This window comes from Mesoplodon mirus, assembly GCF_964341445.2.
Source record: "Mesoplodon mirus genome assembly, chromosome: 3".
Classification (NCBI taxonomy): Eukaryota; Metazoa; Chordata; class Mammalia; order Artiodactyla; family Ziphiidae; genus Mesoplodon; species Mesoplodon mirus.
The window spans coordinates 156,099,648-156,388,005 of record NC_138978.1 but is presented as its reverse complement, the minus strand read 5'-3'; the positions used below and the strand labels follow the sequence as shown (position 1 = coordinate 156,388,005).

General features: G+C 37.3%; 2 protein-coding genes across 3 annotated transcripts; one reads left to right on the top strand and one right to left on the bottom strand.

The window, feature by feature from the left end:
* The first annotated feature begins 116,183 nt into the window (after positions 1-116,183).
* Positions 116,184-276,252, top strand: PLA2G4A (phospholipase A2 group IVA). Of its 2 annotated transcripts, XM_082613762.1 has the most exons (18): positions 116,184-116,270; positions 143,031-143,133; positions 161,713-161,794; positions 187,409-187,557; positions 188,264-188,377; positions 205,513-205,550; positions 208,345-208,486; positions 221,389-221,525; positions 229,789-230,011; positions 231,149-231,263; positions 237,239-237,376; positions 237,463-237,555; positions 240,392-240,463; positions 245,354-245,596; positions 253,348-253,532; positions 263,553-263,748; positions 265,260-265,417; positions 275,642-276,252. In XM_082613762.1, exons 2-18 carry the CDS (start codon positions 143,101-143,103, stop codon positions 275,771-275,773), a joined length of 2,250 nt encoding a protein of 749 aa, XP_082469888.1. In that variant the 5' UTR covers positions 116,184-116,270; positions 143,031-143,100; the 3' UTR covers positions 275,774-276,252. The 2 variants fall into 2 exon arrangements, with proteins under 2 accessions (XP_082469888.1, XP_082469889.1); XM_082613763.1 differs by lacking the exon at positions 237,239-237,376.
* Positions 126,082-126,609, bottom strand: LOC309799302 (double homeobox protein A-like; the record flags this gene model as incomplete). Its single annotated transcript, XM_082612260.1, has 1 exon — positions 126,082-126,609. The coding sequence occupies one exon, from the start codon at positions 126,607-126,609 to the stop codon at positions 126,082-126,084; it is 528 nt and encodes a 175-aa protein (XP_082468386.1).
* Positions 276,253-288,358: the final 12,106 nt, after the last annotated feature.

The window sequence follows — 288,358 nt, the reverse complement described above, 5'->3', positions numbered from 1 at the left end:
CCAGATCCTAATGATGGGGAGTGAATAATGAGCGGGAACTCTAAGTGATGCTGTGTTTGAAAATCCTGGCTGCCTAGCAACTTGTTAGTGCAGGAAAATCAGAAAGGAAGAAGTAAGGCTTTAATTCACTTAGCGGGCAATCTCTCAGGATCATAACACTCTGGGAAGGGGGCATGGTTATTAAAGGTAAAGTAGAGCCTGAGGCTTGGCAGGGGGAGGTGTGTCCTTCTAATATTTCTTATTAGAAGGCAAACTCTGGTCCAAAGTAGAAGTTTAGTTATAAAACCTTGAGCACAAGGTCAGGGATAGATTACCATTAAGAATGGATTAATGCAAAATCAACCCTGTCGTACTTGTTCAACATGATAAAACCTGGTTTTGAACCTTGGCTCCACCAGGTCACGAGCCAGTCACTTCAGACAAGTAGCTTATCCTTTTTTAGCTTTCCTTATATCATTTGAAATCTTCACAGTAATCTTAACTAAATAACTATAAATTTATCATTCCCTGTTTTTTGTTTTTGTTTTTGCAAAATGAAGATTATACTTTACAGGAATATATTGAATATTAAATGTCATAATATATCAAAAATACCTGGCACATAATAGGAAGTCAGTGAATAAAAATATTTGTCCTCTTTTCTCAAACACTGTTTGGCTTCTTCAGCTTAGTTCTGAGGAGTGGAGAATGGGATGAACGAGTGGGTTCCATATTCTGAAGCATGCATCTTTAAACCCTGGGTAGGCCAATGTGTGAAATAGAGACTTCAAAAGAAATCCTGAAGCAACAAAGTTGCTGCCCTGGTGACCTGTTACACTAACTGATGTATCATCTCCTTGACCTCAGATTTCCACACAACCCAGATCCTTGTCCTCACTTGTACTTATATTTGTTCTGTTTTTCTACTGTCAAACCTGGGTTTCTGCCTATTCTATCTTCAATCCGTAGAGTTGGTTTTGGCACTTGATCTGGCCCTTTTTCTTCTTCAAGTTGAACCTATTACTCTTTTTGGAATTCCTCTCACCCATCCCCATCCCCTGGACAGAAGCTGACAGAGTGGGTAAACTTCTCCCGGATTCTCCCAAAGCCCCTGGTATGTACCTATTATCTGCACAAGAAGGTTCTCCTCCTCTACCCAACTCTTTGCTGCACCGTGAATGACTGTGTGGAGGACATCTTCTAGGACATTATTTATTGCTTCCAATAATGTCATTTGGGAAATTTATTTAGAGCTAAATTCTAGAAAAATATTGTCTAAAACACTGTTACGTGTTCTCCATTTTGATAATGAAAGATCTGAAATTTATGCTATATCCCTTTCTTCTTTGTTTGCCAGTAACTTTAAAATCAAATCTGAAAAATCAACTGTGTACAATCTCATGATCTACATATTTGGGTTCCTGATTTTGACACAATAATTTCATTCATATTTACTGGATTCTGATTTTTTAATTCATATTTACATTTTACACTTTTATTCTAGTTTTTTTTTTTTCCTGAAAACCCCATTTGGATCTTTTGCAGGAAGAAGTAGGAGATAATCAAGCAGATGATTCCATCCTACTATCATTCTTATCACTCTAAGAATAATTTTTTTAAATAAATTTATTCATTTATTTATTTTTTAGCTGAGTTGGGTCTTCGTTGCTGCACGTGGGCTTTCTCTAGTTGCAGCAAGTGGGGGCTACTCTTCATTGCAGTGCGTGGGCTTCTCATTGCAGTAGCTTCTCTTGTTGGGGAGCCTGGGTTCTAGGCGTGTGGGCTTCAGTGGTTGTGGTGCGTGGGCTCAGTAGTTGTGGCTCATGGGCTTAGTTGCTCTGCTACATGTGGGATCTTCCCAGACCTGGGCTCAAACCCGTGTCCCCTGCATTGGCAGGTGGATTCTTAACCACTGAGCCACCAGGGAACCCCCAAGAATAATTTTTAATGTGTTATTTCTTCCACAAGGCTTTGAATCAATTTTAAAATTTATCTTTCTAGTTTCTGAATTACTTATTATAAATAAATAATAAACATATATTTGTTGTATGAAAAAAATGATAAAGTAGCCCCAACGTTGGAAGATGCAGATCCTGGACAGTTAGTTCCATTCATTCATTCATTCATTCATCTAAGCTATTAAATAACCATGGGGTGTCAGACACTCTTCTAGGTGTTGGGGATACAGTAATGTCATAATAGATTTGAAATATTATGAGGACTTCTAGAATAGGATGAATGTCCCTTAATGGTAGGTGTCAAATTCAGGACAAGAACTTTGGGGGAGAACATAAATGTGATTTGAACATGTAAAGGTAAGAGCAGCTTAGACTAACATATAAGCAAGAGTGGATTCACTAAAGAACACAGGCAAAATCAAGCCTTCCAGACATTTGTGTCATACATAAGAATATAAATAATAACAAAGGGTTACTATCCGTAATATATAAAGACTTCTTAAACCTCAAAAAGAAAAAAAGATCAACAATTCAATAAACACAGGGGCTTCCCTGGTGGCACAGTGGTTAAGAATCTGCCCAGCAAGGCAAGGGACACAGGTTTGAGCCCTGGCCCGGGAAGATCCCACATGTCGTGGAGCAACTAAGTCCATGGGACACAACTACTGAGCCCATGTGCCACAACTACTGAAGCCTGCATGCCTAGAGCCCATGCTCCACAACAAGAGAAGCCACAACAATGAGAAGCCCGCACACCACAACGAAGAGTAGTCCCTGCTCAAAGCAACTAGAGAAAGCCCGCGCTCAGCAACAAAGACCCAACGCAGTCAAACATAAATAAATAAATAAATAAATAAATATATATTTTTTAAAAAAAAATTCAGTAAACGCAGGAACAAACATACATTTCACAGAAGAAGTACAAATGGCCAATAAATATATGCAAATCTCCAGCTCTTTAGTTATCTGGTATATGCAAATTACAAACCCAATGCTATACCATTTACAGTCATCAGATTGTCAAAAATTAAAGTCAGTATTTTGAGGGCAAGCATATAATCTGTGATTAGAGAACCTGTTTCCTTAATTTCAGTAAAAACTATTGAAACATTGAAAAGCAACATAGACTTATGCTTGAAATAAATAGTTTTCAAAACATACTGTTTCTGAGACACATTATTCACAGGATTATTTTTGCCACAAGAATAAGATATAGGTCCTTTTTATGTTTGTTTTTACTGTTTTATCCTTAGCATTTGGTATAATCCTTACCCACATTGAGTGCTCAATAAATCTTTGTTGAATTATAATTTACACAAATTACATGAAAGAAGCCCAACTTTATATATTTTGAATGCATTATTTCTGTGAAGAGATTTTTAATGAATCTGTGTTTTTCCATTCTTATTTGAACATGGTGAGAACTTGGAAAGTGGAAAATTCCAAATCTTCAGAGATAGTTTCTTAAAAAACTATTTAATTAATAAAAGTGTGTGCTTTTAAAAATCTCAAAGATTTATTGCTGCTGACATGCTCTGGCAGTTCTTATAAGTAGTGGAGGGAAATTTTAAAGCTTAGCTTAGCATAACGATTGTGGAAAGAAAATGGTATTAATGAAGCTCTGCATAATTTTTCCTTCTTGCCATATTTTGACTTTTTCAGTCTGGTATGGTAGATGAAGCACTGAGTTATATCTCACTTGCCCCTGCTACCAACTCCTGTGTAACTTTGTTTACTGTTTTTCTGGGTCTTTGTTTTCTTATGTGCAAGGTAAGACGCTTGTGACCTTTCAAATCTCTACAAATACAAGGAATTAGCTTATTTACAAGGTTGTATGGGTGGAAGAAAACTTGTTTATTGTATGAACTGAATTTGACTGGAATTTTTTTTTGAGGCCCTTAAGATACCATAGCAATAATCCAAGATGTCCCAAATCATAATTTAAATAGGAAAATTTTATTGTTAATGTACCCCATTCCTTTTCTGTATTCTTCCTCTGAGTTTCTATTTTGTTTCAGATCATTTGGGGCCATTGGAAAGGCATTTGAGAGATTTTTCTTTCCTAACGTTTCTCGGAAGTTAAAAAAAATTCTGTAATAAAAATCTTACTGGAGTTAAAATGTAAATTTCCAGTTTATTTATTGGTTTTTTAATACATCAATGATACATTTACATGGCCTTACCCAGTAACCTTTTCCCCTACTGCCAACTATTCTAAATATATTCATCCTTTAAATTTCAATTAAATGTCACGTTCTTCTGAAATACCTGTCTCCTTTTGCTCTCTGCTATCTTTCACGTGGTGCCCTTCTTGTCATCTGTCAGCTATCACGGGATTGTTAATCTCTTGAGGGCAGATGTCATATCTTGTTCATTGTTCAATCCTCATGTCAAAAGACTTTCAAAAAAAGCACTAAAATATATTGACTGGATGAATAAACTAATGAATTAAACAGGCAACTTGAGTCTTTATTGTTTGAAGATGTTTTTCTTTGGTACACTCCCCTTTCCAGATATTTATACAATGTGCCCTTTATTTCTACTGGTCCCTAGAATTTATACCTATTGGAAAGACAATTCTGCTAAAACTGAAAGGCAGTATTTATGCTTCAGCCCAAGGCATTTATTGAATGAATGAATGATGGAACAATCAATCAAACCTTTCCCTAATTATTTAAAAGACTTTTGGGACTTTCCTGGTGGTCCAGTGGTTAAGAATCCACTTTCTAATGCAGGGGACACAGGTTCAATCCCTGGCTGGGGGACTAAGATCCCACATGCCGCAGGGCAACTAAGCCCGCGCACCACAACTACTGAGCCTGCGAGTTCTGGAGCCCGCATGCAACAATGAGAGAGAAGTCTGCACGCCACAACAAAGAGTCCACACACTGCAACTAAGACCTTACACAGCCAAATAAATAAATAAATATTTTTTAAAATTTAGAAGAAGACTTTTAAATATCTTCTGTACTCGACTTGTATTTTTGTTATTCAATTGCAAGCAAATGTTGCTGAGATGAACATGGTCTGCTCTCTAAGTGCAATGAGAGTTGTGAATTTGTTTTGGTAGATAACAAATGCTAATGAATGTGCTGAACTTCAAGGGGAGCTCAGGGAAACACGAGCCTTTGTTAAGTCTGGAGTTTTGGGGGGTGAGTAGTAAGGGAATTACAAAGAGAACTGAGTTGAGGGTCTTTTCCCCAAGTCCTTCTATTGCATTTCTGTCTCATGGAATTCTTATGGAATTGTAGGCAGTCAGTGGGTAGGTTCCTGTTCAGAGTGATGATTCCTGTTCTCGCAAAACTAAGGAGGAAATGAGTAGAGGCCAAGAGAAATACTGTGTGGACCTGAGTTGTCTAGGCTAAATGGAACAAAACTACATTAGGGTAGGTTGAAATTGGGACTTGATCCAAGACTCAAGATAAAAATGTAGAATACATTTTGTTGGTCTGTATTATATATTTTGCAGGTATCTAGCAAATGCTTAGTCAAAAATTAGTGGCTTTTTCCTTAATTACCTCTCCCAGGAGATAAAACTAATACTAGGATGTCTTAGGAATTCCCTGGCAGTCCAGAGGTTAGGACTCTATGCTCTCACTGCTGAGGGTCTGGGTTCAATCCCTGGTCGGGGAACTAAGATCTCACAAGCAGTGCAGTGCAGCCAAAAAAAAAAAAAAAAAAAAAGGAGGATGTCTTGGTATATTTTTTGGATTAAAGAGTGATATGATTAAAACAATATGCTCTAAGATTAGTCTTGTAAGCAGAGTTCAGTTCAGGGACAATTGAAAGAGGATAATACTAGAACTGGAAATCAAACAAGAAGTTACTTTGTTAATGCAGAATGTGGTCATGCGGAATCAAACCAGTGAGTTCATGGGAATGGAGATGAGAAAAGTTAAAGAGGGCACTGTGACTGTGAGAACACAGGGAAGACAAAGACAAATATTATTTGATGTAATTCACCCACTGTGTAACAGACTAGATTGCAGGCAGAAAATTCACTTTCAGCTTAAGAAATAGTTTGAAGAAGTTTCAAAATATATGCTATTTCTAAGTCAAATATATAAAACACATTTTCTTAATTTACTGTGTTTCTTAATTTTAGTCCTTCTACATTTATTTATTTCTTAATTTTCTTACCCAACTTTAAACTCTCAATGGCAAAGAAATTGAGGAGTGTTTGGGAAGTGTATTCCCGGAGAATGGGTCAACAAACTGATGGGGTTTTTTTTAGGGAATAGATGTGGAATCTGAAGTAGAAATTTTATCCTAGAATTATTTTGAAAGAGATCTCACAGAAGAAGGTTTCTTATAAGGGGCCAGGCAGCCTCAGCAGAAAAATCGTAAATTGAAAGGGTCATGCATTATTAGCTGAAGAGTGTTGCCTAAATCAAAGGCAAGTGCAATATAATAAGTCCACTAGAGTGCTCAAGAGAGAAATAAAAACAGTTTGTAACTCTGGCATCAGATAGAAGAAACTAATAATAGAATATATTGGTGTCAGTCAAGTAAGATTTTTCCTACCTCTTATTTCTGCTTTCTATCCATTCCTTCTTCAACCTTGGAGGAATCAGAGGCAGTCTAGTGAATGGAAGAGGGAAAACAAACATTCTGGGAGGAGTTTCCACTTTCAGGAATAATGGGGTAGGAAATGGAACCAACTTACTCACTGAGAACAACAAGAAAGCATGGCCAAAATACTTTAAAATTATTAATTTAATGGCATGAGAAAGCTAACAAAACATTGAAAATATGTAGGGCCAACATTTGAGAGAAGAAAACACAGGGAAATAATTCCAACATTTGGAGCTTCTCTTTTCTTAGGAGTGTCTACCAAGAAGAGGTGGCTCAGAGGATGAGAAGATGAAAAATAGAACTGGACAATCTATCAGGAAGATCTAGATCTAGATATCTAGATATATTGATATATATCCTAGCAGACTTTATACATATATATTGATATATATACCAGCAGCCTTTTTAATGGAAATTATCAAGTAGATGCTGAAATTTATATAGAAATATAAAAAGACTTAGAATAGGCAAAATAAGCTTGAAGAAGAATAAAGTTGAGAACTAATACCACCATAGTTTCAGACTTACTATGAAGTCATTGGTTTTGGTTTATACATAGAAAAATAGATCAACGGAACAAAACAGAGAGTCCAGAAACAGATTTACACATATACCATCACTTGACTTTTTTACAAAGGTGCCAATGTAATTCAATAAATGCTGTTAGAGCAACTGTATACCCCTATGGAACCTAACCCTAACCCTAACCCTAATGCTATGGAACCTCACAGCATGCATCATAGATCTAAATGTGAGGGTTAAAACTATAAAGCTCTTCATAAAAATGGAATGTCTTCTTGACATTGCCTGATATTTACTGCTCTTATAGTGACATTTGGTAGTAAATAAAACACATGACTAGCCTCATAAAAAATTTTAGCAAACGCAACCCTAGATTGGACAAACAGTGTAGTTAAGTGGGTGGTAGTTGAAAGGTTGGAATCTATAGAGGCAGACCGCCTGTGTTCTAATCCTGGTTCTGCCACTTACTACGGGTGTGATCCTGGGCAAATTTCTTAACCTTGCTCTGCCATAGTTTCTAAATTTAAAATGAAATAACAACAGTAGGATTTGGTTGAAGATTTTAAATAAGATAATATATGGAAAATGCTGCCATATACTAAGCAGTCAATAATTAGTTATTATTAGTATTTGTTACCATGTCACCTTGAGGAAATCCCTCTAAATCAATTTGTATAGCTCTAAATCATTATTTTCAATGGCTATATAATAAACCATTGTATGGATGTACCATTGCATGGAATACCCTCTGTTGATGAAAAATTTCGCTTATTTGCAATGAAAAACACACCGATCATGAAATGAGTTGCTATGACTCATACAATGAATCATTGAGATGAGTCCTGTCATGTAGTTATTGCAATGATTTAGAATAATTTTAGTATGAATGTACATTGTGAAAAAAAAGACACGATAGCCCCTCCCAACCACACCTTCAGCAGCATCTTTTGGGTGATTAATGATGGTCCCTGTTCAGTTGTCTACTGTTTTGTAGGATTCAAAAGCAGGGGGAAGGCAGTAAGAAAAACTGTGTATTTTTAATGCCAAGACACCTGTTTGCAAAGTGGAAAAATGATGTTTTTAGCCCTACTTGTTTTCCTTGATTGAACTTGGAAGAATTTTCTCTCTTCTTCAATTATAATTTATTTTCTATTGCCTAGACTCAAAATTCTAGTACTTAATATTCATATAATCAATTCTTTGGCCTACTCCTGCTTTCCAAATCTTCTATCTTATATTATGCTCTTGCCATTCTGGAACACTTCATCTTTTCCCAACATGCTCTTTCCTCAACTTGGGATATCCTTTCATCCACCTCCGTCAACATCAAGCTCAAGGGCAGCTTCTTCCCCTCAATTCAAGTTATACATTAAATCTCTGTCATGACTTCCTGCATTTTCTGTTTTTGGTTTTGTGGTAATGTGGTTGCATGAGTTATGGCCTCTGTTAAATTATAAGCTTGTTGAAAACAAAGCATCCCTTATTTCTTAAATTGGATTAACATACTGCCTTGCATATATTTTATGCTCAATAATATTGTTTAAACAAATGAATGAGGGTTATAAGCTAAAAAAGTTGTAAAATAGTTGCACTTTTAGGTAAATAATTAAGAACAAAAATAGGAGGAACATTATCACCATGCCTGATTGTTAATTTATAGCTAATTAGCTATGGTTACTGGTAAGCACAGAAAATATCAATGGTTATTTGAATTTCAGAAGCAGAAAAAATACTCAAATTAATGAATTCACTTAGAATACGAGACATCAAACTAAATGGATTTGGTTTAGATGAATTAATTCATTGAAATACTCTTCTTTATATTTAACATATTTTAGAAAACATTTCCAGGAATAGGCTAGAGTATTAAAGATTATGTGCAGTTGCTTTTTATCTTGAGGTCTGCCAATGCCATTCATCTAATTCTTTCTTTCTTTGCATATTTTAACTGTTCTTTAGGCATCTTATATATATGAGATTTGCCTCATACCTAAAATAATTCATGTACATCATTCACAGTGGTTTATGCATTTCTTTTCAGAAAAGGAATGCAAATGTCTTTTAGTTAATTATACAATCATTGAAAGAGCAGCACCCTTCTTTTTTAAAACCCACATTCTACACTGGCTTTTCTTTTTCTTTATCTGCACTTTATATAAATATGAAAAGAACAGAAATTTTGGAGAATTTTACTAATTAAACAAGCTCAGAGCAACAAATCATTTAAGAAGAAATTATTAATTAAATGGCTACTGTCCAGTTAAAATCATTCACAGCTGGACTGTGAGGTACAGGACTGGCTCGTGAATTGCTTGAAGACAAAGTTCATGACCATGTTTGTCTGAATTCCTGGTTCCGGTGTATACTTGGTGTTCACTAAATGTCTGCTGAATCAACAACACCTCAGTGAATAAGGGAATGAATGAATGTTATGCCTCCTGTCTGTTTTAGAGTTGGAAGTGGCATACTTGCCAGGAGAACAAAACAATAGGCGTCTTCTCCAATTGTTAGAATGAAATTATATTCGGAACACGATGGGGCTTGAATCAATCAATTGTCCAATGACATTTAATGAAGTATGATTAGTTCTACATAGGCAGAAATTTTACTTGTCTGTTTCATCTATTTTTCACTCCCACCTATCCTACTTGTTTAAAGATTACTGTTTATATTTGGGCATAATTTGACTTTTGGTCGATGATGATTCAGGTGGGCACCCTTAGGTGATTCAGAGATGTGTTACACCCAGGTGACCTATCATTTTTGGAATACCTTTTCCAGTTCTGACACTGCCCAATTTTGTCTGCCCATAAGTCACAGGCATTATGGCTACTGGCCAGTAGGAATTTATTTATTGCACATGGTAAAATTAATTTATAAAATTCTAACCTTTATGTGGACAACCCAGAATGGTTGTTGAAAAATATGAAGGTCAGGGTATTCCCTGGTGGTCCAGTGGTTAGGACTTCGTGCTTCCACTGTGGGGGGCACAGGTTCGATCCCTGGTTGGGGAACTAAGATCCCACATGCCATGCAACACAGCTAAATAAATAAATAAATAAAATATGAAGGTCAGTTGGGCATTTCCTCTCCATTACTTCCTGCATGATAAAGAAGGGTTATAAAGTCTGTCATATTTTTACTCTAAAACCATCATTATCACTGTCACTCATCAGTTGACCCATATTGACCATTCACTAGTTACATAGTCTAGTATTAGGAACTGACAAAAAGAAATCCTACTTTTGAGGAGATGAAAATCTAATCAGGAACACATGACACACAAAACAAAAAAGTGAAAATGACAATACAGTTATCTTTATATTAAGTTCTAAATGAATGTGTCTAAAGACTTATCTGTGATAAAGCAAGTCACTGAGATCTGAGGTGCTGCATTCTACTGGAATCAATCTTGTAAGTGTTGCAGGGATTTTTTTCTGGCCATGCAGCTTGCAGGCTCTTAGTTCCCGATTAGGGATGGAACCCAGAGACCCAGCAGTGAGGGTGCCAAGTCCTAACCACTGGACTGCCCGGTAATTCCCCTGTGGGTGTTTTTATGAGTGGTCTTAATAGGCTCCCACAATACTTACTTACTTTTGGACCAAGTCTAGGAAAAGTCCTGCCACCTTAAAAACTGCCACCTGGATGCAAGTGTAGTCATTAAACCTCAAAGTCCTAATATTATGTTTACAAATTTTCTTAAAATGACATATGTTTTCTTTTTTCCTTCATATCAATGGAAGAGTAACTACCTGACATTTACTTCCTCCACGTGTACTTTAGATCCCAGTCTCTCCTTCCTTTGCAGGAAGCTCATTTCTCCTGCTTCCTTTTCCCAGTTCCTTCCTATGACACTTTAGGTATACTCAAATCAATTATCTCATCAAAATAAGAAAGTTCCTTTTAACTTCTTAGCCCCAATATCTACTGACCTCTTCCCTTTTCTACTTCACTTCAAAGAATAGTTTTATTTTCTTTACAATCTCATCACCCATCAAAGCACTCCAATCTGGTCCACCCCCAAACTCTTTAGAAACTATTGTCAAAAAGGTCACCAGTGAAGGGTTCTTGGCACTTAATCCTCTTTACACTTTTAAGGTCTTATCTAACCTCGCCATAACATTTCAAATTTTTAAATGTTCCCTTCTTTTTAAAGCACAGTCCTCCCTAGGTTTCCATAATATTAGTGTCTCTTCCCCAACACATACCTTTTCTTTTTCAACAGAACCTGAATTTTTCCCCAAATATCTGCTGATGCTGTATTCAAGCAAAGTTATCCCATTTTCTACTATCACTGATTGATTTAGGAGAGTACGTGTGACCTAGTTCTGGCTTATAAGGTATAAGAAGATCTGTGGTAGAGGGCTATTGGCAAGCCCTCTCAGCCCTGGAATGGGTTGTGTGAAGAAGTGATGTCTGATAGTCATCTTATAAGTAAAAAGGAGAGGCAGTATGACACTGTGGTTGAGAGTATGAACTCTGGAGTCCGATGTTCAAATTCCAGCTCCCCAGTATGCTATTTTATAACTTGGGTAAATTACTTAATCTCTCTGTACTGACATTTTCCCACCTGTAAATTGGAAATGATGATAATATTTCGAACTGGCTAAGAGGGTTAAAGTGAGGCTTAAATAAGTTAATTTTTCTGAAACAGTGGGACTGGTATAGGATACTTGTTAAAAAATACCTGAGGACAAAAGCCAATAGAGTGAAGAGTAGACAGAGGGAAAGAGTCTGGGTTCTGGAGGCATCATTAGCCACTGAAATGCCCACTTCCAGATAAGTTGTCTTGTAGATAATAGACCCCTACCTTTAAAGCTATATTTAGTAGTGTATTCTGTTATTTTCCACTGAAAGCATCCTAAGTTACCGTTCTCACTCTCTTAGTTTTCTTTTATTGTATTTTTGGTTTCTCCTCTTTGTCATATTTGAAGGTGCTTCAAGCATTCTCTATCCCTTGGCTTATGGGGAATCATAACTGCTAGGCCCACTCCCCAGTCACCTCATCAAGTTTCATGGCCCCAATTACTATATAATAATGACTTCAAAATATAAATGTATAAAACAGATCTCTCTTCTGAGCTCAACTCATATTTAAAATGACTATTGTATCTCTACAGGTGTTTCAGAGGCAACTCAAATTCAACATTTTCAAAAAGTGCTCATTGTCTCTCTTCCCATCAACTCCAAAGCCAGTCTTGCAACCATGCTCCCTTCCTTAGTGAACACATCACCATACCCCTAGTGGCCCAAGCCACAAATTCAGTCTTATCCTTAATTCCTTCTCTCCCTTGTCCATCCATATCCAAATCAACCATTAGGTCTTGTCAAAAAATTCCGAGCAGCACAGAGATCCCTATAGCTGGAGCAGAGTGAGCACAGGGGAGACTAGGTAGAGGTAAGGTCAGAGAGGTAAGGAGGGGCCATATCACAAAGGCCCCTTGATGAAACGGGAAGCCATGGGAAGGCCCGCAGGTCTTAAAGGCATAATGTGATCTACTTTCTTTTTAAATAATAGGCTGAAGGGGGCCAAGGACAAAAGCAGGCAGACAAATTAAGAAGCTATTAAAATAATACAGATGAGCAATGAAGGTAGCTTGGTCTAAGATTGTTGTAATGATGTTGGTAAGAAATTATTCCATTGTGGATATATGCTTAAGGATATTATTTGTTAATAGATTTACGTGAGATGAAAGAGAAAGGGATCAAAGATTACCTCAAGATTTTGGTCCTGAGTAACAGGAAGTATAGCGTTATCATTACCTAAGAGGGAAAGATTGCAGAAAGAGCAGATTTAGGGAGGGCGTGTGAGATGTTTATTTTCTAATATGTTAAGTTCAAGATGTCTATTTGTAATCTAAGTGGAGAGTTTGAGTAGACTGTTCAGTAGACAAGTCTGGATTCACGACTGGAAATATAAATTTGGAAATCATTAGCACATAGTTGAAATATAAGATCATGAAACTGGATACATAATCAAGAGACTGAGTGTAGAAATAAAAGAGTAATAGTCTAAGGACTGAGCCTGGAAGTACACCAATATTCCTAAGAGCATCTAAGGAACAAAGGAGATTGAGATTAGATAGTAGGAAAGCCAGGAGAATGTGATGTTGTAAAAGTAAAGTGAAAAAAGCTTCGCAAAGATATGAAAGCAAGCAATTATGTCAAGGTTGCTGATAGGTCAAGTAAGATGAAGACTGAGAACTGACCTTCAGGTTTAGCACCATGGAGGACAAGGACGATCCTGGCTAGTTAGATTCTACTTACTTTAAGGTCTCAGTTTAGACTTTACCTCCTTTCGGAAGTCTTCCATGATCCTACAAAACTGGATTAAGGGCCCCTAATGTGCGCTATATCACACTTGTGATTTTATACTCATTCTAAGGTTTTGAAGTTGCCCTTTTACTTATCTGTCTTCTCCTCTAAACCATATATGCCTCAAAGACAGACTTGAGTGTGATCACTGCTGTACCTTGCACAGTAACTGGCAAAGAGTAGGGATGATATTTGCCGAAAGAATTTAATTGAATTGCCTATCATTTGTGCCAGAAGGCCAGGTGGAAAAAGAAAAAAGAGGAAGGATATAACAGGGAGTAGCCAGATCTAGCAAGTAACAGTGACGCATCCTTGGATGACAAAGACTAATGTTTTTACCTCATTTGGTTTACTTAAGATTCAGAGAAGCTTGTTAGGACAATCCAAAATGAGCTTCTAATAGGATATTTAGGTGTGCCTTTTACCTGGGGGCAGAAGAACAGCCCAAAGCCATGTAAGCAAATTAGTGAGCAGCTGTTATTAGTCGCCACGCCAACCTCAACAATACCTTATCAATGGATAGCTTGTAATTCTCCTAAATTTTTCATGGAAGAGTTCTTAACTGAGGGAATGAGATGTGAACCATTCAATTCTACACATCTACTAACTGAAAAGTTGTCCAAGGCTTCACTGAAACCAAATGTTTTTATTGGAATCAAGAAGTATGAATTGGTTTCCTTAGCCTTTCTAAAGATTTATGTAATATTTTTTAGGGCTTCCCTGGTGGCGCAGTGGTTGGGAGTTCGCCTGCCAATGCAGGGGACACGGGTTCGTGCCCCGGTCTGGGAGAATCCCACATGCCATGGAGCAGCTGGGCCCGTGAGCCACGGGCACTGAGCCTGCATGTTCGGAGCCTGTGCTCCGCAACGGGAGAGGCCACAACTGTGAGAGGCCCGCGTACCGCAAAAAAAATATATATATATACTTTTTAAATTTATTTTATTTTTGGCTGCGTTGGGTCTTCGTTCCTGCATGTGGGCTTTCTCTAATTGTGGCGAGTGGGGCCTTCTCTTGTTGCGGAGCACAGGCTCTAGGTTCGCGGGCTTCAGTAGCTTCAGCAGCTTCAGCATATAAGCTCAGTAGTTGCAGCATGCAGTCCCTAGAGGGCACGGGCTTCAGTAGTTGCAGCACGTGGGCTCTAGGGCACGTGGGCTTTGGTAGTTGTGGTGTGTGGGCTCAGTAGTTGTGGTGCATGGGCTTAGTTGCTCTGCGGCATGTGGGATCTTCCTGGACCAGTGATAGAACCCATGTGCCCTGCATTGGCAGGCAGACTCCTAACCTCTGCACCACCAAGGAAGTCCCTATAATATTTTTCATATTTCCTTTTAAGGTGGTAATATTTCTAGAAATAGGCTGTAGGGCCATTGCAATATTAATTAAATTAGCAATTACACAATAATATCACTGATAATTACAAGATTAAATAGTAATTGTAGTAGGTCATTTTAATTTTAAGGGAAGTAAGTAGTATACAGTAATAATGGAAATGACCCTAACTCTACAGGTCTTGCTTATAGAATTTATGGAAAACTGGTTAAGATAAATTTATCTCTATAGGTGAAAACAGACCTTTAATTTTGAACTTTTATATACTAAGTTAATTTTTAACAGACTACAGTTTTCTAAATTACTGTTACTCTCTTAAAAAAGCATCCTCAACATATTAAGGTTTACATTACATAACTGTGCAATTACACCAATATCTCTCACGTTATATATGTATATATGTCATATGTATTTGACAAGACCTGACATATATAATTCTAGGAACAGCACTGAGACCATTACAGCTGGAGCAGACTGGAGAGACTGCAGCAAAGGGGAGAGACTATATATATACATAAATTAAAAATTAAAGCTATAAAGACTTCCCTGGTGGTGCAGTGGTTAAGAATCCACCTGCCAATGCAGGGGACATGGGTTTGAGCCCCGGTCCAGGAAGATCCCACATACCACAGAGCAACTAAGGTCATGTGCCACAACTACTGAGTCTGCGCTCTAGAGGCTGTGAGCCACAACTACTGAGTCCACGTGCCACAACTACTGAAGCACAGGCACCTAGAGTCCATGCTCCGCAACAAGAGAAGCCACTGCAATGAGAAGCTCACACACCACAGCGAAGAGTAGCCCTTGCTCGCCACACTAGAGAAAGCCCGTGCACAGCAATGAAGAACCTAACGCAGCCAAAGTAAATAAATAAATTAATTAATTAAAAAATAATTAAAGCTATAAAAACTCTTGCTAGGTTGAGCATAGCCATACAGCATGACATAAATAACAAAATATAAAAAGCAAAAGGTCTCTAAAATGTCTTAGGAGTGGTTTATAGAAGAATATGAGAAGTGACTTCAAAGTAAGATGACTCATTTTTAAAAAGCAAATTACCAGAAATTATTCATCTAAATGTATATTGGTCCCTCCAAAGAAGTAAATTTGGTGGCTATAGAGTTTATTCACTGCTTGTTCAAAATTTTCTGTCCTCTTTGGGAATTTTGAGTAGTAGAGTATCATTTCAGTAAATGTTTAATATGCAAAGGGGATTCATGTACCACCACATATTCACTTGAATGCATTGGTACTAGTGTTAAAAATCCTTTTACCTCTTTATGGTTATGCAGACTTCTTTAAATATCTGTATAGTGGGGTCCCAGTTTCAGAGCATAATCTTTGATCATTTCATTTACATGAGATTGAGAAATCTTAAGATAGAATTCACTTTAGGATCCACTCTGCTTGTATTGCCTTTTCCAACTTCCCTCCCCTCTTTTCTAGAACTTGTGCCACAGCACAGTGAAGTGGACGAGACAAGACTGACAACATCTGAAAACCGAAACACAAACAGACAAACCAGAACACTGGCAAAAACAACACAAACTGTGAACTTATTATCAGAATCTAAATCGCTCAACATAAAGTAGCCTCTCCCCGTGCCCATCCCTGTTTTATTATCTATGGCAGGGATCCCCAACCCCCAACCTGTCGGAGGCCTGTTATGAAATGGGTTGCACAGCAGGAGGTGAGCAGTGGGTGAGCAAGTGAAGTTTCATCTGTGCTCCCCACTGCCAGTATTACTGCCTGAACCATCCCCCCCAACCCCCATCCGTGGAAAAATTGTTTTCCACAAAATCAGTCTCTGGTACCAAAAAGGTTGGGGACTGCTGATCTACGGAGTTCTTTTTCAGACTTCTGTCCATCAAAATTAGTTCATTTATTTGCCTGCTTGTTTATTGTCTATCTCTAGGGTCCTCCTACTTTTCTTTTTCCCAAGGATTGTTGCTTCATGAAAGCAACATTTTTTTAGGAAGATGTGACTTCTTGTTCACTCCTTTATGCTTTGTGCCCAGAATAATGCTTAATATACACTGAGTGTTCAGTAAATACGAGTTGAATGAATAAGGACATGAATAAATAAATACTCAAATTATATACAAAATAAAATGCTACATACATTATTGCTTCTTTCATAATGCTATTGGCTTCTGAAATAATACTAGAGAGCAATAAAATTCTGTAGTCACATAGTAACCTCAAGGATTTTTTTACATCAGCCGATGCTTACTTTTCCTTATCTCCTTTCCCAAATACTTCTCCAATTCCATTTCAAACACACTCCCTAATAAAAGCATCTTCAATGTACTGAGGCTTGCATTGCATAGCTGTAAAATTAGGCCAATATCTCAATTTTCTTCCCCTCTTTCTCTTTCCTCTTTCCCTTCCTTCCATGCCTATTTACTCTTGGATCATTCCATCTCTCTTCAAAATCAGGCAGCAAATAAAGGTTTCATCAGAGTAGGGGGAGAGAATTCCAACTTCCTGATCAGATACAAAGATTAGTAACTTGATTTCTATTGCCTATGCTTGCTACAGGAAAACTGGACAAATATATCTGGAGAGTTTTTCAAAAAGATACTGAATCCACCCCATCTCCCATCCCACCTTTCTCCTTGAGTGTGAGCTACACTTAGTGACTTGCTTCCAAAGGACAGAGTATGGGAAAAGGGAAAAGTAACTTTAGAGTGGAAAGATTTGGCATATGCTTTTTGTCCATGCTCTTGAGGCTTGCAGGATCTTAGTTCCCCAACCAGGGATGGAACCTGGGCTCCAGTAGTGAAAGTGCCCAGTCCTAACTGCTGGACCACTGGGGAAATCCCTGGCAGACACTATCTTAAGTTTAACATCAAGGTTAACACCTTCAGTGATGCAATGTTGATAGTATGTACTCTTGCTATAATGTGATGAGAATGGCACTTGACTTCTGTGATATTCTTCACCCAAACCCATTGCCCCAGTCTAACAATAAGAAAAGCACTGGACAAATCCACAGTGAGGGACACTGTACAAAATACCTAACCAGGGAAATTTCCAAGGTCATCAAAATCAAAATAAAACAAGTTGCCATAGACTAGGGAGGACTAAGGGGACATGTTGACCAAATGCAGTGTGGTACCCTGAATGGGATCCAGAAACAAAGGACATTAAGAAACAGCTAGTGAAATATGAATAATGTCTGGAGTTTAGTTAATAGTAGCATATCAATGTTGGTTCGCTGTGACAAATGTACTGTGGTTATGTAAGATGTTAACAATAGGGGAAATTGGAAGTGTTATATATAAAAATTCTCTGCACTATCTTTGCAACTTTTATGTAACACTAAAACTATTTTAAAAATTTTAAAAAGATTATGTTAAATAAAAACCACTGAATTCTAGCTTGATCTCTCCTACAACTTTGCAGAGATATTTGTCAAAATATTATAACCCTGTTTCTTTGGTAATCATAATTGAAATCTGTTTTCTGGTGATATAATAACTAATATTAGAGATTGGTACACATACTTCAGCAAATGTCCTTTAATAATGAACAAATTTAAATATTCTACAAGGGTTGTCTAGCTCTCATTCCAGGTTTTTTTATTTAGCTGATTGCTGCTCTTTCTCTACTAGCTATTAGGACATCAATAAAATCCTGAGTTGAGGACAGACAGCAGAAGCAAAAAGAACTACAATTCTGCAGCCTGTGGAAGGAAAACTACATTCACAGAAAGACAGACAAAATGAAAAGGCAGAGGACTCTGTACCAGATGAAAGAAAAAGATAAAACCCCAGAAAAACAACTAAATGAAGTGGAGCTAGGCAACCCTCCAGAAAAAGAATTCAGAATAATGATAGTGAAGATGATCCAGGACCTCGGAAAAAGGATGGAGGCAAAGATCGAAATGATGCAAGAAATGTTTAACAAAGACCTAGAAGAATTAAAGAACAAACAAACAGAGATGAACAATACAATAATTGAAATGAAAAATACACTAGAAGGAATCAATAGCAGAATAACTGAGGCAGAAGAACGGATAAGTGATCTGGAAGACAGAATGGTGGAATTCACTGCTGCAGAGCAGAATAAAGAAAAAAGAATGAAAAGAAATGAAGACAGCCTAAGAGACCTCTGGGACAACAACATTCGCACTATAGGGGTCCCAGAAGGAGAAAAGAGATAGAAAGGACCCAATAATATATTTGAAGAGATTATAGTTGAAAACTTCCAAGCATGGTTAGGAAATAGTCACCCAAGTCCAGGAAGCACAGAAATCCCCAGGCAGGATAAACCCAAGGAGAAACAGGCCAAGACACATAGTAATCAAATTGGCAAAAATTAAAGACAAAGAAAAATTATTGAAAGCAACAAGGGAAAAATGACAAATAACATACAAGGGAACTCCCATAAGGTTAACAGCTGATTTCTCAGCAGAAACTCTACAAGCCAGAAGGGAGTGGCATGATATATTTGAAGTGATGAAAGGGAAGAAACGACAACTAAGATTACTCTACCCAGCAAGGATCTCATTCAGATTCAAAGGAGAAATTAAAACCTTTAGAGATAAGCAAAATTTAAGAGAGTTCAGCACCACCAAACCAGCTCTACAACAAATGCTAAAGGAACTTCTCAAAGTGAGAAATACAAGAGAAGAAAAGGACCTACAAAAACAAACCCATAACAATTAAGAAAATGGTCATATCTATAATTACCTTAAACGTGAATGGATTAAATGCTCCAACCAAAAGACACAAGCTCTCTGAATGGATACAAAAACAAGACCCATATATATGCTGTCTCCAAGAGACCCACTTCAGACCTAGGGAAACATACAGACTGTAAGTGAGGGGATGGAAAAAGATATCCCATGCAAATGGAAATTAAAGGAAAGCTGGAGTAGCAATACTCATATGAGATAAAATAGACTTTAAAATAAAGAATGTTACAAGAGACAAGGAAGGACACTACATAATGATCAAGGGATCAATTCAAGCAGAAGATATAACAATTATAAATATATATGCACCCAACGTAGGAGCACCTCAATACATAAGGCAACTGCTAACATCTATAAGAGAGGAAATCAGCAGTAACACAATAATAGTGGAGGACTTTAACACCTCACTTATACCAATGGACAGATCATCTAAACAGAAAATTAATAACAAACACAAGCTTTAAATGACACAATAGACCAGATAGATTTAATTGATATTTATAGGACAGTCCATCCAACACAGCAGATTACACTTTCTTCTCAAGTGCACACTGAATATTCTCCAGGATAGATCACATCTTGGGTCACAAATCAAGCTTTGGTAAATTTAAGAAAATTAAAATGATACCAAGCATCTTTTCCAACCACAACACTATGAGATTTGAAATGAATTACAGGGAAAAAACGTAAAAAGCACAAACACATGGAGGCTAAACAGTACATTACTACACAACCAAGAGATCACTGAAGAAATCAAAGTGGAAATCAAAAAATATCTAGAGACAAATAACAATGGAAACATGATGATCCTAAACCTATGCGATGCAGCAAAAGCAGTTCTTAGAGGGAAGTTTATAGCAATATAAGACTACCTCAAGAAACAAGAAAAATCTCAAATAAACAATCTAACCTTACACCTGAAGGAACTAGAGAAAGAAGAACAAACAAAACCCAAAGTTAGTAGAAAGAAAGAAATCATAAAGATCAGAGCAGAAATAAATGAGATAGAAACAAAGAATACAATAGCAAAGATCAATAAAACTAAAAGCTGGTTCTTTGAGAAGACAAACAAAATTGATATACCTTTAGCCAGACCCATCAAGAAAAAGAGGGAGAGGACTCAAATCAATAAAATTAGAAAGGAAAAAGTAGAAGTTACAATGGACACCACAGAAATACACAGCATCCTAGGAGACTACTACAAGTGACTCTATGCCAAAAAATGGACCACCTGGAAGAAATGGACAAATTCTTCGAAAGGTATAACTTTCTAAGACTGAACCAGGAGAAATAGAAAATATGAACAGACCAATCAAAAATAATGAAATTGAAACTGGGATTAAAAATCTTCCAACGAACAAAAGCCCAGGACCAGATGGCTTCACAGGGGAATTCTATCAAACATTTAGAGAATAGCTAACACCCATCCTTCTCAAGCTCTTCCAAAAAATTGCAGAGGAAAGAACACTCCTAAACTCATTCTACAAGGTCACCATCACCCTGATACCAAAACCAGACAAAGATACTACAAAGAAAGAAAATTACAGACCAATATCACTGATGAATATAGATGCAAAACTCCTCAACAAAATACTAGCAAACAGAATCCAACAACACATTTAAAGGCTCATACACCATGATCAAGTGGGATTTACACCAGGGATGCAAGGATTCTTCAATATATACAAATTCATCAATTTGATACACCATATTATTATATTGAAGAATAAAAAACATATGATCATCTCAATAGATGCACAAAAAGCCTTTGACAAAATTCAACACCCATTTATGATAAAAACTCTCCAGCAAGTGGAGATAGTGGGAACCTACCTCAGCATAATAAGGTCATATATGACAAACCCACAGCAAACATCATTCTCAAAAGTGAAAAACTGAAAGCATTTCCTCTAAGATTAGGAACAAGACAAGGATGTCCACTCTCACCACTATTGTTCAACATAGTTTTGGAAGTCCCAGCCATGGCAATCAGAGAAGAAAAAGTAATAAAAGGAATACAAATTGGAAAAGTAGAAGTAAAACTGTCACTGTTTGCAGATGAGATGATACTATACATAGAAAATCCTAAAGATACCACCGGAAAACGACTAGAGCTAATCAATGAATTTGGTAAAGTTGCAGGATACAAAATTAATGCACAGAAATCTCTTGCATCCCTATACACTAACAACGAAAGATCAGAAAGAGAAATTAAGGAAACAATCTCATTCACCATTGCAACAAAAAGAATAAAATACCTAGGAATAAACCTACCTAAGGAGGTAAAAAACTGTACTTAGAAAACTATGACACTGATGAAAGAAATCCAAGATGACACAAATAGATGGAGCAATATACCATGTTCTTGGATTAGAAGAATAAATATTGTGAAAATGACTATACTACTCAAAGCAATCTATAGATTCAATGTAATCCCTATCAAATTACCAGTGACTTTTTTTTTACAGAAATAGAACAAAAAATCTTAAAATTTGTATGAAGACACAAAAGACCCTTAATAGCCAAAGCAGTCTTGAGGGAAAACAAATGAAGCTGGAGGAATCAGACTCCCTGACTTCAGACTGTACTACAAAGCTACAGTAATCAAGACAATATGGTACTGGCACAAAAACAGTAATATAGATCAATGGAACAGGATAGAAAGCCCAGAGATAAACCCATGCACCCAGGTCAACTAATCTATGACAAAGGAGGCAAGGATATACAATGGAGAAAAGACAGTATCTTCAATAAGTGGTGCTGGGAAAACTGGACAGCTACATGTAAAACAATGAAATTAGAACACTCCCTAACACCATACATAAAAATAAACTCAAAATGGATTAGAGATCTAAATGTAAGACCAGACACTATAAAACTCTTAGAGGAAAACATAGGAAGAACACTCTTTGACATAAATCACAGCAAGATCTTTTTTGATCCACCTCTTAGAGTAATGGAAATAAAAACAAAAATAAACAAATGGGACCTAATGACACTTAAAAGCTTTTGCAAAGCAAAGGAAACTACAAACAAAATGAAAAGAGAACCCTCAGAATGGGAGACAATATTTGCCAATGAATCATCGGACAAAGAATTAATCTCCAAAATATATAAATAGCTCATGCAGCTCAATATTAAAAAAACAAACAACCCAATCGAAAAATGGGCAGAAGACCTAAATAGAAATTTCTGCAAAGAAGACATACAGATGGGCAAGAAGCACATGAAAAGCTGCTCAACATCACTAATTATTAGAGAAATGCAAGTCAAAAGTACAATAAGGTATCACCTCACACCAGTTAGAATGGGCATCATCAGAAAATCTACAAACAACAAATGCTGGAGAGGGTGTGGAGAAAAGGGAACCTTCTTGCACTGTTGGTGGGAATGTAAATTGATACAGCCACTATGGAGAACAGTATGGAGGTTCCTTAAAAAACTAAAAATAGAATTACCATATGACACAGCAATCTCAGTACTGGGCATATATGCAGAGAAAATCATAATTCAAAAAAACACTTGTGCCCCAATTTTCATTGCAGCATTATTTACAATAGCCAGGTCATGGAAACAACCTAAATGTCCATCGACAGATGAATGGATAAAGAAGATGTGGTACATATATGCAATGGAATATGACTCAGTCATAAAAAGGATTGAAATTGGGTCATTTGTAGAGGCGTGGATGGATCTAGAGACTGTCATAAAGAGTGAAGTAAGTCAGAAAGAGAAAAACAAATATCGTATATTAACGCATGTATGTGGAACCTAGAAAAATGGTACAGATGAACCAGTTTGCAGGGCAGAAGTTGAGACACAGATGTAGAGAAGAAACGTATGGACACCAAGGGGGAAAGCGGGGCAGGGTGGGGCGGTGGTGGGATGAATTTGAAGATTGGGATTGACATATATACACTAATATGTATAAAATGGATGACTAGTAAGAACCTGCTGTATAAAAAATAAATAAAATAAAATTCAAAACAAAATCCTGAGTTAATGTGCTGTTTTAATATGTTTTTGATACTTTGCTATGTTAATGTAGGGTGTTAAATCAATTACTGCATTTATTGATGGAGAGTCAAGAAGTGGGAAATTGTTAGCTTTTCTTTATTTACTTCTTTGTTTGATTTGCTATATGAACCTGTATTCCTTTTTTTTTTTTTTTGGCTGCACCCAGCGGTTTGTGGGATCTTAGTTTCCTGACCAGGGATTGACCCCGGGCTCACGGCAGTGAAAGCACTGAGTCCTAACAATTTGACCACCAGGGAATTCCCCATGAACTTGTATTCTTAAAGGAATATTTTTAATTCAAAAAAGTAATAAAGAATGATTTTAGAAATATCAATCCAGACTAAGTTTATTGATCATCAATGAACACTATCCTGCTGATGAAGATTTTATTATAGTCTATTTTTAAAGGACTTACATAAAGAATAAATATTGTAGATGGAAAAGAAACTTACATTTATAAAGCTTCATCTGTGAATTAATTGAATAGATTTATAGTGTCCTGGGATGGTACAATTAGAAAGGCTTTGAACCTCAATTTTGGCCTTAAGTTAATAAGTAATATTTTTGCTATGTTAGTTCTTTTTCATTTAATTTTTTTTCCATTGGCAGGAGCTTTCAGAGGAAAAATTATTTATGGTTTTGAAAATTGCTGGTTTGCTACTATTTATATTCATTAACTGCTAAACACTCAGGGAATAAGTGCCTCAGGGAACTGGGGTAATTATCCATGCTAACCAAGTACAGTGATAAACTGTTTAACAAATAAAATTTTCCACTTCTACTTCCCTTGTAGGAAGTTTATTAGCATTTACAACCACCATGATGTTAGGAACCAACACTTATTAAAAACCACTTTGTGTAGAAATACTGCCAACTTCATGCCAACTCTTGAGGCTGAAGGGACTCATTGGCACTAAGCATGAATGGGCTTTGTTCTCATCTACGGGATTACCTAGACTTTAATTCAGGAGTGACTACAGCAATTACTAGTTCATGAGAGAGCTAAGGCAGCCAGTATTTTCTAAACATTTCAGGAGTGTTTGAGAATCTTGGTGAAAGGTTTTTCTCATCTCAAGGTATTTCAGAAAGTAGTGAAAGGTATTGACTATATAATAAAGTGGCCAGGCTGTGATCTGAAAGCAAACGGTATTGTGTTTCTTTTTTATTTTTTTTTCAGTTCATCAGTATTTTATTTATTTATTTATTTATTTATGGTTTGCGTTGCATCTTCATTGCTGCTCACGGGCTTTCTCTAGTTGTGGCGAGCAGGGGTTACTGTTCGTTGTGGTGCGCAGGCTTCTCATTGCGGTGGCTTCTCCTGTTGCAGAGCACGGGCTCTAGGTGCCCGGGCTTCAGTAGGTGTGGCTCGTGGGCTCTAGAGAGCAGCTCAGTAGTTGTGGCGCACAGGCTTAGTTGCTCTGCGGTATGTGAGACCTTCCCAGACCAGGGCTCGAACCCATGTCTTCTGCATTGGCAGGTGGATTCTTAACCGCTGCACCACCAGGGAAGTCTCAGTATTGTGTTTCTTATGACAGAGAATTAAAATATGTTACCTTCTTATCTGTATGTTATAAAGCTGTTGTGTACATAATAGATATAAACTTAACTGGCATTGAGTTTGAAGATTGTGAAAATTTGGGAAAGTCATTAAAACTTTGAATCTAATTTACCTTACCTCTGTCAAATAAGGAAAAAAATATAAATCTTATAAGTCACTGTAAGGAAAACAAAAAACAATGTTTATCAAAATGCTTTTTAAAATGTAAAGCACATGTTGGGTCTTCTTATTATCTGGTAGATACAGAAGGATGAAGAAATTGGCTTTTCATCTTCTTTTTTGACTATTGCCACCTAACCCATATGAGTACAATACCAATAAAAAAGATAGCTGAATTCTTAAAATTATGAATAAAACCATCTATTGTTAATCTCTTTCAAGAAAACTGAAACGAGTGACTCAGTACAAATCTCTATGTTTTCATTATTTGCTTTGGTATATAAAAATTGTGGGTTTGCACAGACACAGGATTCTAAATATTTAGCTTAATACAAGGCATTTGAATTAGTCTTTCCACTCAAACACTTCTGCATAATTAGTGCCAAACTGGAATTTTAATCATATATTTATTTCTTCATTTGGATCTCAGAATATAAACCAAAACCCCTCTTTTGGTTGTGTTTGTGCATGTCTGTGTATATCTGTGTGGGTTTGAGTGTTTTACAAATATTTGGTACTTAGCAGATTTTTTTTTTTCCCAAGCGGATGTTCATCAACCACATCCAAGAGTTTGTACTTATTACGATTAAACTAACTTTAAGAACATTTATGAACGGAAAACAGGTATCTTTACTGTAAAAAGAAATGTCTCACTGAATTCCTCTTGAAACATTATAATTTCTTTGGTTTTGGTGAAAACTTATAGACACTACAGAGGTTTATGAAAGTCACCATTTCTAGTGATTTTATTTAGCAAGAGTTTCATGTAAGTTAAATTTTTGGATGCTAAAATTAACTCAGAATTTGCAGCTACATTATGCAATTATAAATGTATGACTTTTCCCCTCAAGAGTCAGATACTGTCCATTCATCACAGAATGACGAAATCCCCACATTCATTTTGTCTGCCTTTTGCTTCTCCAATACAGATGAGGTACGTGCATTTTTCCTGGTTGGGAAACCACTTATTTGTTAAATATTTATTTCTAAATTTAAAAACAGACAAGGGAAATTTCAAAACATCAGAGTCCTACAAAATATATAGCTGAAATATGTATATAAAATCCTGCACTGAAACTGTTCCCAGTCATTAATAAATGTATAGCCATCAACTGCTAAGTTACCTAATTCATACCATTCAGCACAGTAATGCTGACTAATAAAAAAAATCAGCATTTTCAATAAGCATTAATGTATTCTCTGATTTGGTCATAAAAATAATCAGGTGTTCACATGCCCAAGGTGAGTTCTAAAAGTTGCCTCCCAAATTCTTATACTACCTTTATTTCCCCTGGGAAAATATGTTAAGGGTTAGAACTATCAAGGATAGCTATGTAACTTGAATTTTGAATCTCTTTGCCTTGTTCCTTCATAGACTGAATTCAGTCTGTTGATCCTCATTTGATAAGTAAGTTGAATTAATGCCTTTGAGGGAGTTGTCCATCAGTGTGGTATCAAACTCAAGTTATAGCTTAAATCAAAGCTTTTTAAACTAGGGACAAGTTGAGAAAATTAATTGGTTATTACAACACATTGAAAATGTCAAGCAATTTATTGATCACCTAAAGATCTAAGAAACATGATATTCCCACATAAAATCCCTGTATACCTGCCTTGCATCACCAAGTATTAGAATTTAGGCCCAGCACAGTTCTCATGCCTCCCAGGAAAGCAAAGCTATACAAAGCATGAGTCCTGCCCTCCAATGCTAGCTTGAAAGTGAAAACATACACATGGATGCACCAAGAAAGTAGTGAAGACTGAAATTACATAGTTTTCTCTTAAGAACCAGAATTTAAGAAATTGAAAGATACATGTGGCAGAGTAACAGATCGTTTCCTGAAAAAGTTGGCTCTTAAAGAGAGCCTTAAAGAGTGAGTAAATCTTAGTCAGTGATTCTCAACCCTGGCTGTGCATTCAAATTGCCTAAGGATATTTTAAAGACTCCCTGTGCCTCACCCTCAGAAATTCTGATTTAATTGGCCTGGGGTGGGGTCCAGGATTGTTTTACAAAGCTCTCAGGTGATTTTAACATGCAGGCAGAGTTGAGAAGCTTGGAGTAAAACAATGAAGAAGAATAAAGGAAAAGGGAAAGTAGCAGTTTAAGTGCCTGCGTCATTTCACTCACCCATTTACTCATTCAATAAAAACCTTTACTGAGTGTCTACTGGATGCTAGTCATTGAACTAGGTGGTTGGTCAAATTAAAATGTTTGAGAAATGATGCCTGGAGTTTTTCATCTAAAGAGATTCATGTGTAAACAAGCTATTACAATGCAATATGATACATACATACATGTATAGAGCACATTACAGGAGAATGATTATCTTTTTTTGTTACTCAGAGCACTGGTTCGCAAAACTGTATGCAAGTTGGAATCACTGAGAAGCTTTAAAAAGTATGGCTTTCTGGGTTCCACATCCAGAGATTCTGATTTGATTGGTTTTGGAATCAGAATGTAAAACAAAACAAAATTTTAAAAAACACCTCTTTAGTTTACTTCAAATCACAGCATTGGACTAGGATAGGAGGACTGTCCTGATGAAGTCAAGGGTACATTTGGAGTCAGGTTGAATTGCCAGGCAAAACAAGACTTAGTGAAGCCGTGAGTTCAAGGCAGAGGATCTGGGATCGCGACATTGAATGGCTGTGCTGGAAGGTTCTCTGTGATTCAATGAAAGGGAAAATTTTGGAAGTGTTTTTGGCAACGAAATGCAGAATGGAATATGGGAGAGGATACCTGAAGGTGATTTATCACTAGGCTCAGTAACCACAGTGCTTAGGGTCCCAAGAAAATGTTTTAATTTCCTCTAAAATCAGAAGAAAAAAATAAATTTTTAGAAAAATGTTTTAATATGTAATATTAACATATGTCTTTTTATCAGCACTGTTGTAAAATAGAATTTTTATCACTTTTTTAATGGAGGGAGGGGTCCACAGAGGCAAGTGCTTAGGTGCAATGGAAGTCATAATGCAGCCCTCAGTTAAAGGAGCACCCAGTCTCAACTAATTTTAATTTCTATTAGATAAACAATTTTTACAAACAAGCAAGCATTTGCTTTCTGACTCCCTTGAGTTGTTTCCACCTTGATTTCACAGAACTGGAATAGAAGGGCCAAGTGTTTTATCTTATTAGAATACCTAGTTTTATACTGGGGAAAGCTGATTGGATGAATCAGAAAGTTTGGTTTCAAAGGTCCATCTGCTTTCACAGGATGCATGGATTCTCTCCATCTGAAATGTTCTTAGCCCTTTTGTCCAACTGGAGAGCTCTGAGTTATCTTTCAAAACTTACCTAAAACATTTCAGTTTTGTGTGCAACTTTCTCTAGCTTCCCCTGTATCTGCCTAATCATTGTGACTTATTAATCCATTTTCTTTATCCATTGGTGTTGCCCATTCACCACGCATTGTCATGTGCAATTGTAAGTGTGGCTAGGTCTCTTCCAACATGACCCTCACATCCTGGCTTATTCACTCCTGTGTTCTTAGGTCCTAGAATCATTCCTAACCATAATGGGTGCCACTAAATATATGCCCATTAATGTAGTAGATTAATATATTATTAAATGTTATACTCCATAAATTTGGACTATGCTTTGGAAAAGAGTCCAGTGAAAGAGTTAGAGCTCAGGATACTTTTTTGTGTGTGTGTGTGGTATATAAGCCTCTCACTGCTGTGGCCTCTCCTGTTGCGGAGCACAGGCTCCGGATGCGCAGGCCCAGCGGCCATAGCTCACGGGCCCAGCCGCTCCACGGCATGTGGGACCCTCCCAGACCGGGGCATGAACCCGTGTCCTCTGCATCGGCAGGCGGACTCTCAACCACTGCGCCACCAGGGAAGCCCTCAGGATACTCTTAACAACATTATTTTAATGAAATGAAGTTAAATTACTTCTCGAGGAATTCACACTTCACCTAAGCTAAGACGCAAATGAGTGAAGACTGTTAATTAAAGCCTTATAATTCTTGGGGCTTCCCTGGTGGCGCAGTGGTTAGGAATCTACCTGCCGATGCAGGGGACACAGGTTCGAGCCCTGGTCCGGGAAGATCCCACAGGCCACGGATCAACTAAGCCAGTGCACCACAACTACTGAGCCTGCACTCTAGAGCCCATGAGCCACAACTACTGAGCCTGCATGCTGCAACTACTGAAGCCCGGGTGCCTAGAGCCCGTGCACCGCAACAAAGAGTAGCCCCCGCTCACCGCAACTAGAGAAAGCCCGCACACGGTAATGAAGACCCAACACAGCCAAAAATAAATAAATAAATAAATTTAAAACAAACAAACAAAAAAAACCTTATAATAATTTTTTTTTTTTTTTTTTTTTTTTTGCGGTACGCGGGCCTCTCACTGCTGTGGCCTCTCCCGTTGCGGAGCACAGGCTCCGGATGCGCAGGCCCAGCGGTCATGGCTCATGGGCCCAGCCGCTCCGCAGCATGTGGGATCTTTCCGGACCAGGGCACGAACCTGTGTCCCCTGCATCGGCAGGCGGACTCTCAACCACTGTGCCACCAGGGAAGCCCAAAACTTTATAATTCTTGATAGAACTCAGAGAATTTTTCTTCTTTAACAGTCATAATCAAGGGTTCCAAAATAGAAAGGCCTCAGCAAGAAACCATCATTTCTTGAACTTTTATTTTGAACAAAATTTTAGATGTTACAGCACATGCTGCACGTATTTTTCCACCGGAGTTGGAAGATGAGTACCCTAGCACTGGCCACACATCTAAAGAAACTTGAAGAATGTAAACTAATCATTCTAAAATCTATGATAGCCTTTGTTCATGACGCTCTGCTAACAGATCCATCTGTTCACATTTAAATATGCTTCCTTTATCTCAAGTATGATCAGATTGAAGATCTGGCTGCTCATTTGTATTTTCCAGGAAGCATCAAGTTCCAAAGTGCTATTTCAGCTGGGGTACTTGTGTAAAGTCTGGCTCTATTAAAGAAAGAGGTATATTTATTTTAATCTATGAGCTAGTTATTTTTCATCTAGTCTCTAAAGAACAATTGCATTCATTGTAAAATGGTCCACCACACTTGAATCTTACCATCAGAATGCTAGTTTCACCTCTCCACAAATTCTGCTATCACTTTTTACGGCATATGGATAGTTTTGGGTCAAAGATGATCTCCTCAAAAAATTAGTTACTCCACTGAGATTGAGAAGGCAGGAGAATTTTTTCACCTGAGTGGAGAATCTTATGGGTTGCTGTGGAAAGTTTTGAAGGAGGAAATAATGGAAGAATGGAGCAGGTGGAAAGGCATTATAAGAGGAAGAGATAAAGTAAACAGGAAAGATTTGGATATTCCATAATAACTACATTTGGACACTGACTAAGTATGACAGGTATGACAGGCATTTGTGTCATCATGGAATTATTAGACCTTTAGGTTCCAGTGGAAATTTGGTGTCATATCAGGTCTACCTCTGAGAATGGTAAGGTTCTTAGGAAGAGTTGGGGTAAGTGCATAAGGGCATTTTCTGAATTGAGCTTCAGAGAAGATAAACAGTCCATGACCACAGAGATTCACAACCTAGTAGTAGTGATTTCAAGTGCAAATTGCCACACAGTGTAATGGATGACCCCAATAGAGGTAGGGGAAGAGTAGGGGGCCCAGTGCACTCACTGGCACAGTATTGTATATTGGCGATGTGAGAAATTAGGGTATTCTTGATGTTAAAAGGAAATTATTAACGTTCTGTGTAGGGAATGAAACAGACTCAGAGCCACAGAAAATTCAAGCTAAAAAAGAACTTGGAAGATCATTACACCAACCATCTCCCTGTTCAGGTGAAAAAAGCAGCATGGGGCAGTGGTTAAGAACACAGGCTCTAGTGTCAGACTACCTGGGTTCAAATTTGAGTTCTACCACTTATCAAATTACTAAACCCTTTCTGAGTCACAGTTTCTTGTTGTGAAAATTAAATGAGCTAACACAAAATGCTTAGAACAAGTGGCTGGCATGTAATAACTGCTCAATAAATGCTAACTATGCTTATTTGCAATTGCAGAAACTGGGATAGGCACTAGCAGGTTTCTAACAGTTTTCCATTCTGGCCTTGTTGCATTTATGCATCAGTTATGTAATAGAACTTCAAGTCTTAGTCGTATTTCTGCTTTTTTATTGGTTTGGTTTTGGCTGTTTTCTGGTTACTTGCATAACTTTATTAACTTATTTAATAATTAAATTTTTGTTCAATAAACTCTTAACTTTATTCTAAAGAAGATGATAGAAGCTACTATATTTGTATCAGCATTAAAACTGACCAAAGCAACCAATGCACTGAAATCCCTGGATATTAGAAAACCTTGACTACTCAGCTTTATTCCTTTGGGACCTCCTGGCAACTGGCAGCAGTGGGCCTCCCTGCAAGGGCAACCTGGGCTCAAAAACACCTCGACAGGGGCAGAGTCTAGCAGAGTCCCGTTGACCTGCCAGCTCCCACCCCTTGGGCTCAGAATTACCTGCCCTTTAGGAGATGAAGCAGCTGAATATTGGCTTCAGACCCATGGCTACCCCCTAAACACACCCACAGACTCCCAAACACATAAATACACACACACTGACACCTGTGAGCTGAACTATGTGTAGGAATTGTTGTTAAGGCACAAAACTATAATTTGCATATCAGCTGGGTCACAGTAAGAGATTACCTGATAAAAGTGAGTGATTGAAGGAGAGTCTAATAAAGGGACCATTTACAAATATGTGGGCAGTGTTTCAGAAAAGCAAAAAGGTGTGTGCAATACTGTGGGGAGCCTTTATCATCTTTCAGTCTGAAGGGATAGGTAAGGGATAAAAGGAATTATCAGGACCCCGAGAGAGTTATGTAGAGATGCCCACTCAAGAGAAGCTTCGTCCTCTTTAAAGGAAAGCAGTCTCCTTGAGGCCACTTAGCATAGAGGAAACCCAAGAGAAAACTACTGTAAGTTCACTTTTCTCACGCCCTTTGTATCTCTGCCAGTGCCTCCCACGGGGTCCACCCAGCCAGTCCTTTTGGGTCAGATTCCTTGGGCAAAAAGTAAGATATAGATTGTAGCTGAAGATGTCCATTCCAACCCCTTTTGTTGCTCATAATCAATTCTTGTCTGGGTGAAGAATTTACATCCTCAACCTACAGGATAGAAAAGTTTATTACCATATCAGCGTGGCATGATGGCTATTTTGTCATATTCTCATCTCAAATCTAAAATATTAGCTACATTAGTGCTATTCAAATAAAGTAGTTTAAAAAAAGGTGGAGGGGTGTGAAAAAACAATTAACATAAAAGATAGCAGCTATTGTTGCTTTTGTAGCTGGCCACAAGTTCACTAATTGATTTAAGTTGATAAATTATTTCTTCTTCCACCACTTATTCCTGCTGCCAGGATCTCAGCTGGTCAGGAACTTTACTTGATGGGGGTGCCTAAACCTTCTTTCCAGTAGGATCTGAGATCTTGGTGGTCCTGTCTTTGTTGGGGTACTATAGTTTCCACTGTGTTTCTGGTAAAAGCCATCCTTCTTTAGGCATGATGACTGATTAAACTCTGAGATGACTACTAAAACTAAATTAATTTAACATGGACACAATATTCAAAATTTTTAAATAAAAACCAGCAGTATTTTTATATACTAGTGACAAACAATTTCCTTTACAATAGCATGAGGAAACAGAAAGTACTTAGGGATAAATTTAACAAAATATGTGCAAGAACTGTATACTGAAAACTACAAATCCTTGATGAATTAAATTTAAGGAGACCTACATAAATAAATGGAGAGATTTACCATGTCTGTGGATTAGAAGACTCGATATTGTTAAGATGTCAATTCTACCTAAGTGATGTAGAGATTTAATGCAGTTCCAATAAAATTTCAGCAGGCTTTTAAAATAGAAATTGGCAAGTTAATTCTAAATGAATATGAAAATACAAACAACTTAGTCTAGCCAAAGCAGTTTTTAAAAAGAAGAATACAGTTAGAAGAATAACACCACTTGGTATCAAGACTTACAGTAAAGCTACAGTAATCAAGACAGTGTGGTCTGAGGGAAAGGACAGACATCTAAATCAGTGGAACAGACTAGACTCCACCTACACATATATAATCCTTTCTCTTTAAGCAAAAATGTGACATATATTCAATAGGAAAGAAAAACCTTTTTAACAAATGGTGCTGGATCAACTGGATATCTGTATGGAAAAAAAATCATCAACCTTTATCTTACTCCCTTACACAAAATTTAACTCAAAATAAATTCTGGACCTAAATGTAGAAGCTGTAACTATAAAACTTAAAACAAAACAAAACAAAACTGAGTGACCTTGAAGCAGTCAGAGATTTCTTAGGGCAGCACAAGCAAAATCATTTAAAAAAAGAAAGAGAGATAAATTCTAATTTATGAAAATTTAAAATATTGTCTCTTCAAAAGACACTATTAAAAATAAAAAGAAAGAAAAGTAAAACCACAGGTTAGGAAGAAAAAAACATACCTAACAAAGAATATGTATGTCAAATTTATAAAAACATTTGCAACTGAAAAATAAAACAGCCCAATTAAGAAATTAGCAAAAGATGAAAGAGACACCTCATCAAAAAAGATATATGAATAGTCATCAATCACATGAAAAGATGTTCATCAATCAAATGAGAACCATAATGAGATCACACTATACACACATTATAATAGCTAAATATAAAAAGATTGACAGACAATACTAATTATTGGCAAGAATTTGGAGCAAGCGGAACAAGATTGACAGACAATACTAATTATTGGCAAGAATTTGGAGCAAGCGGAACTCTTTCATATGCTACAGATGGTACAGACTCTTTGCACAACTATTTTGCAGTTTCTTACAGATTCTAACAACTTGAAATGACCTAAATATCCATGAACAGGTAAGTGGTCTAAATATCCATCAGCATAAACTAAATGTGAGCTATCCACACAATGGAATACTACTCAGCAACAAAAAATCAATGAACTACTGATATATTCAACAACATGGATGAACCTCAAAATAATTATGCTGAGGGAAAGAATCCAGACTTAAAAGATTCAATTTAGATTAAATTCTAGAAAATGCAAACTAATCTATAGTGACAGAGAGTAGATCAGTGGTTGCCTAGGGTTGGGGTAGAGAGAGATATGAGACTTCATTAAGGTGCAAGAGAATTTTTCTCATGATGGAAATGTTTTACATCTCAATTGTGACTGTGGTTTCATGAATGTACATATCAGTCAAAATTTACTGAATTGTATCCCGTAAATGGGCACATTTTATTGGACATAAATTGTACTTTGAGAAAGTTGTTTTAAAATTTTAAAAGATGTTATTCAGACACTGCTTTCAGATCTAAATCCAGGATCTTTGGGTAATATTAATTCCTCTCCATCTGGTCTGGTTGTGGATCCTTATGTTCTAGTAACCTATAAATTAAAAAGGAAGAGTTATCTGCATCATTCCTTCTGCCCAACACACAATGGTGGATCACAGACAATATAACAACCAGATATAAAAATTCCCACTCAGTAAAAGAAGAAATGAATGTCAGAGATTCCATAAAAATTATGAAATGCATGCTGTGCACTCACTGTGAATGTCCCATTCCCTGAAGGCCGGAAAATTCCTTGATTAGAAACTGATTTTACTCATTTGGGTAAATGACTTTGTCCATTGGTCTTTGGCTCTGCCTTTTGGAAGTTATTCCTTGTCCATTCTCCTCCCTAGTCACCTCTGCAAGGGGTGTTGGAAATTCTGCCCTCTCCACACCATTCCTAGTTCACTTCATGGTGGTGCAACATTGGATAGGTGAAGATTGTTATACGCATTGAGCAGTTAGAGGCATGTGTAGATTGCGGTCGTGCTTCTTGTCCATGCAAGTCCCTTAAGAATGTAGGTTTCAAGCCCACTTGCTTCCAATCAGTACCATGTGCCAGTAGCATTCCTAGTCAGAACTGTCAAACTTAATTTCTTTGCTTCCTGGCTCCATACCTCTCTCAACTGAATGACAGCAATCCAGAGGACATCAAGCTTGGGGAAAAGGCCAAACTCTTAGATATTCCTTTTTTTGTTTGTTTGTTTTTAAGCAAGACTTAGTCTTACTGTACCTCTGTAGCATGAAAACTTTCCACTGCTTGGGTCCTAGAAACACCCAGCTTTCCAACACTTAGAAGCTCCATCTAATGGTACTCTATTCCTTTTTATGTCTGACTTGCTGGAGAGTCACTTCTTGCCCAAGTTTATTTTTCTTTTAATAACAGGCTACATATGGCCATTAATGATCAACACATTTTTAACATTCTATTATCCAACCTCCTCCACTAGAGCTACAGGGCTGCCTTAGAACTTATAGACTATGGCTTTACCAAATGTTTAGATGCCTAACCTCTAACCCGTGCCACACGGTTGAGCTTCTCTTGTGACAGTACCTCATGTCTAATAACAATTTCTCTATGATTTAAGGATGCTAAAGGCTATAAAAGATAAACCCTAAGATCTCATAGACTTCATAAGTAGTTTGTTTCTTGTTCATGTTGAGGCCAGTCTGTGGAGGAGCAGGGATTCTTCTCCACACTGTCATCCCCGTCCCAGGTCTATTGTGCTCTGCTTTCTTCAATGCACAGTATCCAAAGTCTCCCTGGGCACTGGCATTCTGCCAAATGATGGGGGAAGGATGACTTGCAACATTTCTGCCCTCATTTCACTACCAGAGGAAGTCATATGGCCACATGTTAACTTCAAAGGTGTCCAAAAAATAAGTCTAGTTGGAGATAAAAAGAGTTTAATCTAACAGTGTGGTAGGAAATTAACCATTTGTTATTTAGTGATGCTCCACCTAAAACACAGTTAAGTGGAGCCGTGTTGGATCATGCAGGAGCTAAAGCAAAGTGAGAAAAATGTCACCCTCTCATATTAAAGTCAGTGAGAATAAAAATGAAAATGAAAGAGCTTGGCCTACTGCAGGGATGATTTGCAAATGTGTTGGGCATGCATTTTCCAAATTCAGTCAGAGTGAAATAGTGTAAGTGTGTATTACATTCTTACCATCAGGAAGGTAAGAATGTAATATAAATTATGCCAAAAAAAATTGTAGCCTTGGCCTTCCCTGGTGGCGTAGTGGTTGAGAGTCCGCCTGCCGATGCAGGGGACAAGTGTTCGTGCCCCGGTCTGGGAAGATCCCACATGCCGCGGAGCGGCTGAGCCCGTGAGCCATGGCCGCTGAGCCTGCGCATCCGGATCCTGTGCTCCGCAACGGGAGAGACCGCAACAGTGAGAGGCCCACGTACTGCAAAAAAAAAAAAAAAGTAGCCTTAATTGTATTGTAGTACATTTTATGTACTGTTTAAAAAAGGAGATTAAAGAGTCAAAGTGTGTCAGTTTTTATACAGTACTAAACAAACAAACAAGAAAACAGAGAGAGGCCAACTATTTCTGGTGGATACAAATGTTCCAATCACTCAGAAGATCATGTTTTCTCTACTTAAAAAAGGATGAATCTCTGTACTGTATTTTAACCTGGGAACAGTATTCCTCTGGTCCATTTGCTGTAACTTTAGTCTCACTAGAATTATGATTATTAATTTTAATAGATATTTGGACCATGACTTATTGACCATTTACCATAAGCCAACCACTATTCTATGCTCTTTGAACAAGTTAATTTATTTTTTCAACAACTCTGAGTTTTTCCGTTTCACTGATGAAGAAACTGAGTCCTACTAATGAAATGACTTGTACAACAGGCTACCGGAAATTCAGCTGGCAAGTTGCAGAGTTGGATGTGAGTGTAGATTTAGCTGATGCCAAATCCCTTGATCTCACCTAATACACGATCCTGCCTCTCGAGGGAAACAGATACTGCTACAGGAAAGGGGGAACTCTGGGATAGTGGGAAGTCATATCTTCAATGAAACAAATAGATTTATCTTCTGGTTAAATGTCTTGTGTGAGTCTTGATGGTTTTTGTAGTGTACCCTCTGTGTTTTCAGGTGCAAAAAAAGAAGAAAATTTGAAAAAACAACCAGTATTATATGCATCCACTGTTGGCATGATTTATACAGTTATTAATAGGATAATTTTAAAATGTCTGCCTACTAAGTACTAGACATCACTCTTTATTTTGTATAATAAACATCCCACAGATGTTCTCAATTTTACTTTGTGTGCTCCCTGGATCTGAGATTATGTCTCAAATCACATGTTGCAGGTGTGTTATGTGCACCTCTCTCCATTAGGAATAAATCACTGATCTGGTCTTCAATATCTTAAGGTAAAATACTTGTCCATTGATAGATGACTGAAGAGAAGATATGGTATACACACACACACACACACACACACAGTGGAATATTACTCAGCCATTAAAAATATGAAATCTTGCCATTTATAACAACATGGATAGACCTAGAGAATATAAGGCTAAGTGAAACAACTCAGACAGAGAAAGACAAATACTGTATGATTTCATTTACATGTGGAATCAAAAAAGCAAAACAAGTGAACAATCATAACGAAACAGAAATAGACTTGTAGATACAGAAAACAAATGGGTTGTTGCCAGAAGGGAGGGGGTGGGGGGATGGGTGAAATAAGGGAAGGGGATTAGGAGGTACAAACCTCTATTTATAAAATAAATAAGTCACAGGGATGTAATGTACAACATAAGGAATATAGTCAATAATAGTGTAATGACCTTGTATGGTGACAGATGGTAACTAGACTTATGGTACACATTTCATAATGTATAAAAATACAGAATCACTATGTTGTACACTCGAAACTAATATAATATCGTAAGTCAATTATACTGCAATTAAAAATAATCCTATCAGGACTACAAAGCACTAGGACTAATGTGAATGAAACATGCAACATGTATATGAATCTGTTTTGCTCTGGTCTTAATCATCTCATTTTACTCAAATATGAAAATTCACATAACACTAACAACAAACTGTCTTCTACCCCAATGCTCACTTGGTGTTGTTCCTGCTGGACTGTATCAAAATCAGTAGCAGATAATTCTGCATAAACAAATTTCATTACTCCAACATTCTGAAATTTAATGGGCAGCATGGTCCATTAATGTTTTCTTTAAATATGACTAATATTTACTCATGTGCTGTTTCTACAGAACTCTTATGAGATCTTATTCCGTTTGGACTTGACAATTTGATCAGTGAGTTGTCTCCCTCTTGCTGTGAAATTAATATACCTTGAACATTCTATGAATGTTTGAAAATAGAACCTATATACCAGAATTTAACTGTTGTCTCAAAACTTCCTGTAAAACTTTAAGATGTACAAAAAAATATAAGTGGAAGGATGAAGACTGAGAAATCAGTTATTTTGTGAAACAACTTACAGTAGAAAAACTGCCAAGGACTTACTGCATAGCACAGGGAGCTATGCTCAATTTTTTTTTTTTTTTTGCGGTACGCAGGCCTCCCACTATTGTGGCCTCTCCCGTTGCGGAGCACAGGCCTCAGATGCGCAGGCCCAGCGGCCATGGCCTACGGGCCCAGCCGCCCCGTGGCATGTGGGATCCTCCTGGACCAGGGCACGAACCCGTGTCCCCTGCATCGGCAGGTGGACTCTCAACCACTCTGCCACCAGGGGAGCCCTATGCTCAATATTTTGTAATAACCTATATGGGAAAAGAATCTGAAAAAGAATATGTACATGTATTTATATATGTATATGAATATATGAAATATATATGAAAAAGAATATATACTTACATATATATTCAGTTATATATATATATATAACTGAATCATTTTGGTCTACACCTGAAACTAACACAACATTGTAAATCAACTATACTTCAATTAAAAAAATTTTTTTTAAATAGATGCAAAGAACATAAGAAAAATTACTACACAATATTTTTCACTCACATTTAATCATATTGAAAACCAATTTAGACTAGCTTGAATATCAAGGAAATCCACTGATTTGTTATTCCATAGCAACCCAACATTAAATGTTGAACTGAGAAGTTTGTGCCCACAAATATCTTTGCCTCCACAATGGGGAATCCTACAAAATTCCGGAAACATGAGCTGATATTTTAGTAACTATAACAATGTTATCAAACACAAACATACAAGGCATTCTTTTCCACAATGAGTCTACAAACATTGGGGTTTCTTACCTAAGGCTGTTTTCATTGGCGAGAGCTTCAACAGGGTGAAAAGTTTAAACAGTAAGAAGCAATGCAGAATAGGATTTTGAAGTCTCAGTATCACAGCCTCTGTTTTTCATTTCTTACTGTGATTCACTTATTTTACTTATTTTATTGGCCTCTTCATGCCTCAGAAGACAATACTGCTGTGATTTTGAATTATATCTTTGTTTATTTGGAGGTTCACTACCAGAGGCAAAGGATTAAAAAAGCCATATTAAATAAGATATGAATTTGTTGTTGTTGTTGTTCTATTTATAAGAAACCTTTAGAAAAGGCAAAACTGGGGGGCTTCCCTGGTGCCGCAGTGGTTAAGAATCTGCCTGCCAATGCAGGGGACATGGGTTCAATCCCTGGTCCGGGAAGATCCCACATGCCGTGGAGCAACTAAGCCCGTGCGCCACAACTACTGAGCCCGCGTACCATAACTACTGAAGCCCACGTGCCAAGAGCCCATGCTCTGCAACAAGAGAAGCCACGGCAATGAGAGGCCCATGCACCTTAGCCCCTGCTTGCCGCAACTAGAGAAAGCCTGCTCACAGCAACGAAGACCCAATGCAGCAAAAAATAAATAAATAATAATAAAATTTTAAAATTCAAAAAGAAAAGGCAGAACTGTGGAGACAGAAAGTACCTTAGTGGTTATCTGGGGCTGGGGTTGGGAGCGGGAGCTACTGCAAGAGGGAACCTTTCTGCAGGGGTGGAAGCGTTCTCAGGTGGGGCTGCGATCACTGCACTGCACAGCTGCATAAATGTACTTTAGGCCACTGAACCTTATTCTAAGAATGGTATCTAAATTATACCTTGATAAAGAGGCAACCCTCCTGCAGCTCCCCTGTCCTCATTGTAAAGGCAGAGTCTTCGCCATGGCCCCCAAGGCTTGGCACGATCTGGCCCCCTCCCTCCCTCTCCGTGTTCCCTTCTCTCCCCTCACTCACCAACCCACTCCTCCCATACTGGCCTCCTCGCTGTTACTTCATCATCCCAGGCACCTCCCTCTTCAGAGCCTTTGCACTGGCTGTTCCCTTCATCTGCAACACTCTTCCCCATGTATCAGCGTGACTCCCTCTCTCACATTCTTCAGGTCTGGTAAGATGTCACCTCCTCAGAGAAGCCATTCCAGACCACCTTATTTATTTTATTTTATTTTATTTATTTATCTTTTATCTTTTGGCCATGTCACTCAACACGTGGGATCTTAGTTCTCTGACCAGGGATCGAACCCGTGCCCCCTGCAGTGGAAGTGTGGAGCCCTAACTGCTGGACCGCCAGGGGAGTCCCCAGACTACCTATTGAAACGACAACCCTCTTACCCAGTACCCTTCATTTCCTATCCCCCTCCCCAGATTTCTTTCTTTCTTTCTCCCCCTTATTGCCGTTTGACCTGCAGTATATTTTTCTTATCTACCTTGTTCACTGTGTGTCTCTGTCCATCCTTCCCCTGCCCTTCAACTACAACAGAGATCCCTGTGGGTGGAGCCTCTGTTTTGTCACAGCTGTAGCCTCAGTATTAGCACAGGGCCTACCATGTAGCAGGGACTCAAGACACACTAGCTGAAGGAGTGATTGGCAGGTCTCTGGGCCCTGTGTCTGAGCCCCTGGAGGAGAAGCAGGCTGGCTGGGGTGCCTGCTCTGTGCTAGGCCCCTTGGGTCGGGAGAGGGGGCTGGTGGCTATGGACAGAGCAGTCACTAAGACTCTCTTCTTGCCTTTGGATCTGCATGTCCAATCGCACACAATCCCCAGGAACATCCGCTCAGGGGTGCATGAGGGCTGAGAAGCAGTTGAGACCCTGAGGGCCAGGCAGGGGCCAGACGGCAGCCCAACTTTCCAGCATGTCCTCACAGGGCCAGACAGGCCAGGAGGCAGCCAGACTTTCCAGTATGTCCCAACTGACTGTCAGGATCCACCCACTATTTGCATCAGGGAATTCCACCTCAGCCCGGCCTCTGTTTCAAAGTCCATTCATTCCATGAACACTGAGCTCTTGCTTTGCATCCAGCCCTGAGCTGGGTGGCGCTGGGGACACAGTGCTGATGAAGACTCTGCCCTCCTGGGGCTCCTAGTCTAGCGTGGAAGACAGAAAAAGTGGTCCCTTGATGGTGTTAATCACAGGTGGGCAGGGCTGGGTCAGGGGAGCCGGGTGGGCTGAAGGAGCTCAGAGGTGACACCTGACCCAATCTGAGGGGGTCAGAGAGGGCTTCCAGGGGAGAGGATGTCTGAGATCTGCTGCAGTAAGTTATCAGCCAGGTAGAGGGGAGAAATGTGAAAGGCTACTATGAGGAAAGAGATAGTAAGCCACACTCCTGGAAACAAAAGAGGTCCAGAGTGGCTGATCCTTCTCTAGTCCAGTGGTTCTCAAACAGGGGTGATTTTGACCTGCAGAGAACATTTGGCAATATCTAGAGACATTGTTGGTTGTCACAGCCGGGGAGAGGTATGTGTGCTACTGGCATCTAGTAAGCGGAGGCCAGGGATGTTCCTACACGTCCTGTAATGCACAGAACAGCTCCCCTCCCCCACCCCCAGCAAAGAATTATCCAACCCCAAATGTCAATAGTACCAAGGTTAAGAAATCCTAGTCTAATGTGAAGAAAAGTCAGATTGTGCAAGGTCTTGATGTGCTAAAGAATTTGTACTTTATCCTGAAGGCAAAGAGATAGGCTTGAAAGGTTTTTAAGCAAAGATGGGACAAGAGAAGATCTAGGTGTGCCTGGAAACTCAGGGCAATCAGCGCAACCTGAGCCCTAGTCTCTCTGACCTAACCCCCACCCAACCCCCCAACCTCCCACAATAAACAACAGGAATTCAGAGGAGGAAAGACTTCCTTTCAGCAAGACGGGGAAGCTCCTGAGGGCTGGGATGAGCACTAGGGCAATAAAACATTTCTTGAGCTTCCTCCAGGCCAGACTCAGGCTGAGGTGGTGAAAAGATTCAGACCAGATATACCCAGCATCGGGCTCTTTCATACCAGTCTCATCCTGGTGTCATTATTGACCCCCAGATGACATTACTGACCTTCCTCTGGGCTCCTTCAGGCCCAGGCACAGACTTCTGTCACCACCTTAGTCATCTAGGACTGTAAGTCTCTTTACACATCAGTCTCCTCTCCCACTGCATTGAAGGCAAGGACAAGGCCAGAGCCATCATTGCGGCCCATCTTTGCGGCCCATCACAGGGCTGGACTTCCTGTCCAACCCCTCCACTTACCACTGGAGATTCGAAGCCCCAAAGAGGGAAAGGACTTGCTTGAGGTCACACAGAGTCAGCTTCATCCTCGTCTCCCAGCCTGCACTCCTCTCCCCTAAGCTGCCTCCCATGTGGCAATGACCTCCCAGTGAATGGGTACACAGTGCCATACTGTCACTCCATTGATTCTGGGTGCCTGAAAGGTGGCTACCTGAGTGGCCTGGTGTGCCCTGCATCTCAGTTTAGTTGAAAAGGTGCTAGTCAGAAGTCATCAGCCCCTGGACTAATTCCCCCATAAGACTAGTTTATGCTGAAATCATACCCATCCCAGACCTGACCATCTTGGGCTGGGAATGTCTGGTAACTTCTACATGGGATGGATCCCACACCTAACCTGGGTGACTTTCTGTAAGCACCTCACCTTAGTCTCACGGTTCCTTGGCTTCCTATCTGTAACATGGAGCTGTTGGCCTCTGCAGCCAGTGCCCTTACCCACGATGATTACGGGACTTCCCCAGAACTAGAAAACTCCTGCTTAATCATTGCCCACACCTCAGGCACTGCAAGCAAGACCCTGAATGCCAGACTACTCTAAGAACGGTTTTGGAACTTGGAATCTCTGAGTTGAAGCCCAGGATGCCTGGGTACAAGTCCACTCCCCTCTGCCTCAGTCCCCACACTCAGCCAAGAGCCTGGTGCCCACAGGCGTGAGTGTGTAGGGGATCCGGAGCTCAGCAGGGTCCTGCTCCCCACACTGCCGGCCTCCTAAGCCCTGGGCCCTTCCTGGGCTTGGTGAACTAGTTCCCTCTGGGCAAGGTGTCCCACTGCCCCAGGATTCCGTGCAAAGGGGCTGGACACACCCGTGAGAGGCCCCAGGTAGGGAAGAACCCCTCAGGCCCACCTCTGCCTTTGCACTTGACCAGCACTTCCACCCCAGCCCCCTACTGCTCAGCCTAATATGGTCTGGATTTTTCAATATATTACTTTTAATTACTCTGAGACCCTCACTGTACTTGGAGCCAATGGTAGCATGGTGTGCTTTGCTGTTCTAATTTTTCAAATCTCTCTTAAAATGAGTAGGAAACCACGTATAAGGATAAATCTCAGGACAATGACATTAGAAGTTAACTTTCCCAGTTAAACAACTTTCCATATTATCTACCACTGAGTTTTTTTTGTTTTGTTTTGTTTTTTTTAATAATCCACATTAAAAATAAAGTTGTTGGGGCTTCCCTGGTGGCGCAGTGGTTGAGAGTCCGCCTGCCGATGCAGGGGACACAGGTTCGTGCCCCGGTCTGGGAAGATCCCACATGCCACAGAGCGGCTGGGCCCGTGAGCCATGGCTGCTGAGCCTGTGCATCCGGAGCCTGTGCTCCGCAACGGGAGAGGCCACAACAGTGAGAGGTCCGCGTACTGCAAAATAAATAAATTAAATAAATAAATAAATAAATAAATAAAGTTGTTGGATCTTTTGTTAAATTTGTGAGGTGCTGTTCATTATAAATAAGTCATCCTCTGTAAATTTTAAAGTAAAGAGACTTTCCTTGACTAGTAGATTTGGTCATAGACAGCTCTTCAGAAAGTCCAAGCCAGTAACCTACTCTAAAGTTTAACTTTCTCTTTGTTAACTACTATTAATAAAGTACCTAAGAAATAATTCTCATTGGAGCCTCACACTTCTCCACAAAATTTGGGAAGGACAATATCATTTTTCTCATTTGAAAAACCAAGAAACTGAAGCTCATGAAGTTTTGCATGTTCAAACAACTTGTAATGAAGGAGCTATAATTACAGTCTAGATTTCTAACTGTTAAGTGTTAATAAAATAAAATGGTGACGATCTTGAGTTCTGCAGTCAGAATAAAGTGGGTTAGAATACTGGCTGTCTTTTACTTGCTGGAGGCACTGGACAAGTTATTTAATCTCTTCATCACTCAGTTTCTTTATCTTTAAAATAAGGATAATAATAGTGTCCACTTCATAGCATGGTTGTAAGAATTAAATGAACACTTATGCAATGCTTGGCTTATAATAATTATTCAATCAATAGTTGCTAATGTAATCAGCCCTGGCCATTCTACTCTACGGAGGCAGCTTCAGTAAAGTGGTAAAAGCTTGGCTTCGGAAGGAGCCAGATGAGTTCTGATTTCTGTTCTATCACATGATCTTTATATGAGTTCCTTCCCTGTGAACTCTTCTGGCCAGTTTTTCATATGTAAAACTGTAAGGGATACTCTGAAGATTAAAGTCCTGGTCTGTAGAAGAGGAGGTTTAATAAAATTTCAATTTCTTTTATTCTACCTTGAACCTCTGCCAGAAACTTTCTTTACTAAGTACTTATTTCTTTAGTATGCAATTAGCTGCTTGTTTATATAAGTATATAATTCAACAAGGTATTACCAGAACCTAGCATAGTGCCTGCATCTATTAGGCATCCAGCAAATATGTGTGGAGCTATGTATTTCATGTTGTAGGAGAGAGAATTCTCTGCAGCTTAGGATGTCCAGAGAAGACTTCAGGAAAGAGACAGGATTTAAGTGGATCTTAAATAATGTTTGGAAAAATGGTCACCATATAAGAATAGAGAATGATAGTTAGGAGACCTGCTCATGAAGATGAGCAGCCCACAAAACCTAAACTTCAAATATGGGCAAGAATGATGATCCTTGTAGAAACTCTAGAGGTGATATTCTTCAAATCTGACCCAGGAGATATTTAGAGTTCCAAGACAGGAGTGATACATATCCTGGAAGGAGCACAGGGGAAAGTGAATATTTGGTGGTGGTTTTAGAAATGGAAAAAGAGGGCTTCCCTGATGGAGCAGTGGTTAAGAATCCGTGTGCCAATTCAGGGGACACAGGTTCGTGCCCTGGTCCGGGAGGATCCCACATGCTGCGGAGCAACTAAGCCCGTGCGCCACAACTACTGAAGCCCACATGCCTAGAGCCCATGCTCCACAACAAGAGAAGCCACCGCAATGAGAAGCCTGCACACCGCAACGAAGACCCAACACAGCCAGAAATAATTAAATTAAATTAATAAATTAAAAAAAAAAGAAATGGAAAAAGAGCAAAAGTTATCTTTTCCATCTTTTGAAAGTGGTGGAAGAATGGTTCATTAGTCTGTATTCACAATTCTGATATAATAAAATTTAATAAAAGCCAGTTTTTCTTACATATAGTTTCCTTACTTTGATTTTAACTTTTCAGTTTGGGTTGGAATCATTCCATTGATGATAATGATATTCCATATATGTATAGAAAGAATATTTGGACACATTGCTATCTTGTAACTATAAGCTGCAACATTGTCAGGAGATAGAGTCTTTTTAATAATAGGAAACAGTGCAAAGGCATTGGTGTTCTCTGTCACTGGAGGTGTCAACACATTGGGGGTCTTAGCTGAGGTGGTGGACAAATGGCTGCAGATATTTCATTGAGTTTTCACCTCCACAGGACTCCTCAACTATAGGTGCAGAGTTATCCAATTGCTAAGGGAAGGCTATGTTTGGCAGGAGTTAAGTGCTAAAGACATGGAAACTGGATATTGCCAGACGTTTTTCAAGGACGTGGGTCCAGGTGTCCTGATTTTGAAATTTCCTCTTGAGGCTCCCTCCTACCATGTTAGAGGACAATGATTGATTTCTCTGTTTATTCTCATGCTTGATCGAGAAAAGGATGAGGTTGATCTGAGAGCTTCAGATTACTTTTCGACTACTTGCTTAAAAGGACTTTATTCATAAACTCTTTCATTACCTTATTTCTTTAGTAAAAACAACTCATTTCCGTTTCCTTTTTTTTTTGTTAAGACTTAATTTTATTTTTATTTTTTTTGGCTGTGTTGGGTCTTTGTTGCTGTGCACGGGTTTTCTCTAGTTGTGGCGAGTGAGGGCTACTCTTCATTGCGGTGCGCAAGCTTCTCATTGCGGTGGCTTCTCTTGTTGCGGAGCATGGGCTCTAGGCGCCCCGGCTTCAGCAGTTGTGGCACGCAGCCTCAGTAGTTGTGGCTCACGGGCTCAGTAGTTGTGACTCACGGGCTTAGTTGCTCTGCGGCATGTGGGATCTTCCTGGACCAGGGCTCGAACCCGTGTCCCCTTCATTGGCAGGTGGATTCTTATCCACTGCGCCACAAGGGAAGTCCCCTTATTTCCATTTCTGATGCCATACTCTAGAGCTTGTCACCATGCAGAGACCTGCTATACTTGAAATCTTCAATTCAGTTATCCTACTCTTTCGTAACAATGTCTTAGTTTCACCCTCATTTCCTATTCTGTGATCTTGAGAGAACTCTGAATTCCAGGACACTTTTTCTTTATCTTCACCTATCAGGTTTTTCTTTTTTTCTCCCAATAATTCAACCTTTCCCTCCAGTTGATTCCATGGTTCACATTCTAACCTTTTCTCTTACCAGTAATCTACACCCCAATCTACTCTTACCACTGCCTTGTAAAATTCCAAGCATGGATGAATACCATGTTTCCGGCACAGCACCAGCAAAGTAAACTTCTACTCAATGCCTCCCCAACTTCCTCCTTATTCTTAGAACACTTTAATACTTAATTCCAAGAGGAAATATAGACCATCAAATAAGAGCCCTCTCAACATCTGTGTCTAAGTCTAAAGATTCACCTGCATCCATACTCCATACTCACCTTTCTCTTCTAAAAGAAATGGTATCCCTCTTTTTTGTTGTTGTTGGTTTTTTTTTTTTTTTTGGCAGTGCCATGCAGCCTGTGGGATCTTAGTTCCCTGACCAGGGTTTGAACCTGTGCCCCCTGCACTGGAAATGCAGAGTTTTAACTACGGGACGGCCAGGGAAGTCCCAGCATCCCTCTTTTTAAAGTTCATGTCTTTACTTGAGCTCTCTGAATTTCTATTCCACCTACCCTCTCAAGGACTTCACCTACTAATTGTTCCATCTCTCTCCTATCACATTCGTTATTCTCTCCTTCCTATCAGCATTAAGCTTGCTTATATCTCTCCTGTCTCAAGAACGACAAAAACTTCTACTCTCATCTTTCTTTCCTACTAAGGACACCTCTTTGAATGCGTCATCCACTCTCACCCCTCCACTTCCCAACAGCCACTTGGTCTTCATACTTTTCTATATGGTTTCTGCCTTTACAAGTCTATTACAATAGATTTGTTCTCACTAAGGATTACAGTGATTTCTTGTAGTTAAATTCAATGGATAATTACTATTCCATATAACTTTCTGTAGATTTAACATTGCTCCGCAGTTCCTTTCTCTTGGAATCTTTTCTTTTTCTTTTTTTGTGGCTGCATTGTGTGGCATGCTGATCTTAGTTCCCAGACCAGGGATCGAATCCATGCCCCCTGCATTGGGAGCACAGAGTCTTAATCACTGGAAGTCCCTTGGAATCTTTCTTTCCTTGGTATCTGTGATACTACACTCTCTTGTTTTCTTTTCTTTTTTTCTTTATTTTTCCTTGCTGATTCCTCTTAATCAGTCTGTTTTGCCAGCTTGTCTTCTGTTGTCCATTTCTTAAATGTTGGTATCTCTATGGGCTTTATTCTCAGCTCTCTTTACTATAGATTCTCTTGCCAGTCAATATCATTAAGTTCCATGGTTCAGTTTTCCCACCATATGCTGATGACTGTCATATCCTCATGTCTATTCCAGCAGCTCTTCTGAGTAACAGATTCATGCATGCAGCTCCTTTTGGATTTCCAACAGGTACATATCTGCCTTAGTTTTTTCAGGCTACCATAACAAACTGCCATTGAATAGCTGGTTTTAAAGAAAAGAAATTAATTTTCTCGTAGTAGTAGAGGCTAGAAGTCTGAGATCAGGGTGCCAGCATGATTGGATTCTGGTTATGCCATCTTGCCGACTTCCAGAAGGTCATCTTTTCACTGTATACTCATGTGGTGGGGGTCTGGGGAATCTTTCTCTTCCTTTTCTCATAAGGCCACAGTCCTATCAGATTAGGGTCCTACCGTATGTTCTCATTTAAACTTAAATATCTCCACAAAAGTGCTATCTCCAGATACAGCCACCTTGGAGGTTAGAGCTTTAACATATGAATTTGGGTTGGGGGAGGGAATAATTCAGTCCAAAACAATGTCCAAGACTGAACTCATCAGCTTCATACTAAAATCAGTTCCATTTTCTGTGTTCCAATTTTAAGGAATTGCACCAGAGACAGTACAAGGCAGAAATAAAGAAAATGGGTGCTAGAGCCAGTCTTCTTGGGCTCAAATCCAGGTTCTTATCTTTTACTAAAAATTTGCCCTTGGGCTTCATTTTTTTATCCATAAATGGAATTATTATATAGTATCTATCACATAGGAATGTGGTGAGGATTAAATTAGTTGATATAATCCTTGAAACAGTACCAGGCACATGGATATAATTAACAAAACAGTGCTCAGTAAATATCAACTATTATTATATCATCCACCTAATCGATTAAACCAAATGCCTGCATGTCACCCTTGACCCTTACCTCTCCCTTCTCTCTGGTGTTTACTTAATTTCCAGGTTCTACTGTTTCTATCTCCTTAACATTCTGGAAGTGATTCACACTCTCCATCCCCTTACCTTTTTTCCCAGGCCAGGAACCACTTCTCTTTTCTAGATTGCTACAATAACATATTAACTAGTCTTTGCTACAATAACATATTAACTGGTCTTCCTTGGCTGACCTCCTTCCAGTCTATTCTCTCTCCACATCCACAGTGTTTTTCCAAAAATGCAAATCTCTTCGTATCAGTTCTCTGCCTAAATCCATTAAACGGTTCCCCCCCAAATCTTTATAATGGTTTACAGGCTTTTCATGATCTTCCCATGCTTACCTTTATTTATTATTCTCATTTCTGTCCACTCACCAATTCTCACTCCATGTGGTAGCTATACTTTAAATTACTTTATTTAAGACTGTGTTTCCCAAGAAACTTTTTACTTTATAACACACAGAAAATGATAATATGTGCAAGGCACACTGGGGTAAACCAACAAGTTTGCTTGTGTCTAGGGGCAATTGGCCTGAGATCTCATCTAGCACCCCCAAGGGTGAGAGAATCAAGATTTAAACAGATCTGTAACTCTTTTACAACCTAGCAGCATAACTAAGGCACATTAGCTTGAAGGCTGTGTCTAATTACAGATTACCACACCAGTGCCATGAATTCCACTGTCCCTTCCTAGAGCTACCATAACCAAATATCAAAACTCTTCTAAAGTGCAAGCTAATCCTTCACATCCCACTTTAGAGGGCACTTCCTCTAAGAGTCTTCACTTACCTTTCACGTCTGTTTCTTTTGTTTGTTTGTTTTTTGTTTTGTTTTGTTTTTCCTGTGTGCTCCAAATAGCAGCTATGTGTCCCCTTTCATAGCTTATATAAAAACATGTTCCTGAGGAACTTTCCACATATATTGATAATATAATAATAGATAAATGCTTAGGATCTAGTGGGAACATAGCAAAATCTGCAGGAAGTTTATATGAATCCAATAGTAATATAAAATTAATTCTCAACATTGCCTAAAAATCCTGACCAATGCTGTTACTTCCTGTACTTAATTAATTAGGTAGATTCTTCATTGACATAATAAAACAAACACTTTTTACATAGTAAACCAACTCTCTTTTTAGCCAATGCAATCGCCTACCTTAGGTACCAGTATAAACAAGCAAGACAATTGCTTTCCTGAAATAAGGAAGATGTAGTTCCAGCTAAGCCTGGCTTTTGGCAGCAGCATTAGAGTGAATCTAACTAAAAGGTAGATATTTACATTGTAGGTTCATTTTGGAGGGGAAATTTAAATGCTCTCAAGCATCAGAATCTCTATATGCAGAGGTTGGGCTTCCCTGGTGGCGCAGTGGTTAAGAATCTGCCTGCCAATGAAGGGGACACGGGTTCGAGCCCTGGTCCGGGAAAATCCCACATGCCACAGAGCAAATAAGTCGGTGTGCCACAACAAGAGAAGCCACCACAATGAGAAGCCCACGCACCACAATGAAGAGTAGCCCCCACTCTCCGCAGCTAGAGAAAGCCTGTGCAGCAAGAAAGACACAACACAGCAAATATAAATAAATAAATTAAATTTAAAAAAAAAGAATCTCTATATACAAAGGTAAATTCCACTATTATCTTCCAGAAGCAATTGTGTCTTAAATGCATAATTCCTTTACCCTTTTGGATTCTTGACTCAAGCCAATTTCAAACTCTGTGAATAACTGAGAATTAACTTGACTTTTTTTTTTTTTTTTTTTTTTTTTTTGCGGTACACGGGCCTCTCACTGCTGTGGCCTCTCTCGTTGCGGAGCACAGGCTCTGGATGTGCAGGCTCAGAGGCCATGGCTCACAGGCCCAGCCGCTCCGCAGCATGCGGGATCTTCCTAGACCGGGGCACGAACCCCTGTCCCCTGCATCGGCAGGCGGACTCTCAACCACTGCGCCACCAGGGAAGCCGTAACTTGACATTTTAACATCTCTATTCTTGGAAATAACAACGGTTCCACTAATTCCAAAGTGCTTTTTAAAGATAACTCGGTTTATTTAACATTTCATATCTTGTTACATCATTGGGACTAATGATATAAATACAGAAACATAAATTAATCCCTGTTCTTCCTTTAAGCTAATTTATCTGATTTTGAATTACAACCTATTTTTTTAACATCTTTATTGGAGTATAATTGCCTTACAATGGTGTGTTAGTTTCTGCTTTATAACAAAGTGAATCAGTTATACATATACATATATCCCCATATCTCTTCCTTCTTGCATCTCCCTCCTTCCCACCCTCCCTATCCCACCCCTCTAGGTGGTCACAAAGAACCGAGCTGATCTCCCTGTGCTATGTGGCTGCTTCCCACTAGCTATCAGTTTTACATTTGGTAGTGTATATATGTCCATGCCACTCTCTCACTTTGTCCCAGCTTACCCTTCCCCCTCTCCATATCCTCAAGTCTGTTCTCTAGTAGGTCTGCGTCTTTAATCCCATCTTGCCCCTAGATTCTTCATGACCTTTTTTTTTTCTCTTAGATTCCACATATATGTGTTAGCATACGGTATTTGTTTTTCTCTTTCTGACTTACTTCACTCTGTATGACAGACTCTAGGTCCATCCACCTCACTACAAATAACTCAATTTCGTTTCTTTTTATGGCTGAGTAATATTCCATTGTATATATGTGCCACATCTTCTTTATCCATTCATCTGTTGATGACACTTGCTTCCATGTCCTGGCTATTGTAAGTAGAGCGGCAATGAACAGTTTGGTACATGTCTCTTTTTGAATTATGGTTTTCTCAGGGTATATGCCCAGCAGTGGGATTGCTGGGTCATATGGTAGTTCTATTTTTAGTTTTTTCAGGAACCTCCATACAGTTCTCCATAGTGGCTGTATCAATTTACATTCCCACCAACAGTGCAAGAGGGTTCTCTTTTCTCCACACCCTCTCCAGCATTTACTGTTTGTAGATTTTTTGATGACGGCCATTCTGACTGGTGTGAGATGATATCTCACTGTAGTTTTGATTTGCATTTCTCTAATGATTTATGATGTTGAGCATTCTTTCATGTGTTTGTTGGCAATCTGTATATCTTCTTTGGAGAAATGTCTATCTAGGTCTTCTGCCCATTTTTGGATTGGGTTGTTTGTTTTTTTGATATTGAGCTGCATGAGCTGTTTATAAATTTTGGAGATTAATCCTCTGTCAGTTGCTTTATTTCCAAATATTTTCTCCCATTCTGAGGGTTGTCTTTTCATCTTGTTTATGGTTTCCTTTGCTGTGCAAAAGCTTTTCAGTTTCATTAGGTCCCATTTGTTTATTTTTGCTTTTATTTCCATTTCTCTAGGAGGTGGGTCAAAAAGGATCTTGCTATGATTTATGTCATGGAGTGTTCTGCCTATGTTTTCCTCTAAGAGTTTAATAGTGTCTGGCCTCACATTTAGGCCTTTAATCCATTTTGAGTTTATTTTTGTGTATGGTGGTAGGGAGTGTTCTAATTTCATTCTTTTACATGTAGCTGACCAGTTTTCCCAGCACCACTTATTGAAGAGGCTGTCTTTTCTCCACTGTATATTCTGGCCTCCTTTATCAAAGATAAGGTGACCATATGTGCGTGGGTTTATCTCTGGGCTTTCTATCCTGTTCCACTGATCTATATTTCTGTTTTTGTGCCAGTTCTATACTGTCTAGCTTTGTAGTATAGTCTGAAGTCAGGGAGCCTGATTCCTCCAGCTCCATTTTTCTTTCTCAAGATTGCTTTGGCTATTCGGGGTCTTTTGTGTTTCCATACATATTGTGAGATTTTTTTGTTCTAATACTGTGAAAAATGCCAGTGGTAGTTTGATAGGGATTGCATTGAATCTGTAGATTGCTTTGGGTAGTATAGTCATTTTCACAATGTTGATTCTTCCAATCCAAGAACATGGTATATCTTACCATCTATTTGTATCATCTTTAATTTCTTTCATCAGTGTCTTATAATTTTCTGCATACAGATTTTTTGTCTCCTTAGGTAGGTTTATTCCTAGATATTTTATTCTTTTTGTTGCAATGGTAAATGGGAGTGTTTTCTTAACTTCACTTTCAGATTTTTCATCCTTAGTGTATAAGAATGCAAGAGATTTCTGTGCATTAATTTTGTATCCTGCTACTTTACCAAATTCATTGATTAGCTCTAGTAGTTTTCTGGTAGCATCTTTAGGATTCTCTCTCTATAGTATCATGTCAGCTGCAAACAGTGAACAGTTTTACTTCTTCTTTTCCGATTTGGATTCCTTTTATTTCTTTTTCTTCCCTGAATGCTGTGGCTAAAACTTCCAAAACTATGTTGAATAATAGTGGTGAGAGTGGGCAACCTTGTGTTGTTCCTGATCTTAGTGAATATGGTTTCAGTTTTTCACGATCGAGGACGATGTTGGCTGTGGGTTTGCCATATATGGCGTTTATTATGTACAACCTATTTTTAAACAAAACTGTTTTTTTTGTTTTGCCGTACGCGGGCCTCTCACTCTTGTGGCCTCTCCAAATGCAGAGCACAGGTTCAGGACACGCAGGCTCAGCGCCCATGGCTCACGGGCCTAGCCACCCCATGACATGTGTGATCTTCCCGGACCGGGGCACGAACCCGTGTCCCCTGCATCGGCAGGCGGAGTCTCAACCACCGCACCACCAGGGAAGCCCTAAACAAAACTTTTACATTAGAGGAAAATATGTGATAGGAGAGAAGTGGTTATAGGAACTTAGGATTGTAAAAATAAATTCTTCAAAACAGTACATTTTGGGGTTTTCTACTAATAAATATAAAAATCATTCCATTAATTGACACAAATTACACAAATAATGTCAAAGGGAAATTTAAGAAAACTTATTACATAAGAAATTAAAGCCAACTGACTCGTTAAGAAACTAGATTTGAAACCTATGTTGTTGTTGGTTTTTTTTTTTTTTTTTGGCTGCACCTCATGGCTTGTGGGATCTCAGTTCCCCAGCCAGGGATTTGAACCAGAGCCATCACAGTGAAAGCCCAGAATCCTAACCACTTGGCCACCAGGGAACTCCCCAAACCTATAATTGTGTTCAGTATTTGGTTTGTTATCCTTGAAAGAAGAGTGTATTGACCAGATGACATTTTGAGTGTTTCTCAAAGTTGTATTCTTACTGTTCATCTCCCTTTAGCATCCTTTTTAATTCACCTATCCCCCTTTCCAATGTATTTCCCTCTGTTTTGACTCTTTCCCCTTAGTTGCTAACATGTACAACCAACCTTATTCATTATTTATTCATCAAATAAGAACAATAAACAAACATTCCTGGTCACTACTTCCTCTTCTGGCCAGCAGCCTATTTCTCTTTTCTCCTCAGCCAAACTTATTTAAATGGCAACATTTCCCAGTCTTCTATATCTCCTCAAATTTTCTTTGATCTATGGTCTGCCTTTCACTGGTTTTTCTGCTGAGACTGTGGTCAGTAATTTAACTGAAAACCGCTTATTACTATACCTAGGAAATTTATCTCAATCCTCTTTTGCCTTCAGCAGCACTTGATACCACTGATAACATCTGTACTTCTTGACTTTTGCCCTTGAGATGGTAAAACCAAACCAGTGCATCGAGATTCAGGCCCGTCAGGAATGGTAGGATAAATGGTTGCTGGCAAAACAGCACACTTGAAAACCAGACAGAGGACCGCAGGGTGATCTGTGCTAGTGTGGCAGTGCAGCATCTAAGCCATCCTCTCATTCTCAAATTGATCTCACGTTCCCAAAGGAGAGAACTGAGGCAAAGGAAAGAAGGAGAAGCTGGCAGAGGAAAAGGGAAACTGAGCGCCCATGTGTGATTTGTGAGGTCATTCTCTGTTCCATCTATAAGACTAGACTGTGAGCAAAGGGTGCTTTGCTCACAAAGAATGCTCCAATAGAATGCCACTGGGCCACAACAGAAGCCACTATGGGCCCCATCATGAAATCATGGAAACCACAGAGAAATTATACTACCTTTGGCCAAAGTCATTGGAATTATCTTCTTTAGTGAATTTACTGCCACCGCTGAAGACCTCCTTCTGTCCAAGCACCTCATATGATTTATTCAAATCTGCATCATTTTTGATTTCTCATGTAAATATTTGTTGTAAATTGAAGGGCTTGGCTTTGCATTGAAACTTATTCAATGATTACAACCTATTTCTCCTGGTACTTTCCCTTACTCTTACTTATTCTTTCTCACCCTCCCTTAGTCATTCCTTATTTTTCTACTCATTAAATATTGGTATTTTTCTCAAAGTCCCCATTATTTTTATCTTCTTTTCTTACTTTGTATGGTCAATCCAGGTGAATTTATTCTTTTTATTCTGATTCTATGGATCCATCCCAGACCTGTTTCCAAACTTCAGGCCCATATAGGCCACTAAGTATTAAACATATCCACCTATATTTCCAATGGAGCCCTCAAGAAAACATAGCCAAAAGAGACTTCCTGTATTTTTGTTTCTGATGCCATAGCAGACTGAGTTCATAGGAAACCCCCTTAATTTAAAAAAACGTGTGGTATGGAATATAAAAATACATTCAACATACTCTAGGGATTTCCGTGGTGCTGCAGTGGTTGAGAATCCGCCTGCCAATGCAGGGGACACGGGTTTGATCCCTGATCCGGGAAGATGTCATATGCCACGGAGCAACTAAGCCCGTGTGCCACAATTACTGAGCCTGCACTCTAGAGCCCACGAGCCACAACTACTGAGCTCATGTGCCACAACTACTGAAGCCCTCGCACCTAGAGCCCATGCTCCACGACAAGAGAAGCCACCGCAATGAGAAGCCCGCGCACTGCAATGAAGAGTAGCCCCCACTCACCACAACTAGAGAAAAACCCGCACACAACAGTGAAGATCAAACACAGCCAAAAATAAGTAAGTAAATAAATAAATAATAAAATAGGCAAAGTATACAAATAGACATTAAAAAAACCCCAACATATGTTATACATGACTGTGCTTGGAACAAACAAAAAGAAAATCCCAGAAATAAAGAGGGCATTTACAGTCAGTAATAGCAAGCTCAAGCCTTTTCCATTTCATGTGCTTAGAAGATCTTGAATCTGAATATTTGCTTTAATGTCTAAGTAGTTGTGGTTTCAACATCTATGTGAAGAAAGCAGATACAGCCTTGAACCTGCATGAGGCAAGCAGTTGAAATTGAGATGTCTGCATATAAGCAGGACACTGCAAAGACTACCTCCTCAATGAGAAAGGGTAGAGAGCTCTAGATAGGAAAAAAACACACATGTGAATTGTAGACTTGTGGTTTCTGATTGCATAGTTATGGAATACAGATGGTGTGGTAATACCTTAGCTGAAAAGTAGTAAAAACTGATTCCAGACAGTAAAACAAGAAAAAAATAGCCACATTTCAAAAACTAGGGGTCCCTTGGATTCCTTAGAAAACAAACCCTACTGAAGACGATTTCACAATAAAAGTAACAAACCACAAATTTGTGACTCAAGGAGTCAAGCTTCATCTATCTCGAAACACTGCCTTCTTAGAGTCCTTTCTTCTAATTGTGTGGACAGGAATGAGAGTGGAGAAGTATATCTGCTCTTAATTGCCTTGGACTGGGACTGACACATAAGTTTTACTTAAATTCCATTGGTGAGAATTCGTCATATGACACCACCTCGACACTTGGGAGTACCATGGTCTAGCAGTGTGCGCAGGAGAATGTAGCAGTTTTGTGAACATATAGCAATTATCTTTGCCACATTGTCCTATCAAATAGATTAGTAAGAGTTATTGATTCTGCCTTGGATATCAGTAACTATCTTCTTCTCCTTCCCAATGTCTTTAAGCTCGTTTAGGGTGTCATCATCTTTCACTTGGAATACTGCAATAACCTCCTGACTTGTCTTCCTATGACCTGTTTCTCCCTACCACTGTTAGAATACTTTGGCTGTAAATAATACTGGCTTTAGGTAACTTAGGAAAAATTGGGAAATTACTATACAGGGCTATTTATCATCTTATGAACTCCAGAAGCAATAATAAATGTAGGTGCAGGAAAGTCCTGGAAAAAGAGATTGAAAGGGTATCAGGACTGCAACCAATGGTCAGGTATCCACAGTTGGCCTTTAGCTTATTTGGCCTCTCTATAAGAGAAATTTTTTTTTTCTCTCCCAATCCACCTGGGGTTTCCTATCTTAATGCTGTAAAATATTCAGTATCTTTTCCTCCAGTATGATACCATTCATAGACAGCTTTGGCATGGAAGTATTTTTTTATACCTGTCTTCTATCTACAAGGGCTAGGACCAATCTAAGTCATCTATCTCTTTTTATCTCCCACATCCTAACTTAATGTTTTATACGATCCAGGCAGAGTGATTGTTCAATAAATATTCAACAAATCAGTGAATGACCAACAGCATTATGCCATTTTATTCCACTCTGAGCATATTGTTAACCACCTCTGATCTATGAGTTCTTGCACTGTTTCAGACTAGTGAGCCTTTCATCCTTCAAGAAAAATTTCTCATGATAAGTCTCTAAAAAGAAGGACGATTGATCCTTTATTTTCTGATCTTACCTGGCTGTGACACCGTAAATTGCCTACATTATGTCCTGTGTTTGACCCCGTGGGAAAGTTCTGTGTATTTGTCATTCTTGTAGATCTCTGTTAACTCGGAGCTTACAAAGTACTTTTGCACCACACATTAATTATTCTGACTCAAAATTTTCTTGTAAAAAAAAGGTATTAATAAAATTTAGCTTAGTAGATAATTGTATAGTGTCTTAAGAACTATTTTACATGTATTAATAAGTTTGTTTGGTTGGTTAATCTTTTTTTTTTTTTTTTTTTTTGGTTTTACAAAACAATCCCATAAGTAACTAGGGATGGAACTAGTATTTTCCCCAAATCATTTTCCCATTAGTGTTATCTCAAAGCTCAAATCTGATAACTGATTTTGTTATCAAATCCCACATGATACCGCTGTCCCACACAGCATTTAGTGAAACAGTTCTCTTGGAAGCAAAAACAAATGTCATCAAGAAAAAATGGATTGTAGGTGCGCCCCTGGTGGTCGTTGAAAAATGGCGACTGTTGCTGAGCTGAAGGCCGTTTTAAAAGACACCTTGGAAAAAAAGAGGAGTATTAGGGCATTTGAAAGCAAGGATTTAGGGCTTCCCTGGTGGCGCGGTGGTTAAGAGTCCGCCTGCCGATGCAGGGGACACGGGTTCGTGCCCCAGTCCGGGAAGACCCCACGTGCCGTGGAGCGGCTGGGCCCGTGAGCCATGGCCTCTGAGCCTGTGCGTCTGGAGCCTGTGCTCTGCAAAGGGAGAGGCCACAGCAGTGAGAGGCCCGCGTACCGCAAAAAAAAAGCAAGGCTTCAAGCTGAAGCTTTCAATGCCCTTGATGGTGAAAGTGAACCCTGACCATCATTGTCTCATGAAAGCCTTCTAATTAATGAATTAATTCTGCAGTATTTGGAATTCAACAAATATAAGTATACAGCGTGTGTCCTTACAGCAGAATCTGGTCAACCTGTAGTTCCATTGGACAATTTCTCATCCATGAACTAAAATCATTTGAACTAAGGTTCAAATCCCAGCTCTACCTTTTACTACCTCTGTGACCTTGGACAACTTACTTAAATTCTCTATGCTTTAGTTTCTTCATGTATTAAAATTGGGACCACAGTAGTACACACCTCAGGAATTCCCTGGCGGTCCAGTGGTTAGAACTCCGTGCTTCCACTGCAGGGGGCATTACTTCCATCCCTGGTTGGGGAACTAAGATCCCTGCAAGCCTCCTGGTGTGGGGGAAAAAAAAAATAGTATCCACCTCATAGAATTCTTGTGTAGAATAAATGAGCTAATGCCTGTAAAATGCTCAGTAAAGTTGTTAATTGAAAATTTCTTCTTGTTAGAGGAGACACTCAAGATTTTTTCCAGGGTTGAGTACTCATTATAATAGTTAAACCTGACCAATTTTGTTGTTTTCTTTGCAGTTGGCAGTCGATATGTGTGTATTTAAATAAACTCCAATGTTTTCAAATAAATTTGTCATTTTTATTGTTGACATTTACTAAACTCCAGTAAAAGTTATTGACCTTACTCTAAGCAAAAAGAAGCAGCAGAAAGAAACCACCAATGACTAAACTAGCATTCCATATATAGTTACCCCTCACAAGGAGGCAGGTCTTTGTTTCTAGAAACTGACATTTTCCTATTTTTGAAACTAATATTTTGGTGTTAGGGGTATCAGATGGATGCAGGTTGCTGTACCCCAGATTCATTCAAACTACTCCAGATCTGGTGCTTTTGTTCTTTTACAATCTCCTGCAATGTGCCAGGTAGGTGAACAGATATCTGTTGCCATGAGGGATTAAACATAGAGAGATGATAGATGATAGATAGATAGGGATAGATAGATTTTCAGCTCTGTTATTGAACTAAGCTATTTATGCCAGTTAAATATACTTCCCCTTTCCAAAATAGCTTTCCAACCAAAAATATAAATTTAAAATTTCTATTTGAGCCTGTGTTTCATTTATCTGGAGTACTGCAATACTGTAGTACACATCTATTTATGTACAGCTGCTGCTTTGGAGGAAGTAATCCTTCCAGATTCAGGTCAGTGTAAATTACATTTTCAGTTATGTCAATTACTTTTGAAACAAAATCTTCCCTTCTATTATTCTTCCTCCATTTTCCCCTTCCACTTTCCCTCCTTCCTTCTCTCAATCTCCACTCCAGTCACACTGACCTCCTTCCTGTTCCTGGAACACACCAAACATGCCCCCTTAGTTGTCTGTTTGGCTAACTCCCTCACTTCTTTTATTTTTTTAATTTTTAAATTTTTTTTCTGAGATTTTTAATAATAATTTAGGGAAGGACTTTTTTTTAGCATCTTTATTGGAGTATAATTGCTTCACAATGTTGTGTTAGTTTCTGCTGTATAACAAAGTGAATCAGCTATACGTATACATATATCCCCTCCCTCACTTCTCTTAAATACGTATACATATGTCCCCTCCCTCACTTCTTTTAAATCTTCACTCAAATCTTTATGATTAAGTTCATTTGAGATTACCCTGATGATACTTTTTAAAATTGTAACCTCCTACATCACACTCTGGAAAATCCTTCTTCCACTCAGTTAAAAAATTTTTCCATATCGCTAATTATCTTGTAAAAAAAATATATAGTTATTATCTATCTCTCCCCACTCAAATGAAAGCTCTACAAGAGCAGAGTAAGGATCTTTGTTTTGCTCACTGCTGCATCCTAAGAAACTAGAACATAGTAAGTACTCAAAATACTTGTTGAATAAATGGGTGGAATAAAATGTGTAAAGAGCAGGACGCATTCCATCAGTCTAAGCTGGTCAAATATAGGTCTCTATGTTCAAAAATGAATTGTGTGAAATTACTTTGCTTTCTGGTAAAATAATAAAGTAAGATATATGTATCATTTTTTTTTTCTATTCTAGAAAGAGTGTCCTCCCATTTCAGATCACATGGAACTAAAATCTATTATGATACCATCGCTTTTTTAAAAAGTAGATATGCAGAAAAACTTCAGTAAATTTATTACATCCTTAGTTATAATAATAAAGTAGTTACTTTTGAAAGTAAAAATATATATTTATAAGTCGGGGAAAGCTTTGTGAGGTTTTAGAAAAAGAGTGCTAGAGATGGAATCTGGGGTTCAGGTATTTCTGGTGCCTCTTCATTTCTTGGCAACTTCTTTTCTTAAATTTTTTAAAAATGAAAACTACAACTGTATTCGTTCCTTAAAGTTTGCATTCACACAAATGGTGCAAATTGTTCTCCATGTGGAAAAACAACCAAACCAGAGTCATATTTTTAAAAAGGGTTGCTCTAACTTTCTGCTCAGTTACAGTCTCTTTGTGTTCTGGCTTTCCAGGCCTCCTCTCCACAGAGCTGCTACCAGGGAAACCCTCAGTGTCACCCTCATTGGAGCCGAGGGGACTGAAGAAATGACCAACTTGTCTCAGACTCAGCAGTAAGTTAGCCTTTCTGTTCTCACCCCTCGTTTCTCATCTTCCACAATGGGCTTCTACCTACTTTCTGTGACCTGGCCCCTCTGTATTTCCCAATTCTGACAACCTTCCAAGTATTGAAATCACTTTGTTGCCAAGAACCTCCTTTGGTCCTTACAGTTCTTCTCTCTGGACTGGAGCCTTTTGCCTGAACCCGATGGAATAAACGCACTTGACAGTGCATTAATCTCCCTCAATGAACTTCCAAGTTGCATCTCATCCTGTGTCTACCTAGCTCCATCAGATACTGGCATCACAGCCTTTTCCTCCCACAATTGATGCTGTAGTCTGTCTCCCCACTGTTTATCTTTCTACTACCTTCTATTTTCCCTTGCCATACATTTCTGTACTATTTTCTGCCTACATAGGTGAACTTCCTACCTGCTGCCTGCCTCACTCTATTCTATGGGTAGTACTACAATTCTTAGCCATTCAAAGAATCCTGCCACAGTTATCCATACTATCCTGGCCATATTTCAAGATACAAGTTTTATTTATTTTTTAAAAAAACAATCAGCATAAATAGACTAGATAATTTGCAGTCTTCTGTTCTATCAGTGTTTATTTGTGAATCTGTAAAAACAAGCAGCCAAGCATGTCATGAACATTTTTCCTGCAATACACACAGGCATTCAGCAGCAACTAAGCCAAGCTCAAAATGAGACAAAACAGAGCCACCATTGGCATTGTTTGAGTGATACAGGAAGTAAAACAGCCTCCATCCACCAGATTTCTCGTATTTGAAAACTCTTCATTATATCATTCAGTATCGGTAGAGAATATAGAAGTTGGACAATTGTTATTGGAATACATGGAAATTTGAAGTAAAAATATCTAGGATAAACCAGCAACTTGGGCAGCACATTTGGAAAAGAGGAAGGAAATATTTCATCTTTGGAGAACCAAAGCAAAGAAAATGTCTGTATTGGGAGTTGATTCTGCTCTTACAATGTTCTGGGTACTTTAAAAATTCTCTTTAGACCCACAGCTGACCGGGTCAAAGAGAGGATATTTTCACATCCCTTGGCCTGTGTAATCTCTTCCTGCTTTATCTGTGCTGCAGCGGCAAGCACAAGCACAAGTAGTCACAGGCAGAGTTTATGAAAGAAGTCTCCTTGCTCTGCAAATCAGCTGGAAGTGCACTGAAGTGCATGTGAGAGGTGTGGACTAGACGATCCACTGTCATTTCTAGTTATAATGATCTCTGATTCAATGTATGTGTCTATGCTCATCTTAAATTCACAATATGTGCTTTCTTTAAAGCTTCTTACTGGGTTTTAGAGCACAACATTTACTTTAATACATATTTTATAACTGCCTTATGAATTTAAAAATATGTTATTTTCTTTACAATCTCCTAAGAGAATTGCCACAAAATGCATACTCAAAAATAAGGTAGAGACCAGGGCAATAAAAATCCCTTTAATGAAAAAGGGCATCCACTCTAACAAACACAGTTCCTGACTTGGAGAGGCAGTCAGAAGTTGGATGTTTTCTTGCTGCTTACTTAAGGCTGGTTGCAGCCAGACTCTGACCTGATGGACTGCATCTTGTCCTGCCTTGTTTTCTGTGCGCTCTAAGTAAGGCTTCTATCCTGAGGGATCTTAGGAAGCACATAAAGTGTTAGAAAACAGGCAGAACCTTCATCACAGAGCACTTACCATGAGATCCTGCATTCTGGAGCTCGAAAGGAATCTCAGAGTAATTTAGTAAAAGTCCTCCATTTTTCAGATAAGGAAACCACAATCCAGAGAAGGTAATGAGTTGCCCACGGCCACATAGATAGTATGTGGGCCAATGTGAGCCTAGAGGCCAGCTTTCTTCTCTGGAAGCTAGTCTTCTCCCCCTTTGCCATTTTCCTTCACTCATCTTCTATAATGATCCATTGGCTGGCTTCCTAATTCTGGGAGACTGAGCTCTAGGATCATCATTGTATCCACTGGAAATTCAGATCTGCAGCCAGGCAGGCATAGTGGAAACTATGGATTCTGGAGTAAAATCCCAGCACTGCTGCTTACTAGCTGTGTGAGCTAGGGTAAATAACTTTATCACTTTAGGTTCTGTTTCATCATGTATAAAATAGAAACATCAGAGAGTTACTATTCCCACCCAGTCCTGAATACTCAGTATCTTTTGGTTCCTACCCTCCCTTTGTTTTCCTCCATGAAGTTCCATGTCTTTTGTCACAGCTTCTTGAAACAAAACAACTTAATGTTATGAATATATCATTTTAAATGGTTACCCTTGGGTGTAAGAATTTCTTATAATAATCATTTAATAATTAACACACATTTTCATTTTAGACAGGGCTGAAAGAAAATGTTCTTGCTCTATTTTTCACTTGAGTTTGTAGTATTAGTGACCCTGAGTCTAGTTACAAAAGGCAACCGGAATGGTTCAATTATTCAGATAAAAACACAAGACATAGTCTAGATTTGTCTAATTCCTTTAATAAGCTCCTATCTTTTGGGAGTTTGTGTTCTTGTTCCCAGAAAAAAAGGCAACATTAAGCAAATTGAAACTACAGGCATACCTTGTTTTATTGCACTTCACTTTATTGCATTTTTTACAAATCAAAAGTCTATGGCAACCCGGAGTCAAGCATGTCTATTGGTACAATTTTCCCAACAGCATTTGTTCACTTCACATCTCTGTCATATTTTGGTAATTCTCAAACTATTTGAAACTTTTAAATTACTATTAGATTTGTTGTGGTGATTATGATCAGTGATCTTCGATGTTAATATCAAAGAGGCATCACAAACTACGCCCATATAGGACAGTGAACTTAATCCATAAATATTGTGTGCGTTCTGACTGCTCCACCAACTGGCTGTTCCCCCATCTCTCTCCCTCTCCTCAGGCCTCCCTATTCCCTGAGACACAACAATATTGAAATTAGGCCAATTAATAACCCTGCAGTGGCCTCTAAGTGTTTAAGCGAAGGGAGGAGTGGTATGTCTTTCGCTTTAAATCAAAAGCTAGGAATAAGATTAAGCTTAGTGAGGAAGGAATGTCAAAAGCCTATTTAGCTGAAAGCTAAGCCTCTTGTGCCAACCAGTCAAGTTGTGGATGCAAAGGAAAAGTTCTTAAAGAAGATTGAAAGTGCTGCTCTAGTGAAATCATGAATGATAAGAAAATGAAAACAGCCTTATTGCTGATATGGAGAAAGTTTCAGTGGTTTGGATAGAAGATCAAACCAGCCACAACATTCCCTTAAGACAAAGCTTAATCCAGAGCAAGACCCTAAGTTTCTTCAATTCTAGAAAGCCCAAGAGAAGTGAGGAAGCTGTATAAGGGAAGTTTGAAGCTAGTAGAGATTGGTTTATGAGGTTGCAGGGAAGAAGCTCTCTCCATGACATAAAAGTGCAAGGTGAAGCAGCAAGTCCTGTTGTAGAGATTGCAGCAAGTTATCCTGAAGATCTAGCAAAGATCATTAATGAAGGTGGTTACACCAAACAACAGATTTTCAATGTAGACAGAACAGCCTTCAGTTGGAAGAACATGCCATCTAGGACTTCATATCTAGAGAGGCAAAGTCAATGCCTGGCTGCAAAGCTTCAAAGGATAGGCTGACTCTTGCTAGAGGCAAATGCAGCTGGTGACTTGAAGTTGAAGCCAATCCTCATTTACCATCCTGAAAATCCTAGGGCCCTTAAGAATTATGCTGAATCTACTCTGCCTGTGCTCTATAAATGAAACAACAGAGCCTGGATGACAACACATCTGTTTACAATGTGATTTACTGACTATTTTAAGCCCACTGTTGAGACCTACTTCTCAGAAAAAAAAATTCCTTTTCAAAATACTACTGCTCACTGACAGTGCACCTCGTTACCCAAGAGCTCTGACAGAGACATACAATGAGATTAATGTTGTTTTCATGCCTGCTGACACAAAGTCCATTCTACAAACCAAGGATCAAGAAGTTATCTCAATATTCAGGTCTTATTATTAAAGAAATACACTTCATTAGGCTATAGCTGCCATAGACAGTGATTCCTCTGATGGATCTGGGCAAATTCAATGGAAAACCTTATGGAAAGGATCTACTATTCTAGATGCCATGAAGAACATTTGCGATTCATGGAAAGAGGTCACATTATCAACATTAACAGAAGTTTATGAGAAGTTGATTCCAACCCTCATGGATGACTTAGAAGTGTTCAAGATTTCAGTGGAGGAAGGAATTACAGATGTGGTAGAAATAGCAGGAGAAACTAGAATTAGAAGTAGAGCCTGAAGATGGGACTGAATTGCTGTAATCTCATAACACTTGAACAGGTGAGGAGTTGCTTCTTATGGATGAGCAAAGAAAGTGGTTTCTGGAGATGGAATCTCCTCCTGGTGAAGATGCTGTGAAGATTGTTGAAATGACAACAAAGGATTTAGAATATTACATACACTTAGATGACAGAGCAGCAGCAGCAGTTTGAGAGGACTGACTCCTACTTTGAAAGAAGTTCTACTGTGGGTAAAATGGTCTCAAACAGCATAGCATGCTGTAGAGGAATTGCTCATGAAAGGAAGGGTCAACTGATGCGGCAAGCTCCATCGCTGTCTTATTTTAAGAAATTGTCACAGCTACCCCAGCCTTCAGCATCCACCACCCTGATCAGTCAGCAGCCATCAACAGTGAGGCAAGACCTTCTACCAGCCAAAACATTATGACTTGCTGAAGGCTCAGATGATGGTTAGCTTTTTTTTTAGCAACAACATATTTTTTAGTTAAGGTACGTACATTGTTCTTTAGACATAATGCTGTTGCATACTTAATAGACTACAGTACAGTGCAAACATAACTTTTATGCGCACCGGGAAACCAAAGAGTTTGTGTGATTCTCTTTATTGCAATAATCGCTTTGTTGTTGTGGTCTGGCACTGAACTCACAATATATTCAAGGTATGTCTGTAGTCTTGCCTGCTTATCACTTGTAAACGTAGGATACTAACTTATTATTTCTTGATTTGCAAGGAACTTCCAGAATGCAATCCTTACCTGTTTCAGCTCAGTTTCTACTTCTTAAAAGATACTGCCTACCACCCGGGCCCTGAGGCCTTCCTCTGTGTAGCTCCATGAACTGCCCTTTCTGTTTTCATCTTTTTTCTTCCCCTTTGCCAATAAACATGTTACCTTTTCTCTTAATCTAAGCAAAAATAAACTCAAACCTCCCCTTTTCTTTCACACATCATTCATACATCTTCTTGTTTGTGTCTTTCCCCTGTTTCTCCTACTCTGAAATCCATTATACTCTAACCTCAGCCTCAAACCCTCTAATAAACTCTCCTTGTTATGTATTGAAGACACTGCTATTGCCAAAATCAATGAGTCTCAATCAAGTTACAACTTGGTTTCTCTTTGACCATATGACACTCTTCCCTTTCTCTTGATTACTTTAAAAAAGCTTTTCTTTTTTTAACTTTTTTTAAAATAAATAAATTTATTTATTTATTTATTTATTTTTGGCTGCATTGGGTCTTCATTGCAGTGCACGGGCTTCCCACTGCGGTGGCTTCTCTTTTTGCGGAGCACGGGCTCTAGGCATGTGGGCTTCAGTAGTTGTGGCACACAGGCTCAGTAGTTGTGGCTCGTGGGCTCTAGAGTGTAGGCTCAGTAGTTGTGGTGCACAGGCTTTGTTGCTCCATGGCATGTGGGATATTCCCGGACTAGGGCTCGAATCCCTGTCCCCTGCATTGGCAGGCGGATTCCTGATTTAATTCATCAGAAGAATGTAATAATATTTAATTTGCATGCCAAGTAAAATTGTAACTTAAAAATAGAAAAAGCAGACAAGGTCAGAACTACAAAGAAATAGGAAAATCCACAACCATAGTGAGACATTTTAACACACTTCTCACAGTATTTTGTAGAGCAAAGAGGCACACACAAAATATCAGTATGGAAATACAAGATTTGAATAATAAAGTTAAAAATTACCTAATGATAAAATATGGAACACTGCACATGATTGCAGAATAACATGTTTGTAAGTACACATAAAGCATTTACAAAAAGTTCACTATATTCAAGGTCATAAAGAATCTTAAAATTTAAAATGCTAAAATATATCCTCTGATCTTATATTAAGCTATTGATATATTTAATAATAACTATTTTGTAATCACCACATATTTGGAAATTAACTTCTAAATAAAGCATGAGTAAAAGGTGACTGCAAAATAATCACCACAATAAGCCCAGCTACCATTCATCACCACACATGGTTACAATTTTTTTCTCTTGTGGTGAGGGCTTTTAAGATCCACTCTCTTCACAACTTTCAAATATGCTGAACAGTATTATTAACTCTTGTCACCATGCTGTACATTACATACCCATGACATTTATTTTATAATCACATGATAAAAACTTAGTCCTTTTTTGGATTTATCAATCTTCTGAAAAAAATTCTTGGGACTTCCCTGGCAGTCCAGTGGTTAAGACTCTGCGCTTCCAATGCAGGGGGCATGGGGTTGATCCCTGCTCAGGGAACTAAGATCCCCCATGCCGAATGCATCCCCCCCAAAAAAAACTTCTTGTCAATACCCTCTACTGTATTTCTACTGCGTGCTTTTCTTTCTTATTAAATGAGTTCTCTATGTATTAAAGATAGCAAACTTTCATACTATATGTTATAAACATGTTCCAATTGTCACTGATATTTTTGATGTATAATTTTTTTTGATGTATATCTTTATTCATTTCTTTATATGGATTCCTTCAGTGTGGTAACAAATAATGAAGTATTTTTAAAGCAGATTGATAATATTACATAGATATGACAAAGCTTAGATATGAGGTTGGGTATAAAAAAGTAGAACATATAATAGATAAAGTCTTCTACCAACTGAATGCTTTAAGCATTTCATTAATAATTTAAAATAGGGAGATATTGCACATGAAAGAACACTGGATTTAGAGTCAGAACTCCTGAGTCTGAATCTCAGGTCTGCAATTTGCTTGCTGTGTGACTTGGCTAGGTCAGTGCCTCTCCCCGTGTGTTGAAAATTGCCACTTAAATACAGTTAATGTCCCTAGTTCATGTGGTCTCTTTATCTCTTTATGTCTTTAAAAATAATTTCACTTGAGGTTCAATTGTGTAGAACACTTAGAAATGCCAACATTACAAGTGTCAATGCAATGTTAATTTCTCATCTGTGTAAACAATAATTGTCTGGAGCATTCCTTTTACTACATAGCAAATTTTTTCTGTATGACTTTAGTATGCCCTCAGGATGTACATAACTAACATTCTTTTCAAGAAGAAGATACCTAAAGCGAATGGTTATCTTTATTATACCAGCAGAGGTAAGGCATTTCAAAACATAGGCTCTTAAATAATCTATTCCTCTGTGTGTGTGTGCATGTGCCTGTGTGTGTGTGTGTGTGTGTGTTGTTGCTTTTGGATGTGTGGAAATATTTAGAATTTCACCTAAACATGAGACACACACACACGCACACACAGACACATACACACCCCTTAAATGATAGAGGTTTAAAGAATTTAAAAACTTAAAAAAAATATATGAACACAAGACTGGTGTTTGTTCCCCCTTACATCTCAAAGACCCATTGCCATCACCCAGAACTAGAGCTAGAGTTCTTAGTTGCAAAGGTAGATGGCTTTTTGTAAAGTACTAACTAAAAGCAGGAAAGGAGAAAACAAAAGAGGAAAAAATAATAAAATGTTTACTAATATTACACAAACTCAGATAATAAAGGATAATAGAGGTAATGTTTCCCAGCTAATTTTGTGAAGTCTGTGTAATTCTGATATCAAAAAAGCTGAAGACATTGCAAGAAAAGAAAAATTATAAATTAATATTCTTTATAAATAGACATACAAAAATTTTAACAGAATGTAAACAAATCAAATATAGCAACATAGAAAAAGCATAATACTTTATTGGTTTAACATAAAAGTTCAACAATGTGATTTAAATATTAATGTAAGGAGAAATGTTATATAATTCAATAGATGCAGAAAAAGCATTTATCAAATTTCAGCTCCAAATTATGATAAAAACTCTCTGCAAAATAAGAATAGAAGAAAAAGTTCTCAGTCAGAAAGGCATATACAAAAATTCCAGAGCTAATATCATTCTTACTGAAGAAATGCTGGATGCTCTTCCTTAAACACAGGGAAAAGGCATGGGTGTCCACATTTTTTTTAAAAGACATATTTTAGAGCAGTTTTTGGCTCACCGCAAAATTGAGAAGGTATAGAGACTCATACACCCCTGGTGCTGACATATGCACAGTCTCCCCCGTTATCAATATCTCCCTCCAGAGTGGTATATTTGTTACAATCCGTGAACCTGCATTGACACATCATTATCACCCAAAGCCCAAGCTTTACATCAGAGTTCATTCTTGGTGTTGTACATTCTACGAATTTTGATGAAAGTAAAATCACATGTATCCACAATTGTAGCATTGTACAGAATAGTTTCTTTTTTCTTTTTTTTTAACAAATTTATTTATTTATTTATTCATTTTTGACTGTGTTGGGTCTTCGTTGCTACGCATGGGCTATCTCTAGTTGCGACAAGTTGGGGGGGCTACTCTTCGTTTCAGTAGTTGTGGCACGCGGGCTCAGTAGTTGTGGCTCGTGAGCTCTAGAGTGCAGCCTCAGTAGTTGTGGTGCACAGGCTTAGCTGCTCCACGGCATGTGGGGTCTTCCCAGACCAGAGCTCGTACCCATGTCCCCTGCATTGGCAGGTGGATTCTTAACCACTGTGCCACCAGGAAAGTCCCCAAAATTCAAAACTTCTGCTCAGCAAGAGACATTACTAAGGAAATGAATATACAAACCATAGACAAGGAGAAAAATACTTGCAACACATATATTTGAGAAAAGGACTGGTATTCAGAATATAGAAAAAAATACTTACATTTCAAAAATAAAAAGATAATCAACCCAATATAAAAATGAATAGAAGACTTGCACAGATACTTCTCAAAGAAAGATATATAAATGGCCAATAGGCACATGAAAATGTGTTCAACATCCTTAAGCAGTAGAAAAATGCAAATTAAAACTACTATGTGAGGGACTTCCCTGGCGGTCCAGTGGGTAAGACTCTGCGCTCCCTATGCAGGGGGCTCGGGCTCGATCCCTGGTCAGGGAACTAGATCCCATATGCATGCCACAACGAAGATCCCACATGCTGCAGTGAAGATCCTGAGTGCCCCAACTAAGACCAGGCGCAGCCAAAACAAACAAACAAACAAACAAATAAATTAATTAAAATCTTAAAAAGAAAAAAACAACTACCATGTGAAATAATTACATAGCCACTAAGAACGGCTAAAATGAAAAGACATAATCAAATGTTGATGAAGTTGTAAAGCAAATAGAATACTGTTGGTGGGAGTGTAAAATGGTATATCTATTTTGGAAAACTGGTAGTTTTTGAAAGACTTAAACATACTTCTACCCTATGATCCAGCAAGTCCAGTTTTATTCAAGAGAAATAAAAATAAATGTCTAAAAAATCTTGTACAACAATATTCACAGCAGCTTTATTTCTAGTAGACCAAACCTGGAAACAGTCTAGATTTCCGTTAATGGAAGAAGGAATATACAACTATACAATGGACTAACCCTCAGTTATAAAAAAGGAATAAATTACAAATGCATGCAGCAGCATTATACAGAGTGAAAGAATCCTGATGTAACGATATATATATTTGCATGGAGTGGCAGTACAAAAAATATATATATATTTTAAACCTGGCTCATTGTAGGCCATCAATACATAATTTTTTTAAATTAATTAATTTATTTATTTTTGACTGCATTGGGTCATCGTTGCTGCACGTGGGCTTTCTCTAGTTGCAGCGAGCGGGGGCTACTCTTTTTTTTTTTTTTTTTCTCCTTTTTCGGTACGCAGGCCTCTCACTGCTGTGGCCTCTCCCACCATGGAGCACAGGCTCTGGATGCGCAGGCTCAGCAGCCATGGCTCACGGGCCCAGCCGCTCTGCGGCACGTGGGATCCTCCCGGACCGGGTCACGAACCCACGTCCCCTGTATCAGCAGGCGGACTCTCAACCACCACACCACCATGGAAGCCCGGGGGCTACTCTTTGTTGCAGTGCACAGACTTCTCACTGTGGTGGCTTCTCTTGTTGTGGAGCATGGGCTCTAGGTGCATGGGCTTCAGGAGTTGTGACACATGGGCTCAGTAGTTGTGGCTCATGGGCTCTAGAGTGCAGGCTCAGTAGTTGTGGCACACAGGCTTAGTTGCTCCATAGCGTGTGGGATCTTCCTGGTCCAGGGCTCGAACCCATGTCCCCTGTATTGGCAGGAGGATTCTTAACCACTGTGCCACCAGGGAAGTCCAAAAGTCGCCATTTTTTGATAGTGATGGAAAATCTGAGCAGAGCTATTCCTTGGTGGGAAGAGATTGACTAGATTGAGGCATAAGGGAATTTTCTGGAACCATGAAAATGTTCTATATTTTGATAGGGAGTAGATTATATGAGTTTATCCATTTGTCAGAACTGTGTCTTTAAGGTCTATCCACTGCAGTAAAATTGACCTCAATAAAAAAAATTTTTTAATGGCACAAAGCAAATACTAATGGGAAACTAATAATCACAATACAAGATACTTAATTTTTTCTGTAGATATTCTACCAGGCCGGCAGACTATCATAATGGCCCTTCCTTGACCCTCCCAACCCCAGACCCTTCAGGATCTTGTTTTCCTCTTTTCTCATCCAGTAGGAGATCTATACAGAGCGGAGAATGACTGACATCCCTGCTGGAGGTCGAGATATAGTCTACTTTAGTGAGTCAGTGGAAATGTGGGGATTACCTCCTTTGTTCATATTGCTTTCTGATTCTACTAGTCTATCATTACAGGCTAACTTCAACTCTGACTCAATACACTTCTATGATATTACAAAATGTGATTTCCCAATATTATCCAAGGATTGGTCACTGAGTCTAAGACACATTTCTTCCTGGTCCATAGATTGCTATTCTTTTGCGGTCACAGTGGTCTTTTGACATGACATTTCTTCTGCCAGAAATTTTTTTAAGGTCATAAGACTTATGTATAATTTGTGATGCAGGTTTTTGTTACGACAACTCGTTGGGGTCACTTTCTCTTTGGTTCAGTGGTATACAAGGAGAAATGATTGGCAAGCTTTTAGTTTCCTACATTATAATAAAAATTCTACTTTAGTACCCTCTCATATTTTTCATTCCGTTTTCCATGTTGCTATTTACTCATTGTGTGAGATTGATGGAATAGTGCTAATAAGTAACCAGTAGTACCATAAAAACTGTGCCCTAGGTTAATGGTATATGTGAACTCTGGGAAGTTTGGTCTAAAACATTTTTTTTCATTTTACACACATGTAGTCTATAGAGAGAAGATAAGGAATCTGATTGCTGTAATTTCTAAGTATATGCATGATAAAAGAGACACACTTTTTCTTACTGGGGAAGTTTGACTGTGGTACCAAAGTGCTCAGTATTACAACAGTTTCCAGGAGGCACTTCCTGTCTTTAGTGGGCTGCTTAATATTGTTTAGGTTTTTAGTATGTAACCAAATATTTGGAGACCTGAATTGTTTTGGTTACACAGTTAACAACCAGATAAATGAAGTGGGTTCTAATAACTACTTATTCAACATCCTGTAAGAATAAAACGTTTGAGGGGTTCTTGTCTCCTGACAATTCTTGTATTTGTGAGTCTTTGAAGAGAAAAAAAATATACCTCATTGGATAAATCCAGGTGTAGCTGACCTGTCATAATGACCTCTCTTAGCGATCTAGCTGGGGAGATTGGATTTGCCTGAAGCTTAATCTCTTGGGATTGGTATGCTTGAGAGTTCTGGAACATGTTTTTCCATTCAGCATTAAATACAATTGTTATTCTTTAATATTTATGTATCTGGGCAGCCAAAGCCTGATGAAACTGACTCCCAAGGGGTTGACGGGTAAGGTTGGGTGAAAGACAAGTAATTCACATGTTTAACATCATCTCTCCCATGGAATCTTTTCTGTTCCACTCCTTTCCCCAGTCCATGCACCCCTACATTTTGTAATTATTATTAGATTTGCATGAATTAACACATTATATTTATTTTTAAAACAGTTTTTTAGATATAATTCACATACCATAAAATTCACTCCTTTAAGGTGTACATGCTGGTGGTTTTTCATACAGTCTGAGATATGTACAATTACTAAAATCTAATTTTCAAACAGTTTGAGCACCCCCCCCAAAGAAAACCCATACCCATTAATTAGTCACTCTCCATTTTTCTCTTCCCCCCAGCCTCTAGAACCACTAATCTAAATTTGGTCTCTATGGATTTGTCTATCTGGACATTTCACCTAAAAGGAATCATACAGTATTTGGTCTTTTGTGACCAGCTTCTTTCACTTAATGTATTTCCAAGATTCATTCATGTTGTAGCATGTAGTACTTCATTCCTTTTTACTGCTGAATAATATTTCATTGTATACCACATTTTGTTTAACCACTTATCAGTTGATGGGCGTTTGGGCTTTTTCCATGTTTTAGCTGTAGTGAATAAAACTACTATGAATATTCATGTGCAAGTCTTTGGTGAATATTTTATTTTTCTCTTGATATATACCTGTGAGTGAAATTGCTGGGTAGTATGATAACCCTGTGTTTAACATCTTGAGAAGCTGCCAAATTGTTTTCCAAAGTGACTGCATCGTTTTACATTTCCATCATCAGTGTATGAGAGTTCTGATTTCTCCACACCCTTGCCAAGTGACTAAAGATTTTGAGCATTTTTTTCATAAATTTATTGGTCATTTTAATATCACCTCTGGAGAAATATCTATCCAAATCTTTGCCCATTTTTAAATTGGGTTATTTGACTTTTTTATTACTGAATTGTAAGAGTTCTTTATATATTTTGTATATAAGTCCCTATCAGATATATGATTTACAAATAAACACATAGTATTTAAAATATTATTTCCACTCACAATTATGACCTCCTGGAAGATAAGAATGATGTGTTGCTTCTCCACATTCTCCATATTTATGCAATAAACAACTGCTATGAAATATATGTAATTCCTAAAAAAGAGTTGCTCTAGACACAATTAAAAAGTTGAAGAAAATCATGCATATTTTTATTTTATCTTCCAATGAGCAACTTTCTGCTTTTCAAAATACTACTACTGCTGAAGCAATACCTCTAATGCCTTTTAGACAATAGTTATAGTTCCTTCCGTGTTATCACTCTTTTACTCAGGTTCTCTCTAATCTCCCTTCAGAAACTCTCTCTCAAGACTATGAGTCATGTTTTTTTCATCTTTGTACTCCCAGCAACAGAAGTTTGTTGAATGCTTTCACATTCTTTCCCAGAGTTCCCGAACATCCTGGTGTATTGCCCCTTCCTGTCACCATCAGAGTTCTTGGTTGCAAGAAATGGAAATAGATTCTGGTTAAATTAAGCAAGGAGAAATCTATTGTAAAGACAGACGGCACTCCCAGAATCAATCCAAGATGGATAATCAGCCTCCCAGATATGTATTCCCACAAAACCACACACAGTGAAGGAAAGATAAATTTCCCAAATAAGAGGATGCTCTTAGGAAAGGGGAATAAATTATGAACAGCAAAAGTAATTGTAAATATTCTCTGTATTATTCACTTCCTATTCTTCTCTATATCATTGCACCAAATGCTATTCCCTCAGGATCTGTCTTTTCTTTGTAGGAACTGATAAAACTCTACAACAAATTGGTTTACTGAGCCATAAAAAGAATGGAATAATGCCATTTGCAGCAACATGGATGAACCTAGAGATGATCATACTAAATGAAGTAAGCCAGACAGAGAAAGACAAATACCATATGATGTTGCTTATATGTAAAATCTAAAAAAAAAAAAAAAAAAAAAAATACAAATGAATTATTTACAAAACAGAAATAGACCCATAGACATAGAAAAGAAACTTATGGTTACCAAAGGGAAAAGGGGAGTGGGGAGTTAGGATTAACATACACACACTACTATATATAAAATAGATAACCAACAAAACCTACTGTACAGCACAGGGAACTATACTCAATATTTTGTAATAACCTATAAGGGAAAAGAATCTGAAAAAGAAAAAAAATATATATGTATAAAAATATATATATATAATATATATATATAAAATAAAATATATATAAAAATATATATATATGTATATGTGTGTATATATATATATGTCTGAATCACTGTGCTGTACACCTGAAACTAACACAACATTGTACTTTAATTTTTTTTAAAAAAGTATATATTTCTTTTGCAAATACTTCTGGGAATGGTAATTAATAAAACCTAATCTTTCAAACACACTTTTGTGTGATTCTATGAATCAGATAATTTCATCATGGGGTTGTCTGACCAGCAGATGGTAAAAAGGGTCTACTGGGGTGATGAGGAAGCCAGATGAGAGGAGGAGACACCATGGCTGAGTGAGGAGGGGCTCATGTGACTGGAAACAGTCTTCATACTAATCCTGCCCCAAACCAGGGCTTCACTTTTCTTATACAGCACACTCCTCACAAGTCTTTTAATCATCTTTTTATTTACAGATTTCAATATTCCAGGACCTCCAATTAAGGTCAGTTTCACAGATAACTCAATTCATAAAACAAATACAGATACGCTCTGTGCAAACATCTCTCAAGTATGACCTCGTAGATAATGTTGGGTGAAACATGCTTCCCATTTAAGAAATACAGGACATTTTGAGCAGATGTTTTATTATGAGGGGAAATCACAGTCAGAGAACCAGAATTCTTACCCTTTGTTTTTGTTCCCATAACTGATTTGGTAATGATGGAAATGTCTTTTAAGCAAATGAGATTTTATACATTTAGGCTATGATTTAACTCTGCATCATTGACATGAGAAACATGTTTAACTGTTAGAAGAAGGATGAAATAGACAAGAAAATGGAGTAAATAAAAAATATTCATCTGGAGTCATTGATGATATTACTGTTAAATAATTTTTAAATTGTTATTGGAATATAGTTGATTTATATGTTGTATTAGTTTCTGCTGTACAGCAAAGTGAATCAGTTATACATATACATATATCCACTCTTTCTTAGATTCTTTTCCATATAGGTCATTACAGAGTATTGAGTAGAGTTCCCTGTGTTATACAGTAGGTCCTTGTTAGTTATCTAATTTTATATAGTAGTGTGTATATGTCAATCCCCATCTCCCAATTTATCTCTCCCCTCTTTCCCCCAGTAATTGTAAGTTTACTGTTAAATAATTAAAATAATGCCAAAAGATACCACTAATTACTGAGCTGGAAGATTCAGGAGTTACCTAATCTCTTTTCACCTCTCAAAGTTGACCATAGCCATTGAGTAAATAATATATTTTTATTTACTCATAGTATAAGATTAATAACAGTATAATTTATAGTATTATAAATTCCTGCCCTGTTTTTAAAGTTTCCTGTTGTTTCTGAATTGTCTTATTCCCCTTTTCTTTACTCCTCTTCCCTTTCCTCTCCTTCCCTTTTTATTCCCTCCTGCTCTCTCCCTCTTTCTCTCCCTTCCTGAACTGATTTACAATCACAATATGAGTCAAGTTATTTGTCTACTCATGGAGTCTTGTTTAGTTTTTTTGCCTACATTTCCCCTTCTTATACTTAGAAAATATCCTTTGTGAAATATAGTAAAATAAAGGAAACACTTTTTGTTTGTATCCAGCTTTATAAAAAGTCATGAATATTCTTATTTCATGTATTTTTATGTTATAATGCAAGTAAGGATGTTATCACCTAGTGAATTTATAATACTTTAGCACAATCCATAGATATAAAGATATTCTATAAATAGTACTTGATTGATGAAGACAATGGTGATTGCAATATTATGTAATACTGCATGGGATTCAAAGCATAGCAATGTATATCATCATGCTAGACTTTGGTCAACATACTTGCAAATTTTTGTTATATATCAAAGCATGACAAAGACTGGTTCACTGTGGTTGCTGTTACTGTTACCAGGTTATTGTTTTGAGGACAATTAGACTGGAGGAAATGTGTAGAGATTTATTATGCATATAAGATGTTATTGTTGTGTTCATCTAATTTTTATTCATATTCTCCAGCTCTCTTCCACATTGATTTTAGGATTGCAGACATCCACATTCCTGAATTCACACAAAAGGCTCCAAGCTGAGCAGTCTAAAGATGTTATCACATTTATTGTGTTCAATTAAAAAATATTTTTAAGACAATATCTCTCATGATTTTCTTTTCCCTGCCAGATAAGATTTTATCTACTAGATGACTTTTAATTCGTACTCTTTTGACTGATTAGTTTGATGGGAGATATCTAGATACACAGCTTTAATGTGATGAAATTCTGACAAGATATTATATCATACCTTTCCCTACCTTTAAACCCCTTTCCTCCTTAACTCTGGCTTACAGCAGACACTATTTCAGGGTAGTATTAGAAACTGACAACAAAGAATGAACTCCTAAGAATCCTATTACATTGACTTTGATCTTTTAGAGATGTGGAAAGATATTTGATTCTTGAAGTAGTTACCTGAGTACTCCAGACCTGGAAGATTATCAAATTAATTTTATTTAGTTAGTATTTTAAAATGTATTTTTCTATAAGATGTAAGGTGATTTTATTAAGCTATACAAAAATCACAAATATTTAAATATTATTGTATATAAAGAGATAAATATGTTTATTATATATTACATATAAATGTAATAAATATATACATACTTCCAGTTTTATTGAGATATACAGCACTGTATAACTTTAAGGTGTACAGCATGATGATTTGACTTACATATATCATGAAATGATTGCCACAATAGGTTTAGTGAACATTCATCATCGCATATAGATACAATGTTAAAGAAATAGAAAAAATATTTTTCCCTGTGATGAAAACTCATAATTTATTACATTTTAATATAAAAATTAATATACTATAAAACATTAAAATTATTTATTGCAACTTGTTCTTTGGTTGCCTTCTGGAGTCTGAACAAGCTCACTGTTGAGCAATGGAATAAAATAAAAAGAAATATAAATAAATGAGAAAAAAATTATGGAACATGGTTGGTGCAACAAAAGAAAAAAATTTTAAAGTAAATTAAAAACATATCAGTGACTAATGAGGTTAGATCCACACAGTCAATAAATTTGTTTTCTTCCTTTTATTGTGCTGCTAATATAGTAAAAAAAAAATCTTGAATGGCGAGGAAGTTTGTAGTTACAGGCAAAACATGGAAACACACACACAAGAAGTGCCTAAATAAAGTATCTACGTGACCTTGATTGCAAAATGCCAAAAGATACTGATGATGTATTTTCTTTTTTTAAAAATAAATTTTATTTATTTATTTATGGCTGCATTGGGTCTTTTGTTGCTGGGTGTGGGCTTTCTCTAGTTGCAGCGAGCAGGGGCTACTCTTCATTGTGGTGCGCGGGCTTCTCATTGCTGTGGCTTCTCTTGTTGCAGAGCGTGGGCTCTAGGCATGCGGGCTTCAGTAGTTGTTGCATGCAGGCTCAGTAGTTGTGGTGCACGGGCTTAGTTGCTCCGCGGCATGTGGGATCTTCCCGGACCAGGGCTCGAACCTGTGTCCCCTGCATTGGCAGGTGGATTCTTAACCACTGCGGCACTAGGGAAGTCCCGATGTGTTTTCTTTTGATTTTTTACTTGGCCTAGTAGACCAAAAGAATACTTAACTTGTGATATATTCTAAATCTCCTTTTTGATGGAATATTTGAGGAAGGTCAGGGGAGACTCTCTTCTCTTTATTGAACTCAAAGGGAATATATTTGCTTTATTTTTTTTAAAGGTAACAAAATAGTAAGAACTCCAAGAAAAGTGTATCAAACAAAAATATTTTTCACCATTGTCTCTTTTATATTTTACTATCAAATATCACCCTACTGCTTCCTTAGCTCTCTGACTGTGAGGTTGCTTTCTTTACTGGAAGGGTTCTTTTTTTTCCCACCAGCTACAGCTTTTCTTTCTCATTTCTGGTTCTGAGAGGCAGGCTTCTCCTCTTCTCTTATAGAAATATTAGAGCAACCAGTGGCAACTTGCAATGCTCCTCTTCTTCCACATGAAAGGAACTTGTCTAGAGAATGGCCAAGACCATTGCTATAGACCCACTCAATAGAATTTTCTAAGGGTCTTCTGGAATATGTCCCAGTTCAGAGATGTGGAGACTAGACATTCCTGAGCAGTAATGTTGTGAAATGACTCTTTTGTTAGCTTTCAGCCACTGCTCACATTGCCTTGAGCTGCCCTCCGTGAGGGAAGTCTTTTTTTTTGGTTTTGTTTTTTAAATTTGTATTGGAGTCTATTTGATTTACAATGTTGTGTTAGTTTCTGCTGTACAGCAAAGTGAATCAGCTATACATATACATATATCTACCGTCTTCTAGACTTCATTCCCATATAGGTCATTACAGAGTATTGAGTAGAGTTCCCTGTGCTATACAGTAGGTCCTTGTGAGTTATCTATTTTATATATAGTACTGTGTATTTGTCAATCCCAATCTAAGTTTTGAAAGTAACATTTCTACCCCTCTGTACTAACCCCTTGAGAGAAGCTGCTATTCTGAGTGTTTAACATGCACTGGTTGGACAGGGGCAACATTTTTCCAATGAGCAGGATCATACAGTTAAAGGCAGGTACCTAGCTTTGACTATCTCTTTATTCCTACTGCTACCACCTGGTCCAGCTCCTGACCACTTCTCACCTGGAATTCTGTAATACTCTGTAAATTGGAAAATATGATTATTCAAGGATGAATAGATCAGGGATGGGAATGTTTTGAAATGAGAGCAGATTTTGAATTCTTGGAGTCTGAAGTCCTTAGGGCAGAAGATATAGTGGGGGTGGATAGAGAAGAGGAAGGCATTGGCCCAGAGGAAACTTGTATGCAGTCATTGACTTCTTTCATTCTAGTTCCTTTGCATTCTGCTTTTTATGGCCTACAGTGACTTTTCAAAGAAGGGGCCATCTGTGTATTAAATTGGTTACTCATAAAAGTGAAGAGATTGATGTGAATGAGTGTGTGTCCTTATTTACTTACTTTCAGGTCTACTCCTCTTTCTTTATTGAGTGATGAGATGAAACAGTTAGGTCCAGCGGGCATCGAAGGAAGAGTAAATACTAGTGAAGGTGAGGGGATAATAATGAAGGAGAGTTTGGAGATCCTTTCAAACAAACACGTGAGAGCTTCAAATTTGGCAATTTTGCTCGTTGCTGTTTGTTGTTATTTTTTGGAGTTAATATCAGTTTTTCTGGCTCTTCTGAGACAATATTGCTGAAACCATGGTATGAACTATGAGTATCAGAACTCAATGATGTCTCGGTGTTTCATAAAATGTACTGGAAACTAACAAGCCACATTTTTTTCAAAATAGTCTATAAATTAAAGTACTTACGAAAGTACACCAGAGACCCCATTCAGAACAAGGGAGCCGCCTGCACAATTATTCTGAGTGAGTGAGGTTTTCCGATTCAGTATGTTGTCAGAGGCCTGGGTCCTCATAACAGGATTTTGCAATTTGGTAATTCCCTTGGGGAAAGGGAAATAATCACGTCGTTACTCTTTAACTATGGACAAGCTTTGAAATGATTGAATAGGGTATTCAGAAACCTAATGAACTATGCTGTTTCAAGGCAGGACACGGTTATTACGCAGTCATTTTCTGAAGGGCATGCAAGGTTAGTCACACCACTGCCTCTTGATTACCTACTCTCCCTAACTCCCAGTCATTGTTTTTTAACCAGTATTCACACTGAACACCCATAAGAGTGGAGATCTTTAGGGCAATATAAATGCTTTGAAATAACTATGTTCCAGCAACATGAACATAAATTACCCATGATGTGAGCCTTCTTTGAAACATATAATGAATCAACTTGTCATTAAAATGTCACCCAAGTACCTAATATTTATACTTTCACAGTCTTTCAAGTCTTATTATCTATGTTGAATGGATAGAAAACATATATTACTTGTGTTGACTTTGTGTATATAGGTAAATTATTGGATGCAAAGGTAGGTTAAAAATAAAACAACTTTGTCCCACATTTACAGATTCCTTTCCTTTGGAAACATTCTCCTTTGTTCTGTAGGGAAACAAAATTTGCCACCCCAAAATGTCTCTCTGGTATGGAGATTATTTTGAGCTGAAAATAATCAAGGCCAAAAGACTCAGGAAGAAACTTTGATAGAGCTGTCACCAGATATATTTGCAAAGAATATGGGCTAAATATGGTGGGGGAAACTCCAGGCAGGGCCTGGAGATGAGTGTCCACTCATGTCTCATTGTCTCTCCGGGGCCCAGGAAACATCTGTTTGCCAAACATTTGCTTTTCCATCTCTATGTAAATTACTTTCCTTCTACTTGAAGTTCCAAACCACTACTCCGAACATCCTCTTCTGTATTTAGCTGAAGATGGTATTTAGGGGTTTTCAGCCATTTTGGTGACTTGCTCAGTTTTGGGGGCTTTCCTCATGTATACATCTTATTAAACTTTTGTTTGATTTTCTCCTGGTAATTTGTCTCATGTCATTTTAATTCTTAGACCAGCCAGAAGAACCTACTAAAAGAGAGGAATATTTCTTCCTCCCTGACAATTTAAAAGTTCATGAATTATCCTAATCTGTCCCCTGGATCCAGATTGCCTGTCCCACTTGAGGAGGAAAATAACCAAGCTGATGAAAACTGCTTCCAAAGTCAAAGTACATCATGAATGGGTCAGAGCTGTGTTGTCTATTAATGCAAAAAACATTATGTAATTAGCTTACTTTCCACTTCTTCTTAAACACATGAGTTGCTAAAGTTGATTGAGTTGCAGTCATCTGAAGGAATCAGTAGTCAGTGAGGACAAGTGCCCAGATCCTAGCCATGACAACAGAGAAAGCACAAGCCCAGCTTCCTGGTTTCCACTGGTACACAAAATGAACAGGAAGAGTGCAGACTTTCCACCCCCCCCCACTATCCCCCTCAATTAGTTTTATTCTCCCACTAATTTTTTAAGGCTTAAAAAAACAAATTGTAGGTTAGGGGAGGGAAGGATTGGGAGTTTGGGATTAGCAGGTACAAACTATTATATCTAGGACGGATAAACAACAAGGTCCTACTACAGAGCACAGGGAACTATATTCAATATCCTGTGATAAACCATAATGGAAAAGAATATGAAAAAGAATATATATACACACATATATATGTATAATCAAACCACTTTGCTGTATAGCAGAAATTAACACAACATAGTAAATCAACTATACTTCAACAACATTTTAAGTAACTAAATAAAAATAAAACAATTGCAAGTTTTTATCTTATATTTGCCTCTAGCTAAGCATTTTAAATTTGTTCTTAATTTTTTTGACAATTAAATGGCAAAATCTCCTATAGTCGATGTTCCTCACTCACTCCTACCCTGACTTGGTACAATTGCCCTGACTGTGTGAGTCTTTACCTGCTCTCCATATGTTGTGTCAAGGTGCAACTCTATAGTATGGATTGTGTCTCTTAATACTTGACTTGAATTTCATTGAGGAAAACCTTGCCTATTTGTTAGTAACATAACCACTTTTCTAAAGTTCTTCTGTCATTACAGTCTGTAATGTTCCTTATCACGTGAAGAATTCTGTAGTTTTTCCTGAGCTGATTCTGATTTTTTTCTGTTTTTTTTTTTTTAAAAGCATGAGAAACTTGCTTCAATTATATTTTAAAATGAGTTGATTTTTGTGATGGTGACAAACAAATAAGGACACGTTGTAAAATATAGGCTGAGAATTTTAAATATTTTTGTTGTGATACTGTGATTTATAAGGAATATTTATATTTGGTCATTCAGTTGACCAAAACATATTTCTCATATATATTTGGTCATCCACAGTTTCTGGCTCACAGTCCCCAAACCCTTGAAATTTCCTGAACAATAAGAGAAATGGGAGTCTCTTTGTTATGATATATGGTCTATTGTGCTCAGTTCCTGAAAATGTTTCATTGACACAAAGGTGAAATATGTGTCTTGTTATTCACAACAAGCTCTTACTATCCGGACTGGGTTTATGTTAATGGGGTAACTCTTGGAAAACACGAAGGATGGGGATTTGTTGCCAGGGGAACCAACCATGAACAGAGGGTTGGAACTATTAGTCCCAGCCCCTGATTTCCAGGGAGGGAAGAGGGACTAGAGGTTGAGTCAGTCACCAATGGCCAATGAGTTAACCAACCATGCCCACCTAATGAAGCCTCCATAAAACCCCAAATGAGGATTTTGTGGGGAGCCACTATGTTGGGAAATTGGACACTTCCACGTACCACTGTGTTGGGCCCCATGGTCCACAAGGACAAAAGTTCCTTTGTTCAGGACCCCCCTCCCCACCTCCCTAATGCCCTGTGAATCTTTTCATCTGGCTGGTTCATATCGTTTAATATACATGGCAGTAAATTGGTAATCCAGTGCGTAAACGGATTTTCCTGAGTCCTGCGAGCCATTCTAGCGAATTAATTAAACCCAAGGAGGGGGTCATGGGAACCTTTTATTTATAGCCAATCGGTCAGAAGCACAGGTAACAAGCTGGACCTGAGACTGGGGTCCAAAGTGGAGGGGGGTCTTGCGAGACTGAGGTCTTTACCAGTGGAATCTGATTCTGTTTCCAGTTAGCTAGTGTCAGAATTGAGGTGAGTTCTCAGACACCTTGCTTGCGTCTGAGAATTGCTTGTGGTTGTGGGGGAGCACACCCCCCCCCCCCGCACACACACACACAAGAGAGAACTAAGTCCAGGAACCTAATTTATTTATGCAGCAATATATTAACTTTCTACAGAAGTCGAGGAAGGTAGTTCTGAAAACCAAAACAAAACATTAAATGAATAGAAGGAAATAAAGTGAGAAGAGTCACAACTATCATGGATGAATTTCACTTGAACGCTTTGTTCATTTAAAGATCTCTTCTCCAACTATAGGAGCTTAAAGGACAACAAGAAGGCTGGTGAAGTGACACCCCCTGCTGACCTGTAAGAAAATGCTATGTCATTTCCCTACTCTGTCATTTACTCTGACAGGCCAAATCTCCAGGGCTTTTTCCTGGAGATTATGATGAGCGAGTACACATTATGTTCCTTCCTCCCAGATTACACTGAAAATCGGTAATTGCAGGAAAGTTTACAGGTTGATTCTGGGACTCTTGCACATGCTGATCCTTTACTCTTAGATTCTATGACACCAAAACTGTCCTATAATTTGACTAGTTCTAGCCAGGAATGCACTGTCTTGGAATTATACTGTACTGACAGCTCTGGATAATCCTAAATCATTTAGGTCAGCTTTATTAGACCAGTTTTACAGATAGAGAAACTGAGTTTAGTAAACAAGACAGATAAAATGTTGGTTTTTCATTATTAGTTAGACTATCTAGATTAGTGTGATTGGTATGCACTGATGTTCCCATAGGATCTAAAAGTCTTTTATTTTCCAATGCCTAAAAGTGGGTACCAAAAGCCCACTTACTAGCCGTTTCCACAGGAGAATGTCTGACCCAACAGTCCTTCTGAATAACTCTTGGCTTAGAATTTGACCAGGCTCTGGGGACTTCTCTGGTGGTCCAGTGGGTAAGACTCCATGCTCCCAATGCAGGGGGCCCAGGTTCGATCCCTGATCAGGGAACTAGATACCGCATGCATGCCGCAACTAAGAGTCTGCAAGCTACAGCTAAAAGATCCCACATGCTTCAACTAAGACCTGGTGCGGGCTTCCCTGGTGGCGCAGTGGTTGAGAGTCCGCCTGCCGATGCAGGGGACGTGGGTTCGCGCCCTGGTCCGGGAAGATCCCACATGCTGCGGAGTGGCTGGGCCCGTGAGCCATGGCCGCTGAGCCTGCGCGTCCAGAGCCTGTGCTCCACAATGGGAGAGGCCACAACAGTGAGAGGCCTGCGTACCAGAAAAAAAAAAAAGACCTGGTGCAGCCTAAGTAAATAAATAAATAAATATTAAAAAGAAAAATCTTTGGAAAAAAAAGAATTTCAGCAGGCTCTGGGTTTTCTCTTAATGGCCACAGACCTAAGTTTTTTTTATGTACTTTAAAATCTTCCTTTAATTCTCTAGCACCCCCAAAGTTAGTGATTTGCATTATGTAACACTTAAAATAGCAAAGCTTGTACTAGAATCTGATTCCAGGGTTAAATAAACTTCTTGAAAATAGGAGCTGGGTCTTCTTAAAATTGCTATAACACCAAGTAGGCATAATTTTCTTTAAAATCTTTGGTTAATCCTTTTGCCAATGGGAGGAATTGATGTTAAGAACTGGAGAAATTTAATTCTATTTACAGTCCCACAAAAATATTGACTTTATTATAGTTTACCAATGTATATCATTTAAAACTGTATACTTTAGATCTCAAGTTACTGAGAGCAATACTACAAAGCTACAGTAATCAAAACAGCATGGTACTGGCACAAAAACAGACACACAGCTTAATGGAACAGAACAGAGATGCAGAAATAAACCCATACAGACAAGGTCAATTAATCCACAACAAAGGAGGCAAGAATACAGAGTGGGGAAAAGACAGCCTCTTCAAGAAATGGTCTTGAGAAAATTGTACAACAACATGCAGAAGAATCAAACAAGACTACTTTCTCATGCCATGCATGAAAATAAACTCAAAATGGACTAAAGACCTAAATGTAAGACCTGAAATCATAAAATTCCTGGAAGAAAACACAGGCAGCATGTTATTTGGCATTGGTCTTAGCAGTATATTTTTTGCATGTCTCCTCAAGCAAGGGAAACAAAAGAAAACATTAAAAAATGGGATTATATCAAACTAAAAAGCTTTTGTACAGTGAAGGAAACTACTGACAAAACAAAAAGGCTGCCTACTGAATCAGAGAAGATTTTTGCAAATGATATAGCCAATAAGGGTTTGCTATCCAATATATACCAAAAACTCATACAACTAAAAATCAAAATAACAAATAACTTGATTAACTAATGGGCAGAAGTCCTGAATAGACATTTTTCCAAAGAAGACATACAGATGGCCAACAGGCACATGAAAAGATGCTAAACGTCACTAATCATCAAGGAAATGCAAATCAAAACCACAATGAGATATCACCTCACGTCTGTCATAATGACTATGATCAAAAAGATAACAAATTACAAGTACTGCAGAGGATGTGGAGAAAAGGGAACCCTTGTACAATATTGGTGGGAATGTTGGTGCAGCCTCCATGGAAAACAGTATGGAGGTTCCTCAAAAAATTAGTTTGTTGTAGTCCCATTTGTTTATTTTTGCTTTTGTTTCCCTTGCCTGAGGAAATATATCCAAAAAAGTATTGTTAAGACCAATGCCAAAGAATTGATCCAGCAATTCCACCCCTGGATATTTATCCAAAGGAAAAAAAACACTAATTCTAAAAGATACATGCACCCCTATGTTCATTGCAGCATTACTTACAATAGTCAAGATATGGAAACAATCTAAGTGACCATCAATAGATAAATGGATAAAGAAGATTATACACACACACACACACACACACACACTAGAATATTACTCAGCCATTGAAAAAAAAAAGTCTTGCCATTTGTGACTACATGGAGAGACCTAGATGGTATTTTGCTAAGTGAAATAAGTCTGACATAGAAAGACAAATACTGTGTAATTTCACTTACATGTGAAATCTAAAAAACAAAACAAGCAAACAAACATAACTAAACAAAAACAGAATCATAGGTACAGAGAATAAACAGGTGGTTGCCAGAGGGGAGCGGGGTAGGGAGAGGAGAGAAATAGGTAAGGGAGATTAAGAGGTACAAATTTCCAGTTACAAAACAAATGATGGTTACAAAATGTACAGTATGGGAAATATAGTCAATAATTACACAATATCTTTGTGTAGTGACAGATGGCAACTAGACTAACACGGTGATCATTTTGAAATGTACAGAAATATTGAATCACTAAGTTGTGTACTAGGATCAAACATAGTCTTGTAGGTCAATTATACTTCAAAGACAAAAAAACTCATAGAAAAATAAATCAGATATATGGTTACCAGAGGTTGGGGGTAGGGGTAGGGGATATTGGATGAAGGCAGTCAAAAGTTATAGGATAAACAAGTACTAGTGATGTAATGTATTGATACAACATGATAAATATTATTAACGCTGCTGTATGTTATATATGAAAGTTAAGAGTAAATCCTAAGAGTTCTCATCACAAGGAAAAAAATCTATATATTTTTCTATTTCTTTAATTTTGTATCCATATGAGATGATGAATGTTCTCTAAACTTACTGTTGTAATCATTTCAGGATATATGTAAGTCAGATCATTATGCTGTACACCTTAAACTTACACAGTGCCATACGTCCAATATCTCAATAAAACTGTAAGAAAAAAATGTTACTGACAACATTTACTGGATATATTCTGTTAAAAAGTATTTTCCACAACATTATATTCTTCCACTCTGACACATTTACATTTCTTATTAAAGTAAAAAAGATGTTGCATTCAGATTTAAAGTAACTCAGTGCTTAGAATAGGGCCTGGCATATAGGAAAAGCCCATAAACATCAACTATTATCAGATGCTCTAGAGTAACAGTACTTAGAATATGATACATGGGCACCTGGGGGTCCTCAAAATCCTATCAGGACATCCACAAGGAAAAACATTTTCATAACAATGCTAAAGTATTAATTGCTTATTATTTATTTAACCTTTACTAGAAGTCATTGTACTCTTTACTGCTAGTACTGGTACTCATATTATAGTCATTGAATCCTTTACCACCATGCAATCTCAGTTAAAAAGAATGTCAGCATCACTTAAGAATGTCCTTTATGAAGTAGTAAAATATAGTAATTTTATTAAATCTCAACTATTGAGTATATATCTTTTTAATATCCTGTGTGATGCAAAGAGAATACATAAAACATTTCTATGCCCTGAAATATGGTGGTGTCGAGAAAAAAGCATATGTGCAGTTGTTTGAGTTGTGAGTTAAACTACTCACATTTTTTATGAGATAGTATTTTTTATTGAAAGGCCAACTGACAGACAGATTATGATTATTTTGACTTTAATTTTTGGCATTCATTCTCTCAAAAATGAGTGGAGTGTGCTTGTCACTTCAAGAAAAAAAACCAACAGTGTTTGTTGCCAATAACATTTGAAGTTTCATATGAAAATTAGAATTTTGGAAAACTTATATCTGGCACTGTGAGCTTTACATTTTCCAAATACTTAAACACTTTTCTGATGAGATTGGTAGTAATAGTAATTAATGTAACCTTTCATTTTCTACAATGAAATGTGTCAACGTTTTAAAGAGTGTGTAACTCAGTGAACCAATATTTTTCAAATGACAAACATATTTGCTACAAAAGCATGCATGGGTAAAAGATTGATTCAAGCATAAGACAGACCAATGAATCTGAATATAGAAAAGTACAAAAAGTTTATTGATATTTGGTTTCAGATTCCACATTTCAACTCACTTTTAAGAAACTACCATTTGTTAACTTGTGGTGTGGTATCAAAGGTAATTGTTAAAAAGCTATTAAAATATTCTTCTTTTCCCAATGGCATATCTGTGTGAGGTTGGATTTTCTTCATATACTTTAACTGAAGCAATATTACAATAGGTAGACTATAGAGACAATATGAAAATCTAGATATCCTCTCTTTGGCCAGACATTAAAGAAATTTGCAAAATGTCCAATAATGCCACTCTTCCCACTAAATTATTTTTGGTTGAAGAATGTTATTTTTCATTAAAATATATACTTGTGTTGACATATAATGAACCTATTACTGTTATTTTAAAATGAATATGTAGGTAATTGTTTTAAACATTTCTGTTTCCATGGCAAATGCAGTAGATATCAGTAGTTATAAGCCATATAATCAAAAGCTTTCTTGGGTCCTCAATAATTTTGAAGAGCATAAAGGGTTCCTGAGACCACGAAGGTTAAGAATCACTGGTGTCTATTGTGTGGCTCCTTCACACCATATTATCTCTTCAGTCTAGAATTCTAGAAGATAGGATGAGAACTAAAATTGTCTGCATAAAATGAACGGGAATAGGGCAATAATATGGTCATCAGACATGATTCTAGAAATTGCTTGCTTTGAAATAAGGAGAAAGGGACAATTTGTTGTGATTAAAGGTATATACTGATTAATGAATAAAATGTTTTGGGGAGGATATTTATGATTTCGTTTCAACTGGAAAGTTGTCAAGCTACTGTTTCTGTAAATATGAGGGTAGTTATAATCTTAAAAAGTGCCCAATGGTGATATTCATTTTCTTTCTTTCTTTTTTGGCTGCGCCAAAGGGCATGCAGGATCTTAGTTCCCCGACCAGGAATTGAACCTGTGTCCCCTGCAGTGGAAGCTCAGAGACCTAACCACTGGACTGCCAGGGAATTCCCCCAGTGGTGATATTCTTGTCTTTTAACATGGAGAGATATGGACCTTCTTAAGTAAAAATTTATTTTTTAAATGTGTTTGAGACCATGCCCATTACCTCTGGCTTCATAATGGTAATTTCTTAGATTTCCCCCATACTCTACAAACCAGGGTAACTTCACTATGGTCTTTCTTTGTTCTAATCAGTGCCTTTACCCAGGCTTGAAATCTCATGCAGTCTTTGACTCTTTTTTTTCTACTTTATTTCTAATCAGCTGCCAAATTGTATTGTCACTTCTTTCTAAAGTTGCTTCACATTTGTTCCTTTCTTCTCTATCCCCAGTGCCCTCCCCTAGTTGGGTGGTCATCACCCAATGTCAGGATTTCTATAGCCGCTTCCTAGCTGATCACTCTGCTTCTGGGTACATTAAAAATCTAAAACAGTGATTTGATCTTTCCACTTCTGAGCATAAAACCTTCTGGAGGCTCACCATTTCCCATAAAATAAAGTTCCTCAGCCCAACATGCAGGACATTGAACACAATTATTTGTCCCCAGACTATATGTTCAAAACATCTTTCTCGACAGCTCATCATGAGCCCTTTACTTCAGGTAAGGAAGCTTTCCTACCGTCCTGCATAAGATATGCCTATTATGGAAACTAGACCTTTACATGTGTTACCCTGGACATTGGAATGTCCTCTTCCTCTTCTAGTTACAGGTCCCATTCTCACTCCTTATCCAAAGTTCAAGTCCCAACTCTTTTTTGAAATACTCTTCCCTTTCTAATGGCATTTATAAACTAAAATATCAGTAAATAAAATGATTAGAGTGCCTCAATGCTATGAAATATGGGTAATATGGGTGACCTGAGGCAGAGAATACTGTATATATTTTTTAATTGTTGAAAGATAGTGTGGTAAGCAATAGGATTTGGAGTTAGAAGACCAATTTCAAGCTCCAGTTTTGGGTAAGGGAATTTTTTTTTTTTTCGGTACGTGGGCCTCTCACTGTTGTGGCCTCTCCCATTGTGGAGCACAGGCTCCGCACGCGCAGGCTCCGCGTGCGCAGGCTCCGGACGCGCAGGCTCAGCGGCCATGGCTCACGGGCCCAGCCGCTCTACGGTATGTGGGATCTACCCGGACCAGGGCACGAACCCGCGTCCCCTGAATCGGCAGGCAGACTCTCAACCACTGCACCACCAGGGAAGCCCAGGGTAAGGGAATTTTGACAAGTCATATTAGCTTTATGTATTTGGGGTCCTCATGTGTAAAATGGGCATGGTAATATCATCCATCTCACGGGATCATTGTAGGATCAAATAAGAGAATGTTCCTTAAAAATGGTAAAGCTCCATAAGAATGTTATTGTTATGCTATTATTATTGTCATTATTATTATTGTTTTTGTTTCATGCATGTATGTATTTTTATATCCCCAATTAGATTATAAACTTTTGGAAGGGAAGTGTTGAGTCATTCTTTACTTCTGAGTTCCCCCTTGGTTACTAGTATGTAATAAAGATTTGAATAAGGCTTGTTGAATGTATAAATAAATTTTTACCAACAAGAGAATTAAGAGGGCTGTGGTAATCCACAAATACATTTTTGTTTCGTTAAAAGAAAAAATACAGGGTGGGAGGCTAGCAATGTGAAGATTACACTGCTTTCATTGAGGAATTGTCTCACAGTGACGAAAATAGTCTTATTACTGAGATCTTATGAGCCACAAGAATTTTAAAAAGATTCCAAGTTAAATAATTTATAGCTTCTCAAGGGAGAATGAGGTCAAAATTCTACAGGGAAAGAATCAACCAAAAAAGAGGAGACTTGAATGAACATGAATGACTATGAATCAACATGAAAATTAAAACTATAATACAATGTAAGTTTAGCTAAATTCTGGGACAGTAGCTTACCTCTTACATAAAATAATGTAAAGATATTATATATAGTTAAACTCAATATTCAATCAACTGAATGATTGGCAGCTTATATGAAGGATTATGGCACTATACGGAAACCAGTGTTAGATGAATACATTTTCAGTGCTTTCAGAATTATAAGAAATGCTCTTAAATTTCTAATAACAAAATACTGTCTTGAGTTACCATATACTATAACTAAAATTAAATTCTGATCCAATGAGAATGTTCAAGGTTAAGAATAGTCTGGTAAGAAAAGGAATATAGCACCATAAATGTGTATGTATGTGGGAAGAGAGGAATAGAGAAAATGAACCTCATAAACAGAGGGATCAAATGAGTATGATGAAACCAGAGGATGCACCCAAGAGGATAATGTCCTGCCTGTCCCTGTTTCACTGCCTTCCTCCAACCTTTATAGGTGGACTTGCTATGGGCATTGCTCAGCTCTGCTTCAGACTCTGGAACCAAATCAAGTAAAATATAATAAGCCCTAAGTTAATAGTTTGTTGGCTCAGCCTCAAGTAAAAGACGTTACTAATCTCTCTCTGACTTTGAGCCTTACCTAGTTCTCATCTTCTGCCTCTTACTATGATTGAAGTTAGTCCCTCCTTTGTTTCCTCTGTAATTATGCCCTGGCTGATTTGGGGTCCTGTGCAGTAACATGTTACTTTTTACCACTTCTCTTTGTCACAAACATACCACTGATTCTTCTGAGTCTGGGGGACTTTTTGCCTTCTACCTAATATAGGAAAATAAATTGCAAAGCTATAAACAAGATATGCTGAAAAAGCACCTAAAATATAAATTTGATTTTCTTCCCACTGAGGAAAGAATGGACTTTCTGTAATAACAAGTAGAAGAAAGTTCAGAAGAATGGTGAACTCTTGATATTTTGCCGCTGAAGCATGGACCCACAAGCACATTTATATAGAACTGACCCACTGAGGAAGCACAGTCCAACTCTGACAATTCCATGAAAGCCAAAGCAGTTGAACCAGTACTTCAGGGTCACAGTCTAAGCTGTTGTTGAAGTGAAAGTTCTAAGCTGTGCTCCACAAGAACCTTTGGAAATATGATTAATTTATTTTGGTCTTCAGTGAAGTTTTCCTGAACACCTACTATATGCCAAGCTATGTGCTAGCTATTAGGACTTCATAGATGAATGGGACTGGGTTTCTGTCAAGGAGCTCACTGTCCTGGTGGGTAAGGAGAAGAGAAAGAGTTGTGGTGATACATTAAATAAATGATTGAAAGACTATATTTCAAGGATCATTTCTATAGTTCATTACTAGAGAATTTTCTCTTTGGTGGGAATGTAAATTGATACAGCCACTATGGAGAACAGTATGGAGGTTCCGTAAAAAACTAAAAATAGAACTACCATATGACCCAGCAATCCCACTACTGGGCATATACCCTGAGAAAACCATAATTCAAAAAGAGTCATGTACCACAATGTTCATTGCAGTACTATTTACAATAACCAGGACATGGAAGCAACCTAGGTGTCCATCTACAGATGAATGGATAAAGAAGATGTGGCATATATATACAATGGAATATTACTCAGCCATAAAAAGAAATGAAATTGAGTTATTTGTAGTGAGGTGGATGGACATAGAGTCTGTCATACAGAGTGAAGTAAGTCAGAAAGAGAAAAACAAATACCGTATGCTAGTACATATATATGGAATCTAAAAGAAAAAATGGTTATGAAGAACCTAGGGGCAGGACAGGAATAAAAACACAGACGTACAGAATGGACTTAAGGACACAGGGAAGGGGAAGGGTAGGCTGGGATGAAGTGAGAGAGTGACATGAACTTATATATACTACCAAACATAAAATAGATAGCTAGTGGGAAGCAGCCACATAGCATAGGGAGATCAGCTTGGTGCTTTGTGACCACCTAGAGGGGTGGGATACGGAGGGTGGGAGGGAGATGCAAGAGGGAGGAGATATGGGGATATATGTATATGTATAGCTGATTCCCTTTGTTATAAAGCAGAAACTAACACACCATTGTAAAGCAATTATACTCCAATAATGATGTTAAAAAAAATGATTGAATGAAGAGATTTGGGACTTCATGAAATTTGGCCACTCTGAATAGTCACAACAACAAACAAAATTGTATAATATCAGTAATAATTGGGATCCTATTTCATTTGAAAGTCTACTTTTTGTCTCCTAAGGAGAAATCATAAAACTGTGATAGAAATGAATGTAAGGATTGAAATAAAAGAGAGATAATAATAATTAGTATAAAACTCTTGCAGTGTAGCAAGGGAAAAATAAATGCATATGGTTAGAGATAAAAAAATTAAAATCAATACTAAAAATTACAATATGGTACAGCTTGAAAAAACTAATAAAGGACATGATTGCAGGGTACTCTCATTTGAAGATGATTAAAAAAGACTTTGAGAGTAGTTTTTAACCAGAACCTGAAGGTGATGATGAAAATAAATTCTTATCCTATAGCTAAGTCTAGGTAAGGACAAACATCAGTAAGTTTGGTTGAAGGATGACAATTAAATGTTGTTGGCTAAAGCAGAGGGGTCAAACTGATGACTAATAAAATATTAGTTAAGGTTTGGTATGGGGAAGATAATGGATGACCTTCAACTTTAGGCTCATGTGGATCTAGGGTCTTGTGTGGCAACCAGTGGAGCAGATCATAAAAGTTTAGAACTAGGACCATATAACCCAGCAATCCCACTACCGGGGATATACCCAGAGAAAACCATTATTCAAAAAGACACATGCAACCCAATGTTCACTGCAGCACTATTTACAATAGCAAGGTCATGGAAGCAACCTAAATGCCCATTGAAAGATGAATGGATAAAGAAGATGTGGTACATATATACAATGGAATATTACTCAGCCATAAAAAGGAATGAAACTGGGTCATTTGTAGAGATGTGGATGGACCTAGAGACTGTCGTACAGAGTGAAGTAAGTCTGAAAGAGAAAAACAAATATTGTATATTAACACATATATGTGGAATCTAGAAAAATGGTACAGATGAACTGGTTTGCAAGGCAGAAATAGAGACACAGATGTAGAGAACAAACGTATGGACACCAAGGGGGGAAAGTGGCAGGGGGGTGGTGGTGGTGTGATGAATTGGGAGATTGGGATTGACATATATACGCTAATATGTATAAAATAGATAACTAATAAGAACCTGCTGTATAAAAAAAATTTTTTTTAAAATACAGTCTCTTTATTGGAACAACCAAACACATGCCTTGATATTTGTGGTACATTTATTTATCTGGCAAATGCTTTTTCCTCTAGGCAAATAAGCAGAGAATATGCTAGAAACAAACAAAAAAAGAGTTTAATACTAGGAGTCAGCTGAAAGCAGAGGAATCTATTGTCTGTGAGAGTCAGGGGAGCAGGAATTTATGGTCCACTGACAGAGTAGAGATATTCATTCATTCATTCACTCATTCCTTAATCTAGTGTTTATTGATAATTTGCTATGTTCCAAGAAATGGTCTAAGCACGTGGATGCAATAAGGAGTAAAACAGACATGACCTCAAACCTCACGGAACTTACATCCTAGTGGAAAGAGTCAGAAACAGATGAGAAAAAATACCAGATAACAATTGCAATGCCAAAATTACAGTGAATAATATGGAAGAGAGACTGAGTTGTTCTCTCAAATCTGGGGGTGGGGAAGGAGGTGAGTAGGAGAGGGCCCTTTGAAGACGTGACATTTAAACAAAGACCTGATGTCAAGAAGGAGCCACGCACATACACAGAGGGATGTGTGGCTGGGATGCGCACAGTCTTGTGGAACAATTCCCAGCGGACGACTAATTCCAACACCCCGGGAGGCCAATGTGGTCAAGAAGGAGTAGGAAAGAAACAAATGGAAGGATCTCGGGAACTTAAACCACAATTCTGAAGTATACAGAAGCAGAGAACTAGGTCAGAGAGAACGTGTCCAGAGCTGGGTATGGGCGAAGGTGTGGGATTCAGTCACTGATAAACTGGGCAAAGTTAGAATTCAGTAGTTTGTTGTAAGTAAGGAACCAGAAGTTAACTTGGATCTGAGGCAGTGTTTTCTGGTGGAGGTATTTATAATAATAATAACCACAGTTATAGTGATCTACCCGTATACCTCTGACAGCCTTTTGTTCTCTCTTTGCCTTTATAGCTTTAACTCATTTTCGCCTATTGGTTGAAATCAGGCATCCCATTCTCTTGACCCAACTCCCAAATTTTGGTCAACTTTAGGATTCCTTCCTCAGGGTTCCACTAGTACACAGCGTATTACTATTCCCACATAGTCACGTTGCTTTATGCTTATATTTTTATATTTTGCTACTATGTGAGGTTTTTTCAGGGTGAGGGATTACTTCTTTTTCTTTATATTCCAAGTAACTGACATGAGCTCTGGCACAAAGAAGTGCTCAATATATAATTTTGGTTGAATAAATGAATGAAAAAATGAGTAGGTGATGGCTTACTTAAATCCTCTGTGAAATTAGGCAGGGCAAATGTACAAAATAATAGTAGTTAAATGCGTGAGTATGTTTAATACATGCCAGGTGCTATACTTGCATTATGTCTGTAAATTCTCATAGCAAGTCATTGTGGTGGAGAGTGAAATCATCTACCTTTCAGAGATGAATAAACTGCAGCTCAGAATCAATAAAGAGCAGCAGCAAGCTTATACCCCTGGTGATGGGCAAGGCTGGGAAACAATGCTGGATTCTTTCCACCACTGTTATCTTATCCAGTTAGCCCAAGATCACAGCACAGAGGGTGTTAAAATCACAGACCTGTGCAAGAAGGAAAGTTTTCTGTGCAGGAGCAGACAGTTACTGATTGCTATGAATGTTTTTGATTTACTAGGCAGTGGAGAACTATTTGAGATTTTGAATGATACTATAAATGCAATATGCTATGATGGAAATGATCTTTGAGATAAATATTTTCACTGCTCTGGCTACTTTGTACAGGCTGAATTACAGAGAGACCAGTTGGTGTTTATCACAGCTCTTCCAGATGGGGAATTATGGAGAATTAGTATTGTAACCCTAGAACTAGAAAAGAAAAAATAATAATATAAGAGATACTGAGCAGGGAAAAAAATGAAAAAACTTAAAATCTCATTAAATGTGGGATAACAAGGAGAGAGATAATTCAAATGTAACTCTAGAATTATGAGCCCATGGATCTTAAGAGCACTAGGGAATTTGGGATATCATCTAATTAGAGGAATGTGCTAAATGCTGCTTAAAATTGATTACAGTTTGTAGATATCCTAATGGTCCACGTAAAAATCATGGAATGGATGAATGCATATTAGTGCACAAGTCATGTCTCAGTTCCTCATCTTTAAATTGGTAAGAATTTTCCTAGGTGATTTTGAGGGTCATTGTCCTCTCTGAATTTGTAAGTTTCTTGTGAATTGAAGCAGTTTCCTTCTTTTACATGCACGTCCCTTTCCTTCCCTCTTCTTATTTCAAAATAATGGCCCTGAAAGTGATCATTATCTGGCTGAACAAGTATGTTTAAAAATAAGTATATAATCAGAAAACTTTCCCAGGTTTTATACACATAAAGTGCTTTTTTTTTTTTAAGTTTACAAGGCCTGAAAATGTCTGTGGCTGCTTCTTTTTTTTTTTTTTTTGAGGTAGTTCACATTTTATTTTTTTTTTTATTTTATTTTTTTAACATCTTTATTGCAGTATAATTGTTTTACAATGTTATGTTAGTTTCTGGTGTATAACAAAGTGAATCAGCTATATGTATACATATATCCCCATATCCCCTCCCTCTTGCATCTCCTTCCCACCCTCACTATCCCACCCCTCTAGGTGGACATAAAGCACCGAGCTGATCTCCCCATGCAATGTAGCTGCTTCCCACTAGCTATCTGTTTTACATTTGGCCGTGTATATATGTCAATGCTACTCTCTCACTTCGTCCCAGATTACCCTTCCCCCTGCCCGTGTCCTCAAGTCCATTCTCTACGTCTGCATCTTTATTCCTGTCCTGCACCTAGGTTCATCAGAACCACTTTTCTTTTAGATTCCATATATATGTACTAGCATACGGTATTTGTTTTTCTCTTTCTGACTTAATCACTCTGTATGACAGATTTTATGTCCATCCACCTAACTACAAATAACTCAATTTCATTTCTTTTTATGGCTAAGTAATATTCCATTGCATATATGTGCCACATCTTCTTTATCCGTTCATCTGTTGATGGACACTTAGGTTGCTTCCATGTCCTGGCTATTGTAAATAGTGCTGCAATGAACATTGGGGTGCATGTGTCTTTTTGAATTATGGTTTTCTCTGGGTATATGCCTAGTAGTGGTGTTGCTGTGTCATATTGTAATTCTATTTTTAGATTTCTAAGGACCCTCCATACTGTTCTCCATAGTGGCTGTATCAATTTACATTCCCACCAACAGTGCAAGAGGGTTCCCTTTTCTCCACACCCTCTCCAGCATTTATTGTTTGCAGATTTTTGATGATGGCCTTTCTGACTGGTATGAGGTGATACCTCATTGTAGTTTTGATTTGCATTTCTCTAATGATTAGTGATGTTGAGCATCCTTTCATGTACCTCTTGGCCATCTGTATATCTTCTTTGGAGAAATGTCTATTTAGATCTTCTGCCCATTTTTGGATTGGGTTGGTTGTTTTTTTGATATTGAGTTGCATATGCTGCTTGTATATTTTGGAGATTAATCCTTTGTCAGTTGCTTCGTTTGCAAATATTTTCTCCTATTCTGAGGGTTGTCTTATTGTCTTGTTTATGATTTCCTTTGTTTTGCAAAAACTTTGAAGTTTCATTAGGTCCCATTTGTTTATTTTTGTTTTTATTTCCATTTCTCTAGGAGGTGGGTCAAAAAGAATCTTGCCGCGATTTATGTCAAAGAGTGTTCTTCCTATGTTTTCCTCTAAGAGTTTTTTTTTTTAAGGTTTATTTATTTATTTAATTTATTTTTTGGCTGCATTGGGTCTTAGTTGTAGCACGCGGGATCTTCATTGTGGTGTGCGGGCTTCTCTCTAGTTGTGGTGTGCAGATTTTCTCTTCTCTAGTTGTGGCATTCAGGCTCCAGGGTGTGTGGACTCTGTAGTTGTGGTGCAGGTTCCAGAGCATGTGGGCTCTGTAGTTTGCGGCTTGTGGACTCTAGTTGAGGTGGGCAAGCTCAGTAGTTGTGGCACGCTGTCTTAGTTGCCCCGCAGCATATGGGATCTTAGTTCCCCAACCAGGGATCAAACCTGTGTCCCCTGCATTGTAAGGCGGATTCTTTACCACTGGACCACCAAAGTAGTCCTTCCTCTAAGAGTTTTATAGTGTCTGGCCTTACATTTAGGTCTTTAATCCATTTTGAGTTTATTTTTGTGTATGGTTGTAGGGAGTGTTTTAATTTCATTCTTTTACATGTAGCTGTCCAGTTTTCCCAACATCACTTACTGAAGAGGCTGTCTTTTATCCATTGTATATTCTTGCCTCCTTTATCAAAGATAAGGTGACCATATGTGCGTGGGTTTATCTGTGGGCTTTCTATCCTGTTCCATTGATCTTTATTTCTGTTTTTGTGCCAGTACCATACTGTCTAGCTTTGTAGTATAGTCTGAAGTCAGGGAGCCTGATTGCTCCAGCTCCATTTTTCTTTCTCAAGATTGCTTTGGCTATTCAGGGTCTTTTGTGTTTCCATACAAATTGTGAAATTTTTGTTCTAGTTCTGCGAAAAATGCCATTGGTAGTTTGATAGGGATTGCACTGAATCTGTAGATTGCTTTGTGTAGTACAGTCATTTTCACAATGTTGATTCTTCCAATCCAAGAACATAGTATATCTCTCCATCTGTTTGTATCATCTTTAATTTCTTTCATCAGTGTCTTATAGTTTTCTGCATACAGGTTTTTTGCCTCTTTAGGTAGGTTTATTCCTAGGTATTTTATTCTTTTGGTTGCAATGGTAAGTGAGAGTGTTTCCTTAATTTCACTTTCAGATTTTTCATCATTAGCATCTAGGAATGCAAGTGATTTCTGTGCATTAATTTTGTGTCTTGCTTCTTTACCAAATTCATTGATTAGCTCTAGTACTTTTCTGGGAGTATCTTTAGGATTCTCTATGTATAGTATTGTGTCATTGCAAACAGTGACAGTTTTACTTCTTTTCCACTTTGGATTCCTTTTATTTCTTCTTCTTCTCTGATTGCTGTGGCTAAAACTTCCAAAATTATGTTGAAAAATAGTGGTGAGAGTGGGCATCCTTGTCATGTTCCTGATTTTAGAGGAAATGGTTTCAGTTTTTCACCATTGAGAATGATGTTGGCTATGGGTTTGTCATATATGGCCTTTACTATGTTGAGGTAAGTTCCCTCTATGTCTACTTTCTGGAGAGTTTTTATCATACATGGGTGTTGAATTTTGTCCAAAGTGTTTTCTGCACCTATTGAGATTATCATATGGTTTTTCTCCTTCAATTTTTTAATATGGTGTATCACATTGATTGATTTGCAAATACTGAAGAAACTTTCATTCCTGGGATAAACCCTACTTGATCATGGTGTATGATCCTTTTAATGTGGTGTTGGATTCTCTTTGCTAGTATTTTGTTGAGGAATTTTTGCATCTATGTTCATCAGTGATATTAGTCTGTAGTTTTCTTTTTTTGTGACATCTTTTCCTGGTTTTGGTATCAGGGTGATGGTGGCCTCGTAGAATGAGTTTGGCAGAGTTCCTCCATCTGCTATATTTTGGAAGAGTTTGAGAAGGATAAGTGTTAGCTCTTCTCTAAATGTTTGATAGAATTCACCTGTGTAGCCATCTGGTCCTGGACTTTTGTTTGTTGGAAGATTTTTAATCACAGTTTCAATTTCAGTGCTTGTGATTGGTTTGTTTATATTTTCTATTTCTTCCTTGTTCAGTCTCAGAAGGTTGTGCTTTTCTAAGAATTTGTTCATTTCTTCCAGGTTGTCCATTTTACTGGCATTATAGTTGCTGGTGATAATCTCTCATGATTCTTTGTATTTCTGCAGTGTCAGTTGTTACTTCTCCTTTTTCATTTCTAATTCTATTGATTTGAGTCTTCTCTCTTTTTTTCTTGATGAGTCTAGCTAATGGTTTATCAATTTTGTTTATCTTCTCAAAGAACCAGCTTTTCATTTTATTGATCTTTGCTATTGTTTCCTTCATTTCTTTTTCATTTATTTCTGATCTGATCTTTATTATTTCTTTCTTTCTGCTAACTTTGGGGTTTTTTGTTCTTCTTTCTCTAATTGCTTTAGGTGTAAAGTTAGATTGTTTATTTGAGATGTTTGTTGTTTCTTGAGGTAGGATTGTATTGCTATAAACTTCCGTCTTAGAACTGCTTTTGCTGCATCCCATAGGTTTTGGGTCATCGTGTTTTCATTGTCATTTGTTTCTAGGTATTTTTTGATTTCCTCTTTGATTTCTTCAGTGATCTCTTGGTTATCTACTAGTTTATCATTTAGCCTCCATGTGTTTCTATTTTTTACAGATCTTTTTCCAGTAATTGATATCTACTCTCATAGCGTTGTGGTCAAAAAGATACTTGATATGATTTCAATTTTCTTAAATTTACTAAGGCTTGGTTTTGTGACCCAAGATATGATCTGTCCTGGAGAATGTTCCATGAGCACTTGAGAAGAAATTGTATTCTGTTGTTTTTGGATGGAATGTCCTATAAATATCAACTAAATCCACCTTGTTTAATGTGTCATTTAAAGCTTGTGTTTCCTTATTTATTTTCATTTTGAATGATCTGTCAATTGGTGAAAGTGGGGTGTTAAAGTCCCCTAGTATAATTGTGTTACTGTCGATTTCCCCTTTTATGGCTGTTAACATTTGCCTTATGTATTGAGGTGCCCCTATGTTGGGTGCATAAATATTTACAATTGTTATATCTTCTTCTTGGATTGATCCCTTGATCATTATGTAGTGCCCTTCTTTGTCTCTTGTAATAGTCTTTATTTTAAAGTCTATTTTGTCAGATATGAGAATTGCTACTCCAGCTTTCTTTTGATTTCCACTTGCATGGAATATCTTTTTCCATCTCCTCACTTTCAGTCTGTATGTGTTCCTAGGTGTGAAGTGGGTCTCTTGTAGACAGCATATATACGTGTCTTGTTTTTCCTTTCCCATATTAGAGAAGTTTTCAACTATAATCTCTTCAAATATTTTCTCAGACTCTTTCTTTTTCTCTTCTTCTTCTGGGACCCTTAAAATTTGAATGTTGGTGCATTTAATATTGTCCCCAATGTTTCTGAGACTGTCCTCAATTCTTTTCATTCTTTTTCTTTATTCTGCTCTGCTGTAGTTATTTCCACTATTTTATCTTCCAGGTCACTGTATCCGTTCTTCTGTCTCAGTTTTTCTGCTATTGATTCCTTCTAGAGAATTTTTAATTTCATTTATTGTGTTGTTCATCATTGTTTGTTTGCTCTTTGTTTCTTTTAGGTCCTTGTTAAACGTTTCTTGTATTTTCTCCATTCTATTTCCAAGAGTTTGGATGATCTTTACTATAATTACTCTAAATTCTTTTTCAGGTAGACTGCCTATTTCCTCTTCATTTCTTTGGTCTGATGCGTTTTTACTTTGCTCCTTCATCTACTGTATATTTCTGTCTTCTCATTTTGCTTAACTTACTGTGTTTGGGGTCTCCTTTTTGCAGCCTGCAGGTTTGTAGTTCCCGTTGGTTTTGGTGTCTGCCCTCAGTGAGTAAGTTTGGTTCAGTGGGTTGTGTAGGCTTCCTGGTCGGCGGGACTGGTGCCTGTGTTCTGGTCGGTGGGGCTGGATCTTGTCTTTCTGGTAAGCAGGGCTGCATTGGGTGGTGTGTTTTGGGGTGTCTGTGAACTTTGTATGATTTTAGGTAGCCTCTCTGTTAATGGTTGGGGTTGTGTTCTTGTCTTGCTAGTTGTTTGGCATGGGGCATCCAGCACTGGAGCTTGCTGGCCATTGGGTGGAGCTGGGTATTAGCATTGAGCCGGAGATCAGTGGAAGAGCTCTCACCAATTGATATTACATGGGTCTCTGGTGGTCCAGTGTCCTGAGCTCAACTCTCCCACCTCAGAGGCTCAGGCTTAACACCAGGCAGAGCACCAAGACCCTGTCAGCCACATGGCCATGTATGTGGGGGAGTTTCTTGACTTTTTGGTAGTCTGAGGCCTTCTGCCAGCGTTCAGTAGGTGTTCTGTAGGAGTTGTTCCACATGTAGCTGTATTTTTGATGTATTTGTGGGGAGGAAGGTGATCTCCACGTCTTACTCCTCTGCCATCTTGAAGGTCCCCCTGTGACTGTTTCTTTTCTTTGGTAAGCATTGCTCCACAAAACCACCTGCTTTTCTTTCTTTTTAAAATTTAAATGAAATTTACATTTTTTTATTTTAAATTTTTAAATTTAAATGAAAATTGAACCCACAGTTATGAGGCTGTTTTCTATTATGGTTTCCTCCACTGTAATCATTTGATAAAACTCTTCTTCTGTTTACCTTACTTTCATTAATTTCACTGCAGACACCCTCACAAATGGCTAAGGAACTCTACTGTCATCAATCACCCAGTTGAGGTATGTTGCAGAGTGTTAAAATTTCATTCTAGAACCTTAATATGAGAAACAGAAGCATACTAGTTTGTGTTAATTATGGTCCTGAATTCATTGTGCCTTATCTTAAAAAAAAAATTCAACCAGAATTTGGGGAGCATAATTCAGAATTTGGTAACACAAAGAAGAAATGTTATAGGAAAACATGTTATTATCATATATAAAATGCAGAGCAGTGGAATCTTGGAAATTAAGATACTGATTTATCACACTGTTTCTTGAATTAATTGAGATCAGTTATTGAAACTAATAGAATAAAAAATAACAAGACAAAAGAGCTTAGAAACCTAAGCAAAGGGAATTCATTCATTTCAAAAGATCTATTGCATACCAGTTATTAACTTATGCGGCATCATGTTTTATATAGTTTATACAGCAGAATAAAAAATAGACAGTCCTTGCCCTCCCCAAGAGTGTAGTCTAGAGCATGAAACTATAGGAAATGTAGGCACTGCATAAATGACTTGAAGTGTTAAGATGGAGAATTGCAGGGGAAATAGAAGGAAAAGGAGATAAGCCTGGTTTGTTTGGGTAGAGAAAGTTGGGTGTTGGCCTGGTAAAATCTTGTTGGAAAAAGGAATCTTTAAATTGAAAATTGAAGTTAAGTAGATGTCAGCAAGGCAGAGATGTTGAGAAAGAAATGGGATTTGTGGGAAGGTAATTAGACAGTCAAGAGTATGAGATATTCTTGGAATTGAAAAAAGTCCATTTAGCTCTGGAGAAAAGAGAAACAGATGATACTTATTGAGTCAAGATATTCTGAGACCATGTCAAAGAGAATGGGTAACATTCCAGAAGAAGTGGGGAGACATTGAAGGGAATTGACAAAAGATTTCTGTACTGCAGTGATCATGATCATGTTAGCTGCTATTAGAGAAAGCTTTGCAGGGGAAATGAGTGAAAGTTGGGAACATATATGTGTATATCTATATGTGCCTCTTAGACAATATGTCTACCAGGCAATAAGGTAGATTGTATTAACTGAAGAAAGAGCAAGAGGAAGTTTGGGATAATGATTTATCACATTTATGCAGCCTGGTGAAGTGTTCTTTCTTGATGACAACACTCATTATGAGATTGCAAACATTTGTACTGCTGGAAGTGTTCCCTAGCCTTTCTGGATAGGGTTCAAAATTATGGTTCCCAGACCTTTGGATATCAGGGATCAAAAATTACTTCCCTCTCCCCCTGCAAACAAAACAAAACAAAACAATAACCCAAATAAAAATTTGGATTGCCATTCTAACACAAAACTTTAAAGAATACAATCTCACAGGAAATGGTAAGCCTCTCATTCCTCTGAAAGGATGGTTAATAACATTTTTGTGCATAAGATTTTCCTCATTTTTCTAGTTCTATAGTTCACAAAGATATAACATTTTGTCTTGTTCAGAGTAGCCCAAAGACTGAATTTTGTAAACCTCAGCTCCACCTACCACAGAGACAGGATAAAAACTGGTATTGCCTTTACCTGTGAATCAAACATACCCAAAGTCACTTAAGAGTTTGAAAAATGCCTTAATTCCACACCTGTGTCTTTTAGGATAGACTAGAAGGGGCTTAACCTCTCTTACCGAGAAAGTGGCAGAGTTGCTTATTCATTGGAGGAGAGCAGATGTTTCTCAGAGTTTTCCTTTGTTTAATAACTACTAGATTTGTAAATATACCCCTGGAAGACACAACACAGTTCTGATGAGTCATCGTGCTTTCATATAAGGGTGCTGAAAAGTAACCTCAGAATAGGAACAGAAACTTAAAACCTCTTATTTTAAGACTTCCCTGACTTGTGGTATTTTTCTAAGAAACATACACATACAATAAAATAGCTGCATATATATTAATATATATTGAAAATATTTAGAAAATAAAGATCCAGTGAGTGAGCATCTCTGAAAATGTTTGTTTCATACACACTGTATTTTTGCTTTCACTTTATTCTTAATTAAAGTAGTTCTTCTGGTGGAAGAAAACTTTGGGAACAGGAAAACGTAATTTTTGTTTCTATATAAAGCAGGCTTAAGAAGGTCTGAGAGTTTAGTCTTAACCTGGAGAGGAATGACACTAGCATACTTCCCACTAGCACATCAAGAGGAGTATTTCCAGAAACTTGAACTTCTTGCTTCCTTCATCATTCCTTAGATATTTTAGAGCAGAATAAATGCTATTATTACTAGGTAAAATCCTGCCTATGTACAATGTGATATTTGTCAGACTTGTTTTAAGTTACATATGTTAAAAAAATAAAAATAAAAATGCCATGGGTTTCGAAATCAGGAAGACTTGAGTCTGGATCTCTGCTCTAGCACTTAGTAACTTACCTTGAGCAATTTAGTGAACGTGTACCTTAGTTTCTCATTTATATGAGAATATTATTAATTATTAATTAATGTGGATAATACCCTGTTTTAGTGCAGTTGAAAGTGAACGAAACAGCATCAATATGTTTTCTGGACCCTCAATAAATGATTACTATTCTCTTCTCATGTTCATTCTTCTGGTTCTAGTATCCAACCCTCCCTTTCCACCTAGGTCCCTTTGGATGTACTGGATGTTGGATATCCATCTGCCTGATCTAGAGTGTTCTCCACAGGAAAACATACAAATGTTAACTTTCCCATTGCTTCTCAGATCAAAGTTTGCCTCTTCCATTAATTGTGGATTTGAACTGAGTTTTAGTTACAAAAATGTTTAACAACATTTTGTTTATAATAGTGGAAAATGTTGGAAACAGCATAATATCTTAAAATAAGTTATCCTTTAATAAATTCTAGTGTACTCATATATTGTAATATTACATACCATTAAAAATATCTTATTGGCATGGAAAAATTTTTCCAACATGCTGTGGATAGGGAAAAATAGAAATAAAGCAATGTATACAGTGTAATGATATGAAAAATCATATGTACATGCATAGAATAAAAAACCAGAATGATATACAACAAATATTAACAATTATTCTCTCTGGATGGTAGGATGTGTGATTTTTTATTCTCTTTCTTCTAAATAACTAGGCCAGTGGCTATGACTTCTATAAGACAGGATGTAAGAAATGTGACATTTCTTTTATTTTCCTAGTCAAAGTTAAACTGTTCCTAGTCCCCATCTGGCTAGGACATTTAATTTCAAGCATTACTGAAACTTCTTTCCTCTTAAAATTATCCAAGTTTGTGCAAGTGTCCCGTGGATCTTGTAAAGTTCCAATCATTTAAATAGAATCTTCACGTTTTGTTGTATTCCCATTACCCATGATAAGCCCATGCCCAAACCACATCATGCCTTTAAATCTAAGAAATTTTCTCTTTCCTCTGGGCCCAGCTTGAGTCCTACAAACTCCTGCAGATATAGTCCAATGTTACCCTAGGCACTGTGCATTTTGTAATCCCAAATCTTTTCATTCCTCCTCAAATTGTTTTTCTTATTTTCACATGGCAAAATTGTTTCCCACTATGAATAAACTGGCTTTCTTATTCAGGTATTAATTTATGATGTAAGTGGAAATTGGAAGATGAAATCTAAATATACACTATTAAATGCATACTTATTATGTATCACTATGTATTACTTATATACTACTATGTAATAATATGTATTATTATTGTATAAGGCACTAGAATCCTTAATTTTAAATGGAGTCTCTGAACCATCAATCTTATACAAATTATCTTCTACCATGCGGCCAGGTAGCCATTCCCCAGAAGTCTTGCTACCTGCTCTTGATCTGAGGGATTGGTTTACCAGCACTCTGTAAATAAACAAATCACCTGGATCCTTTCTACCTTGTCTTCACATTTGCTCCCTTTCATAATTCCCTATAAGAACTTGCACTTTGCAAACATATTGGGAAAAAACATGGAGGAAAGTGGGGAGTACAGGGGAGTAATCTTCTCCATGCTTTATAGTGGCTGCTTTAGTGGTTATACTTCTTAAAAGATTATTTGTTAAGGGAACACAATATCATGATTTGGAGTAGAGAATAAAAAATACCCACAGCCCTGAGAACTAAACACAAAAGGATGGCACATGCATTTTCAAAATGTTCAACGGTGAAATTTTTACCTTTCTAATATGAATTTTTTTTCAAAAAAACAGCTATCAGGGACCAAAACAAAACATGTGTTTATAAAAACTCAAAACTTTCCCATTTCTTATTTACTTGGGAGCTTTTTCTTTGACTTCTAAGGCTCAATTAATTTATCTGTAAATAGGCAATGGGAAAGAGCTATAGAAAGAGATATGTAATTTGAAGTCAAAGGTTTGGTTTAAACTTTGATGTTCACTTTTGGGTAAATTACCTACTCTGCAAGGCTGGGGCAATGCTACCAGGATGCCCAGTTAATCCCAGAGGTTACATGCAACTCCATCGGATGACTCCAGTACACTGGGAAGAGTTTCTTCTCTAAGGAATCATGTCTGCCTCTCCGAGGACTTAAAAGCAGAGGACACATTTTATAATCCCAAATCTCCTTCCCCAAATTGTTTTTCACAACTTTCAGTTGGCAAAACTGATCCCAGCTAAGAATAAACTGACTGACTTGTTCAGACATAACTATATGAGGTAAGCAGCAATTTGAAGCTTAAATCTTAATAAAACATTAAATACATACCATGTATAAGACATTGTCTCTAACTCTAGATTGAGTCTCTGAATCATCAGTCTGTTACAGATTATCTTCCCATACCATGTGGTTTGGTTTACTCCTGGAGTTGAGTTTTGTCAAATTGTCTCAACCTTCCAAATCATCTTTCTCATCTTGATAAGTCTCCTCCCCTACAGGGAGTTCACCATTCCTTCTTGACACAGTAATCACTCAGGTTTTCCCCCTCCTCACATTACTGTCTCCATTCTTCAGTCTATGCTGCTATCTTACTAAATACCAGGTTAATAAGGCCATTCCCTTGCTAAGAGCCAAGAAACCAACACCCATCTCTGACTCTCAACTACCATATTCAAAACAGAATAGCGCAACTAACCACTACCATCTTTGATAGCTGGGAAATTTCTTTCTTTCATTCTTTCTTTCTGTCTTTTTTTTTCAGATTTGCCATTACATTTATTTATTCTCTTTTTTTTATTTTATTTTTTTAATTGAAGTGTAGTTGATTTATAATGTTGTGTTAGCTTCTTTTTTAAAAAATTTTTGGCTGCGTTGGGTCTTCATTGCTGCGCACGGGCTTTCTCTAGTTGCGGTGAGTGGAGGCTACTCTTCATTGCGGTGCACGGGCTTCTCACTGCAGTGGCTTCTCTTGTTGCAGAGCATGGGCTCTAGGTGCGCGGGCTTCAATAGTTGTGGCCTGTGGGCTCAGTAGTTGTGACTCGCGGGCTGTAGAGCACAGGCTCAGTAGTTGTGGTGCACAGACTTAGTTGCTCCGCAGCATGTGAGGTCTTCCTGGACCAGGACTTGAACCCACGTTCCCTGCATTGGCAGGCAGATTCTTAACCACTGCACCACCAGAGAAGTCCCATTGTGTTAGTTTCAAGTGTACAGCAAAGTGATTCAATTATATACACACACACACACACACACACACAGGACCTACCTATACAGTAGGTCCTTGTTGGTTACTATTTTATATATAGTAGTGTGTATGTGTTAATCCCAAACTCCTAAATTATCCCCCTTCCCCTTTCCCCTTTGGTGATGGCTGGGAAGTTTCTTCTTCATCACAGGAAAATGTCTAAATTCCTCCATCTGTTTTTCAAGAATTTAAAAAGCTGATCTCCAGTGTACATTTCTGAACTGCTCTCCCCACAAACTCTTCTCCTTTTAGAACTGCCTTTGCACTTCCTCCCAACCATTAATTCCTGCCTTTGCCTTTGCTGCTTAAATTGCTCACAGCTACCCATCAAAATCCAATCCTAGTTTCATGGCCCAGTTTTTTTTTTTTGTTTTGTTTTGTTTTTTTTTCTTTTTGCGGTATGCGGGCCTCTCACTGTTGTGGCCTCTCCCGTTGCGGAGCACAGGCTCCGGACGCGCAGGCCCAGCGGTCATGGCCCAGTTTTGATTTCAGATTTAATTTAGTACTTCGTTGTCCCTTCCTCACTCTAGCACTTCCTGTTCAAGACACTTGTAATGGCTTTTAGTCATATATGTCTTTCATGTTTCATGTGTCAATACGGGTTTCTGTGCTTGTACTTGCTGGTTCTTCTGTCTGAACATTCCTCCCACACTGTTTTCGTGGCTGGTTGGCTTATTCTCATCTTTCAATCAAAATGTATCCTCGGAGTGGTCTTTCCTGGACTTTTTTTTTTTTAAGTCATTATCTTGTTCATCTTGTTCCTTGACTCCCCTGTGCACTAAGATGTGTGCTACATGAAAATACGGACCTTGCCTATCCATTTCTCTCTCTCTCCAGTGCCTAACCATATGCTAGGCACAGGATAAATAGGCAAGATGTCCGGGGAATGGCTATATGGGGTCCTTGGTAAAGTTGGGTTATGTCTTTAGAAGTTCTCAGGACCAATCTTGGCATAGAAGCAGCGTAAAAGCTTCTTACCTTCAAGGGATGAAGTGACTTGGCCAATGGGCCTATCAGTAGTAACCTGTGCTTACTGAGTTTAATTTTTGCCTCCCCAAGTGTATTACAGAATTTGTAAAGGATCTCCTAGCACAGACATTTAAAAATCATTGTGAATGAGTGATCAGATGAATGAATCATATTTATTGGGTGAATGGATGCTATTTACTAAACACATATTAACTCCAAAGAGAATGCTGTGTAAAGATTGGTGGAACATTTCAATATAATGACCATACATAACTTAAGCCATGCATTTATTACAAGTAGCAGAATGGCTGTTAAGGGAATTAGAAATATCTAGAGAGCCAAATGAAAGGGAGATAGTTTTTCTAGAACTACGATTTATAGCAAAATAATCATACCTTCTTCTTTCTCCCTATTTTAGTGATAAATCAAAATATTATCTGATATTGCAGTGCTTTCTTTAAATGTAGCAAGTTATAAGCAGTAATGGACTTACAACTGTTTAGGATATTAGTATAATATTTTATTTTTATTTCAATTCTTGGACCACTGTTATTTTCAGGAAAGTAAAAATACCTCAGTAGTGTATTAATTAGGAAATATTTAAATTTGTTGAGTCAACAATGTTTTCTTTAATAGTCCTATCTATCTGTAGAAAACGGATCATTTTGCTAATTGGAATGAATTAGATTAGCAGAAATTTTTATTTTTTATAGCAGCCTTTGGATTTTTGTTGTGGTTATAAATTATCAAATTTTACTCTATCCTAAAAAATAAATTTGGGATGAACTGGGATTTAAGCCTAGATTATAAATGTAATGAAATTAAATTTAGTTATGTGACTATTTTTGTTATTTGGGTGAAGATTAAGAGTTGTCTTTATTGTGTTTCCAATCAGAGAAAAATTTTATATATATATGGATTTTATATATATATATATGGAATGAAGGAAAACAGATTTTTCCAAAGAGAACATGTTGGTCTTGATAACGTATTTGAAAAGTCAAATAGCAAAAGTGCTTTTGAGGTACTTACTCACTGGTTTTATAAACATAAGTATAGGAATGCTATTATCTTCATCCTCTAATGGAATCCCTCTACTGACATCATCGGAACTCAGTTAGTTGAGGAACTCTGGACATTTGCTTAGCAGTAATTCTTCCTAATCAGGATTGCCTTCAAAGCAAAAGACATGTGCTCAACCTCTCAGATGGTTGCCAGTACATTTAAATTCCAAGAGCACAGGAATTTTTGAAACCCTATAAAGTGTCTGCAAGTCAGTTTCTGAGCTGTGTGATTGGGCTTGTGCCCATTCTGACAGAACTGGTGAAATTAGACATGCGCTTGCTTTACCAAATTTAGAGGGATCTTGGAGAGCAGAAAACAGCTTGTACATTATTATTATTATTATTGAAAATAATTACATTTATTGTAGTCCCTAAAGTCAAGGGTCTTATTTTTTTTCATAGATCTTTAGTGAAGTATAACTGCTTCACAATACCGCACTAGCCTCTGTTGCACAACAAAGTGAATCAGCCACATGCACAAATACATCCTCATATCCCCTCCCTCTTGAGCCTCCCTCCCACCTTCCCTATCCCACACCTGTAGGTCATCACAAAGCACCGAACTGATCTCCCTGTGCTATGCTGCTGTTTCCCACTAGCTAACTATACATTATTGCCACAAGTAGGTAAAATGAATTAGGACAACTTGGTTTTGTCAAAAGTTCCTGAACATGGTGTATCTGTAGTCAAATTTTCTACTGTGTATTGAGTCATGTTAATCACTGACAATATGACTCCATTTGTATAATATAAATTTGTAAGTCAGGGATTTGGCTGATTTGGGATAGGCTGAAAAGATGGTCAAACTAAACAAAAAAAAAATACACTGAAAAAATTGTTGGACAGACTTGGATTGAAATCCTGGCTTCACTACTGATTTTGTGTGCTTAGGATTCTATATAAAGACAGTAATGCATAATTTCATGAATATAGTGGTTAATGATACTGCAAATGTAGTGATAATACAAAGTATATGGCCCAATATAGGCTCTATATAAGGAGCAACAATGATATTACTTTTGCTTTATTTGGTGTAGTCCTCTTAATATACTATAAAAAAAAAACAGAGGAAGAAAAAGTTTAATAAAGTAGTAACAATCTGCCTAACATGTTCAATTAAAAGAAGAATAATTAACACGGGGTGGGGAAGAGGAGGGTGGGACAAACTGGGAGATTAAGATGGACATATATACACTACCACGCACAAAATAGATAGCTAGTGGGAACAAGCTATAAAGCACAGGAAGAGCTTCCCTGGTGGTGCAGTGGTTGAGGATCCACCTGCCAATGCAGGGACAAGAGTTCAAGCCCTGGCCCGGGAGGATCCTACATGCCACGGAGCAACTAAGCCCGTGCACCACAACTACTGAGCCTGAGCTCTAGAGCCCGTGTGCCACAACTACTGAAGCCCGCGCACCTAGAGCCCATGCTCCACAACAAGAGAAGCCACCTCAATGAGAAGCCCGTGCACCACATCGAAGAGTAACCCATGCTCTCTGCAACTAGAGAAAGCGTGTGTGCAGCAACGAAGACCCAACGCAACCAAAAATAAATAAATAAATAAATAAATAAATAAATTTATATAAAAGAAAGAAAAGCAAATGAAGCTCAGCTTCGTGCTCTGTGATGACCTAGATGGGTGGGATGCGGGTGGGAGGGAAGTCCAAGAGGGAGGGATTATAGGTATATATATAGCTGATTCACTGCATTGTACAGCAGAAAGTAACACAACATTGTAAAGCAATTATATTCCAAATAAATAAATAAATAATGTAAAAAAATGAACTATTAAAAAAAGAATAATTAAGAGAAAATTATTGCTTCCATTTTTCAGGTCAAAAATATTGATGCAAACATATGAGTATAGTAAATGTACATTGAAGGTACAGATGATGAGTCCTAGTAGATATTTAGCTATTAAAATAGAGTTCTTATTGTTCATAAATATACTATCTCTAGATCTGTGCTTTCAACACAACTAAGTTTTATTTATTTAAAAATTATTTTATTTTATTTATTTATTTGGTTGTGCCATGCAGTTTGTGGGATCTCAGTTCCCCGACCTGGGATTGAACCCTGGTCATATCAGTGAAAGTCTAGATTCCTAACTGCTAGGCCACCAGGGAACTCCCACGACATCTAATTTTTAAATTAATTGTAAATATATTTTAATTAGGATCCATTTCACCCTTATCTCTGATTAGCTTCATATTTACAGGAATTTTATTTGTGTCAGGGCATAAAAAAAATAAACTTCCTCCTCTTTAGTACGGATGGAAATGGCAGTAGGGTGGCAGTAGGGTGCTATTTGGGTGTCAGGTTTAAGACATCTTTGAACCTAATATCATGGATAACAAATTCAACAAATATCCTTTGAACTCCTAATATGTTATGGACTTTGTGTGCCAAGAGGGTTTACTAAAATTAAGAAGGCTTGTTTCCTACCATCATGTAGCATAACATATTTTTCCTTTAATAAGTGTTCTTACTGAAACTGAAAGATTAATTATGCTGGAAAGGGGAGTGGGTAGAGAAATTTTCCAGACAAGGTATAATTGAGTTAAGCCTTGCAGAGTAAGTAGGGTTATTTTAGTAGAATTTAAGGGAAAGGTGTGCAAGGAGATTAGTCTCTGTGGTAGTCTGAATGAAAGATGAGAGTTAATTAGCTGGATGCCAAAAAATTCACAGGTGAGAATTACTTTCATTTTCTTTGATTGGGGTGTCATCCTAACTTGATTTTGTTAATACATAAAGGGAGGAATGACTCATATTAATTGTATTCATAGACAGATAAAAAGTAAGAATACCAATTTATTGTTTTACTATCACTATAGTTGCATTATGAACTAGAACATGCAAGTGTAGCAGTGGAAAAGAGGGACATATTATTATAAGTAAATTGGTTAATTGGTGACCACTGAGAACCTTCCCTGTTTCTATCTGCAATCTGGATTAGATTCCCCGTTCAGCATACCATGCTGGCTAATAATTTTCATTGGATGTATGGATTTAACTACCAAACAGTATCTCATTCCTCAAGTCCAAGTAAGTTTATGGAAGACAAATCACTTTCATATGGTTAGAATACAGGATAGGTGAAGTGGAAGCAGTGAAAAAGACAATAGAAAGCAACTGCATATAGAGGAAGAAAAATCAATCATGAAAACTTCAGGTTTTTCTTTTCTGCTTTTCAAGCCATGGGTTTTGACAAGTAGGTACTTTCTTGTAGTTAATTTGGCCAGTTTTTAGGCCATTCCTTTTGCTTAATTATCCAGGGCTTAAATTAGCTTAATATCCTCAGTCTATATTTTTGAAAATATTGATAATTAATGGTAAAGGGCCTGAAACTTATTGACTAGCAATAACGCACAAGGTGGGATTGGACTCAAAGAGGCTGCTACATACTCAGTTTCAGATGGGTCCTACCTGTATTCCTTCTCCTAACAGATCTTCTTGATGGATAGGCCTGGAAAAGAGGGGTCTTCCGACCAATTCATCCTACAGACTGAGGCAGGCTATGAAAGCAGGGGCTTTCTTACCTAAGGTGGAGATTCTTGAACTCGTAGGCTAATGTTGGAAATATTTTTGGAGGAACTAGGACAAAGTAAGGATAGTCAATCTGAATAGGTATCATTCATCTAGGGGTCTATGTAAACAATGAGATCATAGGTAGTGAGCCAAACTGAACTGAATGTGGGCAATGGGAGGTGGTCTGGATATCCATTCCAGAGAGGGAGAGACATACCTGCAGTAGATTTTATTCACTATAAGGATGGAGATAAGTCAGCCCAATTTAGTAAGGCTGAAAAGAGGCAAATATCTCCCCATAGGTTTTAACCCTAGCCATAACATATCCTGAAATTCTCTTTGAAAGTATTTAATCAAAACTTTTTCTTATCTTTAACAGATTACACACTATTGGATATCCCCTCCAAATAGTGAGCTACAACTTTTTATTATCAAACTGATTCGAGCACTGTGAAGCTGCTTTTCAAAGGAGTCTTTCTTCACCAGGGTCTTAGGATGACTGTGCCCTGCAAAACATATTCTTTCTTTACCTGGGGAAAAAGGTAAAAAAAACCAGTAGTTGCTCTCTGTTCCTCTACTTAGCACACTTAACCTTTCAGAAATTCAGGATCTTCTTTGGAAAGAAAACAATCTTGACTTCCTGAGACACCACAGGCCTTTTTTTAGGAAGGTGAGACTGATAGTATAACAGGTGGAATTTATAGGAGAAAATCAAGACAAAAAGGAGTTGAATTCTGAGCTACAGAAAGTAGATAATCCAGAAGATTTAATGATGGGGTCTGCAGAAATTATATTCTTTGAAAATGTTATAAGAGAGATAGGAGAGTGTGCTCAGTGTTAGATTAAAGACAAAATTAGAAGATCCTGTGTTTGAAAAACAAAATACACTAAATGAATGTGTCAGTCTTTAAAAACACTAATTTTTTGTTTTGTTTTGTTTTAAGATTTTATTTTCTTGTGGTAAGAACAATTAACATGAAATCAACCCCCTTCAGTTTTTAAGTGTACCCCACATTATGGTTGACTATAGATATAATGTGGTACAGCAGATCTCTCCAACTTCCTCATCTTGCTTAACTGAAACTTTATGCTCACTGATTTGTAACTCCCCATGCCCTTGGTAACCACCACATTTTAAACTTTTTATCTTCAAATATATTTAGTTGCTCAGAGTTTGATATTCAGAAAAAGCTAAATGTAATGACTAATTATTATGGTGTTCATATTAGCTACAGATTAATACTAAAAAGTTAGAATTAAACAGTCACTTATTCTTTTTTTATAAATGAAATTGATTTTAGTAATATAAGTAATATAAGTTCTTTTGGCCATGCCCTGTGACATGTGGTATCTCAGTTCCCCAACCAGGGTTTGAACCCGTGCCCCCTGCAGTGGAAGTTGGAAGTTCACAGTCTTAACCACTAGACCACCGGGGAAGTCCCTGGTCATTTATTCTAACTTTGCAAAAAAACCCAAAAAACAAAATAACCCCTCAAGTTTCTGTTATAATTCATAGTTAATTGCATGATAACATCTCATGGATGATTGATAAAGAATAAAAAGAAAGAAGTCATCTTGTAAAGACACTAATTGATTCTTGCAGAATTTGGATAAATTTAAACAATATACCTTCTTTGTTACAGTGATATCAGGTATTTGAATTTACTTTGCATATTTCTAATTTAACCTGATTTGATTTTCCCCCCTAAATCTCAACATATGTGTTACATTCTCCAGTATGCTCTGGGTTATCCATCTTTTCAATTGAGTTCTTACTTGTTTGGAAAAAAAGGAGGAAGCAGTAACTACTTAAGGACAAGAAGTATTTTCAGACACACACATACATAGACTCCATGTAATTTAGGACTGTTTAACTTACATATTATTTAAGCATGTTTTCTGACTTCAAACTCCTAGTTCTGTTAAGTAAACATTTACATTTAACATATTAGCTGCTCTGAGTACAACGCTTTTCCTCCCTTCCTCCTTAATTCCACCTTAACATATCTGCAAAGAGGAAAGGAAACCAGCTCACATTTTAGCCCCTCCTACCAAGGATAAGACTTGAACTTCTCTGTGGTCCCGGGCTGAGAAAGGATCCTGACAGAAAGCTAGAGGCGTAAAGGAGCCTGAGGAATCTCATTGTAAGTCTGGGAACTGTAAGCAATATATTTACTCTTCCCTCGCTCGCTCCACTTCTCTCTCCCGCCCTCCCTAGCTTTTAGTTTGTATCTTGCTTGGAAGGAAGAAAGGACGAAGGGAAGCCTAGGATTCACCGCTGCGAAAAGTCTGCACGTCCTCTGAGTTTTGAAATGAGATACAGATGAGGGACCTTAATTTCCTTCTAACAAATGCCAGTTTGCTTTCTGGGGTCTAAATGCACTGTGGAATCCGACGATAAGGATTTCCTTCATGTACAGCGCCAAAAGAAAGCGAACGTTCAGAAAGGCAGTAAGGGCTCTACTTAGCGCTCCACGTGATGCCACCCGGTGGTTGCCTATTCCCATTATTGAACAGCCTGCTCTTTGACAGCCCTAAGGATCTTTAGCGAAGAAATTTATCAACTAATTTAAGGTTTAATTAAAAAATAATCATTTCGGTTACTTATGCAAAGCATTCCTGGGTATTTAATGTGTGGCAGTGTTATGCAAAAAAACAAACAACATTGAAAAATTAATTGTATACTGACTGGTATTCTGATTCGTCCTTCTAAGTTATTTGACATGCCAGGAGAACAGAGCTCGAAACAAGATATTGGAAAAGATTTGCTCAAATAAAAAAGCTAAGTTTTGAGTGTGAATACTATTTTAGTAATTTTGTATTGGAAGCATTTGTTAAAAAAAAAAAAGGCATTTGGATTTGAAATAATAGTGGTTTAACTTATTTAAGTTTCCTAAAACTTGCACTCATTTAAATCTTAAAATTAGTCATTTTTACCTCAAAAACTAGGACAAGAAATGCTCTTTATGTTTGTTGATGATGTAAGCACTTATTCATCTAAGGCAGATGGAGAATACTAGAGGCGGACCATTTGGATGGGTGTCAGTTCTAAGTTATGGTATTTGCATATATGACCCTTTGGGTTCAAGGAGAATTTCTGTTTTGTTTTGTGTCTGTTTGCTGCATAAATTTGGAATTGTAGCCTAAGAGATGTTTGCAGGGAATAGTAGTGAAAGAAACCTTGTTAAGAGTTTTAAAATTATGTTCTAGAGATCTCTAGACCTTGCCAGTCAAGTTTGATATTGGGATTAAACAACAGGTATTTGTTTCTTTCAGTGAGCAGAGGAAGAGTTAAATTTTAAATTAAGCAATAACTGTGAAATGCATAGAGAAGTGTTTAATCTGCATTTGCTCAAAGCAGCTTTACAAACTTCCTGTAGGGGAAGCACATTTTATGGGACAAGAAACTAAGAAACCTATTTAGTAATTTTCCTTGTCCCAATTAAACATAAATGAAAAATATCTCAAAAGTGACTTGCAATGTTAAAATGCTTTCTTTCTTTCTTTTTTTTTTTTTACATTTTACTTTTATCAGTTTCTTGCTAATAGTACCTGATAAAGGTCATCCCACAGAGATACTTTGGCCTGTGTTTTCAACCCATCAGTATCATTCCTAGTGTCTCTGCTTAGAAAGCAAAGTCATAAAATGAAATCATTTGCATTAAAAAAAATATGTTCCAGGAATAAAAAAGAGGAAGACAGAATTAGCTGTGTTTCCTTTTCCTCTCTTACGTCTTTTTATTTACCATCAGTTGTTTTCTTCCTCTTGCTTGCAGATTTTATAGCATTAGCTGTTCTCAGCTTCTTCTTTTTTGTTTGTTTTATCACAGACCCTTTTACAAATCTTATGAAAGCTGTAGACTCCTTCTTAGAATAATGACACTTATGGTCCTCAAACATGCACAAATTTTGAAATGCCTTTAGGAATTTCACAAATCCCCCAAAACGATTCATGTCGTGTGAAAACATAGTATTTCTTAGAATTTCAGAGCTTTCTGATGATTTCAAATAATTAGCAAATTATTTTACTTATGAGTAAAGAACTGGCTTACAGTGAATATTGCACTTATTCAGTTAGTGTTCTGGAACTCTAATTGGTGTAATAGAAAAACTACTGCCTGGAAACCAAATGACCTAGATTCTAGACTCCACCCTGATAGTAATTAGCTGCACAATATTAAGCTTGCCATTTTTCTGTAACATCTGATACTTTTTATTGCTGAATGCAATAAGTAAAACATAACAGGGAAGTAAGATACAAGTTATTTTTTATTGGATTGTGGGATGTCTATATTTGCTGCTTTTGTTCCAAAATTCCTAATGATATTTCCCAGCATAATTATGTTTTATAACATTCTTGTTTATTACAAAGATAGTTCATGCTTACTGTTTAAATCCTGTTACATATAGAAATTGCAAAGAAGAAAAGGAAAATTGAACATATAGTCCCTGCCAGGGGTAACTACTTTAAAAAAATTTATTTATTTATTTGATTGTGCTGGGTCTTTGTTGTGGCAGGCGGGCTCCTTAGTTGCAGCTCGTGGGCTCCTTAGTTAGGGCAGGTGGGCTCCTTAGTTGTGGCACATGGGCTCCTTAGTCGAGGCAGGCTGGCTCCTTAGTTGTGACATGCGAACTCTTAGTTGCAAGGGGTAACTACTTTTAAAATTTTATTCATTCAATCAAAATATTTATTGGGTAACTAGCATGCATAAGCACAGAGACAAGGAATTCATGTATATACATCTATTTATGCTTCTAGACATTTTTCTACACATACACTCACATGTAGATTTTACAAAGTTGTGATCACACTTGTTAAAAGATAAACTGAGGCATATTAAAACTTTTGAGTTCACTTGAGCAAAAATTGATTGGCATGGCGCAGTGCCCAGCCAGAAGTGGTCAGGAGTACTTCACTGACATGATATGTGGGAGAGAATTTTATAGAGAAAAAGCAGAAGCAAAATAAGGAATTTATGGATTGGCTACAGCTTAAAGCTTAGTTGGCTGTTTGTGAATGACTGTCCTTAGGTTTCAATTTTGTACCTTCAAGGCATTTACCGGCTTAGATTTTGGTTTGCTGATGTAGGCTGCAGTGGCATTAGAGTCACCTTAGTCTAATGGCCTCCTTGTTTAATTAATTTAGCACACTGCTGATGCTGTTTCATAACATGCTTCCACTCAATCATGAGATTTTCTCTTAAAACATATTTTTATATTCATGTGTTATTTTATATTCATTCATATCTTAAATATTACTAAGTCCCTACTATGTGTCAGACACTATGCAAGTGATGGCAATCTAGCCATGAGCAAGAGAGTATGGTTCTAAGATGTAATTTTTAGTCTATGGAAATGTTGTATTGGCTGATTATAAATTGCTGGATATTTAGGTGGATTAAAGTTTTCTACTATTATAAATAGTGTTTCATTTAGGACCTCAATATAAATGTTTGTATACATCTTTGTTTATTTCCTTTGGATAGATTCTTAAAATGCATCTTTCAAGTTCTAACAAAAGTTCCACTAATTACAGGTTATGAGATCATAAGCCAAATGCTTTACCAAAATTTTCTTTTCTCAGCTGTAAAAGAATAATAATAATAATAATAATAATTGAGTATTTGGAGGATTTAAAAAGCATTTAGCAAAATATTGTAGAGTACTAGTTATTATTTTTGCCATTTTGCTCTTGAGAAAGATTGGATCCATTTATCAGTAGTATAAGAGAGTAGAATTTCCCTAAGCCAACATTGTGTTATCACTCAAACAGAACAAACAACAACAAATCCAAAAACTGAGACAATTGTTATATGAAAATGGTATCTTGTTTAAATTTGCATTTTTTTTCAGGAATAAGGTTGAACAATTTTCATGGTGGACACTTGTATGCCTATGTTTATGCATTGCATCTTTCAACGTGATTTTTAAATGTTTTTTCAGTTTTAATTTCTAATATGGTAAATATCAGTGGATATAACTCACATAATCAAAGGCCTTTTGAGGTCCTCAATAATTTTGAAGAGTGTTAGGGGCCTTAACATGAAAGGCTAAATTTTGAAATGGAAATAGAAATTCTGTAAACATTGCTTTTTTCAAGTTTAGAGGATTGTTCTTATTGTTTCCTGATACCTTTGCTTTAACAATGGGTGAGATGCATAGAAAAATGAAAGCAAGTCATTTTTATTCTCACAGTCTGTCATCTTCTACAAAATTCAGGGAGCTTGAATAGGTTTCCGAGAAGAGGGCCAAAACCCTTGTAGAATCTCCCACAGCTTTAGGAACATCCAGGCTTGCTTAATGCAAGAAGATGGAGCTAGAGATAGGTCTAAAGGTTACAGGATGATTCTTTTGAAAGGTTTTGTAAGAAAAATGGTGTCCATGTTTGTCAAGAACCAACTTAGAGAAAATGAATATAAGCTTTAGGCCATTTATCTTGTACTCCTTGGCAACTAGGGCAGTGACAGTTGGGAGAACCAAAAGGTTGGTTCAGGGGTTCTTTCCAGAGAAGACATTAAATAGAGCAGATATTGTTCCTGCCTTTTTTTTTTTTTTTTTGCGGTACGCGGGCCTCTCACTGTTGTGGCCTTTCCCGTTGCGGAGCACAGGCTCCGGACGCGCAGGCTCAGCGGCCATGGCTCACGGGCCCAGCCACTCCGCGGCATGTGGGATCTTCCCGGACCAGGGCACGAACCCGTGTCTCCTGCATCGGCAGGCAGACTCTCAACCACTGCGCCACCAGGGAAGCCCTGTTCCTGCTTTTTGATACCACTATTTGCCTGAGAAAAAGAGATGTGCCCAAATTTTGCTACTCTTGCCATTCTGTGATTCTCAGTTTTTTGGATTCTCTGTGATTCTTAGTCTACCCTCAGAACAATTCTTTGAAAATACAGTTTATCTCTCCTCTATACAAATATAAAATAAGCTTAAATATTGATAATTCAGTGCTCGCCATAAGCAGATTTATGAACTGCACAACCAGTCTGATCACTTATTGAATGAATTCAAATAGCTTTAGAGAAACTCAGCAATCACCTATAAGTGATCCCGGTCAGAGTTTAGTAACCACTGAGTCAAAGATGAAGAGCTGAGAGATCAAGTTGCACTCATTTTCCTGGAAGGGAAAGGGAAAGGGAAGGGAATGCACTTGTAAATCAGCTGCTCCCTTTTCCTTAAACTTCCTCTTCATTTGCTTGACTTCTGGAGTCTATAGGGAAATTTAGGTATTTTAGGTAACAGTATGTTTTGAATTAGAAAACAAATATCTAGGGCTTCCCTGGTGGTGCAGTGGTTGAGAGTCCACCTGCCGATGCAGGGGACACGGGTTCGTGCCCCGGTCTGGGAGGATCCCACATGCCGCGGAGCGGCTGGGCCCGTGAGCCATGGCCACTGAGCCTGCGCATCCGGAGCCTGTGCTCCGCAACGGGAGAGGCCACAACAGTGAGAGGCCCACATACCACAAAAAGAAAACAAATATCTATAATATGTGTAATTTCAGTATTCCATAGTACGAAAAACTCATGTATTTATAACACTCAGGTTAGTTTTTCATTTTATTATTTAATTTACAATCTGTTTTCTGATTACCTAGTTTGAGAAACATATCAGAGGGACAATAATACCTTTCGTTTGCATAGCATTTTGTGGTTTATAAAGAGATTGCTCAAGAACTTTATTCCCACAATAACCATGTAGGTTAGCAGAGCAGATATTCACATTTTGCAGATGTGAAAAGATATATCTCTGTTGGAAAGTTAAATAGCTTATTTAATATCCGAGTCTTATGATTTCCATTTTGATGCATTTTGTATGCTTCAATTAACTAATTGATTGCTTTATATTTCCAGTTTTGATGCATGTTATTTAAGACTGTCAACCTCCTCCTATTTGTTAACATCGGAAAAATTATAGGGGAAGAACCAGAAAGTACACATCCTAATGCACGTTTCCATATTAACTCAATTGTTCTGCTCTTATAACTGGATTACTGATTGACATAATAGAGGAAATTGCACAAATTTAAGAATGATTGAAGAAGTAGCATATGATTTAGAATTTCTTATTTTGTAACTATTTAGCATTTTATAAAGATATATGCCACTTTAAGACAATAAAGTATATGAAGTTTAATCCAAAAATACAAAAGAGATGTATTATGAGTTGTATAAGAAACACTAATTCTACCAATGGTTTTACTTTCATTTGGTAATAGAGCATTTTTTTAGAATATTCTGAGTATAACCTACAGAGCCTATGGTTCTTTTTGGCTCATTAATCCTGGTGGTTGGCATAAAGCATTTGTATCAAAATGGTTTCTCTGACCTTGGATTTATCATTTGTAGAAAAAAATCATTATTATTTTACCTTTCCGAACAACCCAGTAGCTTATGGTATACCAGGTATTCCTTTTCAGTAGTAAAAATCAACTTTAGTTATAATGTTGGCTTATTATACATATGTATAACTTCATAACAAATAATACATAGTAGGTCATGTTTGACTGCTAGATGCAACTTCACCACTAGAAACATTAGGTCAGCAAATGGCTTCTGAATTTCAAAGTCAGTAAATTGACACACTTCCTATTTGCCTCATACTCTTACATCCACAGCTTTAATAAGATAAGCAAGTTGGGCGCAGTACCTCAGCAATAAACTGGGGTGTTAGACTCTGTATGTATTCTTGTGGGATTCCTGGATCTGTAATTGTAGAAGAGACAATGTCTGCCTGGGTTAGTCTAGGGGCAGGAAAATGGTGTCTTTAAGTTTTCTTCAGGCTCTCTCTTATTTTTCTTTTAATTAATTAATTAATTTATTTATTTTGGCCGTGCTGTGTGGCATGCAGGATCTTAATTCCCTAACCAGGGATCGAACCAGTGCCCCCTGCAGTGGAAGTGTGGAGTCTTAACCACTGGACCACCAGGGAAGTCCCCAGGCTCTCATTTGTTATTACTTGAAACAAAAGGGTAATCCATTTTGTGGACTGTTTACATGTAGTTGATGCAATATTATGAAAGTAGTAAGAAAACTAATTTAGAGCAATTAAGTAAGAATTTATAGAAAAGTACTCTGGAGTAAAGTATCTAAAGGTGCATGCAGTTATGAGGATATGCTGTGTAGATTCCGGCATCTATAATTAAGATATCTTAATATCCATCAGTCCCTTGTTATTATCTACCACAAAGCTCAAACAGGTATCAACTTCCTTCCCATTTAACTATCATGAAGAAGAGGCAGATGAGTTTAAAACCGGTTGAGGTCATGAACTTAGATCTCAAAGAGGTAGCACTACGGCATTTCTGTAGGTCATGGAATAGTCTTCAAAATCACTACTTTCAGTGTACAATGGGAATTCATGTTCAAATATAACTTCAAAGTATCATTATATCATTGATTAGTAGAAGATGCTATTAACATATTTTAGGAAGATTTCTCACAGCAAATTTAAATTCTAATTTAAAGAGATTTCTTAGTTAATTAAAAATTTAGTTGCAAAATATTAAGATGGTTGCTTATAATCTGCTGCTTGGTACTTATTTTTTGGGGTAGTGACAATCAGGGATTTATATTTAAAATATATAAAAGTCCACAATGTTTATATGAGATATTTTTTTTCTTATCCTTATCACTGACGATCCCTCTGTTGTCAATGAAAAGCAATAAAAGAATCAGTTTTGTGAAACTCATTCAGTGTTTACAGAAAATTTTACTATCTGCTTAAATTATGTGTTAAATTGATAAGTTGGCCTGGTTGATTAATACCTTATGAGCTATTGTCACAATGAAAAGAACATTCTTGTATGAATTACAATTTTCTGTGAAGAAAAGAATTTCTAGATACTATTTCATGAATATATGTAGCATGCCTAGGAAAAGAGTAGGGAAAATGTACCTTTTAAAATACTTAGAAAAGGAAGAGGTATTAGAAGCAATTTAGATAGTCTGTACTCTCTTTTTCACTTAAGAATTTTACCTGTTGGGTCAAGAAAAAAAAAAGGCAGATGCTAATATAATCCAGGAATTTTTGATCACTGGGCTGTGCATTTAGTCTTTCACCAGTTCAGTATGTTTTAATTAATATGAACTACATGCTAGGCACTGTCCTACATTTAGGGCATACATGGGTGAATAAAGAGTTCATTCCCTCTTGGAGGAGAGAGATGATAATTAAGCAAATAATAAACAAATAATAAAAGAAGCAAATGACTTTAATAGTACAGGCTAACCTGGGGAGGTGAAGGATGGAAAGGTTTCCCTGTGAGGTAAAATTTAAGCCAAGATGTGAGGGATGAGAAGCCAGGTGTGGGAGGTGCCTAGAGTGAGGGTAGTGTGGCTCAGATGGGGGCTCCAGGCAGAGAACAGCATTTGCAAATGAGCCTGGAAAGGAACAACCAAGATATCAGATGGAAAACCAGTAGTTAGGATGATGTCATGGGAACAAAGGAGGGAAAGTGCTTCCAGAGAAACAGAGGATAGGAAAGTGATGACCATATTTGAAAACGTGGAGGTCATTAGTGGTCTTTTTTTAAATTTTTAAATATTTATTTATTTGGCTGTGCCAGGTCTTAGTTGCGGCATGTGGAATCTAGTTCCCTGACCAGGGATCGAACCTGAGGCCCCTGTATTGGGAGCATGGAGTCTTAACCACTGGACCACCAGGGAAGTCCCTCATTAGTGGTCTTGATAAGAGCAGTTCCAGTGGAGTGGTGGGGACTCAGTGAGATGGCAGAAGGGATAGGAGTGGAGGACTCTGAGGACATGGATAGGTACAGTGGGAACAAATGGCCCTTTAGAGAAATCTGTCAGTAAACCCAGCATAAAAATGGAGACATGGAGGGAAAAGGAATATGGAGTTATGGGAGACTGTAACAAAGCTAGCCAATCAGATTTCCCAGTAGAAGGTAAAGGTTGATTATTCAGAAAAGAAAGGCATGGCCGTCAGAGGGAAGTACTTGAAGAAGATAGAGGGATTTTGCCTCTAGAGAGCCACGTGTGGGGCTAGGTCCGCAACAAAAGGAGGAACTCTGCCTCCTTCATGACAGGGAGAAGGAGAACCCAAGTGCCTGGACAGAGGAGTTTGCAGATTTGCTGGTGGGAAAATGGGAACTTCCCCCTGGTGCCTTCTGTTTTCTCAGTGAAGGGAGACGAGGTCACAGCCAATAGTGAGGGTGAGGTGAGGCGAGAGACTTGAGGGGGAGAGGAAAGTCTTTCTAGCATGGGACTTCAAGGGCACCAGAAAAACTTAGAAAGGCGTTGTGTAGTGGGGAGAGCCTCTTTGAGTTCTGAGAATGTAAACCTAAGATTAAAAACCAGTCTGCCAGGTTAGGTCGTTTTTCTCTAGCTATGTTTTTTTTTTTTTTTTTTTTCACTAGGTTGCAGATTTATTGCAAAAGATATTAAAGGATATGAGTCAACAGCCATCTGGGCGAGGTATGTGAGAAGGGGCTCTGAGCTTCCATGCCCTCTTCAAGTACATTGCTTTCCTCTCCGCCATGCATTCACTAACCCAGAAGCTCTGAACCCCATCCTTCTGGGTTTTTATGGAGGCTTCAGTACATCAGCACAGTTGATCAAAGTCACAATACCACATATGTTTTGATGATTTTTACTTGAATCGGTCATTTATTTGTATGACCATAAAAGTGGTATTAATAAGTTTATTTTCATTGTCCTTGAGATCTGTTGAACTCTGAATCTAGATTCAGTCACTAGGGCTGTGTGGTACTTTGTATCATCTGCCTCTGAGTCCTGAAGTCCTGTTTACTGTCTCCAGAAGATGAAGAAGAAGGTGAAGGTATGTTTGGAAGGTTATGTTGCCAGGAAGAGAACTGATCTGGAGTCCAGGCTGATGACATCAAATACACTGAATTTGTCTCTCTGTTCACCTTGTTCTGGCTCCAGGGAAATAAAACAGTCACTAGGGAGTGCCATTCTGTAAACCTTGAATGCGCCCATCTCAGAAATCTTGTCCCTGGTTTTGTCTTTGGGCTGAAGCTTCTTCGGGTTCTCTTTTTTTCTGGATATGGAGTCTAGATCTTCGGTTTTGAAACCAAATCTGGACTCTTGACTCTGGAACCCCAATATCTTCAGCAAGTTGCTGTCTGGAATCAGTCCCAGGATAAGGGTTTTCCATGAACGCATTCATGAGAGTTTGTAATTGGGAAGAAGTGTAGCTGGTACGACATCGTCTGTCTCTCACACCTTGAATGTTCTCTTCAGGGTAAGCTCGGTCTTGTCTTAAGTCTAAGTTCTTCTCAGGTCTTTTCGGGAACCTGTGCCTAGCTCTTCGAGTCTGAAACCATATCTGGATCCTAGACTCTTCAGTGTTGACTTCCAAAGCAAGTCTTTGTTTGAAGGCATAACCTGGGTAAGGTTTTTTGTTGAATGCATTGATGAGGATTTTCAATTGCTCTTCTGTGAATTTGGTGCACCTGCGTCTACACTTTGTTGCCACGGCCTTGTATGGAGAGTTGTCTTCGGCCATCTTGGAAGGGAGCTCCGAAGCCTGGTTCCACCAAAAGAGAGATGTCTAGCTATGTTTAAATGCTAGGAGCAAACCCAGAGAAGCCAGAAGTCTGAGTTTTGCTAGAGTGGGTTTTTTTTGTTTGTTTTTGTTTTTGAGTGTGAGTTTTTAAAGAAAGAAAATCTGGAAATCCTTAAAATGAACAACCAATACACTAAGCAAACAAAACAAAACACCTAAAACAAAAATGCGTAGAAATTCATGAACTTGTAGAATACAGATCTTTTTATCTAGGGTAATTATTAACTAGTAAGGAACAGTCACAAATTGGCTTGATTTCCAGCATTTAGTCGGCAGGGATTCAGTCTTTGTTCCTTTCAAACTCTTGGTTTCCTTGCCTAGCCAACTGCTAGGCCCAGTTCTACACTTCAGCGAATCTCAATGCCTTTACCTGTTCTAGGAGCCATCATGCTAGGCTCCGTTTCCTTCCTAGTTGCTAGAATTGTTTTCAGTTCTGAATGTTTAACCGTGGCCTTGCCTGCCTTTCTTGGATATCTAGCTAAGTTCCTGTGTAGAGTTTATATCTTACCCCTCAACTTTACCTACTTTACTCCTGCACTAAGGCCACCTTGGTGCTCCCTGAAAGACAGTGCTTTGTAGACTTGGAACCATTACAACTCTGCAATGTAAAGAGGGCTGAAACATTCAGTAGTAATAATTGACCATTGAAAAAGAGGGTCTTTCTTTTTTTTTTTTTTTGCGGTATGCGGGCCTCTCACTGTTGTGGCCTCTCCCGTTGTGGAGCATAGGCTCCGGACGCGCAGGCTCAGTGGCCATGGCTCACAGGCCCAGCCGCTCCACGGCATGTGGGATCTTCCCGGACTGGGGCACGAACCCGTGTCCCCTGCATTGGCAGGTGGACTCTCAACCACTGCGCCACCAGGGAAGCCCAAGGGTCATTCTTTTACAACTCTGTTAGCAGGATGTTCTTTCTTCAACCTGACAAAAATCTTTCATTTTGCAACTAAAAGTCATTTCCTTCTTTTTTTTTCAATCTTTAGAGTTTTAGAGAACAGCTGGTTATCATAATCACCATAATCAAACTGATATTCTTTTTAAGAACTAAAACAATTTCATTGAAATACTGACTCTCGTATTTCCTTGAAGTTAAAAAAAAAATCTTCTTTTAATAAATTTTTAATTCATTAGCCATTTCTCATAATTCCTTCTATTGAAGTGCTTTAGTTTTACACTGTTGATGGCCAGGGGCTTCCGTGAATGGAAGCAGTGAGTCTGTGTGGGTCAGGCTGGGCAGGGAGGTGGGGAGGACAGATGCACTTGAGTTTGCTTCTGGCTCAGATGTTTCCCAGATGCACTGCTTGGCACTCAGGAGATGCCTCTTTGTCCTCATTCCCTCCCTACCTCAATAAGACATGTCTATCATGTGTTGGAAAGTCATCCTACACTTTATTCCTGGTTCTACCCATATATCCTTAGGCTGTGGTATAGATATAGTTATCGAACTTCTTCCTGTCCAAAATGAAGGGGAGCATGTAACATTGCTTTTGTTAATTTCATATTTTTACAAAACCCATTGAGGCATTATATCTCATCAGCAGAAGCTCAACTGAAACATTCTTACAGATTTTATTAATATCCTTGGCACTGTTCTCCATTGTTGATCAAAGGTTGAGGAAATGTATATTTCACAATTTGGAGCAAATGAGTATTTCTAGTTCATTTCAACCTGTGTTTATTATATGTAACACCTAAATATTCAGGTTGGGCTTACATGTTTATTATGGTGCTAGCAGAGTACAAAAATAACTTAGTTTTCTATTGCTTTACCCTTTATAGTACTGAAAGTCCTTCTGTCTTAAAAAATTTTACATTGAACTTTAGACTTGCATAGATGTACTCCACAGAAGTAGAGAGAGAAAACCCTTCAATGCATACACTGAGACCATTTAAGAGGTCTACTAGGCTGCATAGATTCCATGTATTTCAATATAATTGGTTTTCTTTGTAATCCAGAGTTTTTATTTTAAGAACTTTATAGTGTCAGACTATATCATGGGGTCTGTAGGCTTCACCAGACTGCCAAAGGGATCCAAGGCATAAAACATATTAAGAACTCCTGAGAATTTCCCCTCAAATGCATACTTTCTATGTACAGAGTTCTTAATCCTGCAAAAGATTGAATTTCCTGTTTATTTCAAAAGTAATTGCCATTTACAGTGTCTAGAAGCACATTTCTAAAACTTCTTACAACCTGAAAAAAGAATGATGAACTTGAATTCCTATTGTACATTACACAATCCAGGACTTGTAGAATGCTCCTGTCATGGTTAGTGGTTTAACTTCCCAGTAACCCATGAGATGGGTGGGTGTACAGTGCCTCTGATCTTCCACAACTCCTGCTATTTTTTTCTGTCATTTTTTTCCACTTCAAGATCATAGTCAACATCCATATTTTAATTACAAGATCAACCTCATGGGCTGCTTGAAATAGTTATCGTGTTAGTTGAGAAGTAAAACAACTTCAAAATGTTATAACTCATCCAGTAATAAAATGGCTCTCATGAAACATTTAAGCCAGCATGACGGTTTTCCTGGGGGTTTTCCCTGGACTGTTTTCTTTAGAAAAAGATACGGCCTTCCCTGCTGTGGCAATCTTGGGTACGTCATAAAAAGAGGCAGCAATTAAGGAGGGAGTGGAACCCTCAACAAAACACAAATACTCCCTAGGGGAGCATATTTGCAAACCATCTGGTCTGGAGAGAGAAAGTTGTAGAAGTAAATGCACTTTTCAAAGCCCATTCCTTTTCCTGGCATTTTGTGCCACATTGTTAGGTATATTTCAAAAGCGTTAACACTGATACCTCTCCAATATCAGTTTCTTTTAAATAGAAGGTAAAACATTTTCCATTTTCTGAAAATGAACATAGTAAACACTTGTCAATGTGGTATTATTCCTTAGTGGTCTGTGTGGGAAGAGGAATTTTTAAAAACAATCCATGTTGCATTTGTAAGTCAACATCTTATAACTATGATTCACATCTAGAAAAATCTAAAAGATGCAAATGGCTCTTTTTCAGCATTATTTGACCAATCACAGTGAGAAATTCAGTTGTTCATTTCCTTCAGATTCATATCTTGAGCCTACCTCATACCACCAGACAATAACTTGGCCATTTAAAATACTGGTCAAACTAACTTGTATACACCTGCTCTTTTAATTTTGGCTAAATTCTCTTTTTAGCCTGAGTATGCTGGTTGGGGATGGCGGTGGGGAGAGGAGAGGGTGTAAAGAAAGGGCACCTGATTGAGAGTGGCGAGAGGAGTTCAGTTGTTTCCCTAACTGGGTGAATTCTCTAGGTTTGTTTATATCTTTAGACCTCAGCTTACAAATTTGCACAAGGTCTGTCTAGATGGTGATTATGACTGTTTCTTCCAATTCCAAAATTTTCTGACCTTAAAATACAGCCAGAGTGACTGCTTGTTTTTGGCCACTGAAGAGGTGAAACGATGGAAAATAACAGCAAACTGGAAGGTCAGAGAAAGAAAACCAGAAAACTGGCTCTGGAGTGAGGAGACATTCTTGCTTTGTCTGTAATGCAGCATGTGAAACTGGGCCAGCCAGTTTTCTGGCCCTTAAAATAGTCAGGTTTATCTGGATTTGCACTTCCCAATTGTGAAGTGGTAAAACAAATTACATTATGCGTTGTGTTTCATTTATGTACTCTGTGTGTGTGTGTGTGTGTGTGTGTGTGTGCACATTCAAAATAACCAGATGAAGATGAGGGAGGCTGGTCCATCTAAATAATGCTGTGCTCTCTCTTCTTCTTTATCTCCTCACAATCCTAGTTTAGGTTCTTGTTGTATGATATCTGGACTCCTCTGGCTGGTTGCCCCTCCCTCCTCAAATGCCACTTTTCTCCATTAACAACTGTATGCATCTTTGTTTAACTGTTATATTTATATTATTGAACTGTGCTATAGACTGAATTGTGCCCCTCCCCATTCATATATTAAAGTCCTAACCCCCCAGTCCCTGAGAATGTGACTGTATTTGGAGATCAGGCCTTTAAAGAGGTGATTGAGTTAAAATGAGGCCCTTAGGATGGGCCCTCATCCAGTTGACTGGTGTGATTATAACAAGAGGAAATTTGGACACCCTAAGGACACTAGGGGAGCATGGGTACAAAGGAAAGACCATGTGAGGATTCAGGGAGAAAATAGCATCTTCAAGCCAGGAGGAAAGGCCTCAGAAGAAACCAAACCTGCCGGACACTTTGATCTTAGCCTTCTGGCCTCTAGAACTGTCAGAAAATGTTTCTGTTGTTTAAGCCATGTAGGTTGTGGTGTTTAATTATAGTAGCCCTGGCAAACTAATACAAAGTGTCACTTCCACCCTGTCCCTTCTCTCTTCCTGTCCTTTAGAGGCTTTTGTAGAATGGCTGAATGATGTAGAAAGAAAATCTAGTATGAGTCAGAGGGTCGGGATTCTAGGGCCAACTCAACATTTGTCACCCAGATGACCTGAGGAACGTTGCTTAGTCTTTCTGGGAGACAGTATTCCTTGTAAAGTGTGAGTAAGGGGGACCATCTGCCTCAGTTTGAGTTCTCAGTGATTTTTAGACAAATCACTCATGCTTTATCTCTAAAATGGCAATAATAATCCCTCTCTTATTACAAAGACAAAACAAGATGGCGTACATAAATCACTTAGCACAGTAACACTGGCATCTGGGAAATGCATAATGTGAACTTTTGAAATTAAGCATTCAGATTAGTAATTGCTGAGATATCTTCCAGCTTGTCATTCCAGGTTCTATAATTACGTTCTACTTCCCCTTGATTATTTCTCAACCCAAAACCTCATCTATGGTCTAATCAATTTTCCCCAGTAATCCATATAAATTCCAAGTTTGTTGATTCATCCTTTAGTAAATAGTAATTGGGTGATCACTCGGGGCCCAACAAGAATACAGGGAGAAGGAGACAGAACTTCCCTCTTGTTGTTCACAGCTAGAGGAGACATACCCTCTAAATAATGGTGATAGAGTACATAACTCTGCGGTAGGAGATACCAAGGAGAAATACAAGAGTCCTAACCATGTAGATAAAGAGATGGTTTACTTCAGAGAGTGAGTTTATACAGAATACTGAAGGACAGGAAGAGACTATCCTGCACAGAAGGTGTGTGGGGGAGGGAGTTCCCTGGTGGTCCAGTGGTTAGGACTCTGCGCTTTCACTGCCAAGACCTGGGTTCGATTCCTGGTCCAGGAACTAAAATCCCACAGGTCACATGCAGCACGGCCAAAAAATAAAAGGTATGTGGGAGAGAAGTAAGGAGGGTTTTGGGTGGCTGGGTGGCACCGGTGAGAGCCTAAGATGGGATGGGGCATCTCCACTGTGCCTGCAGCTTGCTGTTCATGGCCTTTTCCTAGAGCACATGTTTCTACCCCCATTTCTAGACATCTAGGCCCTTTTGTGGTTTCAAATATCAGCTCAGATATTTGCCTTTTCTAGCAAGCCTTGTTTATTTTAAACCAGTTGAATCTTTCTCTGCTCTGAAACTCCAGTAGATATTCCATATATATTTGTCAGGTTAAATAATGAACTTTCAATAATACAAATTTGAGAGATGAAGGAGCAGTGTCAGTGGCCTAGGAATAAAAGCAGAGTGGAAAAATTCAATTCATAAGGAATACTGTGGATGGACATCAGTGAGGGACCAGGCATCTCACTGGGGGACCTGAGAGGCATGTACCATACTCTTGGGTTCCTGGCTTGAGAAATAGACCCAGTTCATTAATCTGTGCCTTTGTATCTGGTGGCATGCTTGTCTATTTCCTTGGGAACAGGGCAGTTCTCTTAACAGGTTTTCTGTATTAAACTTAGGGTACAGCCTAAGAGTTCTAATATAAAGCAGCTCATGTACTTAATTCTTATTGTTTCTTCATTCCTCTGTGCCTGTGGATGATATCAAACCCTTTGCTTAGCCTAGGTTTTAAAAAACCAACAGCAGGGCCTCCCTGGTGGCGCAGTGGTTGAGAGTCCGCCTGCCGATGCAGGGGATACGGGTTCGTGCCCCGGTCTGGGAGGATCCCATATGCCGCGGAGCGGCTGGGCCCGTGAGCCATGGCCGCTGGGCCTGCGCATCCGGAGCCTGTGCTCCGCAACGGGAGAGGCCACAACAGTGAGAGGCCCGCATACCGCAAAAAGAAAAAAAAAAAAAAAAAAAAAATAAAAAACCAACAGCAAAATAATTTAAGAATTTAAAACTTTATTAATGCCCTAGTAACTTTAGTAATGCCTTGGTACATATGAATGAAGATGATGGAAACAATAATGCACTTCATGCCTTCACGCTTTTAGAACATCCTTTTATATCCAGAATAATGGAGAAAGCTTTGAATTTTGAAGCAGATAAATCAGAGCCATATATATATATATATATATATATATATATATATATACACACACACACATATATGTATGTATATATATATATATAATTTAATGGATCAGAAACAGCAGGACTTTTTAATCTCTATTAAAACTCATTGTTGAGTATGATAAAGTACACAGTCTTTATAAAATGTGCTCAACAAATTTGCCTACTTGAATTTCTTAGAAATCTCCATAGAACCAAATAAGTCTCAGGAATTTGGGGGAAAGCATCAGTTTCCTAAAAATTCCTAAAAATGTTAATTTTGTATATTTATGACTCACTAGGTACTATGCTTAATGATTGACATACTTTTTCTCATTTCATCCTCCCACTGCCTCTGTGAGGTGTGGGGACAATTTCCCCTATTTTATAGATAAAGAAACAATCATAATTGTTTTGGGGCTCCATGAACTGCACCCATATAAGACAGCAAACTTGGGCTTCCCTGGTGGCGCAGTGGTTGAGAGTCTGCCTGCCGATGCAGGGGACACGGATTCGTGCCCCGGTCTGGGAAGATCCCACATGCTGCGGAGCAGCTAGGCCCGTGAGCCATGGCCTCTGAGCCTGCGCGTCCGGAGCCTGTGCTCCGCAACGGGAGAGGCCACAACAGTGAGAGGCCCGCGTACCGCAAAAAAAAAAAAAAAAAAAAAAAAAAAGACAGCAAACTTAACTGGTCAATGTTGTGTGTGTTCTGATGCTCCATCCATGACCTGTTCCCCATCTATCTTCAGGCCTTCCTATTCCTTAAGACACAACAATATTGAAATTAGGCCAATTAATAACCCTACAATGGTCTTTAAGTGTTCAGATGAAAGGAAAACTCATGTGTCTCTCATTTTAAATCAAAAACTAGAAATAAGTTTAAACTTAGTGAGGAAGGCATGTTGAAAGTTGAGATCAGTCAAAAGCTAGGCCTCTTGTACCAAACAGTTAGCTAAGTTGTAAATGCAAAGGAAAAGTTCTTGAGGAAATTAAAATGCTACTCTAGTGAACACATGAATGATAAGAAAGTGAAACAGCCTTATTGCTGATATGGAGAAAGTTTTAGTGGAATGGATAGAAGATCCAACCAGCCACATTTCCTTCAACCAAACCCTAATCCTGAGCAAGGCTCTAACTCTCTTCAGTTCTATGAAGACTGAGAGAAGTGAGGAAGCTGCAGAAGAAAAGTTTGAGTCTAGCAGAGGTTGTTTCATGAGGTTTCAGGAAGGAAGCCATCTCTAAAACGTCAAAGTGCAAGATGAAGCAGCAAATGCTGATGTAGAAGCTGCAGCAAGTTATCCAGAGGATCTAGCTGAGATCATTAATGAAGGTGGTTACACCAAACAACTGATTTTCAATGGAGATGAAACAACATTCTAATGGAGGAAGGTGCCATCTAGGATTTTCATAGCTAGAGAGGAGAAGTCAATGCCTGGCTTCAAAGTTTCAAAGGATAGGCTGATTTTATTGTTAGGGGCTAATGCATCTGGCAACTTTAAGTTGAAGCCAGTGCTCACTTACCATTCTGAAAATCTCAGGGCCCTTAAGAATTATGCTGAATCTACTCTGCCTATACTCTATAAATGGAAACACAAAGCCTGGGTGACAGCATATCTGTTTAGAACATGATTTACTGAATATTTTAAGTCTACTGTTGAGACCTACTTCTCAAAAAAAGGATGCCTTTCAAAATATTACTACTGCTCACTGACAGTGCACCTGGTCACCCAAGAGCTCTGACAGAGATGTACAATGAAATTAATGTTGTTTTTATGCCTGTTGACACAACATCAATTCATTTGACTTTCAAGTCTTATTCTTTAAGAAGTATACATTTTTGTAAGGCTATAGCTGCCATAGATAGTGATTCCTCTGATGGATCTGGGCAAAGGCAATGGAAAACTTTCTGGAATGGATTCACCATTCTAGATTCCATGAAGAACATTTGTGATTCATGGGAAGAGGTCACAATATCAACATTAAAGGAAGTTTATAAGAAGTTGATTCTAACCTTCATGGATGACTTTTAGGAGTTCAAGATTTCAGTGGAGGAAGTAACTGCAGATGTGGTGGAAATAACAGGAGAACTAGAATTAGAGGTGGAGCCTGAAGATGTGACTGAATTTTGGCAATCTCATGATAAAACTTGAAAGGATGAGGAGTTGCTTCTTATGGATGAGCAAAGAAAGTGGTTTCTTGAGATCGAATCTACTCCTGGTGAAGATGCTGTGAAGGTTGTTGAAATGCCAGTAAAAAGTTTAAAACATTACATAAACTTAGTTGATAAAGCAATAGCAGGGTTTGAGAGGATTGACTCAAATTTTGTTTTGTTTTAATATTTATTTATTTAATTTTTTGGAGGGGGCTGTGTCAGGTCTTAGTTGTAGCACTCAGGCTCAGTAGTTGCAGCATGCAGGCTCTGTAGTTGTGGTGCATGGACTTTCTAGTTGTGGCCTGTGTGCTTCATAGTTGCAGTGCATGGGCTTGGTGGCCCCTCGGCATGTGGGATCTTAGTTCCCCAACCAGGGATCGAACCCATGTCCCCTGCACTGGAAGGCTGATTCTTAACCACTGGACCACCAGGGAAGTCCCTTGACTCCAATTTTGAAAAAGGTTCTACTGTGGGTAAAATGTTCTCAAACAGCATTGCATGCCACAGAGAAATTCTTCTTGTAAGGAAGAGTCAATTGAGGCAGTAAACTTCATCGTTGTCTCATTTTAAGAAATTGCTACACACACAAAAAAGAAATTGCCATAGTCACCCCAACCTTCAGAAACCACCATCCTGATCAGTCAGCAGCCATCAACATTGAGGCCAGACTCTCCACCAGCAAAAGATTATTATTCACTAAAGGCTGAGATGATGGTTAGCCATAAAGTATTTTAAATTAAGGTTTGTACATTGTTCTTTTGGATACAATGCTACTGCACACTCAGTAGACTACATTACAATGTAAATATAACTTTTATATGCACTGGAAAACCAAAAACTTTTTGTGACTCAGTTTATTGAGATATTTGCTTTGTTGTGGTGGTCTGGAACCAAACCTGCAATATCTCTGTGGTATACTTGTGATAACCTCTTATTTTCCTGTTGTCCTGTAACTCTAGGCAGGGAAAGAGAATGACAAAACACTCTAGTCTGGGTTTTTTTGGTATGTTTTTTGTTTGTTTGTTTGTTTGTTTGTTTTTCACCTTTCCCAGAGAAGTCCATCTTGCCCTGACAACATGACTAACAGGGTTTTGGACAGACCACACAATATGAAGCATTCACTGAAAGTCAACAGTTGCATTGCACAGGCAAGTGTGTGTTGAAAAGTGTATCTGAATTTCCCTTTCAATAGTGTTCAGGAAGTTTCTAATTACATGGCAGCCAAGGAAAAAAAAAGAAAGAAAGAAAGAAAAGAAACTATGAGCTTCATATCTCTTGCTTCAGACTTAAAAGACTGTATACTCACCTAGACTGGTTATTCAGCTTAGTTATAAAAAACAAAAAAACCCAAAACTGCTGTTTTATGGTATTCACTCATGATATCATTCATGATACATCATTCATGACAGTGGTTATGCAAATTAGTTGCAATAATGTTTCCAGGCTAAGCTACTTGTTTGGGGGAAGATATTTTCCTGGTATTTAATGTGGCTAGGTGGACAGAAATGCCTTAATTTCACAGAAACCTAAAATATCTACTGTTACTATTAACAGTTTAGGGGAAAAAGGATGAATGGGTGCCTATTTGTAACTGGAACTGAAAATGTCGTCACTGTCTGGCAATAATGATTTTGCCAATGAATGAATTGGCATTGGTCATAATGAATAATGACCAATGATTTTATTCTGAAGAAAGTGAACTTTACCCAATAATTTTCCCATATAACTCCTTTGTTACTTCTTTTGAGCATAACTTTGGAATGAAAATTGTACATTTAAATTACATCTATCCTTATGTATTGGACTTTTAAACTATTTTTTTATTTTGAAATAATTTAAGGTAAGAAATTTCAAAAATATGGAACTTCCCTGGTGGTCCAGTGGTTAAGACTTTGCCTTCCAATGTGGGGGGTGTGGGTTTGACCTCTGGTCAGTGAGCTGAGATTCCATATGCCTCACAGCCAAAAAACCAAAACACAAAACAGAAGCAATATTGTAACAAATTTAATAAAGACTTTTTAAAACTGGTCCACATCAAAAAAAAATTGCAAAAAAAAAAAACCTTCCATATATTCTTTACCCAGATTTCCCAAATATAATATCTTGAATAGCCATAGTTCATTATCAAAACCAGGAAACTGACATTGGTAGAATGATATTAACTAAACTACAAACCTTATTTGGATTTTATTAGTCTTTTGTATGTATTAGATTTTATCGAGACTGGCAACCTCTGCCTTTTGATTGGAGGGTAAAATTCATTCACATTTAATATTATAGTTATCTGCAGTGGTTGTTCCAAGACTCCTGGTGGATGCCTGAAATCTCAGGTATGCTGTATCCTACATATATTATGTTTTTTCTTATTCATACCTATGATAAAGTTTAATTTATAAATTAGGCACAGTAAAAGTTTACCAACAATAACTAATAATAAAATAGAACAATTACAGCAATATATGTAATGAAAGTTATATGAATTTGGTCTCTCAAAGTATTTTATGGTACAAATTTAATACCTTTTCCATCTTAGCTAAGCAGCTATCTGCACTGTAGCAGTAACATTTGCAGTTTGAGGTGTGACAGCAAAACTAGCATGGATTTCTTTTTTCTTCTTCACAGTTTCACAGATAAAAGATTCCTTCTTACTGTAGATCCTAGCACCCTCAGCATACAATTTTTTTCCTTTCCTTAAGTTGAGAACGTTCACCTTTTCATTTATAGGAAGCACTTTACAGTTTCTCTTTGGCGTATCCGAATTGCCAGCATCACTACACTTGTGCTTTGGGACCATTATTAAGTGAAATAAGGGTTACTTGAATTCAAACACTGAGATACTGCAACAGTCAATTTTATAACCAGGATGGCTACTAAGTGGCTAATGGGTAGAATACTTTGGACAAAGGGATGATTCATATTCAAGGTAGAATGGAGCAGGATATTATGAGATTTCATCATGTTGCTCAGAACAGTGCAAAATTTTAAACATGAATTATTTATTTCTGTAATTTTCCACTTAATATTTTTGGACTTCAGTTGACCACAGGTAACTGAAACTTTGGAAAGGGAAATATCAGATAAGAAGGGACTACTATATTATAGTTATGGTTGGATTTCCATCTACCATTTTGCTTTCTGTTTTCTATATATCTCATTTCGTTTTTTTTTTTTTTAAAGGTCCACATTGAAAATATTTATGGTACTATATCTTTTTTTTTTTTAAATTTTTTGCCTTATAACAAATTTAATCAGTTATACATATACATATGTTTCCATATCCCCTCCCTTTTGCGTCTCCCTCCCTCCTCCCTATCCCACCCCTCCAGGCGGTCACAAAGCACCGAGCTGATCTCCCTGTGCTATGCGGCTGCTTCCCACTAGCTATCTACCTTACGTTTGGTAGTGTATATATGTCCATGCCGCTCTTTCACTTTGTCACAGCTTACCCTTCCCCCTCCCCATATCTTCAAGTCCATTCTCTAGTAGGTCTGTGTCTTTATTCCTGTCTTACCCCTATGTTCTTCATGACATTTTTTTTTCTTAAATTCCATATATATGTGTTAGCATACAGTATTTGTCTTTCTCTTTCTGACTTACTTCACTCTGTATGACAGACTCTAGGTCTATCCACCTCATTACAAATAGCTCAATTTCATTTCTTTTTATGGCTGAGTAATATTCCATTGTGTATATGTGCCACATCTTCTTTATCCATTCATCCGATGATGGACACTTAGGTTGTTTCCATCTCCGGGCTATTGTAAATAGGGCTGCTATGAACATTTTGGTACATGTCTCTTTTTGAATTATGGTTTTCTCAGGGTATATGCCCAGTAGTGGGATTGCTGGGTCATATGGTAGTTCTATTTGTAGTTTTTTAAGGAACCTCCATACCGTTCTCCATAGTGGCTGTACCAATTCACATTCCCACCAGCAGTGCAAGAGTGTTCCCTTTTTTCCACACCCTCTCCAGCATTTATTGTTTCTAGATTTTTTGATGATGGCCATTCATTTCGTTTTTTGTTCCTCTGTTCCTTTTGTTAAGTTGGTATCTTCTAGCAGACCATTTTAGTTCCTTTGTTGATGTTTTAACTATATTGTTGAGTGATTTTCTTAGTGGTTACTCTAGGATTTATTTCTAGGTGCACCTTAATTTATTACAATCTACTTTATGCAAATAATAACTTAATTCCAGTAAAATATAGAAACTTTGCTCTAATATAGTTCCAATCCCTCCCCACTCCTTTGTGCTATTATTATCATATATATTAATTCTATATATGTTGTAAACCCAACAATACAGTATTGTAATTTATTGCTTTACATATTCCATTTCTTTTAAAGAAGATTAAGAAGAAGAGAAAAATTGTATTTACAAAATATTTTATATTGATGTATTTATTTACAATTTCTTTCTTCCTATGGATTCAATTAACATCTTGTGTTCTTTCCTTACTCCATTATAGCCCCAATTTCTTTCCCTCTTTTGTACTATTATTTTCATATATATTACATCTTTAAGTCCAACAACACAATTTTATTATTATTATTTTATGTAATTGATTTCTAAATCAGTTAAGAGAGGAGAAAAATATATGTATTTATACCATCATTTAAATTTTTCTATATACTTACCTTTATCAGTGCTCTCTATTTCTTTGTGTGGATTTGAGTTACTATCTGGTGTCACTTCCTTTCAACCTGAACGTTTTCCACTATTTCTTGTAATGCATATCTCCTAACAAAAAAAATTATCTCAATCTGTATTGATGTGGGAATGTCTTTTTTTTTTCTTCTTTTCTTGAAGGATAATTTTATTGGGTATAGTATCCTTGGTTGACAGTTTTATTCTTTCAGCACTTTGAATATGTCATCCAATTGCCTTCAATCTCCATTGATGAGAAGTCATCTATTAATCTTATTTTGGTTTCCTTGTACATGATGAACCTTTTCTCTTCTGTAACTTCCAAGATTTTATTTTATTTTTGTCTTGGATACTCAACAGATAGAACTCAACAGATAGAATATGTCTAGGTTTGGATCTCTTTGTATTTTTCCCACTTGGAATTGGTTGAGCTTTTCAACAAGTTTTTAATCAAATTTGGGAAATTTTCAGCCATTATTTCTTCAAGTATTTTTTCTTTCCTTTTTTGCTCTCCCCTCTGAGATTCCACTTGCATATACATTAGTAGAGTTGATATTGTCCCCAGTCTTTGAGGCTTTGTTCATTTTTCTTCATTATTTTAATTTTATTTTTCTGTTCTTCAGATTGAATAATCTCTATTGAGGCACCTTTCAATTCACTGATTCTTCTACAAGCTCACATCTGTTTATCGTCTCTAGTAAATTTTTCAGTTATTTTTAAAATTAAATATTATTATTATTTTTTGGCTGTGTTGGGTCTTTGTTGCTGCATGCAAGCTTTCTCTCGTTGCGGCAAGTGGCGGCTACTCTTCATTGCGGTGCGCGGGCTTCTCATTGTGGTGGCTTCTCTTGTTGCGGAGCACAGGTTCTAAGCGCATGGGCTTCGGTAGTTGTAGTACACGAGCTCAGTAGTTGTGGCTCATGGGCTCTAGAGCGCAGGCTTAGTAGTTGTGGTGCATGGGCTTAGTTGCTCCGTGGCATGTGGGATCTTCCCCAACCAAGGCTCAAACCTGTGTCTCCTGCATTGGCAGGCAGATTCTTAACCACTGTGCCACCAGGGAAGTCCTCAGTTATGTTTTAACTCCAGATTTTCCATTTGGTTATTTTTTCTAATGTCTATATTTGTTTATTGCTATTTTCTATTTGATATGTTATTGCATCATACTTTCCTTTAATTCATGCTTTCCTTTAATTCTGTGAATGTATAACAGATGCTGTGAAATATTTCTTAAGTTCATAATCTGGGGCCCTTCAGAGATAGTTATTATTGACTGCTATTTTTCCTGTGTGTGGCTCACAAGGTCACAATTTCCTATTTTTCTTTTTTGTTTTTAGTGGTTGTTGTTGCTGAAAACTGGGTATTTTAGATTATATATTATAGCAACTCATGGATTCTGATCCTTTCTCTGGGAAGGTTACTGTTGCTGTTTATTTGTTTGTTTTAGTGACTTTCCTCAGCTTGTTCTATGGAGTCTTCCCCTACAACGTTCAGACTCTGTGTCAGCTCAGTTATTTTCCATTCTTGTTTTTATTTTTAAGCTTAGTAAGGTAGGAAAAGAGATACCCCTGAATGGATTTAAAGAACAAAAGGATGTTGCTCTAGGATTAAGTGCCATGAGCGATGTTTTTAAATATCTATTTGCCTTGTAGTTTCTAACCTAATAGACCTGGGCAGTTAGCTGTTGTACACATGCTTCCTACTTTTGGCTTTAATATATAAAGAGCCTCTATCCAGGTCTTGATGCAGGATATGGTAGTGACAGTAGTAGTGGTGAATAGTTGGGTGGTAAACACAGGGGTTATGAATGGAGTTGCTAGAAATGAGAAGTGGAAATAAAGTTGCTGACACCAAACTTTGGGCGCCAGTAACAAATTTCCTCTAAACACTTTGAGTACTAGTCTTACACCTTCTGGAATTTCACTTATTCTGCTTTTTTTTTTTTTAATTAGAGAGTGATATTTAACATCCTTTGACGTTAAGGATAATTAGGAATGAAAAAGAGAGACATCAAAAGAGAGTGTCAGTGCTAGTCTGTGAATTTCCTTCATATATAAACCTGACATAATGTAATATCCATCCATTCATCCACCCATCTATCCAACAAATAGTTATCCTGAACCTACTATATTTTTAGGCATAGCGCTAGGCAGTAGGGATGGATAACTCTATGAACAAGATAAATGTGGTCACCGAATTTATGCATCTTTAATTATCTCAGGAGAGACAGACATTGTATAAGTGGAATGAAAGGCTTGAAAGAGAAGTACAAGGTATAAATGGAACCAGTAACAGTCAGACCAAACGTATTCTGAAGGTCATGGAAGGCTTCTCTGTCGAGGTGGCATTTAAGCTGTGTCCTGGAGAATGGGTGAGCTATATCTAGTAAACAGTTGCCTACAAGGCTCTACATGATCTGTCCATGACTATTATTTCCAAACTCATCATAAGCCATTTTCACTCTTGCTCACCATTCACCAACCACTTGTCTTCTCTCAATTCCTCAAATTGCCCGCCTGGAACACTATATTCTAAATTCATTCCGCCTCACCTTCTATAGTTAGCTCCTTTCCAGAGATCAGGTCTCTGGTTATTCTCTAGTTCCACTTTTTGCTTGTTTCCGTCATTTTGTACAGCACTGTTTCTAATTGTTTAATATTTCATTTAGCTGCTTTCAAGTTAAACTGGTACTTCAGAATGAACAAACATTTCTTTTAAAACATCAGCATTAAAATTGAAATTTAACATGATATGTTTTTAAAATTCTTAACAAATAGCTAAAGTGAAAAACGTTCCTTTTTTATTGTGAATTTGTGTAATACTGATCCAGTTAAGAAAACAAACAGTAGCATGTGGTTTTTAAATTATAAATAGTACAAAAACAATTTTAATTTTCTGTAATTTCAATATATTTCTCATGAAATACTTGGCAAATGCAAAAAAAAAAAAAATTCCTGGAGTTTCCCAGTAATTACTCACAGAATAAATTTGAACAAAGAAATATGGAAATTAAGAAGTACTATCAGAATATGTTTATCCTTTCCTAAATTATGTGAGTATACCCATGCATATAAACAATTAACGAGCTCAATCTAACTGGGCCCCTTTGGTAGAGTTTTATTTCCTAAGGTTCACACCCATTATCATCTAAATCTTGGGAATACATCCAAGAGAAGGCTTAACAATAAGGATTGTTTATTTTGTAGGTTTTAAAGAAGCTAGAGTGCCAGAGAAGACTTTTGAAGTGTGAAGAGATTTCCTGTAATTGAAATCAACATGTCATTTATAGATCCTTATCAGCACATTATAGTAAGTCATTTACTGTTTATATATTCTTCTGGAAGGGGGCAGACATACTTTTGTGCATGAGTATTACCGATGTTGCTAGTAAAGTATAAAACTCTATGAAAAGCCTTGGATTTTTTATGAAAATCATATGAACTTAGTGTGTTTCAAATAAGGTAGAATCTGTAATAAAAGTAACTCATCTCCTCTTTTTATCACTAGTAAGTTTACAGAAAAGAGGGACTTGGAGGGAAGAAATACTAAAATATATGTAACAATATTAAACATTCATGGAACAGTAAAAAGTGTAGTTATCACTCAGCAATTATCAGCCTGCACACTTCACATGGATTGACAGAGAGAAGATAAAATAATTATTGACTTAAGGGCTATATTTTGGTATGCATTTTCAGAGTAATTAATTTTGTAAACTCTCCCTTAGTTAGATATATTTAAGCAAACTCTTTTATAGGTGGGCAATTTTTAATAAAAAGTTGAATAATTCAAATTTTGTTATGTAATTTTCCAAACTCTGTTGGAAGTGTACACTCTTTCTTCTGATCAAAAAAGCAGAGCAGAAAAATTTCTTTGTTGAATTTAACACTTGAGATCCAGTTAGATTTATATGGACTAAAAATAGTTTTTATGGATATTAAGGAATAATACAAAGCCTATTTTTATTCAGAATGAAACACTCTTCTCTTACCCTACAGCCCTTTCGAGCTGCCATCCTCTTTCTTTCCCTGCCTGGATAGCAAGGATTAATGTACTATAATTTTTTGTAGTTCCTTCTTCCATTCACAACTTGAATCATTGAAAACTGGACTCAGGTTTCCCACTTTACAGGAAGGTCTCATCAAGGGCCTCTTTGGTGCTGAATCAAATAGATTCTTCAGGTCCCCTCCCCCACCCCCATCTCTGTTGGTCATTCTCCTCTTCTTAAAACTCCTTAAAAGTTTTTTTTTTTTTTGCAAGCTTCTCTTAATGTTTGACTCCTTTTGTAAACTGAGGCATAGCATATATAAAGTGCATAAATTTTAATTGTTCAGCTTGATGGATTTTTACATATGTATTCCACCCATGAAACCATCATACAGATAAAAATACACATTATAAGTACCCTGGAAGAGTTGTTCAAGTCCCTTCCAGTCAATAAACTCCACAAAACTAACCAATATTTGTCTTCTATTACCAAAGATCAGGTTTCCTGTTCTTGACCCTCAGTAGATGCCTGCATTCAACATTTTGTCTGCGAGATTCATTCATGTTATTGTGAGGAGTAGAATTCCACACTTCTACATTGCCATGTAGTATCTCATTATCTGAATACGGTATACCACAAACTATTTATCTAGTCTACTGATAGCCCTCATGTCTTCACCGAATGGCAATGGTACCTTTGCTAAATATCAGGCAACCATATATGTGTGGCTTGGTTTCTTTTCTGTTCTATTGGTCTATTAGTCTTTGTTTGCCCCAGTACCAATCTATCTTAATGTCTATAGCTTTGAAATGTGTCTTTATGTATGGTAGTGTAAATCCTCCAACTTTTTCTTCTTCAAGATTGTCTTGGCTTTTCTTAGGCCTCTGCATTTCCATATAGGTTTTGAAATCAATTTGTCAACATACACACACATACACATACACACGCACACACAAATGTTGAGATTTTTATTAATACTGAAATTATTCTGTAGGTGGATTAGGGGAGAGATGACATGATAGTAATATTGAATCTTCCAATCTGTTTACAATCATGAAACTAATGTGAAACTAATGTTTCACTAGAAACTAAAAAGCTAACGTTGTATTTACATGGAAATACAAGTGTTTTTTACACATCCAGTGAACTTACAGAATTTCTTTATTAATTCTAATAGTTTGAAGTTTTTTTAGATTTTCAACTTACACATTCCTGTTATCAGTGAATAATTCCAGTTTTCCTTCCACCGTTATGGTGTTCTGTAGATGAATTTAAACACTGAAGGTAGGTGCAGATTAGTTTTTTCTTACCCTACCACCTCAAGAGAGATGGATAATTTCTATAACTCAGAGAATTCAATCAAAGTGTTCATTCTTAAACCTTAACATGAAAGCTGGTGCTTGAAACTGAGAAGGAAGATAAGGTTAAGGTGTATAGCCCTGAGCTTGAGACAAAGACCAATAATAATTCTAAATCTTAACATTTATACTTTCAATCCAGTTTATCTCCAAATCTATTTTAATATTTTTTTCTGAGCACTTATCACCATTTATTGAATGCCCATTGTGTACTACTCCCTGTCAGTAGGCACTGGGAAATCAAAATAATCCTTGGGGCCTCCCTGGTGGCGCAGTGGTTGAGAGTCCGCCTGCCGATGCAGGGGATACGGGTTCGTGCCCCGGTCTGGGAGGATCCCATATGCCGCGGAGCGGCTGGGCCCGTGAGCCATGGCCGCTGGGCCTGTGCGTCCGGAGCCTGTGCTCCGCAACGGGAGAGGCCGCGACAGTGAGAGGCCCGCGTACAGCAAAAAAAAAAAAAAATAATAATAATAATCCTTGAATTGAGCTTATGTCTAGCAGAAGAATAATTTATAATAACTTTAAGGGCTCTGATAAGAGACAATGAAGATTACTCTGGGAATATACAACAGGAATAACTAATAACAGGAATCCTTCTAGAATTCCTAAAGGAAGTGACATGGAAGCACAGACCTGAAGGTATAGTAGAAGTTAGGTGAAGAGAGAGAAAATGACTTTTCTGGATTGGAAAAAGCATATGTGAAGTAGTCTGGAGGTGAGAAATCACATGATATAAGGAAATGAAAGAATTTCGGTATGGCTGGAGCATGACACATTTCAAAGAAATTATTATTTCAAAAGACCTTCCCTTTTCTGCCTAATATGACCAGGCCTGCTATGCAGGCCTCTCATGTCTCATGTCAGATGGCCATATTAACTGGCCATTTCGTTTCTTTTTTTAACATGGCAGAGCATATTTAAAACCAAATTGCATCTGGATGTTTTAAGACTCATTTCTGTCACCTTTTCTTGCAAATTTTGTTAACTATAGACAAATATTTAGGCCATAATAATTACCTATGTGGCATCTTAATATGATGAAGCATGCTAAAACCACATATCTGTATCACATTTTTCTTGACCTTCTCCAGCATCAGAATTGGACAATCATTTAGCGTTCCGGTGTATAGCCCTTTTCAATGAGAGGGTCCTAAGAGCTTTATACTTTCATTCATGCTTGTTTTTGCTGTGTGTGTGGAAAAAAAAACTGTGCGTGTGTGTGTGTAAATTTTTTTAGTGACAAAATTTCCTGCCCTAGTTTTCACAGAAGGATACTTTTCAAAATATATAACCAAGAATACTTTTATTAAAAAGCAAAGATGGGGAAAACTAAGCCAACTTACTAGTAATGAAGGGTGCCAGACAAGTCGACTCAGTTTTGGCTGCCTCAAGGCGGTGAAGATTGGACTCATCCTCACCACACCTGTAATGCAGGAACATGTTGGGGAATCGTGTGAGCTGATGCAGCAAGTTCTCTTGTTTCCAATGGTGCCAGCTTTTAAGAATGTAGGAGAAAATGGAGTAATATATATATGGCACAATGCAGTTCCCATATATCTAGAGTTGTTCTGAGGTACTTTCCATCCTGAAGGGTATTTGTGTCTCCAGAATCTACTGAAGTTCTTTTGGACCAGGAAGATATCAATATTGCAAAGATAAATCAAATATAAAATACTTATAAAAATTTCCATCTTTTTACTCTGAAAAGATGAGTCACTTCTCTGGAGTGAAAAAAAATCTAGAGCTCTTCCCACCACCTATTAGCAATGGAGGGCCACTGCCCCACATCCACGGAAAACTGAGGTTGTGTCCACACTGAGGTCAACCACCTGGGTATGCGAGCATGACTGCCTGCTAAAATACAGGGACATTTGAAAAAGGTCATTGTAGGATGACTGGAAATGTTACCCAAAAAGTAGAAAGCTATTATTCTAGATTATTATGGTAACAGGGGGAAAAAAAAAACACTGGAGTAGGTAATCAAAGAACTAGTGTTTTAGTGGTAGTTCCAGACTTTAGTTACGTGCTCTTGAGCACTTAAACTGACTTTCAGCTGCTTCATATGAAGTATGAGTAGTACCTGCTGTGTCTGTTCCACGGGGCTTTTATAAATAATAAATCATTATGTACACAAGCATTCTTTAGAAACTTAATAAGGTAGGATATTTCTAGGGGGCATCAGAAGGTGAGATAGTGCTGCTGGGAAATCAGAAATATAAAGGTGACAAAACTATTACAAAATCACAGCACTGTGCACAAAAGAATAATGAGTTTTATGGCAAATAGCATTTTTTTTAACATCTTTATTGGAGTATAATTGCTTTACAATGGTGTGTTAGTTTCTGCTTTATAACAAAGTGAATCAGTTATACATATACATATGTTCCCATATCTCTTCCCTCTTCCATATCCCTCCCTCCTACCCTCCCTATCCCACCCCTCTAGGTAGTCACAAAGCACTGAGCTGATCTCCCTGTGCTATGCGGCTGCTTCCCACTGGCTATCTATTTTACATTTGGTAGTGTATATATGTCCATGCCACTCTCTCACTTTGTCACAGCTTACCCTTCCCCCTCCCCATATCCTCAAGTCCATTCTGTAGTAGGTCTGTGTCTTTATTCCCATCTTACCTCTAGGTTCTTCATGACCTTTTTTTTTCCCTTAGATTCCATATATATGTGTTAGAATATGGTATTTGTTTTTCTCTTTCTGACTTACTTCACTCTGTATGACAGACTCTAGGTCCATCCACCTCACTACAAATAACTCAATTTCATTTCTTTTTATGGCTGAGTAATATTACATTGTATATATGTGCCACATCTTCTTTATCCATTCATCTGTCGATGGACACTTATAGGTTGCTTCCATGTCTTGGCTATTGTAAATAGAGCTGCAATGAACAGCAAATAGCATATTTTTTGTGAGCACTAACAAATTCTAGATAAGTGAGGAAGAGGGCAGTTAGGAATAAGCTTCTAGCCTTTTCCTGATACCAGCCATTCCCTGCCACAAGCCTCTAACCTGAGGCAGAAGTACACACTTTTAAAGTAAGGTCCATATTTCTGCTTCTTCACCACAGAGCACAGATTAGAAATCCCTAGAAGGTCACCAAGTTTACTTCTCAGTTCTTGAATTTCGATTTGGTTCTTTTTAAAAACTTCTGAGCCATTTTTTATAGTTTCCAGTTTCATGTAGTCATACTTAAGTTTGACTTCCATTTCCTTAGACATGGTAAGTGTAGTGTGGCTGTTTCATGGAGGGGGCTGTTTCTGTGCCTGTTAATTAATTGTGCTGGTTTGTAGTCTTGGTGTCATACCTCCTTGTGTTCCTAATTATCTTTGATTTTTCTTAACATTATAATAATGAAAAATTATCTGTAGAAATAATTCTTCAGAATTTTATTTGTTTCTGTCAGACTCCTCGGGAAGCTAGCATTCTGGGACAAATATAATCCTAGTTTCAAGTTAGTTGTTTTCTGGGTCCCCTGGATGACACTAAAACAGGGAGCCAGTATGTGGAGGGGCTGTTCATACTTATTCCTATGGTGCAATCTGTAGTTTTAGGCTTGAAACAAGGGAGCGGTTTACTAGGGTCCTTATTCTTAGAGGACTCCTAATCCCTCAGCCTCTCAGCCTCCTCCTCTCTGGATCAACAAATGCTCCTGTGGCAAAACCTGTGTTTCTTTGCTCCCCTTGATCTCTGTCCTGGGAGTTAAGACCTTCCCATCTTGTTGCTTCTTTGTTACTGTATTAGTCAGTGTTCTCTGATTGATTAGAAACAGAACCAGTAGGAAGTAGATAGATAGATAGATAGATAGATGTCTTAATTCATTTGGGCTGCTGTAACAATACCACAGACTGGGTAGCTTATGAACAGCAGAAATTTATTGGTCATACATATGGAGTCTGGGAAGTCCAAGACTGAGACACTGGAATGGTTGCTTTTGATGAGGGCTTTAGCCACGGTGTCCACAAGGTGGAAGGGGAAAGGAATCTCTCTGGATTCTTTTATAAAGGCACTTATCCGTTCGTGGGGGTTCCTTGCCCCTCCCAAATATCCCATCTCCTAATACCATTATCTTTGGGGGCTTAGGATTTAACATGTATTTTGGGGGGACACAAACATTCAGACCATAACAGATAGATTGATCTAGATACGAGATTTATTGTGAAGAGTTGTCTTATGAGGTTATGGAGACTGGGAAGTCCCACAGTCTGCTATCTGCAAACTGGAGACCCAGGACAGACAAGGGTGTAATTCAGTTCAAGTCAGGAGATAAAATGAGATGTCTCAGCTCAAGCAGTGAGACAGGAAAAAAGGGGCAAATTCCTCCTTTTATTCTTTTCAGGCCCTCAACAGATTGGAGGCCAACCCACACTGGAGATGGTACTTTCCTTTCCTGAGTCCACTGATTCAAGTGCTAATCTCATCTGGAAGCACCCTCATAGACATACACAGAAATAATGTTTAAACTGAGCACCTTTTGGGACAGTCAAGCTGACAAATAAAATTAACCATCACAGTTACTTTTAGGAAAATGTTTACTTATTTTGTAAAACCTTATCCAGTTTTTATTTATTTTCTGTGGGAAGCAGTAACCCAGATTATTTAGTCTGCCATTATCACAAGTGGAATTCAACTAATTCTTTTACTCTAAATCAATAATGCCTCTAGATAATTCCAAGGAGATAGATAATCATCTCATCTTAAAAGATTTCCACAGATGGTAAAATTATCCCCCAAACTTGATGTTCAGTATTGCCTTATGTGAAATTCTAATATCAGAATCTGGATTTGTATCAGGAGACCCTTGAAAAATTCCATGTAGTTGGTAATATTATAATTGCCATTTTACAGATGAAGAAAGCAAGGCTGAAAGGGGTTCCCGGACCCAATTCCAACATGTGCGTGGAGGCTTCTTTACACCAACAAGTAATTCTTGGACACTGGCAGAGTGGTGAAGAATTCAACTCAATTCTATCATTATAAAATTATATTATAAAAATATGCATTGATATATATTTGATCATCTGAATAACCAAATATATATTTTTCCTATAAATCACAGTATTGCAAGGGTAGAAAACTGAGATAGAAACTATAAAGCACTGTATTGTAAATACCCTTCTGACTCATGTCTGTGTCTTTTAATCACTTTTCACTTAATGAAAAGAACAAGTAAGACCAAGAGATTTTTAAGAAGTCCCTTAAAATAAGGATATATTCTCCAAAATAGTAAGTAGTTAGATCTACTAGATTTAAAACTCACATCTGAAAATCATCAATGCAAAGACATCTTAGATTTTAATGAACATGTCATATCACCTAGGTTAGTAATTCTAAACCAAGTAAATATCTCTGCCACCCAAAGGACTTTAAGGATGTATGGGGAGAACTTTTCAAGTGCACATGCTACTTCATGTGTTCTAGTGAGCCCCTCCAGGAGGGCGAAGGTATACCTATACTTCACAGGCCTTAACTCAGCCATAATTACTCCTAGGAGGGTGTAGATTTTTTCAAGATTATTGTGACCTGAAAAATGGGTTCACCTCTTGTCAGGTGTTGAACCAAAAGACACAACCAAGCAAAAGATCAAGAGAAGAAAGGATTTATTACTTGCAGCAAGTAAGGAGAACACAGGGGATCTTTCCCAAAGAGCTGTCTCCCAAACAACAAAGTCAGGGGAGTTTTAAGCTAAGGGTACATGCATCTTCATGAAGGGGCTTAAGCAGAGGAGAATTCAGTATAGAATTGCAGCAGAGGTCAACAGAGTCCAAGCTTTAGTTGATTGAAGTCATAAAGGTCAGAAAAGGTCAACATCATCTTCCCCTAGGTTCTAGTTGATCTAGTGGTTGAGTGCTTCAGGCTTATCTTTACCATTGAAACGGAACTGGGAGTACTTAATAACTGATATATTATCTTTGCTTTTGTTATTTCTCTTGCCTGATGACAATCCTTTGTCTCTTCATTCTTTTTTTCCCTTAAGATCATTAATTACTGAGACCTGTTCAAGGACAAGCATTGTGGCCAGGCTTAGATCTCAAAATGGCTTATGCCAAAAATGGCTTCTCTTATGTCATGAAAGCCATTCCTAGTTCTCTTTCTCCAGGGACCCCTACCTTATCTGCTTACAGTATTGAGGGAAGAAAAAAGCTAATGTTAAAAAAAAAATTTTTTTGTGGTAGTATAGCTGCTTAATTACCATTGGACTAGAATCTATATCAATTAAAATTTAGGTGTTAAAAGTTTGGGTGATTATTTATTTTGGGTATCTTGAAGATATTAGAGTCACAATACATTCATGGTGAATATGTCATTAAATGAGTATTTTAGACCCAAGTTATCACCATCAATTTTTTTTTTTTTTTTGGTACTGGTTTCACTGGTAGAGCAGCCCCAGTAATCCTGATTAAAATAGGACCTAAAATCTTCTAATTTCAGTGAAAATGAACTCTAAGTTTACTTGAATATTTAAAGATACATATATTATAATACAATGTTATTACTATATTTGACAGATATACTTATTGTGCAAATGGAAAATTTCTTATTCATGAGGGAGAAGAAACTCAAGTAATATTTCTGAGTATAATTTTCTTTAATGATATCTGCTGAAGTTAAATTCTGTTGCCAAATTAGGTGGGTGTTTTGGACATATAGCCAATTTTGGACATTTGTACATATAGCCAATCCATGACTGACAGTTCTTAAAGCAAGTTTAGATAGCACTGTTGATTTTAAGTAGAAAAACTGATTGCTCTTTTAAAAATGTGGGAGAATAGTAGCGTGATGTTCGTGCCTCTTAAAAGTATTAGAATGAAACCACACCAGGAAGTGACACTGAAAATAAGTATCTTATCTAAAAAAGTATCTTCACTCTTGGATGACATCAAAGCAGCCATTCTTTTTAAAATTGCTGATATCTGTTTGAAGTTGCCTGTTGATGATTATGGTGATCTCTGTATTCAGTAATGAGATTCTGTAGTCCTTATCATACTAACAGTCCTTAGTTTTAATTTGATTTAAATTAGGCAATGGCAGTTGAATAGAAAAAAATATTTGTATGCAGAATCTACCTTCTCTTCCACCCATCAGATTTGTTTTATGATTGTTCTTCGTTTCTTCTTTGTAACAGTAGAACTCTCAACAGAATAGGACACTCATCAGATTGATTTTGCATAAATTGACTGGTTCTTTTTTCCAGTGCCCAATCATTTTAGTTACAGACGTCATTATAATTCTCCAGAATGAATTTAATACAGTAGCAGTTTTCATGATGACTTGAAATTGTAACTGTGAAAAAAAAAAGGGTCATGATTTTCACTATGAAAACGATTATGGATAAAGAAAGACACTCAGAGTAGGGTAATTGGAGACCTGAAGGCAAGGCTTAATCTTCGTGACTAAATCAGGGTATTAAGCTTATATTTGACAACTCAATTTAAATATGGCATCTCTTTTTGTCAACTACCAAGTAGCATTGTGCTGAGCTATTAGGTTCCCCCCTAGGGAACACTGGTTTTGTATTCAATAACATTATTTCCTCTGGCACCATCCCTGAGACATAACCAAAAGTCACTTATCCAGAATTGCCTTTGAAGCCATCTGGTCCTGGGCTTTTGTTTGTTAGAAGATTTTTAATAACAGTCTCAATTTCAGTGCTTGTGATTGGTCTGTTTATATTTTCTGTTTCCTCTTGGTTCAGTCTCGGAAGGATGTGCTTTTATAAGAATTTGTCCATTTCTTCCAGTTGCTTGTAGTAATCTCTCATGATCCTTTGTATTTCTGCAGTGTCAGTTGTTACTTCTCCTCTTTCATTTCTAATTCTATTCATTTGAGTCTTCTCCCTTTTTTTCTTGATGAGTCTAGTTAAAGGTTTATCTATTTTGTTTATCTTCTCCAAGAACCAGCTTTTGGTTTAATTGATTTTTGCCATTCTTTCCTTCATTTCTTTTTCATTTATTTCTGATCTGATTTTTATGATTTCTTTCCTTCTGTTAATTTTGGGGATTTTTGTTCTTCTTTCTCTAATTGCTTTAGATGTAAGGTTACTTTATTTGAGATGTTTGTTGTTTCTTAAGGTAGGATTGTATTGCTATAAACTTCCCTCTTAGAACTGCTTTTAGTGCATCACATAGGTTTTGGGTCGTGTTTGGGTTTTCATTGTCATTTGTTTCTAGGTATTTTTTGATTTCCTCTTTGATTTCTTCAGTGATCTCTTGGTTATTTAGTAGTGTATTGTTTAGCCTCCATGTGTTTGTATTTTTTACAGATTTTTTCCTGTAATTGATATCTAGTCTTGTAGTGTTGTGGTCGGAAAAGATACTTGATACAATTTCAATTTTCTTAAATTTGCCAAGGCTTGATTTGTGACTCAGGATATGATCTATCCTGGAGAATGTTCCATGAGCACTTAAGAAGAAAGTATAATCTGCTGTTTTTGGATGGAATGTCCTATAAATATCAATTAAGTCCATCTTGTTTAATGTATCATGTAAAGCTTGTGTTTCCTTATTTATTTTCATTTTAGATGATCTGTCCATTGGTGAAAGTGGGGTGTTAAAGTCCCCTACTATGATTGTGTTACTGTTGATTTCCCCTTTTATGGTTGTTAGAATTTGCCTTATGTATTGAGGTGCTCCTATTTTGGGTGCATAAATATTTACAATTGTTATATCTTCTTCTTGGATTGATCCCTTGATCATTATGTAGTGCCCTTCTTTGTCCCTTGTAATAGTCTTTATTTTAAAGTCTATTTTGTCAGATATGAGAATTGCTACTCCAGCTTTCTTTTAATTTCCATTAGCATGGAATATCTTTTTCCATCCCATCACTTTCAGTCTGTATGTGTCCCTAGGTCTGAAGTGGGTCTCTTGTAGACAGCATATATATGGGTCTTGTTTTTGTATATATTCAACCAGTCTATGTCTTTGGGTTGGAGCATTTAATCGATTTACATTTATGGTTATTATCGATATGTATGTTCCTATTACCATTTTCTTAATTGTTTTGTGTTTTTTATTGTCGGTCTTCTCCTTCTCTTGTGTTTCCTGCCTAGGGAAATTCCTTTAGCATTTGTTTTAAAGCTGGTTTGGTGGTGCTGAATTCTCTTAGCTTTTACTTGTCTGTAAATGTTTTAATTTCTCTTTCGAATCTGAAGGAGATCCTTGCTGGATAGAGTAATCTTGGTTGTAGGTTTTTCCCTTTCATCATTTTAAATATATTGTGCCACTCCCTTCTGGCTTGCAGAGTTTCTGCTGAAAGATCAGCTGTTAACCTTTGGGGATTCCCTTGTATGTTATTTGTTGTTTTTCCTGCTTTTAATATTTTTTCTTTGTATTTAATTTTTGATAGTTGATTAATATGTGTCTTGATGTGTTTCACCTTGGATTTATCCTGCATGGGATTCTCTACATTTCCTGGACTTGATTGACTATTTCCTTTCCCATATTAGGGAAGTTTTCAACTTTAATCTCTTCAAATATTTTCTCAGTCCCTTTCTTTTTCTCTTCTTCTTCTGGGACCCCTCTATAATTCGAATGTTGGTGCATTTAATGTTGTCCCTCAGGTGTCTGAGACTGTCCTCAATTCTTTTATTCTTTTTTCTTTATTCTGCTCTGCCATAGTTATTTCCACTTTTTTACCTTCCAGGTCCCTTATCTGTTCTTCTGCCTCAGTTATTCTGCTATTGATTCCTTCTAGAGAATTTTTAATTTTATTTATTTTGTTGTTCATCATTGTTTGTTTGCTCTTCTAGGTCCTTGTTAAACATTTCTTGTGCTTTCTCCATTCTATTTCCAAGATTTTGGATCATCTTTACTATCATTACTCTGAATTCTTTTTCAGGTAGACTCCCTATTTCCTCTTCATTTGTCTGGTCTGATGGGTTTTTACCTTGCTCCTTCATCTGCTGTGTGTTTCTCTGTCTTCTCATTTTGCTTAACTTACTTTTTCTAGGACCTCATTTTCACAGGCTGCAGGTTCATAGTTCTCATGTTTTTGGTGTCTGCCCTCAGTGACTAAGGTTGGTTCAGTGGGTTGTGTAGGCTTCCTGGTGGGGGGGATTGGTGCCTGTGGTCTGGTGAGTGAGGCTGGATCTTGTCTTTCTGGTAGCAGAACCCCATCCAGTGGTGTGTTTTGCAGTCTGTAAACTTATTATGATTTTAGCAGCCTCTCTGCTAATGGGTGGGGTTGTGTTGCTGTTTTGCTAGTTGTTTGGCTTAGGGTGTCCAGCACTGTAGCGTGCTGGTCGTTGAGTGGAGCTGTGTCTTAGCGTTGAGAAGGATATCTCTGAGACAGCTTTTGCCATTTGATATTACGTGGAGCCAGGTGGTCTCTGGTGGTCCAATGTCCTTAACTCAGCTCTCCCACCTCAGAGGCACAGGCCTCACACCCGGCCGGAACTCCAATACCCTGTCAGCCACACAGCTCAGAAGAAAAGGGAGAAAGAAAGAAAGAATGAAATAAAATAAAGTTATTAAAATAAAAGAATTATTAAAAAGTAGAAAAATTAAAAGATAATAAATAAGAAAAGAAAAAATAAATAAAAATGGGCAGACAGAACCCTAGGACAAATGGTAAAAGCAAAGCTATACAGAGAAAATCACAGAAAAAAGCATACACATACACACTCACAAAAAGAGAAAAAGGAAAAAATATCTCTATCTATCTATCTATATATATATAAAAAAGGAAGAGAACAACCAAATCAATAACCAAATATACCAATGATAATAAACTCTAAATACTCAACTAAGATAAACATAAAACCAGGAACAAATTAGATGCAGAAAGCAAACCTCAAGTCTACAGTTGCTCCCAAAGTCCACTGCCTCAAATTTGGGATGATTCATTGTCTATTCAGGTATTCCAGTGATACAGGTATATCAAGTTGATTGTGAAGATTTAACCCACTGCTCCGGAGGCTGCTGGGAGGAATTTCCCTTTCTCTTCTTTGTTTGTACAGCTCCTTGGGCTCAGCTTTGGATTTGGCCTCACCTATGCGTGTAGGTCGCCTGAGGGCATCTATTTTTCCGCTCAGACGGGACTGGGTTAAAGGAGAAACTGATTCAGGGGCTCTGGCTTACTCAGGCCAGGGGGAAGTAGCGGTACAGAATGCGGGGTGAGCCTGCAGTGGCAGCGGCCAGCATGACGTTGCAACTGCCTGAGGTGTGACATATGTTCTTCTGGGGAAGTGGTCGCTGGATCACGGTACCCTGGCAGTGGTGGGCTGCACAGGCTCCCAGGAGGGGAGGTGTGGATAGTGACCTGTGCTTGTACACAAGCTTCTTGGTGGCTGTAGTAGCAGCCTTAGCATTTCATGCCTGTCTCTGGTGTCCACACTGATAGCCGAAGCTCACACCCATCTCTGGAGCTTGTTTAGGCAGTGCTCTGATTCCCCTCTCCTTGCACACCCCGAAACAATGGTCTCTTGCCTTTTAGGCAGTTCCAGACATTTTCCCAGACTCCCTCCCTGCTAGCTGTCACACACTAGCCCCGTTCAGGCTGTGTTTGTGCTGCCAACCCCAGTCCTCTCCCTGGGATCTGACCTCCGAAGCCCGAGCCTCAGTTCCCAGCCCCCGCCTGCCCTGGCGGGTGAGCAGACAAGCCTCTTGGGCTGGTGAGTGCTGGTCGGCACAGATCCTCTGTGCGGGAACGTCTCCACTTTGCCCTCTGCACCCCTATTGCTGTGCTGTCCTCCATGGCTCTGAAGCTTCCCCCCGCCACCCCGTTGCCCCCCATCTCCACTAGTGAAGGGACTTGCTAGTATGTGGAAACTTTTCCTCCTTCACAGCTTCCTCCCACTGGTGCTGGTCCCATCCCTATTCTTTTGTCTCTGTTTTTTCTCTTGCTTTTTGGGAAGTCTGAGGCCTTCTGCCCGCATTCAGTAGGTGTTCTGTAGGAGTTGTTCCACATGTAGATGTATTTCTGATGTATCTGTGGGGAGGAAGGTGATCTCCATGTCTTACTCTTCCACCATCTTGAAGGTCTCCTCTAGAGAGACTTTAGATCGACTACAGATATAATGCAGTAGATTGTAAATATCTGTACAACTTTAATAAATGGAAGCAGCCTTTTTTGCTATTAGGTATTGATGTTGATATTATTATTCTCTATAAGTAAAGGAATATAGAAAGAGTAAAGACATTGGGGACAGGAAGACTGGATTCTAATTCAGTTTTAACTTTTACTGTCTGTGAGATACTGGGAAATTACTTAACCTCTCACTTTACTCATCTATAAATACATATAATAACATCTATTTTATAGGGTTGTTGTGAATATAGGGTTGTTGTGAAAATGAGAATTTGCATCTATTAGAATGTGTAAAAGATGGTTCATACTCAATGAATCCTTCTAATAAAAATTTCATCTTTCTGTACATGTTATTAATAAACATTTGACATATGAATACATTTGTAACAGTTTCAAAAAATGTTAAATAATTGTTGAGCATTGCTAATCATTTTTATCTTACAAGGGAGTTTTTAGGCATTTGAAAACCCATGTGGTATTAAATTTCTAGGATATGGAAAAATAGCATAGATGATTTGGGGAGTATGTACTATTATATATGATAATTATTGAAAAGTTCTCTTTAGTGGAGAAAGCTAATCCCTAAATTGGATTTTCAAGAACATTTGCTTATTCTCTTTCAGGCTCAGATATCATTTGTCTTTTTTTTTTTTTTTTTAATGTGGATGTCTAGTTTTTCCAGCACCATTTGATGAAAAGGCTATCTTTTTTCCATTGTATTGCCTTAGCTCCTTTGTAAAAGATCAGTTGACTATATGTGTATTGGTCTATTTTGGGGCTCTCTATTCTGTTCCATTGATCTATTTGTTTATTCTTTCATCAATGCCATACTGTTTTGATTACTGTAGCATTATAGTAAGTCTCGATGTCACGTAGCATCAGTCCTACAAGTTTATTCTTCTCCTTCAACATTATGTTGGCTATTCTGGGGTCTTTTGTCTTTCCATATAAACTTTAGAATCAGTTTGTTGATATCTACAAAATAACTTGCTGAGATTTTGATTGGGATGGCCTTGAATCTATAGATCAATTTGGAGAGAACTGATATTTTGACAATATTCAGTCTTCTATCCATGAACATGGAATATTTCTCTTTTTATTTAGTTCTTGATTGCTTTCATTCATCAGAGTTTTGTAGTTTTCCTTATATAGACCTTGTACATTTTTTTTTAGATTTATACCTAAGTTTTTCATTTTTTGTGTGTGTGGGGGATGCTAATGTAAATGGTATTGTGTTTTAATTTCAAATTCCACCTGTTCATTGTTGGTATATAGGAAAGAGATTGAATTTTGCATATTAAACTTATATCCTACAACCTTGCTATAATCACTTCTAATTCCAGGAGTTTTAAAAATCAATTCACTTGGGTTTTCTACATAGTTAATCATGTCATCCATGAACAGAGACAGTTTTATTTCTTCCTTCACTACGCATACATCTTATATTTCCCTTTCTTGTCTTATTGCGTTAACTAGGACATCCAGTACAATGTTGAAAGAAGTGATAAGAGGGGACATCCTTGTCTTGATCTTTTCAGGAAAACTTCTAGTTTCACACCATTAATTATGATATTGGCTGTAGGATTTTTATAGGTGTTCTTTATCCAGTTGAAAAAGTTTCCATCTATTTTTAGGTTGCTGAGAGTTTTCATCATGAATAGGTATTGAATTTTGTCAAATACTTTTCTGTATCTATTGATATGATCATGTGATTTTTCTTCTTTAGACTGTTAATGTGATGGATTACAATAATTTTCAAATGCTGAACCAGTCTTCCATACCTGGGATAAATCCCATGTGGTTGTGGTTATAATTCCTTTTATACATTGTTGGGTTTTATTTGCTAATAGTTTGTTGAGAATTTTTATATCTTTGTTTATGAGAGAAATTGGTCTGCAGTTTTCTTTTTTTGCAGTGCCTCTGTATGGTTTTGTTATCAGGATAAAGCTGGCTTCATAGAATGAGTTAGGAACTATTCTCTCTACTTCTATCTTCTGGAAGAGATTGAAGAACATTGGTGTAATTTCTTCCTTAAGTGTTTGGTAGAATTTACCAGTGAATCCATTTGGGCCTGGTGTTTTCTGTTTTGAAAGGTTAAATTGTGACTCAATTTCTTTATAAACATAGGCCTATTAAGATTGTCTATTTCTACTTGTGTGAATTTTGGCAGATTTTGTCTTTCAAGGAATTGGACCATTTCATCTAGGTTTTGAAATTGTGGGCTTAGAATTGTTCATAGTGTTCCTTTAATATTCTTTTAATGTCCATATGATCTGTAATGAACTTCCTTCATTCGATTATGATATTTATAATTTGTGTTCTCTGTGTTTTTTTCTTATTTAGCCTTGCTAAAGGCTTATCAATTTTATTGATCTTTTCAAATTTTGATTTCATTGATTTTCTCTATTGATTTTCCATTTTTAATTTTATTCACTCCTCCAGTTCTTACAATTTTTCTTCTGCTTACTTGGGATTTAATTTGCCCTTCTTTTTCTAGTTTCCTAAAGTAGACACTTAGATAATTGATTTTAGGTCTTTCATATATATGTATGTATATATATATATATATGTATATATATATGTATATACACACACACACACACATATATCTGTCAGTGCTGTAAATTTCCCTCTAGACACTACTTTCACTGCATCCCACTAAACTTTGATAAGTTGTAGTTGCATTTTCATTTAGTTCCAAATATTTAAAAATTTCTCTTGAGACTTCTTGTTTGACATTTATGTTATTTAGAAGTTGTTTAATCTCCAAGTACTTTGTGATTTTTTTTTAGCTATTATTGTGTAACTGATTTCTAGTTTAATTCCATTGTGAGAGTAGACATTGCAGTTTTGTTTCATGTTAGCTTAAGAATAATATGTACTATGCTGCTGTTAGATGAAGTAGTCTATAAGTGTTAATTATATCTAGTTGACTGATGGTGCTGTTGAGTTCAACTCTGTCCTTACTGATTTTCTGCCTGCTGCATCTGTTCATTTCTGATAGAGGGGTGTTGAAGTTTCTAATTATGATAGTGGATTCTCTCTCTCTCTTTTTTTTTTTTTTTTTTTTTTGGCCACAGCGCAGCATTCGGGATCTTAGTTCCCCAGCCAGGAATGAACCTGTACCCCCTGCAGTGGAAGCATGGAGTTCTAATCACTGGACCACCAGGGAATTCTCTCTCTGTTTCTCTTTTGTTTTTGTTTTTTTTTGGTGGGAGGAGTGCATGTGATCTTTGGTTGTACTATAAGGCAATATGCCTTTTTTTAAGCACTCATTTTTTTTATGATTGATAATTTCATGTATGTAGAATAAAACTTTGGCTATTCAGAGCCCTTCTGAATACAGAAGGCATTTCTCTTTGACAATAAACTTGAATAAGAATTATCTTGAAAGATTTTATATGCTTCTCTGCCTTTTTAAACAAGGTATGCTCATTATTCATGACTTCACCTCTTCTTGATGCTGTGTTATAAATCTGGACATAAATTACTCTGTTGATAGAGTGATATCTTCAGAAACTGTTGAATGCTGTATAACTTTTGCTCCTATATCCCACTACTGCTGGTCCTTATGAGTCCATTTTTATAATTTTTTTCTGCTTCCTTACTTTTAGACTCACTTTTCAGTATTGTCAGTATCTTAGCTTCTTTTTAATTAGTTATGGACTTTTTAACCAGTTAAGCAATTCTATTAAAATTATGAAAGGTAGGAGTAACTTATAAATGTGGGCCTCTCCTAAGATTAAACAAAAATGCTTGAGCTTTAGATAAAGAGTTTGTAATCTTTTCAGTTGCTCAGAGAACTTTGTGAGTTTCTGCTTTCCCATTCTGTTTTGGTGAGTAGAATCATTTGAGAACTAATATCCAGTTACGTGAAGTGTTTAATAAAGTCTTCTACCCGTTAATACTTCTTATGTGCATGCAAGCTATTAGGCTAATAGAAACTTTTTAACATTGTCACATATGGTTTTAACAAATAAATTAAAATTAATATAAGTAGCTTGATGGTTATTGCTTTGGATCCAAAGGATTTTGAAAACTGCTCTGGAAATGTTATACCAAAAAAAGACTTTCATTGAACAGTAACAATAAAAACAAACACATTTAGATAAAGCAAACATCTTGCTCTGACTTCACCTTTCTAAGGCAGGTCTTGCTTATCACCTAGTATAAAGCCTGATTGTGTGCCTAGAAAGCCTGCAGTCCTGATTTACATTTTTCCCAAGGGCTTGGTAAACCCTGTAAAGCAGGGACTGCAAAGAAGTCCTAACAGTCAAGCTGCAGTGACATTTTAAAGCATGATATAAACTTAATCATTCTGTGCCGGAGAGAGGAAAGGATCAAAAAAGGAAAAGCCTCATGATCAAAGAATGTTTCTGGTATGCATGTTACTTCCTTTCAACTGGAATATTTTCAATTAGTCTCAAGGAAACAATGAAAACAATTTACCTGGATCCTATATTACAGGCTTATTTTAAATTCATTATGATTTTTTTTTTCCAGGTGGAGCACCATTATTCCCACAAGTTCACAGTAGTGGTGTTACGTGCCACAAAAGTGACAAAGGGGGCCTTCGGTGATATGCGTAAGTGCTCTTATTTGCTTTTCTGTTGAAAATACGTAATTATGATTCACTCTTTAGTTGCCTGAGTTCCTTGACAAACCAGGGGCTGTCCCTTTTTCAGATGTGATAATCTTTGTCTACATCTTTGAATGGTAACATTTTGAGTGGTTCTCTGATACTCTTTTATCTGTCAGAATAGTGTTTTGCCTTGACTTTACATTAATTGGGAGTACTTGGGATCAGATAAAATGACTGTCCTAGGACAGAGTTTTGGATTTCAAAGACATTTCCATTCTATTTTGGAAAGATGGCTGAGTCAAGACTTTAAGCTAGCTGCCTCTGTGAGGTACTGTGCCTTTGGATTTTTTTTTTAAATGCTGTTTAATTCTTATGGCTTTAAGTGTGTTTATTATGTGTGCAAATAGCTCTAGAAACTGGTGTGGGACAGCTTGAAATGATATGAACCAAAGCCTGAGGATAATGTTGAATTAATTTGGTGGCAGTATCCTTCTACATTTTAAAATGCAGTTTTCCTGGTTAATCTTACCATGCAAATGACTAAGGGTCGTGGAGCTGGGAATACAAAGAAGGATGGATAAGTATTGTGATAACGAATTGGGTAAAGTTGTAGATTATTGCTAAAATATGGGAATGGCAATTTACCCCTCAGAATGGGTTTGGGGGAAAGAACGGAGATTGCAGTTTACCAGTCTGGGGAACAGGGAAGTCTTTCTGGCTGAAATGGCATTTACACTGGTTCTTGAAGGAAGAAAATCTTAGTGCTGAGAGCAGGGAGAATTCCAGGCAGAGAAAACAGCATGTTCAAAGGCGAGCGAAGGGCAGATTGCTTGTGAGGTCCCAGACTGTTAGAGACACACAGCAAAGGTGAAGGAGGACAAGCACTCATACAACAAGGCTGAGATTTTATCAGAAATGCAGTGGGAAGAATTTGATGGCATTTGAGTCACAAGTCACAGGATTGGCTCTTTATTTTAAAAAATATTTGTTCTAGCCATAGTACGTTAAATATATTGGAGGTGACTATAGAATCTGCTTTTTATATTTAAGAATAGGAGGGAGAGCAGAAACTAACACACCACTGTGAAGCAATTATACTCCAATAAAGACGTTTAAAAAAAAAAAGAATAGGAGGGACTTGAGCTTGTTGAAATCGCAATGAAAATGGGCCAATAGAGAGAGGTTAAATATTAAGGAATGAAGAATTTGGGCTCTGGGCTCAAGCCTTCAGTGAATGAAGGGTGTCCAGGAAGTTGGTAAAAGTTGGAAGGAGGGGGCCAGGAGGTGGAATCTAATGGCACGTGTTTTAGATGAGCAGTGCTTCTCAGGAGAGGTGACGGGAACAAGGACAATTTCTTCACATCTAGTCTGGACCAGGGGTTTATTTTCTAAATTTTATCTCATACATCCATCTGCCCCATTTAATCACTCCTTTGCCAAAGCTTTTCTTAAGTTATTCTTTTGCTTTTTATAATTCTTTGCATTTTCATCAATTAAACGAGAGTTCACTGGAAGAAAAGCTCCTGTGAAAGAGAAGCCAGGGACTTCCCTGGTGGCACAGTGGTTAAGAATCCGCCTGCCAATGCAGGGGACACGGGTTCAAGCCCTGGTCTGGGAAGATCCTATATGCCGCAGAGCAACTAAGCCTGTGCACCCCAACTACTGAGCCTGCGCTCTAGAGCCTGTGAGCCATAACTACTGAGCCCATGTGCCACAATTACTGAAACCCACGCACCTAGAGCCTATGCTCCGCAACAAGAGAAGCTGCCGCAATGAGAAGCCCACGGACCACAACGAAGAGTAGCCCCCGCTCGCCACAACTAGAGAAAGACTGCGCACAGCAACAAAAACCCATGCAGCCAAAAATAAATAAATTTATTTTTTAAAAAAAGAGGAAAGAGAGCCCAAATTAGAAGCCATACACTACCAAATGTAAAATAGATAGCTAGTGGGAAGCAGCCGCATAGCACAGGGAGATCAGCTTGGTGCTTTGTGATCACCTAGAGGGGTGGAATGGGGAGGGTGGGAGGGAGATGCAAGAGGGCGGGGATATGGGGATATATGTATGCATATAGCTGATTCACTTTGTTATACGGCAGAAACTAACACACCACTGTAAAGCAATTATACTCCAATAAAGATGTTTAAAAAAAAGATTTAAAAAAAAGTGGTACCCCCATGACCTTGAGAAAAGCACATGCCTTACAACTCTAGAGGTTGTACTGTTAGAAAAGCCATTCATAATTCAACTAAATGCTATGTCAGTGATTCGCCAGCCATGCAAGTTACTGACCTTTGACTATCAGTGCAGAGCTCTGTCTTAGAGAGAGAATGGTTTTTACCATGCTTGAGATGAGTCCTACAGCAAGTCAAATTCTACTCTGAGTCGCCTTCAACTGGTATGGATCTGATTTCTTAGCTACTTTCCCCATAGGCCCCAGGCACTTTACCCGTGCTTATTTATTGTAATTAGGACAGGGAAGAGAGTAACTCTGCAAGTGTCATTTTAAATCTATTTGAGTTGATATTGATAATATTACTTAAAAATGAACATGAGATATTAATTCATGTAATGAAATAGGGAACAGGTATGTTTTAGGTCCCCACAGTGTACACAACACAGGTTGGACCCTTGATTTCCAAAAAGCTTTCTTTTTATTTTTTAAATTTTTATTCTTTTGGTCACACCTCACAGCTTGTGGGATCTTAATTTCCGGACCAGGGATTGAACCCCGGCCCCGGCAGTGAGAGCACAGAGTCCTAACCACTGGACTGCCAGGGAATTCCCAAAAGCTTCCTTTTTAAAGTGAAGGACGCTTGGAAGGAATAGCCACTGGAGATTAATCACTGTTGGAGAAAGGATAGTGTTGTGACATTCTGTTAATATTTCTATTCAGCATTTGTAATTTGATTTTATTTTTCTTGAATTAAATTTTTTTTTGGGGGAAGGAGATCATTGCCAACCCTTGATATCACCTTGATGAGTTTACAGGAAATCAGGAGGAGATAAAAAGAACAAAAGAGAGTCTTAGAGAAATAAATTCAATGGTAAGGTTGGTAAGAAAAAGTAGAGGGACAATATACAGTGCCAAACGGTTTATTTTTGAGAAGTTGTAGGCGATTATAGTGAGAAAAGGCATGGGTGTTAGCTGTCACTTTTCTGAGAGGAGTTTTGATGATATTACTTGTTGAGCTTGATCTATACAGATTACCAAGTAAGCAGAATTTGGGATGTTTTTATACAGAAGTTCTTTAAAGATAGACAAGGATAGAACGGTAAACAATGTCCTAAGATCTGAAAAGGATGACAGAAACCTACACTCTCTTCTGTGTTGATAGCGTCCACATTTATTTAAAAAGGCAAATTTCCATAAAGTTTTGCATGTTGGCAAAGAATGACAGATTACTATTTGGTTTTTCAGCTTTACCTGTGTATGTAGGGGCTTTCTCGAGGGTGCCACATGAATCAAATAGTTGACACCTATATCTGCTTTACTTTTGAAAAAAAATTTTTGGCTGCACTGCGCAGCTTGTGGGATCTTAGTTCCCCGACCAGGAATCGAACCCGCACCCCCTGCAGTGGAAGCGTGGCGTCTTAACCACTGGACCGCCAGGGAAGTCCTATATCTGCTTTTGTTTAAAAAATATAATACCAAGATTATTTTATTTTTATTATTCATCCTATTCTAACTAGCTTTTTTTAGAAATACCATACTGCATTGCTAGAACATCATAATACCGTCAGCAGCACCCCATAAACTATCTTTAGAGGAGCCAGAGCTGACATTTGAATCATAACATCTCACTCATTTCCTTGTTTTCACCTCAGAGCACTGGGCAAGCCAAGAACAAGACAGCCCCTTCCCAGACATCCTTGCTAATCTCAGTTTGTTCAAATGTATCATGTACGTTTGTTCCCATTGCCCCCGTGCCAGCCCTTCCCTGTATTCTTATGCTCACGTCATATGAAGAGGTAGTTTGAAGTTCAAATTTGCATCTGACTCACCATAGTCTTATTTTAAAAAGAAGTAGTTTGCATATACCCATATGAATATAGTGTACTCTTTCCCTCATGCACATAAATATACTCTTCCTCTAATATTCATAGATATATCCTAAATATTTTAATATGGCTTAATGCTCCCTCAACTTACTAATCTGTGATTTTATTTAGGACATTTCTAAGAACCCAGGCAGGGTAACTCTACATACCCTGCTTTTCATTATTCTAATATTGTGAATACTATTTCCCTCTCCCCTGCAAAGAGCTTTGGTTGAGTTGTGTACTATAAGTGTGTTGACTGCAAGAAGTTTGGATAAATGCTTATTGTTACTGAGAACCTGGCTGTTCTTCACAAAGGAAGTTTAACTTGTCATCTTTCACATATTGTCAAAGAATGTAAGTACAAAAACAGGGTGATTCAAACAGAATGGAAGACTTTAAAAATATTCTAGACCACCTGACTTCTGGTGGGGATTCAGGAAGAACCTTGGGTTTGTTCCCCCTCGTGGTCTTGAGGAAAGAAGAAACACACTGTAGCTTCACTCCTACCTTCAGGGGTGATGTGGAGTCGAGGATGAATCAGCATCAGTACTGATGCAGGACTTGTGATCTGAGGGATGCATGTGGACCATGTGGAGCATCTGTAAGATTGTTCAAACTAAACATGAAAGTTCGTTCACAAATTATATTTTTTACTACCTATTTTTTTTTTTTTTTTCGGTACGCGGGCCTCTCACTGTTGTGGCCTCTCCCGTTGAGGAGCACAGGCTCTGGACACACAGGCTCAGTGGCCATGGCTCACGGGCCCAGCTGCTCCACGGCATATGGGATCTTCCCGGACCGGGGCATGAACCCGTGTCCCCTGCATCGGCAGGCGGACTCTCAACCACTGCGCCACCAGGGAAGCCCCACTACCTATTTTTACTATCGATTTTTACTACCTATTCATATATAAACCAGGCATCAGATACTAATTATTTGCAAGTGTTCGATTCTTTTTGAATCATTCTGTGTTGTTTTTTATGTCTTTCAGTCCTATGGAGTAATTACTGTAAGAGTTCACACATCACTGTGTGGTGAAATGAATATTCTCCACATTACTCAGGTCCATGAAATCTCACCTATATGATTTTTCTAAATCACATTAATTTGTCTAAATTGCATTAATCGCACCTATTCACTAGAATAGGTGAGGGAGTGTGGGTGATCTCCCCCTCCCCAGGGTCCTACAGGTATTCTAGGCACTTAGAGTTGCCTGTAAATTAGGAGTGGGTCCTGCCATAAGCCTTGGTGGCTGCTCTCATTGGCATCCAACCTTTGGCTAAATGTTGTTTGCATGGATCCTGGCTTTCCACTTTTGGCAAGCACTGGGAAACCTCTCAGAGTTGTCTTCCCAGTGATCAAATGCCACTCCAGTGAGACTCTACCCCTGAGCTCAAGGCTACGGTGCTTAGAGTCCAGACTCCGTGACCATCCTGTAGTCATCACACCACCCACAGTGCACCAGAAGCATGACTTTCCAACACTTGTAGAAACTTAAGAAAACCCAAACACATTTGAGTTTTAAGAAAGGTAGCCCTGTTTCCTCCAGTCTTGTCTCTCCAAAGCAGCAGTCTCAAATCCCCTCACCTCGAGACCATCCAGAGGATTAAACCTCTTCAAAGGACATGACTCTCAACACAAAGTGTTAATAATTCCCTGGGAAAGGAAGTTAGAATTCATCCTTCCTATTTGCACATGGTGGGGCAAGAGGCATAGTGTTGAGTCTGTATGTAGAGAAACATCATTTATGTAATCTTCTGAGAATCTTTGTTAGCAGCAAGGGCAATGTAGAAATTACTATGAAAATACATTATCCTCTCCTGTAGCCATTCCTGAATTCCACGGTCATCAGAATCTCCAGGGAGGAGGCAGAATATATTTATGAAAGAACATGGTCTTCAGAGCCAAAGGACTACTCACTGGTCTTGTGTCTTCAGGCAAGTTTCCTCTCTCTGTCTTCTTTTTCTCATCTTAGAGACATTGAGAGAATTCAATGAGTTGACATATGTGAAGCATTACATGCCTCATGCATAGTAATTGCTCAATGAATATTATCTATTATTGTTAACATGATTTCAGATATCAACATAAGAAGACATTTATTTCTTAAATCTTTATATGAGCCAAAGTATTTCATATTTGGGTAGTTTGTGCACTTGAGATTATTTTCAGTTTTTCACCTTAGAAACAAGAAATTTCCATTCTGAATTTCTGTGTTGAGCAGATTATTGGATCCTTCATTTTTTCAGCTCGAGAAAAACAGTAGAATGGTACTTCCACTGTCTTTTTGATACTCTTGGGCACAATTCACTCCTTTGCTCCCCTGACAGCTATCCAGACCTCTGCTTAACACCTGTCTCATGTGGGACTTCCCTGGTGGTCCAGTAGTTAGGGATCCGTGCTTCCACTGCAGGGTGGTGGGGGCCCAGGTTCCATCCCTGGCCTGGGAACTAAGATTCCTCAAGCCATACGGTGCAGCCAAAAAAACAACCAAACAAACAAAAAAAGCAAAACAAAAAATGCCCCATGAAACACTTGTCACATGTACTTTGGGGCCTATTTCTTCACTTTTTAGAGAATAAGTGCTTAGTCTTGAGCCTGGTATAGTAGGAAAATTGTGAGAATTTTGGATGAATGAATAAAATACATAAATATGTGTAACTATACCTTTCTTCTAGGATATTGCTTCCTTTTTTGCCTCAATGTAGAGAGAATTAAAAAAATAATTTTATACTCCATTTTTGTAGATTATAAATACCTCTGTGATTTCTATTCATAAGCTATCTAGAATTTTCATGGGTTTCAAATTTTATAACATCTTGGATTAATTTATAACATAATTAATCTTTTCTTAGATTAATTATGGAGTTGCAAATATTCTTTTTTATAAATGGCGCTGCTGCTCTCATCTTTTCTGAATCAAACATTTCCCTGACGTCAGTTGTGACTGAACATGAGTTTTGGTTTACTAAATATTTTTGTAATGTTTTTGAGTACCCACCCACAATTCTAAAAAATCTGAAATAACTTCCCAGGGGGCTTTTTATGGAAAATAATTTCAAGATGAGTAAAGTATTCCAGAATGCATGTCTCTCTCTGATCTCTTGTTTTGTATTTTCTATGTGGTAGGGAAATAGAATGTGTTAGGAAGGCACTCCTGTTCCTCGCTCATTTAGAATGACATGCAGTTTATTAAGCTGTCAAATGGTTTTGTGAGTACGGTTAGTCTTTTTCCTTTCTATTTAAATTTCAGTAGATTTTTTTGTTTGTTTACATGTATGTATTTGTGTGTTTTAGGTCTGATAAATGTAGTGAATGATACTATTTTATGATATTTTGTTAACATCAATTGATCTTTGTGTGAATTTTCACCACATTTATTCAATAAGATAAATGGAGCTATATTCCAGTGGTATATTTGGCAGTAATGCAGGTTCCTGTCAAAGTGAAGAGTATGTTACCAGTACTAATAGGGACACAATACACATATTCTCTTTTTATTTTTTCAAGACCTATTAGTGATGGATCCTACTCATTTAGTCTGCCAGGGAATTCCCTCATTTAGTTCTTTTTTTTTTTTTTTTTTTTCTTTTTGCGGTATGCGGGCCTCTCACTGTTGTGGCCTCTCCCGTTGCGGAGCACAGGCTCCGGATGCGCAGGCCCAGCGGCCATGGCTCACGGGCCCAGCCGCTCCGCGGCATATGGGATCCTCCCAGACCGGGGCACGAACCCGTATCCCCTGCATCGGCAGGCGGACTCTCAACCACTGCGCCACCAGGGAGGCCCCCTCATTTAGTTCTTTATCACATATATCTTACACTTGAGCTTCTTCATCTTAAAATAGTTTTTATATTTCTCATATATATACTTTAACATGTTAATGTTCTACTGTTTCTTTAGTTTTCTAAAATTAAAGAAAACAAACTTAATTTAAAAAACTTTTTTAAAGCTAAGTGATATGCCACCTTCTCATCATGTGTTAAGTAAACACTCTTTGCCAGAAATCATATACCACTACTATATTGAACAGGTGCAATTAATACCTAATGGTATTAAATTAAAAAACAGGTTAAATATTTCTTAACTTTGCAAAGAAAAGTATGCTATTAAAGTTTTTATTTCAAAGAGAAAAACTCTGCTGGTCTAAAATTTATGGGAAAACTCTTATCATGTATGTTATTTTAGTATATTTTAATATTTTAACTGTTTTCTTAAAAATAAAATTATATGACATAGAGATTGAAATGACTAGTTAAACTTAGCTGAGGTATAGCCTGAGGGGTTCTGTAAATTTTACTGATTCTTTGGAAGCACTTTTCCATTCTTACTCCTCATTTGATGTATCAGTATGTTTTTTATAAAATATTTTACATAAAATCCTAGACAAAATTATTTTAAGTTGATGTACAATGGTAGTCTAAGCCCCCAGATGCAAAATGAAATAACAGTTTTGAAATTTTAACTTTGGAAAAGAAATGTTAAAGAAATAAAACCCAGTGCTTATCCCAGCAAGGCTCCATTATTAATGTCATCAATAAATGCTGAGCATCTGCTATGTACTTAGTATTCATTCAGTGCCTTGAAGAAGTACAAAAAAAAATGAATGCAATACTTATGGTAGATAACTTTACTGAGTGCCTGTTTCGTACCAGCAAGGAAGCATGGCTTAATGGTTAGGACAAGGACTCTGGAACTGGCTTACTTGGATTCACATCTCCCTTCTCCTTTATTAACCATGTGAATTGGGGCAAGTTATTTAGCTTTCCTAGGTCTCAATTTCCTCAACATTAAATGTAGCATAATAATTATACCTTCCTCCTAGATTTTTTTTTAATTGAAGTATAGTTGCTTTACAATATTGTGTCCGTTTCAGATGTACAGCAAACTGATTGTTATACATACATTTATATGTTTTTTTCAGATTCTTTTCCCTTATAGGTTATTATAAAATATTGAGTATAGTTCCCTGTGCTATACAGTAGGACCTTGTTGGTTATCTATTTTATATACAGTAGCATGTATATGTTAATCCCAAACTCCTTATTTATCCCTCCTCCCTCCTATATTTTTTAAATGAGGACTAAATTAAATTATGAAGTGCTTAGAAAAGTACTTTAGGGCTTCCCTGGTGGCGCAGTGGTTGAGAGTCTGCCTGCCGATGCAGGGGACACGGGTTCGTGCCCCGGTCCGGGAAGATCCCACATGCTGAGGAGCGGCTAGGTCCCTGAGCCATGGCCGCTGAGCCTGTGCGTCCGGAGCCTGTGCTCCTCAACGGGAGAGGCCACAACAGTGAGAGGCCCACGTACCGGAAAAAAAAAAAAAAAGAAAGTACTTGATGCATAATGTACACAGTGTGTTTGTTAAATGAATAAACAAAAATGCTAAGCAGAGGTCTTAGGACTTTATATTTCATTTACTCATTTCAGTAACACTACGAGATATGTGATCTTTTTATTTTAATTTTACCAATGTAGGGATTTGTTTAAAGACATTAAATAAATAGTCCAAAATCACACAACTCTTCTGTTTTGGGGCTAGAACTCAAGCCTGTCTCACTCTGGTGTCTACTCGTGCAGCAGCTTTGCCTTTGAGCTACTTATGGTCTAGCTGGGAAGATGAAATGGGTGTAAATAACTCTTTGGAAAGTCAATCCAAGAGAGTATTTACTCAGTAATTGTGTGTTTATATTATACAGTATTACTAATTTTGAAAAGTGTTGACAATAAGCTTCTGAGAAGACTTTATAGCTTGAATGGAGACCGAGATGGGTTTTATAACTTAAGTATAGTACTAATGTATGGAATGGATGTGGGACATTTCAATTTGGAAAAACAAATAAGAAAATATTTAAAAAATGGGATTGATATAACACTTCTAATTACATTATTTAGGGAATTTGGCTAATTTTTAATGGTTTGCCTTAGGAATAAATGTCAGGTAGCAGGGATAATGCCCTGCCTTAGTGCAATGTTTCTAAACTGGGGATCAATTTTGTTCCCAGGCACATTGGGCAATAGCTGGAGACATTTTTATTTTTATATTTTATTTTATTTTATTTATTTTATTTTTTGGCCATACTGCAAGGCATGTGGGATCTTAGTTCCCAGACCAGGGATGGAACCTGCGCCCCCTACATTGGAAGCATGGAGTCTTAACCAATGGACTGCCAGGAAAGTCCCTGGAGACATTTTTAGTTGTCACAGTTGGGGGATCCTACTGGCATCTAGTGGGTAGAGGTCACAGACAGTACCCCAGAGCAAAGGATTATCTAGCCCCAAATGTCAATAATGTCAAGGTTAAGAACTCCTGTTTTAATGAAAAAGAATTATTCTCACATAGAGTGGAATCCAAATATATAGCTAAATCCATATAGCTAAAATTAATAATATAAATAAATTAATATGTTTTATAATACTACATAAGAACTTCTGGAGAATTACTCTCTCTCCAACCTAAAGGGAGTCCAAGAAACATCCCTCAGTTATAAATCTTTAAACCATTCCAAGCAGAAATACTTATAACAGAAGTATTTTTGTTTCCTTCCAAAAAGGTATCATAGAGATTTAAGTAAAAGGGCAATGCAGGCAACAACAAAATTTTCTGTTCTGTTTTAGATCTGCATTTAACTTTCTTTGGGTCATTTTCCATGTATCTTTCTCTGTTCTCTCATGAATATCAACATTCTTTATAATAAGTCACTTTTACTGTATGCTGGGTGGTAGCCCGCTTCATTACTGTAGTAAGTCAATTGTTAGTACAAAATGTACCAAGTCGATTGTGAGTAGATGCTATAGACTTTCTTCCTGGCATCCATTTGGCTGACGGTACATTCTGATATCTTCATGTTCATTTACAAAAGGAAACATGTGACACTGAGAAAATACCAGGCTAGATCAGAGGCTGTGAGCAAAAGGAAAATGAAAAATAGGAGGCGTTCAAACCGGAGACTCTGCCTGATAAAGGGATCCCAAAACAGTGTTAACAAAACGGCTTCATAATTTCAAATGAGGAAAAGGCATTCTATGATTGAATGCTGCCTTGGTATAAGGGTTTTACACTTCTCTCTCCAGTATATAGAGAATTACTGCCAAAGTTCTGTTTTACTAAACCACATTGAATTTTTCACTAACGTTTCCAGCTTCTGCATTTCCAGCTATTTGCAGGGACTGCCCTTCAGCACCTATAGCCATAACAATTCCAATTTTGAGCCCATTCTGGAGGGAGCAGGGGCTGCTACTCATAAATAAGTCCTTTGGCACTTTACCCTATTCCTTAGAGTTATTAAGGAAGGCACACTGGGATTTGAAGATCTGTTTGTTTGTTCATTTATTTACTTTCACATTTAGTACTTGGAAATAAAGGTTAAATACAAATGCACTTGGAAAAATATAACTGACATTGATCTATTAAATGATTGACATTGATATTTGTATATTAAAATACAAATAAATGGGGTGGGACAAAACACTAGGAAGGTTGAGACATACTAGTAAAGAGTAAAAAGAAGTTAGGGGAGAGTGTTGTGCCTATAATAAAGGTCACCTCTTCTACAGTATTGCTCAGGGCTAGTCCATCACCCATTACTTCAATAATATTTATTATGTCCCTATAATGTTTCAGACTTTGTGCTAGACTCTTGGATCCAATAGTAATTTGGAAGGATGTGGTTTCTGCTATCATGAAGTTTACAGTTTAATAGAGGCAAAAATAGGTAAGAGCTGTTAGTGTTGGTATATTTGAAAGAACAAGGAATTTGGCTTCAGAAAGACTAGGTTAAACTCCTGTTTCTAAATGACCTTGCTCAACTTACTAAATGCTCAAGGGAGTCTCAATTCCCTTACCTATGAGTTGAGAATAATAATACCTAAATCAGCAAGCTGAAGTGGAATTATTTTTATGCAGATTTACGTAGATGAGGCTACTAGGAGACATGATTGGCAGTGGCCAATTTAACCCAATAGGAAAATAGAACAACTAGTTGACTTATGAACTAGATAAGGGAAGCATAGAGAGAACATCTCATTCCACCCATCCTTTAAGTGTACAGTCTTTGGACCCTTATCTTGGATAGTCTTAGGACAAGGACAACAACTTGAATAACATTTAGTTATGAATTACTAGTGTTTAGTTATCAGCTAAAACGTCAAATGAAAACATCATGATACACATAAGTAAAAGAGAAGCAATGTTCTCTTGGACAGAACAGATACTTCTGCCACCAGTATGACTGTGCGGAATGTTTGAAATGTGTGGATTTCAGAGATCCTCCGTGGCCTGAATGTTGACTTGTGAGAACGATGTTCCAGTGCCTGGTGGAGGAGGGTCACTGATTGGAAGGAAACCCCGGGTCCGGTGGGTGAGGGGGACTTGTAGGCCTTTTATCACAAAGATTAGGCTTGCCTTTGTAGGCAGCAAGAGTCAAAAGTGTTTCACAAAGACGACTATAGCAGGATTATGTAGAGTGGCTTGCATGTGGGAGAATAAGCAACTACGAAATTATGTGAATAGTCCAGTTGAACTGGGTAAGTGATATTTTGAGAGGAATTGAGGCGCCAGCATGTTAGAGGTGAAATAGGTAAAAGCTGGAGACAGATAGGTTACAGGAACTATGAGGAAAAGAGAATGACTCTCATGTTTCTGGCTCAGGCAGCAAGAAATATGGTACCATGAAATAAAATAAGAAAGTCAGGAAAAAGAACATGTTTTTATTTTAGTTTTTTTGGTTTTGTTTTGCTTTGTTTTTCTTTTCTCTTGCATTTAGGGAAAAATTCAAAATGGATTACTTAGCAATAGATTATATATGGACATGTAATCAAGAATCTTATATTTGTCATGTTTGTACCGCTTCCTCCTTGAAGCCTTGAGGAAATGAAGGAATGCATGATGGCTACCATTTAAACCTGAATATGGTCAGCTTTAAAGGATCCGAGCATAATTATACTATAGGATTGATGTGTGCCATGTGACTTGAAGGGTGCACATCGAATATTCTTAAGACTATATAGGACTTCCCTGGTGTGCCAGTGGTTAGGACTCTGTGCTTCCGCTGCAGGGGACATGAGTTTGATACCTGGTCGGGGAACTAAGGTCCCACATGCTGCATGGTGTGGCCAAAAAAAAAAAAGACCGTATAAATAACTGATAATTCCTTTTCAAATTGGTTTTGACTACATGAGCACTAAATTTTAAAAAGTGTTCATTTCCTTCTGAAACATTCTAGTGGAGATTTGTAACAGCTATGAAAAGAAAGTCTACAATTTAGTGGCAAGTTTGGGGGGGAAAATTAAGATACAGTGAGGAAACATTTAGAGAGGTAGTTAAGGAATCAGAAAAAAAATGATACCTTGGGCACAAAAGAAGGAGATAATTTCAAAAAGGGCATTGCATATATGCCAAATCTGATGAAAATTGAGAAAAAGCTCATTGAATTTTATATTGAAGTTATGATAGGGGCATGGTGATGGCCAGGAGCTGGTGAGGGGAGGGGGTAGATATAGGGAGATGTCCATCAAAAGGTACACACTTCCAGTTATAAGAAGAGTAAGTTCTGGGGATGTAATGTACAGCATAGTGGCTATAATTAATAATACTGTATTATATTTCTGAAATTGCTAAGAGAGTAGGTCTTTTTTTTTTTAATTTATTTTTTGGCTGCATTGGGTCATAGTTGCTGCGCACAGGCCTTCTCCAGCTTCGGCAAGCAGGGGCCACTCCTCGTCATGGTGCTCGGGCTTCTCATTGTGGTGGCCTCTCTTTGTTGTGGAGCATGGGCTCTAGGTTCCTGGGCTTCAGTAGTTGTGGCACTCAGGCTCAGTAGTTGTGGCTCGTGGGCTTTAGAGCACAGGCTCAGCAGTTGTGGCGCATAGGCCCAGTTGCTCCACTGCATGTGAGATCTTCCCAGACCAGGGCTCGAACCCGTGTCCCCTGCATTGGCAGGTGGACTCTTAACCACTGCACCACCGGGGAAGTCCCAAGAGAATAGGTCTTAAATGTTCTCACCACAAAAAAGAAACGGCAATTATGTGAGGTGATGGAGGTGTTAACTAACTCTACTGTGGTAATCATTTGGCAGTAGGTAAGTGTATCAAATAATCATGTTGTATGCCTCACACTTATACAATGTGATATGTCAATTACATCTCAATAAAGCTACCAAAAAAAGTTACAATAGAGAGAATGGACTGATTATGGTAATAGAATAACACAGAGCATAGTAGGTTAGGAATTTATAAGTGATGGGATTTAGAAGCAGTAAATATAAACTGTATTTATTTTTCCAAAAGCTTTAATGGAGGAGAGGAAAGATCTTGAGGAATTGGCAGAATTAATTAAAGTTGTATTTATTTTTTAGGATAATCAATGTTTGTTTATATTTATTGGTTGAGAGGAAGTAGCCAGGCCCAAGCAAATATTTACAGATTAAATTTGGGGTTGGGGATAAATAATTGAGAAATCTCTCAGAGGAAGTGGAATAGTTTGAAACTGAGAGAAGAGCATATGGAAACTTCTTCTTCTAAGATATCAGAAAAGAACTTAAGTATGAATAAATACAATTTTCAATTATAAATATATTTTTTAAATTGTGAGGTATAGGGAAGAGAAACTGGAAGAGAACATTTAAACCTGAGTTGTCTTCTTAGATGAGGAATAGTGAGTAGTGACTTGAGAAAAGCAGTAAAAGTTTGAACAGCCATGTGGAGGATGGAAATAAAAAAGAATAGGGATTAGTATATGTTTGGTCAAGTTAACAGTTAAATGGTCATTGGACTATGCTGAAGTAACTAATAGCGGAGCATTCCTTTCTCCTAAGATCAATTTAGAAAACCCAGATTAAATTAAGTTTTAAAAATGTCTGAAGGATTGAAAATCTGCTGAGTTAACTGAGATTTGAGGGACCAGGATCTCACAGAGGAGAGAAGTCATTGAAGTAGGCCCAGTATTCTACAAGCCACTTTCCTCTCAATCCACTGTGGAATCTAGGTGGATTTGGGGGTGATGGGGATGTAAGATGTGGCCAAGCAGTGAAGAGTCAGGGAATCTACTAGAGCTTTGGCAATCTCAAAGGACTTGGGGACATAAAAACTGGATATCAGAACCAAGTCAGTTAGAATTTGAGGGACAAGAACCCTGAGAGAAGGGAAGCCTAGAGAAGCTTGCAAGTCAGTGCCTTCACCATGTGCAGGAGCCAAATTCGTAACCTGTGCAGGGCAACAGACTAAGAAGCAAATGTAAAATACGAGAAAAGCAAAGAAGAGTTATTGGCAGTCTCACAGTGCTAAGAGGGGAAAAAATTGGGTATCAGAACTGCCAAATAAAAGGGGCCTAGAAAACACCCCAGGCTCTCAGTTGAAAAGTTTTGGGTGGGAGTGAATAAGATGTAGACTAAATTTTACAAAGATTTAAGTCAATTCAATTTTTGATTAAACTGAGTAGATCCATCCCATTCACACTGCCTGCTGGAGAATAAGATGGGTCCTCTGAGGAGGTAGGTCTAGCTCCGGAACAATTTTTCATGAAAAGTTCTGGCATTCAGTCAAGAATTTCCAGGTAGACCAAAAAAGTAAGATCAAGAAAAATAAATAGATTCCCCAAGTATTGGATATGGACTTTAAAATAACTAAGATTAATATGTTCAAGAAAATAGATGGCAAGGTGGAGAATTTTACCAGGGAACCAGTTATATAGAAAAGAAGCAAATGGAAAATATGGAATTAAAAACACAATAAGTGAAAATTGAAACTCAGTAGATGGGTTTGCCATAGTTTGGAGACAGTTGAAGAGAGGGAATTAGTAAACTGAATAGGTCAGTAGAAAGTATCCAGGCTCAAATACAGAGAACAAAAAATGAAATAAAATATAGAATTAAAGCATAAGGAATATCTGGGCAAAATTTAAATAAAACACTGGGGAAGAGAAGGAGATTGGGGCACAAGTAATATTTGAAGAGATAATGGCTGAGAATTTTCTGTAACTGATAAAAATGCTGTGTTATTAACAAGGATAAGTACAAAAAATACTAATATTGTGCATATTGCAGTAAAACTGCTGAAAACTAAAGACAAAGAAAATAAATCCTAAAAGCATCCAGAGGAAAAACAATATATTCAACAAAGCAAAAGACTGAAAGTAAATTCCTCACCAGAACAGATAGAAGCCATAAGATAACAGAATGACATTTTTGAAGTGCTGAAATAAAATAACTGTCAAAATTATTCTGAAGAAGTTGAAAAAATTAGAGGACTTATACTACCTGATGTCAAGATTTATTATAAAACTATGATAATTAAGAGAGTGTGGAATTGGTGCAAGCTTAAATGAATAAACCAGAAAGTCTGGAAGTCCAGAAACATATGTATATGACTACTTGATTAATAAAATGTTTATATTGTAGTATTAGGGTTAAAGACAGCATTTCCAATAAATTATGCCGAGTTTATTGGTTTTATATATATATATATATGTACACATATATATATGTACTTATATATTTATATAAAGAATCTTCACACCTATCTCACACTTTACACAGAAATTAATTCTAATTGCATTTTAGATATAAAGGTAAACAGTAAAGCAAAGGAGATTTTTTGGAGAAGTCAGTGCAGACAATTTTATGACATTGGAATAGCTAAAGTTTTCTTAAACAAAAGGAAAAAAGCATGAATCATAAGGAAACAGGTGGATACACTGGACTATATTAAAATTAGGCATTTCTTTTTATCAAAAATATCATTAAAGTGGTGAAAAGATAAACCTCAGATTGGGAAAATATATTTGTAATATATGTGTCTCTCAAAGGACTCATATCCAGAATATGTAAAGCACTCTATAAATCAATTAAAAAAAAACAGGCAATCTAACAAAAAAAAAATGGACAAAAGACTTGAGTATGCTTTTCACTCAAGAGACTATCCAATAAAAACACATAAAGAGGGCTTCCTTGGTGGCGCAGTGGTTGAGAGTCTGCCTGCCGATGCAGGGGACACGGGTTCGTGCCCTGGTCCAGGAAGATCCCACATGCTGTGGAGCGGCTGGGCCCATGAGCCATGGCTGTTGAGCCTGCACGTCCGGAGCCTGTGCTCCGCAATGGGAGAGGCCACAACAGTGAGAGGCCCGCGTACCGTGCAAAAAAAAAAAAAAAAAAAAAAAAAAAAATACATAAAGAAATATACAACCTCATGTAGTCATCCAAGATGTGTGAATTAAATCCATACTGAGATACCATTACATATCCACCGGATGTTTAAATTACAAAACTGACTATTAAATACTAAGAATGATTGCTACCATGTAAATATTAACATCAGGGTGTACAATGGCATAATAATTCCATGTCCAAGTAATTCCATTCTTAGGAATTTCACAACAGAAACATAAAAATGTGTGTACCAAATGCCATGTACAAGAATGTTCATAGCAGCACCATTAGTAATAGCCCAAACTAGAAACAATCCATATATCTACTAACAGTGGAATGGATAAATATTTTATGGAATGCTCACACAGTGAAACAGTTTACATTAATAATTAATGAATGTGTTATTCTGCACATGCCAACATGGATGAATCTTACAAACTTAATGGTGAGCAGAATAAGCCAGACCCAGGAGTATATACTATTCTTGATTCTATTTATATAAAGATAAAAAACAGGTAAAAATATTATTTGGTGGTAGAAGGTAGGGTAGTGGTCACCCTTCTGGAAGGAGGTGAGGAAGGCTTCTGGAGTGCTGGCAATGTTCTATATCTTGATCTGGGTGGTGGTATCCTGAGTGAGTTCATTTTATGAAAATTCAACAAACTGTATGGTTACAATCATCTAATTTTTCTGCATGTATCTTATCCTTCAATAAAAATGTTACATTAAGAAAAGAACTAAACTGTTACTGAAATTCATACATTTATAGTGAGGCTAACCATCACTTTCCTAGGGTTTATACCAGCAACTCTGCTGGCATAGGGCAGGGACAGTGAAAAAGTTGGCAATCATAAAACATTTAAGTTTTTCAGCCTTTATGTTTAAAAGCTTTAAGTTCACCGTGTAATTATCATTATCACTAAATCATAAACATTTAAAGGAGTGACCACATTGGAAAATAGTATTCAGAGGCATTCTTTCAACAAATTGTCATTTAATTTTTGGTCTTACTATGGCATTCTTACTTTGGTGATAATGAAGCGGAACACTTGAATATCAGTCCATCACCTTAAATAGATTGCTAACTCACGCACCCACATATACTTTATTCTTGGATATGTTTTCATGTGGTCACTTGAAAATGTGTTTAATGGCTTAAGAGAAACAGACGTGAATTACTGGATTGTGCTTAATATAGTCCATAAGCAGAATATCCACGACGAAGTCTGTTGACTTCTCAATGCCAAAATGTTTCTACTTTACTGTGGGTGTTATACCATTGTTCTGTATTTGATTGTCATAATATACTTTAAATCCCATTTTTCAAACTTGTGTGCATAAATATCGTCTGGTCAAGTTGTTAAAAATGCAGATTTCCAAGCCGTCGCGGGAGACTGAAAATGCAGGGTGTCTGCATTTTTAATACTCCAGATGATACTGTGAAGATACTCTAGTGGACTATGTTTTGGAAAACACTGCTTTATGCTCACCATCAGTGGACCATAGCTATTCAGAATAGGATATTTTGACTGTGGATTTTGGAGGACTTTTCCTTTGGGTTTTCTTTTGCTGTATATCGCATGAATTGTAACAGGTTATGGGTCATCTCTATTTGAAACAAAGGATTTAAGTTGCTACTGAGCAAAGTGGATATAAGTAAGCAAATGGAGCATATTTAAAATCGAACTTGGAGTTCAGAAGCCACCAGCTCCTGTGATGAATCATATAATATATTACTCAGACAAAGCCAAAATGACAGATGGACCTGTTATGACTTTAGGCGGGCGCTCCTTCAGCTACTGAAATTTATAAGAAGTTTTATAACCCGGGAACTCTGAATCTATTTGTGGTGCCTCTCGTTTCATGTCTACACGCATCAGATCTTTATCCCACACCCCCAACATTTTTGTTAGTCACGAGTTAGATAAAAGGATAAGATGTAAGTCTTTACCCACACATTATATCTTTACCTTACCACCTGTTTTCGCTGGAGCTAATCAAGATGAAGCTGAATCAGTGACTCAACACCCAGTTACCCTATAGGCATTAATTCACAAAGGCATGAAATAAGTACAAAGGCGAGAAAAAAAAATTTCTTTTCCTGTGTTTCCCTTTTTTTTTTTTTTCCCTCAGTGCATTTCTAGGAACTTCTCTAAAGCATCGGGCTAAGTTTTGCTGTCAAAATGGACTGCTTTCCCCTTTCAAAGCTTCCACGCGCTACCATGCCAATGAAGATTATAGATTATGTTAAAAAAAAACTGAGCAGAGATATGTGATTATCTTAATCCAGTTTTAAAATAGCTTCTTAAAACTTCTTTTCATCCTGTGGTGTCTACCACTGCTACAGCTGTTTCTTAACTTGCAAAGATTAGCCATGATGCAGATTGCAGTATCACAGTTTACAGCTGTCAGTGGTTTTCCACTGTTTAGCACCCTTTGGTGTCTCTTATTAATGAAGCAAGAGGAGAAACTAGAAAAACCACCAGTCTTGAGAAAAATTTTAGAGTATTGACTTTTTTTTAAAGTAAAAATAAGAATCTAAAATGACAGCTTTGAACTGGATTCCAATTTTTAAAAGAAGTCTGTTGATGTTTTGGCATATAAACATAGGGTTGGCATCTTGCTGTATGGTAATTTCTTTATTATTTTGTCAGTTAGAATTTGGAAAAGCATATGACCCACTGAGAGTCCAAAATGGCTGAGAAGATGGTAATATCGCTGGTTGACTTATACCACTTCAGTTTGCTGCATCCTGTCCCTATCTGGTTCCTCCCAAGGAACTTTACTTTCTACTTTCTCTTTCTTGTTTGACCCAAGAAAACCTGTCCTTCCTCTTGTTCAAAGATTCAAATGAAGACTAAGCCTCAGAAGGCCATTTATCCACCTACGATTTGACTTTATGTGTGTGTAATAACCTGGGTGACTGAGTTATTAGTCATTGGTGGAGTGTATCTGCTTGTCTTCCATTTACTCTTGCCTCTAAAATTAGGCTATTAGCATTTGACTCACTTCCATATTTCAAATCTGCACTTTCGTGTTTGGCTCCCTATCCAAGCCAAGCCAAACTGCTTTTTTTTTTTTTCTTTTTTTGACACAATTAACAAAGGCTATGTATTCATAAACTTGCAGCAAGTGAACCTATTTGCTGTGTTTTGGCAAGACTTCCAAGGTGTTAGAAGAGCGAGTGTAAGTGCTATAGATTAAAAAGAGGAATTCCTGAGAAAATCAGTGATCTGCAAGCGTTCTATTAAGGTGAGATTTTTGGAAATGATCTTTGGTCTTTAGATACATTTGGTAGTCTTTGGCTGCAAAGGTATAAACAAGCAAGTTAGAATATTTCAATAGAGGAAGGATTGTTCTGAGTTAGAGGCAAGGACTTTTTGTGGTGGGCCATTTTTTGGAACAAGTAGGAGTCCATGGGATGCTTTTTTGTGCAAACTGTCATAATGGTCCTTAAAGGGGTGGTTCCCAGGGCAGGCAGTTCCTCAGAACAAATATAATTCCAGCTTCCACACTCACCAGCTGTGTGATCCAAGTCAAGTAACATAGATGTGCTGGCCAAACTGCTTCTTGATGGGCAGTTCCTGGCATATAGTAGGCACCCAAATATATGTTGAATGAATGAATGATGTTTACCATCTGCATGCTTCTCCTTCCTGGCACACTTTTTGTTTTCTAGATTAGCTTTTGCTTGGTTTTGTGTTTTCTAATATTTGGGGGAAAACATATAAAAGAGCATTAATCCCGTAAGAAAGAACCAGCTTCTGAGATGAGGAAGGGCTACATTTTTATTTTTCTACATTTATTGTGAAGTGCCATTGAATATTCTCTTTAAAAGCACATATCTACCTCCGCTCAAAAAAAGAAAAATATTTTTCTTTATAGTCTTCTACTACCTGCTATTCTAAACATGTAGTTATATTTGTGGTTTGAGACCCCGAGTACTGGAGACGTGGCAGAAACATGGTTAAGGAAAAGGAACAGTCATCTCTTGGTTGAGGAGTGAGTTAGGTCTCCTGGTAGCATGTCCTTCTCTTCTTTGGCCCACTTCCTCTTGCCATCCTTCCTACCAAGTCTTTTGTTTTCTAATTTTTCTTCCATGGTCCCACTGAGAGAGAAAAGCATTGAGTTAGAAATTGCTATATGTAAATGTATCAAACCAATGCATTGTATAGATTACACTTACACGATGTTATATATCAATTAGATCTCAATATGAAGAAATAAATGAAATGGGAATAACTAGCTATTTCCTCCTAAAATAAGATATCAAAAGTGTGAACAGAACATGACCTACATCAGATCAACTAGAATAATTGTTGAAAAATGCAGATCCCTTGTCCCACTACAGATCTCCTGATTATGGGCCTTATGGGATGTGGGTCAAGGGTCTGTATTTTTAATCAGAACCCTAGACATTTAGCTTTTTTCTTATCTTTTCTTATCTTTCCTTTTCTTTTCTTTTCTTTCTTTTCCCCTTCCTTCCTTCCTTCCTTCCTTCCTTCCTTCCTTCCTTCCTTCCTTCCTTCCTTTCTTTCTTGTAGGTTTATTTAGAGAGATACACATTCCATAGACACAATGAGGTCAGAAGGGCCTTGGGGGAAAACACACTCCACAGACAGAGTGTGGGCCATCTCAGAAGGCGAGAGGCCCTGAAATGTGTGGTGGTTAATTTTCCCTAGGCATGTACCTTGCACTCTCACTTTTGAGACTCCCCTGTCCTTGACCAATGATGCATAAGCTGCAAGTGGAAAAATGAACTAAAAGACAATCCCAAATGCTAATACCTCATTTGTAGATCTTCCCACTTAACAATAAAAAAGCTCACTTAAAAAATCTGATGACCACATAGAAGAGCTGTGAAGGACATTGATTACATTATTTGACCGTAACTACGGTGAAAGGACAAAGTATATTTTTAAAATTACTTTTTTAAAATATTCTTTGAAAGCCAGTCATTTAAGAACTATTATTTTTGCTTTTCCTTTGTTTTCAATTTTTGTATCTTTTTTTATTAACCTCTGCACCTCTCTCTCTTCCTCTCTTTCTTTCCATCCTTACCCCTTCCCTCCTCTTTTCTTCCTGCTTATCTCCCTTCCTCTTCTTCTCCAAAGCTCTTTTCCATCTCCTCTTTCCATAACAAGCCATACCTTATGATCACATCTTTAGCACTTAGGAGCATGATGTCACTGAGAGGATAATTGTTGCAGTCCCATCTTGCTCTGATACTTACTAGCTGTGTGATATTGGACAGATTGCTTAACATCTCTCAGTTCTTGCTGTCTCAACACTAAAAGCACTTACCTTATAGTGTTCTTGTGAGATTAGAATGAGACTCATGTATGTGAAGTACTCAACAGAGATCCTATCAGGCATCACTTGATGGTTGGTTTTTGTGGTTATGAGTTGTAATGGCCACATGTGAAAGGATGTGTTAAAGAGAAAAGTTGAGTCTTTAAGTGAGGAGACCTTAAATATTGTGATAGTTGTTAGGTTCTGAAGATATAAAGATGAGTAAGACTCGGTTCTTAACCTCAAATTGTTGACAGTCTTGTAGGAAAAGACAGATAGATGTGTAGTTTCCTTTATAAAATATAGTATATGCAATGCTGTCAGATGAAGTATTCAAAGGAGCCATTAAAAGGGAGTGAAGCAAGTCAGAAAGAGAAAAACAAATACCGTATGCTAAAGCACCTATATGGAGTCTAAAAAACAAACAAAAAAAAGGTACTGATGAACCTAGTTGCAGGGCAGGAATAAAGAGTAGACATAAAGAATGGACTTGATGACATGGGGTGGGAGGGCGAAGCTGGGGCGAAGTGAGAGTAGCATTGACATATATACACTACCGGATGTAAAATAGTTAGCTGGTGGGAAGCAGCAGCATAGCACAGGGAGATCGGTTCGGTGCTTTGCGATGACCTAGAGGGGCGGGATAGGGAGGGTGGAAGGGAGACTCAAGAGGTAGGAGATATGGGGACATGTGTATGCATATGGCTGATTTGCTTTGTTGTGCAACAGAAACTGACATGGTACTGTGAAGAAATTATACTCAAAAAAAGATATATTAACAAAAAAAGGGGGAGTAATCAATATTTCCACATTCAGGGTCAGTTGCCTTGTTGTTAAGTATGTGTATAGTGGGAGGAAATTTAAATAGCTCCATTATTTGCAGTTGTTCCTTTCTATTTAAAATGGCACCCAGACAGTATGGTACTGGCACAAAAACAGAAATATAGATCAATGGAACAGGATAGAAAGCCCAGAGATAAACCCATGCACATATGGTCACCTTATCTTTGATAAAGGAGGCAAGAATATACAGTGGAGAAAAGACAGCCTCTTCAATAAGTGGTGCTGGGAAAACTGGACAGGTACATGTAAAAGTATGAAATTAGAACACTCCCTAACACCATACACAAAAATAAACTCAAAATGGATTAAAGCCCTAAATGTAAGGCCAGACACTATCAAACTCTTAGAGGAAAACATAGGCAGAACACTCTATGACATAAATCACAGCAAGACCCTTTCTGACCCACTTCCTAGAGAAATGGAAATAAAAACAAAAATAAACAAATGGGACCAATGAAACTTAAAAGCTTTTGCACAGCAAAGGAAACCATAAACAAGACCAAAAGACAACCCTCAGATTGGGAGAAAATATTTGCAAATGAAGCAACTGACAAAGGATTAATCTCCAAAATTTACAAGCAGCTCATGCAGCTCAATATGAAAAAAACAAACAACCCAATCCAAAAATGGGCAGAAGACCTAAATAGACATTTCTCCAAAGAAGATATACAGATTGCTAGCAAACACATGAAAGAATGCTCAACATCATTAATCATTAGAGAAATGTAAATCAAATATACAATGAGATATCATCTCACACTGGTCAGAATGGCCATCATCAAAAAATCTACAAACAGTAAATGCTGGAGAGGGTGTGGAGAAAAGGGAACCCTCTTGCACTGTTGGTGGGAAAGTAAACTGATACAGCCACTATGGAGAACAGTATGGAGGTTCCTGAAAAAACTAAAAATAGAACTAACATACGACCCTGCAATCCCACTACTGGGCATATACCCTAAGGAAACCATAATTCAAAAAGAGACATGTACCAAAATGTTCATTGCAGCTCTATTTACAATAGCCAGGACATGGAAGCAACCTAAGTGTGAATCGACAGATGAATGGATAAAGAAGATGTGGCACATATATACAATGGAATATTACTCAACCATAAAAAGAAAAGAAATTGAGTTATTTGTAGTGAGGTGGATGGACCTAGAGTCTGTCATACAGAGTGAAGTAAGTCAGAAAGAGAAAAAGAAATACTGTATGCTAACGCGTATATATGGAATCTAAGGAAAAAAAGAAAAGGTCATGAAGAACCTAGGGGTAAGATGGGAATAAAGACACAGACCTACTAGAGAATGGACTTGAGGATATGGGGAGGGAGAAGGGTAAGCTGGGACAAAGTGAGGGAGTGGCATGGGCATATATACACTACCAAACGTAAAATAGATAGCTAGTGGGAAGCAGCCACATAGGACAGGGAGATCAGCTCCATGCTTTGTGACCACCTAGAGGGGTGGGATAAGGAGGGTGGGAGGGAGGGAGACACAAGAGGGAAGAGATATGGGAACATATGTATATGTATAACTGATTCACTTTGTTATAAAACAGAAACTAACACACCATTGTAAAGCAATTATACTCCAATAAAGATGTTTAAAATAAATAAATAAATAAATAAAATGGCACCCATATCATGCCCTCAGGGGATCTTTATGTGTAACAGAAAAAGCTGTCACTTCCTTGAGATGCCCACTTCCATCTTATTGAATACCACCATAATAAATAGGGAACTATTTGTTGACTACTAATGTAAATGCCTCCCTTTAGAGTTCTTCAGCGCACAAACCTGTACAACCATACAAGTCAGCCTTATAACTACAAGCAATACTTATGCCACACCGACTTTCATTATTTTGTTTGGCAAATAACACAGTAGGTTAATTTTTTTCTAATATAAACAATCATGATGATCCTGAACTCATGATCTTGTTGCCATCGTAGTCCTGGGGTGACGGTTACGCTGTTGTTAGCTGAGTGAGATTGTTATCATTGTCTAGCAGTTGGACTGAGTTGTTGATTGCAGTGACCATGCCCTCTAGGTAGACAGAGGAATTCTGAATAAAGTACCAATAAATGATTCCCTCTCACAGGACTGTTGGGAAGTGCAGGGACATAATATGTAAACAGTATATAACCTATGCCGTTCTTCTATTATATATCATTTTGTCTCAGACATTTTGAATATGTTATTGCAGATTCATTGAAAATAATCTGATAACACATATTAATAAAAACAAATTAGGAATTGATCACATTTTTCCCCCTTCTCATTTGTGTTTACTGTCTGTAGTTGACACTCCAGACCCCTATGTGGAACTTTTCATTTCCTCAACCCCTGACAGCAGGAAGAGAACAAAACACTTCAATAATGACATAAACCCTGTGTGGAATGAGACCTTTGAATTTATTTTGGATCCTAATCAGGACAATGTTTTGGAGGTAAGTGAGTCATTTGGGGACAATGAGATGGCCATTATCATGTTGAGGTTGATGCTTGAGTTTGTCCCCTCACTGCCTTCATTCTTCTCAGTTTGATGTAGTTGGAGTCCAGCTGTGCAGTATATGGTAGATGAGCTTCTAGCTACTGCACATCAAGCTATGTGAGTGTCCAGTGGGAAATACAGGAGCTAGGTGGGGCTGGGAAGAATCTGTTATCCTCCTCACATGCTTTGGAGAAAATATTCGTTCTGTTAGAAAGAGGAGGATCCAAGTACAATAGAATAAAAATATTGTCAATTGATTAGGACTTTAAAATAAATTAACTTTATTAGCTTAAAGTTCAAATAATTAGCTTTAAAATAAGTTCACATAGATCTTTTCCAAAATAGTTGCATAGATTTTCTACATTAATTTCTTTCTCATATTCCAAAAATAGCGTTTCCCTGGAGAGGGGATAAAGTTTCATTTTTCAAAGTATGATAATGTCAATCAGGAAAGTGAAAAATTAATTATTATGTTAGAAGCAAATGTGGCATTCAGACACAAAAGACATAGTATTGTTACCAGTTGAATATTGAGGATTTCAAATGACTGTTAAATATCACTTGAGAACTTTCATTTTTTAAGTGTGATGGAGATTATAGATATAATTTCCAAAGATTCCAGAAAAATTTGATACCTCTGCTCTACCTTTTACTCTCTATAGATCACGTTGATGGATGCCAATTACGTCATGGATGAAACGCTCGGGACAACAATATTTCCCATATCTTCTATGAAAGTGGGAGAGAAGAAAGAGGTTCCTTTTATTTTCAACCAAGTAAGCAGCACAACGAATTATTTTTCAACCTTATGTCAGATAAAATCTATTTAACCTGGAAAGTTGGAGCTTAATGTTTGGAAATCCTTCCTTTGCTTCCTTCCTAGTCTTTCTTCCTTTCCTTCCTTCCTTCCTTCCTTCTTTCTTTCTTTCTTTTTCTTTCTTTCTTTCTTTCTTTCTTTCTTTTCTTTCTTTTCATTCTTTTCTTAGGTTTGCTGCATTTCTGAAATTTCAATAATTTATTTAAGATTAATAAAACCCTAGAGAAATTATTTATACAGAGCAAACATTGGATTCTGAATTTTACAGGAAACTAGTGTAGTAGTTTATAGTGAGAAATGTAAGCAACTGGTAGACCAGGATTCAGAAAGCTGGTTAATGTATTACTTTCTTCTTTTTGGGAACAGCTTGGTGTTTTTGTCCCTTGGAATGATTTTCAAATCTCTCCCCTCACCCACATCTCCTTATCCCTTAACTCCTACCTCCTTTCCTAACTGTTAGCATCCCATATGACCTCTTCCTGAACCACCATGATAATTATGTGTTGTTCATTGGGACTGAATCATCTAAACTGTTCAGACTCAACTCCTGGTCAGGAAACTGGAATACTGGTTATGCATGCCTAATTACAGACCTAATACATAGTTTATATTTATTCCATGAGTATATACCTATTTAGAAACTGACTTAAGCCCAAAGGACCCTGACCAGTTCATGTAATCAGAGTGACTCAGTTGCCTTGAGGACACTCCAGTCACATACTCCCTGCTGATACCTTTAGCTGCTCCAGGAAGCATGTCTTCTATATGTTTTCTATCCAGTGCTAAGAGATACACTGCCCACATTTCTGTTTACCTCTTTTAAAGTTATTTCATTCATTCTTCTTTCAAACATTTATTGGAGTCTACCAACCATGGTGTTGTGTTCAAGGCACATAAAGAAGAATATGGTACAGGAAGCTCTTCCCTCAATTATCTTCATCTGGGGTGGAGGTGAGGTAGGGGTTGGAAAAGGAAATGAACATAGGGAGTTACATGTGATGAAAAGAAACCACTACACAGTAAGATAAGTATCAATGAGGTGTGTTCAGAGTGCAGGAGGAAGACAGAATAAAGAAAGATTACGTTGTGAGAGGAGGCCAGAGATGGCTCCATATCAGTAGATGATTTTGAGCAGGTCGAACAGTGAACATAGTGGTTAATACCTTGTCATTTGAAGACAGGTTGTTTGGTGTTTAAATCCCAGCTCTGTTTCTTACCATTTGTTTCATCCTGGGGAAATCACTTAGTTCCTCTGAATCTCAATTTGCTCATCTGTAAAGTGGAGATTATATCTCATAGGAGAATCATTATGATTACATGAGTTAGTTATATTTATATATAATATATCCATATAATTATAGAGTATAATGTATATTACACTTAAATATATTTAGATGTAATTATTTAATTATAACTTATATAATTTTATATAAAATATGATTATATATTACTTAGTTTATATATTAAGTATATAACATTACATATAAAATATATAACAATAATTGATTATAGTAATATATATACTACTCACATAGGTGTATCTTTACATACATATAATGCTTATTGCCTGGTACATATTAAGCAGTATATAAATGTTTGTGAAGAATAGAATTTCAGTAGGCAGAAAAGCAGTTATGAGCGTTCTAGTTTCTAGTAGAAACTGCAAAGGCATGGAGTTTTGAAAGAATAAAACAAGTTGGGGCATGACAAGTTACATGGCTTGGCAAGTACATATTGGTGAGCAGTGGGATAGAGAGAAGTGGCTCAATGTTATAACATCCGCAGACCTCACCTATGGCATGTTGCTAGGATTGGTTCTCAATAAACCCTTGTTGAGGGCTTCATAAGCACAATTGGCCTTTCTGAAATATAATGTTTTTTTTCTGCCCTTCAGTCTATGACACAAAGACTGATTTTAAGAGAAGATACTGTAGGAAAACATGCCTTTCCTCTCCTCCTGTCATTTCCTATGCTTAGGTGTGTAACCCTGGAGCTCTAAAAAAGGCTTTCTACATTCCTGAATTTAAAGTAGCTTACACAATTATTTTCTTTAGTGTGCTTGAGAAAACAGTTGGCCAAACAGCTTTCTTTCATTACACTGTTTTCAAGAGTCCTTTGTAGTTTTCATCTGAATGACAATTCTTTGAGTTGGTGACCTGTGATGGTAGTGGGAGAAAAGTAAATGCATAATGGCTGGTTGGGGAGACCCCACATTTGTCCCCCAGACCATGTGGCGTGTCCTAAGCAAGCCATCCAGCCCCTCCTCATCCCTGAATCCCCATCTTTCAGAGGCGGACTGTCTTTTGTCTACAGTGTCCACGGAGGTTATAAGAGAAAACGAGTTGCGAGGGAATCATGTGGGAGAGGAGATTTATAAACAGTTCTTGGAGATGGTTAAGGCAACCTGATATAATAAAAAGACCACTTGAGTTTGGCAAAGGAAGGACTTATGCTTCAAGCCAAGACATTATTAGCAAAAACTCCTTCAAAAGTTTGTCATCCAAAAGTTCATACTGAGTCAACATAGAGGGATTTCTGTGGCCAGGAGCCAGCTGGAGAAAGAACAGGAGCCTCCAAGTGGAAATTGCCAGATTCCCAGGGTCCTGCTCTACCCACTCAGGGTAGAAACTGGGAACCGGGAGACCTGGGCTCTCGTTTTGTCTGTTACTAACCTCCCTCTAGAGTGTCTGAGTTGTCATTCTTTCTCTCTGAGTCTTATTTGCTTCATCTCTAAAATGAAGGCTTCCATTAACTTTTTGGGGGGAGGCATACTGGGAGGCATGTGGAATCTTAGATCCCAGACCAGGGATGGAACCCATGCTCCCTGCAGTGGAAGTGCACAGTCTTAACCACTGGACCACTAGGGTAGTCCCTCCCTTAACTTATCTCTAAATACTTTTTAATTTATAAAATTCTGTGCTCTAGAAAGAAGATCTTATTTTTCACTTGACTATTTTTACCCAGAAGTTTTCAATGCTTCCCATTTTACAGATATGGAAAAACATGATAATGTATTAAAAAATCTTTATTATGCAGTTTTATAGTACTGACCTATCCATAGATTATTTTTTAATATGAGAATTTGAGCCTCTATTGTGTACCTGAAACTTCGATTAATATTAAGAAAGCTATTAAAAGTTTCATTTTCAAGGAACTGTTAGTCTGTTTGGAAAGGAGCAGGCATTCACGTATAAGCTGATAAGTAATATAATAAGCAGTCTCATGAGGCATCTATTCATTGATTTACTTACTTAGGAGTTATTTATTAAACACTGAGTGTGTTCCAGGCAGTATTCTAGGTGATGGGCAAACAGCAGAGGACATGGTGGATGATGGTTCCCAGGGAGCTTGCATGCTGATGGGGAAAGTAAATAGGCAACATGAAGCAAAAAGATAATCAACACAATATCGACTAGTGATAAATGCTATGAAAAAAATAAAATATAGGGAAGTGATAGAGAACAATTGGTGGGCAAGTGAGTTTATATAGTCAAAAAAGGCCTTTCTAAGGTATTATATTTTGCTTCAAATTTTATTATCAAAATTTTCAAGCATATACAAAGTTGAAATATTTCTACATTGGATACCCATATAACTGCTACCTAGATTCTACAATTAACATTTTATTCTACTTGCTTTTCACATATCTTTCTATCTGTCCATCCATCAAACCATTTTGCTACATTATTTATTTATTTGTTTGTTTGTTTGTTTTTATGGCCATGCCATGTGGTTTGTGGGATCTTAGTGCCCCTACCAGGGATGGAACCCGGGCCCTCCGCAGTGAAACTGTGGAGTCCTAACCACTGGACCGCCAGGGAATTCCCCATCTTGATACATTGAAACACAAACTGCAGACAATAGTATGCTTCATCCCTAAAGACTTCAGCGTATCATCAACTAGAGTTCATTATTTACAAATTTATAATTGTAAGTGCTAAATAAATCGTGTAGACAATGTATACAATGAGAGTTATAAGAAGGAATTATTCATCCATTCATTCATTTCACAAATAACTATTGAGCACTTATTGTGCGTCAGACAGTCTTTAGGCACTACCTATTCAGAAATAAATAAAACAAACAGGAATCCCTACCCTAATGGAACTTATATTCTACTTAGTAAGATAAATAAGTAAAGGATGCCTGTGTTGGATAGTGATAGAGATAAGTGCTAAATAAACCAAGGATGGAGGAGAGGAGAGTATGCATATGTGTGTGAAGAGGGTTGCAAATGCAGTTCCAAAGCTGTGGCTGAGAAAAGCATCTCTGATGATACCTGAGGGGAGAAGCCACTCTGAGTAGGGAGGTCCTGAAGCAGAAGTTTGCCTGGCTTGTTGAGTAACAGCAAGGAGGAGAGCACGGCTGGAACGCAGATAGTAGTAGGGAGAGTAGTAGGAGATGAGGACGGGGCATGGGGTTACAGTGGACCATTGTGGGTTACAGTGGATACCAATGGTATGGGCTTGTTCCTAAAGGAAGGATGTGGTTGGCTCACTGAAGGGGTGGAAGGCCATTCTGGTGGAGAGAACAGCCTGAGCCTTTGCTCACAGTTCCAGGACTAGGAAAGACAAGCACGTTCAGGAAATGGTGTCTAGACAAGTGCCAGGGGACCAGAGCATTTGTACGTGAAGGAAGAACAGGTACATGGGGATCAAACTTTAGCAGAGCCCAAATTCAGGTAGCTGGGTTTAGATATTATCTTATTGACAGCAGTGACTCATGGAAGGTTTCTGACCAGGTCATGGGGAATTTAGAGCAAACAGGATTTGGCTTTTTCCTCAGAAGTATTACTAAACCAAAAGTTGGTAGGTAAAGATAAAGAATGTTTGATATTGAAAATAAGAAGGCTGATGAAGCTTTAGCAGATGACCTCTGTCGAAAGTGGCAGGTATGAGGAATATGGGGTGACTTGAACAAAGTGTAGCATTAGCTTTAGTGTGTCAGTAAAAGTGGAATGGAATGATTGCTTAGTGGCGGTGAGGATCGGCTAAAGTTGGAAAGCAGGAATTTTTTCAGCTTTTCCTGAGACTATGATTTATCATTCAACTCAATTTCAGAATGCTCCCTCTCTCTCTTTTAAATTTTTATTTTTTTAAAGGAGAAAGCCAATTTGGGTCCACGGTTTTGTTTCCCAGCTAACATTTATAAAATCCGGGTTAGGCTGTGCTTGTTGGAATCCTAAGTTTAGAGAGTGTCAGAGTTGTCATTTGAGAGAAACTGGTGGGACGTGCAGCTTTTGACCCCAGGCTCCAAGTCAGACAGACACTGTCTGGGATGGAATCATGATTCGGCTACTTATTCACTGAGTGATGTCAGATGAGTTATTTTTTTTCTCTTCACCTTGCATGCCCCTTTGTGAAACAGAGCTGTATATATATCATACCTACCTCTAAAGGTTGTGGTTATGGTTAAATGCGTTAATACATGGAGAGTTTTAGAACAGTGCCTGGCCCAGTAAACAGTAAATAAATATTAGATATTCTCATTTAATTATACTGGCCAGATTGAACTATTTGTCAAGTGCTTCATGAAACTGACTTAACTGACTATTATACTTACTTATTTGTTTGAACTTACTGATTGAAATGAACTTATTTATATACGGGTAGAGTCTATAAATTTAGTAATAATTTGTTTCAACACAGTTCAAAATCAAGAATGCTCTAGTCACCCATTACTGAATATATTAAGTGTGGCTTTGGGTTGCAATATCCCATTTTAAAGCAGAAAGAATTCCTTCCAAATTTAGTGTGTTTTGTGTAAACAAAGTAGCCCACTTCAAGAAAATCATGAACATGCTAAGATTTGGAAGTAAGACAGGGAAAAATTACATTTCTTTATTCTCTAGATGAATCTTTATCTTGGCCAATATTCTGAGGAAGGTAGCCTCTGATTTTCCACTGTGTAGTGTTTTAATTTGACATATTTATTTAGAAGTTAGTGTTATTGTTTAAAAATAGCCATGTCTCACGGTTTCTGTGGTATCTAATTTTGGCTGAATGCTTTCTTTGATTTTTGCTCATTCCTGATTGCAACTTGAAAATAAATGAGAGAGTTCTGTAGAAGAGATAGTGACAAAACTTTTAAAAAATGGGAGTTTTGATGGTGAGTCACTATCAGGATGATTTCATTGGAAAACCATGTATTGATGTGTGAAGACAAAGACTACAATTTAGCAAAGTGAATGAGACCAAGCAGACTTTGGAGGGAAAACAAGAGAAATATATAATTTTGTGAGAAATTTGGGAGATCTTTGGCTAAGATGTGAATGCCATTACATTGATGCAGGGCAGAGTTCAGAAGTAGGTTAAACAATTCCAGGCTTTATGAGAGAATGCATCTTTATTTTGGAACACTAGCAATGGAAACTTAAGTGAGTCTCTTTTCATACTTCTACAGTTTATAACTTTTAAATTACAGGGCATTTTAGAGTGCTCTTGTATCCTTGGGGTCCTCTTCTGGACCTAAGCTCCATCAGGGACTAGAACACTTTCAGCCTATTTACTGTTGTTACCCAGCCTGACACACATCAGACACTTTCATTTCTGAATGCACTTATAGGAAATATAGAAAATCTGGGAAGTGCTCAGACGGGCATAATGAAAGTAGATGAAGTTTAAAAAAGAGAAAAACTTAAGATTGTGAGAGATTTCCATTTGGAGAAAAAAAGATAGTGTTTTGGCTTGGTACTAGTGCTCTAGGAAATCTGGTTTATTGTATGATAGCTGATGATTACACAGCTCTTTCTGAATTTCCAGTGTCCACATAAAGAAAAGGAACCTTAAATTAAGAACAAAGAGATTGTTGTCAAATAAAAGGAAGAAAACTCTGTGTGATAGAGTGAAACGTGGCTACAGGGAAAATAGTTTAATTTTTAATCTTTCAAATCTTTTAAGACTGTCTGGGTTATCTGGGGAGACACAATTATCCTGAATTCTTGGGTGATGGATTATATGATTCCTGGTAATAAATGCTAAATTAATTAAGAAATTAGATATATTAACTAGATTTATGGTGGTGATCATTTTGCATTATATACAAATATTGAATCATTATGTTACATACCTGAAACTAATATGTTATATGGCAATTATATCTCAGTCAAAAAATGTTAGTTTTTAGTGTTATCAAAAAGTCACATGTGTTTAAAAAGATGATTTTAGCAGTGTATCATTCAATTTTAAACATGCAAAATTTATTTACATGTGACCTTGTTTGAATTGGTGGGATTGTAACTTCTACTCTGCACTTGAATTGCCTATTTGTTAGATCCACATATGATTACTTCTTCATAGGATTAAGTTACAGTTTATGGAAACATGATTTTTTGCAAAAGTTGCCCTTTTTTTGGATATAATTTTATTTGCTATCTTGCATAGGTCAGGTAAATACAGGCAAAGCAAAAAATATTATGTAATTCTCTTGAAAGATATAAATGATTATCGAATCAACATGGTAATAAGTTACTCTTTGTTTCTACCAAGGGGGAAAAAAAGAGTAAATTGACTCAGGAGGGATCAGAATTCAAAATAAAGTTTTATTGAAAGTGAAGTTTGTAAATACTGGAGTATTTTAATAAGAGAAGGCATGGCATATTTGATGAGCTCTTTACTAATAGGATAGATTTTCAAATTAAAAATTATTTGACTGTGTGCATCTTTTGGAAATAATAATTTTAAATGACTTCCTTAATGCCAGGCACTATGCTTGTTGCATTAGCTTTATTATTTCAAAATGACCCGGGGAAGTTTGCAAGAGAATTCGTGGGTTAGATACTTTTAAAATTATTTTTAAGTCTGAAATGGCTTTTTTTTAAAATAGTTTCTCTCCTATAGTTCCCCTCCCCTGCCCCAACTGAACATCTCCCATTGTAAGCATCTAAAATTGCTTTCCACTGTGGAATTCAAAAAAGAGATTGTTGTTTTCCCCCAAGAACATACAATGAGTACAGCCTGTTTCTCACATTAATAATTCCTAGAAGAGGTGGAGCTCTCTTCATTGTCCTTGTTCCTGGCTAAGTATTATGGGGTGGGGGAGACCCAGGGAAATTTGATCACCTTTCCTTCTAATTGCCTTGATAATGCAAGCTACCTGAAAGAGTGTGATGCAGAGATGCTTCATGGAGTGTGTGGGAAGGAGTTTACAATAATTATTTAATGCCTCACAGGAAGCACATATTTTTGTGGCACTTTTATCTGAATGACATGTTCCAGGTGCAAGATGCAGAGAGATTGTGAATGTCCATCTTCATAGCATGTCTGAACATAGTGCATCAAGAGGGAAAATTTTAAATTTCCTCCAGGTTGTGAGTGGTCCACTTGGGCAACACATGGAAGTAAGGATCAGAATCCATGTGACAAGAAACATGGCAGCACCTTCTATAACACTCTGAATGGTGGAAATATCCTGTGTTTTCTCTTCTCTCATCCTGCTTTCATTTAAAGAGTCTTAGCAGTCTGTCTAGGATCATGGATGTCTCAGCCAAGAAATGTTGCAGATGGACGTAGAAGGGATATTCTTATGGAGAAGACAAATATGACCATAAACATAGCACAGCTAATTTTCCTTTTGTTAAATTGTTGGGACAAGTAGTCATTAGATATATTCAGGCATCAGATTTTTTTCTTTTCTTTTTTTTTTTTTTTTTTGGCTGTGCTGCACAACTTGTGGGATCTTAGTTCCCCGACCAGGGATTGAACCCATACCCTCAGAAGGGAAAGCACAGAGTCCTAACCACTGGACTGCCAGGGAATTCCGAGGCATCAGATATTTTAAAATGTAAAATGTTTAGGGATCTGCCAGTTGAGAAGCCAGCTTTTTCCCAAACATTTTCTGTCATGAGATGGCACATGGGAATAGGAAGCCCATTCCAGCTTTGAATCTTTCCATTTGTTAGACTGGAAACTACATATTGAGCTCAAACTCAGCTCAAACTTCATATTGAGCTGTATTCTTGTTCTTTTAATTTCCATTCTTCCTTGGTGCTTTTGCCCTGTGGAGATAAAAACCGTAAATCTAGTCTCATTTTAATAGCAGCTTTCATGTATTTCTTTAAAACAAGCAGACTGTGTTTTACCCATGTCTCATTTTTCTAACAATGTCTGAAGAAGTGACCTCATTCAATATAAAATGTTTTCCAAGCCCTCTTTGGGAAAGACTCCATTTGAAAGTGGAAATGGGGATGTGCTGGGATGTGGTCTGAGCAGTGCTTTCATTGATAGAATGCACAGCAATTACATTAATTGTTTAGAAGCCAATTGTCTTTTTGACTTAAAACTGAACTACAGTTCATCTGGGCACGTATAATTCCATTTGTACTAGGATTCTTGGTTATTTTATTAACTTCAAAGCAATATTTCTATTCATAGAATTCCATACATAAGAACTGCTGTCTGGGTGGGACCAGCCCATGATTTTATCGCTAGTAGCAATGAAAATTTTTTTAAATTTAATTTAATTTTTTATACAGAAGGTTCTTATTTGTTATCTATTTTATACACATCAGCGTATACGTGTCAATGCCAACCTCCCAATTCATCCCATCACGAACCCCCACACCTGCCTTCCCCCCTTGGTGTCCATACGTTTCTCCTCTACATCTGTGTCTCTATTTCTGCCTTGCAAACAAGTTCATCTTCACCATTTTTCTGGATTCCACATATATGTGTTAATATATGATATTTGTTTTTCTTTTTCTGACTTACTTCACTCTGTATGACAAGTCCAACCACATCTCTACAAATGACCCAATTTCGTTCCTTTTTATGGCTGAGTAATATTCCATTGTATATATGTACCACATCTTCTTTATCCATTTGTCTGTCAATGGGCATTCAGGTTGCTTCCATGACCTGGTTATTGTAAATAGTGCTGCAATGAACATTGGGTTGCATGTTTCTTTTTGAATTATGGTTTTCTCTGGGTATATGCCCAGTAGTGGGATTGTTGTGTCATATGATAATTATATTTTTAATTTTTTAAGGAACCTCCATACTGTCCTCCATAGTGGCTGTATCAACTTACATTCCCACCAAACAGTGCAAGAGGGTTCCCTTTTTCCACACCCTCTCCAGCATTGCTGTTTGTAGATTTTTTGATGATGCCCATTCTAATCAGTGTGAGGTGATACCTCATTGTAGTTTTGATTTGCATTTCTCTAATAGTTAGTGATGTTGAGCAGCTTTTCATGTGCCTCTTGGACATCTGTATGTCTTATTTGTAGAAGTGTCCATTTAGGTCTTCTGCCCATTTTTTGATTGGGTTGTTTGTTTTTTTTAATATTGAGCTGCATGAGCTGTTTATATATTTTGGAGATTAATCCTTCATCCATTGATTCATTTGCAAATACTTTCTCCCATTCTGAAGGCTGTCTTTTCATCTTGTTTTTGGCTTCCTTTGCTGTGCAAAAGCTTTCAATTTTCATTAGGTCCCGTTTGCTTATTTTTGTTTTTATTTCCATTACTCTAGGAGGTGGGTCACAAAAGATCTTGCTGTGATTTATGTCAGAGTGTTCTTCCTATGTTTTCATCTAAGAGTTTTACAGTGTCTGGTCTTACATTTAGGTCTTCAATCCATTTTGAGTTTATTTTTGTGTAAGGTGTTACAGAGTGTTCTAATTTCATTCTTTTACGTGTAGCTGCCCAGTTTTCCCAGCACCACTTATTGAAGAGACTGTCTTTTCTCCATTGTATATCCTTGCCTCCTTTGTCATATATTAGTTGACCATAGGTGTGTGGGTTTATCTTTGGGTTTTCTATCCTGTTCCATTCATCTATATTTCTGTTATTGTGCCAGTACAGTATTGTCTTGATTACTGTAGCTTTGTAGTATAGTCTGAAGTCAGGGAGCCTGATTCCTCCAGCTCCATTTTTTTCCCCTCAAGATTGCTTTGGCTATTCGGGGTCTTTTGTGTCTCCACACAAATTTAAAAATTTTTTGTTCTACATCTGTAAAAACTGCCATTGGTAATTTGATAGGGATTGCATTGAATCGGTTGATTGCTTTGGGTAGTATAGTCCTTTTCACAATATTGATTTTTCCAATCCAAGAACATGGTATAGCTCTCCATCTGTTTGTGTCATCTATGACTTCTTTCATCAGTGTGTTAGTTTTCTGAGTACAGAACTTTTACCTCCTTAAGTAGGTTTATTTCTAGATATTTTATTCATTTTGTTGCAGTAGTAAATGGGAGTATTTCCTTAATTTCTCTTTCTGATCTTTCATTGTTAGTGTATAGGAATGCAAGAGATTTCTGTGCATTAATTTTGTATCCTGCAACTTTACCAAATCCATTGATTAGCTCTAGTAGTTTTCTGGTGGCATCTTTAGGATTCTCTATGTATAGTATCATGTCATCTGCAAACAGTGACAGTTTTACTTCTACTTTTCCAATTTGTATTCCTTTTATTACTTTTTCTTCTCTAATTACTGTAGCTAGGACTTCCAAAACTATGTTGAATAATGGTGACGAGTGTCAACATCCTTGTCTCATTCCTGATCTTATAGGAAATGCATTCTGTTTTTCACCATTGAAAAGGATGTTTGCTGTGGGTTTGTCATATATGGCTTTATTATGTTGAGGTAGGTTCCCTCTGTGCCCACTTTCAGGAGAATTCTTATCTAAATGGATGTTGAATTTTGTCAAAAGTCTTTTCTGCATCTATTGAGATGATCATATGGTTTTTATTCTTCAATATATTAATATGGTGTATCACATTGATTAATTTGTATATATTGAAGAATCCTTGCACCCCTGGGGTAAATCCCACTTGATCATGGTGTATGATCTTTTAAATGTGTTGTTGGATTCTGTTTGCTAGTATTTTGTTGAGGAGTTTTGCGTCTATATTCATCAGTGATATTGGTCTGTAATTTTCTTTCTATGTAGTATCTTTGTCTGGCTTTGATATCAGGGTGATGGTGACCTTGTAGAATGAGTTTAGGAGTGTTCTTTCCTCTGCAATTTTTTGGAAGAGCTTGAGAAGGATGGGTGTTAGCTATTCTCTAAATGTTTGATAGAATTCCCCTGTGAAGCCATCTGGTCCTGGACTTTTGTTTGTTGGAAGATTTTTAATCCCAGTTTCAATTTCATTACTTTTGATTGGTCTGTTCATATTTTCTATTTCTCCTGGTTCAGTCTTAGAAGGTTATACCTTTCGAAGAATTTGTCCATTTCTTCTAGGTTGTCCATTTTTTGGCATAGAGTGACTTGTATTAGTCTCCTAGGATGCTTTGTATTTCTGTGGTGTCCATTGTAACTTCTACTTTTTCCTTTCTAATTTTATTGATTTGAGTCCTCTCCCTCTTTTTCTTGATGAGTCTGGCTAAAGGTATATCAATTTTGTTTGTCTTCTCAAAGAACCAGCTTTTAGTTTTATTGATCTTTGCTATTGTATTCTTTGCTTCTATTTCATTTATTTCTGCTCTGATCTTTATGATTTCTTTCCTTCTACTAACTTTGGGTTTTGTTTGTTCTTCCTTGTCTAGTTCCTTAAGGTGTAAGGTTAGATTGTTTATTTGTGATTTTTCTTGTTTCTTGAGGTAAGATTGTGTTGCTATAAACTTCCCTCTTCGAACTGCTTTTGCTGCATCCCATAGGTTTTGGATTGTCATGTTTTCTTTGTCATTTGTCTCTAGGTATGTTTTGACTTCCTCTTTGATTTCTTCAGTGATCTATTGGTTGTTTAGTAATGTACTGTTTAGCCTCCATGTGTTTGTGCTTTTTACGTTTTTTTCCCTGTAATTGATTTCTAATTTCATAGTGTTGTGGTCAGAGGAGATGCTTGATTTGATTTCAGTTTTCTCAAATTTACCACGGGTTGATTTGTGACCCAAGATGTGATCTATCCTGGAGAATGTTCCGTGTTCACTTGAGACAAAACTGTAATCTGCAGTTTTTGGATGGAATGTCCTATAAAATATCAGTTAAATGTATCTGGTCTATTGTGTCATTTAAAGCTTGTGTTTCCTTATTAATTTTCTGTCTGGTGATCTGTGCTTTGGTGTAAGTGAGATGTTAAAGTCCCCCACTATTATTATGTTACTGTCGATTTCCTCTTTTAGAGCTGTTAGCATTTGCCTTATGTATTGAGGCACTCCTATGTTGGGTGCATATATATTTATAATTGTTATATCTTCTTCTTGGATTGGTCCCTTGGTCATTATGTAGTGTCCTTCCTTGTCTCTTGTAACATTCTTTATTTTAATGTCTATTTTATCTGATATGAGTATTGCTACTAGAGCTTTCTTTTGATTTCCAATTGCATGGAATATCTTTTTCCATCCCTTCACTTTCAGTCTGTATGTGTCCCTAGGTCTGAAGTGGGTCTCTTGCAGACAGCATATATATGGGTCTTGTTTTTGTATCCATTCACCAAGCCTGTGTCTTTTGGTTGGAGCATTTAATCCACTCATATTTAAGGTGATTATTGATATGTATGGTCCTATTACCATTTTCTTAATTGTTTTGTGTTTGTTTTTGTAGGTCCTCTTCTTCTCTTGTGTTTCCCACTTAGAGAAGTTTCTTTAGCATTTGTTCTAGAGCTGGTTTGGTGGTGCTGAATTCTCTTAGCTTTTACTTGTCTGTAAAGCTTTTGATTTCTCCGTCAAATCTGAATGAGATCCTTGCTGGGTAGAGTAATCTTGGTTGTAGGTTCTTCTCTTTCATCACTTTAAATATATCATGCCACTCCCTCCTGTCTTGTAGAGTTTCTGCTGAGAAATCAGCTGTTAACCTTATGGGAGTTCCCTTGTATGTTATTTGTCATTTTCCCCTTGTTGCTTTTAATAATTTTTCTTTGTTTTTAATTCTTGACAATGTGATTACTATGTGTCTCGGCCTGTTTCTTCTTGGGTTTATCCTGCCTGGGACTCTCTGCGCTTCCTGGACTTGGGTGGCTATTTCCTTTCCCATGTTAGGGAATTTTTCGACTATAATCTCTTCAAATATTTTCCCAGGCCCTTTCTCTCTCTCTTCTTCTCTGGGACCCCTATAATGTGAATGTTGGTGCGTTTAATGTTGTCCCAGATGTCTCTTAGTCTGTCTTCATTTCTTTTCATTCTTTTTTCTTTATTCTGTTCCATGGCAGTGATTTCCACCATTCTGTCTTCCTGGTCAGCTATCCATTCTTCTGCCTCAGTTATTCTACTATTGATTCCATCTAGTATATTTTTCATTTTAGTTATTGTATTTTTCATCTCTGTTTGTTTCTTCTTTAATTATTCTAAGTGTGTTTTCTTTCATCCTTCTAGGTCTTTGTTAAACGTTTCTTGTATCTTCTCAGTCTTTGCCTCCATTCTTTTTCTGAGGTCCTGGATCATCTTCACTATCATTATTCTGAATTCTTTTTCTGGAAGGTTGCCTAGCTCCACTTCATTTAGTTGTTTTTCTGGTGTTGTATCTTGTTCTTTCATCTGGTACATAGTCCCCTACCTTTTCATTTTGTCTATCTTTCTGTGAATGTGGTTTTTGTTACACAGGCTGTAGTAATGTAGTTCTTCTGTCTGCTGTCTTCTCTCTGGAGGATGAGACTATCTAAGAGGCTTGTGCAAACTTCCTGATGGGAGGGACTGGTGGTGGGTAGAGCTGGGTGTTGCTCTGGTGGGCAGAGCTCAGTAAAACTTTAATCTGCTTTTCTGCTGATGCATGGAGTGAGTTCCCTCTCTGTTGGTTGTTTGGCCTGAGGCGATTCAGTTCTGGAGGCTATAAGCTCTTTGGTGGGGCTAATGTGGGACTCCAGGAGGGCTCTTGCCAAGGAATACTTCCCAGAACTTCTGCTGCCAGTGTCCTTGTCTCCACGGTGAGCCAGAAACACCCCCCACCTCTGCCGGAGACCCTCCAACACTAGTAGGTAGCTCTGGTTCAGTCTCCTATGGAGTTACTGCTCCTTCCCCCTGGGTCCTGATGCGCATAGTACTTTGTGTTTGCCCTCCAAGAATGGAGTCTTTGTTTCCCCCAGTCCTGTAGACGTCCTGCAATCAAATCCCATGAGCCTTCAAAGTCTGATTCATCTAGGAATTCCTCCTCCTGTTGCCAGACCCCCAGGTTGGGAAGCCTGATGTGGGGCTCAGACCCTTTACTCCACTGGGTGGACTTCTGTGGTATAATTGTTCTCCGGTTTGTGAGTCACCCACCCGGTGGTTATGGGATTTGACTTTATTGTGATTGCACCCTTCTTACTGTCTCATTGTGGCTTCTCCATTGTCTTTGGATGTGGGGTATCTGTTTTGTTGAGTTCCAGTGTCTTCCTGTCAATGATTGTTCAGCAGTTAGTTGGGATTCTGGTGCTCTTGCAAGAGGGAGTGAGCACACGTCCTTCTACTCAGCCATCTTGAACCAATCTCCCAATGTGATATTTCTTGATAGGAAAAGATGCCTGATGTGCTCCCACTCCACACACACATGCACAATAATTCAGTGGATACTTATTGATTGTATGTTGTATGCCAAATACTGTGCAATGAACATGTAATAGAGACCTATTTAAGACAGAGCTTACGATTTAGTGGGAAAGGCAAATTTTGGGACAGATTTCCATACCGTTTTCTTACTAATAAAATTCAGTACTGAGAATTATCCATGAACTTATTTTAACATTTTGGAAAGCTCCTTCTAGTTTATTTCTTTCCATCCCCTGAAATCAAAAAAGAAAAAGCCAATAATCAATAGCATTTTATGTTGGCTCAAAAAATATCCTCTTCCCATTTTAAGAGGCATATCCTAGTTCTTTTCTATTTGAAGGTATTCAACAGCTTCATTCTAGCTATATTCTTATGGTAACTGATGTAATAAAAATAATAGCACCGTCTTACACTTGTGCAGGAAACTTTATTTTCTCATTTGGTTCTCTCAACAATCTAAAGTTACATTATTCATAACTAATGGCAGGGATTGTATTGAGAAGGCCTTTCTATACAATAGATTTATAGCCTCTGGAAAGACATCTTTTAATACCCCTTTTCTCTGTGGATATTAGTAATTCTTTTTTTTATTAAACCCAAATTGGCTCACTGACAGGATGGATTCCTCCCATAAGTTTGGTTGGTTCATATAGTGTTGAAAAAATAAAAACCTGAGCCCCACATCCCATTTGTAGATGTTTCTTAAGCTAACCACAGTTGGTTGGCCCCTGGGTCCTGCTGTCCACCTTGGATAGGCGTTCTGTCTTTAGTTTACTATAGCCTGCACTTGTCACAAATGCACAAGTGTTAATTTTCACCCATGTTTTCTTTAACTTTGGCCTCTGATTCTGAGGCCTGGACAGCCCCAGAATGATGATACACATCTTCATATTTTTAGATCTCAGGAAGTTTTTACGATTTTTGAGTAATGATTTTGGTATACACTGCTTCTTTTTAATGAAGAAGGAAAACAACCATGCCAAGACAATTCTTATGCTTGTTAAAATGATGTATAGCAGGGTCCCCAATCCCTGGGCCATGGACCAGTACCAGTCTGTGGCCTGTTAGGAACCAGGCTGCACAGCAGGAGGTGAGCTGCAGGCAAGTGAGCAAAGCTTCATCTGTATTTACAGCTGCTCCCCATCGCTTGCATTACTGCCTGAGCTCTGTCTCCTGTCAGCATTATGGTGAGTTGTGTAATTATTTCATTATATATTACAATGTAATAATAATGGAAATAAAATGCACAGTAAACGTAAGGTGATTGAATCAACCCAAAACTATCCCCCCTGCCAATCTGTGGAAAAATTGTCTTCCACAAAACCGGTCCCTGGTGCCAAAAACGTTGGGGACCGCTGATGTATAGGATTTCCCTGGCAGTCCAGTGGTTAAGACTCTGTGTTTCCACTGCAGGGGGAACAGGTTCAATCCCTGGTTGGGAAATTAAGATCTCACATGCCGTGTGGCGCAAATGATGTATAAAGTAGGTTTACCTCATGAAAAATAGCAAAAAAATTATTTATTGAGATACACCTGTAATTTAGGGTCTTCATGGAGCTATGTTACTTTTATTTTTAGTAAATTTTTAGGTTAAAAATAATCTGTCACTCAAAAATTATTTTGACTTTGTTTGCATTATATATAATACGCTTCCATTTTATAACCCTAATCTGACTAATATATCTATCCTAGGTCACTGAAATGATTCTGGAAATGTCTCTTGAAGTTTGGTAAGTCCATTTATTTTGTTGGATGGAAGATATTATGAGTCATCCACTGACTGATTTTAATTGTTAAAGAGTATACTTTTAATATATGAAATAACTCTGACACCTTTGAGTATCAAAAATGCATTAAATGTACTTTGGTTTTCTTTAGCTCTCTCCTAATAACTACAGCATTAAAAAAAAAAAAACCTAAAACTAATATTCTTTGCTTAGTTTTCCAGTAGTTTGGTAGTTAAATCATAAATATCAGAAGAGCCTTCAGAAGGGGCTGTTCCTCAAGTTAAATATATATTCCCATAGAAATAAATACAGCTATTGAAGCCTATTTTCATTGCTGATTCAGATATGTATTAAAAACTATGACAGTGAACATACACAGGAAACTGTAAGAGGAAAAACTGAAAATTGAGACTGTCTTTGTTCATAATGATCATCAGGAAAACAAATGGTTAAGTCCCATGATGTGTGTTGCTCTTTCAAAGTGGTCTCCAAAAATGAATGTTGGAAATTCATTTATTTATTTTCATGTGGTGAGTCTTAGGGGAGTCTCAGGCCTGCCTTGAGAATTAGCTCAACTCTGACCTCATGCTAAGGTTGATAGATCCCACTTTCCTCAACCTCTCTGCATCTCTTTGAACTTCCCTGTTGAAGTGGGTTTTACCAGAGTTACTAGTACACATTTTATTTACACGAACATCACAAAATTAGTGTAGCATTCTCATTTCTTATGATTTGCTAAATGAATGATGATGGATACATTGACATTGGGTTTAAGTATTTCTCTTATTTTGATCCCCAGAAAATGTTGGTTCAACTTAAAAAATTATTACATAAATTACTACTGTCATTCAATATATGTCAGCATGTATCAAAGGACAGTCCAACTTTTTTAGTTGTGATATTTTCAATTACATCGATTCTTGCTTACAAGTGGTATATTTTGGCATGAGATTAGAAATATTTTTGTTACTTGACTATGAAAGTAATGCTAATGGGAAATTTAATGGGAAATTAAATTTAATGGGAAATTATCTCCACTGGTGTAATTAGGACAATATTATGCTTTAATAAAACAGAGTTATCAAAAAAATGTAGGGAAAAAAACCTCAGCTAAATGTATACAGAGGTCCAGAAGCAATTTACTATATATTTACAGGGAACTTTAATCAAACTCTGTTTTTATATACTAATTTGTCTTGACTCTAAAATGAAATGTTGGACTTCCCTTGTGGAGATTAAGAATCCGCCTGCCAGAGTGAAGTAATTCAGAAAGAGAAAAACAAATACTGTATGCTAACACATAAATATGGAATCTAAAAAAAAAAAAGTACTGATGAACCTAGTGGCAGTGCAGGAATAAAGACATAGACGTAGAGAATGGACTTGAGGACATGGCGGGGGAGGGGAGGGGGAAGCTGGGGCGAAGTGAGAGTAGCATCAACATATATACACTACCGAATGTACAATAGTTAGCTGGTGGGAAGCAGCAGCATAGCACAGGGAGATCAGCTGGGTGCTTTGCGATGACCTAGAGAGGTGGGATAGGAGGGTGGGAGGGAGGCTCAAGAGAGAGGGGATATGGGGATATATGTATACATAGGGCTGATTCACGTTGTTGTACAACAGAAACTAACACAGTATTGTGAAGCAATTATACTCCAATAGAGATCTATTAAAAAAAAAAAAGAATCCGCCTGCCAATGCAGGGGGCATGGGTTCAATCCCTGGTCCAGGAAGATTCCCACATGCCATGGAGCAACTAAGCCCGTACACCACAACTACTGACCCCACGTGCCACAGCTACTGAAGCCCGAGTGTCGAGAACCCGTGCTCCGCAACAAAAGAAGCCGCTGCAATGAAAAACCTGTACACTGTGATGAAAATAGCCCCCGCTCACTACAACTAGAGAAAGCCTGCACACAGCAACGAAGACCCCAACACAGCCTAAATAAATAAATAAAATAAAGTAAAATAAAATGAAATCTTCATTAAAGAAAAACTCAATTTTTCACGGAATGTCTTCCATTAAATATAAAATAAAATCAGGAAAGAAATTAATTAGAGAGTTAAAGATATTACATAAAAGAAGACACACACAAGCCATATGTCTGTTACTATATTTATAAAATTGCTCAACATATTTTGAATTTTCTTTTAGATATTTTTGTACTGATATCTTCTAAGCATCTATGTTCATTGCTTTATTTGTAGATCTTTTAAAAATCATGCTTCTCGTGCTTAATGTAAGATAATGATCAACCTAGTACATTACAAGGAACATGAGTTCCAGAATGAGAAGCCCTGGATTTAAATATCTACTTGCTAATTTTGTTAACAGTTGAAAGATTTCTAATTACTTTTTTACTCATTTGTAAAATAAGAAAAGTACTTTATTTCTATTGTGATGATTTAATGAGGTGTTCTTCCTAAAGAGCATGTACTATAGGAAACTTTTCCACATGTATATACATGTTTGTGGTGGTACTGTTTGCAGTAGTTAAAAAAATTGGACATAATGTCAATATTTATGGGTACATAAATTGTGCTCTAATTATATAATGAAAATACTCCATAATAGTAAATATATTTGAATTAGTTCTACTCATAAACACAGATGAATCTCAAAAACAAAATGTTCAATGGAAAAAAATGATTTGCAGAATACATACAGTTGATAGCATTTATACAAAAATTAGAAACCTGTAAAGTGACTCTATATATTATTTAGACCTAAATGTATAATGTAAAATACAAGGCTACTGGAGACATTGGTTCATGATCTCTATTTTATATACAGTTCATCCCCAGACCTCCGATTTAGTATGGCTCTGTGTGACCAGGAGAAAGCTTTCCGACAACAGAGAAAAGAAAACATAAAGGAAAACATGAAGAAGCTCCTGGGTCCAAAGAATAGTGAAGGCTTGTATTCTACACGTGATGTGAGTTGGAAATTTTTCAAATGTTATTGCAACTTAATAATAATTTTGTTTGTACTTTCTCCCAAATTCCACCCAAATGTGACAATATTGAGATTAAGCATTATTTCTCTGACTTTTTAAGATAAGGTAAGTGTTTCATAAACAGAAACTCTTTGAGGAAGATCATCACAAATGCTGCCCATATTTGGTAATATTTATCAGATATAGATTTTAAAGGAGGAATAGGCAGACTGATGCACAAGATGTTCATTTCATTAGTAAGAAAAGTTTAACCTATAAAAGGATATAAAATGATCATTGAATTCATTTTAATACAGACTAAGATTAAACAATTGTGGGACATCATTACTGAACAAGAGCAAAATGTTGTAAATCTTAATGACAACAATTAACAAAAAATGTTCTTAAAAGATGTGAATAGGGAGATAAAAGGAAATATTTCAAATTATTACTATTTCATAGCAGGGAGTGAAAAGATATCATCCAAAATTGACCGACTAGTTAAAACAATAACCTCCACATTTTAATATTTTCATAATCCTAATTATAGAGAGATGTTAAAATTACCATATTTTCATCAACAAATATTGAAAGTACAATCCTTCAATTATACTTTAATTTCTTTTTCTTCCCTTAAATTCCAGCAAAGTAAATGGCATTTATTATTCAGTAACTTGTATTATACAATCCAGTTTTTGTCTATTTGTCTATTCATTTATCCCTTCACTCATGTATCTATCTGTCTATCTACCTATCTGTCTACCTATCTACCTACCTACCTACCTGTCCATTCATCCACCCATCCATCCATCCATAGGTCTATCCTTCTTTCTGAAATCTACAAAAATAAATTGCTGCCATAGTTAATAATACTGTATTATATATTTTAAAGTTGCTAAGAGAGTACATATTAAAAGTCCTCATCACAAGAAAAAAATTTTGTAACCATATGTGGGGATAGATATTAACTAGACTTATTGTGGTGATCATTTCACAATACATACAAATATCAAATCATTATGTTGTACACCTGAAACGAATATAATGTATGTCAATTATACCTCAATAAAACAAAATTTAAAAAATGAATTGCTGCAATGATGCTCATCAAATAATAATAATGAAATTTCTTCTTAGCGGCATATCAGGTAATTTTTTTTTTTTACTTATTTCTTTGAGCTTTTCTGTTAATTGAATATTTTAGATGAACATAATTTATTTTTATAAAGATATTTTCATTAAATGTTTAAGTCAATATATATTTTATATCTATTGGTAAGCATATATATTTACCCCCATACATGTACACACAGACCAGAGATTAAAGATTACTGTAGATTAAGGACAAAATGCCACTGGAAATGAGAAATAAATTCTGAGTAAGGGGGCCAGATGGGTACCCCTGTCCCACATGTGATGGCACATTTCTAAATGTGTTTCTAGGTGGGTGTAGCAGGGATCGAAAGCCAGTCTGGGCTTCTGGAGTGGCTTTTGGTACTATGGGAGCAAACTCTAAGGTAAAATATTACTGATGGGGATTTTTGCTAAAAGGAAGCTTGGAGGAGAAGCAAAACCTCCATTGAAGCTTCTGTTTAAAAAAAAAGAGACTGGTCTTCAATCATGCATCTTGTGGTTGCTTCTTGTCTCTGGCTAATGAGTCCTTGAAGACACATCCTTCTGTATGTATTACTCAGAAGTTTCTAGCTTCCTGGGAAGTCTTTTTGGGTGTTTTGTTTGTTTTTCTGTAGTAAACCTTCCATCAGCAGTTCTACACCATCTTTTTGTCCCCATCCTTGTTTGGCATTGTTATGCCCTTGGAGCAGAGAAATGATATTTCAAGTTTTTTTGATTTCTGCCATTTCTCATTTGTTGAGACACTGTGCTGGGAACTTGAGGTGAATAAAACTGAAATGGTTAATACCAAACAGTCACTTTCCTTGGTGAGTTTAAAGCCTAGTTGGGGAGAAAGCCATTTCAGCAGATGAAACAGTGATGGAAATGGATACCTCTGTTAATTCATGGTCATCAACTTCATTTGGGAGACCCATGCTGGCCGTTTCAGTGTTTCACAACCTAGTTGCTTTCCATTTATTTAAAATGCTTTTTGTTTCACTCCCAGCTGCTGATCCACCCTCTGCCTCCCTCACAGCTGATAGACTTGCCTCCTAGTTAGAGAAATTAAAAGTCGTCAGGTGACAAATCTTTCATTTCTTGCCATAGGATTGACATGTTTCATAACCCGGGCTTACCCTTTGCCACTTCCCTCTGAGCTCAATGGAGGAAACTGCACCTTTTTTTTCCAGAGTCACATCATCTCAGATATGGATTGCAAACCGTTAGGAGCCCCAACATAGCAACTGTCCAGTCCTCCCAGGGCTGCTCCCCACCTCTGTTGTCTGCCTCCATGTTTGTATGAAATTTTCCTGCTCTAAACTCTGATATATAGAGAGAAAAAAGGAACCAAAAAAATCCCTGTGGAATGTACATTCCCTTCTCCTTTCCGCTCTGCTTCTCTCCTTATCTTCACAAACTTTTCCAAAGTTTCCTACACAACCTCATTCTACTTCCTTGCTTTCCTCAGGCTTCTGCCCTCATGACTCTACAGCAGCTGCTTTACTAGTCACAGGTACCAGCTAACAAATGCAAAGGATCTTCTGGCCCTGTGTTCCCTTATTCTGTAGCTGCAAATGACTCATGTTTTCCTCCTATTTTAATCATTCACTACCCTTCCCTTACTGTCTTCCCTTTATTTTCGTCATGCCTCTCTGGTTCCCTTTACCAGATCTTCTTCCTCTGCGCATTATTTAAATGTGAGTTCTTCAAGACTCAGCCCTAGCCCCTCTTAAGAATTTTCTCTCCCTTCCATGTGTCACCCAGCACATTTGGGCTAAGAACTTTCACACATATATCAACAATCTAGAATCTCTCTTCTGAGATTCACACCTGCATATCTATACCTCTTCTTTCTGATTCCTTCACTTGTATTCTTAACGTCTCACACTAAGCATGTCTGAATCTGTACACAAAATCCTCTGGTCTCTATAGTTCTACCAACACCTGTCCTCTTTCTTTCCACTTTCTGTTCACACTGAATTCAGAGTGATCTTTTCAAGACACAAATATGATTCTATCCAAGCCAAGCTTAAAATCCTACCACTGCTCTTAGGACTGGCCTCACAGCATCTCTCCAGCTTCATGTGTTGCTGGTTCATCTGAACTCCCCCACGCCCCCTCCTCTAAGTGCCTCTTCGTGCCAGGTCTCTGCAGAACCCTTCCCAGGTGGCGCTCTTGCACGCATTGTTGCTTCTCTCTGCCTAGGCCTCGCCCTCCCCTCCCTCCCTCCACCCCACCCCCTTTTCAGTTAACTAACTGCCTCTCATGCTTTTTTTTTTTAACATCTTTATTAGAGTATAATTGCTTTACAGTGGTGTGTTAGTTTCTGCTGTATAACAAAGTGAATCAGCTATACGCATACATATATCCCCATATCTCCTCCCTCTTGCGTCTCCCTCCCACCCTCCCTATCCCACCCCTCTAGGTGGACACAAGGCACCCAGCTGATCTCCCTATTCTATGCCAGCCTTCCATTCTTGAACCAGTGCACATGTCACTTATTCAGACAGTCTTCCTCATCCATTCCTCCCTCCCTCCAGGTCCAAGTTAGGTCTCTCAGTCATGTTCCTTCATAGCACAAATATGCACATGATCTTCTCCGCACTTCCCACAATCATACTTAAAAATATTTGTATAGGTACTCATTTAACGTCTTTTTTTCTCCATTAGAATATAATTTTCATGAGGACCAAGGCAGTGTCTGTGTTTTTCACCTTTATATTCCCAGCACCAGCTCAGCTCCTGACTCGTGGCAGAGCCTAGGGAAATCTTGTGTTGTGAGGGTCAGAGCACAGGTGTAGGCAGTGGCTTGGCATTTCAGCCAGGGGATGGCTTCGCTAGAGAGGCATCAGGGGCTCACAACTGAGGAACACTTGCATCAGGTTGTTAGGGAGGAGACAGGTTGAGGAGAAGTCTTGGTTGAAAAGATCCCAGTTTGAATGGCTGCATTAGAAAGTCTGTGGGGCATATTGGCGCAGAAGTGCAGTAGCCTTTGGTCTTAGGTTTTCCTTTTCGAAAGGAAAGTTTCTGCCTCACCTCCCAGGCACTCCTCCCTTTGTGAAAAGGAATCTTTCTGGGAAAATGAAATTTGGCCTAATATTCATACAGATTGGCTTTTCTGCAGCAGATGGAGAATGAGGTAATTATGCTTTTCTCTGGGCTAGTCTTCAAAAATATTAAACTCATGTTTTTGGAAGTCATTCCTCAAATTAAAACTTTTGATGTTGTTGTTTTGGATTTGGTCGAGCCATTTTTTTCTCTTGGCAGAAATCATCCGTTTAGATATATTCAGCACCACCCATTCCCATAACACAAATATCGTTTTCCTATTTTGTGTTTCTCCTTGGCCAAGGGCCTCTTAAACTCCCATTTCCCTTGCTCCCTGCCAAGATCTTCACTTTCATCACTTTCACTTTCACTACTGGCTGGTTGGCCTCCTGAAGGTAAGGAGGAGCGGGCTGCTGTCTAAGATGGAACAGCCCTACTCAATTCTCGATGCAGAGACAGTGCCTGTCTTATTCCGTTTTCAACAAATGGTTTGCAGCATCCAGTTTAGGACATCAGTGTCAAATTAAAATGTTGAATGAATTTAGGCAGTAGGAATTTGGGCACCTTGCTTCTTTCCTCTATTTCACTTGTAAAATGGAGACAATGTCTCATTCAGCTAAAAGAATGAGTACTAAGCAGCCCGAACAATGTGTAAGGCACATCTTCGTTACTCAATACGATAGTAGCTATTAAACCAATACATGGGTGTTGCTGTTATGTAACACCCCAGGGCAATGTCAAATTCAGTAAAACCTTAGCTTTCCTATTTGGATAATGAATTAGTTAAATAGTTAAAGTTTTTAGTAATCCAAGAGTTTCTTCTCTTAAGAACTAAGACTTTAAAAAAATTACTCTTAATAAAATGGATGGAAGTCATTCTAAAAAACGTAATTCTTTGCCCAGACTGAACTGATTTAAGTGCTCTCATGTCTGTGGCCTTTGCAATCAACTGCCATTTCTCCATGCTCTATATATTCCCTTGAAGTAATTTCTTCAAATCACCCCTTTCTCTTTCAACTTTGTTGTTGTGGAATTAAAATCTGATAAGTAAGCTTGTTGTTAGAACACTGTCTCTGATTAGTATAATCTCTTCATAAATAAAGGACTGAGATCGTTTCTATGAGTAAGATCTGTAACACTATGTGCATGGGAATTTTTGACATATTAGGGTTATTTAGAGGCCAGTTCTTTTAAATTTTCTTGTTCCAAATTAGCTTTTGGTCAGATGTAGTTTCCAGATTACAGTCTCTTCTGTGAAGTGAAATGCTGCTTTACAGTTTTCATGTCCCCATGTAACTAACCATAAAGGGAGCAAAGCTGGTTGGGACACTCAGATCTGGAACTAGAATAGCAGGGAAATGAGAGAAGGAAATTTTACTCCAACCTTCATCAAAGAATAAAGGAGGAAATGTTTCCTGTCAAGGCCGAATATAAGGAATATACAATTAGATAGCTTTGGATGAAAATAGAAGTATAAAGTCGTCCTTAAGTAATATAATCTATTATATAGAGTGCTATTCTGTATTTAAGTTTGTCAGATAAATTAAGTGAAAAACTAGAGAAAAAAGAGACTGTCTAGTGACAGAGGGGGAGGCAAAGCAAAATAGTTTCTGCAGGAGGTAATAGAAATTGACCTTGATTTGTCAATAAGAATTTTTATTCCTTTGTTTATTCTGTTTTCTTCATCTACAATATTCTTCCTCTTGCTTCCACCTTCATTATGACAGTAGCACTTTGCTGTGCCAATTCTTATTCCTTTTAGATTGTAAACATTTTGGGGCAAACAGTTTGAACTCCCCTTAGCTAGTTTTGAATGGGACCCAGAGCAAGAGAAGGCTCTGCAACAGGACTCAGTTACTGCGTAAGCTGCTCTGCCCCTTGGGCCATATGACCATTCAGATCCATTGATGCTTGAAGTGTGTGTGGCAGATAGGGATGCTGTGGTAGGTGAATTGCAGCATAGGCACCTTTGGTGTTAGGCCTTGCCATCCTCTGTGGATAACTACCGTCCTTTGAAAAATAGCTTTTGGCCTGCTTACTGGGCCATAGTAGAGACTGAATGCTTAACCAAGGGTGACCAAGTTATCATGTGACCTGAGCTGACCATCATGTTATCTGACCCACCAAGGCATAAAATTGGGTGTGCACAGATGCACTCCATCATCAGATGGAAGTAGAGTATATGAAACTGGACTGAACAGGCCCTGAAGATAAAAATAAGTTCCATGAAGAAGTGGCCCAAATGTCCATGTTCCCCATTCCTGTTACACTGCCTTCTCTTTTCCACCCTCCACCCAGAGCCTCATGGGGGAGAGCCCTACGATCAGTTGACAAAAGGAGAGAAAACTTGGGCCTTGTTAGAGGTGACTGTACACACTATTTAGGCACCACTTGAAAGAGGACAGCTGCAGGGCTCAGCAACGTGGTCTTCCATTCACCAAGGCTGAGCCGGCTACAGCAGCTGCTGAGTACTCAATTGGCCAGCATCAGAGTCCCCAACAACACTGAGTCCCCAATATAATAGCATTCCTATGGATCATCAGTCAGCTACCTAGTGGCAGATTGATTACACTGGATTTCTGCCATCCTGGAAGGGGCATGCTTTGTTTTTACCTGAATAAACACTTATTCTGGATGCAGATTTGCCTTCCCTGCACTCAAGGATTCTGCCAAAACTACCACCTATGGATATACAAAATGCCTTAGTCACAATATTCCACACAGCATTCTGATCAAGGAACTCACCTCACAGCAAATGAAGTATGACAACGGGCCATGTCATGGAATTTACCAGGCTTACCATGTTCTCCATCATCATGAAATAACTAGCTTGATAGAATGGTAGAATACCTTTTGAAGACTCAGTTATAGTGCGAGCTCTGTGACAATATCCTGGAGGGCTGGAACACGGTTTTCCTGGAGGCTGTAAATGCTCTGACTCAGCATCCAATATTGGTGCTGTTTATCCCCAGGATTCATGGGTCCAGGAGTGGAAGTGGGAGTGACACCACTCACTATTACCCCTAGTGACCCACTAGCAAAATATTCGTTTCCTGCCTGTGTGACCTTATAGTCTTCTGACTTAGAGATCTTAGTTCTGAAGGAAGGAATGCTTCCACCAGAAGTGGAACAATGATTCTACTGAACTGTAATTTAATACTGCTGCCTGACCTTTTGGGCTTCTCATGCCTCTGAACCAACAGGCAAAGAAGGAAGCTACTACTCTCTTGGCTGGGGTGGTTGATTCTGACTATTAAAGGGAGATTGGACTCCTCCTCTAAGGTGGAGGTAATGAAGAGGATGTCTGGAATACAAGAGATCCTCTGTGGTATCTCTTAGTATTATCATGCCATGAGTTAAGTCAATGGAAAACTATAAGAACCCAATCCAGGAAGGACTACTAATGACCCAGACCCTTCAGGAATGAAGGTTTGGTTACTCACCAGCTGAGGTGCTTGTTGAAGGCAAAGAAAATACAGAATGGCTAGTGAAAGAAGGTAGCTATAAATACCAACTATGACCAGATGACCAGTTACGGAAATGAGACTGTATTTGCCATGAGTATTTCTTCCTTAGTTTGTTATGAATATGTGTGTGTGTGTGTGTGTGTGTGCATGTACACACAGAAATACAAAAACAGATTCATATTTAAGTTATGAAGTATCAATGAGAAGAATAAGCATTGTTTAAGGACTTTGTATCCTTTTCTGGGGAAAGGATTAGTGCATTTCCAGCTGTACACAGGATATCTGTATCATGTTAGCCAGGAGTATGACCTTGTTATTGTCTTTCTTTGGATATTAAGTGTGGTTGAAGGAGAGGTATATGGCTGCCGAGTTGAGAAGGGGTGGACTTGTGATGGTCAATTTGCATCAACTTGGAGGATGTTTTTGATGCAATTAATATTTAAGTCAGTGAAATTTATGTAATCAGGTTGTCATCTATAATATGGGTGGGCCCCAATCTAATCAGTCAAAGGCCTGAATAGAACAAAAAGACCAACCTCACCAAGCAAGAGGGAATTCTGCAGCAGACTACCCTTGGGCTTCATCTGAGGCATCAGCTCTCCTGGGTCTCTGCCTGCTGGTGTTTGGACTAAAACTGCATTATTGACTCTCCAGAGTTTGGAGCTTGCTGTCCCATACTGCATATTTGGACTTGTCATTCTTCACAGCTGTGTGATCCAGTTCCAGAGATAGATAGATAGATAGATAGATAGATAGATAGATAGTTAGATAGCCTACCTTCCTATGTATCTACCTACCTATTGGTTCCATTTCTCTGGAGAACCCTGACTAATACAGGAACCAGGGAGGCAAAAGTCTTTATATAACTGTCAGAACTTAAAGTCTATAAAAACATTAAAAAAAATCTTTGCGCACTTTAGAATTTTCTTTTGTGAGGGAGGAAATTAATAATATCTGCAAGCCAATGCGTGAAGATAATTTAATCAAAACACAGTGTATTTGGTAAATAAAAATTCATTTCCTGTAATCGTATGAGAGAAGTATGAGAAATATTCATTGATATCATTTATATACAAATGTTGGTGCACTTAAGTCTAATTATAACCTAAAAACTCTTGGCAACTTTAATTTGTTTGATTTTTTTAGATTTAACGCTCAGACTAACAGCTGCACCTTATAAGTCCTCAGTTATTCTTTGAAAGTTGTTTCAGAATAACTATCACTATTAAAACATCCAAAGTTAGTCCATTTATTGCATAACATTGTGCTATCATCTGAAGTGATACATGAATCTGAAATGTAACTTAGCTAAATATCAAATGGTTTCTCTCAATAAAGATTACTCTTCTCTTTCTGAAAAATGGGGAAAAGGAAAGAGCATGAATTATATGTCAGTGACACCTCAGCTCACATCCTGGTTATCAGCGATCTGGATGTGAACAAGGTATTATATGTGTACACTCCATACCTCCTCTTCTGAGACGTGAAAATAATAATGATTTTTGAGGGATGAGAAGAGTTTTTAGTTTTGAATTTTATTTATTTATTATACAGCAGGTTCTTATTACTTATCTCTTTTATACATATTAGTGTATATATGTCAATCCCAATCTCCCAATGAGGGATGAGAAGATTAAATGAAATAAATTTTCTTCATAAGACTAATTTCCCTTTCTTTTTTATAGTTAATAAAAATATATAATTTTATAGTTTAACAATTCATATTCTATATGAGTTATAGAATCTAGAATGCTACTAGTAGCAAAAAGCTTCAAATTCATTAATTCTACCCTATATTTTTACATATAAGTAAAGAGTCCAAAGAGGATTTTCTTCACCTAGGTCCCCCTAGTTGTAGGGGAAGCTTTCAGAGACAGAATGGAGCAGAGTGAATTAAAAGCTTTGGAGTCTGACAGACCCGGCTAAATCCGCAAGATACCACTTTCTAGATTTGAGACAGCAGAAAAATTATCTTCTTTGTGTTTCAGTTCCTTTATCTTTAAAATGGTAATAAGGAGTTCCCTGATGGCCTAGGGGTTAGGATTCTGGGCTTTCACTCCTGGGACCCAGGTTCAATCCTTGGTTGGGGAACTAAGATCCTGCAAGCAAAAAAAAAAAAAAAAGGAAATAGACCAGAAATTATACATATAAAATGGTAATAATATATATCTCATAGAGTTGTGAAAATTAAATGATGCATAAAAACAGATTAATTCGGGCTTCCCTGGTGGCGCAGTGGTTGAGAGTCCGCCTGCCGATGCAGGGGACACGGGTTCGTGCCCCGGTCTGGGAAGATCCCACATGCCGTGGAGCGGCCAGGCCCGTGAGCCATGGCTGCTGAGCCTGCGCGTCCGGAACCTGTGCTCCACTACGGGAGAGGCCACAACAGTGAGAGGCCCGCGTACCACACAAAAACAAAACAAAACAAAACAAAAAAACAGATTAATTCATGTGCAATAAATAAAGGATAAATTATAATCTATACAATCATTCAATTATTTCATTATTCAATTTTTATGTACAAATAGTATGACACTTTCTTTCATCTGATAGCAACCCAAATTTCTGACTTAAATATCTTACCTGAAAACCCTCTTTAAGAATTAGTGTAAAGCAATAATGAAAACAATGGGTTACATAACACATGAATCCCGGTTTAATAAGTGACTGCTTCCAGAAAATTCCTAATGTAAAATAGTCATCCATAAGTATGTGTTGGGCTACTGGCACATGAAGAAGGACATCTGGGGAGTTGTTTTCTCAGGATTAAAGAGGTTTTATGTTCAATCTTCCAACTTCTCTTATGAAATCTCTCTCTGAACAATAGCACAGGTTGTGTGTTATATGTTGAAATGAAACAGTGTAATCTGTTACTAAGAATTTTTTTACTCTGAACTACCTGACTTGTATTGGGTTTAATGTTAGTGTTGCAAGTAACCAAATCAACAGGCTTAAAATCCCCGCTGACTTCTTTTCCCCTTAAAGCCCTTCATAGTCTTATTTTTCCCAACTCCCTAGAATACTCCTGCTGCAATAAGAAGGCTGGTCTTTTCATCTCAAAATCACGTATCCTTTCTTATTTGTGCCTATCTTGGCCTGACCTTAGGCCCAGTGTTTGGCACATAGTAACAATAAATGGTTTACTATTATTATTATTATCACTATTATTGTATTGCCTATAAACTCAAGCCTTCATTCAAGGCCTAATCGAAATCCCTTCTCCTTCTCCTAATTTGTAATCTGGCTTCCTTACAACTACTCTTAATATTAATACTATATTATACTCCATTCACCCACTTCATAACCCACTTTAGTTTCCTATCTTAGCTTTCCTCCCTCTCCATAGAAGTATTTAAGAACTTATATATTTTACTTTATTTACAATTTTAAAGCTATGTTTGAGAGCATTCTGTTCATCTGAACATACACAGGTTCAAAGCCATTTAATTGCTGCATTACACTGAACTGGTAGACTGTGTTTTCATTAATGAGGTCTTCAATTTGCATCTGATTTGATGGCCACTGAGTATTGGAGAAGAGCCCTGAATTTGGAAATTAGTGCCAGGTGTCCTGCTATTCACTGTTCTACCTCCAATAAGACCTAACCTCTAGAGATTTCCCTTTCTCTATGAAAGAATTCTATAGCCTTTTTCATCTTTTTAGTTCTAAAATAATGATTCTGTGTGTGTGTATATATATATATATATATATATATATATATATATATATATATATATATATATATTATATATTTATCACATTGGTGAGTGACACCCAAGAGTCAGGATCCAAGTGCTGGGAACACAATGCAGGTGTATTCTCATATCTGCTTTTAAATTCAAATGTTGCTATATCACACATCATGTAGCCTCTGAAAATCTCCTTTGTACACTCATGAGAGAATGAGAATGAAAAAAAGGAAGATAAGATCTTCCTGCTATTATGAAAATAGTTTTGACCTTGTGGACCCCCTAAAAACTATGCACACTTTGAGAACTGCTGGGTATAGGGAAACAACCAGCTCTCTTAGGCAATAATGGTTCAGGACCACAAGGGAAATGACAGTATCTCCCTCTTCAAAGAAACACCCTTGCATTTCCAGTCACGTTACAGACAGCCTATTTTACTGCAAAAACTCTTCATTGGCTTATGCTGCTCCCATCTCCAGAACAGCCTCCTTCCCTGCCCTCATCTCTCCCTATGGAATAACTGTGCATCTTTAACATCAAGCTCAGGTTTCTTCTTTGTCTGTGAAACTTTCTCCACCACTCCAATCCCTCTGATTGAAATTGACCACGTCTTCTAGACCTCATGTACTGCCAGCCTGTAGCATTTGACTTTGGTAAGGTGTCCTACCAGGAGCCTGGGGTTTGACTCTTGACTCAACTCTGCTATTTATTGGTTGCATGACCCTGAAAAAATTTTCAAGGTCTTGGTTTTAAGTGCCTTGGTTTCCTCATCTGTAAAATGGAAACCTCATAGTGATTTTGTGAAGATTAAATAAGACAGTTTCTGTAACATACTAACAGTTCCTACCAGATAATAAGAGCTCAGTGAATATCATCTATTCCTGTGTTTCTTGCTGTCATAATTATTATTACATTTCTGCCTCACTTAAATTAACTATATTCCCCAGATCCACCCTGGGGATACTGGAAACATAGAGACCACTTAATCAGATTGATGAATGAATTAAAGAATGAAGAAATAAATTTTGTAGGTTTTTTTTATAGTTGATTAAGTTCTTTTTGATGACTTAAATAACAGCATGTTTTTGAAATGGGTCAGCATAAAGGAGTGCTAAGAATTCTGGACCAAGAAGGCAAGGTGCTTACTCAACTGCAGATTACCAGCTAATAGATCTTATAGAAGTAATAGCATCCTTTCAGAACTTCCATCTGAAAAATGAGCAAATACTTTTTTGCTCATTTTACAGCAATTTTGAGAGGATCAAATAAAAAAAAAAAACTACACCCAAAAGCAAGCCCCAAACTGCAAGGAATCAAGCAAATATAAAGGATTGTTGTTGCTATTGTTGTTGTTATCAAACAGAGTTAGTTGGCTATTTTAATAATGTCTGCTTTCTAATAGACATTAATTCTTGATTTTCTTAAGTGAAACATTATTTTCTTCTTTTTAACAATTAGATATTATCAAGGTATGAGTGAACTTACAATTCTTTGTTACCAAATGTGGGACATAGAAAAACTGAAATGAAAATGACATATTTTATGATTTTACTTTACAAATGATCTCTGTGTTTCATCATTCCAGGTGCCTGTGGTGGCCGTACTGGGCTCAGGTGGGGGGTTCCGAGCCATGGTAGGATTCTCCGGTGTGATGAAGGCACTGTATGAATCAGGAATTTTAGATTGCGCTACCTACATTGCTGGTCTTTCTGGATCTACATGGTTAGTATACATTTTAAATCTTAGTTTTATCATCCTAAATGCTTAGCATTTATCGACCTGAAACTTAGAAAAGAAATGAGGATTTAGAAAACTGACATTAACTTCAAATTACTGAAATATTCCAGCTTGATGCAGTAATTTGTTTCTTCAAAATATTTTTTAAGGCAAATTCATACCTAATGATGACTGCTGTCATAAGTTTGCTCCCTTTAAGCCCATTTGTGACTTAAAATGTAGTTAAACATAAAACAAAAAAATAGGTCAATTGAAATAATTCTATAGAAATATCTCAGAAGTGGAATAACATACTCCACCCATAATTAATTTAATCTTCCTATAATTTACTGATTTGTAATCTTGCAGCGATCATGTCTAAGTACATGATTCACTAGGTATTCATTTTCTTCTTTAAGGCAAATAGAATGAAATGCAAGATACCTTAGTATACAGAAGAAGGAAACAACTTTTGAATGAAGAAATGCAATAAAGTTCACTGATTTATATCTAATTATGAAATTAATCTTTTAAATGTATCTAAGCTCAGCTAAATTTGGAGACAGAGTTAAAACATCTGCATGTATAATATTTGTATACTGTAGATTTGCCTTTTCAAGAATATATTTATAAAACATTTTCAAAGACAATACTATGTACTTTTTGGTTTGCTCACATAAGTACATTGAAAATCAAATATTTAGTCCTTGCTTAGATGTCTCAAATAAAAGTATCACCTTATTATAGAACTTCTGATATTGGCTTATAAGGCCTTTTAGTCACTCAGCCATGATAAAACTTATTTTTTATAATATTTTATTATACATAAATATATAACATATGTATTATATAAGTATATATCATATAATTACAATATATATAATAACATATATATGTCTATATTTTTAAATTTCTGTATCTTCTCATTCTGTGAGATGGCTATGAGTTTCTTCATCTTTCAAGTAAAGAAAATATGATTCAGAAGGCAAGTGATTTGTCCAAGATCACTAGCAGAGCCAACATATAGACTTAGGATTTTGATCCCCTACTCTAGGTTCTTTCAACTAAACCAGAACCTTCTCTTGGACAGCTATATATTCTACATCAGTGGTCCCCAACCTTTTTGGCACCAGGGATCGGTTTCATGGAAGACAATTTTTCCATTGTGGGGGAGATGGTTCAGGAGGTAATGCCAGCGATGGGGAGAGGCAGATGAAGCTTCACTCGCTCGCCTAATGCTCACCTCCTGCTGCGTGGCCAGTTCCTAACAGTCCGCGGCCCGGGGTTTGGGGACCCCTGTTCTACATAGAGATTCACATTTAAAGAGTCTATAGTTTCTTAAATATTTTGAACTAGTTTCTTTAGCTAAAAACCAAAAACTTAGAACCATGGTTGCCACCTTCTTTGTATGTACTCTCAAAATGATTTGTCTTTTTTGAAAGAAAGATGTAGCCCATCATTATTCTTTCCCTTGAAGGAAAGGACATGCACCTGCCTGTTTAATGAATAGTATGAATGTGATGGAAAAACTTGGACCCTTAGATTAATTCACCTATTCAAGCATTTTATTATTACTCTTCAGGTGGTTTTCTTTATCTGTATTCACTGATTTTTAGATCCCTGTGGTCCATCACTGACTAATACATCACAAGAAGCTTGCTTTCTTAAATTCATCTAACAAAGAAAGACCAGGCCTTGAGTGCTATTTTAGTGGTGTAATAGTGTATATTTGTGTTTAATTAGAGCTGCAGTCATTGCTTTGGTTATAGATTTGGGGAAACATCTAAGATCCCCTCTCCGGGTTCTGAAAACAAGTCCTACAAAATGTAATTAAGAGAATTTTAGATGTTACAGGCCAATCATTTAAATACTATAGGCCACCTTAAATTCCTGCTCTATCCTTCAGTGTCTAATTTCCTCAAAGGTTAACCTTTTCTTTTTTTTAAAAAAATGTATACATTTTAGTGTTGCAGGAAGTTGACTTTAGAATTAGCCTATCTCTTTTTTTTTAACATCTTTATTGGAGTGTAATTGCTTTACAATGGTGTGTTAGTTTCTGCTGTATAACAAAGTGAATCAGCTATACGTATACACATATACCCATAACCCCTCCCTCTTGCATCTCCCTTCCACCCTCCCTATCCCACCCCTTTAGGTGGTCACAAAGCACTGAGCTGAAGCCTTTTCTTAGTTATTCTATTTCCTTAAAATCCATGCACTCCTAAAATCCTACAATCATTTTTCACCAAGAGGCCACATAATTTCCAAATATAATGGTGTCTTTTGAAGTTCTTATTCTCCTCAACTTTTGGGGGGAGTCAGGGAGGATGAAGTTGGGAGTTGAGATATTTCACACGTTCAATTGTCCCTCTTTCAAATCCCTCCTACCATGCCTTTCCCCACCCCATCCTCTCTGATTGCTCTCTCCTCATAGCTGTCTTTTCTACTTCTACTACTTTTCTCCTTAAAATGAGCTTCCCTCCAGGACCTGCCTTTTTTTCTATTATATCTACACATCCTCGCTTGGTAATTTCACCAATTTCTACCACTTCAGTTATTACCATCAGTAATTTAATTTGTAGTTCTTCAAAACATCCAAAAACTTACTGGAAGGAAGGAAGGAAGGAAGAAAGAAAGAAAGAGAGAGAGAGAGAGAGAGGAAGGAAGGAAGGAAGGAAGGGAGAAAGAAAAGCCTAATGGACAATGCAAAGTAGCCATCAGAGAAGAGAATCAAGGGAAGATGAGTTTGCAGAGGTCAAGCGTGGGAGTGCTTCACAAAGTAATGGGTATTTTAATAGAGGAAAAATCTATGAGAAGCTTCGCTTAGAACTGGGTTTGGAGATTTCATGGTTTTAGCGAAAATTACTAGATAACGTAAACGAAGGGCACTTTTGATCATGAAATTACAAATAAGAAATGAATAGGAGATGAAAGAAAGAAAGGTGGGAAGGTGAACCTTAGTAGGAGCCATCTATTGATTCAAGACAGGGAATATAGGACCCAGGAAATGTTTTTGTTTTATTTTGTTTTCAGAATATAAAAGACTAGAGCATTTTTGTAGAAGTCTGAGGTGAAGGAAATAGTGTAGAGGGATAGATGGAAGATAAAGAAATAGATGGATCTTGGATATAAAGAGATTCAAGCAGAGACAGGACAGGACAAGATAAAAAGCACAAGTGAAGCTATTAACCATGGAGAAAAGAGATACTTCCTGAGACAAAATAAAAGGTGGTCAGGATGATTCATATTAACAGTTTTCTCTCAAACACTATAGGTGAGAAGGTAGAAAGTTCAGAGGAAGAAATTCGGAAACACTTGGAAAAAGAAAGTACACTCTTGTGTTGTATAAGTTTTTATATTCTGCTGATACATGACCATTACCTGGCACAAATTAGGTAATATAGAAATATCTGGAGAAGGCTTGGACCTCCTGGAAAGTTTTCTGTGATCACAAAAGAAAATTTTATGTAAGACAAAGCTTTTCTTATAATTGCTACTATCTTTATGATAATTATTTCTGAAATTATTTTTGGATGATATTCATTGTTATTATTCATTGTTGTTATTCATTAAATGTAAGAATTAGCCAAGCAGGAGAACTGGCCTGAGTGAACTAGTGGCAGTAATCCTGTGTTCTTTTGCTTAGTGAGCACAGCTCTCTTCCTCAGCACAGCTGTTCATTTGTGGTGTCACAGGGCTATTGGATTTCAACTGCTGTGTTTGTATAACATTACCGTCTAAAGAGAAATGAGAGCAGCTCTGTGTCTATAGGCAATGGGACCCAATTCATTAAGCTATAAAAAAGAATTCAAGAATGAAAACTTTCAGTTTAACATCTGAAGAATTCGTGGGACATTGAAAAACGAACCAATTTTAATAGGAGCTGGCCTGTAAGAAATGATAGACTAAAAGATCAAGATTATATTAGAGAAAATATGTTGTTTGAGGTGAAGACTGTGCTAACGAACCTCTCCCACTTGTCATGTGTTTAATGACTAAATGAAGACTTGCATAAGTAACTGCATTTTGGGGAAAAATTAATCTAGGAATTTCTTTAGGATTTCAGGATATTTGCTTCACAATGTCGAGGGTCTTGTTAAGACATTCCAAACCTTAATTGCGTATGAGAATCACTTCTGGCACTTTTTTAAGCAGAGAAATTCTGAATGTTTACCCCTGAAGATTCTGATCAGGAAGGTCCTGGGGGGCCAGACACTGATATTTTAAAACTTTGACTCTGTGATTTGGAGGCAGGAAGTGAACTGAGAATTCCTTGTTCTCTGGCATAATTTAAAGTTTTTTTTTAAACTTTGTACTTAGTCTAAAATGCATTCATATGGAGAGAATGAGGTGTCCCATCATATAAATATATTGAAAAATTCGAGGTGAGTATTTTCAGATTTATAGAGAATTAAATTGAAGACCCTTTCATTCAATAATTATTTATAGAGGCCCTGCTATGTCTAAGACACTTAGTTTTTGAAACTTGATTGGTATAATTGGGAGTCACTTATTGGTGAAGGGATGAAAATTAAGGCTTAACTACAGAGTTGATGCTTGTGTGCTTTAGACAGTAATATGTCCACAGAAGCTCATGATAGCTAAATTCTGCCTTGGTGCAATCAAAGAAACAAACAAACAAACAAAAAGCAAAAAAAAAAAGCAATTTAAGGAAAACTGACCATTGCCTGCTATTCCATCTTAAGCTGTCACCAAAGCCAAAATCCAAGTCTTAGATGTCACCATAATGATGTCATGAAATGTCTATCCAACTCACACTTGTTACTTCTAAGGAAAATGGGCTCATAAATGCTGAACAAGCAGAGAACATTAGCCCCAATGCAAATGGTTGAGGTATTCTAGGTCTTTCTGTCTTGTATAGGGCTTGTATACTCGAGCCAATGGCTTCATGGGAGGGAAAGAAAGAGAGAAATGGGGAGAGAGAGACTCCCCAGGTGAATGAGCTTATTTCAACCTTTAGAGAGCAGAAATGGACTGCAACCATTCTACATGGAGCAAAAAAGAAAGAATTGGACTGACATGCATATACACTTGACCTCTTAAAATGATCTGCCTCTGAAACTGTGGCACAGATTCCTAGGTTTTGTGCAATCTCTGAACCTCAGAGGAAGGATTTTCTTAGTCTAGATCCAATGGCGAACATTGGGAGGAAGGGAAGAGAAAAGAGGAGCCTCCAGAGCTTGCTGGAGGAAATCCATGAGGCTGAGGTACTTGTTAGAATCATACGTTGATTCATTTTAAAGACCAACTATTTATAGATGGAGAAGAGAAGTCTTAAATAACGTGAATGAGATGTGAGTAATTACATCATTCTGCTGAACAGTTAGAAATGACAACTTCCAATAGCAGAATGATCATATCATTTCCTCTTCACCTACCTTAAAAAAAATTCTGTGGCTAAATTGATTTCTGCTGACAATGTTTGTTTGATTCTTTTCCTTATTTTTATCCTGCTTCATTAAGGAAGTGATTTGGTGTATGTTAATAATAAAGTAAAACTGGATTGCATACAATAAAGATAGAAGTGGAAAAAAGTATATGTTTGTGTGTGTGTAATATATATATGTATAAAACTAGAAACTAGATTAAAAGTTCATTCTATAACCTGTAGCTTTGGGAGGCATGAGACACAGACTTTGGTTTCAGGTTTCTAGGATTCAAGGCAAAATCCAAACTATGCACAGTTATATAATGCACATTTTTAATAACTTAAGGGCAAGCCAATGATCCATGGATATAGAAATTATACTTGATACTAAGACCAGTAAAGAATTTCTTAATGTTCTCATAAAGAATGAAACATATCCTGAATAGTTCCAGAACTGATCACTTAGAGACTCAAAAAGAAGTTTCATTTTCCCATTTTTATTGTATCCTTAAATGTAAACCAATATCATTACAACAATGTGTGCATTTATTGAAAAGCATGATGAGGTCCAGAATCAGATCTTTGTTCATCTAGATGAATCATGTGGTAGACCTTGGAATAACTATAGGAATGGATGGACTCTGCATCTTTCTAGCAATCTCAGCTGTATTTTTAATAGATATTTGGTGATTATACCAGGCTTGAGTTCAGAGTAAGTCTATCTGATTTATCGTTATCTCATGTTGTGAGAAATGTTAAGAATCCAGTTTATATAATAAAGATCTTTTAAGAATGTTTAATTTTTTTTGCAGAGCCTGTGTTCCATTTTAGGTCTGTCATCACTCTTCATTTGTTAAGTTTTAATTATTCTCAGTTTGTCTCTAAAGAACTCTGAATCCAACAAGAAATTCTAATTTAATGTGTAGTGGGAGTAGTTTGATCTCTAAGAACTGAAATCTTACTTTAAAGATTTTTTTAAAATAAAGGCTATCAGGGGAGAGGACAGATTTTAAATTCGAGTTCTATTATTAATTGGGGAACTGTGAACATGTTATTTATTTATTTATTAAAATAATTTTTTTTCTGTGATAGTTTTTTTTTAACATCTTTATTGGAGTATAATTGCTTTACAATGGTGTGTTAGTTTCTGCTTTATAACAAAGTGAATCAGTTATACATATACATATGTTCCCATATCTCTTTCCTCTTGCATCTCCCTCCCTCCCACCCTCCCTATCCCACCCCTCTAGGTGGTCACAAAGCACCGAGCTGATCTCCCTGTGCTATGCAGCAGCTTCCCGCTAGCTATCTATTTTACGTTTGGTAGTGTATATATGTCCATGTCACTCTCTTACTTCGTCCCAGCTTACCCTTCCCCCTCCCCAGGTCCTCAAGTCCATTTTCTAGTATGTCTGCATCTTCATTCCCATCTTGCCCCTAGGTTCTTCATGACCTTTTTTTTTTTTCTTAGATTCCATATATATATGTTAGCATACGGTATTTGTTTTTCTCTTTCTAACTTACTTTACTCTGTATGACAGACTCTAGGTCCATCCACCTCACTACAAATAACTCAATTTCATTTCTTTTTATGGCTGAGTAATATTCCATTGTATTTATGTGCCACATCTTCTTTATCCATTCATCTGTTGATGGACACTTAGGTTGCTTCCATTAACATGTTATTTAAATTCATCAATCCTCTGCTTATCTTTAAAATAGAAGAAATGAAAGCTATCACAAGTCTTCAAGACAACAGCTTATGAGCAATTAGCCAGCACAGGCTTAGAACATACCAAGACTCAATAACAGTTAGTTTTCTCCCCTCCATGAAGGGAAGATAAATCACGATGGTGGCATTTTGTTATGAATGTCAAAGAGACAGGAGATTTAAATATGTGCTACATTCTGTTTGGTTGGGTGAAGTGGTAGAGTATTTCTTTCATTATTTTGTGCTCTCAATTCAACAGTTCAATATACTGTGCTTGTCGTATACTAGGTATTTGCTAATCATTGAGACTAAAAAAGATAAATAAGCAAAGTTTTCCCCGTAGATGGTCACAACTAATTAGGGGAGACAGATAAGTAAACTAATCATTAGTATTTAGTTTGAGAGCTACAATATTAGAGATATTGGTTCCCAGGAGGATCATAACTTAATGTTTACTGTCTAAATATCAAATACCAAGGCATATGATGATTTCCAGCATCACTAGAGGTGGCCAGATGGCTGTTGGCCAAGAATCTTCACAAGAAAGCATTTATCTTTCAGACCTACTCCTCTCCATGATTTCACCATTAGATTTGTATGCTCAGAAATTCTGAGACCTACAATTGGCAAGGCTTGGGATTCTATCTAGGCCAATGGACAATTAAAAAACAACAACAACACACACACACAATTGCCATGAGAATTAGGCATTCACAATTGTTTGGACAGCACATTTTCTACCTATAGATAATTATAATGGAAATTCAAACTATCAGATTGCTTGGCTAGTATTATATCCAGCAAGTCAATTTATTTACATGGCTCTCAGTGTGTTGTGTCGTCAGTCTCTGATGGTCTGATAGGGATACCCATTCCTGGAGACTAGACAGTGAAGAGTTGGCCCAATAGGGCATCCTCTCCTCTGGACTGTGCAGGAGAAGTCCAGTGTTTTCTCTGAGGCCTCTCCTTTACTTCCATTGTAGACCAGCTATATTCTGATTGTTGCATCCTTTCCTTAAATGAGTTAATATCTTCAATCAGAAAATTAGTTAACCAACTATTTCTATTATTCTTTCATTTTCTGATGACAAAGATGACTGCTTTCTTTGGAGACTACTTACTGTGTGATGCCCTTTATCGTTACTGATTGTCTTTTGTTTTCTGTACAGGTACATGTCAACTTTATATTCTCACCCTGATTTTCCAGAGAAAGGACCAGAGGAGATTAATGAAGAGCTAATGAAAAGTGTTAGCCACAACCCTCTTTTACTTCTCACACCACAGAAAATTAAAAGATACGTTGAGTCTTTATGGAAGAAGAAAAGTTCTGGACAACCTGTCACCTTTACTGATATCTTTGGGATGTTAATAGGAGAAACACTAATTCACAATGTAAGCCTTGGCTCAGTCTACAATCCTTTTAATACAAGAAGACCATGTATATCGTAATGTTTTAAATAAAACAAAATACGATAAATTTTGTAAAAGTCAGTTGACTCACCTTATCCTATCAACATGTACTGAGTACATACTCCCTGCCAGACATAACTCTTCTATAATACGTTTCATCCTACATTACATTAGTTCTTACCAGCTTACTAATTTATTCTAACTATGTGTCAGTTTTGTTGTTGTTTTTTGTTTGTTTTGTTTTGTATTTTTTGGCCACACGGCGCGGCTTGCGGGATCTTAGTTCCGCGACCAGGGATTGAACCCGAGCTCTCGCCAGTAAGAGCGCAGCGTCCTAAATGCTGGACTGCCAGGGAACTCCCTACGTGTCAGTTTTGATGTATAGGGAAATACTTTTGTATTCCTTTTCTTTGGAAAAATACACATTTTAACCCTTAACTGCCCATTCTGCCCAAATAGCAATCTTTTTAGATAAAGTGGTGAATATAAGTAATATTTAAATAGCAGAAGAAGAATGGAGCTTGCCTGGAGAAAGTTAGAAAAAAAAGGAGTGAATCACATGGAAGAAACCCATTCGACACATGACAACAGAGCGACATTTTATCTGAACATGAAACAGGGCGGGTAGAGTTTGTGCCAGGGAATCTGGGGGCTCAATTCCTTCTGGGCTCCCTAGCTGCCAAACGTCGATATAGTCCTGAGACGTATGGCTCTTTTTAGAATGAAGGTAATTACCTCCATAGAGCTTACTTTCTGTTGTTTTTCAGGATCAGAGGTTCCTAGAAGTCATAAGACTTTTTTTTTTTTTTGCAGTATGTGGGCCTCTCACTGTTGTGGCCTCTCCCATTGCGGACCACAGGCTCTGGACGCGCAGGTCCAGCGGCCATGGCTCACGGGCCCAGCCGCTCCGTGGCATGTGGGATCTTCCTGGACCGGGGCATGAACCCGCGTCCCCTGCATTGGCAGGCAGATTCTTAACCACTGAGCCACCAGGGAAGCCCCATAAGACTATTTTTATTACAGACATTTTGTGTCTTGATTGGAAGTACTATTTTACATAGTTTTTAAAAATCTGTATCTGTTTGTATATGTAAAACCTTTTCTTTCTTCTGTGGACAGAGAATGAACACTACCTTGAGTAGTTTGAAGGAAAAAGTCAATACTGGACAGTGCCCTTTGCCTCTTTTCACCTGTCTCCATGTCAAACCTGATGTCTCAGAACTGATGTTTGCAGGTATGGAATTTCCTCTTGCAAAACATTTCCTGGAAGCTTTGAACTGTAGTTCCTAATGATTTTCTTTAGAGGAAGATCATAAGCAATTTTAGTTGCTTATTTTAATATATTTTCTGTAACATAAAAACTTTTGAAAATATAAGAATATTTTAAGCTAGATGATTTTCTGGTTGTAGAGACTATCCTATGAAACTAGTTACTAGTATATCTTCATTCAAATTAGTGGGAAAGAAGATATAAAAGTAAATCATGAATATAATCAATATTCTATTTTAATTATTCATTTCTCAAGGATTTTTAACAAAATACTATGTCTAGGGCTTTTAGGCAAGCCATGTATTTTTGCTTGCTGCTTATCTGTTCATTAAATTGGGTAACATGGTATCTGTTTATCATTCAAAACACTATTCTAATTTTTATAATTCAGCACCTTAAAAGTACTAGTCTATACTTGTGGCAGCTGGTGAAGAAAATGCCTCATTTTGTTAAATCTCAGATGTAAACATTTATTTCTTCTGTAGCTCTGTTTCTTGTTGGGTGCTCTAAAAGTATGTGACTTCCTACTTCTCCAGGCCACTGCCAGTCCTAGTCTGCAGTGTGATAGAATTTCTGACTGTGGCTAGTAGGGTTCATTGTATTTTTAGGAAAAGTATCTCAGTGACATCAGTCACACCATGAGCTTAAAAAATCATTGTGAATGGCATGTAATTACCAGATTTATATCTAGAATTCTTTTGCAGTTTTACCAAGTCTCACTTTTTCTTCAACTGACTACTGTCAAGCAAGAATTTTGAATAGTTTATAAAAGCAGTGCACCTGGAATTCATTCATTCAACAAGTGTTTATCAATTATCTTGACTAAAATGTTTCTCATGCTTATGGTTCAGAAAGCACTTATCATATTTATTGTCTTATTCAATATTTACTACAACCCAGGGAGAGAAGGAGGTATTCTTAGCTCTGCTTCACAGGAAAAAAAAAAAATAAAACCTCAGAAAGATTCAGTGATTTGCACATTGCCACATAGAAAGTAAGTAGCAGAGCTGAGAATTGGTCTTGAAATACTTTGTTCTTTTTATAAAAATATTGGCTTCTCTGATTACTGATGATGTAGAATGTAGTATGCCAGGTGCTGAGCATGAACTCCCCTCCCCTCCACAGTATATTGCCCTTTTTCTATAAGACCTGATAGTATGTTTGAGAAATTTACAATAGTTATTAAAGAGGTTAAAGCACAAGAGAGAACAGAATGTTACTCTGCACTGTTTCCTTGACCAAGTTGTGTGACACCTTTTAGCCTCCGTTTTCTCATCTGTTAAATGAGAATGAGACTCTCCTTATAGTTTTGTTTTTTTTTCGGTATGTGGGCCTCTCACTGTTGTGGCCTCTCCCGTTGCGGAGCACAGGCTCCGGACGCACAGCCTCAAAGGCCATGGCTCACGGGCCCAGCCGCTCCGCAGCATGTGGGATCTTCCCGGACCGGGGCACGAACCCATGTCCCCTGCATCGGCAGGCGGACCCTCAACCACTGTGCCACCAGGGAAGCCCAGGTTTCAGTATATCTTAACAATGTGGAGTGTTCTATGAAAGCTGTATGAGAAGAGTCAAAGGTCTGAAGATGAATAGAATTTGTATATGAAAGGCAAATTTAATTCTTGGATGGGGGGTTCAGGCATGCAGTAAGAGTGTCGGATAACCATGGCATACTCAGCAGCAATGAGGAAGCACACTTTGTGATGGAGTTCATAGGGAGAGTTAAGATCCTATCATACATGAAAAGTAAGGGCCATGATAAATTGTTTTCTTGTTGGTGGTGGTTTTGTTTTGTTTTATTTTTGCTTTCCGATAGCTATTGTCTTATGAGGTCTTGGAATGCTTGGAAATTGGTTGGTAAATACCACTAGCATGCCAGTCAAATTTGTGCATAGCCAAATGAGGCTTCTTTTACCCCAGAAGCATTGATTTAGTTAAACAAGCATTAAACTAATTTGGAAGCCTTGTCTTACTTCTAAGCTGAAATACCTTGGATGGGTCAATATCTCTGATTCTTATTTTCCTCATTATTAAAAAGAAGGATATTAATAAACATCAGTTTTATCTTACAGAGCTATTAAGCCAATTACATGAGATAGGGATAATACTGAATATGATAAAGGGACATAAAAATATAATAGTTTTATTGTTACTGTTACGATTGTTAACGGCATTTTCACAGTTGTCTCTTCTATTCTGAAGTTTTAGTCAGCAGCCATTCTCAAGAGAAAATCTGACTACAATAATTAAAGAATAAATAATATTTCTAGCGAGTGCATATTTTGGATTCATCTAGAGTGAGAAACGGCTGTTTTCTGTGCAGTTACTAGTCTTTCAACTTGGATATGTCTGATTTGGGCCAACTGCCTAATTTCAATATTGTTACTGACATGAGAGAAGCCCCATTAACCTTCATTGTTAAGTTTCTATGATGAGGAGGTTCAAGCTGTTTCTTCCAACAGAGTTGAACAAAACCATCAAACGTTAGTTATGTTGATCTTGTAGCCAGATAAGACATTCAAAGGGGCATGTTATGAGTGTTTGAGTAGCTTGAGTTATTGGGGAAAAAAAAAAAGGAAACATGTCTATACTTTATGCCTTTAAATTTGCTTAGATTAAAATGGACATTCAAGAAAAAAAAGATAAGATGTTATTTGAATTATATTAAAAAAAATCAAAGATCCAAATTACCTTACGGAAGTTTTATCAACTTTACTTCAACAATACCAGAGAATGTTTTTCTTCTCTCTTAGAAAAGTTTTAAACACTTTCCCCTTTTGAAGACTTTAAACACATAAATATTAGTTGTTTAAATGGTTACATATTTTTGTATGTTGGTTCCTCCACTTCACTACATTTCTAGTAGGATTTCAAACTTTCATTTTCAAGTTTCCATTGGTCAGTGAATTGCATTTACTGAGCACAATTTATAGACTTAACATCATGTTAAGTTCTTTAACAGATGTTATAGAAGTAAAAATATAGTACTTCCTCAAGAAGTCTATAGTCCCATTAATGAGACAAAAATAGAACATGAAAAAATTGTAAGCCATATACATAGAATACTACTATCTGTTAGAGTATATAGAACTGACATAAATTGTAAGATATTAGAGATTTAGTATAGTCATAAGAAAGACTTCATGAGGGTGATGGAACTCAGATTTAAGTTGACCTTGGAAAGATCTATCAATTGGGGGTGAAAAGTCAACTTTGTGTGAACAGTATAAGAAAATGTTCAGAAGGGAAGCCAAAGGTACATTTTGGGGAGCAGTAAAGAGACATTAGCCTTGGTCTCATGCGTGAACTGGTGAAGAGTAGTGGTATATTTGGGAGAACCATTAGTGCCAAGTTATAGAAAGCTTTGAATTCCAGACAGAAATGTTTTTATTCAGTTATGATAATGGGAAATACTTAATGATTTTTGGTAGGGCAATAAAATTATTTAAATAGTGTTTTTGAAAAAAAGTGTTTCAGTGATTCATATGGGTAGGTTGGTAAGAAAGAAACTGGAAGCAGTGATATTACTGTGTTTCTTTAAATAAGGTCCTGGAACTAGGGAGAAACTGATAAGGAAAAAGAGGAGAAGATGAATGTGCAAAGCTTAAAGGTTACCAGTGAAATGTGTGATGGATGGATTTGATGTGAGTGGATTTAAGAGTGATTTCAGTTAAGAAAAATTTTTTTCTGGGCGGTGATAGCATGATTTACAGAAACAAGTAAGCTTGTCTGGGAAGCAAGGTGATAAGCTCCTTTCCAGGTAAGTGTAGCAGGATGTGATGACAGCATACTCAAGCGTAAGTGCACAACAGGAAGATGGAAATGAGTAGATGGAGGCTCAGGAGAGAGGGTCAAGTTTGAAATGTAGGAATCAGCAGCAGAGAAATAGTAGTCAAAGTACTGTAGTGAGTTCTTCAGTGAGGATTAGAGAGCAAATCTACCTCTTGAGAATGTCTCTCATTACTGTGTACACAAACCACAACATTAATTAAGAAGAGATTGCTAGAGAAGTAGGGACCAGGAGGTCTTTACACTTTAGTACCCTGGAGAGGGGTGTGAAATTCAGAGATAAGAAATTACTCACAGCGATATAGAAATTTTCCTAATGGCCTCTGATTCATTGCTAGTCATGTCTCACTAACTCCATGTAAGTCATTATAAAACACACCACTTGGTCATGAAGGGTATATGCACCATTTGGCTTTGATGTGAAATGAGTTATAATGTGTTCTCATCACAATTGTGATTTTATAACTTGTTCACAAAAGTAGGATGTTCTAACCTATACTATTGAGTAAATAACAAATATATACATATCCACAATTCCTTTTCCAAAACTTTGAGGACAGATGTTTTAAAATTCAGAATATTTTAGATTTTGAAGTTAAAAAATATGCTATATATTACATAATACCCCCATTGAGGTCTTATAATCAAATAGAGTGATTTCTCCAATGGAATGTATTGATATTCACATCCCATGGGATATCTAAAGATTAAGCCTCACATCTTTTCAAGACTGGTTTTTCTGCTAAATGAGTTCAGGTCAGGTTTTACTACCAAACGAATAGCAAAAAAATCATGTGGATTTTGGATTGTTGGATAAAGGGTTATAGACATGCAATAATTTTAGAAAGGGAAAAACTGAAAAAAAAATAAAGGCAGACAGAGAGTTTGGAGTTAGGCAGGGGTGCATGGTAGTGGGACTCCATAGAAGATGGTCAACAAAGACTTTGAACTAAAGTTAAGAAGGAGCAAGCCTTATGGTTACAGAAGGGAATAGCAAGCATAAGGGCTGTGAGACAGGAGTGAGCTTGGTCTCTTGGAGGAACATTAAGAAGGTGTGTGGCTGAAGTGGAATAAGTAAGACAAAATGTGATAGGAGATTGGTTAAGATATGTAGTCAGACAAGGAGCATGAGCCAGACCATCATGAGGACTTCTCGGCCATGTTTTTATTTTCAGTGTAATGGGAAGCCATTGGAAAGCTTTCAGCTGGCACTGGTGTGGTGTGATTTATATTTTTAAAAATCCATCTGGCTACAGGATATCAACAAGGTAGTAGGGGAATAGAGAAAGTTTTAAGAGGCTATTGTGGAGATCCAGGAGAGAGTTTGGCAGCTTGTACCGGTATGGTCATGGTGAACAAATGGATAAGTAGCCCGTTTCTAACCACATCTGATGATAGAGCCTACAGAACTTGATTTTTTGTATTTGAGGTATAAAAGAAAGAGGACCATGAAGAATTCTAAAGTATGGATAGTGGTATGAATATATGAAAAGTAGTACCATTTACCAAACAGGGGAAGACAGAGAATGGCAAGGAAATAGGAGTCAAAAACCAGGAATTCTTTTTGGATAGATTAAGATTCAGATAATTATTAGGCATAGTTATAGCCACAGGAATACATGAAATATAATAGTGGCTACTATTTATTGAGTGATTAGAATGTGCTTTGTCCTCTTCTAAGTTCTTTAAGTTTCTTAGCTCGTTAGATCTTCACAACAATTCTACAAACTATCAACTGATTTTATTCACATTTTACAGATTAAGGAACTAAAACACAGAGAATACAAGCAATCTACCCAAAATTTCACAGATTTTTAAACATCTGAGCCAGCAGTTTTAAAACTGAGTCTAAAGTTTTCCCTTTTATAGAATTAAGATGGACTTTATAAAAGATGTCTGAGTTTTTAAATGTGAAAAGGTATTCAATTTGTACAAATTAAGGGATCCTTTGTGTTCTCATTTTATTCATCGGTAAGCTTTCCCCTCCCAACTTCTCCTATACAATGCCATATGCATAATAGGCATTTGGCTAATTTTTAAAAAATATTTCAAATAAATGAATGAGAATAATCATGACAATGTTGAAGTAATCTTTGTGCACATCTCTGTAGTATTTCCCTATTAATGGATTGCATTTTTTAAAATGATTTCAGATTGGGTTGAATTTAGTCCATATGAGATTGGCATGGCTAAATATGGTACTTTTATGGCTCCTGATTTATTTGGAAGTAAATTTTTTATGGGAACAGTTGTAAAGAAATATGAAGAAAACCCCTTGCATTTCTTAATGGGTAAGTGATAAAAATCTACCATGAGTTTGTTTGACTGTTTTAAATCCTGGTGCATTCTAAGTTATTCTGTTTTTGCTTTATTTTAGGTGTCTGGGGGAGTGCCTTTTCTATATTGTTCAACAGAGTCTTGGGAGTTTCTGGCTCACAAAGTAAAGGTTCCACAATGGAAGAAGAACTAGGTATTGTAAAAACATGCTTACATTGATAATAATTACACTATATTGGTAAATTTCATTAACACATATGTTGAGAGAAAATTAAATCATCATAAAGATTGTAATTGTTCTAAAGTAGGCTAGGCTAAGCTGTGGTGTTCAGTAGATTAGATGTATTCAATGCATGTGCATCTTACAAAATTTTCAATTTACAGTGGGTTTATTGGGACATAAACCCATTGTAATTTGAGGAAGATCTGTACTCCTTTTATCAATAAGGGTAGCTTTTTGAAGATTAGATTCAACAACAATTTAACGCAGTATAACACTTAAATTCATGCTTGTCAGTTCATTTACCTCTTAAATACTTCTCACAGCTTATTCATACCAAAAAGCATGGAAAAAATGTTTCAAATCACATCTAATAAATTATCACCAATGATTTTCTTTAAATCTAACTCACTAGCCCACAATAAATTAAAAATAATATTTACAAAACTTGAAAAAGTAGACGAACTCAATTGAGGACCAGCAGTATTCATTTGTTATAATATTTATACCATAGAAACATATGTTCCCTTTAATAAATAAATTTGATTTAAAGTAAACGAAACAAAACATGCATTCAGTATCTCCTAGATGTCTTGCCATCTGTAGCTCAATCAACACTAAATTTGTTATGGCTATTTTGACTGGCAGTGGGATGGAGCAGGGAGATGCTAAATTTGAATTTGGGGCCAGCCTAGCTGAGGCTGGGGAGAAGGGTCCTGTAGATTATCAGCACACTACCTACCTACTACCTCTTCTCTGTGTGTGAAGTATCACACATTTATTTGAGGAGTTAACAGAACAGCATAAATGACTTTCTCAACAATCAATTTATCTGAAGAATACTTGCATGTAAAAAAACTTACCGTAGGATTTTTCTGACAAGCCATCCTTAGTTATTGCAGACAGACAGTTTATTTAATTAAGCTTTATATACAAAACAAAAATACAATTGTACTTTAATTAATGCACTACAAATTGGCTTATAAGTAGTATGATCACTCTTCCTGTGAGAATTGACTTTAGATATATGATATTTATATTAAGTGCAGTAACTTGCTATAGTCCTTAATATTTGGGGGTAGTTCGTAGTAAATAATGGAGAAGTGATCTTATGATTGCAATAGAGCCAAAGATTTTAATATAAAAATAAAAACAACCAAAAAGGCACTTTGTCCTTGAACTTGCTCCTGTCCTCTGAGCATCACTCAGTGAATAAGCAGCCAAGGTTGGTGGAACTTTTGAGTGTTCTCTGACCTTAACTACAGAGCCACATGCTCTTAAGTGTAACTGAAAGGCAAAGTGCATAATGCTGAAAAGCTCTGACTTGATTTATTTTAATGAACATTACATGCCAGATGAATAACCTGTTCTCACCTCTAACTGTGGGAATAACTAACTCTTCTCTAAGATATGAAGAGTTCAGAAAAAAAGAAGAGAAAAAGAACAGAAGTATTACCTCTTATGAGGCTTGCTTCTCTGTGTTCTTCTGTGTTAAATAATCCAGATAAATCCAGGGTTTGCTGCTTTTTCCTTCTAAGGCAGGAAGAGAATAGGACTGAAATAACACATCTGAAGGTGGATGAGACAATGGCTGACGGCCAAGGAAAAGGAGAATGTTTATACTCAATAGTCTTGAATATTCTTTGTTGTGAGACATCCCCTTTGAGACCAGTGGTTTCGCAGCTTATTTACTTTCTCTGTGTGTCAGACTTAAGGGGAATATTGTGTCCTTGAGAACCACCGGCTAGCAGGATGCGTGTTACCTCAGATTAGGTTAGGGTTTCCAGAAATGAGACCAGAGTGATGACTGAGGGGAATCTGAGGACTCCTGGTAACCCTTTTATCCACTGGCCGACTAAAGTCTACCTCTTAAAGTGGTGTTCAAAGGTGGTTTTTGTTTTGTTTTTCTCTCTTTCAAAGACACACTTTAAGGTAAATTGGAGCATAATATGGGGAAACCAAATGTTATACCTATATTTCTCTCAGTTTAAAAGCCCAAATGGCTCTCTATTACTGAAAGTTATAAATTTGAAGTCAGTTTTTTAGGATTAAAAAAAAAATTCTATTGACTAACAGAAGGAAAAAAAATCACTCTACAGATAAGGATTTCATGTACATGTCCAAAAAAAGTTTGATTTTTCTACAAATGTTGATTATAAAATGGTTTGTGTGCTCCATAATTTGGGTACTTTTTACTTGAAAAAAGACAAGTTATGCTAGATTTTATTCTTGTTTCTGTTTTATGGATTTATGGTTTCTATTTTAATTTTTATAACTGCTCTCTTAATAAGTTCGGAGGAAGCAAAAACTGATACCAAAACAGACATTTCAATAGACAATATTCAGTATTATTAAAATCAAAAGTTATCTTATATTAGTAGTTTCATTCATTTTGATGAAACAATTTTGTGTCCCCCTTATAAATTTTGGCTTTACCCTGTACTGACCTTCATAAACATCATTTCAACATATTTAATTGAAGAAAAATTTTTTTGATATAATAAGAATTATATAATCAAGTTATTCTTTCTGTCAGAATTAAGATAAACAAATAAAAATTCTCCCCTTTAAAATCATGTATGAATAATTCTAAACTAATTTTTCATACCCTGGGAAATTTTGCTTTCAAATGAGAAATTTGAAAATCCTAGTAAAGCTAAGACATTTAGATTTACTAAGTTGATCTAGATTTATACCAGTAAATCTAATAGACCTCACTGTGGTTTTGCTACGATTACTTCCTTACAGTAAATTTCATCGTGAGTCTTGACACCTGAGATTCTTCAATTGTTTTGTTTTCTTTCTGCAGAAAATATTACAGCAAAGCATATTGTGAGTAATGATAGCTCGGATAGTGATGATGAATCACAAGAACCCAAAGGTAAGAGAGCTGGAACCTCCTCTGGCAGAAGTGGAAAGGACATGAATGTTTTGTCTGATTTTCTCACTCAAGATGCTAATGGTAGTCTCTGCTTAAGGCATTGAGTGATAGAATGGTAGCTTTCAATTCAGAGCAAGAATTAATGCCATATACGTAATAAAATATGCAACACAAAAGTTGCATATTTTAAAATATGCAATAACTAAAAGTTATTTCATTTCTTTTAAATACCTCAAAAATATTATCAGTTGAACAGAGAACAAACTGAGATGGTAGAAATACCAAATTCTGTGTTAAGTCTGATTAGAGCACCAGGCTTCTCAACATGGAAATTGTGATTTGGGAACATTTTTACATGGCTTTAATAACTAAAATTTAATCTTTAAAAATCTTATTATTAAGTAACCTGTAGAAAACGATGTTCTCCCTCCATTCCTGAGCCTTATCCCATTGCCAATATTCTGTCTCTCAGGAAGGGATCAGTGATGAAGTGGAGTAGAATTATTGAGAAATTTTTGTTTTGTATATTACTTTGTAGTACAAGTGAGTACTTCTACACCTTAACAAGGCAGTTTTTAGCTTTGTGTGGATCACGATAGTCAATGGGGAGTCGGGGAAGAGATAAGTCAAGGATCACGGATATTTGTTGCAATTGTTATGTGGTAAAATGGAATGATTTTACATTTTGACACAGCCATTGGTACAAATATTCCCAATAGCTCAAAAGCCAAAACAAATAAACAAAAAACAAAGAGAAGATTTTATAACAACTGGGTGAACATGTCCTGTTATAGTTTGAATATAATCATCTAGATTTTAAAAGATATTAAATGCTTTCTTGTCCCAAACCTAAAGAACTCCACCAGCCAAGGTATAGATATTGGAAGAGCCTGTTTAATCTTTGCTGAATCAACACTAAAATTAAAGTTCTCTTTTCATAGCTGGGCTGTTATTTTTCAGTTGTTCTGGTCTTTTTTTTTTTTTTTTTTGAATTTCCTTTTAATGAAAGGAGATAGTACAAAGGGGATAGATAGCATATGCCTAGCATTTCTAGAATTAATTATATATTGATTTGGGGGCTATCAAGTAGATGTAATAATGGTTTATCAATTATTAAGTAAATTGCCAAAATGATCAGTACATTTGATCACCTCTGCAGTACTAGCTGGTTTTCTTAAGGCTGAGAGTTCAAGGACCCTCTGAATATGGCTGCTTTGGTTTTAGTACCAGCCTACATTGGAGAATGATATTTAGGATGTTTCTGAGGATTTCTTATTAGCTCTTAATATTCATTTTTTTTAAATGGCCTTTATTTATTAGAGTAGTTTTAGACTCACATCAAAATTGAGCAAAAAGTACAGAGTTCCCATATATTTCCTGCACCCACACACATAACCTTCACCACTTTCAGCATCTTATACCAGAGTGGTACATTTATTGCAATCAATGAACCTGTACTGACACATCATTATCACCCAAAGTCCAAGCTTTAGGATTCACTCTTGGTGTTGTATATTCTACAGGTTTTCACAAATGTATAATGACATGTATCTACCTTTATAGTATCATACAGAGTACTTTCACTGCCCTAAAATCTTCTGTGCTCTATTTATCCCTCTGCTTCCCTCCCCCAGCCCCTGGCAACCACTGATTTTCTTACTGTCACCATCATTTTGCCTTTCTAGAATGTTATATAGTTGGAATCATACAGTGTGTAGCCTTTTCAGATTGGCTTCTTTCACTTAGTAATATGCATTTAAGTTTCCTCCATGTCTTTTTATGGCTTGATAGCTCATTTCTTTTTAGCACTGAATAATATTTCATTGTCTGGATATACCATAGTTTATCTGGTTACCTACTGAAGAATATCTTGGTGGCTTTCAAATTTTGGCAGTTATGAATAATGCTGCTATAAACATCCATGTTCAGATTTTTGTCTGGATATGTTTTCAACTCCTTTGCCTAAAAATCAAGAAGCATGATTTCTGTATCATGTGATAATAAAGTTTTGTAAGAAGCTTCCAAACTGTCTTGCAAAGTAATTGTTCCATTTTGTGTTTCCACCAGCAATGTATGAGAGTTCCTGTTGCTCCACATCCTCACCAGCATTCGGTGCTGTCAGTGTTTTGGATTTTGACATTTCTAATAGGTGTGTAGTGTCATCTTGGTGTTTTAATCTGCATTTCCTTGATGACATATGACATGGAACATCTTTTCATATACTTACTTGCCATCTATATGTCTTCTTTGGTGAGGTGTCTACTAAGGTCTTTTGTCCTTTTTTTTTTTTTTTTTTTTTTTTTTTTTTTGCGGTACGCGGGCCTCTCACTGTTGTGGCCTCTCCCGTTGAGGAGCACAGGCTCCGGATGTGCAGGCTCAGCGGCCACGGCTCACAGGCCCAGCCGCTCCGTGGCATGTGGGATCTTCCCAGACCGGGGCACGAACCCGCGTCCCCTGCATCGGCAGGCGGACTCTCAACCACTGCGCCACCAGGGAAGCCCCTTTTGCCCATTTTAAAATTGAGATGTTTGTTTTCTTATTGATGAGGTTTTAAAGTTCTTTGTATATTTTGGGTAACAGTCCATTATCAGATGTGTCTCTTTTTTTTTAATTTTGGGGAGGATGAGCAGTTAACAGTTTTGTTAAACAATGTTTTACTTTGAGTATAATTCCTTTTTTATTGTCTTTTTTTTTTAATTGAAGGGTTAATCAATTCTCTTTCTTCTTTGGCCACCCCGCACAGCTTGTGGGATCTCAGTTCCTTGACCAGGGGTTGAACACGGGCCACGGCAGTGAAAGCCCGGAATCCTAACTACTAGGCCACCAGGGATCTCCCCAGATGTGTCTTTTGCAAATATTTCCTCCCAGTCTATGGCTTGTTTTCTCCTTCTCTTGATGCCCCTTCATTTTTAGTCATGTGATTTTGAACAAGGTCTTTAGGCATTTTCAACTTTAGTTTTTTCAAATCTGCACTGGCATCATTTTACCTGCTCTCACAGAATTGCTGTAATCATCAAATTAGCAAGTGCATACAAAGGGTTTTAAGTTGTAAAGGACTAATAAATAGAAATTTACTATTAGAATTTTAGCTAATAAGCAATAGATATGATTTATCTGTTTACTTTTGGGTTCGTCTCACAAATGATGTCATTTCCAAATACATCATAAGGAAAGCAGATCCACTGCTGGTATAGAAGCGGGATAAATTTAATAATAATAATAATAACAACAACAGTGATGATGAAGAAGAAGAAGAAAAAGAGGAGGGAGCTCCAAACCTTTGGAAAATAATTGAGTGTCTTATTCATATCCTGTGTAACTAAAATATAAATCATTCCTTTTAAAGCCTGATTCATTCTATTGATAGATTTTCTTTGTTATACTTGGCATTAGAAAAATGTGGGAGTAGAAAAGACTGTATATTTGTTTTTTCATGACTAGGCAATCATCTGGATTGTTTATTGAGACAAAGATCCCTCCATTTACTGAGCTCAGTTAAGCTAATCTTTTGAATATAAAAATCAATATTTATTTTGATCTTATGTATGTTTAGTTACCATTTATTGAAAATTATGAAGTTTGAACATAGATTCTTTTTTTCTTCTCTCAACACACACACACACATACACATATAGATTTATATATGCATATATATTTATATCCAGGGTTCCCAGAAATCTGAACAGAAGGGATTTAGGTAGGGGAGATTGTACTCTACCATACAGCGTTCTTAGATTTGAGTTATGAATGAATAATATTGATGATGAGGATTATGACTCTGCTGCTATTACAACTATTTCTACTACCAACTAGTGTTTGTTGAGAATTTAACGTGGGCTTAAATTTTTCTAAGAAATTTACATGAATGCATTAACTTAGTTTATCCTCACAACAACCCTATGAGGTTTACTGATGAGGAAATGAAGACTGAGAAGGGTCAACTAACTAGTAAACAATGGAGAGAGGATTGGAACCAGGGTAGTCTGGTTCTGGAGCCACTGCTCTAAATAACTACACAATATGGCTTCCCAGTAGTAGTGATGAGTGCATAGATTTTAAGGAAAAATCATTGAAAATGGCTTCTTTTGGAAGATTCCTGAATTTTAACACATTTTAAAACATATGTTTAATTTACAGACTTTTAAACCCCAAACTTTATAAGCAAGAATGAAATGACCGTTCAGAGGGCAAATATATGTTGAATCCTTCAGTTGTCCGCTCTCAGTCTGCATGATTTCTGGATGTTTATTAAACAGGACAGGGAAGGAAACTTGGGAAAGGAAGGGGATTAGCTACTGTGGATATTCCCTCTGTGTGTGTGTGTGTGTGTGTGTGTGTAGCCAGGGAAAAGAAAGAAAAGAATTGGGGAAAGGGAAAAACAGAAGTTTCTCTGGAAATTAAAGAATAGGCCAAGCAACACTGCCAAGAATACAACCTTTAGACTGACTACTGGTAAACAGTACAGGAAGAATAAGTTAAGAACAAAAATGATTAACGGAAATATTTACTATAATTTACACAAATGTTTGTTGAATCAAAAGCTGTAGAGCTTCATCATTAATGTTAACATTCCATTGCCCAAAGATCTTTTTCATTATTATGGATTTTTGGAATCTGTATAATGATCTTTTCTTTTTTTTTTTTTTTTTTAGACTTTATTTATTATTTTGTTTGCTGTACGCGGGCCTCTCACTGCTGTGGCCTCTCCCATTGCAGAGCACAGGCTTCAGACGCGCAGGCTCAGCGGCTATGGCTCACGGGCCCAGCCGCTCCGTGGCATGTGGGATCTTCCCGGACCAGGGCACGAGCCTGTGTCCCCTGCATCGGCAGGCGGACTCTCAACCACTGCGCCACCAGGGAAGCCCCTAATGATCTTTTCTTTTTCCTTAGGCACTGAAAATGAAGAAGCAGAAAGGGAATATCAAAATGATAATCAAGCAAGTTGGGTCCAACGTATGATAATGGCCTTGGTGAGTGACTCAGCTTTGTTTAATACCAGAGAAGGACGAGCTGGGAAGGTGCACAACTTCATGCTGGGCTTGAATCTCAATACATCCTATCCGATGTCTCCTTTGAGAGACTTTACCACCCAGGAGTCCTTGGAGGAAGATGAATTGGATGCAGCTGTAGCAGGTAAGTACACAAAATGTAATCCATGGAAGCTAATTCAGGAGATCTTTCTTCCTTCTCTGGGGAGGAGCATTTTAATTATTAATAGTAATTAATTTACAATCAAATTTTAAAACATGCATTTAATGTATGAAGGGCTCTGAGTTGTTTTTTTGGAAGAAAAAATACATTGGGCAGGAAGTTGCATTGTCATGTCAGCATAAACAGTTTTCATTGAAATACTGAGGGGGACTTTGCTCCTCTCTATATTGGTCAAGGTTCACTCACAACAAACAGGAAACCCTCTCCCTTGTTTAAGCAAAAGAGGTTTAAAGTAGGTGCTTACAAAATTGTTCCAGGGCTTGGAGGAGCAAGCTCCAGGCTGAGCATCTAGGAATGACTCCAAAAACACTTCAGGATCACCACAACAAACGCCCCCGACAACGGTGCTTGGCAGCAGAAATAGCAGAATCGTAGCCTCTGTCTCATTTCCCCCTTCAAATCTCACGTGGGTGTTTCTCCTTGGCAGAGGATAGGTCTCAGGAGATCCAGAGCTGGGAGGGAATCTGGTACACGTGGTCCTCAGCCTATCTCTCCAGTGCAGAGCAGTAATGTGTGCCCCCTAGGGGTGTGAGTGGAGTTGAGTTCACCCATCTACAGTGTCCCTCAGGCTACTGAATCTGTCCTTCCAGTTCGCTGAAATGTTAGGTAACTTTCTTAAGACCACTTAAGAACTTCATAAGAACCCACTCACTTTCAGGTTTGTCATTTAACCAAACTCCAAAGAATACTTGCCTTGATTCTTCAGTTCCATGCATGTTCCAAATTAAAAGGTAAATTTGTCTTGGTGACTAATCACTACATACTTATCTTTCTTATAATACTCCTGGCATCTTAAATTTTTTCTACTTCTTCATACCATCTTTTTCCCCTTAACTGCCCAAATGTCATTTCTCAATCATTTCTGCCTAAGAACATTGACAGGAGGCTATGAGAATGTAAATGGAAAATTTTCCAAAAAACTTTCTACTACTGTTTAAGGATTCTACTTATAAAAATTAGACATGGCTTTAGATCTTATTATTGTTTAGGTAATGCTGTTTCTGTTTGTTGCTTGAGCTTAAGGGAAATTGCAGAAGCAAGTTACCCCTGTTTTTTAAACAAGAGGAGTAGAAACTCACTATATTTTGCATTATGTTTGTGGAATCAAAGTCTAGGACATGATTATATACCTGCAATGCAAACCCTTTCATATGAACTATAATAAAATTCTATTTGTGATAAAGTCAGTGTCTCTTTTTAAATTCATCCAAAATAAAAACACTTGACCATACAATCAATGATGTTATTTTTTTGTGTGTTACTTATGATTTAACTTATTGCTATTACAATACCAATTAAATGTATCTTCTTTAGAAACAGGCTTTATGGGTGAATTATGATGGGCTTAAACAAACAAACAAAAAACTCAGCCTCGTGGAGCATTTTGGACTAGAAAGAATCATTAGTTATTTTACTCCATAGAAAAGGAAGATCAAAGAAGATAGCATAATGTTTACCTAGAATTCCTCAACTGAGCTAGAATTAGGACACTTGAATAGGCTTCTTGACATTGCTCAGAAGCCTTTCCCTTCTGCTCACTCTCTTCCTCATAGCCCTTGGTTTTATTAGTCATCGTCTTGCTGATGTAAAAATGGAAGTTTCCTTATGTGTACTTATTACATCTGTTCTATGTTATTACTTTGATCATAATACCAAGCATAGCTCCTTCTGTGGTTTGCACAGCACAAGTTCTGCACTAGACATTTTAACAGCTTCCTGGTGGTTTTGCAATAGCTTATGTAGATTTGGAGGTGTTAGCATTGCTTGGAAAAATACAGTGCTCAGCTAAATTTGAATTTCAATTTATATATATATATATATATATATATATATATATATAGAGAGAGAGAGAGAGAGAGAGAGAGAGAGAGAGAGAGAAAGAGGGAATATAAGTATGCCCCTTATAACATCATTTGGGACATCCTTGTATAAAAATTGTTTGCTATTTATCTGAAATTTAAATTTAACTGGACATCCTACATTTTTATTAGATATATTTGGTACCCTTAGGAAGTCTGCCTCTTTCAATATTCTCACCATATGTCAGATTGTTCTTCATTTTCATCTTTCTTCTCTCCTTTGTTCGTTCTTGCATTGCCACAGTATTTACAGAGCTCCTTCAATGTGTGTGGCACTAGGGATCCAGTTGTCAACAAGACATGCAGTCTTTGCCCTCATGAAGATTAAAATCATTTCATGATCCTTCCTTGAAAATTTGATTCTTGGAGGGACTTATATACTTTATTTAACAATGATAGAAAGGTACAGTAAAACTAAAAGCCAGCAACCCTGATCCTGATGGAACGCTGATCCTGATGCAGTTGTAGGTCCGCGAGGATGCAAGATCTTCATTTGCCCTCTCTCTAGTGCTTGGAAGATAATAGCTGTGCATCACCTTATCTGACTTCTTTATTCGGTGCCTTTTGAAAAAAGAGTCAGGAACAGTTTTCATAAAATGACATGAAGAGATAGAAAATATTAATCATCCTAAAATATGATATTACACAGGTTGAATATTTCTTTTGTTGAGATATTTTGAAATGTTCTAACCTAAAATTGTTTTAGATTAATGAGCTCCATAAGGAACTTTAAATATTATTTCTCAGTGTGTATCTCATTAAATTATACTTCAGTCACTTTATATTTATCTGATTGAAAAAATGTATACAGCATGTTGACTTTAGTCAGAAATCCAGTTCGGTGAGTGACAAGTTCATTCAGGTTTGTTGCTTATGAACCAACATTGCTAAAAATTTTAGACTGAATATACTGAATTGATTAGTGCTTTTCAGACAAAGCCCTTACCAAAATAGACTCTGTTTATCTCCCTCTGGTTATTTCCAAATTTTAGAATAAAACTATATGTTTGAAATGAAAAGTTAAAAGGTTTTTCATAAAATATTATCAACGTTGTTCATAAAATCATCATTGAAACTTTTATTTATAATACAGTTAAAATACCACAATTCAAACATTAATTAAGATTATTTATCTTTTATTTTTAGAGAATTTTTTAATCTTATCTAGATATTATGTTGGGAAAAATCTTACATTTAGTTTACTATTTTGTTTATATGGATTTTGTTTATACAGATTAAAATTTGAGCGTTTTAGAATAATCTCTCAACCTAAAATGAGAAAAAGTGTATTACTTTTGTGCCTATTGCTTCACCTTGCAGACCATCTTTTGAAAACAAGAGAAATAAGATGAAAAAATTCCCCTTATTTGTTTGCTTCAAAATAGTTGTATACCTGTGGAAACTAATTTTGGAGAAGCTGCTCATTAGTTACATGACTTCTTTCCTGTTTACTTTTGTGTTTATATTATTTACTGTGACATACACCATCTGGAATTAGAAATCAAGACATGAGTTCATTTAGGCCAGAGTTCAAAACACAAACATCCAAATATTTGTACATTATAAATTGAATCTGTGTGATGTATTTGTAAAATGACCATTGTAAAATTCCACATCTGAACTGTTAAGGAAATGGTTCATAATTATAAAACAGAGATTGTTTCCTTACCTATCAAAGAACCTGATTAACTCATTCACAGGTTGGAAAACCAAGTAAACTTTAATTTACAGGAGGATGTTCTTTCATAGGGGCATTCATCAAACTCTCTATGACGTTTTAGTAGATATTAATAAATCGGGTTCAAGTTCAAATAAATTTGGAAAAACTAACAACTCCATCCCCCTCTTCACAATGCCATGGGATACCCTAATGAGTTTGAGAAATCCTACTTAAAGGTGCCTCAAGTATAGTACTTTAAAAGCAGCTTCACTTGCATTTGAATCCCAACTGTGTCATTTATTAGCTGGACAGTCCTGAGCCATTACTTAGTGTAACCTTGGCTAACAACGATAGAAAAGTAGAATGAAACTAAAAACCAGCAACCTGATCCTGATGGACCCATAGGTTAGTGAGGAAGCAACAATCTTCATTGTTTACTCCAATGGTTGACTTATAAAATAGAAACAATTGTTACCTATCTTATAGAGTTACTGTCAGGATTAAGTAGCATCTCCACTAAAAAGTACTATTAGTCCAAGGCATAGTAAGGAATATAGGGAACATGCATTATCATTTGTTATTATTTTAAGTTGTTGAATCTTGTGTTTCTCAAACCTATTCGATCATGGAACTCTTAATTTGTATATAGAATATCTGTTAATATCTTGCAAAACTATTTTTTTTTACAACACAATTAAGAAACATTACTTCCTGTCAGTTTATATGGAAGGTTGGAACCATGGTGTTTAGCTACATGCCAGAGCTGGGTATTGGTCCACATGATGATTCTTCTCTCAAATGTAATCTTGGATTTAAAACAGGAGAAAGGAGACTATCAGCTTCATGATGAGAAGGGAGAACTCAAACAATAGGAAAGAAATAGTCTGTTTCTGGTTAATTTTTTAGTTAAAATTTAAAGCATCAGTTTATAAAACCAGAGAAAAATATTTGTGAATTATCATTGTACTTTATTATTTTAGGGAAAATCATGTTACTGTAAAAAAAATTCCCATTAATGTGTCTTTAACTTTTTATGCTTAATTGTGATAAAATACACATATCAATGTGGTTTTCATGATTGATAGATGCATGTGTAGATTGCCTCTATACATTGTAGTTATTGCTTTTTTTTTAGGATTTTTTTTTGATGGACCATTTTTTAAAAGTCTTTATTGAATTTGTTACAACACTGCTTCTGTTCTATGTTTTGGTTTTTTGGCTGTGAGGCATATGGTATCTTAGCTCCCCTACCAGGGATCGATCCTGCACCCACTGCATTGGAAGGCAAAGTCTTAACCACTGGACCACCAGGGAAATCCCCAGTTATTGTTTTTTAAATTACCCATTTCAAACCCTTTTAGTCTTATGGCTGTGCCACTTTCTGAAGTAACAGTGTGACACTGTGTGTAGGGTTTAGACTTCGTGGGCCTGGCTTGGAAACTTGACTCTCACAGTGTGAAACTGAACCTCTTAGGGCCTCATTTCCTTATCTTTAAAACGATACTAATAATACCTCCTTTGTTTTCTAAGGAGTTTTCTAAGGATGGTAAATCTTATATATGAAATTTCTAATAGATTATAGATACTCAAAGCTGCTTTTAGGAGAAATAAAAGTACCCAAATATAAATTCCTAGCTTATTAGTAAAATAGTTTAAAACTAATAGAACATAAAGATTCATAATTTTTCATCTTTTTAAAAATCTCACATATGTAATTTTTAAACAATAAAAATTTCAGAGGAATAGATGTTACAGTTGGGTTTGATAATATATATATAATGTATATATATATTTCAATTTTACAATTCTTAAGTTTCAGGTTCTGTGATAGATAGATATTTAGAATTCTGGCTGGTGGGAAAGTACATTGTCACTACATAGATACTTGATAAGAAAATAGAATTAACCTGAAGATAATTATTTAAAGAATGGTATCTCTGTTCTCTCCTTTTTGGCCTAGGCATTCACCCTGGACATAGCAAGACTTTTCTTTTCTTTTTTAACTTGACCTGCCTTTTCATTCAGTTACATGACCTTATTCTTTTTTTTTTTTTTTTTGCGGTATGCGGGCCTCTCACTGTTGTGGCCTCTCCCGTTGCGGAGCACAGGCTCCGGATGCGCAGGCCCAGCGGCCATGGCTCACGGGCCCAGCCGCTCCGCGGCACATGGGATCCTCCCAGACCGGGGCACGAACCCGTATCCCCTGCATTGGCAGGCGGACTCTCAACCACTGCGCCACCAGGGAGGCCCCTACATGACCTTATTCTTATCTAACACCCCCATCCACCACTGTTTCTTGGTTTTCTTTTTTAGCATATTTGTTTTTAATCTAAGACCATTTTTCACACCTTCCTACTTTCCTTCAGTACACATCACCTCAGATGTAAACTCTTTTCCACTTTACTTACAAACGTCGCTAGTAAATGTTTCTAACATTCATTTGTTATTCAGTATTTTAGAGATGAGAAATTTTTATAGATATGAGAGAAGAAAACAGTGACTGTTAACTGTAGAAACTTGTAAGGATATTAATCTTTTCTTAAGTAACTAAACCAAAGTCTAATTGAGAACTGTTTCAATTCACATTGAATAAGCGTCCTGGCTAATAGTCTCATTGGTGTTTTAGTTTCAGCTTCTAGTGATGATGAGGACTGTGGATTTTAATCAGACATTAAGAATTTAAAGATTTACTTTCCTCTTTGATGTCTTGCTCTTACAATGTAGTGATAAAATCGACTGTGAGAGAATTATAATCAGCATCATTCTTATTTAGAAATATATGGGGGGAATTAACATGTGATGGGTTTCTACCATGTACTGAACATTTTCCTGGGTAATAGGTATTAACTACATTTTATAGGTGATTTTATAAACACAGGTTTCTCTGATCCTCTAGTTTTTGTTGTTTCCTCTATGACAATGCTCACCAATGGAATTTAAAATCTTGCTCAGAGGTCATAATGCATGTCTAGCATGAGCACCTTCACTCTATCCTACTGTAATAAACCTCCCTCTTGAGCTTTGCGGCCCTTCTTTCTAACAGAACAAGTAGGAACAGGTGTGAGGACCAGGGGACAGAACAAAATAATTGCATGTCATTTCACTCAGCTCAAATCAGTTTAATTCTGATCACATCTCTTTCTCCTAGGAAGAGGATTAGGAGCACCACACATAAGTGTGGACAGCAACATGTTATCAATATTATTTGTTCATAAAACGAATGATTTCTAGTCCCTGCTTTCCTTCAGATCCCTTGCCATCTCATCATACTCTCCGCTTAAGTTGTAGCCACACTGTACTTCTTCAAACATACCACTCCTTACTCTGCCTCGGGGCCTTTGCTCTAGCTCTTCCCTCTCCCTGGAAAAAAATACCACCCCCTCCAAATCCTGAGAGGGCCAATTCTCTCTTATGAATCTGGTCTCAACGTCTTCTCAGAGAGGTCTCTCCTGACTGCCTGCCTGAAGTTCCTCCTTATCCTATAACCCTCTATTATTTCCTTCATTGCATTTATCGCTGCCCGAACCATCTTTTAATATATTTGTTTACTGATTTACCAGCAGTGTGCTCTATTGGAGCAGAGTTTGCATCTCTCTTGTTCAGCACCTGGAGTAGTGCCTGAAGAGTAGCAGACAATACATGTTTGCTGAATGTGTCAGCTGGATTCTTCTCTTAGACTCCCATCACCTAGAGAGATGCTGTGTGGGATCCCTTCAGACTCTGCCACTCCCAAGTTGTGTCATTTTAGAGATGAATTTAATGTATTTTATCCTCCATTTATAGATATCCTCTATCCCACGTCTGTTCCAAGACTTAAGCAAGATAATGCACGAGGAAATGTTTTTAAACAGTAAAGATCTATGTAATGTGAAGTAATGCTACGACAGGGATCATGACACACAGAGTAGAGTCACTACGAGGGCCTGAGCCTTGCTTTCACTTTCCGTGTATCATCCCACTTAATCCTCACAGCAACCTTGTTGATAGAATCTTTTATTCTGATATTACAGATGAAGAAACCAGAAGTCTCCAAGCCCTGAGGGCCTAACCATAGGGAATTCTTCTCACACATTTACATAACAAATAGTTTTAATATTCTAAATAATGTTAAATGATTGTTTAATTCATTCTTTTCTTTTCTATCCTTTTTAAAGATCCTGATGAATTTGAGCGGATATATGAGCCTCTGGATGTCAAAAGTAAAAAGATTCATGTGGTGGACAGTGGCCTCACATTTAACCTGCCATACCCCTTGATCCTGAGACCTCAAAGAGGAGTTGATCTCATCATCTCCTTTGACTTTTCTGCAAGGCCAAGTGACTCCAGTCCTCCCTTCAAGGTAAGGAGAATTTATGTAGCATTCCATTATCTGCCACATTCTTTTGCATTGCCTTGTAGCTATCTTAGTCCTCCCAATTTCTTATCCCTTTAGCCTATTTTCTACATTATTTTCAGTAATATTTCCAAAACACAGATGTGATTCAGTGAGTTCCCTGCTTAAAAAAAACTTTTAAATGACTCCCCATGACCCTTGTTCAAGTTCATAGTCCTGAGCAGGACAAGAATGATGCACTTATCTAAAGTTCATGAAGAAAATTAGGCTGAAATTTGGGGGTTAGCAGGTAAAAGATAAGTAAAACGATGCACGGGGAGTGTATACTATGAGAAGAGAAGAGGACATAAAATAGTATCTTGATGATTCAACAATAATATCAGGGGAAAAGGACAAAAACCAAGGAAATGTGCAGTGTTATAAAACCAAGTCAAGATATTTAACAACAGGAAGTCTTTGGTGAAAAGCAATTTCAATAGGGTTGAGAGGGCAGAAGTCATACTGCAGTAATTGGAGGGTTAAGTGGAAGTTAAGAAAATGGAGACAATTCTATAAACTGTTCAGGGAAGAAGGAGATGGACTATATCTGCAAGAGGATGTGGAGGATAAGAAAATTGTGTGTGTGGAGGGGTGCGTCGGAGGTACTCAAGTGTGTTTAAATGTTGCGATGGTTAGGACTCATGAATGAAGAAATGTTATTGGAGAATGGAGAGATGACATACATGACAGAGTTACACCCCTGGGAAGGTTACAGGGGTAGGGAGTGGAAGGGAGATACAAAAATACAGGTGGAGAGGAGTCTGGAAATGTCCGTACTGGGACAAAAGAGAAGGGGGGAACTTATGGTTATGGATGGAGGTTAGCTGTTAGGCACTGAGAAGGGAAGATGGGAAAGTACTCACTTGATAACTTCTAACTTGTAGAGTAATTAGGAGTCAGCATTATCTTTTGAGGGTGAGAGAATGGAGGAAGTGGAGACGGGGTATGAGGATAGTAAAAGTCTTCCTATATGAAGAAACAAGGGAAAGTTCTGACTAGGGCAATGTAGAATGATTCCTGGGCAGCACTCAAGTGAGACCACGAATGTTATTTGTTCCTTTTGCCTCAAACTTTCTTTAGATACAGCTCAAATGTTACCTTTCTTGACCTCCACACGTACAAAGGACTTAGTAAATTTTTCTAACACAGCGATTTTCATGTTCTACTGTCCATATTTGTTTACATCATATTGCTTCCACTGTCTGTGAACTCCTTGGGGACTAGAACACTCATTGTGTGTGTGTGTGTGTGTGTGTGTGTGTGTGTGTGTTTTAATCATTTGGTTCTAATTGCTTTGTAAGTGGTAGCCCAAATTATGAATATGTAGGACAGTTTTTGTGGGTGAATGAATGAAATGCTGTAATAGATATGAAGTTATTATTCCCATTTCATAGATTAAGATATGGAAACTCACAGAAATTAGGTGAAATAGTTCATGATCTCCCAGCCAGGAAGAGCAGTGATAACCCAGGTCCTTGGACATCTGTTTTCCTTTATATTGTACATGATTAAACTGTTCTTAAGACTAATAATGGTTATAACTCTTTAATATATATATAAACCTCATATTTTATTTTATTTAAAAAAAAATTTTTGGCCATGCCGCAGGGCATGTGGGATCTTAGTTCCCTGACCAGTGATCGAACCCACGCTCCCTGCAGTGGAAGCACAGAGTCTTAACCATTGAATCGCCAGGGGAAGTCCCCTAAACCTCATATTTTAAAAGTGCTTTCATATTTTACCTTTTTTGAGGCAGTTAGTGGTATTCAGACAAAGAAACAAGGATTGATGAGATAAGAAATCTCATCACATCAACAAATTAAACAGGGTAATGGGCGAAAAGAGCATAGCTCAGGATCTGGCTAGGAAAGTGGTAGTTAAGAAGTAGTCAAGTTGGACCAAATTCTAAGGCTCCAGAATGAAAATGTAGTGTTCTTCTCTTTTCACTAGCTGCCTCCTTTGTACACACTGTGTGTGTACTTTTCCCTGCTCTGTGTGCTGTGTGCTGTGCACAGCAGTTAATGGTAAAACATAGGTTTTTTTTTATAACTATGTAATATCTTTGTTTATTTTTTAAATTTATTTTTATTTATTTATTTTATTTTTGGCTGTGTTGGGTCTTCTTTGTTGCGCGCGGGCTTTCTCTAGTTGCGGTGAGCGGGTGCTACTCTTCGTTGTGGTGCACGGGCTTCTCATTGCAGTGGCTTCTCTTGTTGCAGAGCACGGGCTCTAGGTGCGCAGTTGTCAGTAGTTGTGGCACGAGGGCTCAGTAGTTGTGGCTCACAGGCTCTAGAGCACAGGCTCAGTAGTTGTGTTGCATGGGCTTAGTTGCTCCGCAGCATGTGGGATCTTCCCGGACTAGGGCTTGAACCTGTTTCCCCCGCATTGGCAGGCGGATTCTTAACCACTGAGCCACCAAGGAAGCCCAAAATATGGTTTTTGATCTTGATAAAATTTTAGCTTTTGGTTGGGGGGAAGACTTTTATACACAAAGTCATTTGGAAGGAAGTTAAGTAACTTATTGTTAAATAGTTACTTGGGTTTATATAACTAGGTGTATTATAGGAGATCCATACGAAAATAGATTGGTGTGTCCTGGAGTAGATAAACAGGGAAATAAATGAAATAGGATGAAAATGGCACAGAAATGGCAATCAGCACATCTGAGGAGTGATCTGGTTAGAGTGATAGATATTACACTCCCGTTAGGAGTTTACGGTTGGATGATAGCAAACAGAGAATCAGTGAAGCGTTTCCAGCAGACAAATGGCCTCATGAAATTGGAATTTTAGCATGATTAATCTGATAATGGAAAGTAGGATGAATTGGAGGATGGAGAACAAAAAATTAAAATTAAGAGAGATTTACTGTAATGCAAGCATAAGACAGTGAAGTACTGAACCAGGGCAGGTGACTGTGAAAACCAAGAGCAGGATTTGATGACCCATGAGCAGCAATGGCAGGTTAGCTTCAATAGATGATGCTACCATGATAGTTTAGAAGCTCATTCTGGTGGTAAGAGAAGCTGATTATTCATTTCACCAGCGGGGGTGTAAGATGTCAAAGCCATCATTTTATATATGAATCAGAGCTCCACTACATTAATGAACTGATATTGGAAGAAGGTTTTAGAATATTACTTTGTACCTCTAAAAAGAACCATTGTACTTTGTCTAGTTTTTAAACATACTTTGATTCACTATTTCCAATTAAGAAGAATACTTGTAAAAAATTTGGAATATACATCAAGTGCTTCTGCTATTCATAGACAATGGCTACTGATATTTTGGTTTTTACTTTTTTTCTCTCTTCACTGTGTGTGTGCATGCATGTGTGTGTGTTTATCAACACTAGGGTCATATATTTTTGCTTCTTTCTACTTAAAGTTACATTGTGAGCATTTTACTATGCCATTAAATATTTTTAAAAACATAATTTTAAGCACAGCATGATATCTTTATATGTGGTTATGCATGAATTTATTTAACGATGCTCTCTTTTCACCTTTTAGGTTATTGCTATCTTGTCACCTTTTTCCTCTAATGATCATCCTTGTGCATGAATCTTTAATCACAGTTTTTATTATTTCTTTAGTTGGCTTCTTAGATATGCATTAGTTAAGATTTTTAATAAGTGTTTCCAGGTCACTTTCCAAAAAAGCTGCACCGTTTTACATTACTATATTAGATTGTACATGCAAGCCCTTGTTTTACACAGCTTTGCTGGCATGAAAAAAATATTATAGCTGTTCATGCTAATAGATGTGCTTTAGAATTATTTTGTCAGTTCCTTACATCCTACCCCTCTTCCTCATATGTGAATATATACTTTATCCTTCAACTATTGGTTAAATTGGTTATTGGTTAATATATCCTTTAACCAATAATAATTGGTTATTGGTTAATATACCCCTTAACCAACCTTTAACTATCCTTTAACTATTGGTTTAGTATAGCATGAAGCCTGTAATTCTGGAATGAATCAGAGACTTAATATAAAGGAAATTGCAATATATTATATGTAATACATTTTTTCCTCCAAAAATGAACTTCAGGAAATTCAAAGTGAACAAAATGAACTTTTCAGGCTCATTTGAAATACTGAAAATGACTTTTTAAACTTATGAGTGTTGTTATATAGAGTGTCATTATAATAATATTCATTTCAATATGGATCTAAAAGATTACTCATATATAATTTTTAAATTAATAAGAATATACTATTAATGCTAAAGTAGAATAGTTATTTTAGGTATAATATTGTAAGGTTTAAAAATTGAATCTACATCAAAGTTTTTGATAGAAGGGGAGAAGCTCCAATGCAATACCTGGATATAAGCAATATGATTTTATTAAGGTGATTAAATAGTGAATAATTTTCTATTTTTGAGACTAAAGTATCGATACCATTTGAAATTAAAGAGTAGAGCAAAAAATTAGAACCGTTAACTTTATTTCATAAGCATTTCATAAGTATAGTTAAATCTCAGATTTTGTCAGGGAGATAGAGAATGATGGATATGGCTTTTGATAAAGGCAACAAAGTTCATATATTTTATAACTGACCTTGAAAGGTCATGACATCAATGTTAGTGATGCTGGAGGTTTTTTTTGTTTTGTTTTGTTTTAGATTAGTGGGCACACACCCTAATAATAGTCCAAATATTAAGAGCCTCATGATTCTAAATAGTGTTATTAAATGATTTAAGAAAAACAGCTCTGTGTTTCATTTTGTCAAGTTTCTTTTTGTTAACCATTTAGTAACTTAGATATATGCTATCCAAATTCATTTTACCAGTAGGATCCATCCAGGGAAAATTTTAATAGGATTTATCTTAAATTTTGATCATAAAAATAAGCCAGGGTCTTCATATTCAAGTCTGCAAAATAAACAGACTAAATTTAGGGGGAAATAATTTTGGATGTCTTGAGGAGAAAACAAGGAATATAGGGAAATTTAGTTTACTACGGGAGAGTTTTTTCCTTTACCTTACAAAATTTTATGGAGAATAATAGATTTGGGGTGTTATGCCATAAATTATATTATTTTAGATTATGTTGCTGTATATTGGACATAAATCTCACTGTTTTTCAGGCCTTTTTAAATGCTTAATGACCAGAAGCCAGAACAATGGGTTCATTCTCTTAAAAATAAAAGAGAAAGAAAGGGGAATTCCCTGGCGGTCCAGTGGTTAGGATGCTGCGCTCTCACTGCCGAGGGCCCAGGTTCGATCCCTGGTCGGGGAACTAAGATCCCACAAGCCATGTGATGCAGCCAAAAAAATAAAATAAAATAATAAATAAATAAAAATAAAAAGAAAGAAGGAAGGAGAGAAGGAGGCAATGAAGGAAAGAGAAAAAGAAGAGAGAAGCAAGGAAAATTTGAAATGAGCCAGTCTTTACAAATTATAGAAGCAATATATCTAAATTAACTTTATCTCCCTATATTTTCATTCAAGGTCAAAATTTCATTTACCCACAAATAACACAGAAAAAGAATCTGTATTTTTCCACACTAACTAGATTTATTTATTGACCTTATGGCATGATCCTTGATTTAGAACCTCTGTATATGATGTACTTATGGTTTTTAGGTTGGATGAAACCAGCATGGCCAAACCAATCCAAGTGTTAGCTCTGTGGGCGTCAGTCCACCATGTCTGATGAAAGGAACTGCATGTTATTAAATGAAGCATTTACAGATTTACCTCTTGTGTTAGTTTCCTGGGGCTGCAATAACAAATTACCACAAACATGGTGGATTAAAACAACAGAAGTGTATTCTCTCACAGTTCTAGAGGCCAGAAATCGAGATCAAGGTGTCCTCAGGGCCACACTCCCTCCAAAAGCTCTACAGGAGAATTCTTCCTTGCCTTTTTCAGTTTCTAGTAACTCCAGGCTTTCCTTGGCTTGGGGCTGTATAACTCCAATCTCAGCCCCTGTCTTCCTATGGCCTTCTCCTCTGCATGTGTGTTCTTGTAAGAACATTTGTCTTTGGATTTATGGCTCACCCAGCTAATCCACAATGATCTCATCTCCAGACCCTTAATTACATTTGCAAAAACCCCTTCTCCAAATGAGGTTGCATTCACAGGTCTTGGGGGTTGAGGGCATGGACTTGTCTTTTGGAGGGCCACCATTCAACCCATTACACCTGTATTGGTCATGGAGGATCAGATGCCTTGTGATGAGGAGATATACCCAACATTAATTTCTCCTTACATATTTTGGTGAATGTATAGTAACCTCTTAGTGAAAAAGAACTAAGGAGAAGTACAAAGTGCTCTGTAAATTCTATACACTGTTAGATATAGAAAATTATTTCATGTCTGTTGCATTATAAAGCTCTTGGAATCTAATATAATACATTTTTTGGAAGTGGGAATGACCATAACCACAAAATAATGAATTCTAAATTGTTGTTTATATCCATTGTATCTTATACAATTGTTGCTTCAATAATTTTTAAAAATTCTGTAAATTTATTTACACAATTATACTCCATACCTCTCCCCAATCTAAAAATAGATTTTGCATAATGAGAAATATCTTAGAAAACACATAGCCTAGGTTTATACAGAAAAAAACCCTCATTTCCTCTAGAGAAAAGCTAATTTATTATACATATATAGATTAAATTTAAGTATATATTTATTTACATATATAAATAAATAAAATGGCATATATATGCCATTAACACTATAGTTTGAATATATTTCTATGTTATTTAGATTGTTTTTCCTATCCTTCAAGATGTTTTAGTACTTAAAAATGAGCACAAATATCTTACAAAGTATCACTTGGAAGGACACTATCAAGTTTTTATCTCCACAGAAAATCATTTTAGTTAGTACTATGTAAATTTACCATGAATTAGTCTGTGGAAATCTGAAGTGTCTGAGGTGTCAAACAATAACCAAAATGGATGGTTAGAACACAGTTCTGGCATATTGCTGTAATTTGTGGAGCAGCAATTTTTTTGCTCACTGCATTCTTCTAAAATACTCTTTTCAAACTCGTCTGCTCTACTTATAGTTGTGTCATTGTTTCTTAGCCACTACAGACAGAGAAACAAGACATCAGAGAGGAGATGGTTTTTCCATCCTGTAATCACTGCCTTTATAGTCATCAGTTTTTAATCTTTTCCATGTCAGGATCATATAAGGAAAGGGAAAGTTTCCATCACTTCCTGATTCCAGCGTAAAATATTTATCTAAAAATAGCTCGGTCTTTTACCTCACACAATTCCCCTTTTCCTCTTTCTCCACACATCCACACATCACTGGTCATACCCTTGAGTCATGTTTGGAAACACTAGAAAGCTCCTTCTTTTCCTTGTTCTCACGCAATTCCACAGCGTGAACTTTTAGTTTTATTTTGATGTTGAATAATCCTTAATGAATAACTGTGAACAGCGCTAGACAAGAAATAGCAGGCTGAATAATTCAACTGAACAGGAAGAAAAATGATTTAGAGATAAAAGTTTTCTCAAGTTTCAAACAGGCAATTATTCATATATATGTATGGGATTTTCAGTGAAATATAATCACATTTAGCTTAACAGTTTATGAAACAAATGCTTTAATATAAATCAAATCCTTTGTTCTCCCAGATTTTTATTTCTCAGTAAATGGCATTGAGAGAGTCGATCAACTTAAAATTCACGACATTCTAGAAGCATCAGGAACAGTGAAAGTTCAGTGAAAAACATATTTTTCTCTGAATTTAAGGTGCTATTTTATTTTATTATTTTTTTAACATCTTTATTGGAGTATAATTGCTTTACAATGGTGTATTAGTTTCTGCTTTATAACAAAGTGAATCAGCCCTCTTGTGTCTCCCTCCCACCCTCCCTATCCCACCCCTCTAGGTGGTCACAAAGCATAAGGTGCTATTTTAAAGTACTTGTTTTCTTAAATATAAATTACTGAGTTTTTAAAAATACATGATCTCATTTAATCCTCACAGCAATGTTCAGGAAGATAATAGTGCTAACTTTATTTTACAACTCATTTATGTATATATGAGTTGCTGAGAAATAAGAAACAGCTGAAATGTAGATAAAATGGGATTGGGAGCCTGCTATTTCAAGGATAGTACACAACCTGGTCCATGTGCATTGATTGTTACTTATGATCCCTATGGTGCCATTAGGAGAGCATCACTGCATAATTCCTCCCACAAAATAATTTCTTCCCTGTTTAGCTGTAGTGATAAGCAGTTTGTCTCAGATCACCGAGCTTGCAAGTCAAGATGTGCTGGGCCTTTCAGGCTGCACAGCCCAGGCATGAAGCCATCCATCATGTTCCCTGTCTCTTCCATACTGCACTATCATATCTATTTTTAATATTTCCTATTGATTTATAATCCCTAAGTATCCAAGGACAGCCTCTCTCTTATGCCTAGAATATAGGTGCTCAATTATAACGTTGAATGAATAAATAAGCTCTCTGAGGAAACAGTCCAGGTATACTGCAAAATCTCATGGCAAATAAATACTTTTTTCATAGCATTTGCCACAGTTTTAAACCTGAAGTGTTATTTGATTACTATCTCTCACCTACCAGGCTATGTACATCCCATAAGAACAAGAGTTTCACTCAGTGTTATGTCCCTACCTCCTAGCATGGAACTTAGATTGGCAACTAATGATTATCACTGAATGAATCAATGTGATTACAAGAGTAGTTAAAAAACTTAAGATGATAGTGATCATTTCTCTAAAACTTCCCTTCTTTAGGGATTTCCCCAATACCATTGCTATCTCTCTCCCTTTTTCCTCTTTTCTTTCTTCACTTTTCCCCTTCCATCTCCTTTCTTCTCTTTACTGACATTTATTTGTCAAATATTTGTATAGCATGAAATATGTGACAGGCATGGTTCTAAATAATGCACTCATATTAATTTATTTAATTCTAACAGCAGTCTTATGAAATATGTACCATCATTGCCATCTTTACTTTATATTTGAGGATATTGGGTGTGGAGACATTAAGGAACATGCCCAAAGTCCCAGAGCTTGCACTTTAACTCAGGCAATCTGGCCCTGGAGTTGGTGCTTTTCCCACTACGACAGTCTGCTTCTTATTTGTCACTTTTGCCCTTCAGCTGCATTTCAGTAGAAATAAGCTCTATTCGCTGCACCTCTCTGTATTGATTTATGTTCTTTAGTTTAAATTTAATTATTTTTTGTGCTTACCGATTGTGTTAGTCAGCCTTGATGCAGAAACAAACCTGAAACCTCAGTAGTCGACAGCAAACTTGTATTTCTTGGTCACGTTACATGTCAGTGGATGCAAATTAGCTCTGTGGCTGTGTGCCAGGTGTCTTCTCATTCCAGTGGGGATGTATAAGCCTTTTATCTGGAAGGAAGTTCATATGTGGAAGCAATGACCATCTGCTACGCCCATTAACTAACCCTTGGTTCCTCTGTATGGCTAATTCTTGGCCATTGCACATAGAATAACAAATGATGCCAGAAGCTCAGCTTCTTTTCATAAACAAAAGAAAAAAAAAGCTAATTCAGGGCAACTCAACGTTTTTGCATTCAGAAAATGTATTAATTTTTAATCAGTTTTGTGGAGAAGATGCAGGTAAAAAATCAGTAACACAGTACTCCTCATTCTGCTTCAACAGATTTTTTTTGACTCTGAAGGGTTAAAAAGCATTCACTTGGCTTATAAATGCCCAGAACTCATAATATATACTTATTTCTCTAGCAATTGCATCGACGTAATTTCATTCAGTTCAGTTCATTAATAATTTTTCAATGCCTCCTATGGAACTAGCCCTATACAAAAAGTTGACAAAATAATATTGAGTTTGTTTATGGAGTAATTTTATATTTTTTGAGATTGATAAGCTTCTTAAGAACAGGGTCATTTTTCATCCTAACAAGGAGCATACTGCTAGCACATAGTAGACACCTAACTAATATTGAATAATGTGCAGACCAACTGAACAAATGATCTTTCCCTCTCTTCCATAGGAACTTCTACTTGCAGAAAAGTGGGCTAAAATGAATAAGCTCCCCTTTCCAAAGATCGATCCTTATGTGTTTGATCGAGAAGGACTGAAAGAATGCTATGTCTTTAAACCCAAGAATCCTGATGTTGAGAAAGATTGCCCAACTATCATCCACTTTGTTCTGGCCAACATCAACTTCAGAAAGTACAAGGCTCCAGGTACATTGGGAGTTATATTCTGTAAAGTCTGATAAAGACTAACATTAAGCTGGTTCATGCTGACACTGCCATACCAACTATCACAACATTGAACACTTCCCTTACCTTGATAAATGGCTACTATCCTGAGACCCCGAGTACTCCCCCTCTTTCTTAGCCCAAGATCCCCTGGCTCCTTATAATTCAGAAACTGAAGGGTGAACAACTAGCTCAGTAAAAATCTCTGGAACTTTACTCCACAACCTCAGATTGTATTTGTTCTGATTAATTGGTACCCTTGTCATAGGCATTGTTAAATATTTTAAATACTACCCTTGTAAGGGAGGCTTTGTTTCAGAACAAATCATGCAAAAAATTCTGGGAATGTTAACTGACCATAAAAATTAATGTTATCTAGCAGTATGATATGGCTAGTAATTTCAGCTTGCCATGTTATATTCCATAAAAAAAAAAAGAGAATCAAATTTAAGGCACAGGCATTTTGTTTTGCCACATCCAGAGGAGTCTAAAGACTCTTCTGTATCCTGGAAGATATTGATTAACAAAAGGAGATCTAGAGATTGACAGGCAAGATGCTAAATGCCTCAAAATCATATTATTTTAGGACCAGAAAATGTAGCTGTGAAAGGAAAGACAAAAAAATAGTCATGGAGACTACAGAGAAGACAGTGATCTTCTTCTAGATAGTGGAGGAAGTCAGAGAAAAAATCAATAGAGGTGGAGATTATTATGAGTCATACTTCAACACAAAAGAAGGAAGAATTTGTTAGCATTTTTAGTTATTGAACAGTGGAATACTTAAAACCTAGAAAATTTTGAATTTTCTATCACTATTAATTCTCAAAAATAGGATGTGGAGGGGATTCCTGTGACATGAAGACAATTAATTAATGTTTGGATTTGGGTTCTACCAGAAGCAGATTCCAAGCAAAGGGTTCAAGTGCAAATGGTTTATTTGGGTGAACTAGGAAACTTTAGTAAGAGAGCAGGGAACTGATAAAGGGAAGAAGGTCAGACAACAAAAGATGTGTTAGTAAGCTGCTACCACGAGGAGAACCTGATCCTGCTGGGAAACTCTAGGAAATGAAATAGAACCTATGGTCTGGAATCATACTTCCCACTTACACAGCAAGCAGCAAGGGAACTGGGGAATTTATATACCAACACCATAGAGTCTTTGGTTGACTGCTTCCTGAGACAGAGTATTATTTACTGGAATTTCCAGCCTGATGCTAGTGAGCAAAGCATCCTTGAACAGTAACAGGGAGGAGTAGAAAGCTCTTAGGCACAGAGATGCTGATATTGGCAATTGGAAGTTGCCCAGTCAGAACACACGAAAATGGTCAAGTCCAGGAGATATAGGCAGAGGCCTAATAGTGTATACTAAGGATTATATGACCCCTGAAGGGGCTACCAATGTTGTGTTTATGGCTATTTGTATGTTTTATGCCCTGGATTTTAGAGATAATTTGTGGTTTTCAAAATAACACCATTTGAGACTCTTATATTAGGTGTTCCAAGGGAAACTAAGGAAGAGAAAGAAATAGCTGATTTTGATATTTTTGATGACCCTGAATCACCATTTTCAACCTTCAACTTTCAATACCCAAATCAAGCATTCAAAAGGCTGCATGATCTGATGTACTTCAATACCCTGAACAACATCGATGTAAGTATCTCCTACAATCATTGACAATGTCAAATACTTCCATATAACATGAACATAGCAATACCTCATTTTAATTAATTCAAAATAAAAATAAGCTTTATGAATGACACCCAAACTGTACCATTTTATTTTTCATGAATTATTCTATTAATCTCCAGAAGAACCCCATAAAATTCACAAATAAGAAAACAAATGCCTCCAAATTGGCAGAGCCCACATTTTATAATATTATTTGATTGAAGGATAGTTATCCTCAGCTTCTTTCCCAAAGTATCTAGTGTATTTCTCATATGAAAAAATAAATTTTAATTAGGAAGAAAAGTGATAAAATGGAAATATAAGAGTGAGAAAGTGAGTGTAACCAGAAGTGTAGTTAATCTGCAAAAATAGCATGACTTTTAATGGATACACTCATGCTTTTAAATGTCTTTATTTTTGTGGATCTTAGAAATGTCTCCCAAAGTAGCAGTCTCTCCATTTTTAGCCCTGGAGATATCAAGTATGCTTTGCTTCAGAAATATAAGAAACAAGTCATTCTCTTCAGTATTATTCCTATCACTAGTTATCTGCTTCTAAAATTCTGTCTCTGTGTAAAATTCTTTAACTGCTAACTCACCATTTAGGACCACTATTGTGTAACTGGAATCATGTTGGCTTGCGCTTCCACATCATAGTGTCTGACAAATGGTTATCAGTCGTAAAAGCCCAAGTTCGTTGGCTTAATAGGATTTTGCACATTAGAGAAAAAGAATAAAAGAAAAAGAAAGAAAGAACTCAAGTGGAGAGGGAAAGGTATCATGCCTGATTTGTCAGTCTTTTTGGAGACTGTATGAATGGAGTAAAAGAATGTACTGTGCGAATGAGTCTTCCGTGCATATGAGATTTAATTACATTTTGTGATCTAATAGAATACTGGCACATCTAGTTTGCTTGTTTGTTTAGTTTGGTCTGAAAATAGTAATGATCCATTGTGTGCAGTTATACCAGTTACACCATAATACGTTTATTAATCAATGTCTTTAATTTTTGTAAGCATATAAAATTTTTCCCAATAACCTTCAGTTTCTGCAACTCAAGTGTTTCTTGTCAGCCTTCATTTGTGAATATGTGATAATTCAAGTAAAACACGCTTAACAACATTTATAGGATATATCATTGTCTAAATAGACTTATTCCTTTTCTTTTTCTTTTATATTATTTAGTGAAAATCTGAAATCCATATGCTACATTGTTTCTGTGGTGATGGTGAAAATTTAAAGAATATTAAGAGAAAATCAGCATTTTAATCTATGATTCATAGGGAGCAAACAGACGTTCTCAAAATGGAGTTGTGTTTTATGAAACCTCGTGCTGTTAAAACAGAAAATAACTAAGGGTTAATACAGGAGTAATCCTATATTTCCAGTATGAAGCCAATAAACTCAAAATTATATTTTGTACTCCTTGGGATGAAATGTATTAAACTTGATCAGTTGTCCTAAAATGGAAAAAAATAGCTTATAGGAATATATAAATACCCTATTGGACTTGGGAAAATAAAAGGACACATACACAAAAGTATATCTGTATATAGACATACATGTATATGTACATGTGTGTCTATGTATATATGTAACTTACACAACTACATTTCTCTCACTGTTTTCAGTTTTGGTTTATGTAAAACCTTGTAAGCTATTGTCTGTAAAGAATGATATAGTTCTATTTATATATTTTACAAACATTCTTCAAAGTAATTTGTTTGACACCTAGATGAAACAGTTAAAGCCTGAACAAAACCAGACTGAATTCCAAAATAACTGTCCTGAGCTCATGAGATATAGATTTTTCACAAGCCGTTTAATTAAGCAGGTTTTAATTGCTCCTAAGAAGTTTTCTGACACAGTAAGTAGAAGCAAGGTCATAGACTTTATATCATGTTTAGCTCTTAGATGGGCTATTTGTGTGACTTTGAATCAGCTACTTAAACTTTTTGAGCCTCAGTTTCCTCACCTCTGAAACAGGGGTCACAGCACCTATCATAGTGGCAGTAGTGAATCTTGAATCAGGTGATGTATGAACAGTGCCCTGCAAACAGAAGCTGCTTAATAAGTGGGAACCATAACTATGTGTGTCTATATCCCATACCACGATGGATACACCTCAAGACCTTTGCAAATGCCCAGAACTAAGAATATAGACAAGTCAATATAGGTAATGGCAGCCTAGGCAGCAAATACATATATTTTTGAATGAATGAATGTAGGCTTCCTCTTAAATTATATGACCATTGAGACTTCTGTTCAAGTGATTCTTGGTTGTGTATATGTGTGTGTGTGTGTGCCTCATACCCAGGTAAGACTTCAGTTTTCACGGACATGTATCTCTCCCTTGATGACTCCCACTCCCTGCTTTTAACCAGGAAAACACATTTTATCAGAATCAAAGCTTCTTAGTAAGAGATGATAAATAAAGAACAGCCAAACTCTGAGGTAGGATGCTGGGTCCCTAGGCTCAATCGTGAGCCAAATCACTCATTTTCACATGATTTGACGAGAGTAGGTGACTTATTCACGCTGCAGCAATACAACACATGTTTACTTGCCACAGACTGTTGGAATTTTTCACCAACTGTGGACACTGTGTATATAAACTCTTCTAATGCAAAGGCATCTGACCGCCAATCCCATGGAGGCAGTTTTCAACTTTGTGGCCACCACCACCGTGACTTAAGGCAAATTTTCATCTTCAATTCACATTCTGACTTAAATCTTTACTTTGAAAATGTCAACCTGTCTCTGACAGCTCTGTTGCTATGCTTCTGTTGCTTCATTTTCCCCAGAGGTTCTAGCAGCCCTGCTTTGCTGAAGCTAAATTCCAGTTCATCTTTAGAGAACTTCTGTTTCTGATCACTTCATGACAGCAGGCTAGGTTTCTCATTAGTGTCGGGTTTCTGCACTTACTCAGTCCTCCCAAATTCCTTTGCCTGAACGTTGCCTAAGTGCTTTCTACAATGGCAGCATTTCATTGGTTTTTTTTTTTTGTCTTTTTTTTTATTTTAAGAAACCTAATATATAGTGACTTACACTGGTAGACATGTGGTATGTGGAAAATGCAGAGGCTTTCGAGTTAAACCAAATTGGGTACACAGATTTTTGCTTGTGCCTCTTCGCTAGGTGACCTTGGGCATGTTGATTAACATTTCCAAATTTTACTTTCCTCATTTGTAAAAGGAAACAATGATACAGATTTTTATAGGACTGGGATGAGGATTAAGTAAAAGAATATAATTTAAGGGCTTGGCGCGTATGAGACACTCAATTGAAACAGGTAATATGTTAATGATAATAATTATTATCCATATCCAAATTTATCCTCTGTTTTTTTTTTATCTTCTGCTTTTAATTATAAATTTAAACTCTTTAAAAACAATGACTTGCCTTATTTACCTTGTATCCTCCAGAGGTACTGATCACAATGCCTGGCACCTAAAATAAATATGCAACAAAATTTTCATAAATCATTTTAAAAATGTCATCGACTTACTGGCTGAAACTGTTGAAGAGTTTAATGTAATAGGAGGAACGAGTAGTGAGGGTCAGGGTACAGGGCCTGTTGGTGGGAGGCAGATGCCTGACTGTGGAGAATCTCCAGGCAATGTATGCCTGGCCAGGTAGTGTGACTACATGCTGTACCCATAAACTACCACCTCGATCTAGAGGAAATACACTTTCTGAGGTCTCTTTTCCAGGACCAGTTATCACAGGAAAACGTACTGTTATGCAGTCTCACTCATTCAATGTATTCATTCAGTTGGCATATTCTAAAGACAGTGACAGCACATGCCAATGCTGCATAATCATGAGCTTTTAAAATTCTTTCTCCAGTGATCCTGTAAAGTGTTAAATATTAAGTGTTAATTAAAATGAGGAAAAGCATATATCCAGAAGTACTGGTATTTACTTCTTCATTTACTGATATTTCATCATCATGTTAAGAGTGTCTAGGTACAAGTTAAAGTTTTTATCTTTTACAAAATAATTTAGAAGCTTATTATGTATCATAGCCTTATTTTTTTATGTGATATCTCTAGGCATTTCTTTTTCTTTTTAATTGAAGTATAGCTGATTTACAACACTGTGTTAGTTTCAGGTGTATAGCCCAGTGATTCAGTTATACATATATGGATATCTATATCTATATCTATATCTCTCTCTATATATGTCCCCTTTCAGGTTTTTTTCCCTTTTAGGTTATTACAAAATATTGAGTATAGTTCCCTGTGCTATACAGTATGTCCTTATTGGCTATAATGGCCTTCTATATCAGGCCCAAATTCATTTACCTTTAATGCTACCTATAATCTTTTTATATCTTATTTATTGATTAATTCACTACATATTTATTGGGTATCTACTGTGTTGTATCCTTAGGAACTAAGGATACAGCAATGCACAAAACAAAAAGAACAAGGAAAACTTTTGAGTGTTTAATATAAGCCTTTTTCCTTTTCAAATATTTCCTTTTCAAATATTCAGCATTCACAACTGGCCTATAAGGTAGGTATTTTTTATTTCTATGTGAGGAAACCGAATCATGGATTCCGTAGGCTGATTGCTGGAAGTCACACTGTTATGTTGAGGAACTGAGATGGGGCCAAAGGTTTTTTCTCACTCCTCCCTTTTGAACCATCTATCTTTCAAGAAGCCTTATTTCCTAGGATACCCCAAACACAGCTTCCTTTCCAGCCAAACCACTTCCCAGATGTTTCCTGTACATGCCATGACCTTCCATCTTCAGCCTCTTTATGAGATTATCCTTTTACTGCAAATGCCAGTCTTTCCACTCCACTTATCAAATCCTGCTTTTCCTTCAACTCAACTCAAATCTCATTGTCTCCATGAGTTGAGCTTTATCCTGTTTAATTGACCTCCACTGAGCACCTTCTGGGCAGTCATTAATTTCACAAATTTTTATTCTTCCCCTTCCATGTTCTAAGTGCTGGGATAAAAAATGACAAGACTACTTAAGGCCCCTACTTTCATGACACTTTAGTTTTTATTGGGAAGCAGGCATTAGCCAGTAAATCCACAGTAATTTACTCCAGAATATCTTCTTGCATTCTGCTATATTTATAATTTTTATTTCTCTCTCAAAATATAGTGTAACTTTCTTTTAAGGCTCATTTTAAATTTTTTGTTGTGCGAATCCAGTACTTACGTGTGGAGCGCTTCCAATCTCACGTCTCTAAATTTGTTCCTTTTGGGGAAAGATTACATTTTTCATGTTTTCTTTTTTTTCTTTATGCCTTTACTGCCAAATATTTAAAGGATCTGGCAAATTGGTAGACTATTAAATGGCACAAGTAAAAGATGACACCAGTCTTATTTGGGGATAGGTGATGGGGATGAAGAGGGTTGAGATATAAGGACCCCTGCAAGGATAAAACTGACGGGAAGGATTTGGTATCTCAATGACTTTTGGGGGGAATGGAAGAGGAAATTAGATGTAAACACTATTAACGATTACTCCTAGTATACTTTTAAAAAATATGAAGACTCAAATATAACATATCGCCTTTTCGAACACATCTTATGGTACCATGTGTCATGCCGAAAGGTTTGAATTTAGCAACTGATGTAATGCTGAGCTCAGCCACTTCTGTTTACATCACAGGATTATACATCAGGGGTCCCCAACCCCCGGGCCAGGACTAGTACCTGTTAGGAACCGGGCCGCACAGCAGGAGGTGAGCAGCGGGGAAGTGAGCGAAGCTTCATCTGTATTTACAACCGCTCCCCATCGCTTGCATCACCGCCTGAGCTCCACCTCTTGTCAGATCAGCGGCGGCATTAGATTCTCATAGGAGCACGAACCCTACTGTGAACTGCGCATGCGAGGGATCTAGGTTATGCGCTCCTTATGAGAATCTAATGCCTGATGATCTGAGGTGGAGCTGAGGCGGTGATGCCAGCGCTGGGGAGCGGCTGCAAATACAGATTATCATTAGCAGAGAGGTTTGCACAGAGACCATAATAAATCAATTGCTTGCCGACTTATATCAAAACCCCATCAGTGAGTGGCAAGTGACAATTAAGCTGCATCTTACGGAGCAGACTGGACATAAGCAACACACTTTGGGTGTCACTGTCTCCCATCACTCCCAGATGGGACCATCTAGTTGCGGGAAAACAAGCTCAGGGCTCCCACTGATTCTGCATTATGGTGAGTTGCATAATTATTTCATTATATAGTACAGTGTAATAGTAATAGAAATAAAGCGCACAATAAATGTAATGCGCTTGAATCATCCCGAAACCATCCCCCAACCCCCACCCTCCTGCCAGGTCTGAGGAAAAATCGTCTTCCATGAAACCGGTCCCTGGTGCCAAGAAGGTTGGGGACCACTGTTACACATCACAACAAACGGGTAATCTGAAAAACCTGATTAATGGTTTCACAGTGTTAATATGCCACCTAGTGGTTCGACATGCACATTCTAATTGCATATTTGGGTTTTTCAGTTATAAATGTGAATATACATTTTCCTTTAAAAGAATGGCCTGTTTACTAAAAACACCTTCCAAGGGCCAACTATGATAAACCCACTAGTTCATAATATTGATATTGTTGATCTTTCTGTGCTCATGAATTCATTGTAAAGGAGTTGACAGCAGTCATGATTAGCACAATGTCCCCTGCAGTTTTTTTTTTAAATATATTTTAAAGCTTTTTGGGTGTTTGGAAAGTAAAGAAATGATTTTTAGTTTTACTTGGGTACTTCTCTGCAATGAGGGTTGGTGTGTCTCATGTTGCTTTGGTGCTCCTTTCAGTAGGAGAAACCAACAGAAAACTTGCTGACATGGTCTCTAGAAAGACAGGGAGATTATTAAAAGAAGATGTAGTATGACACATTTGATAGCAGAATTGATTTGCTGACTTTTACCATATAATAAGCCCGCTATTGGCTATACATGGTGCATTTGTTTCTAGTAAGCTTTACAGCCTCACATCTAATTTAAAGCTCACATCTAATTTAAATTTCCTCACATATGGTCAGCTTAAAAATACCAACAATAAATAGATGCTAGTTGTGGAATGTTTCCTATGTGCCAAGCATTGTGCAAAGTGCTTTATATAAATGATCTCCAGTTCCCACAAAAGCCAAGATTAGTATTATTCTTTCCATTTTAAAGAAGAGGAAACAGGCTCAAGGATATATGTTAATTCCCCTTGATCTCACACAGCCAAGAAGTGACTGTGCCTGGAGGCCCTCTATCAAGGTGTCCTTCATAGGCTTGAAGCCCCCTCTTCTGACTCCATAGAATTATGTTTCCCTTACTCATGGGAAAGATGGGGTCAGTGAATATCTGCTTTGCTTAAAAGACTCAGTAACATTTGAGCCCATTTTTCCCAAAAGGCCATTATATATATAAAATTATATATATAATTTTATATTTACATAATGTTATATATAATATAATTATATATTTATAATATAGATATATAAGTATTTATATATTTATTTAAAATAAATATGTGTATTTTATATTTTCCCCAGAAGACAATTATAATATATATATAATTGTCTTCTGGGGAAAATATATATAAAATTAAAAATCATAAAGCAAACAAAGGTGTCACATTCCTGTGATAAGTCCCTCTTTCTAGAATATGACAGTTTGTTTGAAGTTAGCATTAGAGAATAGAGGGCCCTGCCCATTGGGCCTACATAAAGTCACAGAATATTACCTGCATGTTAGTATCACCCAAGTCAAACATTTCTCTCCTCCAGGTACTGAGCCCAGCTTGCCCAGTTAGATTGGATGTGAAATGGGAAAACCCTACTGTGCACACATCTCCAAGGCCAAGAGGGCCACACCAGCTCTGGTGTGGTGTTCTAAACTTCTCAGACTTGCCAAGTATTCCTGCTCATGGTAGAGGGCTGAAAAGCATGTGTATAATACCTTAACGTGGCCTCACAACCCCTGGGGAAGGGAATAAAGTGAATCGTGGCATATTCATGTGACTTGCCTCTGGCCCTGAAACTTCTATCTCATTAGTGGATATATGTATACGTGTAACTGATTCACTCTGCTGTACAGCAGAAACTAACACAGCATTGTAAAGCAGCTATACTCCAATAAAAATTAATTAAAAAAAAAACAACTATGAAATTGTATAGTCCTATCCTGAGAATGGAGTCTTCCTGATTTTGTCAGGGTTCAAAAACAGCAGCAGAGGGGCTTCCCTGGTGGCACAGTGGTTGAGAGTCCACCTGCTGATGCAGGGGACACGGTTTGTGCCCCGGTCTGGGAAGATCCCACATGCCGCAGAGCGGCTGAGCCCATGAGCCATGGCCGCTGGGCCTGCACGTCCGGAGCTTGTGCTCCGCAATGGGAAAGGCCACAACAGTGAGAGGCCCACATACTGAAAAAAAAAAAAAAAAAAAAAACAGCAGCAGAGCCAAGGTTACTATCCAGACCTCTCTTCCAAAAGCCCATTCCCATTGCTCTGCAATAACTGCTTCAACCAAATTCCAGATTTTCTCTTCATTCCAAAAGTTCCTAACTAGGTTAACATCATACCAAAAAAGTATATGATAATTATAATAGCAATTCTTAGAGGTTGTATTCACCATTAATTTGGGTATATGCAAAGATTATTCTGAATAAAGAATAGCCATCATCAATAAAATCACAAAGCATGGTGTTTCCTAGATAGAGGACATCCATGTTTTATAACTGCATTTGTTTCATTACGGAAGCAGGGCAATTCTCCAGCAATTTATTTTCTCATTAGGATTAGGGAAAGTCTTGTAATTCCTTGTGGTCTCTCATTTCTGCTTATCTACTAACTATAAAGGACATAAATTCTAGATTTAGTAATTATTTATTTCTTCCCTCTTACTACCTTCCCCATGAAGGATAGAATGAAGATAAATTTACCATGTTACACATATTTTATTCCCTATTTTATCAGCAAAAAATCTGAAACAGGGGCTTCCGTGGTGGCACAGTGGTTAAGAATCCGCCTGCCAACACAGGGGACACGGGTTCGAACCTTGGTCCAGGAAAGGACCCATGCTCCACATGCTGCGGAGCAACTAAGCCTGTGCACCACAACTACTGAGCCTGTGCTCTAGAGCCCGCGAGCCACAACTACTGAGCCCACACACCACAAGTACTGAAGCCTGTGCGCCTAGAGCCTGTGCTTCGCAACAAGAGAAGCCACCGTAATGAGAAACCCATGCACTGCAAGGAAGAGTAGCCTCCGCTTGCCGCAACTAGAGAAAGCGCGCACACAGCAACGAAGACCCAACGCAGCCAAAAAAACAAAAAAAAATCTGGGACACTCCCACAATAGTTTTTTCTCTGCTGGGGGAAGGAACAGTATCTGGATACAAACTGAACAAGAGTGTAATGTGCGCAGAGAAGGACAAACATCATAAGGTATCACTTATATGTGGAATCTAAAAACATGGTACAAATAAACTTATTTACAAGGCAGAAATAGACTCACAGACATAGAAAACAAACTTATGGTTACCAAAGGGGAAGGGGGGGGATAAATTAGGAGTTTGGGATTAGCAGATACACACTACTGTATATAAAATAGATACAACAAGGACATACTGTACAGCACAGGGAACTATATTCAATATCTTCTAATAACCTATAATGGAAAAGAAACTGAAAAAGATAGATAGATGATAGATAGGTAGATAACTGAAAAAAAAGAATATATATATATAACTGAATCACTTTGCTGTACACCTGAAACAAACACAACATTGTAAGTCAACTATACATCAATTTAAAAAAATTATTTTTAAGTGTAATGGAGATGTTGAATTTAAATATATACATGAAGGACTTCCCTAGTGGTGCAGTGGCTAAGACTCCTTGCTCCCAATGCAGGGGTCCTGGGTTCGATCCCTGGTCCAGGAACTAGATCCCACATGCATGCCACAATTAAGAGTTCACGTGCCACAACTAAGGAGCCAGTGAGCTGCAACTAAGGAGCCCACGAGCCGCAACTAAGACCCGATGCAACCAAATAGATAAATAAATTAATTAAATTAAATAACTAAATATATACATGCATGACTCACAGATTTCTCTTTCTATTTCAAAAAGAATACTATAATAAAAAGATTAATTATATATATATACTTTTGACCAAACAAATGTTTCAATGAGTTCAGAACAGCACTAATGATACATCTTTTACCTCTATTCGCAGGTAATAAAGAATGCCATAGTTGAAAGCATTGAATATAGAAGACAGAATCCATCTCGTTGCTCTGTTTCCCTCAGTAGTGTTGAGGCAAGAAGATTCTTCAACAAGGAGTTTCTAAGCAAACCCACAGCATAGTTTGTGTACTGGAAAGTGTAGCAATTTCTGATGTGGAGGCAGTCTGAAATTCCATGACAACTGGATTTAAAAGCACAGGACAGATATTAACACTGGTCTCAAGAGACTGGTTAATACTCAAAGTTGCAGTTATTTAGCTGCATGAGAATAATACCCTTAAAAGTTTGTTAGATTGACAGATGATGTCAATTGAGTAAAAATATACTTAGCTACATTTTCTATCAGTATGAATTTCCTGATGCAAATGTAGGGACATATGCTGTATTTTTAGACATTCCTCACCAACTATGTTATGTGTTCCCTTTTTAAAAATGTGGTTTCTTTTTTAGAATATTTAAAGGTTCAGTCTCAATATGGAATTCTTTGTATTGTGTGTGAATGTAAGTCACTGACTGGATTTATTTGTGCCATGAGACAACACTATTTTTTATTTATATATGCGTAGATACATATATGAAATAAATACATCTATATACAAATGAGCAAGAAGTAACTGAGTTTTTTGGGGGTTTTTTTGTTTTTTTTCGGTATGCAGGCCTCTCACTGTTGTGGCCTCTCCCGTAGCAGAGCACAGGCTCTGGACGTGCAGGCTCAGCGGCCATGGCTCACGGGCCCAGTCGCTCTGCGGCATGTGGGATCTTCCCAGAAAGGGGCATGAACCCGTGTCCCCTGCATCGGCAGGCGGACTCTCAACCACTGCGCCACCAGGGAAGCCTGTAACTGAGTTTTTGTTTGTTATCTTTAATGAAATATTGCACCGTTGTTATGACAGATGCTCAGATTCATGGCTTTCAAACGCAAAAGTTGTTAAACCTAAACTCAAATGTGAAACGTCATTTTAAATCATGGTGATTTTTCTTAGAAAGTATGTATAATTTGTTGAGCAAATGGCATACATTTATTCAAAGTGTAGAAAAAAAAATTAACCACTTCTAGTTTACTTTGCTGATATTACCCTGTTTGTCCAACAGAGAGCAGTTGACCTCAGAGAAGAATCCAGAAGAGTGACAAGGGCTGTATCTGCAAGGCTTGTCTTAGGGACAATCTGTATTGCATGACTGTGGTTTGTTACCATTGAACTGCTAACGTTCAGAGTTAGTGTTCCATATATAAGGGCTTCCTCATTCTTCTTTTTTTGAGTCTACATTTCTTTAATCTCTTTGTTCATGTCTCTTTTTTCCTCTCACATTTCATTTACATTTCTACTTGTGAAGAAAGACAAAAAATATAACAGGAAGGGAACACTTGAAAGTTCATTCTTTCATTGGTTGGTTAATGCACACAGAAAATGAATGCACACTACAGGCCACGAGGCATGTTGTAGGGTCTGGGGATACAGCACTGGACAAAACTGACAAAATTGCCTGCCTTCAAGGACCTTACATTCTAGTGGAGGTGACCAACAATAAACAATAAAAATAAGTTTCTAGAATGTTAACGATAAGTCCTAAGGAGAAAATTAAAGAAAGGAAAGAAGGAGATGGAAAATATTGGGGGTGTATAATTTTAAATGGGGTCCTAGGGAAGATCACAATGAGAAAGTTACATCAGATTAAAGATGTGAAAGAGCTGAGGGGGGAGGACCTGTGGATATTTAAGGTAAGAGCATTCCTGGCAGAGGGAATAGCAAATGCAAATGCTCTTAGTTGGAGCGCCAAGCATGTTCCAGGAACAGGAAAGAAACCAATGTGCCCAGAGTGTAGTGGGAGGGGTAACAAATTAATTTTCACTTATTTGTTCAAGACATGGCAATACTGTTTATATTTAATTTGTCCTTCAAAATACCCCTGTGAAATAACAAGACCAAGAGAGGTTAAGAGACTTGTCCAAGGTTAGTAAAGTCTGAGCTGGAGCCCTATGCTCTTGACCTCATGGCCTTTATATCACAATTGACAGTGCTTCCTAGAAACTAACTAGATGAACACTTTAAAGACTATTGATTATAAAACTGGAATGATCTAGGGTCCTTGCTTTTTCTTTGTTCACATGCTTTCAGTTTCTTAATGCCAATAACAGAGGCTCCTTAACTAATTCAGTGTTACCAATTTGTTCATTTATAAATTTGCTAGAATTCTGATTTTATAAAAATACATTTTGATGACAAGTTAAATTTATAAATTTATTTTTTCATTCTATCTCTGTCTCAATGAATCACTGATAAGTGAAATGTCCTCTTAGTCTTCCTGCAAACCATCCACATGCCTCAGTGATTTGGGCTTAGTTCTTTGCCTTTTTGACATAATCATTTGCCTGTTTTTCATGCCCATGACCGGGATCCTACTTTACTTCATCTGGTGCAATCTGATCATTTTCAGGTAACTTTTTTGGTAAGTAATAAAAACACCAAGATAAAAGTTTAGTATGTGTATATGTATGTGTGTGTGTGTATACATATACACATATTTCATTCCCTCTGAAAAAGAAAATTTTAGACACAAATACTTTTGTTCTAATATTTAAAAACTTCATAAAAAATTTGGTAATCATTCCTCTTCCTTTTCTTTCCCCCCCTCCTCTCTTTTTACTTCCTAAACTATTTGATCCTAAAACCATTAGGTGGGGCAGAGACAAGTAGGTGGGGGTGGTGGTGGTCATGGAACCACAATGAATCAAAGTAGGACATGAGAATGTGAAGTGTCAAGGGGGCATCCAGGCAGAGGAAGAGCCCTGACAATGTAGATTGGTTACACACATGGAGATTAATTGAATAATTAAATGTAGTGGAAGCCAGGTTTATCAACAAATGATGAAGTTCTCAAAAAATATGAAAATGAAAACCGGAATGTATTCTGTAGTATTAGGTTGAAATTGAAAGCATATATATATATATATATATATATATATATATATATATATATATATATATGGAGAGACAGAGAGAGAGATTCCCTAGGTAGGTCGGTGAGAAGACATAGGAGCAGTGACTCCCCAAGAACAAAGAGAGCACTGGTGCCCAGATTTTGGCCTTTAAATCCCATTATTTACTAAAAGAAACCCAGGATCCTTGGAGAAGTTGATTCCAGGGCTGGGAAAAGAAAAGTATAAAATGATCCTAGACCATTTTATTCATTAGAAAGCAAAGAAGTGCTCAAAGAATGATTGGAACATGTCAAAAACTCACAGAATCCAGATTGAAGGAACACCCACTGGCTCCATTTGGGGAAATTGAGCATTAAAATAAATATTGATAGGAAGAGATTATGACTCATTGAATAATATTGCAAACCATGACTCCATCTTGATAAATAGGTAAATACGTTTATGGTTTAATATGGAATCAGATATTTACAACATCTCAAAGTATGTCCTTTTACAAAGTACTTATGTATTACAAAGGGAAATAAGAGTAACTTTACAATGGAGAAACCAGGCAGGCTAAGTAATAAAAAAGAATATGATCAGTAACAGGACAAATTGAAATCTTGCACACCTGATAGAAGGCAATGAGAATAATGCAGCATCACTTCTGCAGTAGTCCTGTCAAAGATGTGTCACCTGCTTTCTACATCTGCGACTCTATTTCTGTTTCATAACTAAGTTCATTTGTACCATTTTTTAGATTCCACATATAAGCAATATCATATGGATACCAGGGGGGAAAGCGGGGTACAGGGGATAAATTGGGAGATTGGGGTTGACATGTACACACACACTACTACTATATACAAAATAGATAACTAATAAGGACCTACTGAATAGCACAGGGAACTCTACTCAGTACTCTGTAATGACCTATATGGGAAAAGAATCTAAAGAAGAGTGGATATAGGTATATGTATAACTGATTCACTTTGCTGTATGGCAGAAACTAACACAACATTGTAAATTAACTATATCCCAATAAAAATTTTAAAAAAAGATGCATCACCTGAATTTGTTCTTGAATAAATATCAGGAAAGCCCAAATGAGAGAAATTTCAAGCATAATTGTCTGTAATATTCAAAATTGTAAAGGTCAGGGAAATCAGGGAAAGACTAAAGAACTGTTCTAGATTGAAGATGAAAGAGACATAACAACTGAAGACGTTTCACTCTGACCTGAATTCTTATTGCGATGAAGGACATCATCAGGATAGCTGTTGAAACTTGAATGAGTTCTAAGGACTGGATCATAGTAAGCTATCATTATTAATATTCTGATTTTGATTGTTGTATTTTGGTTATGTAGCAGATTATCCTTGTTTGTATTAAGTACACATTAATATTTTTACATGATAGAACATCATGCTGGCAACCTACTTTGAAATGACTCGCAAAAGAAAAAAAATGTCTTCGAATTCTACTTGCAACCTTTCTGTAAGCTTGGCACTGTTTCAAAATGTTAAAATTAAAATTTTGGCAGCAGAATCTCAGTTGGAGGACTCTCAAAGAATTACAGAGGTTTACATGAGTGGCTTTCATTTGATATCCATGTTTTTTTCTTTTAACTCTTCTTACAGATGATCACTGTAAATCCTATTTTTTCTATACTGAATAAAAGCCAAAGAAATAAGTCATAGGCTAAAAAATCGTGCTGAGGATGGAGGTTTGTCTAGGACCTCTGAGCAATAAACACTGTTACTCCTCTACACCCTGTTTTTCTTATCCCTCATGTGCTACTGACATCCATTTTCCCTGGAAGCAAATTCTTTATTGTAATTGATTTATGCAGTGCATTTTTTAGTATTCCAGTTAATGAAGCTAGCCAATACCTTTTGCTTTCACTTAGGAAAACAACAATTCACCTGGACAGTAATGCCTCAACTTACTGAAAGTCCTTATTTCTCACAAATCCTGAAGGCTGATCTGGATGATTTAAAGTTCCCTGGGTTCTACCTTGTGGCAATATATGGATGATTTGCTTATTTGCTCTCCTTCTCAAGGAAACCATGAGAAGTTAGGAGAACCTTCTAAGTTGGAGAAACTGCATGAACAGAGGTGCAGAGATGAAACTGAGCTTGGCCCATTTGTCAGATGTGAGGTGACTCACCACTGGCTCAGGGAGTGTGTGTTGATCAGCAGATGGATGGAGCAGGGACCACACAGCTGGATGTAACTTATTGCCAAAATCTGAGCTTTCATATTCGCTATTAAATCCACAGGTGCTTATTACATTATTAAATACACACATGCAGGCACATATACGTACATAGAAGAGGGTCATGTATGGACCATCCATAAGAATGCCATGAGCGAAGGATTAAGATGGAAACAATTCTGTGATCCTGAGATCCTTTACAGAAACACAACAAAGCAAAACAGAAATAAAAGCACAGTAATGCATTGCAAACCCAAACGATCCCAAAGCCTTACTTTATATATACATTAATAAATGAAAAAACATACTATATATCTCCTGTGGCAGACAGTAAACCTCCCCCAAATTTTAATTTGCTCCTGTTCATTTTCCATTCCCCTGCAGCCTAGCCCGATGAAATGCAAGCAGATGTGACATGAGCTACTGCTGAGTCAAGATGAGAAATACACTTTTATTGTGTGAAATCCCTGGGATTTAGGGATTGATACCCTGGCATAAACTAGCCTATGCTGACTAATACATTACATTATGAAAACCTCATAACTTCCAAATTCTAAACTCACAAAATAGAAATTATTCACATCATATAAAGGATCCATAACTTTACCAAGAGAATTAATGATGAAACAAGTCTCTAATGCATCAAGAAAAAGGAACATAAGAACTGAATTGTCCTGACATGAGTCAATTTTTTGCATGGTAACCTTAGGTGAGTTTCTTACTCTATTATGTTTTTTTAAATTAATTAATTATTTTTTTAACATCTTTATTGGAGTATAATTGCTTTAAAATGGTATGTTAGTTTCTGTTTTATAACAAAGTGAATCAGCTATACATATACATATATATCCCCATATCTCCTCCCTCTTGCATCTCCCTCCCTTCCAGCCTCCCTATCCCACCCCTCTAGGTGGTCACAAAGCACGGAGCTGATCTCCCTGTGCTATGCAGCTACTTCCCACTAGCTATCTATTTTACATTTTGTACTGTAGATATGTATATGCCACTCTCTCACTTTGTCCCAGCTTACCCTTCCCCCTCCCCAGGTCCTCAAGTCCTTCTCTAGTAGGTCTCTGTCTTTATTCCCATCCTGCCCCTAGGTTCTTCATGACTAATTTTTTTTTTCAGATTCCATATATGTGTGTTAGCATACGGTATTTGTTTTTCTCTTTCTGACTTACTTCACTCTGTATGACAGACTCTAGGTCCATCCACCTCACTACAAATAACTCAATTTCATTTCTTTTTATGGCTGAGTAATATTCCATTGTATATATGTGCCACATCATCTTTATCCATTCATCTGTCAATGGACACTTAGGTTGCTTCCATGTCCTGGCTATTGTAAGTAGAGCTGCAATGAACACTGGGTACATGACTCTTTTTGAATTATGGTTTTCTTGGGGTATATGCCCAGTAGTGGAATTACTGGGTCGTATGGTAGTTCTATTTTTAGTTTTTTAAGGAAGCTCCATACTGTTCTCCATAGTGGCTGTATCAGTTTACATCCCCACCAACAGTGCAAGAGGGTTCCCTTTTCTCCACACCCTCTCCAGCATTTATTGCTTGTAGATTTTTTTTTTTTTTTTTTTTTTTTTTTTTGTGGTACATGGGCCTCTCACTGTTGTGGCCTCTCCCGTTGCGGAGCACAGGCTCCGGACGCGCAGGCTCAGCGGCCATGGCTCACGGGCCCAGCCGCTCTGCGGCATGTGGGATCTTCCCGGACCGGGGCACGAACCCGCGTTCTCTGCATCGGCAGGCGGACTCTCAACCACTGTGCCACCAGGGAAGCCCTGCTTGTAGATTTTTTTATGATGACATTCTGACTGGTGTGAGGTGATATCTCAATGTAGCTTTGATTGCATTTCTCTAATGATTACTGATGTTAAGCATCCTTTCATGTGTTTATTGGCAATCTGTATATCTTCTTTGGAGAAATGTCTATTTACATCTTCTGCCAGTTTTTGTATTGGGTTGTTTGTTTTTTTGATATTGAGCATCATGTGCTGCTTGTAAATTTTGGAGATTAATCCTTTGTCGGTTGCTTCGTTTGCAAATATTTTCTCCATTCAGAGGGTTCTCTTTTCATCTTGTGTATGGTTTCCTTTGCTGTACAAAAGCTGTTAAGTTTCATTATGCCCCATTTGTTTATTTTTTTTCCATTTCTCTAAGAGGTGGGTCAAAAAGGATCTTGCTATGATTTATGTCATAGAGTGTTCTGCCTGTATTTTCCTCTAAGAGTTTTATAGTGTATGGCCTTACATTTAGGTCTTTGATCCATTTTGAGTTTATTTTTTGTATGGGTTTAGGGAGTGTTCTAATTTCATTCTTTTCCATGTAGCTGTCCAGTTTTCCAAGCACCATGTATTGAAGAGGCTGTCTTTTCTCCAGTGTATATTCTTGTCTCCTTTATCAAAAATAAGGTGACCATATGTGAGTGAGTTTATCTGTGGGCTTTCTGTCCTGTTCCATTTGTCTATATTTCTGTTTTTGTGCCAGTACCATACTGTCTTGATTACCATAGGTTTATAATATATTCTGAAGTCAGGGAGCCTGATTCCTCCAGCTCCATTTTGCTTTCTCAAGATTGCTTTGGCTATTCATGGTCTTTTGTGTTTCCATACAAATTGTGAAATTTTTTGTTCTAGTTCTGTGAAAAATGCCAGTGGTAGTTTGATAGGGATTGCACTGAATCTGTAGATTGCTTTGGATAGTATAGTCATTTTCACAATGTTGATGCTTCCAATCCAAGAACATTGTATATCTCTACAACTGTTTGTAACATCTTTATTTCATCAGTGTCTTATAGTTTTCTGCATACAGGTCTTTTGTCTCCTTAGGTAGGTTTATTCCTATGTATTTTATTCCTTTTGTTAAATGGTAAATGGGAGTGTTTTCTTAACTTCACTTTCAGATTTTTCATCATTAGTGTATAGGAATGCAAGGGATTTCTGTGCATTAATTTTGTATCCTGCTACTTTACCAAATTCATTGATTAGCTCTAGTACTTTTCTGGTAGCATCTTTAGGATTCTCTATGTATAGTATCATGTTATCTGTAGACAGTGACAGCTTTACTTCTTTTCTGATTTGTAGTCCTTCTATTTCTTTTTCTTCTCTGATTGGTGTGGCTAAAACTTCAAAAACTATGTTGAATAATAGTGCTGAGAGTGGGCCACCTTGTCTTGTTCCTGATCTTAGTGGAAATGGTTTCAGTTTTTCACCATTGAAGACAATGTTGGCTGTGGGTTTGTCATATATGACTTTATTATGTTGAGGTAAGTTCCCTCTATGCCTACTTTCTGGAGGGTTTTTATCATACGTGGCTGTTGAATTCTGTCAAAAGCTTTTCCTGCATCTATTGAGATGATCATATGGTTTTTCTCCTTCAATTTTTCAGTATGGTGTATCACATTGATTGATTTGCACGTATTGAAGAATCCTTGCATTACTGGGATAAACCCCACTTGATCGTGGTGTACGATCCTTTCAATGTGCTGTTGGATTCTGTTTGCTAGTATTTTGTTGAGGATTTTTGCATCTATGTTCATCAGTGATATTGGTCTGCAGTTTTCTTTCTTTGTGACATCTTTGTCTGGTTTTGGTATTAGGGTGATGGTGGCCTCGTAGAATGAATTTGGGAGTGTTCCTGCTCTGCTATATTTTGGAAGAGTTTGAGAAAGATAGGGTTAGCTCTTCTCTAAATGTTTGATAGAATTCACCTGTGAAGCCATCTGGTCCTGGACTTTTGTTTGTTGGAAGATTTTTAATCACAGTTTCAAGTCCAGTGCTTGTGATTGGTCTGTTCATATTTTCTATTTCTTCCAGATTCAGTCTTGGCAGGTTGTGCATTTCTAAGAATTTGTCCATTTCTTCCAGGTTGGCCATTTTATTGGCATAGAGTTGCTTGTAGTAATCTCTCATGAGCCTTTGTATTTCTGCAGTGTCAGTTGTTACTTCTCCTTTTTCATATCTAATTCTATTGATTTGAGTCTTCTCCCCTTTTTTCTTGACGAGTCTGGCTAATGGTTTATCAATTTTGTTTATCTTCTCAAAGAACCAGCTTTTAGTTTTATTGATCTTTGCTATTGTTTCCTTCATTTCTTTTTCATTTATTTCTGATCAGATCATTATGATTTCTTCCCTTCTGCTAATTTTGGGGGTATTTTTATTCTTCTTTCTCTAATTGCTTTAGGTGTAAGGTTAGGTTGTTTATTTGAGATATTTTTTGTTTCTTAAGGTAGGATTGTATTGCTATAAACTTCCCTCTTAGAACTGCTTTTGCTGCATCCCATAGGATTTGGGTCATCATGTTTTCACTGTCATTTTTTTTTGGTATTTTTTGATTTCCTTTTTAATTTCTTCAGTGATCTCTTGGTTATTAAGTAGTGTGTGGTTTAGCCTACATGTGTTTGTATTTCTTACAGATTTCTTCCTGTAATTGATATCTAGTCTCATAACATTGTGGTCGGAAAAGATACTTGATACGATGTCAATTTTCTTACATTTACCAAGGCTTGATTTGTGACCCAAGATATGATCTATCCTGGAGAATGTTCCATGAGCACTTGAGAATAAAGTTGAATCTGCTGTTTTTGGATGAAATGTCCTATAAATATCAATTAATTCCATCTTGTTTAATGTGTCATTTAAAGCTTGTGTTTCCTTATTTATTTTCATTTTGGATGAGCTGTCCATTGGTGAAAGTGGGGTGTTAAAGTCCCCTACTATAATTGTGTTACTATTTCCCCTTTCATGGCTGTTAGCATTGGCCTTATGTATTGAGTTGCTCCTATATTGGATGCATAAATATTTATAATTGTTATATTTTCTTCTTGGATTGATCCCTTGATCATTTTGTAGTGTCCTTCTTTGTCTCTTGTAATAGTCTTTGTTTTAAAGTCTATTTTGTCTGATATGAGAATTGCTACTCCAGTTTTCTTTTGATTTCCATTTGCATGGAATATCTTTTTCCATCCCATCACTTTCAGTCTGTATGTGTCCCTAGGTCTGAAATGGGTCTCTTGTAGACAGCATATATATGTGTCTTGTTTTTGTATCCATTCAGCCAGTCTATGTCTTTTGGTTGGAGCATTTAATCCATTAACAATTAAGATAATAAGGTTATTATCAATATGTATGTTCTTATTATCATTTCCTTAATTGTTTTGGGTTTGTTATTGTAGGTCTTTTCCTTCTCTTGTGTTTCCTGCCTAGAGAAGTTCCTTTAGCACTTGTTGTAAAGCTGGTTTGGAAGCTGGTTTGGTGGTGCTGAATTCTCTTAACTTTTGCTTCTCTGTAAAGGTTTTAATTTCTCCATCAAATCTGAATGAGATCCTTGCTGGGTAGAGTAATCTTGGTTGTAGTTTTTCCCCTTTCATCACTTTAACTATGTCCTGCCACTGCCTTCTGGCTTACAGAGTTTGTGCTGAAAGATCAGCTGTTAACCTTATGGGGATTCCCTTGTATGTTATTTGTTGTTTTTCCCTCGCTGCTTTTAATAATTTTTCTTTGTCTTTTATTTTTGCCAATTTAATTACTATGTGTCTTGGCGTGGTTCTCTTTGTGTTTATCCTGTATGGGACTCTCTGAACTTCCTGGACTTGATTCACTATTTCCTTTCCCATATTAGGGAAGTTTTCAACTCTAATCTCTTCACATATTTTCTCAGTCCCTTTCTTTTTCTCTTCTTCTTCTGGGACCCCTATATTTTGAATGCTGGTGAGTTTACTGTTGTCCCAGAGGTCTCTGAGACTGTCCTCAATTCTTTTCATTCTTTTTTCTTTATTCTGCTCTGTGGTAATTATTTCAACTAATTTTTTTTTTCTTGCAGTACATGGGCCTCTCACTGCTGTGTCCTCTCCTGTTGTGGAGCACAGGCTCTGGATGCGCAGGATCAGCAGCTATGGCTCACGGGCCCAGCCGCTCTGCTACATGTGGGATCTTCCCAGACTGGGACACGAACCCACGTCCCTTGCATCAGCAGGCAGACTCTCAACCACTGCACCACCAGGGAAGCCTTATTTCAACTATTTTATCTTCCAGGTCACTTATCCGTTCTTCTGTCTCAGTTATTCTGCTATTGATTCCTGCTACAGAATTTTTAATTTCATTTTGTTGTTCATCATTGTTTGTTTGCTCTTTAGTTCTTCTAGGTCCTTGTTAAACATTTCTTGTTTTCTCCATTCTATTTCCAAGATTTTGGATCATCTTTACTATCATTACTCTGAATTCTTTTTCAGGTAGACTGCCTATTTCCTCTTCATTTGTCTTGTCTGATTGGTTTTTACCTTGCTCCTTCATCTGCTGTGTTTTTCTCTGTCTTCTCATTTTGCTTAACTTACTGTTTTGGGCGTCTCATTTTCACAGGCTGCTGGTTTGTACTTCCCATGGTTTTGGTGTCTGCCCCCAGTGACTGAGGTTGGTTCAGTGGGTTGTGTAGGCTTCCTGGTGGTGCCGGGGGGACTGGTGCCTGTGTTCTGGTGGATGAGGCTGGATCTTGTCTTTCTGGTGGGCAGTTCCGTGTCTGGTCATGTGTTTTGGGGTGTCTGTGACCTTTTTATGATTTTAGGCAGTGTCTCTGCTAATGGTTGTGGTTGTCTTCCTGTCTTGCTAGTTGTTTGGCATAGGGTGTCCAGCACTGTAGCTTGCTGGTCGTTGAGTGGAGCTGAGTCTTAGCGTTGAGATGGAGATCTCTGGGAGAGCTTTCGCTGTTTGATATTACGTGGGGCTGCGAGGTCTCTGGTGGACCAATGTCCTGAATTTGGTTCTCCCACCTCAGAGGCATAGGCCTGACACCCGGCTGGAGCACCAAGACCCTGTCAGCCACACGGCTCAGAATAAATGGGAGAAAAAAAGAAAGAAAAAAGGGAGAAAGAAAGAAAGAAATATAAGGCCTTTTGGCCAACTTATTTTTCTTACAGAAGTTATTTCTTCAAGAATTAAGAAGTCAAATGTAAGACTTAACTCTTAGTGAACAGGAAAACATGTATTCAATGTATAAAACTCCTTGACTCATATTTGAAAGAAATTTGCTGAGAAATACATTCACAAGTGAGTAAATTTCTCAATTTGACCACTAGATGGCAGCATTCCTCCAAAATTGTTCTGCATTAGCACTTCTGTAGGTCTGTTAAAGCAAATATACTTCAGGACATGTCTTGCACTTAGGAACACACATACAATATTATGTCATTGGATTACAATAATGTAACACATATTTTTAAAAGTGATTCAACCATGCTTTTGTTCATTTTGTTTGCTGCTGTAAAATAATTTAAATATACATAGGAATAAAATGGAGTAATGAGAAAGATATAATGAAAACCTGTAAGTGAATGATCCACTCAGCACACTAGAGAATCACCTCCCAATTTCTAACCTTGCCTTTATACATGTTGTCCCTGGGCCTGGAATTTCTTCAAAATGGTAGCATTTCCAGGTGTTACTTGCTCTCACATTTTCATCCTCCCCTTTATCCTATGGGCAAAAAAACCCCATTTCTCCTCTGTGGTTCTTTCCTGCACCTGCACTCCCCATGCATATCTCCATTATAGCACCATCCTATTG

Excerpts from the sequence above, each read along its gene's own strand:
- PLA2G4A (XM_082613762.1), top strand. The coding sequence starts at position 143,101 with ATGTCATTTATAGATCCTTATCAGCACATTATA. Across the intron at positions 161,795-187,408 it reads GGGGGCCTTCGGTGATATGC|TTGACACTCCAGACCCCTAT; the intron begins GTAAGTGCTCTT and ends TACTGTCTGTAG. Across the intron at positions 188,378-205,512 it reads TTCCTTTTATTTTCAACCAA|GTCACTGAAATGATTCTGGA; the intron begins GTAAGCAGCACA and ends TATCTATCCTAG.